Below are 288,358 nucleotides of genomic sequence, written 5' to 3'. Positions count from 1 at the left end.
TGTGAGCTCCTAAAAACCCACGCCTGTTACAGGAAGAGCTGGAGCCAACTTCCAGAGCAGCCAATGATCTCTTCATCTGTAAAGCTACACAGTGCTACTGCAGTGCCTTTACATTAAAATATACACAGAAATATCTGTTATTTCCCCAAGCATCATCCTTCATTCTGGGGACATTTTGTCTCACTTGGAGGATGGGAAATTTTGCTTTCTTTACTCTCAGTGGTCCTTACAGGATCCCATACATTTTGGGATTGTCTGAAAGCACTGGAGACTGTTGGGAGCCTTGCTGGCCTGGATGTGTGCCAGAAAATATATTGGCTGAATCCTGAAATCACAGCATCTAAGATGATTGCTGCAACCCCCTCATCCCTTTGTTTTGGCTGAAACTCTCCAGTGCCCTGGAGGTATCTGCTGTGTTTAAGTGGCTGGGAAAGTAGGAAATAATAGCAGCTCATAGATCAATTATAACATAGCATGAGAAACTCAGCCACATGTTATAAAATTAAAATAAACCAATTGGATTTGTCTGCCTGAATTCTGAACCTTCATTGTGAGTGGGGGACAGCAGCACTCAGGCAAATCTTACTTCCCAATTCAACCTGAAGGTATTAATCCTGCAACAGGCAGTTTTCTTCTGTGGAGGATTTTCACTGTTTCAGAATGGCTGTTCGCTGGAAAAATCACTTGGTACCAATTGCTTGGTAGCTCCTCTCTTTTTTTCAACAAACAGATGCCTATTTCTGTCAATTTAATGGCAAAACCTTCCTCCAAGAGCTAGCTGGCTCTTAGGGGAAGAGCTTTTCTATTTGTTTTGTGGACATGAAGTACACAAATAATCTAGGTTATTTCAGCCTCTGATACCCAATCTGACAAGAACACACTGTGCTATGATTAGTTCTGTGCTGCTCTGTTATGCATGAGATTATCTTCAGTTCATTATCTGTTGCACTGACTAATCACAATTACAACACATGGAATAATTGCAAGCACTGAAGAGTTGTGATAGTTTTCTTGGGGCTTTTTTGCATACAGAGTAAAGAACAAATAGCTTATACTCTAGAAGCAATTATTTCCTTAAACTCAGACCTTCTCTTTGTTAGAAAATGCTTAAGAACTGAGCATGCAGACCTTTATGCACTCACTGGCTGGCTGGAGTAATCATAGTGAACCTCCCAAAAGAGTGTAATGCCTCAGAAATCACAGATTTGGATGTTGCCAATCAGATACCAGTTCAAAGAGGTACCTTGGAAAGGCTGATTCAGAAATGTCTAGGTTTGCTTATTCTCCACTTTGGAGAGAAGAAAGGCATAAAGAACTCACAGCACACCTTAGATGTAAATATATCTTAAACTCATCTTAGTTTACTTCAGGAGAATTTTGTTCTCCTAAAGGAAGAAGTGAGTTAAAAGTCAGGAATTCAAATTTTCTTGTGAAATGTAAACCTTAAAAAAAATGAATTAATTAAAAACCTGTGGATGCTGCAGAGAAATGTCAAAAAAAATTTGTAAATGGCTTAGCCAATACTTTGTCCAGGGACTGGGTCATAAAAGACAGTGTAAGGAACTGGGAAGTTCAGGATCCCCCCAGTTCTGCCTCTGCCCCACTCCAGCTGATGTTTATCTTCACTGAGGGGACACAAAGTGCCCTGTGCATATACAATTCATCAAACTTTTCATGATTATTGTTGGAAAGACTTTGGGTTGCTTTTGAAGTGTATCTTGTTTGAGTATGAATTTTTGGATTAGAAGCCAAAACCAGGCATATTTGGATTATTGTATTTCTATCTCTGATTGGCAAATCTGCACATTACCTTACACAAAAGCTTCATTCTGGTTAAAAGTCTTTGAAACTTGAAACACTTGAGAATGTCATTGCATTGGCACATGTTTCTGGTCCACTGAGAACGAAGTAGCCTTGAATACATTTGCTAAGCTATGAAGCATAATGTACTTAATTAGGAAGATCAGAAGAAGTATCTAAAATATCACTTTCCTCCTTTGCTTAAGGCTGTGATTCATGGTTCTTATCACTTGTAATTATAATTATATCCTACCCTCCTCCCTGTTTGCTGGAATTTACTGTCTCATAGGAAAGGCAGCAGATTGGTAATGGCTCTTTCCTCAGTCACTGGAGTTCACATAGTGATGGACTGAGGTAAAATCAAAAGTTGATGACAATTCTGGTTGGTCCAATAATTTGCCAATTGCAGCAATTAAAAATAAAACTCATGCCCTTCTTTGTCTATCTGACTCAGGGCAAACTGTGACTCTGTCCCACAGAGCTTTTGGTAAAACTTAACTTTGGAGTAAAAAAGCCCAATATCATATTTTGAAAGAGTGAACTTTTGAACAAGGAACCACTTTAAATAATGAAAATAACATATTACACTATTTTATGTCTCATTAGCACAATGTAGGATGACATCTGCAAAAGCTGCAAGAAGCTTCTTTATGCCCTGGCAAACAATCTGTCATTAAACAGGGCTCTCACATTGTCTAAAACACACAAAATTCATCTTTCCATTTCAGTCTCAGTTGGAGCAGGAAATTGAATAACAGAATTTTACCAGACAGTTTTCATAGAGGGTTTGTCACTGTGAAAAATAAAGGAACTTTATTCTCCCACTCCTGCCTCTAAATACCAGTTCTTACTTCATAAAAAACATGAATGTGTAAAGAAATACGACCATGGAGCAATTATTTATGTCAGGAGTTCCCTACATTAGCCATTTCACATTCATTATTGTAAAGCAGATGTCAGGATAGAATTATTAATACTCTTACATTATAAAATGGGACTTGCTCCTAATCCTAAAGACAACAAAAAGCCTTTTTAAATGATCGTTTGAGAAGGGAGGCCAAAATCAAGTCCTAAAGTCTTTTAAGACAAATGTGGGTGTTCTTGGTCTCTCCCAGTGTCCCAGCACAGGAGAAAAGTGGTGAAAATAAGGAACATTTTCTGCATGGAGGCAGACCAGGACCTGCTGGAGAAAAACCATCCCCTGAGCTCTGAACCTAGACATATTGCTTGTGATTTCCTCTCTCTCTCAGGATGATTTTATGATCAACTTAACTCTGACAGATTCAGGCTGTGAAAGACAAGGTGCACTGTTACAAATGTACTACGAGTGCAGAGGCTTGAATAAATGATTTGCATCAACTGTACTGATGTTGCATCAAAAATTGTTGTAGAGATTAGGAAAATAATGTTTCTGAACCTTTCAGCCCACCATGTGTGTGGGAAAATGGAAAATGTGCAGCTTTCCCATTAGCAGCCTAATGATGTTTTTATGAAAGCAAATGAAAGAAGCAGAGTTGTGTGAAGGTAGTGGTTCCAGACTCATTATTCAGACTTTGTTCTGTAACCTTTCTGTAACCTTTCTAGATTGACTCTGACTTCCTCTTCCCTCCTTTTTTATTTCTTTTTTTTTTTTTTCCATTCCTCCCCTCCTCTTTCTTGCTTTTGAACATGAGATTCTTTTCAGATTTTTAGCGTTTGTGGATTTGTGGCTTGCTTAGCCCATCCCTCAAGTCCTCAGTAACATTTATGAGTCTCCAGAAGTTTCATGGGGAGTACAGCTGCTGTTGATTGAGATTCTTTAACAGCTTGGAAGAGAGTAATTTATGACATCAATCCAAACTGTCCAACTCTTTTTGGGCATTTTAGCAAGCAGTGATGAACCACGTCCTTTTCTGATAAGAATATTGACTATAACCCATTAAAGAGCAGGGAAATAAAGAGAAATAAATACCTCCTAGTATTTGTTGGTGTGCTGCAGCACAGAATAGGATCTCTCACAGAAAGGTAGAACCATACAAGGAGGATTATCTGGGAGTTTCTTGCCTTTGTAACTCCAGGGGTCATGTTCCAAACGTGATGCAGTAAATGAATTGTGCTGAAAGCTTTCTCAGTTTCTCAATGATAAAATTAATGGCAAGTCAGGCTCAGAGCCATGAACTACATGACAACTACACAATGTTACTGATCTGGTGAAATCAGCACAGCTCCTCTGTAACTTCAGACCAGCCAAGGCACTGAATGTGACAGATTTTGTGCATTGGCTGGGGAAACCAGCAGAACACAGGAATAAGGAGTAAACGATAACCTGGGGATGTATTTGCATCACCTCTTAAGTATTCTATTTTCTTTTTTTTTTAATCCTTTCAGTAGAGCTGACTGTCTGCTAATTTATAACTTGGTGAAAGCCTGAGTTGACAGAGCAGAAGTTATGATCTGGAACAGGGAGAACTTAGATGAGCATAGGGTTTGATTTTTCTGCCACTATTCATTGCTTTCCATCAACAGATCTCTTCACTAAAATAGAAAAGAGGTGGAACATAATTTTGATTGGTTCCTGTGTGATTCTCACAACAGGAGGACTGTGCCATATGGACTGTCTAACTACAGAGGCAGCTTCAGAGGCAAAAGGTCCACAGGGCAGACTCAGAGTGCTCCCCAGTCCTCACTCCGATGTTCCTGCTTGGATGCTCACGACAAGCAGTGTTTGCAGTTTTGCAGAAGAATGCAGGACAGAAGGAGGTGAGTGTCTTTCCCTGTCACTGCAACCTGGCCCCATGATGAGGCCATTTCATGGAGATAAATTAATCAAGATGCATTTATCAAGAGGAAATGATTAAAAGGTATTGATTTTGAACAAAACTCCCCTCTGCAGTTGTGATGGGTTAACCCTGGCCAGCAGCCAGGCACTTCCACTGATGCTTGTTCACTTCCCCTTCAGTGGGATGGGGGAGTGAACAGGAAGAAAAAAAGCAAGAAAACTCCTGTGTCACATCAGAGTTTAATAAGTGAAGGAAAGAGGCCAGAGCCAGCCAGTACTGCTTGGAATTTTCTTTTTTTCTGTTTCTTTTTATGATGTGGTGATTTTGAAACTGCAGATCTGTCCAGTTAGGGACATGCTGAACATTGCACTGTTCTGGAATGTTTTATGCAGTCTAACAAAGAGCATGGAATTGTCATTTCATCTGTGGGGACATTGATGAGAACACAGTGAGAAGTTTGGCAATCTCTATTCTACAGAAATCATGGATCAGTGAAAAAGACAGAGGAGAAAGACCAGTGCAGGGAAGAGGAACACAATTTTGTTCAGTAGCACAGAGAGTCTGGAGGATTCTGAACAAATCAGGTATGTTACAGATGCTTTATGTTAAAAAGAAATATTCACTTTCCATAAATGTTCTTTGTATTGTAGAATCCTTAATTCTTTGAACTGATTATTATCATTCCTTCCTAAATTAAGGACAGAATTTGGCCCATGAGTTGTTTGGGGTTTTTTTCCTAATTTAATTTTAAAAATAAACTTTACTGTACACAGAACTGCTACAGCCTTTCTTGTGTTGATGTAGCTCCTTCAAAAGTTGGATTATTTGGCCATAAGCCAATACATATTTTGCCTTTTTTTTTTAGGACAAGGGCTGTTCCTGTCTATCATGTTTTTCCTCATTTAGCACTGCAGCAAATTAAGCTACACATCTCATTGCAGTGCTCCAGTAAAAGTTGAAGTGTTAAGGTAAAGAAACAGGAAAAAATTTGTGGAAGAAGTATCTGGAGAGAAAAGTAAATCTGCTTTTGATGTCAGGTATGAGGAAGTTACTGTGACCCAGTAGCCAGTTTCAAATCTTGCCACTTCTAAAAAAGTCACACCAATACCTCAATTTTTTTGCTATGAAGGGAAGCACTTGGATTAGAAGTCTCCAAGATGAATTTATTGCTGTGATTATTAGAGCAGAGCTAATCAAAGAACTGTGTAGAACTTGCTCTGCGTACACATAACCAAGGAGGGCAACCACAATTGTCTCAGGTAACAGGGACTTTGTGCTGAATGTTCAACAGTCTGGCTGTATTTGTTTGTTGGTTTGTTTTCTTTAAAGCTTTAACATTTATTTGCTGGAGCTCAGAAACAAGAACTTAAACTACAACTCTCCCTTGAGATGGACAAACTTGATGCTTCAGTGTGATGCCAGTGGAGAATTCAGCAGTAGGCAACACTTCCATTTCAGCAGTGCCCCTCTGAGGGCATGGGAACCTGTATGAAGAAGCTTTTCTCCCCTCGAGAGAGCCTCAGAAAAGGATAATCTTTATCATGTAACCTGGCAGGGAATGTATCACTATTGAGGAAAACTTCAAAGGCAGACCCAAACTTCAGCAATGCAAAGCTTCAGGAAATGTTTTTCTCTGTGATTTAAACAAGTACAATAGAAACTGTTCCACTCACTGCTTGCTCTGTGTCTGAAGAATCCATCCACAGCTCTGTGCAGGCAGCTGCAAGTGGAGAATGTGGAGAGTTAGAGGGAGATTGCCTCTACATCAGTTCTCATTAAGAATAAACAGATACAAAATATTCCTCTTGTTAATGTATGCAAGCCTGAATCATCTTATTGTAACTTTGTGGCAGATGTTTAAATGACAGTATCTATGCAGAATAAATATGAATGGCTAATATAAATATTATTATAAACTATAGCAAGTTAAGAGTATACATTGAGTATTCAATAGATTACCTAATTTAGGCACAAGTTATTCCTGCACTTGGAAGTTCCATTCAAACACACAGTGATTATTTGGGGATGCACTGTAGTTGGTGAACAGAACTTCAGTGATTCATCCCAAAGAATTTTCCTACAGATGCAAGGGTAGGACTGTGGAACTTGATGCCATCAGAGTCATTTCTGTGCTGGCCATTTGCTGTCCCAGGCCCCTTCAGGTCACACCCACAGCACATCCCCTGGGCTTTGCCAGTGCTACAAATCCCACCTTTATCTCTCCATTGAAACACCAGCACCAAACAACCCAGAAACTTGGCAATAAGGATTAAATCCAACCCTGGACGTTTTTCAGTGTAAACGATTTCTTCAGAAATTATGGACTTCTTTTTGCTACAAGGATGCAAGAGTGAGCAAAGGAAAAAGAGTAACTTTTGCAAATCCTGTTCTATATTATTTAAAAAGAGAGGAAATCCCTTACTTGTGACATGACAAATTTTTTTGGGTTTACTGACCTTCATGCAGACTTTCCCCAGGGCACATAGGTTAAACAATAACCACCTGTTGTTAAATTATATTTTAGAAGAAGAACGATGGAGATCAAAAGAAAAGTGAAAAGAAATCAGCAGTAAAAAAAAATCTATATAGGGCTTAAACCAGTGGTAATAGTTTTTGTTCAAAACAAGAAAGGGAGGTCTTTGCCAAAACATATGATATATTTTATATATATGTGGATATATTTCATAAATAAATTATTACAGTTATAAAATTAAATATATCTTTCAGTTATTGCATTTGTATCAGTTTCTTACTTGCTGTGTAACTGATTTTGTACATTTATAGAAAATAGATTATTTATTGCATAAAACCACTACACATACTATTTTTCCATATTCTTTTTTAAAAGACATTGTGTAGTTTTGGGGTTTTTAAAAAAGAATCAGTCTTCATTATGAAGAGTTCTTAATGTTCCTAGTGTTCCTTTGTGACCAAAACCCTGAAATTTCTTCCCCTGCTGGATCCCTACAGCCAGGTCCCACAGCTTGCTGCCTTTAAGAGGTTGATAATACTCCTGACAGTCTGGGAATTGAGTAGGAAAACAGGAGAACAAATTCTGTGCTAGTAATTATGCATAAAAAGTCATGTTTCAATTTTGTGTCCCTTTTGCTATAAATGTAACCCTCATCTGTCCCCTAACCCTGGGAGAAACGAGGCAAAAATTACTTGTCCTGAGAGTTCTTTTAGTGGACAATGTGTGTGGAGCTCCAGTCCCAAACACATCCCAGTGCTGAACAAGCCTCCAGAGCCTCCTCAGCTCAGCTTAATGTGAGCTGCTCAGCCTGTGTTTGGAATTCTCCTGTCTTCCCCCACGTGAATTCAATTTAAATGCTGCATTTGAAGATGGATTCACACCTTCCCCAGTCCCAAATGCTTTAATTTAATTTTAAACAATGACAAAAAAACATCGATTTCTTACTGGGTTCTTTCTTTGACATAGAGGCAGATTTAGCCCTTGAGTGTTGGGCTACAGATGTTACTGTTGTTTTTTCTCCTTAGGAAAGAGAAATCCCTTTTTCTCCTATATGAATTCCACATTGAAGGGGTTTGGTTTTGGGACTCTGGTACCAATATACCAGTAAATATAAAAATCAGTCCATTGTGAATACAGCAAAACAAAGAAAATGAGAAATAATGTTGTATCAAGCTCAGAAGAGGGAAAATTTAACTGTAGATATTTCCAAATAAACCTATAAACCACAGAATTTACCTGAAAGATGTGTGTGCTGGATTCTAGCTTTGAACTATCACTGTTCCATCTGGGAACAGTTAACAACCATGAGACAGTTATTACCTAATTTCATGTTTATAGAAAATGTCACCAGTAGCATTCCTCATTGACTCACTTTAACTAATTCTTAATTTGTACTAGAAGGTGTTAAGCTAATTGGAAGTACAACTCTTTAAAAGTTATACATAGAAATAAACTCATATAAAACTAATATATGGTTTTAATCAAAAAACAACTCTTAAAATCTGATAAATCATAAAAGGATTATTTGCAAAAGTTAGAATTAAAGGCTCTTTCATCTTTCAACATGTAATGTTACCATAGTTAGGTGTCCTCAGAATCACTCTTGTTCTGGGATATTATTTTGAGGACATTTGTACTTTTACTTTTGTAACAACAAATTAGTTCCAGTTCTTACTCTACTCAATGTAAAACCATATATGTACAAATCTGCTATAATTCTGTCAGAGTTCCATAGCATTCATTCAAATTCCCAGTACTAAAAGTTCAGTTTTGTGTTGTTAATAGCAATAAAAACAATAAATGATCAAAAGCACAGAAAACAATGTAGAAAGGAGTTTTGGAAGAATTTAAGTTTTTATCCTCAAAGAGATGTGAGGGCAGCCCCCATGCAAAGGGCTGTGAGGGAGAGGAGAGCCCCATTTTGTTCCCTGTATTCCCAGGAATTACAAGGAGCTCACAACAAAGCCATTCAGGTAAACTCATCAGCAGGAGAGGGGAAGTGCCATGGAACAAGGTCTCCATCACCACCTGCACCTCCCTGCCCTGGCTGTGCCTTGTGACAGCCACAGAGAGTCTGGCAGTGACAGTGACAGTCTGAGAGGGCACCAAACTGGAAGGGGCCATGTCCTCCTCCATTGCTGGGTGACTGTTCCCATCCCCAGAGCAGAGCTCATCCCATTCCCTGTCCTTACAATAAATGGTTCCCTGTTGCTGTGCCTGATTTGGGGACACCATTCTGTTGATTTGGATTCTCCCTACGTCCAAAATCCTTGTAATACCTGGAAGCCAAGTTGATCTACAGATCCTTCTCCTTTATGTCATCCCTGCATTGATCCCCCACTGGCACCATCCAACTTCCTTCACACGTACTCAGATGCTGTTTTTAGGAGCTGGCTGTCAGAACAGCCTGGCAAAAATAACTCTGCTGTGACAGATTGCTGAGGACAGTCATGAAAATTTGAGTTAAGACAACAAAACTGTTTGTCTTAAAAGTGAAATGCAGGCTGACTTAAGACTGAGTAATGTAACTAAAAGTTATCATTAGAGAAGGAACAAATTCTATCCCTGTGAGCATTAAATCTTTCAATCCACAGCTTGAAATCTATTGGAAGAGTAATCAAGGAAAATTGCAAACAGATGACTCTAGAAACAATGTTTGTTTTCACTACTAGAGTTTTACAATGCATAATATATAACCTGATCTGGAGAACTTTATGCTACAAAGAAATGTCAGGATTGAGAGATTTAACATGCTAAGCAAGTTAAACAAAGCATATTGCACCCTCTGTTTACCTTGCAGTAGTATCTTCCAAACTTTGCTTAAAAGTACATTTTAAGGAGTAGTTTGATTTCCAAGGTTTTCAGCAGTGCTTTAGAGGACAGATGTGCCTTGATGTGCACTTCAAAGCTATCTCTGCAGAGGAGGGATCCATGCAGATCGTGGGTAGCACAACGGAGCTTCAGGAGAGGTTTGGGATGAGGTTCAAGCCTTGGCTCCTGTTTTGCCATGGGAAACATCTCTCTGAAGCCTTGGGCTCTTCCCACTAGCCTAGAGTGGCCCCAGTGCTCACATCAAACACCCCTCCCCTAATCTAAGTCTTCTGCATTAGTTCCCTCCTTTTATTTCAGTAGGATCCATTTTATAACAGACCAGGTGCTGGTCATTTCCTGAACACACCACTTTCAGAAATTAGGGAGATGTGTAGGTCTAAAAACTCCTTGTGCACCTCTGTGTTACTTTAGGGATCTAAATATCTTTACCATGTGCTATCAGTGGTCATTGGTAAGTGGATACCTTGGCTCACACTTCCTGCAGATGTCTCCAGCAACATAAATGGAACTGACTGAAGTTCGAGCTCTTTAACAATAAAGATTAGAAGTCTTTGACATTCAGACTCCATTTTTACCCTAAATATTTTTTAAAAAAATCCTATATGGACAAGATAATGTAGACACTCAAGGGCCAACACGTTAAAAAATGAAATAACCTTTGAGAAGGTGAGTTTTCCCTTTTGCATGTTACAATGGGTATTCCATTGGACTACAAGTCACATTTCTTAACTAATCATTTCTGCTGAAGCTGTTTCTCAGAGTGTGAAACAGCTCTCCCTTAGGTTACCAAGTATTTATGTGTTTTATTAATGGTACTTTTGCCACAACTTTCCACTAAATCTTTGCTCTACTGCAACAAATTATAATAACTGTAATTTTTTTTTATAGTTCTTTTTGATTTAGCTGTCTTGTTTTTACAATTAATCCTCTCAGCCCCACCACAAAGAACTGACTGAATTTGGAAATGTTTTAGTGTCTCACTGCTTCCCTTTAGTGTTCCAGGCCTGGCAGTCTGTATTGCTTTAGAGGAGAGCTGCCTTTATTTACCACTGCAGGCCCTCAGTTATGCAAATTCTTCCAACGCAGATGTGAAGAGGGTGGGAGCCTTTTGTCATTAAAAAATAAATGTGCAAACTATTGTAGCAATATAAAATATATATTGAATGGCTAGTGCACGAGGTGAGCTACAAAACCACAGAAAAGCAGATGTAAAAATCAAAGCCCAGAGGCTCCATTAGAAGATTCCTGGAACTATGCATATATTTATTCAATTCCGATATCATTAAGATGCAGTTCCCAAAGAGATGGTTTTTAAATCTGTAATTTGTTTCCCCATATCTATCACAGAAGAGGAATCTATTAATTTCACAATGAAGCCAGTTTCCAGCTCCTTCTGGTGTCAATTTGGATAGTCATGGGTCAGCTAAAGGTCACATTTTCAGTGGTTTTAAGACACTACAACTGAGAACCAGATTAAACCTAAGCATTTGAATTCTTAAATGTAAAAATTTTCTTTATACAAATCTGCTCATGAATTAATACATTCAGAACACCTGTACCAGGTCCCAAGGGTTGTCTTTGATTAACATTCTTCCTTGAAGCAAAGTTCCAAAGAGCTTGGATATTCTGTATTTGCAGAAGCACAGAAGAAAAATGAAAACTGGAGGAGAGGAAATCCTGCACCAGAGTTCAATAACCCCCAAATCATAGTTCTGATTCTGCTATCTTGCTATGGGATCTTGGGTAAATTACTCAGGCTCTTATTGCAGACACTGACACAAGGGCAAGACCAAGGCTGTGTTTGTGTTAAGATCCCTCCAGAGCCAGTCCTAAGCCATGCTTCTTTCTAAGTAACAGTTTTACTTATAAATGCTTCTGATCATCTTTGAGCACACGTGAAGGATCAATGTCTTTTGGTGGAACTGTCTCTGCCCCTCTGATTTCTTTCAAAGAATTGATCAGCTACTGCCTACCAGAAACAAAAAGTCCCTGAAATACTACCCTAAAGTACACAGAGGAGCATGCACACAGCAAGCAGAGTGTTTGGTTCTGGTGGTGACTCAGAGCAGAACCAAGGCACAGCAAAGGTCTGAGTGGTCATGGCTGCCTGTGCACTCAGGCACACATTGGCTGTCTTGAAACAACCCAGCTTGGTTCCAGCCCTCTGTGTGCTTTTAAACAGAAGGGTCAGAAGCATTTTAAAAAGAACACTGGCATGTTATTACCAATCTAAACTGAGGAACTGTGCCATGAAAGGGGCATGAAGGGGCATGAAAAACTCACTGGCAATGCACATTCCCTGCAAAAACCCCAAAAATCAAACTAATGTCCATGGTGTTCATTGTGTCCAGGTGCTCAGAAATGTCTCAGTATTGCTGCTGGGACCAGTAATACTGAAATGCCCATCCCACTTGCTTGTGTGCATTCTCTGAGGTACCCCTTGGAGAAGGATCCTGCACATCTCCTTAGGGGCAGCCCAGGAGGTGGCACCAGCCAGGCTGTTCCACCCTGTGCTTGCCAGGGAAGAGGACAGTGTATGCACCAGGCCCTATGTCAGGACATGAACTTCCAGCACTGTGCTACCCAAGCCAAGGATTCCTGTCAAGGGCGTTTTACTGCACCAGTGTTTATTTCATTGATGTGGCAAATGTGTTCTCCCAAGTATCACGGAGCAAGGGGAGTACACATGTTTTACCAGTTACATGCACTGCCTTCATAACAGCTCTCAAAGCCTTTATTTCCACAGATGCATCACTATGATTTATTTTATTTAGAAAGGCAATGTCGGTTGCCAAAGTCCTTCTACTGTGCCTGTTTCACTGTGTGAAAAAAAACAATTTCAAAACAAACACTGCTTATTGGAAGAAAATGAGCTCCAAACTCCTCTTTCCTAATTTTCAAGAAATGCTGGTAAAGAAAGAACATGGCACAGCTACAGAGTCTGAAGTGAGAAGCCTCCAGCATCTGTCACCTCTGCTGCAGCAAGAGGAGCTTCACTACAATCTTTCAACAACTCCTTTTTTTCCCCCATTTTTTGCACAACTGCCAGCATTCTTGATAAGTGTGTCTTTCCTCAGTTGGCCTGAATAAGGTATGACTTTTTTTAAGCAGCACTTTTATAACAGGGTTGTCTAACAGCCTGAACTGGAACCTCAGCCATCCAGAAGGCACCTAAGTTGTCAGCTCCTGTTTTTCAAGTGTTCCCCTGTTTGTAAACAGTAGTTTACACACCAGTGTTTGTGCTTCATCTGCTTCCCCTACTGCAGATTCCATTGTCTGCAGATCTCACTTCTGGAAAACAGTCTTAAGATGTTTATCAGCTACAATTTTCACTTAAAAGCCCCAGAAACATTTCATGTTGTACAAAACACCACAACATTGATTTCTTGAAAAACTCTAGAAATTTTTCATTTTTCTGTCAAACTCATGCGTATCAGCTAATCCCCCATGATTAGTTACCTTACCAAGGAATATGATCACTTGATATATTGCTAGCACTTGAAATGTGCTTTTAAATAATCAGCTGGTTTAGACATAGACCCATTAGAAAGACATTATTCCCATTGTTTATTCACATTTTCTGTTACCAGAATCATGAATCTAAATAAATGAATCTTTTATTCAAATAATTCAATTCTTCTATTAATTCCTCACATATTTACACAATTCTTTCCTTCCTCCCCCTTTGAAATCCTGGTTATTCAGAGGATTTTGGTAGAAACAGGGAGGCTGCCTTGAGTCATAATAAACATTGGTGGATGTGTGATTTTGGGCAAACCTGTAAAGGAACTTTCTGTTGCCTGATGATCTGCTTGCACTGAACCAGGCATTCAAGGATATCTAAGATTATTAACTCAGCCAAACATCTGTCAAAAGTGGTCATAAGCAGAAAAAGTTTGAAAAGTTCAAACACTCACAGCATTTGCCTAAAAGGCAGAAGTTTGCTTTCTACATGAAGCCAAAAATGCCTGGAATTTCAGAAATGTGCCAGACTAAAATAAAAATGTAACACGTTACTTAACTAAACAGTTTTTTATGCAGGACTTCCCTCCTAAAAATAGTAAGTACACCCCAGAAATCTAATAAAATAAATTAATTTCTGTTACAATTTCATAGAAAATGGCAGCTCAGTTGATGTAAAGGAAGAAGTTTATGGTTGAGATGCGCTGCCAAAAGTATCCAAGCTTGGGGTTTTTCCTGTAGTTCTTTTGAAGCAGCCAGAGACTTCACTCTTGTCATTCCCCATAAATACAAAATGCCTCTGTCACTGTTTGACCATCTATGTCTTGTCCTTTTCACACTCCCCCTTCCCCCAGGTAAAGCACCTACGCTCTGGAATTTTCCCTCTTGGAAGACAGGCAAGTCCCCCCCAGCCAGGGTGAAATGAAGTCCATGGGAGACTTGATTCCTCATTGACACAAAAATCCCTCTGTGATTCAGCAAAAGCAGAAATATTGCAGGGAGTCTTTGCTGCCCCAAAGTATTCTATCTGAAATAACAATTCATGTGAATAAAAGTTCATTTCTGTTCTCCTTTGTCCCTTTCCTCTGACACCACCACTGCAGGCAGGTGGCAGTCCTGGGTTTGATTATGGAGATTTATTTATCGTTCTCGTGGAGAAGTCCTCATATGGGAATGATTTGTGATTCATGAATGATCTGGACTCAACTGATTTAAAGGCTGGTCCAAGAATGTCTGCACAACTATCCAAATGCTTGTGTAAGTTACTTTCACACACTGTTACATACCACTTCACACCTTCTGCCACGGCTTTTGCATGCAAAACCTCCCCCCAAAAGCACTGAAGACGATGCAAAATCACTTAGATTAAAACTACAATACCTGACAGGCAGGTCATGGTCTGTAGCTGTCTAATAATAAAAGCTTCACAGTAATCTGAAATCTTGATTTTACATAAAAAAATTGGTACACTGAAGTTTCTGGCTGTGTTGCCTCCCACAATTGTATCTTTTTCATCCAATGACATTAATTTAAAATTTGTGAAATTTTTTTTTTATTTTTTTAAATCCAACTTTTGTAATTCTTCAAGTTTTAAGTGGAAATTTGAAAAACTGGGCAGGGATATTAAATGCCCAAATTACCCTCTTCATCCATACTTTTATTCTGTAGAACAGGACAAAAGTAATGTCTCCATTTCATTTTTCTGTTAAGGGCAATCAAGTTCAGTTACAGTTGTATGGTGTGTCCAGCCCCTGAAAGCTTCACTCAGTTGTTTGTGTAGCACACCTCACCCTCAGAATACTCAGTGCTGGTCATAACATCTACTGGAAACAATGGCACTCCTCCAGTACGTAAATACAATTTTTAGCAGACAAAGATACACAGAGGAAAGCAGAAATGGCTGTTTACTTTTGAAATGCTGCCAGGAGTGAACCTATTTAGCTCCCTTGGGAACTGCAGAGATTCTACTGCACAGCCTGGGAGGACAGGATTATCTCACTCTTAGATCCCGAGTTTCTCTCAAAGCAATGCACAGAAATCAGTGTCACCACTTCTGTCTCACCAACAACCAACAGGGGCTGTGAAATAGGCAAAACTTTCCCCAGGTTCACCAACTGGAAACCAACCCCTTTTCCCACAAAACTGTTCTATCTCTGAGGCAATTGCAGCATTCTGGGGATCAGATTTTATCGAATTTTTTGGGGGGTGTTTATTATGTAACATCTTGCAGAATTCAAGTTCAGCTTGCGATATTGTGTATGTATCCAGCCTCTCTTGAATGCAGTTAGGACAGACCCACAAATGCTGTCAAGGCATGGGAAAAACGCTGCTCTTGAGAAGTGCATGTTCAGAAGAATAAACAAGAGCCTGTCATTACTCATCTGCAGAAGCAGGGGACAGAGGGAAGTAGCTGTCCCGGGGAGCTTTGTTAGCTTCCAGAGCAGGAGCTCAGCAGGAGGAGCAAACCTGAGCAAAGCAGGAATTTATCCTGGCTCAGAGCCATCAGTAACTTCTGTTCATGTTGTTCAGGCATTTTTACCTTATTGGCGATTTCCATGAAAGAATCTTCCCCACTCCAGGAAAGAGTATCTACCATATCTACCATAAGTAGTTCCCTAAATCTTAAATAACATAATTTCTAAGGCCAGACACAGAACCTTGTAGTGTTTTCACTGAACACAGTAAGATTTAGACATCACTAATTAATTCATTTCCTGAGCAACCTCAAGTGGAAGGGAGGACCTGCGTTTATAAGCACTCTTGATAAAACAAATATATCTCTGACATTCAGTAGGAGTGAGATGACCTTTCTGGAAGAATACAACTGAAATTTAGCAGTTGAAATTGCTTGCACCCCTTACACATCTGAGTACCAAAATTTATGTTCAGGTTCAGTCCAGACTTGGGAATTACCAGGCAAAAAAGAAATGCAATTGTAATTAGGACAACAGAGAAAAATCCCCAAAACTCTGTAACCTGGCAAGGATTGCAAATTATGAATTTCTCCAAAGATGGATTACCAAAGCCCAAGCCTTCAGTTTCCTCCTCTTTTTCTACCTAGGAAGCTAATAGAATAAAAATTCAGTTTTTATGTAGTATTGTTATGTGCAAGTTTGGGGTTTTTTTAGGAATGTGAAAGGAAGCCAGCATTTCCATTCTAACTTCATGTTAAAAAAAAACCCAACCAAACAAAAAAGCGTTGGCTTAGTTACTAACATGGAAATGGGAAAGGGGAAAAGGGCACATCTCCCATTTGCAATCATGTTAAAAGAGCATCCAGGCTGTTCCCAACACACACACACACACACATATATTCTGAGAAAATCTTTGGTGTTTAGTATCCAATAAACAAGAGAGTGGAGCAGGAAAGACACACAGAGGGATGGGCCCAACCAGCGGCCCGGAGCATGAATTACCGGAAACAAAACTACTACAGCCAAAAGCAAATTCCTACTTGGATCCTGCAAATTGGTGGTGACATTCCCTCCTCCTTCAGCCACCCAACCTTCCCTGTGCCCTCTGGAAGCAGCAGAGACTTCAGCTGCTGTGTCAGTCGTGTGGGGGACAGACTGCAAGCAAAGTTTAACAGAGGAGAACACACACTCATCACACTCCGGCTTTGTCATTCCTGTTCCCACCTACTCATCCTCTTCCCGTCTGGTTTGGGGGAGGAATAAGGAATTATCTACCTTCCCCAGCACACGAATAGAAATAACCCTTTAGTTGCATTTTCCAGCCATTATTCTGCCAATTACAGAATTCCTGGCTGAATTCCTGGAAGCATCACACCTGGTAGAATTAAATCTAGGGACAGCATCGACCCCCAAAGTCACAGATCACAGCAAGTCCACAACTGTTTTGTTCTAGTGAAGCAAAGCAGCTCTTCCACTCAAAAGTGTAACACTCCCAGGCCTCACACTGCCAGTACTCTGAGGGTTTGTGTTTTTTCAAAATAGAAAAAAAACCCTCAGGAAACAGCCACTTCATCTGCTCTTCTGAGCCACTCTCTTTTTGGCCTTTCTTTAATGGTGAAGATGAGAGCGATGAGAAAAATGGGGAAAGGGAAGAAGGAAAAAAGCGCTCATCATACACTTTTAAATTACTATAAATTGCTTCAATAAAGGAAAAAGCATTTTTTAATAGTAAAGCCAGGAGAAGTCCTGCTTTCCTCCCTCAGGTGCAGCAGTGGAGCAGAGTTAGTTCAGATGCAAACATTTGTTCCTGTAGCAGACAAAATCACAGACAGACAACATCCCAGTACTGATTTGTGCTCATGGGCTTACCAGTACAGACATCTGGAACAGAAAAGTTCACAAATTACGATCTTCAGTCGCTCTGTTGGCTTTTTAGTGAGTCCTATTATTACATACAAGAAGACTCCATATGTCCTGCTTTGAACCTGAGCTTATTAAAGTCCAAGAACAACCTAAAAATTAAACATACACCCTTGATTTATTACTTAAAAAAAAAAATATTTATATTGGGAATTGCTGGCTTTTAGTATTTACAACAGTTTTTTCAGTTATTTCCTTATTTCTGCAGGATTCTCAACATGCCTCCCCATATACTTACCTACATGTGCATTCCATATGTGCTTCCTTCCCTTCTCCAATGTGATTAGTGCAGTATTTTTTCTCTGTCTGTCTTTTAAAGATAGAGCTATAGGATTACACATTGCTGGGCTTTAATTAAGATGTAAGGACTGGTATAATGGATAGAACCATGACAAGGAAACATTTACCAGAAGCCAGGATTAAGATTCTGATATTTTTTGTAGCAAAGCTGGGATGTGGAGTTTTGATGTTGATCCACCCTGGTCTTTGTACATGGCACAGGTCTATGACACGAGTCCTGACTTCCCATGCAGAGCTGCCAATCCCTGGCAGATTTAAGCAATTAGTGCTGCAGATCATGATCTTGGTCTGATCCCCTGTTCCCAGATGGTGCCCATGAGGAAAGCGACCCACACACTCTTAGTGCTGCGGTGGTGCTCTTGGCACAAAGCAAAAGTCAAGGACAAAAAGTCAAGGCCAGGAGGTGACACCACCACTTTCTATGAGTCCAGCACCCAAACCTATCCAGGAGGATTCCTTGGCTGCTGCCTACTTCTCTTTTCATCTCTCTTTTTTTTTCTTTTTCCCATGCCACTGTTACTGCCCCTACACCTGTGCTAAACAGCCATTTCTGGGACTACGTGTTGACCCAGACGGGTAAAAGGAAAAAATCTTTCTAAATATGCTCTATCATGTTAGAATTACAAAATGATGGATATTTTAGAGGAAACCTTTGAAAATCATCCAGTTCAATATCACAGCTATCTTCAAAGCTAGAGAAAATTTCAAGTTGTGATCAGGTTGCTCAGGACCTTGCCCTTTTAAATTTTGAAAATTTCCGCAGCTTCTCTCAGGCTCTAAGTGCTGTGACTGACCATCCTCATTTGGAAGAATTTTCCCTGCTGTAACCTGTCTGTCACTGGGCATTGATGGGCCCCTAAGATCCACCCCAGTCCATTGCCTGCATGGCCAGGCATGAGGCCACTGGACAGTCCCTGCAGCCTCTGCCCCAGGCTGGACAAACCCAGAGCTCTCAGGCTCTGCCTCAGGTTTTTTCAGCACCCCAGGGCTCCGAGCAGTACCTGGCACTCTGTATGAGTTCAGCAGTATCTTTCTCGAGCTTGGCTCCCTCTCAAGCCCCAAAACATGATCTCACAAGTGGATACAGGCTGCAACCACTTCCTTGGCCCCCTGGCAGCTTTCTCCAGGCAGAGGGCATTTGGCTCTATTGACAGAAAGGAAGGAGCAGCAAAATTCACAGGGGCAGGGATACCTAGAGTGTAAGTTTCCACTGAGACTTAATTCAAAGCTTAGTGAAAAATAACAGAATCTTTCCTGGCTTTATCCATCGTTCACTGAGATCCTCACTAGGGCCAAATCCTTCATGCCTGGGGCTTATCTGCATGAACACCTTTAACTCAGAACAAGGTTCATCAAAGCGAAAAAGTACTTTATAAGTGCTTTGATCAAAATGTGTCAAAATGAACCATCAGTCTTCTCTTAACCACAAATCCTACTTCCCCAAAAGGGGGTGGATTTTTCCCTAGGGATATGAAAGCCCTGTAGAAGGGATAGAAGGGATTTCTGCAGTTCTTTGCGTTGTTGCCATCTCATAAGGTGGGAAATAACTGGGCACATTGGCATAACTACAGGGCAGAGGCTGGGACAGTGCCTGGCCACAAACTGAACCTGGGACACACAACACCACACTGGCACCAGAACAGCAGCAAGAGCATTGATGGGTTTGGGGAACAGCTTTGCTTGAAAGATGTGTGAAATAATCCCTCCTCTTCTGCTGTACCCTGTCTAAAAAGAATGCTCAGCAAATAAAGAAAGAGCCCAGAAGAACAATAAAGATGGTGAAACATCATGCAAATGTGCTTGTGAGAGCAGAGTCAAAATATGAAGGTTTTCTGCCCATGGCTTTCCACATTTTCCAGTCCTTATGCAGAATTTTTTGGATTTATTGTGCAATGCTCCCATGCTAGTCTCCTCTTTCAATGAAATAAAAATTAGACTAACCTTTCATTAATTTAAATTTAATTAATACTGCTCTTTCCTCTTTGCTGTGCTTGCATGAATATGTGCACACCTGGTTTAAAAAAAGATTGTCTACACAATTATTTCAAACACTTTTGCAGGCAGAGAAAAGCTGGTTTAATGTAAAGAGCAGACAGTGGGGGAGGACACACAAGGCAACAGTTGTCAGCTCTGTTTAAAGTGCAAAAAGAAAGGCAGTAATTGTTTTCTCTCTTGGCTACTTGAATAGCCTTAAATTACAACAAATGTTACTCATGTCAAATATTGTTTCAAAGTTTTCTTCTGATGAACTTGAAGTCCATAAGAAAGTGAGCAAGGACGATGAATCTCAGGAGGATTAAGACAACAGAATCCCAATGATGCTGTGAGAAATTCTCTTTCTGGTACAGCTTCATTCTGCATTCTGCTCCTTCTGGAGCTAAAAATGTGGCCACCATATGTCAGAATGCTTCTCACACCCACGAGTTTACAAACAGCTTTTGAGTCACAGGATTTCTGACATGGATTAGGGAATCTGAAGATATCCATATTGTTGTACTACCCTCTTGCACGAAGCCTTTCCATTCATAAATGGAAAAGGAAAAAAGATTTCAGACTTTGGCTATTCACAGTAGGTTTGTTAATCATGGAGCAGCCTAAATGAGGAGCATTTACAACACCAGAACTCCAGAGACATCTCAATAGTCTTCTACAAGAAGTCAGATGGTTTAGGAACGAGCCAGTCAGTGCTAAGTCTACCTGTTGTAGAAGATTTGATGGAAAACCAAAGAACTAATTAGAGCTGCTGTGATTAAAAGGGTCTTTGTTTGCACTCCTGGCTCACATCAGCTGCAGGGTGACAGTGGGGGACAAAACACAAGTCCTGATGGGTTACCTGAAAAAATGGGGCAGTGTTTGCTGTGCATCTTAAGGATGTGTTTGCAGAACACATTTCAGAATCACTTTGTTCAAAGAAGAATCCTTTCCCTCCCTGCAACACGAAGAAGTTTCTAATTTCAACTATTTCTGTGAGCTTCATGGAAAGCTGCTGCTCTCAGCAAAACCCAGTATTGCACAGGTAAACCCCATAAACCCATTATTTCCTTGGCAAAAAATTCAAAGAGAAGATAGGGCTTATTTCTTTGTGTCAAGTCAGACTGTTTCACCTTTCATCTTGAAAAGAGATGGAAAAACTGATAAATGCAATCTGCTGAGGGAGATATTTGTGAATTTATTCCGCTCTAAAGCCACTGGGTGGTTGGCTTTAGAGGTTGGAGGTTTATTTCAGAAGCATCATCATTTAACTTTTCAGGAAAAAAGAAGATCATAAAGTGATGAGCACTCAACAGGTTCTTTAAAGCAAAACCTCTGGTTACAGTTCTGGTATTTTGTTCTTATGCCATGCAGCCTTTTTTTAAATTAGGAGGAATCATCGAATATATTAACTCACTTCATCATTCATATAAATTTTCAAAAGCATAATAAAGGACACTTAACAGCTCTGTAACCTGTCTGCTGCAAAGCAAAGAACCACTTAAAAAATAAATGCAAGCTTTTAAAAATGGGTAACAGAAGAAGCAGTTTTCATAACAAGCTTCAAAGTAAACAGAAATTATTAATGAGACTATAATTTATCGAGAGAATTTCAGAACCAATCAACCAGTCACATTGTCTCTTCATTCCTAAATATTGGAAGACATCAATTGAAAAATTGTGCCAGAGAGATAAACCTCACACAATTTCAAATAAACTAGCAATGCGGAGTATTGATTTTTTACTAGTACATTATCTCTCCCTTTTAGAATTGTTTTAAACATACAAATATATTAGCATCTTGAATAAAGAAGTACCTTCCTAATATCTCCATAAAATAAATTCAATTAGAGGGCATAGGAAGGCCTTAGAGCCACATATCTTCCCTCAGGAAGTTTCCAAGAATGATACAGGAACATGTATTGTATTTTTTGTTTCCCAAACAGGTAAAGAAAGGCTCCTAGAGGAAACAATAAAATTTGAGATATTTAAAGCATGGTGATAACAACAAAAGAGGAGTCAAGACTTTCAGTATTTCACCCCCAATCAAGAGAATTGAGGGAGTGATTTAACTTTGTTCAAAACACCTGACACAGCCCAGGACTGCAAATTTACACAGGGACAACCCTTACACCAGAAAGGTGGACATGGAGACACACCAGGCTGACGGTGCTTTTAGATATTGCTTTCTCTGAAGTGTTTAATTTTCAATAATATGCTGTTTTAAAAGCCAAGGTGTGGACTCTGATGCTGCAGGTGTTGACCTGACCTGTGGCTGACGATGGCAGTGAACAGAGGTGGAGTGCCTGAGGGCTTGGTGGGAATGAGCGGGCTGGGAATGCTGCACCAATGAAAGGGAGGGCTGGAGGCCTAAATGGGGCACCCCAAAGAAGTCCAGGAGCAGGGTCAGGAGGCAATTTGTTTAGGAATTGGCCAGTGTTTGTCAGGGGGTAGAGTGGAATCCCCACTAGTTTGGCAATTCAAAATCCCTCAAGCAGAACAACAAACATTTGGAGATGCTCTTCCAGCAGAGCCTGCCCTGCACAGCCTGTCTGTAGGGGCCATGAAAAGCAGTTTTATGGAAAATCAAATAAATAAGACTTTCCACATTTGTATTGGCATTGTATCAATTCCAAGCCATCATTCTCAGGGGAATCTCTCAATAGGAGAATCCCTTTGCTCTGGTCAGAATGTTCTTTCCAGGCCTTGCTTGCCACTGAACTCCAAAAGGTTGATGAGGTTACAAGTTACAGATGCACCTCACACCCTTATATCTAGGAGAAACAATTGTTACCATAAAATGGATTTAAATATATATAAAATGGTAAATGCAGCTGCCAACACTTAGTTAATAGTTTTAACTTTGGAAACAAACCAAAACCATCTGTGTTTTTAACAATACCTGCCCCTCCTAAAACCAGAAGACAAAGCCTAACCGAGAACTGAGAAGGGCATTCATTAAAAAAGCAATCAGCAAGAACACTTACAGAAGATTAGCTGTAATGTAGTGTAATGATGGAAAAGTTCCAATTTATATAACAACTTTGCAAGACTCTTGAAATTTTTTTTGTTATTTTTCCAATGCCTGACAAGGTCTTGCTCTTTTTCATACTTAGAGTCTGATTTCAGATTATTTTACTGAGAATCACTAACAACCACAGGCACTGGGAAAAGTGCTCATGTGTGGATGAATGCAAAATGGAATATATTTTCCAGTACTTGGTTCTGAAATATTTTGACTGGCTTTGACTAATTTTGCAGGAACAGACACTCAGAAATTTCCTCCAGAAGATCACGACCAAGCCCTCTCTGGGCAGTCTGTTCAGTGCTCAGTCACCTGCACAAGACAGAAATTCTTCATGTTCAGGTGGAACTTCCTGGGCATCACTTTCTGCCCATTGCCTCTTGTCTTATTACTTGGCACCACAGAGAACAAAATTGAGTTTACTTTGTCAGGATGTTTTTCATTAGTGCATCCCTGGAGGCACTAAATGACTAATTTGACAGACTTCATTGAGACTCCTCGAGTTATACAGTGAAAGGAAGGCTCTCAGAAATGACTCCAAGCATTTCACTCAGCCGAGTCAAAGTCCCTTCTATTTCACTGGTTTCAGATCAGAATCTGAAACTCCCAGTTCAATAACCATGTTTACTGAGTTTGCCAAGCAATCTTCGCCCAGATCCGAAAATATTTTCCTCTTGGGATATCCATCTCTATTTGCAGATCTTAGTCAATGTTTTTAATTAAATTCCAGAAATTTTCTGTATGCTTTTTCTCTTCTGTACTAAGACATCCATTTAATCCAAATGTAGCCCAAGCAAGAATCTATCCTTACAGATAGGCTGATCCATATGATGGGGCTTACAAAAGTATCTAATAAACCTTGGGAGCACACATTCCTTGTGCTGTTAAGCAGCTGGAAGCTTTGAAAAGTCCCTCCCCTGAAGCCAGTGTTCCTACAACATTAACATCATAAATAAGGCAGTGCCTGATTTCCCAGCACTGCTTCTGAAGTAGCCTTAAAAACCTGCTATGCCACAAAAGCAGCTGCAGTTAGATTTTTTTCTTCTCATGTTTACAATATCTGTTCAGTCAATAAACATAGCTTATGTCAAGAAGCGTGGACATACAACATAACTACTGCTGGTTTGAGTGCAGGATTGTCAAATGAGCATTTAAAGGCAATTTAAAATGTCATTTAGTCATAATCTTAAAAAAGCTGTAAACTGAACAACATTTTAAAAACATTGCTAAGGATTTTAGAAAGCTAAAATGTGAGCAAAATTAAAACTGTGGATTTGGGAAGAACATGCTCTTCATGCTGGAAATGCCAAACTCCTTGGCCTAATAAGAAAAAACCCCCAAAGTAAATACAACCCCTCAGAGGAAAATGTTACAGAATATCAGCAAGTGCAGCCAACAGAACCAGTGACAGCCTAAATGGACTCTACCAAGGCATGTATGTACTGAATCCAGCACCTCTGAGTCTCTGTGAGGGACAGGATGCACTGATTCAAGAACCAGACTAATCTGTTCTATAATGTCTAAATAGAATTATTTAATACCATGTCTGAGCTGTTCACTGTGTGTTATAAAAATGCTCATTCAGAACTGTAAATTAAGCCCAGTCATGTCACTAACACCAGTCCATAATGTGCAACGTGCAACTGGTTTTTGCCAAAGGAAAAAGAGCAAATGGATGAGCTGAAAATGCACAGTGGGATTAACTGAAAAATGAACAATAATGAAATGAAAGTTTCAAACTTTCTGCCACTGGCCAAAGTAGCTTCCAAATCCATAGTAGTCTTATAATAGTTTATTATTCCAATTCACAGAACAAATATCTACAAAGAATTCTCCCACACGCAGAACTTATGCCTTATGGGAAGGTTTTTTTCATGACTGGTCCAATTCAAAGCAAATGACAAAGCAGGAAATTAGGGTCAGAAAATTATAATAGAACAAGAAAAGAGAATGCTGTCCTGTAAACTCCATCTCAATTAAGTTATTTTTACAGATGGGACCTAAACAAACACTCAAGGAGTTTATCAGTGAACTTACTGGGAGAGCAAGACCAAAAAGTCCTTTTATGAGGCTGCCACATTTAAACAGAATTTCCATCCTTATGGAGATCCTGAGTCACGCTGCTCTTGGAACCCGCTCTGTGACTGCTTTCAGAATTCTAATTTTGCCAAAGGTTTGGGAGCTGCTTCTCTGAGAGACCTGCTGTTTCCACTGCTACAAGAAAATAATTTGGTTGGCTAACTGCAGAATTTTTAGTTTCTTAATCCCGATACTTTTGGCTGTGCCTGCAGCTGCCTCCTTCTCAGTGGCTACTGAAGGTAAGGTTACCCACTGCAGCTTAGCAGCAGTGCAGGGAAGGAGGCTCTGGCTGACAGCATAGTGGGGCCTTTTGTTCAGAAGTTATTTATTTTGTGGAGAAACCAGGGCTCAGTCCCATAACCTTTGCATGGTGGGATATTGTGGAGGCTTATGTTAGAGTACAGATAATCTCTTCCACTTCAGACAAACAAAAAAGAGTATGAAAACAAAAAGAAACATTAGACAGGAATATTAAAAGTTTGGAATACATGACAGTCACTTTCAAAGACTACAGACAACCTCAAGGCAAAATTTGTTACGTAATGAAATCCAGTGACTTATTTGCATTTAAACAAAATAGGTTTGGTTTATGCTGTGGGAATATTTAAGGATGATGTACTCAATGCAGGCTAACACTTGGCACGTGGATTCAAGGAGAAACAACTGGCCAGAGAAATCTGATTAAAACTGTGAAAATTCAGAATCAGTGCTGGAGAATTCAAGTAGCTTTACAATCTCTCTGAGACACCTTGGAGAGACTCCCCTCACCTTAACCAAAACCAATGTCTATACAACATTCATCAGAATTTTCTACAGCATCTGGACCGTGACCCAAAAATTGCACAATCCACAAAATTATTTTCTTTTGAGAATGTGAAATGAGTGCCTCGCCCAAAAAAATCCTTCAAAAGATTTTAGTGGTAGAGAGGAAGGGGAATGAGTTGGTATTTATTGTGTTTAGCTTCAATCAATTTTTTTTAAAAATCTGTGCTTAAACCACTTTTGAGGATAAGAATTATAAATAATTAAAAATAAAAAAGTCAGCTATCATTCCAACCAAGTCTTAACAGTTTGTTCTCCATTCTTGGATCTCATATCTGGCTTTTAAGGAAATTTTTTTTTTTTTTTTTTTTTTTTTTTTTTGTGGTGAGGCAAGTCTGGAAAAGGAATTTCTTGCAAGTTTAATATCTTTAATACAGCCTTCTTTTGGCCAAGCCTGTTAATTTTATTATATTTTCTCATCATTTCTCATGCTAATATTTCCTCACCTTTTTCTTGAAAAAGTCCTAAGAAAAATTCTAATTAAATATTCACAGTTTATTACCCTGATTTTATTTTCTTCCCCCCCCCCACCCCAATTCTGCTCAGATAATGAGATTTTTGATGTTTGAATAAAATAATTTCTTTGAAGGTAAATGCTCTAAATTATGGCAGTGCTGGGAATATTCCTGCTGTTTTACCTTTGGCAATCCATCCCTGTAAGAAATCTGCCTAGAGAGGATAGGGTTTGCAGCACACAAACAGTAGCTGGGGGCAGGGGCTTGTGCAAGTTGCCCTACAAAGCTTGTTGCTCTGGGAAATGTGTTTCCAGAGCATTCTGATATTTATTTTTAAATCCTCTTCCCTTAATTTTAATAACAAATGCTCTTGTTTGCTTTCTTCAGGCCCAAGTCTTTCCTCTAATATAATTCTTCTCACTCTCAGAGATTTCTACAGTGAATGGATGTGGCCACGTCACAAAGTCTGCATGAGCAGCCTCTGTGGCAAATAAAAGCTGCCAGTTGTGAGAGATCTCCCACCCTCCTCTTGAGCATTGTGTTGGTCTGGGCAGACACCCCATGTCTGCAACCCAGGCCAAAGGTACCACGTGTGTGCAGTGCTTTTAGCACACAGGATTCTTTATTCATTAAAGGAGTTCCCACTTTCTGAATACCTGGCTGCCAGGTGGCCAAGAAAGCAGCCAGTTGGTTTTTCCCCATGTTTTTATGATGTTACATGGAGTTTCTGCAATAAGTGTGTCCCCTCTGGGTATCCTCACTGGATGCATGCCTTCCTAATTCTGTCCTTTTGTAAAACCCAGGAATTCCCAGGCTGGGTCCTTGCTCTGGCTGATGGGTCACAACACCTCTTTGAAACATAGGCTGGGGGCCAGACCCTGTTTGCTCACTGAGTTTTGTAACTTTTGCAGTTCTTCAGAGGCAGCTCATCCCTCCAGGCGGTTCAAACATGTTAAACTCTGCCTGTCACCCAGCAATTACCTCCAGAGCCATGAAACAGCTCCAGCTGCTTCGTGGCTGTGGGAAGAACTCCGAAGAGAGTCACCAGTGTCTCCTGAAAATGACCTCCTGCTGGCCAAGAAGGTGCACTGAGGCAAAAGTCAAGTGTGATTGAAAAGAGAAATTGAATTGAGAGCTCGAATGAGAATTGGAAATATTTCAGTGGTTGATTGCTCTCCTTGTGTAAATTTGTGCTCTTGTTTCCAGCTGAAATCTCCCCAGAAGTCACTTGTACCCATGTACCCATCATCTTCTCCATATGACTCCTAGAAAAAAGGGACTCCTAGGAAAAACCTTGTTTTTAGCCACCCTTTAAATACTGGACCATGATAAGGTCTCCCATCAGCCTTTTTACAACCCCAGTTCTCTTGGCCTTTCCTCGTAGAGGTTCCCCAGCCCTTGGATCAGTTGCCACGGGATTAAAGAACTGCCCAAACTCAATTAAATCAGTGGGTGACTCTACAAGAGCTTACACCAGGACTTACTCAACTCAGCACAGCTTTTTAAAGTGTGAGTTTGAAAGTGTGAGTTTAGCTTTTACCGAGATAACTTTGCCATCAAATGTGACCTGACCTCGAACAACTTGGCAGCTCTTCAGGACCTGAGCAATCAGAACTCAAGGGGCACGTCCGCAGGCCCAGGAAAAGAAAAATGCCCCTCAGAGCAAGGTGGAAATCTGTTAGTATGGAATGGAAAAAAAAAAAAAAAATTAAAAATCTTCTTACGCGGGACACAAGGGGTTTAATCCATCCTGGGATCCCAAATCATTCCTTCGCCATTCCTGAGGGCGAAGGCGACCCCACAGCGCCACCTGGCGGTCCGGGGCAGGGCCGCCTCCTGAGGGACCCGAACCGCGGCCGGAGCCCGCGGGGACGAGCCCAGGGCCCGGGAGGGCAGAGCCCGGGAGGGGGGCGAGCCCCAGGGCCCGGGAGGGGGGCGAGCCCAGGGCCCGGGAGGGCAGAGCCCGGGACGGGGGCGAGCCCCAGGGCCCGGGAGGGGGACAGCGGCCCTTCCATGGGATGGCTGCCCTGAATGAAGGAAACCCGGCTTGCGATGCACATGCGAGCGTGCAATTCCCACACGGCCTGGAGCTGGGTGGCCGAGTCGGGGTCTGCTTCTGGGCAAAAACTCTGCTGGGGGGAAGCGGGAGATCAAAGGTTGCTCCCTTTCCACCTTGCAGCAACACGTGGAAGGGCACTTGTATGTGTTACAAAATCTCCATGAAGGAGACACAAATTCTCAGAACCAAAACGTTTGAGCTCCATTTCCTCCCCTAGAATGACTGCACAGAAACCAGATGTTATGCAGCCCAGCGAAGCCACAAAGACAGCTCGGAACGGCTCTGGTTACCAAAACTACCCTTGTACTTTCATTTTTACCAGATTTCCACTAGAACCTCTTCCATGTGCCCATTCAGTTATTTCACTCAGCCTGTTCCCACATGTGACACACTAACTTTGATTCAGTCTAAGATCCATGATGATTCTATGGCTCACTGTCAATGCCTTCAATGCAATTCATTCAGCTCTCCAGCTGTAAGACCTTAAGTGGGTTGACAAAAGTGTCTCCATCAATGTTCTGTTTTCAGTGGGCAAAATGCTACAGAGCCAACCTGCATTGGTTATAAATTTCTTACTTGGTATTCGGTTTGGTGTGCGGCAAATGACAAAAATTGGAAGACTTAAAGACAGCTTTAATTCCACAAATCAGCATTTCCACTTGGAGATCCTTAAAGAAAAGCGTTGTAATGATTAATCCCTATGTGATAAAAGTGTCAGTCTCATCTATCTGTGGAACAAACTTATCATGGGCCAGGAAGAGACACAGGTCACATCTTAAGTGTAAGGGAGTTATCTGGATGCACTTTTCCCCCTGCATTCAGCATTTTAAAATTTAAAAACTCTTTTTTTTTTTTTAAAGTTTGTTATGTTTTATTAGTATTTAGAATTTTAGAACTTTGATATGATGTGCTCGAGTGAAAAACACTCCAAATTCTCTATATCACCTGCAATAAAGTATTCTGGGCTACTGCATAGTTTAGGATCATTTAAGAATAAACTACTCCATATGCCACAGATTAATAGCACACACAATAGGCACTACTTGGTCTGCAGGACAAGAACTGACCAAACCTCTCACAATTCCTTCATAGCAAAGATTAAAAACCAAATCAAACAATAAACCCCCCAAAATTCCCGACAAAATCTCCAACACAGAACTGTCCAAACCTCACTGACCAAACCCCATGGGAGGGAAAACCACAAAAAAATCTGTTATAATATTCCTGGGGCTTTTTTGGTCCTCTAATTTAAGCTTCAATCAGAAACAAGCATTTTAGACTAGACTGTATGAACAAAGCACCGAGTAAATTGACTATACAAATAATAATTTAATTTTATGAAATTGTTTAAATGAAGCTTGGACCTTGGTCTTTGAAATATCTTGAGAAAAATACTTTGCACAATTAAGTATGAAAAGTCAGAGTTTGAAAAATGTGGAAAACATCATAACATGTTTTCTGACAAAACAAAAAAATTATGTAAAATTTGCAATAATATAGTAGGATGGGAAGAGGGCAGAGCACTTCTCGTGCCTCAGAAAATAAATTTTGTCTCCATCCTCTGTAAAATTTCATACAGAATGTGAAGAGGCAGTTCTGCAAAAAGGGAAGCCATTCTTAAAAATTCACTATTTTTTTTCTCCATGCTGATTTAATTTCTGTTGACTAAAATATTTCAGAGTTGACTTACTGCTTTTGAGTAGCAAGAGTAAAACACATTATAAATATTATATATTTCATACTTACAGAATGTAACTGTTATTCTGCTTTATTCCTAGACTTGGATATTAGCTGCCTGGTTTTCCTATCAATCTTGTATTTTTGTGTGTCTAATAACTCCATTGAACAAAGATTCTTTCAGGCTTACTGCAGATGTAACTGGGTACAATTTTAGATCCTTATCTTTTGTCCAAAAGGGCTTTATCAAACAGTGCTATCTATATTTAAAAATCTGAAATATATCAGCCACCTTCCTAACACCATATGAACACTGCTTGCCAGATTGTGTGTTGCTTTTGAGAATAGAATATAAGAACTTTTCATTTCTTCAGAACTGGCTCCAAGGCAGAAGCTAAAAAGGTTTTTATTTCTGTTCTTGAGTCTCTTGCTTCAAGGGTCACAAAACAATCAGATAGCAAAGTATAATTACCAGATGAGAAAAAATAAACAACAAATAATTTCATTATGACTGGATTCATACCATTGACTTCAGAGAGATTACTCATGAGCACAAGTAAATGTAAATAAGATTACAAAGCCAGATTGGAAACACGCAGTTTTTCTGACTGGGCTGTAATCCTGGCATAGTAAAATTCTGATACAAAATGACAAATTTACCATGCAGTCCAACACAAAACCCAAACCACTGCAGGTCAGCAGCTCTGTGCAGTGCAAGGCTGCTTGCCCTCTTCTTCCCTGAGAAGAAAACCTACTTGAAGTCCCATTTTCATTACTGCAGCTGGGGAGAATGGACAGAGCAAAGGGCAATTTCTGAGCCTCCTGAAATTAAGCTGATGTAAAATGAATGGGAAAGAGAAAATCATAAAATTGGACAAAATATAATGTATATACATTTATATTTTGGAGCTCCAGGCCCCCTTTCTGAAATCTCAGCTCTCCCTCAACCCCTAATTTTATTTCCAAACTTTGAAAAGCAGCAAAACACCTTCCTAGACAGTGAAAATGTTTCAGCTCTGTAAGTAAATTTCAGTATAAGATTTTCTTCAGATTGTAAAAAGAAGGGAGAAAAGAGCAGAGCCCCACCCTATAACAAATCACTTCCTCAGCCATTACCTTGATTACCAAGGTCTGGATTAATTTGGGAACATAGCGGAGCAAAGAAGAACTTTGAGTATTCTCAGTTAAGCCTGAGAGCAACTGAATGCCAATAACAACAGCTCATGATAGACCTTCTCTGGCTTAGTCTGGCTTTTCCTCTGTCTGTGTTACAGGCTGTAATTGCTGACTTTTTCACAGTAAGGCCACCACTGATCCTTATTTTTCGGCATTCCTGGAACTGTGTATCAACACGCTGAAGACTTCTACAAGCTGGAGTGCTACAGACAAGAATGTTTGCTAATGAATTTCCATTTGTTCACAGTTCTTAAGCCCAAAAGGTGCATCTAATCAAGCGCTTTATTGTCTGTTTTCTCCTTCTCTGAATACAACTCTCCATCCTTTGTATGGGGAGTTTAAAAATCATTCCTAGAAATATTTTTAATAAGAAACCCAATAGTCTTGCATAACTTTGAGGTTCTTCCTAATTCTTTACCATTTTACCATTGTAACATGCTGAAGTTCTGTAGAATATTTAAAAACATTTGTTTTTAAATGCCAACATAATATGTAAGATTGGCATAACTTAACCAGGTAATTTACCAAAATTAAGAAAAAAAAAATTTAAATTCTCAAGAATTCTTATGAAAGAATTTCTCGCTGGCTAAGGAATAAACAAACTCATCTCTCTCTTTGGGCAGTGAGCCCACAGTGGTCAAGTCCCCCAAGTAACTCAATGCACTCATTTCAGTTATTCACATCTTTATGGCCTCAGAATGGAAGGCTTAACACTAAAGATGACAAATATATCAAAGATCATGAGGGCTTTGAACAAATGTGTACCAGGGTGCTTAAAATCGCATGCGAGCAGCCCCTTCTCTTGCTGGCTTTGCTTTGTCCAGTTATGAAATGCATTTTGTTCCACAAAGTCTGGAATTCTCCTCACTGATGGGCTCACCCCAAGGATAAACATGTATAAAACAAATATAAATAAACTCAGTCCAAAACCAGCAAAGGATTTTTTGCTGACGACTGAACTTCTTACCAGAGAGAGAACTGCATTTTGGGAGTAAATGGAAAAATTAGAGGGGTTTTGTTTTGTAGGGGTTTGTGTTTTGTTCTTCTCCTTTTTATAAGAATAAAACACATGGACAAAGGGTTTCAACCACTTTTCAGCTCCTACAAATATTCTGCTGGCTTGTATTTAAAAATCAATATTTTTTCATGCATTTTCACAGCTCTTACAGTAAGATCCTAATTGCTTCAGAGGTATTGGTTTATGTTAATTTCTAAATAGATGAAGAGTGGATGCAATTAACACTTAGCAATTTTATCTAGTTAGCATCAACTGCATTACAATACTACTCAGGACTGTATATTTTGTAATCATTATTCTCCTGCTGGAGAACATTGGGAAGGTTATTTCACAGTTATTCCAGCCAAAATGGGAATGCTGATATGACAACATGACAAAACACTTTGAGACCTATGTAGGACACAACTTCTAATTGGTGGGTCCTTTTATTTATTAAGGATGGACTGAAGTTACATTAGCTGTACCTCAGACTGAAAAGCTATTTATCATCTAAAAGATAATTATTCTCTTGTTTCTTGTGTGTATTATTTGAAGTGATCCACTTGCTATTTCATTGTCAAATGACTTTTAAAATACTTAATGCACAGAGCCTGGACTCCATCTGTTAATAAACAGATTGGAGTTTCAGTTGTAAAAGCAAATATTAATATCCTATTAGCTTTATTTTCATGTTATTTCTGGTTCTTTAATATTCTTAATACAGCACATAAAATGAATAAAACTAAACACACTAAACCTCATGGCCTTTGCACTAAAACCCCACATCCATTAGAATCAGCCTCTTTGCCTGTGTTTGAGAAAGCCATAACTCTAAAGATGATTTTGATTAGAGAGACTTGAAAGTAAAACAACTGTCTCAATGCTTGCACATTTTCTTGGCACAGCCCATAACACCAGAGCTGAAATCCACAGGCTGGGCAGGGAAGGACGAAAGTCATTGTGCACATGACAAACTCTGGTTTTGCTGCTCCATCACGAGTGGCACCCCATACTTGATGAATATCTGGCCCCAGTTATGGGGAATATCTTTTTCCAGCAGCTGCTGACCTGCACCCCTCAACACTGATTTCACTGAGATGCAAGTGCTGAGAAGGGACTGAGAGGGAATTTCAGAACTGCAGGAGCAGCTCAAGGACAGGCTGGGCACTGTTTGGCTGAGCAGCATCTCTGCAGAGCAGTTTTGGTGCCAGTGGCATTGGGGGCACAGGGAGCCCTTGCACAGGGGCAAAGAACAACTGCACCAGGACACAGAGCAGCAGCTCCAGGGAAACCACTGCTCCCCTCTCATGGCACACTTGAGGCTCCTCTGGTTCTGCAATAGCATCTCCAGGCTTGGAACACCCATGAGGAGCCTGAGATCCTGAACCCAGCCAGGGCAGCAGAGGCCACCACAAGGGGAGGGGACTGGAGCACACCAAGGCCATGGAAGTGGCTTCAGGCAGCCTGGGACAAGGGAGGCTGAGGAATGATTGGCATCCTTCCCTGCCTGAAGTGGGATACAGAGAAGCTGGAGCTAAACTTTTTATAGGTCCGTGGGGAAAAGACAGGACAAAGGTCACAGTAAGGGTAATTTTGATTGGTTTTCTGGAAAAAAAAAGGTCCAGAAGTACAATGATTAAGCATTGAAGCAAGTTGCTCAGGAGACTGGAATCTCCATCCTCAGAGATTTTCGAATCATGACTGGACACAGTCCCGAGTAACCTGATTTAACTTACAAGAGGGCCCTGCTTTGAGCAGGAAGATCAAGGCCTGGATAACCTTCACAAATCCCTTCCAGCCTAAATGTTTTTAGGGGTCTGTGATTTCTAAAGAGAGATTAGATTTAAATTTAAAAAATATATACAAGAGATCCTTGAAATGCAATCGTAACATTGCTGCTTTTACATTTCAGACAACTAATGAGAGCCAATTAAAACACAGAGCCCTTCACTGTATGTGAACTTAGACTGACCAAGCATACTTCTTTATAGGTAAATAATCACCAAAGTTCTTTCAAAACACAGTGTATTTTAAGAATGAGAAATTACAGGTCACCTCTTAACCTTTCCTTTATATAACATACTATTTTTTCAAAGCATTGGCTTATTGTCATTTTAGGGATGGAGGATGTTCTTGCAGTTCTATGTAGAGGTGGCAGCATTGTTTCAGCACAACAGATGCTGCCAGGATGGACAAAAACTGATGTTCTTGGCACATGCAAACAGTAATCTGGGCATAGAGAGAAGAGTATATTCCATTTCTTATCACCAGGACAAGGGAGCTACTGCAAACACCAGGCATGCAGATTGTGTTGAGGATTCACTTTCCCTCTTTTATTTTGCACTAACAATGGAAAAATCAGATTGCAATTATTAGAAAACCTGCAGAGCATTTATTTTCTTTACTCTTCCACATGAGTTTTCAGGGTAAAAGGGCACAATGCATAAATAGAGAAAGCACTACATGAGAGCAGAAGGCATCAGTGTTCTAGATTTCTTCATAGTTAAAACTGACCTAAGTTCAGTCTCTGAGAGCAAATGTAGAGGATATTTTTTTATTAATGTGCTAATGTGTCACTGTTTTCCACACAAACTCTTAATTTGTCTGAAAGCCAGACTTGTTACTCCTCAGTCCATTTACAATGTTTACATTCATCAGGTCATTGACTTGCTGAGACTGAGCCACACAAAGCTCATTAGTTCAACAGGTTTATTTTCATTACACTTTGGTTCCTAAACTGAAGTGTTTTCTCTGCATGAGGTAAGTAGCTCTGGTTAGGTAATCAGAACCTAAGGGGTTATTACTGGTATGTAGCACAGGAAATCAGTGAGATTTGGATGGTTACTGTGCCAAAAAACACTGCTAAAAGCACTGCTAATACAGATGTTTCTCCATTCTGGGACACCACAGTAACATGGTAATTTAGCACATGGTGTAGGACATACATAACACTGAAAACTTTCTGTACCGTTCGTCATAACCAAAAGACTGAAACAAAACAAAAACTCCTATTAAAAAAAAATGAAAATTAGTTCAACTTCACAGATAAACTTTTCCAGATAATTGTTTTGCAGGATATATAAACATAGTTAAGTGTCCCATGCTTTGAGAGAGTCACTAAATGTTAGTGTCAGTTTATGCCTGGGACTGCTTTCTGACTGCCCAGATGGACGCAAGGGAACAGCATAGAAAAGAACACTGAGATGCACTTCACAAAGCCACTGCCACCTCTCACTTCACAAAAGCCTCCAGACAGGCTGAACGAACTGGGGAAATCCCACTGTGTGAGCAGAGAAGGGGAAAAACACTCAACAGTAGAGAACACAGCAGGGAATGCCAGAGCTAAAAGATGGAGCATTGGGAAGGAAGATAGATCATATTGTTAACTCAAAACAACCACAACACTGATAACATTCTTCATTAGAAGGAACTCATTGCCAGTCACTGTTGTAAAGTTTAAATATAAAAGAATGAAACAAACTCAAAGCTGCTTTTCAAAGTTACCCAGTTCTGCTGTCCATACACATCACAAACAACCTTTGATTTTTCTGTCCAACTTCAGCCAAATGAATAAAGTGCTAGAGAATTTTTTTTTAATATTAGTTTATAAATGTTTGCAGAACTGATCACAGGCCAGAAACTGGTGCTGTCCTGGCCTGAAGAGGAACACTTCAGTATCTGCAGCTCAGTGAGATTGAAAGCAGTGTGGAATGCAACAGAGTGGTGAGTGCCTCTTGCCCAGCTGCTGGTTTGGGAATTCGAGAGGGAGTTGTGGATAGAGGGGGGATATTTTTTGGGTAAGCAAAGAAAACAGGAGGGGTTTGGTCACTGAAGCAAAAAGCTTTTAATAATGAGAGGCCAGAGACTGGGCAATGCCAAGGGTGCAGTTATGGGAATGGAGTGAAATTCTGCCAGACACTGGGCTGCAGCAATGCTGCTGTTCTGGGGGCAATTCACTGCTCGTGTTCCCCCTCTGTGATCTGAGCTGCACCAGGGCAAGGAAAATCAGCTCTGCAGCAGGAGGTCTAATGCACAGTACTGGAGATGTGATAGAGGAATGAAGGTCGCTGATTGATAAGGCCTTCCAGATCTCAGAATGCAACTTTAGCAAAGAAATTCTGAGTTTTACAAAGCAAGTTTATTACTGTGCATAGCCCATTAAATTAAACCTTACCCTATCAAATTTAGGTAAGACATCAGTATTTTCTTGCTTTACATTTTGCAGGTTTGTAATTTGTGGGTTCTTTTTTATTCTCTGTCTTGCCTTTTTAAACAGACACTAAGGCCAGGCCTAGGCATTGACAACAGAGATCCAAACACTTCTGCATTTACCAGTAAACAAAAAAACCCAACTTATGCTGGATGGCCAATGTAGACAATGAAACACCCAGCACTGAGAAGTAAGCAGAGTAATTGAAATGCTGTCATATCATTCATCACAAGGACATTAACCTTTCAACCGTGGCTAAAGCAATTTCAACTTCCTTACTCCCTAGAGGATTCACCTTGGCAGTCCTCTGCAGCCCCTCCAGGCTTTTCTGTGTACACGTAGGGGGTATTCTTTGATCTTTTCCTCAGTTCTATAGGAATGGCAATAGCCAACCAGCATTTTATGACTGAGTCACACCATTAAACCCAAGATAATGCTAGCAACTTATTCCTCTTTGCATGATTGTTTTTAATCCTATTTCTCATCTCTACCTTCTCTGATTCACTTCTATTGTTCATCTTTGTCTCCCCAGAAGAAAGTGAATTGCATTTTACCAGTGAGGAAAATGAGGTTTTTGGGAAATACTTGCATTGATGGTAATGAGAACACTGAAATAAGATTCAACATAGATAAACTTCCTTTTTGAAGCTGGTTACTTATTACATTTCTCAGTGTATTTGGAAAACATCACCTCACAAAAGAGATGTGAGAACACAGGATATTTGCCACCGTCACTTCTTTCTAAAGACAAGAATAAAATCTCTAGCAGGCAAAGCAATATTAAGATAGAATCAAGAAGAGTTCTTTTGCCATGAGTGATAACGGCAGAAAACACAGAAACCTTTGATTTACAGGGAATGGATGAGTGGCCCCAGTCAGCCTGTGTGGTTGAAAGGTGTGTTGGGGGAAAAGACTCCAGACAATTTCAATCCACTGTGTCCAAACATGCTGCAGCTCATTTGGCACCAAGGTTGTTTAACTGCCTTCAGCAATTTGGGGTCCTAATTTGCGTTCATTATCAGATCCATCACACATCCATTTGATTTCGTTGTCTACATATTAGGAACAAGCTTTTCTAAATATTTTGTCAGCTTGTAGTGCAACTGGCATGGGGACAGTTTGGCTTTTCATTGCTCCTGACTTAGATAGTCTTAAGAGGGAGGATAGACTGAACAGGTCAGTAGATGTTTGCGTTTTTTTCCTAACAGCACTTCTGTACTGAACCATAATTAGTTTACTGTAAAATTATATTTTATCCAAAACAACTACCACAAATGAAGCTTGGACTGTGGAAAGATGCCATTGCACATAAAGCCTTAATAAATACTGAATAATACATTATTGTACAGTGTGAACCAAATAGAAAGGCAGCAACCCAGCCCCAAAAATAAGAGCTAGGGAAAACAGCCTCTAACTCAGCTGTGTGCAACAACATAAAAGAAAAGAGTTGCTCAATTTCATGATTTAAAGTTGACCCTCCTGTATTTCTGTTCTATGGGACCTGAACCCAAAAACCCTCTCTGATTGCATATTTAGATCCTGTGACTGTGCCACAAAAATCAACTAAGCCAACATTACTTACCAAGATGTCATTTTCCCAAAAAAACCATTTAGTTACATAAGTATAGGATTTATGAGAAACTGATGCAAGGCAAAGATGTTTATTTAAATATCACAGCATGAGGTCTCAGTCTGTCAGCTACACATGGAACAGGACTGATTCCATCCAAGGAACAGCTCACAGGGTTTTGTTGTCTTTCTAAAAAAGAGCAGAGCTGCAGATGATTGAGCAAATATTTTAAACAAGTCAAAAGCAGCAGCTGGAAAACAACATAATTACTAAAACAGGTAAGAGCACACACTGTTCTGGTGAAGTACCAGTAATCACAGCACAGTGCACCAGGGTATGCCATTACAAAAAGCAAGTTCCATTGGGATATATTTAGCAATAGTTTGCACTTTTCCTTACATTATTACTGAATAAACAAGAAGCACTCGAAGGCAGCAGTGGTTGTCTGGTGGCTTAAGGAAACCCCATCAACTTTAGATGCACAATTTGTAACCAGGAATGTTGAGTAAACTTGTAACTTCCATTATGAAAGAAATTTGAATCAGCAGTATCATCCCTCTCTGAGACAGAACACCCACAAACCCACATTCAAGAAAAAAATAAAACAACTGAACAAATTCAGCATGAGAAATAGTTTAAAAAAAAAAGAAATCTAAGTATTTTAAACAACTTCCTGCCCCCCCAGAATAAAAGCAGATAGAAACTGCTCTGGCTCCAAGGAACTGCACGTGCCAGTCCTAATTCTGCTGGAAAGATAAGGGCATTCCATAAAGTCCTCTTAAAGGTAGGGCAAGTGCTATCAGCAACCAACATCCCCATCCTAAAGGTGCCAGGCCAAGCAAACTTATCTGGTTTGGAATGCCTGGCAGGGCACCAGCAGGGCCTTCACTCAGGATGGGTTATTTGCTCTCTCATTTCCATTTCAGGAGTAGGATTATGGAATAGTTACACTGTTCTGGCCAAGAAGTCACAAATACTGAAAATCTACAATTTTTAGCACCCTATGAGCCAACCAGGCAGGTTTCACTAATGATCTGTCAAAGCTGGAACTGGTAAAACTTTTGCTTCACCTAGACAGAATTTTTCAAACCCCAGTCTTTGATTTAGACATTTCCAAGCTACCTACCCAGAATATCACAATCCTGCTGTATCACAAATATCTTTGCTTCCAACTCTCCCACAGAAAGGTTTCTGCAGTTTCACACCAGTTCCCACTGAGCTGGGCTCCCAGTGAGAACTCAGCTGGCCCAAAGAAGCAGCACAGATACATTCACACACTACAGATCCAAACCCAAATGTTACTTACAGGCAGGCAGGATTTTCTCCAGGTGTCACAGAACAGATGATGGCACCTCCTCACAATGGGAACAGAAACTCTGCAGAGGAATTTCCCAGGGGTCACCCTCAGCCCATTCTCTAATTTTGCCCACTTTGAGTGCTGTGCTCTGCCAGATGTTTGCTGCCTCCCTCACCTGTGAGGCTTCACTTGCATTTTAGAGACAACACCTTCCACCTGGAACAGGAAGCCTCCAAAATTCCCAGCTGCCTTACTCTCCATATTCCAGTCTGTCCTAAGGCTCTCATCTTCTAGTCTCCAAATCTAAACTCATCTCACAAGAGGAGATACCTGGCATAATATATAAATTCCTTTGCCAATTCAGAAGCAATCTTCTTTTGGTTTACCATTCTCTACCCAGCAGCCTCTTAATTTTTAGATTTTTTTTTGTTTTGAGGGTGGTTTCTTTGCTTTTATTTTCCCCATTCTCTAGCCAAATGAGTAAGACTTTATTTAAAATGTCATTCTGGAAGACTGTGCCCAATTAAAAAAAAAAATAAAATCAAGTAAGTCTTTACAGAGTACAGATCACTCCTTCATATCCAGGGGTGATGGTTGTGAAGTTCTTAAGGTAAGTTCCTGATATCCATATAAATTTGAATCTTCAGGTGCTCACATATTACTTTTGCTTGTCTCCTGAATCCAGAGTCCACAATCACCGCCCAGCATTCACATGTACTCACTGCTTACAGATAAATGTTGCCAGTGATTTTAAGATAAGACAGATTCTGACAAACCCAGAGAGGACAAAACTTGGCTTTATGATCTTTTGAGTTGAATAACTGTTCTTGGATGCTCCCTAAAAGTGAGGAATGCATGTTATAAAACCAATATTCTCACACAAGGGGTCCATCCTGCTCCTCTGTAGCTCAGTGATGCAGCTGATTTTATCACCAGCCTCTTAAAAAAGCAAGAGGAAAAGCCTCCCAAACTGAGGCTCAGGTATGTTACTCTCAGCTCATGTTTTTATCACCTTTATACAGGCTTGCTTGTCAGAGGGAGCAGTGATTAAAGCACAAGAAGCAGCATGCTGGGCACGAAGCCCTTTCTCAGCTCGTTAAGGTGCTGCTGACATTGGTCTTTTAGCCGGTTGCCTCCGGGCTCCCCCATCAGCCTCTCTCCCCCATCTCTCCCAGCATCTCCCAGCACTAACTGGTCACACCAGTAACAGCATGTTTGAACCACTCTGCTGAGGTTTAATTATTGCATTTGATGACACCTGCATGATACAACTTCACACTGTTATGAAATATTAATTACTTTCTGTACTGTAGCATGTAACATATTCAAGAATGAAAAATAATGCTGTTACTGGCTTTTTAATTTTTTTTAACCAAGAATTTTAGATTTTTCCCCATTATCACTAAATATGTCTAAAAGATTCTGTGTTTCTCCTGAAAAAAAAGCATGTTACCCCATATCCTCCTTATCTCTTTGACTAAAAGGAAGTTCCATTATTACTTGAACAATATTTCTCTTTCACTGTAACCTTCTGCCACTCAAGGCAAAAGGACAGAACTCCTACTATTGGCTCACACAGAGAAAAATAATTTTTCTGTTATATAAGCAATAATTCCTTTACCCCGGATGCTCTGTCCATTCTCTCCAGAATGATTGTTATCTTCTGTCCCTCCCCTGGAGAGCTGATAAATGAGAAATAAGAGATAGAGTTTTTGCTTTATGGAAGGGCACGTGCAATAGTTTTCATTTTGTTAAAAAAATAAAAAATAGACAAGAAAGTTTATGGTCTTAAGAGGAGACTATATCCTTCAAATGATTTCAAACAGCACCACTCCTGGCAAATTTTTTGGCAAATATTTAAATCAGTATTGCAGGAGATTTGTGGTACAAATACAACACACATTTCAAGGCTAACTTTTAAGCTCAGCTGTTTACATTTCCTAGATTACTTCAATTAAGGACAGCCAACATGTCCAGGCTCAGCTGGGCATGAGGGAACATGTCCAACAAAGAGGGAACATTGCAGGACGTGTAACATGCAGAGTGTTCCCTGAGGACACGGGGAAGCCAGGATGAACTTCAGGCAGTGGCTCCAGCAGGGCCAGGATTTCAGGGCTCTGTTTGCAGCAGCTCAGCCTTCACTTCTTTCTCATTCATCTAGAGGAGATCCAGCATCACACCAAATCATGGGAATCCTGATTGATTCTCTTCCTCTACAAACCAGAGGGAAGAAGATCCATGATGTGATGTGTGTAATGTGCCCTGTTCCCGTTTGGTGGGAGGAGTAGGAGAGCACAAACGGAGCCTCCTGGGTGAGTCTGCAGAAACCTGAACCTCAGAGATTCATGGAAATTATCTCAAAAAGTAATTAAGATCAATCAATGAAAGTTACTGTAAATAAAGACCTCTCCATCCCTACCTAAAAGTGAAGAGGGAAGATCCTTTTGAAAAGTTTAACTACTAACACTACAAAAAAGAAATATTTGTCAGTGCACTTGTACATATATACATTTAAATAAGAAGACTATACAGTAATTGCCTCAAAATGAAGCAAGTTTAATGTTCCAAGACTGAAAAGGAAAGGGCAGATTCACAGCACACATTTGGGGATGGATCATAAGCCAGTACAGATCACTGCGGTGTCACAATTCAAGAATTATTTTGATGCATTTTTTCTCCTCCAAGGCATTTAATTCTAAGATAAAGCAGATGAGCCACTGACAGGTATACCTGGGAGGAAGGAGGAAGTATCCGGAATATTTTCCTTGAGGGTTAAGATCCAATCTATATGGCTCTCATAGCCAGAAAAAAGAGGGGACAAAAAAAAAAAAAAAAGAGGTTGCACTGGAGGACACATGAAAAATGTTGTGCTTTGAGAAAAAGATGAAGTGGCTTAGAGTGGACTGGAACGAAGCAGAATAACATTGCAAGTATATAACTGGATAATAGATGAGAAAAAGGGCTGGGCAACTAAACCAAGGTTAAATAACCCACTTGGAATAATTCTTTAGTAATTCCTGTACTTTTGCTAAGTAATAGACAAAATGTTACTGACTTATCTCACTTTCCCAAGTGGGGCAAACATAATCTTACCACTAATTCCAGTACTATATTAAAAAAGTCTTGTTTCATTCAAAAATAATTAAGAACATCACCATTAATCTTGATATGGATTTTATTCTGTAGTTTTTTTCCTATAAGAGTGAAAATCAAAAATATTTTCTTTCAAGGCAGGAATTTAAATTTGGAAGGAGAGGACTCATTTTGAAACAAAAGCAGTTTAAAAGACTTAAAACCTTTGTAAAACAGATTTTCCATTCTTTTCCAAAGTGGATTAGTAATATCCTTGGAGACATGCAAGTAGTCCAGCCAGAGGCAAGCCATGTTTGGAACACAGAGAGCAGACATTAAAAAGGAATGTTGCCCTCCCACTTGAAATAGAAAGTTTTTCACAGTGAGAATTTTATTATTTTAAGAAGAACATATAGAGACAGATAAGAACTGTGAGGAACTAGACCTTACCAGCTGGGTAAGGGAAGCTCATGGAACAAGCAAGAAAATACAACTTAAAGAAAAAATAAAGAAGGAAAAATTCCACTTACATCAAATAATTCTGGACACCCAGAGAAGGAAGAATTTTAATAAACATTTCTTCTAAAAAATTCCCATCTAAGCTAAGGGTGGTAACCAAGTTCATAACCTTGACAATAGGAATTTAAAAAACAAGCTAAAATGCTGGTTTTGCTGTACAGTAAAATCAAATTAAAAAGTGATGAACAGAAGCCCTCCTCAGACAGTAATCTAAACAGTTTGTGGAGCTAAATGAAATGCCATGGTTATGTTGTCTAGACCAATAACCCCTTGCTGGCTTGTAACTCCATTATATTTGAGACATTATCAAACGTTTTCCAAATTAGTGTATTTTTTCAAACTTAGTAATTACTTCCATTGCCTATAAACAGTACAGACTGCAGGAGATTTAATTATTAGTTGCCCTCAAAAAACAAACCAATTTAGGGATAATTTCTGCTGCTGTCTCAGTCATGGCAATGAAGACTTGATAATGTCAACAGGAACAAATATAAGGCTGGATTAAATGAAAAAAACAAAATATCCCATTTTTTCCTTTTAACTTTAAGAGAAAATACCACAGTTTCTTTGGCAAAGAGACACCTTTTAACAGTAACTGGAAAAAACAGATTCTCTCTCCAAACTCTGCTTCTGCATAGGCAGGTTGATTTCTGGGCAGTCAACCTTAGTAAGCCAGAGCTTCTAAATTACAAAAAAGCACAGAGAATTTATAATAGAAAATAAAATTTCCTAAAGGAGCTGTACACATGGTAGCAGAAGGAAAAACTCTCTTTTTTTTTGGTTTTAAATATTGCCCCAGTTATTTACAAGCATATAATTATTAATTTTCATTTGGTACGAATGGAAACCAAACCCAAACAAACAAAATAAACTTCAAATGGAACAAACAACCCACAAAGACAGCAAGCATTTAGGTGCTTAATCATGCAGAGAATCAAAAGGCAAGCACAAAAACACCAACCACAATGAAGTGAAAACATATTTAAAAAATAACTATACCTCAGAATCCCTTCCAAGCTTTGTGTGGAGCTTAGCTGGGCCTCACATCAACTCCCCCTGGAGCTGGGCTGCAGGGAAATGCTCCATGGCAGGCACCAGCCAAACCTGGGGCCAGCAGAACCATCCCTGCTGCTCAGGCAGGTGCTGGTTTTGGGTTGGTCATTAAATCTTTCAGAGCTTTCTCCCAACATGTTTCCAAGCTGGCTTTGCAGGACATTTTCCTCATCTGCTCCTTCTGTGTTTTACACCAGCACCGAGTGCCAGGGCCTTGCTGGGAAGGTTGAATTGGTGGCTCCAGGTGCCACTGGAACCAAATCACTGAGCTGATCACAGGAGAAACACAGCTGGTCCCATTCACAGGGGAGCTAACAAGCACTGGCATGGATCCTCATTTAAAATCAGTGGCAAATAATCTTAACCCTGCCTTAAATTTAAGATTTCAGAACTTTTAGCATTTGGTGAAGCATTTAGATAGAACAATGGCATTCCTACTTCTATTTTCACAGGGATCACCCCAAACTCTTCACACTGTGACAATAGTTTCTAGCTTGGTGTAGAATTACTGCAGTGAGATTATGATAAAAAAACTACTTGTTCTCCCTTTCCCTGCCTCAAGAATTAGGAGCAGCCTTGCCATGGCAGGTTTAAAAAAAAAACCTCTCCCTGCCAGCTTGATTTTCTGCCCCAGGTCTGCCAGCTCCTCACCATTTACATGTGCACAATCCTCTTGCCAGGAAGGGCTCTCAGTAATGCAGCAGCATCTGCCTGAGACACCAAAACAGACCCTGGAAGGGACTGTCCCCCCTCCCCTGGACCAGATTCCTGCAGAACCTGGAGGGCAACTTTTGTCACCGAGGAAGGGCTCAAAGCCTACTGAGGGCAGTGGCAAGGAGGAAGAAAAAAGGAGAACCAACCTCTTTTTTCCCCCCAATTTCTTTCAGCACCCCAATTTACTCAAGTGGCCCCAGCAAGCTCCACCCCCCAGGTTATTAGTTGTGCTCTCAGGCTTTGGATTGAAAAATTCACTTTTGCCTGACAGGTGAAATTGTTTTCTTGCTGCTCTACTAGAATGAGCATGAACAACAAATCCCCTGTTTCTCCATGATCCTCTTGAAAAATATCAATAAATCTACTCTGTACATAGGATGTGGATGAAAAAACCGGGAGAAAAAAAGAAACTTCAGGAACTAGGTTTTCTGTGAGATCCCTGGGTAAGCTGAAAATTTACATGTCTTTAAAACCAAGCCAGGCAATCAAGGAAGATTTATGCTTGTAGAAACGCCTTAGAAGTTTCCACTGATTTCCTGTTTTGCAGCTTCTCCCTTTTACAGAAAATAACCAATTAAGATCAGTTCAGAACAGAGTTCAGGCTTTGCCACTGGGCTCCTCAGAAACACAACCTTTTTTTTCCCCTGGAAAAGGCAGGGAGAAAGTTGTGTAGACCCAGCAGGGTAAGATATGTTAGGCCAAGCAATCAGTGGTCAGGTGTAACATGAAATCTGAGCTGGCTGACAGATTTATCCTGCTGAAAACATATTTTCTTCCCTTTCTCTGTAAACAGAAAGGATTAAGATGATTAGCTAGAAACCCTGACACATTATTTCACACGGAGGAAAAGAGAACTTTTTGCTGGTGGGACTATGCAGCATTTCTGTGGTATCCAAACCATACCTGATTACTTTAGATTTTATTCTCATTCACCTATCTCCATCATGTGTACTTGGTGCAGAAGAATATTTTAATGTAGCAGCAAATTTTGAAAGTGCCAAGCATTGAACTTGTGCCCAAAAGACACATTTCCATGGAGCAGACATGAGAGTGTTCCTGTTCTTGCTAATCCCCAGACCTCAAGGCTGTAGAGCCCTGCCAGGCTCCAGGCCAGGGCCACTGAAGGGCAGTGGATTCCCCCTTGACATAAACAGAGATGACTCCTGGGATCTTTCGTTAACCTTTTGTCCAGAAATTCACCCTAATGGCAGCACCAAACCACCAAAAGCTCTCTGAGAACATGAATAAAGGCACAGAGGTTGCTGGGTGCATGTGGCTGCACCAATTCCTGCACCAGGATGTTTTGCAAGCCTGCCTGGCATTTTAGCAGTTGGAGAAATAAGCACCAAATTCTATACAAAGCCTTTAATATTCAGCTTTCATGCAGAATTTGAACCTCAAATGCTGAGGTCATGGTTTACATCTGTACTTATCTGTAAAGAGTGTCTGTGCCTGGGTTAGAATGAGCAGAATGTGTTCAGTCTACAAATATGCTTCATAAAAGGATTCTCAGATATTAAATAATGCGTTTTTTTTCTTGAATGGAGAAACTGAAGGTGCAGTTCCATGACAATGCTACATCAATTAACCCCTAGTTTCAGCCAAAAGAGCTAATCTTCACCTTCTGAAATAGAACAGAATGAGATAATAAAGTTCAGTTCACTGAATTATTGAAGAATCTGCACTCATTTGAGGACATTATGTGAGGGAAAAAATATTTTTTGAAGTGCTATTGAAGCTAGTTTTTAGAAAAATTACCTTCAGGAGTAAATTGGCACAGCAATTTATGGAAAAAAAAAAAAAAAAAGTGAGGGCCTCTAATGTAAGCAAACTGGAAACAGTTTTGATTTCTGATCTTCCCATTCCCACAGCCTTAGTTAATAAAACCCAAGCCCATAAATAAGCCAACCTACTGCGCTGTTTTGATTCCTAATCTTTGGTCAAATAATTTATATCATATGTAAAATAGGAAGTATTACACTTTCATCTGGAGATCTTACACTACTCAACAGAACTATTAAAAACATTATTTCTTCTTTATGCCCACAAAAAAGATGCAGAGGATTGGAATACACAAAGAAATTTCTGCAGGGCAAGCAAGGGGATAAGCTGAAGAGCTCCAGTTATTTCACAAGAAACAGACACATGCACATCCTCATCCTAAAGAGCTTTTATTTCAAAAGGGGATAAATTCTTGCCTTACCTCAGGAGGTGGATGGGAGGTGGATTACCTTGTCCTGGGGTAAGAAGGTCTGTTTGGCAGCCCTGCCTAGAAGATGATGCATTTCAACTTCACACAATAGTTTGAACTGTTGTGGCCTGGAATAAATAACTTGTCCAGGTGTCCCTGAGCAAAGGGAGCCATCCCAGCTCAGTGACAAAGCCAGGACAGATCTCTGCATCCACTCTGGAAAAGCTGGGGGTGCTCACCTGGAGAAGAGAAGGCTCCAGAGAGACCTCCAGGGCCTGAAGGGGCTCCAGGAGAGCTGGAGAGGGACTGGGGCCAGGGAATGCAGGGACAGGACACAGGGGATGGCTTCCCACTGCCAGAGGGCAGGCATGGATGGGATATTGGGAAGGAATTCCTCCCTCTGAGGGTGGTGAGGCCCTGGAACAGGCTGCCCAGAGAAGCAAAGTTCTGAGAACAATTTTTATTCCTTTGGGGTTCAGGTACCTCATACCTGAGAGAACAAAAGTGCAACTTGCAGCAAAGCCCTTGGTCCAGGTACTGGGAAAAGCAAACACAGCCACTGGTCATTCCTAAGTGAAAAAAAATCTCTGTCCCAAAGAGCATTTTCCCAAGTGCATTATGGAAACCATCTGTGTCAGCTCTGAAGATGAACAATTCAATACTTGCAAGGAAGGTGATGCTGTAGCAGATAGACACAGCTGGACTGATCAGCTCCCCTCAGCTGCAATGTGGAATTCCCAGCACCATTAGTGTTTGGTTAAAAATTCCACATCAAAAAGAGGAGAGGACTATCCAGTTTTAATATTTCCATCCTTTATAATATGTACAGGCAGATATCTTTCTGTAGAGGTTTTGCTTGGCCTTTTAGTTTTACTTGTTTACTTCAGGACATGTCCAAACAGTTCATGTAAAGCAAGAAGAGAGTTCTAAAATCTTAATTGCCACTTTGCTGGTAGATATTGCCTGATTGCAACAAGTAAATGAAAAAACTAGATGAAAAAACAGGGAGGAAAAAAAAAAAAGAACTCTTTTTTTAATGTACTGTAACTTTTATATCTTAACCTACCCAGAGAAGTTGCAAAAAGCACCCATTTGAAAAATCTACTTCAGTTAACATGGGTTTTCTTGGGGAAAAATAAATACAAAAAATTTAAATAAGATATCTGAGCTGAGGGAAACATTGCTGACCCATGTCTTGGGGCTTTTTTTTTTTTTTTTTGCCAGTAAAGATGCTATTTTAAGGTTATAATTAGGGCTGGTTTGAAAGAAGCAGTGAAAAGAAACGTGTTGGTAATTTGACTAAATTAACTCCAGTTCTGATGAAAGTCAGCCACTTTGAGTAACATCATCTAGAGGCATTATAAAGTCAGTGGCATTTAGTTCTTAATTTTAAATTCCTCATGTTTCTGATTGTAGTAATTCTCTTGACACAGCAGCCATTCAGTGTAACATTACACCAGGAGGCACAAAAAAGTGGTTTCTCTAACTTGTCACGCCAGTTTTGCAGTTCAAGCTCTTCTCAAATGTTGCTTTTTGGCAGCTCATATTGTGCAATGATTATGAAAGAGGCATTTTAGAGTTTCTAAAGGGTACTCCACAAAGGCAGCTGACTCCCTCATTCCTTCAGTGCCTCAGTAATTATTTCTCATCCTACAGGGCTTCCCGAATGTAACTTCACTATCAGGATTAATCAAGAAGGATTCATGCTTAGTGGAAAGCAAGGTAAGTTCAACACTACATTAGGACTGAGAAATGCAAAGTCTTACACTGAACTCACAACAGGATGAAGCTTTAACAACTGGCTCATGTAGACTGTCCTCTCTGCTGTCACTTCCAAAAATACAGCTCTGTTCCAAGAGTGACAAAATAACAAATGGTTCCACACCTGCTTCATTTCAGGGATGGTACAGAAATGGGTGCTTTGGCTCATTTCCCTAAACTGATGTAACACAAAGGGATGTGAAAAGGAAGGAAGGGAATGGAGAAACAACAACTTTTAATTTTGTTTCTGAATCCACAAAAATTCAAGGCCCAGATCATATCTCTTTTGGGACATAGGATTATTTGTACTACTCTTTCCTTATAGTGTCAGCTCTAATAAATGTAATTTAAAGTGACACTTTAGAGCAGCTCAATGCCTTTTTACTGGGCTCCTAAGGGACTGGCACCTCCTGGTGCTGAACAGGTGTAGCTGGAGATCACTCTTGCTTTGGAAGAGACCTGCAAGGAAGCATCTACATATTCATTAATTCTTTTTTTTTCTTTTTTTGTGCTAGAAGAATGTCAGAAAGATTAAAATTTTTCGGGTATCTCTGACAGATCAGAGTGCCTTGATCACACACCACCACACTGTCCCTGTGCTTCTCCTCCTCAGAAAAACAAAATCACCTTTGCAGACCATTCAACAGACCATTCTGGGAAGACTGGATTTACTTTCACCTAGACCATGAAAGTTTCCTCAGGACTGAGGACAACAGCCAGACAGCAGTTTAAAACTCCAGTGCCCTGAAGGAAAATATATAAGCATATTTTTCAAGTCCAATTAAGGCTTTGGCTCAGAGCACTTGGCAGAAGGAGAAGAATAAACATTTTGTGACATGCCTTTGCATGGATGGTGCTATGGGGAGTTCATGTATGAACTAACAAGGTCCCTCTGAGGGATTTTTGACTTTGTGAGAGGGACAGGGGGATCAGAGAGTGCAGGGAATGCAGATTGCACTCAAAGCTGTTTTATCATCACTCCTGGGGGCAGTGTGTTCAGGAGTGTGTTTTCAGAGAGAAAAAAAAAAAAAAACACTTTTGTGGTAATTGATTTTAAAACAGGAATTCAAGCAGTTTCTTTGCAGCATGCCTCCAGCTCCTCAGCTCTGCACAGACTGATGCTTATCTCTGACAGCAGAAAATGGGAACAGCTATTTCCAAGCCTTAAAACAAAATCAGGGCATATGGGATGTGAGGAGCTACTGCAGTTCCTGTAAGGACTTTTGGAGGCAATTCCTGGAAAGAGTTTAGATCCAAGATTTCCTGGAAAACCTGGGAAAATTCTTAGGAAGGGTCTAAATCTAGGATGGGAAATTCCTTAAAGAGCACAGGAACTACTTCAGGTTCTAGATTCAGGAATCCCTACGAAAAGAGAGAAAAGGCCAAGAAATGTTGTAGGTCCAGAAACTCTAAAATGAGTCTCTGTCCAGGAATTCCTGGAAAGATCACACTTGCAAAGCCCAGGAAAACTAGAAAAGATTTAGATCAGTTAATTCCCAGAAAGTGAAAGGAAATTCTTTGAAAATTTCTCAGTCCACTAAATCATAACAGAGGTCTCAGTCTAGAGATCCCTGGGAAGGATCTTGGTCCAGGATGTCCAGGAAAACTCCTGAAAAAACCCAAATATTCCTAAAAAGTTTATGGATGTCAGAATTTTTTAAAATACCATATATTGAATGTTGTTTATTCTAAGTTGCTTAAACAAATTGTTTGAGTAACTTTAACATTTCATCACTTGATTTAAAGCCAGTAACACTTTCCATATGGCCAAATCACTCTGGTGCTGGGAAGGTGAATGGAATTGGAGTCTCTCTTATGAAGTTTCTTCATTATTTGTGAAGAAGAGCTACAAGAAAAGCCTCAAACAAACCCAACAAATGTACAGGGACACCTGTGAGTTATTATTTTAGGCAGTTTGGTTCCACTGTCAGAGAAGCAACGTGGGCTTTGTCACCAAGTACTTCAAACCAATCCTGCTCATTAGGATTTCAAGTTTAAAACTGACATAAACAGATTGGCAAACTAATTTTGGGATCTGCAGCTCAAGGGAGATTTTTTCCTAGGTCTGGTCTATTTAGGATGATGGGATGAATACCATTGTTATGAGAGGGGTCTCTCACATCACCACATATTCCATTTACACAGCTGGCCCAACATTTAATCTCACCAGAATCCAGCTTATTCCCCTCCAGCTGCTCTGACTCGATAATGCTGACAGAAAAATTTCCCTGCAGTAGAACAAGTGGCTCTGCCCCTCAGCACCAATTCCTGCAGGAAGGAAGGAAACACCATTCTGTGACAATTCCTTTGCTGACCACAGCTGCACTCACCACTCACTGGAAGCAGAGCTGCAGACCTGGGGAGGAAAACTTTGGAATTCTGGGCCTCATTATCCTCTGAGAATGTGTTTTCTTCACAGGCACTGCCCAGTTTTAAGCTACAACCTTCTGGTCATAAAACAAGCTGAAAGATACCAATGATTTCAATGAGAAAAAGCACCTAGGAGCTTTAAAAGGGCAAAGTGTAAACATTAAAGGTCCAGCTGATTTCAGAAGGATGTATGAAAAGAGAAAAAAAGTCTCAAGGCACAGGTACTTCAAAAGAAAATAATGCAATTTTTTTTTTTCCTGGGGGAATATGAGAGGCCACGAGATCTAAAAAAAAATACAGTGCCAGTCAGATAATGAAACATCAAATACCTGGATCAGGAGAGACTAACAGGTTAATTCACACAGCATTTCCCTTTAAATCACCATTTCTCTATGTATTTTACATAGATACACTCCATTTATTGTTTGCTGATTTGAGAAAATTTGAGGCAGAAGTTTTTTCTAAGGATAAGCTAAAGCAGAACTAGATTCTCCCAAGGTTATCTGTGCAGCAGGCAGCAAAGCATCATCATTCAGCCTTACAGTAAAAATAGCCTGTACATTAAATACCACAGGGGACTCAGTGAAACCCAACTGAGGGACAATTACATGCTGATGAAAAAAGCCACCATGAATAATAATTGTGTAAAGCAAAATGCCAGAGGTGCTAAAGTCTTGGTTTAATAGCCTCTATTTTGTACAGAACACAATAGGACTCTTCAGAAACGTGGAAAAAAAAAAAAAAAGAAAAAAAAAGAAAAGCCTTTCCCACTGTAGCTCACCACACCCTGCTTTGGAAAAGAGACAATCCCGTAGTGCTCTCTAGTGGCTGCCAGTCAAAAAACCTCGGCAGGCTGCACTGCCAAGTTTAAAAACACACAGAATTACCAAAATATTCGGTTGCCCCTGTAGTCAGCCACGACTGCCCAGGGAGAGAGCAATCAGTGTTTGCATCAGTGCTCTGCACTGCCCGGGCTTGTGCATCTGCAGGACTCAATTCCACAACAGAACTGCAAATATTGATGTGCCTGAAGTTACACAGAACAAATTGAACACATTTGATGATGATGATGAAGTGCAAGAGGTGTCTCACAAGTTGGTATAAAATGTGGCACCTTTTGGCTCTCTCACAAACTCCAGCTGTGCCTGATTTTTTCCTGAGGCTACAAATGAGGAAGGGGAAACCATTCCCTTCTGCTTGATCTGGACTTTGCAGCTGAGACAGCCACGTTGCAAAATGGGTGCCTATTTTGGGCTGTTAAAACTCTCTCACTGTGCTTAAAACACAATTCAGAAACCAAGGCTGAGCCATCAGTCCTGTATAAAACCATCTGAGCAGAGACAATTATCCTCTGCCCACAGTTAGTGACACATTTCATAACCACTGTCAGGTTACACTGCTCTTGGAAATTGTCTTATTACTAATTAATGATACATTGATATTTATTACTTCAGATGTCTAAATAAAGCCAAGATGTCAAAATTACCCTTTCAGATAATAAATTAATTCCTAGGGTTGGCATACCAAGAATTTCCTGTCCGACAGCGTTTCCTCAGTGGATTCTCTCAGCTCCACCAGACATTTATTCAGCTAAATAAAGAACAAATTGCTGAGTGTAAAACCACTACCAAGGGTTTGCAGTATCATCCATTAGCTCCAGGGTTTCCTTGACAGCACAAAGGATTGCAGGCTGCCAATTATAATTAAATAGAGCTCTCTATGGTCTTAAGCAGAGCTCCTCATTGCCCTGGACAGGAAAATGCAGGGTAAAACACAAGAGTAACAGAAAATGGATCCAAACCTGATCCCAACAACTGCAATTTTCAGAACAGGAAATATCTCTGTAACCAGCATGGAGATGACACTTGCCCTGGGTAGAATGCACAGGCTGTGACATTCCTGTGGTGTCAGCTGAACTTCTACCCAGGAAATCCGGCCAGAGCCCATGGAATGAGAATTTCACAAGCACACACTGCACCTTCAGCTGCTCACACAGAGCACCCTGACAAATGGAGACACAGATTGCTTTTGACACCTTTAGTTTGTAGTGCATTAATAAACAGAATTTTTGCAACAGCCACGAAGCCAAGGGAGAAAGAAGCCTAAATGCTAAAATAATTCATGACTTCTGAATGACTTGGAAGAAGCAAACCTACTTGCATCTTCTTGACTGATCCAACTGGATTAATTTCCACTTTCTAGAAGACAGGAAAAACAATATCAGCAAAAATCCCTGTTTACTAGTTCATTAAGCAAGGGTATAATTACCTAATTATAAATACCACAGGTCATACAATCCTTAGCTGCATGAACCTCCATCTCCACACACAGGCTTACAAATGACAAGCTCAGCAGTCATTCATGTACACAAGGAATTGCATATTTAGCCAAAATTTATGTCCCCATCTCTGTATTTCACATCAGGTTACAATAAAACATTTTTAGGCTACATGTTAATAATAATAATTTTTTTAAAAATCTAGTTGTGCAACTGAACCTTAAAACTTGAAGGACTTGGTCTTGCAGAATTATTTGTAGGAAAGAGAGGTCTAAATTATCTATTAAATAATCTATCTATTATATTAAACTGATGTTGGGAATTCCTTTGCAAAGCATTTTTTTGTGTCTAGACCTAACAAGGATACATTTGTATAACAACAAGAGGCACATTTCAGGGACAAATGAAAACAAAGGGACTCTTTGTGGGAGCAACCTGATTTTTGACTTGACTGGAAGAATTTACCAGGCAAAGTCTGCACTTTCCTGGTTGGATAAAGATGTTAAAGGATTTATTTCCAAAACCCTTGAGATCCCAGCTGCAGGGTCTGGAGGTGTTCCTCTCATTACAGTCTCGGCTAGTTGGAAGCAAGGCTGGCAAAGAGAGATTTTTACAACAGAACAGCACAGAAAATTCCATGATTCCATTCTTCTGACCTTGCTAATGACAGCATCCATCTCCAGCCTTGAAATCATGGAATAGAAGATCCACCTAATTCTGTCCTGGGCTAACTTTGCAGGTTAAAAGTTTGCTGTTAGGGCTGATCCTAGAAAAGCAAGCACTGCATCTGCCCATGAAGGGAGCAGTGATGGAGCTGCTGAGCAGCCTGGCCTTCCCAAGCTCACAGCAAGATGGCATTAAAAGAGCACACTGAGCTGCAGCCCCGAGGGGAGGGGATGGCCCAACCTCCTGCTGCCACGGCAACGTCCGCAGCTGTCAAAACCCCATATTTAAAAAGTAAACCAAGTTAGCTGAGTTTTGCTGAGGAATGGTTTCTCAGATGACTCACTGCATCTGCAAAAGAGCAAAGCACAACCTCCCCAGCAGGGATCTTGCTGCACATCCACATTCTGCCTAAATGAGGATGCAAACTACTGCCTAAACCCTTCAGCTCTGAGGAAGCAGTAACTTCACTGGGTAGCAATGCTATGAACTCCTAGTTTTATTTAAGATTAAACTAGAAATTAAAAAAATTTATTGGTAGCTGTTCTGCTTCCCTTCCCAAGTCTTGCTTGAGTTGGTGAGCAGGAAATTGAATAGATGGAACCAGCCCAAAGATGAGTCTATCCCAGCCAGACATAAACCCAACCCACAGGAGCACTCAGAGAGGAATGAAGGTGAAGCATAAAGTCACCACAGCGTTTCTGCCTGGGAAAGCTCAAACCTTGAGCTTGAAATCAGTTCTCACACTTCAGCTCCCTGAGAGTGAGACCTGGAAGGGCTGGCTGTGACTTCTGGGCTCTCATGCAATGCACAGCTTCAGTCTCAGAACAGAAACTGCTCTGCTATCCTGGACCTTGCTCACGGAGTTCAACCAATCTGAGCTTTCATTCTCTTGCCTTCAGCTGCTGATCAGCTCTAGACTTCCTATATTTTCTTCCATGAATTGAAGCCCAGCTGAGGTTATATCTTCTGAGAGATGCTCATAAATCCTGATTATTATGGTCTTCACTGGATTTCAGGTCCCAAAGAACTGCAAACTGTGACCTACTGAAGGAAGCTCTGCCACTTGTTTCATGTCTCACTGGCCCCTCAAGTATTTCAACTCCCCAACAGCTGAATTTCTTGTGTATTGTGGTCTGAGTGTGAAATACCAGCAAAGTCCTGCGTTACACAAGAAGTGAAGTGAGAATAACAAAATGCCATTGAAGTAAATGTTGAAAGGTACCAACATTAGTGGAATCAGGATTTTGTCCTGCACTCTACATCAAAGACTCGTCAGCTCTCATCTAATTAGCACAGAGCACCACTCTTTCCTCTCCACTTCTGACAACTGAATGATCTTCACTGTTGGAATTAATTTGAAAAATGTATACGTCAAAATTATTCCAGATTTGGCAACAAGATGAGATCTGAATCAGAATGTACTGTCTGAATGCAATACATAATAAGAAGAAATGACATCTCTGATCAGGCTACAAGATATCCAAACTTATTTCTGAGGCAAAATGAGCTGCTCTCCTTCTAAAATACAAAGACTTGTAAAGCACAAGCAAATCAGAGGTTCTTCTTTTTCAGATGTATTTTGTTTCCAAATGGAATTTTAGGGCTCCAAACAGTTATTTAAAAAGTCTGGGATCTTACACTCTATTCTTTTATATTTACAACCAACACCAGTTTCTTGGAGCTATTTCTACTATCCTGAATTGTAGAACCTGCAGGACTGATGTTACAAATGTAACAAGAAACACTTCACTGGGTTTTTCTGTATCAATTCAAATGGCTTTCAGAGCCCCCACATATCTGCAGGTTTTTTGTAGTTTTGGGTATTTGAGATAGTGGAATACTTTGAGTATGGAAGTGAGAATAAGGAGCTTCCAGCCATGTGCCTGCTTAAGAACACAGTGCCTGTGAAAAACCAAAATATTCCATAGACAAGAATATTAATTCCCCAAAATGTGGGCAGGAAGGAGATTTGGAGATTTGGTCCTGCAATGGAATTCATATGTACATCCCTTCTCCCCAGACATCCTGAGGGACTAATGGGGACAAAACAGCAGAAAAGATGATGAGATTCATCCCTTCAAACAACATTTATGTGGCACATCAGCTGGAACCTCGCTGGCTTGGACAGCACCTCAGGAGCCCCCCAGAGCTCCCCACAGCCTTTTCCCTGCTCCTCCTGCACAATGACAGCTCAGTGACCACATCCTGCAGCTCTCTGCTGGCCTTGGCATGTTGCAGACACGAGTTCTCTCCCCACACATGGGGCTGTTGCTGTTATAAGCTGCATAATTTGAAATAAGAGTAGAGGTTCCCATTCCCATCATCCCAGCATAGAAGGATGTGAATAGAGCTGGGTGTCAGGGCAAAGAGTTGAGCTCAGGGTCCTCCTTTACATTTTTCCCAGCCTTTTTTTCCTGTTCCTTCACCTGTAAAATGGGAGTGAGCACTGGAGCTTGGAAGGAAAGAAACATGAAAATCAGATGGGCTATTGCCAGAACAGCTCCTGAGTACCAGAAATTCTCAATGTGCCCATGAGGCCCCCAATAAAAAGGCCCTTGATGCTTATTCATTTTTTATTTGCCTTCTGTAGTAGTGCTTTGGAGAAGACATGTTTCAAGCCTTTGTACTTACAAAGTTGTGACTGCTGGCTGATATTTTACCTCTTCTTGGTGACATGCATTTATGGTCTTGACAAACAAAGGCTCAAAATAGGCTCTGTGTCCTCTTTACAAAGAAAGCATCTGAGGGGAAAGAACCCCCAACAAAGTAAATAGGGACAAGAGCTTTTTGAGCATGGGAATGCTCACCTCTGTTATGATGAGCACGCTGAGCTCCAACAAGCTGGCATAAAAATCTTAAAAACTAGGTTAAGACTCACAAGCAGCAGAACAAATGCTTTCTGTTGCTGCATCTAAGAAAACTGCTCCTAGCAAGACTATTTGTGCCTTGGTCATCAGAACAATTTGAACATGAAATCTGATTCTGTCAATCCAAATGTACCCTGAATTCATTTTTCTAAATAACAACACAAAGCCCTCACATCAGTGGTGCTCAGAGATCACATGGAGGCTTCAGATTAAGCAAAATGAGGTTGTTTAATATTCTGCTGATTTGAGAAAAACAGCACTGACATGACTCACCTCTTTTCTTTCTCCCCAGAGAATCATTCCTTCCTAACACAAGTTTGGATTTCTCTTTATATAACCAGCTCATACAACAGGCATTCAGCTGTCAGAGAGAAAACAAACTATTCAAATCATCCATACCATTTATATAGTTGCAATAAAGAAAATATCAAGGAAAGTCATATCAAATTGACATGCATTGCTTTGGCTGTGAACTATGCATCAAAGTTAATAAATTATAAAAGATTTTATTTTCCTTTCTGTGTTTCTTCTGTGGATATTTAATTTCAAGAAGTGTTTGCCTGCAACTGAATGGATGCCAATTGCAGAGATATTTGCTACATAGCTAGACAAATTTCATCATAACTTTTCATCATAAATATAAAAGGCTAGAAATCCTCTGAGAGATAACTAAATAGATCAGATTATTGGGAAAATGCTGAAAACTTGTTTACCACAAGACTTCTATAGTGAGAAAATAAAGCAAGCAAAAGGGGAGTCATGTTTCTACTAACAGCCATTCTGATCCTGCAGACAGTTTTGTTTGTGACACCTGCAGAATCACATGAAGTAGTAAATGGAAAATTGAGGACAATTTTTCAGGTGCTTTGTACCCACAGGTAGAACCAGGTTTAGTTTCATTCCAGTTTCAGAGGGATTTACAAATCAATATACTTGGAATATATTAGTTAGTGCCTGCCTCCATCAGCTTTATTTACCTCTGTGGAAAGGCTCCATTCCTGTTTGGTGTTGGTCTTTCAACACCAAGACAAGACTTTGCCTCACATTGATTCTTCCCTCTCTAAAGCCCTGCCCCAGAAGGAATGCAGAGCCTGCTATAAGGTAAGGAGGGAGGAGTGCCATACATGCATCATCAGCACCTCTGACATTTGAAAGTAAAAGACATGCAGAGAATTCTACTTTTAACCCAAGAGACATTATTTAGCAACGTAAGTTTGAATAATTCAACAGAATTCTTTTTTTTGGTACCTCCTCTCCCAACCATGATGATGGCTCCTTTTGGAAAGAACAAGGTGCTGGGGCAGCTCCATCAGCTGGCACAAAGCACACCAGGGATTTATCCCCAGACTGAGCCTCTTGATGCTTGGTTTGTCAAGGATGAGAGAAAATGCACTTTAAGTGAAAACAACAAGGCAGATTCCAGCCCTGTTGGACTGTTTTGTACCAGGCAATATTTTAAATCCAAAGGAATCCTATAAAATGTCCTCTACAAAGGCAACCAGTATGGGAGCTGGTTAAAAATACATCCCTCTCATCCTGTGTGCTTCTACAGCTACTAAAGATGTCTTGGAGATATTTTCTTGGGTTGAAAATATTTTAATATATTCGGTCTTATACAAATGCTTAAATCTGATATGAAACTTCTCAACCCTACATTTTAAACATGAAATCAGTATCATTCTTCATCTCAGAAGGCAGCTATTGATTAGTCCAAACAGACTTTCACAGACTTCACTAGAAACCATCATCATTTTCTAGCATGACCTAAAAGCTATATAGAGAAAAACCATTTAGAACTTGCTACTTCCTCTCCTTTTAGGACTAAAAATAGATATGGCTCATTATCTCACTTGGCACCTTAATGTATTCCATGGCACAGCTTAGATTAAACCTCCACATGCTGCTTTTTCCTTAGGATCTACCTTATACACCCCCAGAAGGGGCAGTGCTCATTGAACCAGAAACATTTTGATATTTTAAACCCTTTTTGGGATCTGTTCTCAAGACAGTATTCCCTGTTGGATGCAGCAGCTCACCCCAGCCATGGGTGGATGTCACCCCAACAGCCACACTTGGGTCTCCCTCAAATGGAATCTTGGATGAATTTTCTCATCAGGCTCCACCATTAAATCCATGCCCACAGACTTTTTTCTTTCCCCCAAATATCAGTAGGATAACCGACTCTCAGGGACACACAGCCCAAAAGTGACTCCCAAATTAAATGTAGACACATTTAACTTTGAAATTCCTGCTTAAAGAAAAACTGCAAGCACATGTCTTAGTGTGATAGAGGTGATGAATTTGGGTTAAATCCCCCCCCAAACACAACAAAGACACAACCTTACGTAACTGCTTTGTTTGCCTCTGCTTTCAGAAATGGCCAAACCCCATTTTCATTATTTAAGAGTAGCAAAATGCTTTCCACATAATAATGTAAAAACAGAGCCAGGCTATTCTCAGTGGTGCCAAGTAATAGAACAAGAGGCAGCGGTGAAAAACTGATGCTTAGAAAGTTCCACCCGAACATGAGGAGGAGCTTTGCTGTGCAGGTGAGGCTGCGGAGTTTCCCTCCTCTGGAAATATTCCAGACCTGTCTGGACACAATCCTGTGCCCTCTGCTCTGGGATGACCCTGCCTGAGCAGGGAGGGGAGGCTGGACCAGGTGACCCCACAGGGGTTCCTTCCAAGCTCAACCCGTGCTTCTGTGTATGGGGATGAAAGACTGCATTGATGGGAAACTGTTTGACAAGGGCTCATCCCTAAAATTTTGCAAACTTGCACATGTCTCACAACAGGAACTTGGCTGCATGTATATCCACTGCTCTTGAGTCAGAAAGAAATCTACTCGTAGGTGGGTGTATTCCTCAGCACGGGTTCCATGCAGAGACAAAAGAAGGGTTTAAGGCAGACACGAGATGAGAACCCCCACAATCCCAGCAAGTGCTGAGCGAGCATTCCACAGGACTTTACTGGGAGAGTGATTAAAAGCATCCTTGTGTTTTACACGTCAAAACTTCAAGAACACCTGACCTGCATCACTGGCTACAGACCAGCAGCCCCTCTGCCGGCACCCTGCGCTGCACGGGAGGAGCAAAAAAAAAAAAAAAAAAAAAAAAAATCCATAAAAGAAGTTATTCCCTTTAAACAAATCCCCAAACCAAGCTGCTCAGCCGAGTTGGAGCATCCCATTTCTGCGGGGTCCCCGTGCGGCACCTTCGCCACGAGGTGCCCCCGCCCCAGCTCCGGCCGAGCTGCGCGGGGTGCCGGGGGCGCCGTGCGGTTCTCCGCTGGTCCTGCCGAGGGAACCCCCGCGGGACACCATCTCCCGAGGAACATCCTCTCCCGAGGGAAAACCTCCCCCGCGGGACACCCTCCCCCGCCGGCCCCGGGGCGAGGCGAGCGGCGGACGCCAAGCCCCGCGGCTGCCCGGTGCCGGGGGGTCGCGCCGGTTCCTCCCGCGGGGCAAAGCGCCCGGACGGACGGGACAAGCCCCGGGACGGCTCCGGGGACACGGGCGGGTCCCGCGCAGCGGGAGGGCGGAGCGGGCGGCCTCTCCCCGCGGCCCGTGACGCGCTCGGGCGGGACGGCCCCCGCGCACCTGCGGAGCCCCCGCCTTTGTGCAGTGCAGGTGCGGCGCCCACCCCACCCCCGTGACGTCAGGCGGGCGCTCGCGGGGCACCATGGGAGAATCCCAATGTTTTCCAACGGATGCGCTCAGCAGCGCGGCGGCTTGAGGCGACTCCGGCAGCGGCACTCGGGGGGGCGTCCCGGGAGGGGGCGGCGGCGGCGGGGGGCCGGGCCGGCGGCCCGCGCCCCGGCTCTTCCCCACCCCGCCAGGCGGCATGGCCCACCCCCCTGAGGCGCCCGGAGCTGCCCCCTGAGCGCCCGGAGCCGGCGGAGCGCCGCGCCGCAGCCGTGCCGACGGCGCCGGGGAAGATGCTGCCGCGGCTGGTCCTGCCCGGCTGACGCCCCGCCGCCGCCGCCGCCGCCGCCACCGCCGCACCCCCGTCCCCATTGTCCCCCGGCCGCCTCCGGCTCCATGAGCGCCTCCTCCTCCCTCTTCCTCTGAGCTTCCCGCCCTCCACCTCATGGCTGCATCGGAAGAAGGGACTGGCTGCTTTCTCCCGCGAGGCAGGTCGCAGAGTGACCCCAGCATCCTCACCGACCCCGCGGGCCCCGGGGAGCACCCAGGTAACCGCCCCGCTCTCTCCGGCGGCTCTCGAGGCGCGCCGGGAGCATCCGCCAGTTTGTAGGGAGCCCGTCCGCCACGGGCGGGCAGGAATTGGGAACACATTTCTTGCAGTAAGTGCCGAGATGGTGCAGCGGCTGGGCTGCCCACGGGATCGGAGCGAGCGCGTCCCGCCGCTCTGGCAGCGCGGCTCTGCCCGCCCGCCGAGCGAGCGCGGGGGGCGCGTCCCGGCCGCGGCTCCCGGGGCCGCCGGCTGCGCTCGACCCCCGCTCCCGCAGAGCTCATTGATGACTTTGTGGGGAGGGGGAAATGAGCGCTAATAAAGCAGGCTGTTTGCATGGGATCGCCATGGAGACAAGGGAAGCAGAGTCATAATTAAACGCTTTCTGCCCACGAGAAGGTAATTTTCACTTCATAGGGAGAAGCGTAATCTCCTTGTGAAGTGTGGGCACAGAGGGTGGTGCTGAGGGGACACAGCCCAGTCGTTAGTGTATAAATAGAACATTGTGATTAGATTTTTTTTTTTTTAACAATGGCAAATGGTGTTTTCATCTTCACTTTGAGGAGTAATTCTAAATGTCTGTTGGTGGTGACTCAGTAATTTCAGATCGTCAGAATCTAAGCAGTGTTGAGACCTTTAGAAAAAAAGAAGAAACAAATAGCTACATCACTTTGATGTGATGTGATTGCACAGAAAGGCACAACAACAAGCTGGAAGCAAAGGGTAAAAGCCAGTTTACTCTCAGTTTCCCTGAATAGATGTGGTCACACAAGAGCTGTCAGGTTTCTTTATGAGAAAAGAAGTAATCAAAACAGCGTAAAGACAATGAATGGGGTGTTGATCATCACTACCCACTGCTGATTCCTAAGCCTAGAGACGGGTTTAGGTTTTGGGTCAGGCACTATCAGCCTGCAGGAGACAGCCCCTGGATGCAATTTCAGGTTGAACTTTGCTCCCCTTTCTCAGATTACTGAGTAAATAAAATATTCCAGGCCCTATTCATACACCTGCTGTATTGCTTCCTTCCGAGCCAATGAGGATATCAATATTTGTATCTAATTTAAGTTCTTCTGTTTATTTGCCTTATCAAGCAATTGTGAGCACACTGGTCTGGAGTGAAACACAAATTAAATTAAGGCAAACAGTGGATGATTTACCCCTGATTACCAACTGTTCTGATACCCTAAGTGAAGGGAACAAAGGACTCTTCTAACATGAACTGCTCGACTCACTCCCAAAGGGGCAATCTTGGCTGAAAGAGGAATGTGTGTTTCTGCCATTTGATTTCTGCAAGCAGAAGTGACTAATGAAAGGAAGGCGTGTGCAACCTCAGTTTTAATTCCTCTAGATTGTTTTCTGCTAATTAATTCTTTTGGCCTTCATGAGATACACAACAAAGAAAGTACACAACATGTCCGACAGACAGACAGAGATATAAACATTATTGTGCTTTTTGTTAGGAGAAGGATCTGTCAATACCAAGGAGCATTTTTCCCCCTAATACAGACTCCATCAGATAAGCCTGTGTCCCATTGCATGGCAGGAGCTGTACTAAAATGCAAGAGAAGTGTCTTGTATGTATTCTGTTATTCATGCAATATGTGGAGAGAAACAAAAGGTGTTAAATACATCTGGCTTTTGTCCAGGTAGGTATGAATAGTCAGTGGTAGGATTAGCATGTTTGGTAAGAAATTTAGGTTTTAAATTTGTTCGTCAAATAGTATTGAACATCTGTATGCTTCCAGATGATAATAAAATGAACCTAAATTGTTTATTTTAGATAAAATTTTACCCTACAGTGTTGTGAGTAATCATTATGAGCAATTTCATACATGTGGCTACTTAAAAATCTGGAATGCAATTTATATTACTTTAAGAATTATGAATGCTAGATGATGTAATTGCAGTTTATATTATTTTATTGTCCTGAAAAATAATTTTATCATTATCATTATACCAACACTGTCATCTATGGACTCTAAGTCAAAAGACAGTCTTAGGAGTGGGAAATGATATGTCCAAAGTTTGTGTTTACATCCCAACCCCGCTCTCAGACAAACCATGTAGCAAAGTGTGAACATGTAAGATTCTTCCTTAATCTAAAAATTCAATTAATGTTATTATCATTTAAGTTACATGTTTAAATTACAGACAAACGGACCAAAATTATACCAAAATATGGCTATAATAGGATGTAGGATCCCTACAAAAAACATTCCTGCTTTTACCTAGCCTTTGAGTGATGCCATGTCCCATCTTGTTTTGGAGCAGTTTTTTGGCTGTATGATGTGGTCAGGGATTATTCTGCACCAACTCATTTGACTGTGCCTGCTGAGGAAACTTGCTTGGGTGAAATGTCAAAGGGAGTTTCCCCATGTGAGAGCAGAGCTAAAGTTTGTTTGTTTGTGAGGTTTTTGTTGTGTTTTGTTCATTTTTAAAGAGGACTCTGTTTTCATCCAGCCAGAGCATGGGATAACTCAGTTACTGGCTGGTTCAAGTAGCCTTAGATGCTGATTTTTGAGAAGTCCTGCACACTCATAGTCCTGACTAATGCCAGTAGAAGCTGCAATTATTCCAAGCCTTGAACAATAAAGGCTTCATGATAAAGCCTCTTATCTAGGTTGCTTTTCCTCACAAAGCATTCACTGTAGAAATGAAAAGCTATTTTATAACCTTGATTTAGAAGAGCTGTAATCTTTACAGACTACAGTGAATTTTATCACATGTAGAAAACTTAGAAAATTACCACATGCCACTACAATCTTACAAATATTCCTATAATAAGTCAGATAAACAAGATGTTCAGTCAGCTAAACTAGGGACAGCTAATAGCTATTTATTCCAAAACAGAGGTACAAATGCACTGATTTAGATCCTTCATGTGCAACTTTAATTAAAACAGCAGCTCCTCACAGTGATCAGTAAAGATGTCACAGACATGGTCTAAGAAGAAAAGATGGACTTTAGTTCAGACTCTGCTGACAAAAAGATGATTTTCTTCAGCATTTAAATAGTGCATAGAGGTCCTATTAGTAGTGCAGAGAATACTGGAAATATTTCTGTTTCTTTGCTTTAATTGGATCAGTTACTTATTTTCTCCTTTAAGATACAATAATGCATTTCAGCCTATATTTAAGTGATCTATTTTATGGCCACTGAGCAGTATTTTATGAGAATTACTGAAGTACAACAAATGCTGGGTTTCATGTTTGAGTCTGTTTAAATTCCCTGTCACACTGAGTGAGCAAGCCTTGCAATAGGAGGATGTCCTTAGTTTGGGAAGCAGACATCAAATACTCATGTCTTGCTTAACTGTGGGCTGTCTCTAGGCCAGGCTGTTGTTAAGAAAGTGGATTTCATCTCATTCATAGGATCCTAGAATGATTTGGGTTGGAAGGGCCCTTCCAGATGATCAGGTTCCAGCTCCCTGCCACAGGCATGGCACTTTCCTAACCAGATTAGATCAGGTTGCTCCAAGCCCCATCCAACCTGGCCTTGAACACTTCCAGGGATGTCAGGAATCTCCTTATTTTACATGTCTTTCCCCTCCTCCACCTTTCCAGATAAGGATCAAGAAAGAAAGGAGAGTCTAAAGAGAACAGATTTCAGTATCACCATCTAATTGAGAGACAGTTGCAGGAAGCCAAAATATTGCTCTCATTATATCCTTCCAGCAGTCACAGGGCAGAGGGAAGATTGACAATCTCATTTGATTTGTATCAAAAAAGGGAGGGGTGCACAGACTGGAGAAGAACACACCATGTCAAAACTCTGTATTACTTGAGGAGATAGAGACAACCATGACAATGTGTGAAAATGTCACCCCCCTCCCCCCCTTAATTTTGGGATGATCCATTTGAATTTGTATAAGTGCACATCGATGCCATCACGTTTTGCTCTCTGGGCTGCTGCCTTTCCTTTCTGGCACCACACAATTGAAGATCTTCAGGATGGGCATTGCTGAGCTCTCCAGCAGACCTTGCCAGTGGTCCACCATGTGTTCCTTGTCCTCCAGTGAAGGATCTGTGTTGAGGCAGGGAGCTGTTGTGCTGCAGGCAGTGGTGTTAGATGTTGTTAACAGCTCTGTCATCATAATTTCTTACTGCCTGGTGAAGGGGGGCTCCTCAGCCTCTCCTCTGGTGTGGTGTGCTTCAAGACCTGACAGTTAAAGCTACTGCAGAGTAGCTGTCCCAGAGATACATGATTTTGTCTTCACCAGACACTAATTCCCTTTTAATTTCTATTGATACCATGTGTCATCAGCAGCACTGTGCTCTGAATTACCTCTAGGGGAGAACAACTGCATAAGACTCAAAAGGTCCTCCATCACTGTTTCTAGTTTCCATAATTCAAAAGTTCTGTAGCAGGCAGCATTCTTGTTAGTATTCTTCTAGGATGCTAAGAAGAGATGCTGAGATGAGAATTGAACTGTTATGTTCCTTTTACATCATCTTTCTTTGGGCTGGAGGCTGAGCTGAAACCCAGCAGGTTTCCCAGTCAGTGTGAGGAAGGACATCAGCCAGGGAAAGTTGTGATGCAATAAACAGCAGGTGTAGGAATACTCTCTAATATGGCTTCTTCTTTCTTGCCTTCTGCTTTGAAGCTGTGGCCTCCCCTGGATGGACTGTGCCACTCCATATCTGTCATTGTCTTCTCTTAACATTTTTTGCTTGATTTAGCTTCTAAAGGTTTTATTTGACTCCTGTTTCTGCCGTAGTTGTTCCTTGGACAAGTTTGCTCAGTCTGGGTCTCGAGCAGTGCTAGGGAGCCTGTGAGCCACTGGAAAGCTGTGCTGCCCCCTTAACCAGGACACTGGTCACCTCAGAGATGTTGGAAGCGACTGGCAGGGGATGTTTGGAAACTCAAAAGCAGATGGAAAGTAAAGTGGGGTAGGTTTGGGCTGCAGGTGCTGGCATGGAGCAAAGGGAAGGCAAAGACAACCAGGAATTCAGCTGGAGTGCTCACAGATTGGTGCCAGCTCTCTGAATCTGCTTGATCTATTCATGAAATAATAATTCAGAAAACCTTCTCAGTGTGTGCTTAACTTCTACCATGTAAAATTGATGGCAGAGGGAGGACAGAGAGATGCTGTGGGTGCCCTGCCTGTCAGCTGGGCTGCTGCTCCATCCTCTGCAGTCGTTTACATCAGCACAATTAATCAGGGACTTAAAGGCTTATCTATGATGTCTTTAGTTGTTGCATGAATGTTCAAATTTGATCCTAATGCTTGAGCCAGGACACCATCAAAAAGTTGTTTGGGTTTCGTTTTGTTATGTTTTTTCACCAGAAAGATTTTGGTTTCCATTTCATCTTTCTCTATCAACAAGTCTGTTCTGTTAACAGTTTATTTTGCCTACATTATATTTCTTCTGAAATAGAATTTTACAAGGCCTCCTATATCCTTTCCTTTATTAATTTATGGACAAAATTATCTAATCAGTGCTTTTGCTCCAGTTTATAACTGAACCCTATGTTTTATTTATATGAAACTTAGTGATATTCTCTCACTGAGAAGTTCCTGTTCCTAACCAAAGGGCTCCTTGCAGAAAGTTACTATTCCACACCTAATGGGGGCTGTACACAGGAATACTCAGTACTGACTAGAAACATGCAGGCTATTAGTTAATATCCCATTTTCCTTTCCATTGAAATCCAAATTGAATCCTGTAAAGCTTCCCAGAACATTTGCTATTTGTGTGAATGTAGAGTTAGAGTTTTTTCTGACAGAGCACCTGAAAAATCATCACCATATTACCAAGTACTACAATTGGACCTTTATTTTAAGAAATGTTCCACTGTGCTTTTGAGAAGGCCTTTTTATTTCTCATCAAATTCCCAGTCCCTTCTTGGTAGGATCTAACTGGACCCCAAGTCCCTGTGATGCAGAGAAACTCCACTGGAAGCACAGATCTCCCTTTTTTCTGTGTCCTGCAGCAGAGAATCTCCTCTTTGCCCAGCAGCCCTTGCCCTGGCACCTGACTCGTCTCCCCCATGGCAGCTCTGCTCCAGCACTTTGCAGCAGGGGAGAAGGATCTCTCCATCTCTGGAGAGGAGGATGGGCACAGTGTGCTGGGGAAGCTGCAGAGGTGGCACTTCCTGGGCGTGGATTCTCTTGCTCCAAATGCATAATTTTGGTCCTGCACATATAATTTGTGTCTGTTCTGGGGTATCATTACATTGCTCAACATGGTGCACACTTAACACAGACTGCTTTTTGCTGTTGCCTGAGTTTTTTATTTACTGATACTCAGTTTATTTTGGGAACAAGAGCTTGGTAAAGTTATGTTTTAATGCTACTTTTGCAGGAATTAAATGAGGTCAGTTAATAAGTATGCTATTCATGCCGAGGGTAGGATTTAGGCTTTTCCAGGGTTTGAGTGTTCCCAGTGTTTGGAGATTTGTATTTAGCCAAACTTTAGAGTTCTGTAAAGGAAATACAGAGCTTTAATGGGGAAAAAGTGTTTTAAAGTTGTCTTTTGTTCTAAATCCCAAGTTGGCAGGTAGTCTGAATGTTGCTGAAAAGACACTTAAACCATTAAAACCTCTTTATCCAAGAAGTGGAAATACTGATTATACACCATCAAAACCTAGACTGGATTTATGAGAATGAGGTCATCATATTGGAAATACCTGGTGGTTTTTTATGTTTATCTTTGTCTCTTTAATTCAGGCCTTCTTTTTTATGTTTACCTTTGTCTCTTTAATTCAGGTTTTCTTTTAAAATAAAAGTAAACCCCAGATTTGATTGCATACCTTAAATAAAAGAACTCAGACCCTATACACACCTAATAACTTGTGCACACAAGTAGATGCTTCTCTGTGCAAATAAGAGAAACTCCTGTCTGTTAAATAATAAAAGATCTTCTTCACACTCTAGCTGTGAATGAAGGTGGTTTAAGATTATTCATTCAGTTAATGTTTGCACCACACTTTGAGAATGGAATGAGTTACATAATGCTGGGAGTCATGTTTATCTGGAAATGTAACTATGTTTGAGTGAGTAGTTCAGTAACAGTGTTAATTTTCCCCAAAAACTTTAATTTGGGAATTCTCTTTCAAGACTGCCCAAGTCGTGCTGTAATGAATGGGCGACACAATTTATTTATTTATAAAATGGGGTTTTTAAACCAAATTTATGGCTTTGTATTTTTAAAATTTAATATGTAGAATTAATTGCCCTTGCTTCTCTAAGCAGGTCAAATCTATAAATACCAAGAGTAAGTAAAACTAAATATGGTACCTTGATTTTACTTCAAAATGAAGCCAGTTTGGATGCTAATACAATGGTTTCTTTGTGCCCATTAAATCCCATGCTTTTGTTTGAAATTCAAGTTGATTTATGGCCTAACATACACACAATTTATACATGCCCCAGAGAGAGCCCCATACAGTGACTTGAGGCAGGTCAATAGCTCCGTGCTCGAGCCTGCATAAATATTTCAGTGAGATGATCTGAATCAAAGGGGTTTTCTCTTGCTTTCTGTAGTACACTGATATTCTGGGTCAGGAATGTGGACCTGTGGTTTCAGCTGAAGGAAGGCTTGTCCTTGTGCACAAAGCACTTCAGAATTGTTCTTATAATGAAGAGGCAGTTTGTGTGTGAATTTCCTTAATCTAATTTTTAACATCCTCGAACTGTTCAGCTGCTGCATAACCAGCAAGTGGACATAGATCACTGCATTACATCAAACCAGTGAAGCCTTCACTGTTTTCTGAGGGCTGCTCCATCCCTCAGGCCACACAGCTTTCCCTGTGCCTTGTCCATATTGATTTGCTGGGAATGGCTGTCACTTCTCATTCAGTTGCTCTCAGAACTCTGCATCTCATCTCTCAAACAGCCTGCACCAAGACTTGGGCTTTTATCCTTAAAACAACATAAGAAATTCTGCCCTGGCTCAGGACTGAGGTATGTCCAGCCTAGGACAGTGTTCTTGATGAGGGCTGGAAGCTCAGGACAGGCTGGGAGCAAAGGAAAGGGTGGCTGGAGGAACACATAAATTCCACATGAAGTCCTCAGGGTCAGTCTCCTGTGCTGCCTTCAAATAGCAGCCACAGGGGTTGATGCTTTGGGCAGCTTTGCTCAGCATCTCGAATCAGCCCTGCTGTCTTGGGGAGCTCAGACAGAACCTCAGTGGAAATCAGCCTCCAAGAGAGTTTCTTGGCTCCTGCAAGTTCATTTGTAGCTGTTCCATCATGAATGAGATGGATCTGTGTGGAATATTTAACTAGAGCAAACGTGATCGTGTATGCAACACTGGCTTAATTGGGTTTCTCTGAAGTTTATGCTTTGCAGATGGGACTTCTGTAATTTTGTAAGTTCTGCATTTAGGACAGAAGAAAAAAATTGTAATTTCTTTTTTTTTTTAAATTATAACAGCTCTGTAGACTGCGTAGCACATTTCTGGGATTGCAGAGGTTTCAAGGAGAAAAAAACATCCTATTTTCAGATACAGCACTTCAACTTAACTTCAGCTTAAATGTTTCCTTCCATGACAGTTGCTCATTTGACTTTGCTCAATGTTACAGTGACTAGGAGGAGAGAATATGTACTCACATTAGACTACCAACTATACAGAGAAAGCTCTAGAAGAAAGAAAATGGAGTCTTGGACTCATACAAATTCTCCACTTGTCCAACAGAAGTTTTAAATGCCTTGTTTCTTGTTTAACTCAGGACAGTTAATGGAAAAATCAGAACTGAGGTAAACTGTGAGTATCACTAGAGATTTCACAGGAGATACTTAACTGCAGAGAACTTAATAACACATCTTCCTGCAAGTGAGGAACCAGTGAGCTCCTGCCACCTGGGAATGCCCTGCATTTAGGAACAAAACAGAGGTTCCTGAGAATGTGCTATTTTACTGTAAACTGCTGATGCCAGTTCAGGATGGAATGGCGTGACACAAAAACTGTGTATCCTCACTAAACCCTTGATTCTGTTTGATTTCTAGTGGGAGCAAATATCAGCCACTGCCCCAGGCTGGTGCCTTGAACCCTTGCAGCAGTGGTGAACTTACCAGATGACATGATCAGATGTGGATTTTCTTAAGGCAAACATAGGGAATGTGAACTACAGCTGTCAGGCTGGATAGCAGAGAGACTTCTTAGTGTTACAGTGTACATTTGCTGCTGCAATTCAACCAGAAGAATAAACTGAAAGGAAGCCAACTAAAAGATAATTTTAGCATGTAGAAGTACAAAGGAGTGTCCTTCAAAAATCCAGAATATTGTGCATGAATGAAAATGTTTTAAGAAGGAACCCTAAGTAATAGAAATTTATCCTGTATCTCTCTTTTTAGTCCAAGGAGGTATCACTGAAGGCAGCCCAGGCTGGTCTGGAAGGATGGCATTCCTTCTGTCTCACTGGGTTGGGGCTTCCTCCCATTCTCTTGTTCTCATGTGACAGGGTAGAGCTTGTTGCAGCTCTTTTTACTTCTCAGTCTGTTTTCTCTACAGTTTTTTACCTTTCTGCCATCCAGTCTGAGTTCATTCTAGTAGCTAGCACTCCTGCCTTAGCAAATTCAGCAGCTCCTGTTCCAGAGGCCTTTCTCCCAAGTGGAGAAATAGAATGGGAGTTACTGCTGTACCAGCAGAGAAGCCAGCCAAGCCTGCCTCCCTCCAGATCCAGTATTTTCAGCCCTCAGTGTGACCTTAAACTGCTAAAAATCCCATTTATGACTGAGGTCTTCAGTTTGGCTCCTCTGTTGTCTAATGAAGAGTCAGCCTGGGCGAGCCCTCTTCCCTTAAGGGCCTCCCAGCATCACCTCTCCTGTGGGTGCTTTGGTGTGGAACCAAGCCTGACCTCACACCCAGGCTCTGCCTACAGGCAGCACTTTCCAGGGTCACTGGTGTCATTTCTCATCAACTCCATCCTTGGTTGAAAGTTGCCAGTGAGCTCCAAAGTCATTGTGGGTGGCAGGAGATGAAGGGGTTAAACAATTCTTGTGAAAGAAGACCCCAGGAGCAAAAAAGCAGGAGAAGCTGTTTTCAATAACTTGTTCCATTTATATTTTTCTCACTCTTGCTCTCACAACACAACTTCCAGGCTTTATTCCAACACGTCAGGGGTCTCTAGTTCTACCAACCTTTTCTAAAAAAGCTGCACTATGACCTGGGGCATTACTCATCTCTCTTATCTGGGAGATGATATTTTATATAATCATCTATTTGTGTCCTGCACCTGCAGAAAATCTATTCTGCTTTGCGTCCTGGAATTTAATTTTTGTTGATATTTCTATTTTTTTAGGATTTTAGACATATTTTGCAATAACTTTTAAAAAAACCCAACAGTAAAAAAACCCCAACCTCTCCAACTCAAACACTTGGCACTGCCATGAGTTTATGAATTTTCAGATCATGATTTGCTTGGCTGCTCTAATGAAATAATTATAAAAGAGTTAAATTACTGAATATACTTTTAGTGGCTTAGACATCATAAGATAGCAGCAGAGAAATAAACCCAAACTTTCTGAATAGAAAGGATGGGATGATGTTTTCCCTCTATCCAAAAGGACAGATCTCTCAGAAGGAGGATACACTTCATATATATTTTAAAATTTATTTTCTCATTCTATTAAAAGAAATGGAAAGCTAATTCAGGTGGGTTTATTTAATTAGTTTTTAATTCTAATTCCCCTACTTCTCTCAAGAAATTCCCCTGCAATTTGCCAGCAGAACATTGCAGAAATCTTTTTTAGATCTTGGTAGCTGCTGTGAAGTTGTCTGGGAACAAAATCTACTTTTCAACAGATTAATCTAAATGTACATATCCAAGTAGGGAAAAAGTGGCAGTAGCTTGAAAGCTAACTTTCATTTTAAGTAGTTTTTTCAAGAAAGAGGAGAACTTTGGGTATTACATCATGGTTTTTCAGAAATACTAACTTTTTAAACACAAGGAAACTTCTTTTTCCTGCTTTACAATAATAATCTGATTTTTAACCAGATACTGCCTGTTAAAATGAAATCACAGAGACTTAGAAATATCTTTTCTGGCAGAAGGGGACAAGACTAAGCATATCAGAGCCGACAGGAATCGAGCAGTTTAGAGATTTTGTTGTTATAGATCATAATATTCTCATAATACAAGAGAGATTACAGAAATATGGCATAGTCTTATTTTGTCTGACATTGTAAAGAAAGAAAGACTTAAAGGATTAGTCTTGGTAACTTAGCTGTTCCTTTGCAATGCTTTGTGATATAATAGGAAATAATGCAGTGCAGATCCTGAACATGAAATAAAGCCTCTGGTCAGAATCTCGTTAATGCCAGAAATGATTTAAAGCCAGCCAACAGCCCCAGTTTTCTGTCCCAGAAATGACAACACAAGATGTGACGCCTCTTACTCTAATGCTGCATAAGAGCACATCATGCATGTGATTAAGATATGATTGAACACGACTAATTCCTCCAGATTCACTTCTCTCCATTGTTAGAAACCCAAGGAGAGCACAAGAGAGCTGGCTTAGATTTTAGGTGGAAGCTGCTACTTTGACAAGGAGTCAAACTACTTCCTTCTCCAGTGTCTGTCAGAGAGACGGGCCAGGGAAGCAAAGTTAAACGTTTTTCACTCCAGTGAGCTGAGCACCTAATTTACACATTCATGGGACACAAAGCGTCACTCACTGTGCTAACAAATCACCGTAATGAGGCATTTGCACACCCACACACATTGATACTCATGCTGTTGCTCAGCTTGCACCTGCAGTGGTGGTGAATAGAAGTGTAATTGCATCTGGAGCTGTTGAAAGCAGGGCTGCAGGCAAGGTCTGTATAGCTGGAGTAAGTGGCTGCCTTTTCCCTTCACTTTGCTGTGGTCGGCAGCTTTAGGGAAGCTGTTTTACCACATCAATCCTGCTTTTCTGACATAACAGCTCTGAAAAGCTTTTCCAAGGAGCCCTACAGGTGTTGGCTTTGAGTCATGAACGTGTTGGGTGACTGCTCCAAGGGCTCATGTCTCCTGCAGCATCAGAGCACTGGGAGTCCCTCAGCTGATAACACTGGCACACTCTGATAAGCTCAGAGCAAGGGCAAGGGCGAGAGAGCCAAAGCTCAGGTGTGCTCAGGTCTTGCAGGTAAAGGAATTTGTGAAGAAGTGGTCAAAAAACTGATGCTGCAAGATTATCCTGAGAATAACAGCTGTTACATACTGAAACCTGCAAAATTTGTCATGGCAGTGCTGATTTCCTGCCTTACAGCTCAAGTCAGATCTTAAAGTCCCTCAGCACCAGAAATCAGCAATCCCCTCTTCAGGGGACCACTGAGATCCTTCCACTTCATTAAACATCCAAGACATGTTCCAAACTTTAGATTCATGACTATTGCTGTGAAATTTTTAATTATACCTTCTAAGGCCCAGATTTTTGTTCCCTGATTTCCCTTGGAACACCCACCTGTGCACAAACCCATTGCTAGCTCTGATGTTTTGTAACCTCCAGAAAAAGCAGAGATTCCATTGCAGGCATTTCACCATTGCCTGACTGACCCGGTGCTCCTGCACTCATCTTGTCATTTGGGTGGCTTTCAGAAGCTATGACTTCAAAGTAAAAACAGTGTGTCTGGAGTGGTTTAAAAAAACTGTTTTATTTCATTCATTTTCTGCCCAAAATGCACTCTGCCTTCTGAGAAGGCTTTATCTATTCCACTGCCATCTAAGTCTGCTTGAGGTGAGAGCCTGGTTATTGAGCATGTTTTTTGTGATAGATGAGTTATTTACAGCAATTGAATCCCAAAGATGTAGAAAATATAATTTTCATAAATTGTCAGCAGCTTTGGGATCCCAAGTATCACATCCAAATCAGCAAATTCCAAGTGGCTCAGGAATCAGATTCCAATAACACTGATTTCTGAATAGCAATTGTATATATTTTTAGGGTCTTATCTAAAATTTGACAGTTTTAATGGATTTTTGCTGGCCATTTCACATCTGTGTTTGCTACCACTGACCATCAGTTTGTTGGACTGAGGATAATGGGAGCTCACAGTTGCACATCTAAACCAGTGCATCACTGTAAAACTATTTGCACAATTTAAATGCCTGGACACTAAACTGTGATTCCCTTTCAGGTCCTGTGCTATCACATAATCCATATCCATTGAAAATTGATTTGACATGCACAATCACTGTTTAATTGTCATATCTCCTAAGGAGGCTGTTTTATAGAAGTGAAAATAATAGCCTAGGACAAGTATATGGTTTTCTCTAATAAGCAAGTTATTCTGATTACCCTGCCCTAATAGCATAATTGCATTCTGGATGTTCTCTCCTCAGCAATAACTCTGGTAATTACAGTCTGTGTGTGGTCCAGGTCCTGGCAGGGGGCAAGGGGGTGGGATTTGGGGATTTGCTGTTGTTGATGTTGTTGTTCAAATCTGAATTTTAAAAATATGTGCCCAGATTTGTCTGCACTTCAGCTATGGTCAGGCTCTAGAATAATCTCCAGGCTGAGAGAGAGTAGCTATCAGGTTCTAATTTTTCATTTTTCACCATTGTTGCTGAAAAAACAAATAAAAAAATTGCAGCTTTCATTGGTGGAGGCAATTGAGAAAAGGAGAGGTAAGGAGGGGATGGCAGCTATCACCTGTTTGAACTGTATTTTGTGTGTTTTCCTGTCAAGATACTGTGTGGAAAGCACAACCCAAGGGTATCTGGATTTCTGACATTTCCTTTCTCCATGGCTCGTGCCACTACAAATCCATCAGGCCTGCAGTCACATCTCACAGTGGCCTGGAGAGAGCTTACTAGGGGCCAACCTCGAGCACCAATTCTGCCCCTGATATCCATATAGATGAGGTTGCTCAAACTTCAGCTATATTTAGAACTGAATTTCAGCTGATGCAATACCACTATAAGAGTTCTTTTTCCCAGAAAATGTAGAGCCAAATATTAAGGCATTTAGTCATGAAAAGAGATGAGAACAAAGCTTTTAGATCCAAGAGGATTTAAGTGTGGAACAGTCCTGTAGGAGTGCTTGGACAAATCTACCCTGGTAGTCCTTAAGAAGTGCTACAGAACCATCCTCATTTTCCAAAAATGAATTTCCAAAATTACATTTACAGCTGTAATATTCCTGTCCTCCTCTCCTTGGAAAAGACTCCAGAAAACCCAACCCCACCCAAAGTTTGGTCACCTCAAAAAGAGAGAAGCCAGGCAATCATGTACATTTGTAACCAAGTTATTGCTAATGGGTTTATGCAGAAAGTGTTCAAATACTCAAATTAGAGCATTAAAAAAAGTGTTGAACAGCCCGAGCAGAACAGGCAAGGTTTGACAGGGCCCTAATAACCCATCCTGATGGTGTGGCTGAGTCCTGATGGGAAGAACAATTTCACTGCTGTTGCATGGGGAATTCTTGTTCCGTAAACAACAACCTCAGTTCTCCTGGGAATGCTGCAGTCACTTCAGAAAATAATACAGCTTGCAATTTGTTACTTTGTGATATGCACTTTGTTTACTACACAAGAATAAAATTAGTGAAATGGCTTGGGGTTTGAAACAGGATTTTTCAGCTATTCATAATTTTGAAGCTGATTTAACCATTCACCTGGAATTGTGATGCAGAGCAAGTAATTGCACAAGTTAATGGCAATTACAATAACTAACAGGCATAATGAAGTGTTTTGCATATGCACTCATGGGATTTTTGTGCATGCAAATCATTTGTAGATTTTGTACAAAGTTTCTTCATTGTATGTAAAAGAACTCTTTTATATGTTGTAGCCATGCCTATTTTATTTACAGGATATTAAACTAAACATTCAAAGAATTCAAGCACACAGCTACCACTGATATGTGTTATAATTGAGTGACTGCTTAACCAGGTTGCATGAATAATGCTTATTTTTTAATCAAAGGTTGAGTCATATGTGTGTGCTTGGTTCTCTGGTAGATCAAGGGCTGTATTTTTTACTAGAAATACAAAAATTTTAACTGAATCTTGAGACAATCCCTTTGGAGATTATCTTAAGAATCTACCAGTGGAAGAACTTTACGAGAGTTGATAGCATAGAGGCCAGAATCTCCAGACTGCTCTTCTTCCTTTGGTTTTGTTTTATTACTTCAATGTTTCTTTTTTATTTTTTTTTGAAACTGAAAAAGTCATGCTACTACAAATCATTAAGGTTATTCACTTTTACTTGCTCCTGGTTTCTCCTCACCCTGTTCCTTTCCAGGTAACCCAAGCAGAGCCCTCCAAGAGCCCAGGCTCTTTGCTTGGTAGAATAAGGGTTTTTCCTTGTACATCTTTGCTGTTGGAAAATTCTGATGAGATTAGCCTTGAGCTCTCTGCATAACCAATTTCATCATGAACTGGAAAAAAAAGAAATGGGAAAGAATCCCTAAACTCAGGGAACCAGCTTGCACAGGAGGACAATCCAGAAGGCTGTAGCTCTATCAGTGGAATGGTTTGGCAGTTCTGTAATGCAGCCCAGACTTCTTCCAGGGAGCAGAATGACTCAGTGCAGAGGAGACAGAGCTAATGATGGCTGAAGAGTCCTAATGATGTGTGTTGTGTACAAACAAAGTACAAATCCATTATATTCTGCCTGCATTTTATTAATTGGTCATTCATTACCCAATGCCCTGTCAATTAAGTGGCTCTAAAGAAATTCATGGTATCCTCCTGTTCCTTTTATTCATAATAAATATGTCAGTCTCTGATTAAATGCCTGAGTGGTTAGAACATGTTTAGAGGATATGACATTGTCTACCCCTTCACAGTATGACCCAAGGCTCTGATGACACAATTAAGGCCTGCTCCAGCAGACAGAGCAGCTCCCCACAGTGAGCTTCCTCAGTGGGCTCGTCCAAAGTCATAAGGGTTATGATTCAACCTAAAATCAATCCCCAGGAGTGTCTCAATGTACACCCTGCAGGAGAGTCTCAGTGTGCTTATGGCTTAGAACTCACAGAGTCTCAGCCTGTTCTCTAAGTGAAACCCAGGAACAGCCACCCATGCTTAATAAAATCACCAATTCTTATTTCAGAGCATTTGAAAACAGATAATGTTTAAATTCTGACAAGCAAGGTGCTGAATAGTCATGTTAGTCTGGGAACACAGTCAAATGGTTCAATCTATTCTAATTTGGCTAATTTCTCCTAAAAATTATAGTGGTCTCTCCCATTTAACAAAATTAGGCAGCATCTGTGCAAAGCAAGGTTTGAATAGCCAAGCATATGTTTTGCACACATGCTAATAAACTTAATTAAGAGTTGCACTCAGTCACAGAGTGAACTGACATAAGGTATTGGACTAGGACTGAGCAGTGCCACTTGTGTTTGGCTGCTGAGTGCAGACAATACACATTTCAAACACTGCAGAAATAATCAAGCACGTACAGGCTGGGGATGGTGACAGGAAAACTGTGACACAATCAAGGGAATATGCAGATAGAAAGTATGGAGGTGCAAATACATTACTCATCAGGAACTATTTGCTCAGCTATAATGGATGTCATTGCATCTGACTAAATCAGTAAGGGCTGTGAAGGCAAATTTGGGTCATGCTACCACCTTAATTAGTAACTACCAATCTTACTAAGTTATTGCCTTTTCAACCAGTCAAAAACCCCCAGACTTCTCCCTCCAGTTCCCCAGATGATCTGCAATAACTTTCAGATTGCATTTTATTTAACTGATTCTGACCTGAAACATGAACAGGTTTTGTCCTTCTCAGAAAACAGAGAAGTAGCTAAAAATGTGAATTGGAGAGAAAGTCCTTGCTTCTTTTTATAGTCACACATTGAATTTCATGCATGGCAGTAGCTCTAAGGCACTGAAGCTATTAGATCATTTTTAGTTCTAGCTATTATATGAGCTGTTTTAGAAGAGAGGAAAACCTACTCAAATATATTTAAAGATAAAAGCAAAACATGAAATGCAGCATTTTGAACGCATGCGGGCGTCTGCATCAATGGCATTCACGAGGCAAGTGCATTCTGCAACAATCACACAGAGCCTGGATTCACAGCCCAAACCATTACATAAACACTGCCAGCTTTAGTGGATGTGGCTGTTTCATCTCCAGTGTAGCACTGGGAGGTGGCAGTGACACGTCCTGGCCGCTTCCTTTGTCACTGATTCACACCAGTCCCAACAATCAGTGCCAAGAGTGGCTTTACACCCAAACTGGGGGACAGACCCTCAGTCCCTGCACTGGGGCTGGTACCAAACATAACCCCTGAGATCTCTGGATTTCCATCTGGTGGAAGATGATTCTCCAGTGGGATTGGGAGAGTTAATTCAAGCTGAGGAACTGGAGTGTTCTCTCTCCTTCTCTTTCACTTTCTCCCACATACACCCCCATTATCTTTAAAATGTTTTAACTGCTTCTACTGGGCAGAGGAGGAGAAGAGAGGCAGGGTAGGTTTTTGTTAGAGTAATTACCCTGTTCTCTCCATTTTAGTCAGGAGGGTAGGCTTGTGTATCCTCACCTTTGGGAAAGCAATCTTGAGTGCTGTTGGAGAACCAGCCTGGAAAAGTCATCTAGATGTGTATAATGAAACATAAACTAAATGGGGTGCATAAAAATCTCTGGGGTATTTCCTTAGCACTGGGCCATTCATTCTTAGAACACAGTCATGAGTATTGGATCCTGAGCTTGCAAGCACTGCCATGTGCTGCCCTTTCTGTGCAGCTCTGGGGGAGCTGGACATCCTCCTGCAAATAATGCTTGTTAGAACAAGCTCCTGGGCAGTGGGAAACACCCATGAAAGAGTTGTGTAGCTGTTTTTCCACATACTAGAGGTGAAAGGTTTACCTAATGAAGAGATACAGAGACTACCTGGGATTTTGTCTGTATTGTGCACCTTTTTCTATTCTATTTGTGCTTCCTTTTCTTTCAAAGGGATTTGGGGGTGCTTGGTCCTTTGCAGTGCTTTGAACACAGCGAGTAAGGGGAGGGTGGAATTCAGACTTTGGGAGGACCTGTGAAAGTCAACAGGAGATGGGTTTAGAAATAAACCCTGAGTGTTAACATTCTACTACAAGGACTGCTTGTAATCCAGTATGGAATTCAATTTCTTCTTATGCTTTCATAACCAGGGGTTTATGGGTTGTACATATTTTACAACCCATAAAATACTGACAAGTATTTTTAGCCAAAGGTATTTTTGATTCCAGACGCTCCCAGAGGATTGGAATTGGCCTTTTCCACTGGTCTGGTTCAACCTCTGGGCTGACTCAACACAGTAATGATGTGTTCCTGAGATACATCCTTTACCTTAGTGGCACATTTGTGAGACAAGAAAGGGAAATGTACAGGGACTCTAGTGAAGATCAAAAGAATCCATATCTTAAATTTCATCTTTCATTACTACTATGCGAGAATAAAAATATACTCTTTCCCCGTCCTCTGCATGACATGATTTTTTAGACACAAAGCCCTTTATTCTGTAGTAGAAAGATGCTAAAGCAGGTTTCTTGTTAAAAACTACTGTTCACTCTGCTTTTCTAATCCAAGAACATGAGTGTTTTCCTGAGCAGAACTTACGTGGTGCTGAAGTAATAACTGAAAAGATCTTTCTGTTTCATTGAAGGAAACAGTTGAACTTCCATCTACATCAAAGGATCTCTTTCTGTACTCCTGGCCATTTTAATGGTTTTCTCTAGTAAATCTGAAGGCTGGAAGAGCTGTTGTCATGGGAACTGGCAACAGATGACTCAAGAAAACAAAATTAAATGTTGGCTTGATGTCAACAGCTAATCTAGTGCCCTGCCAACTGCAATCACAGCTAACATGAGCCTTGCCCAGCAAGCTGTGATTTGAAAGGAGTTGCAGCCAAAGATAGAGTTTCTCACCCCATGAACAGGAGAACATTTTAAAAACTTAAACTAATGAGGGGACCCAAGAACTTTGGAAACAGTGAAACTTAGAAAACATGGTTTTTAATTGCTGAGTTAGAGCCTTTACAGTCATAAATCAGTTTCTTCTTTGACATCAAAATTGTGATGTCAAATTAATTACCATTTCAAGATCTGTCTTAGCATTTTCAGAATCCATATGATTGATTTATGCTGGGATAGAGTCCAAAAATTGTTTCAAATTGTGGTTTTAGTGCATCTGTTATCTAGAAAATCCGATTCCTATTCTATAATCTATTTTGCAAAGGAACATCTTTAAGTATATAATTTTTAGACATGGAATTTAAAGACTTTTTTCTAAGAAATCATATCTAGCTTCTTTGTTTGTCATCAGTAGATTTTAAGGCCTAAAGGGCTGCATTGAGGACTGTAATTCAGAGAATATATAAAAAATTGTCTTTTATATCCAGTGATGGAAAATACAGTCTTGGTTAAGAACAATCTGCTAATACTTGGCTCCTCCTAGTGACTGTTAATTTAGCCCATATGGAACGTAACAGAAAATAGAACAGTCTTGAAATAAAATAAGAGCGTGTTTAGAGCTTGTTTACATAAACACAGCCTATGAAAATCCATGCAGGTTCACTCATGAAAGTACAGTGGATTAATTAACTATTAAAATCTGTGTGGACACTCATGTTGAGAATTAAAGTGAGCTCAATTTAATTTAGCTTTATTCTGTTCCAAAGTAAATGAACCTAAATTGAATTAAGATTACTTTAATTCTAGGAGAGAGTATTCATGCAAATATACTGTGGTTTAATTAAGCTACTTCCAAGCACGCGCACTTAGGTAAATTGGATTAGATTTTGTAAGCATTGCCATGTAAAAAAGCCTGTAGGATTCATGGAAAGGACAATTTTTGGGCTGAAATGTCTTTGTGTGCAGTGATGTATCAGTCTGGCCACTTAAGTAAACATGCAGTGATTGATTTTTCTCTTTGTTCTGGGATCTCCCATGTGCATTTTTGCCATGTTCTCTCTAGTCTGTACACATTCCAGGTAACTTAATCAGGAAGATTTGCTAAACTTACTGCAGTTGGGGCTTTATGAAGTATATACAAAATTGTCTATACTTGGAAGTTGTGGAAATTTTAGACTCCCAGGCCATCTTTGTTGTCAGTAGTAAATTGTCAAAGAAATTGTTCAGAACCTATGACAACCTCTTCTCTAAATAGTAAAGCTCTCATTAGCTTGATACATAATTAATCCAGTAGGACCTCATTTGCCTTTTAACATGTCTAAAATACATTAAGATGCCTTCTGAATGAGCATCTCACACACATCTAGATCAGTTTAAGTCAGGAATAGATTAATCTCAATCTACCCAATGCAACTCCAGATTTTTCATACTTGGAGGGAATGAAAATCAGCTAAACCTACATAGAACCAATCTCTAGAGCCATCCATCCACTGAAAGGTCTGAAATTGTGTGTCTGTCTCAGTCTGCATGCATGGGGTGCACATTTTGGGGGATGTAGCTGAGGAGCAGACAAGATGTGGAGGGAGCAGTGAGTTTTTCAGGGGCCAGTGCCCTGCCCTGGGGAGTGAGCCTGTCCAGGACATTGCTCACATGCTGTTGAATACTCCCAAAACCCCTCATTTGTGGCTGGCCTAGAGGGAGTTGTGCTACAATGTTATGTCTTTGGAGATTGTTCAATTTATGATCTTTGTTCAAGCTTGTGCCTAAAGGCACGATGGAGCCCATATATTGCACATAAAGGGTTCAAAGAAAAGTACATGCAAGTGCAAGTGCTCAGTTCATCAGGCTTTTCTTCCACTGCAGCTGCATTGTGCACTGCTGAAAGTAAATAGTGCTACAAATAGTGATAACAATGTTTTATCTCACATCTATTTGCATTATATTCCTCCTTGAGTGGCCTATAAAGAATGCAGAATGAATAAAATCAGAGAATGCAGTTAATGAATAAAATATAAGGTCTAGATTAAAAAAAAATCTTCTCTATTTCTGTTCAACAAGTGTTGAGATTTCTGTGATTTTTGATGGGGGTTTTGACTTTTTTGTGCATCAAGGTCCTTTTCTATTGGCTGTGCATAGTCGTGAGCTGACCTTGGTGCTGAACACTGGTGTGGCCCTCCCTGGTCCACATTCCAGCATCCCTGGATCTCCCAGGGTGAGGGATAGCTGTGAGTTTATAGAAATAACATGTTGGGATAGCCTACTCTTATTAACTGATTAATGTAGAGCCAGTCTCAAATTCTTACAGCAATTTTGGAGGGAGGCTGATGAAGAGAGGCCCAAAACCAACACTCCATGAAAGCATTACCAGACAGGAAAATCAACAATTCCTGACATCCTGATTTGGATCTGTGGATATGGATAAAAACTTTATCCAGTTTTAATCCTCCAAGGAATGGAAATGTGGTTCTAAGGCCTGTGCCACCTACACTGTCCTCATGTTCAGTTGTTTCATGATTTATCCCACCTAGGAAGGACAGTGTTTTCAGAACTGACTAGAAACAAGCTATGTACTTTTATGCAGTGCAGAAATTGCCTTCTCACTGATTATTCTCTGGAAAGACCATCACAACTTCAAGTGAAAAGGCAGGAGAGATTGTGAGGAATGCTCATAGAATGTGGGAAGTGATAAGAGAAAATCCTACAGGGATTACAGTTGAGTGCTACTGCTTTTTCACATCACTCTTTTCACTTTATTTTATGTTGGCTGGTGAAAAAGTGGTCATCCCTGTTTCAAATTACATGCTTTGTGTGACAAATGTTAGAAATTACAAAAATTGTATTTTAACAAGTGAGAAGAGAAATACATGTTGTGTGTGATGTTAGGTAATGTCTGTAAAGCCTCCCTTAAATATTTATTTCGTGCTCACACTAGGAATTTCAATTGCAAATAGAGAAATTCATCCCAAGGAGTGGTGCTGGTTATCAACAACTGCTTCACTTTTGTGGTTTTTGTACAAAATGAGCCTGATTTACTGTTTCTTGCTTTACCAAAGTTACTCTTGCACTCTAGAAGATTGGATAATTTACAGGCTTCTAAGCTTTTCCAGCTTTGGCCAAGTGGAATTTTCTACTGTCTTCAGTGTTTCTGCCTGAAGGTCAAAAACATATATTTGGGGCATCTGTAGAAATATTGGTGAATAATTGATGGATGTGGACGTGTATTTTATTTGTGGGGGTTACATAAGCAGATCACAGGATCACAGAGTGATTCAGGCTGGCAGGGATCACAGAAGATCATCCAGTCCAATACAAAGGTTCTTTGCAAGGAAGAGTTTCTAGTTTCTAGAGGATGCTGTGGTTGGGAAACAAACTGAATGGTGAAGTTCTATCTTGTTACTGCAGAAACAAGGGTACAGCATGATGATATTTCTTTGTTGGGTCATATACCTTAAGAAGAGCTTTTATTCCCGTAGAAATCAGTGTTGGTGAAATAAAAGCCCCAGTGCTGGGTCTTTCACTGCTTTTGGAGTAGTACTTAGGTGTGATCAGTTCAGGGTCCCATTGTCCATCCCTCAGTCACAGGGCAGTGCTTTGCTCGGTGGCTAATCACACAATGGTCAACAGCAATAGAACTGATGGAGTGACCTGAGGAATCCTGGCAGGATCTGTAATTTGCACTAATTACACCCTGATCCTCACTCTGGAAATAGCTGTACCTGCTGTCTCAGGGGCTCAGAAACTGCCTGGGTGCCATCTTCACCAGCTGATAATATTTCCCATCCGCTGTATTCATTTACAGGAGTACAAACATGTATGGATAGAAAGCCCTCAAGTCCTGACCCTGGTGCATTTGGAATGATGCATTTAATCATTCATCACCTGCACTGATAAATCCAGCCTTAATGATTTTAATCATAGCTCAGCATTGCACTGAGTGGCTTCTGTTTGGAAAGCTCTGTGTTGGAACCATCACCTGAGAGCTCTGCAAAGCAGATATGGCACTACTGACTCCCCTTGGCTACGTATGGCTCCAGACTCTTGCCTGGGCAGCAGCTTTTTACCTCTGACATCCCAACATTAGGTAATCTCTTCCCTCTTGCCCTCACAGGAGCTCTACAAACCCACTGACAAAAGGCAGAAATTCCAACAGAAAACATATTTAAATGCTCAGCCCTTCACCATTTCAGTGTTTCCCCCTTACAGTAATTTCTGGGCTTGGACAGGGTTTTATACAACTCAGTTGCATAACAACCTTTCAGTGAACCATTAAATTGCTTACACATACAACAAATTTCTGTGACAGATGATGAAAATAAAAATTGAAAAAAGGCCTTCTTGAGAAAACGAAAGGAACTTATTGCCACATTTAAAACCCCCAAATATCCCAGTTAAGATGGAGTAAGACACACAGTGATATTAGTATGTGAATTTTCTAGCTTTTAAGTATAATTGTTAGGACATTATAAAGATACTTCCAGGAATATATTGGAATCTCTGGTCTCTCTTTTTCTACTAAATGTAACATTAATTTCAAATCAGCAAAGGTTGCAAATGTTAATTACTGCATGAGTAACAAAGTACTCCAAACATGTAAAGTGTATTCAAGTGAAAAAGACTTTAAAATAAGAGAGATTTCTTTGGGTTCATGACAAGAGAACAAATGCCTCATTCTATAGTATTTCTAAATCTAATCTTAAAGTTTTTGCTTTAAAGAGTAGCTGTTTCAAATTTTTATGAGTGTGCCTCTTCTATAGGTATTCATTAAGTCTAATAGAAAAAAGTCTCAAAACTGTATTCAAACAAAATTTATTAGTATTTAAGAAATACTGAATGTTGTAGGCTAATTTCACCTAATTTAAAACCTGTTAAGAAGGATTCCTCAAATGCCAATTTTTCTTCCTTGTGAGTGTCTCAGAGAGTCTTCTGATTCTATTTGAAGAGTTCTAAAATTAGCACTCAGCATTCTGATACACAGACAGATTTTTCTCATTATCATTTTTTAAATTGGAAAACAGGAATCAAAAGAAATAGAAAATCCACCTTGGATTTTCAAGAGGTGACCTACCCCATTTGCACCCAGTGACCCCTTCCTTCCTCAGTGAGGAAACAAGATTTTCAATAGCCACAAATGCTCTGTGTGCCAGGTTTGTGCTCTGTCAACCACCCAAGCCATTACCTGGTAACTTTGACAATTTAATCTCTTTTTACTGGAAGACTTTTAAAGAAGTTGCACAGTAAGGCGTTGGAAGATGGAATATTGGCCAGCTCCAGTGAAAGGAGTCACAATTTATTACCAGCAAAGAATGTCTTATATTTTAGCTATAATCCAAAGATCTATGAATCTCATAAATAAATGAATGTCTTCTAACACAGAAATACGTTGGCAGCAGAAATGTAAACTATTATCCAAAGCTGTTGCCACATTCACAGAATTTTACATGAGACATTTGGGATGCTTTATGAAATTCCTATGTTTAAAGCATGTTTGCTAAGAAAATCTTGACTAAAACTTAGTTCCCCCAAAGAAATGGAGAATTCTGTTCCATGGAGAATACACAGAGGATGAATGAAGCTGAGATTCTAAAAGAGATACTTTAGAAGGGCCTGAATTCACTGTAGAGATGATTTACTCCTGCAGTGGAAGTACCCAGAGGTGCTTCATATCTGGAAGTGTAAAAATGAGAGTTCTGAGTGCAAAAAGACAAGATTAAGTCTGAGTCCTGTTAAGGAGGCAGAATTTTATTTATGGCATTGAAAAATCTGAAGTTAAGCCATTCTAGGCATTTGGGGAATTTTGCCCATCAGCAAGAGTACAAAGCATCAGCTTCCTCAAGATGTTTATTCATTTGTTTTCCTGTATCCAGAGTTTCCTCTTGCCTTGGCTGCTGCTGTGCTGTGACACAGCTCCTGCATTGGGTACCTTCTCTAGGCCTGATGATTCATAGCAACTTCTGTACCAGGATAGATTTGTTTATTTTTCACTTGCATTTAAGGAGCTTTTCCCAGATTTTCAAACTTGTGTGCCTAAATTTCAAGTATTTAGAAGCTTAGTAAACATGGGTTTAAAACTCAAAGAAGCCTGTTTGGCAAAAGGCATCTCCATGACAAATGAATCCTATTAACCTTGTAAAGACTAAGATTTTGAATTTAACACGTTTGGGGACTTTGCTTTAAGAGTCTTTAATTTTTAATAGAGAATTTGCCTAATATTTTTATTTACAAGTTTGTCATAGCTTTTTCCATAACTTCAGTAAGCAGAAGGGAATGATTTTGTGCACAGAATGGTGAGAGATGGACATTGTATTTTTTTAAAATTAACTGCCACTGAAGTTAATTAAAAGACTCCCAATGATAATAAATTGTTGAAACAGGACTTCATTAAACTTATTCCCTAAAGTATCCCTTAGGGAATAAACAATGGGCTGTCCACTGAAGTCCTATTTATGACTGAAAACTCTATTTTACATATGTTCATTGAATTAAACCAAATCAATTTTATATTATCCACATGATTAGTGTACTTTTTTTCAGAAGAAGCAATTTACCTGAGCTGCAGTGGATCCTTTAGTCACTGCCTAAACTATTCTGGAAAATAAACGTGGGTGGTTGTAGATGATGCATAAGAAGACTCAATAAGAGAAAAAACTGTTAATATCTATTTCCTGGGAAAAAAAAAAAAAAAAAAGACTGTGATTTACTTTAAATTTATGAGATTTCATTGAAAATGTGTTTAGATTTTCTCCCTGGGTTTTGGAAGTTCTCTAGTCTATGATCAGGGCTCCAAAGTGGAATTGTTTGCCAGACTCTTTCAGGAATTGCATGATTTAATATCTACAGAAACAGACAGAGCTCAGTTTACTTGAAAAATATTTTCTTTAAGAAAAGAAAAAAATTGACTTTGGAACATGGGTTTAATTTCCAGCATTTCAATGTACTACAGATGTAATAAAATAGTGCCCATTAGTAAAAACAAGGTATTACTGAGCAGTCAGTGAAATTTCAACAAAGACCTGTGAATATTGCTTAAAGTGTACAAGAATTCCTGTACCAGTGGTTTTTGGCCAGTCCTGTACAGACACCTTGCAAGCAAAGACCTTCTAAACCACTTTGTTTTCCACTTGGATCTCATTTTCTGCATCATTGACACAGACTACTTGCACAGAACAGTCATTGTGGTTTTAAGTCTGCTGTTGCCTTCGTGCAGGAAAGCCAGTATTTTTAAATATAGATGGTAATAATATGTTCCCACTGACAAAATAATGTAGAAAACCATTCTGAAATATGGCTCTCTGGAAGCTGAGAGCAATGCAGCTGTTCACTGAGTCCTCTCCTGTTTCTTTTACATCCAGAGCATCTGCCTTCCCAAACACTTCAGCATTAAGTCTCCCTAATGAAGGCATTTAGGATTGCAGGAAGGAAGGACTGTTTTCCTGCATTCTGGGAACCATCACTAAGACTGGGTGGGGAATAATATGAAATGTAAATATTCTAGAAAAAAATAGTAAGGGAAGAGGCCAGAACAGGCTTTCACAACTGTAATTTGGGCTGGAGTCTTTTCAAGCAGTGCTGGAGCAGTTTGCTGACAGTGCTACAAGACAAAATTGTCTTGGGGGAAAGGAATCACAGGTTTGATGTGGTAGCTGACCGAAAGTTACACTGGGGTTGGAGGCATTTTAATGGCCAGAACATCCCCAGTGTGTTTGTTTCTGGTGTTACACCAAGTCTAGAGCTCTGCTCCAGCATTTCCAGTGAAATGTACTGGTTAAACAGAGATTTTCTGCTGCGGGAGAGAAAAAGAGAAACTTTTGCAGCAAAGAGAAGTTGATTTGCAGATTTTCCTCTGGTTCTGCATTTAGAGAGCCGAGCCCAGTTGTGAGCATTCCGTGGGCTTGCACTGTTGCACAGTCACCATTAATGATCCCGGTGCCTGTCAGTGCAGACATGCTTTTTGTGGTTAAAGCAGGAAATGCATTCATCTGTTTTACATAATATACACAGACCTGGAGAGAGCCCAAAGGGTCCATCCTCGTGTTTCTGTGCAACTTGAAAGAGAAAGTGAAGGAGTTTCAAGGGAGAGCAGGAACAGAGGGTGGAAGGAAATAACCTTTTTCTTCCTCGGATTGAGCTGCTGCCTTCTGTGTGCTCCGAGCAACAGCAGCTCTTGGAGGTGAGTAGCAAGGGATAAAAGAAATGAATACAAAGATGGATAAATATTTCCTTCCTGCTATAGATGCCTTATTTTCCTTAACTGATCTGTTTGCTGGGAGTTTTAGCTGAGGTGAGTGGGCATTGAAGCTTCGGATGTTTTAAATGTATTTCTGGGGTTCTGTATTCAGGGAATGCTGTGGGCTTTTAAGATGAAGGAATTAGGATTTCTTGGATCTTTTGCTTGTGATAAAATATGCAAGAATGTGTTATTTCTGTGATCATTAGGAATAGAGGAAAAAATTCAATTGGCTCTCTTTTACCTAAGCAAGCAGGATTATTCTTTCATGCTTTGGGTTCTGAAAATCCTCTGTTCCATACCCAGGAATGTTTTCCTTCCAAACTGGGAGCTGGGGATGGTGATGGCAGATCAATTGCATAACTGTTACACGTGCTGATTTCAGGATCAATAGATACACTTTTCCAATAGGGAGAGGGATTTATGTCTGCAGTTATGTTGCAGAGAAGCTGGAGGGAATGGGGGCAGGAAACAAGGAATTTTTCTCACTGCAGGTGCCACAGTACTTTTGAGTTTAGGATGTGTTGGATAGCTTGTTTCTTTCTTCTCGGCACTGATGAGAAAAAGAGTTTTGCTAAAAAAATCCATCAGTGCAAGAAAATTTCTGTCTGTGAAACCTCTAAATCTGGTCAGGTAATCTAAGAGTTGTCCAGCAAGCCTCTGATGGCATTTTGCTGTAGTTTGAAGATGCAGAATGTTTTTTATGTTGCCTGGTACTTTAGATATTGATGTATATTAATTTTCAAACAACAGTTGAAAAAATCAGGAAAGAAATGCATTCTTTTCTAGAACATGAACTTTTTCAGTCTTGTAAATAAGCCAACATATAGGAGCGTTCAGGAGATTTTAATTTTTTTCACCTGTAAATTTGGATCTGCATTATGATTAAAGTGCCTGGTGAAATTAAATTCACATACTTGAAAAGAAGTCATCAATTCCCTTCCTCTCTCACTCTTCCTACACATTATTCATCTGGTATGTGAAAAGCTGTTCTTAAAAGCAAAGGGAAAAGAAAGCCAGGGATGATTTTGTTAAATAACGATTATTTTCGGGATCCTTCTAAAGCACAAAACAAAATGTTCTCCAGATACTGTGAAAATATAAATGTAGTTTCAGATAATCACATGTTGTGTACCAGAAAGCTGCTATGTTAAAAGCACATGATGAAGATTTTAAAAGCAGACACTAAAAACTTAGGAAGTGCCAGAATTAGGGTTGCCTCTACAATCTTCACTTGGTTTCTTGTGCATATGCATTGTGATGCAGCCTTAAAGTGCACATCACAAACATTTTCCCCCAGTAATCTGTGAGGGCAGAAGTTATTAATATATTCAGAAGCTTTTATGTAGTGCCTGCCACTACAGTACCTGCAGCACGAGAGCTCTGAGCAGTGGGGGGCTGGAGTGTCCACCTCACAGATGTGAGGGGTGTGCAGAGCAGCAGAGAGAGAGATTTGAAGATGCTGATTTTGACTGCCTCACTTGAGACATGTACCTATGATTTTCCAGACCCATTAGATAAGGCTGCTCTTTGCATGCTTAGAGAATAATGTCCTACTAAATTCTATTGTGGATTCTCAACAACCTGAAGATTTACATGTCAGCTGTGCTGTGAAGATGAGCACCTTGTTTGAATGATTTACTCCTTCCCCCCTGGCAGTCTGGCAGGAGAAAGAACCCAGCTCTCCAGGGCCTTCTCCATGTTCCTTTTTCCACAGTTCCCTGACCCATCCACAACTTCTGCAGCCAAGTCATCCTACAATTTCTCAGGGAATAACTGTAGAAAATTGCATAAGACTATGTAGCTAACAGCAGGCCTGTGAGAGCTCTAGTAAAGATTTCAGAATATCAATTTAAACAGCCCCAGACCTTCTGCCACAGCATTCAGCACCAGGGTTTTGTCAGCAGAGCTGCTGCAGGGAGTTACAGGTGACAAACTGACCCAAAGGTGGAACCTTCACCAGCACCCATCAGGTATTTCCCAAGAGAGAAAGTGTCTGAAATCTTGGATTCCATTTGAGCCTCTGGAGGACAGTGAGCTGTGAATTCAACTTGTTTCATTCCCTTCAGATCTCTCCAGCTGAATTTTGTTTCTCTTGAAATTTTCTTCCACTCTTTTGTATTTCTAATCCTACACTTTACCATTCCAAGGCATGATTTTTCTTCTCTTAATTCTAAGTCTGGGACAGAGTTTTAGGACACGCTTTGAAGGCCAAGCCAATCAAGAAGTTGCTCTGCCTTAAGCTTTGTTTCCCTTCCCACTTGTAGTCCATCATCCTGCACTGAGCTCCTTGTCCTCAGTTTTGCCTACTCGGTGGTTTCTGAGGTAATGCTGTGAAATGTAGCATTGAAATAACCCAGGTTACTTCTTTAAAAAAGAAGTTAAATAATGCACATTAAAGGGTTAAGGAGATTTTCAGTGTTTCATTTTAAGATGAGCCTAGAAAGAATATTTTCATCTCCATTGAAATGAACAGTATGGGTTTTCTTGCCATTGGATTTTCAGTATTAGTCAATAGATGGAATCTGTAATGTGTAATTTCTAGCAGTGGTAGCCTTCATAGCATAATAATCTATAATGGCTATGCTGGAAGCATTAAATGTTGGACATAAGAGCATGCTATGAGTGCTGTATGATTATTGATATTATGAGTGGCTAAATTATACTTGATTAATTTATGGAGCTCAAATCTTGTCCACCATCAAGCCCTTGTTTCTGCTGGAAATCTGGCACTATTTTGCAATTATAAAGCAGCCCTGAGCTAACAGAATGTGATTTATGCAGTTTTTAATGGGTTGAAAAGGAGCTGATTTACAGTAGACCTCATGGGGTAGCATTATGGTATTTATTTCAGGATGGTCTTAGTAAAAAGTGTCCAGTACAACTTCAGACTTGTGAGACTGGAGCACTTTCCTCACTCTCCTGGTGGTGTTTGAGGTGAACAGACCTCAAATGAGATCAAGTAAAGGATTTCCAGTTCTGCATTAGTGTTTTCCTGCTCTGTGGTTTTGACCTGAACACTCAACAGACTCGTGTGGTAAAGAGAGAGTGGAGCACAAAGCTGTTGGGAGGAAGAAATCTGCTTACCTGGGGAAATGGGAATGTTTCCTTAATGAATGGCTGTCAAATGAAATCTGATTAAGCACAGGAGTTATGAAAATCCCAAAGGCCTGTGTGGTGAACAGAATTAGATCCCTGTTTGATTTGTAGCAGACACTTTACCTTTGCATTGCAGTTTGATTTTTCTGTTTCTAATCTCAGAAAGGGATGTCTAGGAGAGGTAACTTTGCATGGTAGGATATTTTCCATCCTTTTTGGCACTTTACAATAAAGGCTCTCACTAAAGCAGCTGTAGGGAACCTTAGTGAATAGTGAAACTTCCTAAAATAAATTAGATGAATGACTGATCTGATTTACACATTTCCCACTGTGACCAGAGAACTTTCTCATTGTTTCCAAGCATCGGAAAAAAAATTCTATTTAAACATAACTTTTTAAAAAAGTTATGGATTTTTTCATGGCCCAAGATATTTTGTTAATATTTCTAGTGCTTATGAAAGCACTTTGTTTTGATTTATACTGTTTAACTTATTTTTTACTGGAGAGTCCTGTGGCAGATCCTCAGTTGATATAACCAGCAATAGATCAACTGATTTCATAAGAGCTGGAAGGATTTATAGCACTGATAGTGGATCTGCCCTTGAAAAATTATATTCCAAAGTGCTTAGTTGTCTGTGGTAGGAAAAGATTTTGTGGTTAGAAAACTGGATTAAGGAGAGGATCTGTTCTTTATTCAGTTCTTCAAAACTTTGGAGAATTCATTAAAATCTGTGCCATGCTCTGTCTTATAAATCTGGGCTAACCTCCTTTAGAATATTTAAATTGCAATCTCTTCAAAAATACATTCTTGTTTATCAATTATTTTCTTGGTTGTTTTTCCATCTTAGTTTTGGAATTGTTATATGGCTCCAGAAATACTCTAAACCTGCCCTGCAGCTTTTACAGCAACAGTTTTTGGATTCTAAGTTGCAAAAAATCTTGAAAAATTCTTCTTTGGCAGGACTGTAGAGCCCATCTCTGTGGGTGAGCCTGAGCCATTTACAAACAGGGGCTGGTTTGCTGTGAGCAGTGATCACACAATAATCATGTTATGACAGAGATCTAAAACAAGAATGAAGATGTCAGAGCTACCTAGCAGCAAATGTAAATTTAATCTTAAGATAAAAGGATATCAAATATACCCAAGTGGCTTTTTGCCAGAGATGCTAATTAGAAAAAGCTGGATTATGCAAAGCCATTTGTTCCAAATGGCTCTTCAGGGATCAGGTTAAGGAGGAGTTTTCCCTGTGTGGTTTGGTCTTGTTTACAGAGGTTGTTAATATTTGCAAAACCATCTCAGTGAAAAAAAAAAAAAAAGTCAAGTGAATAAAAGAGACTTAAATGGAACTTTGGAATTTTCAATTTTCAGGGAAAAAAAAGATTATAAGGAAAAGCTGTAATTGCAGATAGGGGAGAAGGTTCCCCTCTGACAGCCTCGATCTTTTTCTCTCCAAGACAAGAGGGATGAATAATTTTGGACACAGTAAACAACTGCTCTACCCAACAGCAGTTTTAGGACCTAAAGGAATGAATTCTGAATTTCATCTTGAGTGGTGCTCAGGGCTCAGTTCAAAAGGGTTGAAGGAGTAAGAGCCAAATTTGGGGGGATAAGAGGCCCAGTGCATCCAGGTGCTTAATTTCTAGGAAAGGGCCCATGTAAAAATGGGGTGATCAGGAAAAAAAGAAAATACTAAAATAAACAGTCCAGAAAGCAAGATGCCTACAAGATGACTGTAAGTTGACAAAAACATACTGTGTTTGAAACCAGGTGAAAACTATGCCCATAACTCAAGATAAAACTGTCATAAAACACAATAAATAGCAGTAGAAAATTAAGGAGATGCTGCAGGGAGAAGGTTGGTCTTCAAAAATTAAAGTTTGCCAGGATGGATGGAGCAGGATCACCTCAGAAACTCTGGGCATAATTCTCCTTCCCCCCCGAGCACTGAAATGGTGCTCCTGTCACAGGGAAGGATCCTCCTGCCAAAGCCACTGCCAGGAATGTCCTCTCTATTAAACACACATCCATCCATTATCCCAAGACTCCAGAGGACATTGCAAGTGGTAATCATACCTTTCAAAGTAAATTAAATTCCTTGTATCCCTTTTACTCAAAGAGGATAAATGAAACCCAGAGGGAAGGGAAAGGTTGCTCAAGGCCACCAGGCAAGTCAGTGGTAGGGCTGTACAAAGAAAAAAAAATCAACAGATCTTCCAGGTTTGGGGTATCCTGACTCATGCACAAGACATTCTTTATGAAAAGTGACACAAGAAATGTAAATATTGTCAGATTTATCAATATCTGCCTGAAAAATACCACACTGAAGCACAAATACCATAAAACTTGGGGTTGAATCCTGAGCTGACAACAGTGGCTGCACGAGAAACTCTCTAAAATAATATCTAATTAATCATGAATTTGCTATTGTGCAGCCAGTGGAAATGTATCAGTTTATAAATAGTGTACATAGATCTCCCTGGCTGGATGACAGGATTACTGCTGTGAAATTTTTGCAAATCTTTGAAATCCTGCAAAAGGAGGCATCATCAGGCAGCAGAGAAAGGGATGACAAAGAGAGGAGGAGCCTGGGGAGAGGCAGGAATACAAGACAGGCAGAAAGCCTGAATTTTAACCTGCAAATACAGGTTTAAAAACTGCAAATGTGATACTCCATTATTTAAATATGTGGTAGCACAATCCCTTCTCTGACTGTGCTACCTTCAAAGATGTTTCAGTTCTAATAGATTATGTGACATTTAAAAATCCAAGTGTGGACAGAGTTGCTAATATATTTAGACTGGGGAGCTTCATTTTGGTCATCTCTGCCTCCAGCTTCCTCTTAAAACATTTAATGGACCTTCATTCCTCTTGGCTTCTCTGAAGTGGGGACTTTAATTTATTCATGCTGATGAGGAACTTTTCAATATCCTGTTCCCCTCCTGTCATTACACAGAAGAGAGCAACCATTTTTAAAGGAAACTGTTTTTTATCTAGAACATGCAAAATTAAAAAGATACTGGAAAATGCAGCATAATTCAGGCTCACAGCACTCTCAAGACCTAGTTAAAGAATACCTGTTAATAGATTAATTTTTCATGCTCCACATATGCACAGAAATATATTTCAGGGAATATATAGCCTAAAATATAAAATCAATTTAAGAAGTAATGTGATGAAATGGTAGAAGCTGATGAAAGCACTGATTTATTTGAATATCCCATGATTTGTTAATTGTTCAGCAAATTCCTGACCCTTGTGCAGTGGTTGAAGAGGAGAATGCCACCCGTGACTGATCTGACTTTCACTGGAATATTTATTTCAGCCAGCCCTCTCTCAACCTTCTGCTTCTGGTTAATCTATTTTATATATTGTGGCTACCAAGTATTCCTTTAAAACTAGAGCAAAGTCAGGATTATTACACATGAAGGATGGGTCTCTCCAATCTGTCTTCCATTGAGGCTGCTTGTGCTAACTTTGTGCACCAAATTCCTTCAGATGTATTCCCTGGTCTTTCCTTGTTCTTTAATTCTTTCTATAAAAAGTTCATCTCCCTCCCCCAAAAATCTCAAGATTTTCTTAGAAGTCATGTAACTTAAATTAAACCATGGGCTATTGAGCCCTTATGACTCACTTGACCAAGCTCTGCTGACTAACCATGTGAGCCAGAAAATTTAATTTATTTCTATTGTCTATCTGCAAAATCTATTAATGCTTTTCAAGAAGAAATAAGCTCTGTCACTCACAGAAAACTGAGCTATCAGACCCTAATGTTATTTTTGCAGAATTATATTTTTTGCCAAAATTAGATCTCAGTCTCTTGCGAGATTATCCAGACGTGATCACCAGGCACCACTTCCTCAGCAGCACTTGGGAAGATGCACAAACACATCCAAGTATCAAAATTTCAGAATGTAAATTTCTGATTTTTGCTTTTGGGGAATAAGCCTTGAAAATTTGATCCACATGCACTCTGCTGGTTCAAAAACCAGATGGCCAAGGGGATCCATCCCTTTCTCTTGCCCCCATCCCACTGTTAAAATAAAAAAAAGGGAGGGGGATATATGCAATTTTAAAAGGGAGGTACTTCACACCCCTGGCAATGGTAATAAAGCCAAAGGACTGTTTCTCTCCCTGTGTCTTCAAGTCAAAAATCTTCCCCCTTGTTTTCAGTGCCAGACACATAAAACTGGCCCTATTTTATGGCACAAGCACAGTGCCCTATGGAGGCTTTCCCTGGAGTGTTCCACCTGCACTGCTGCTGGAAGTCAGCTAAAAACACTGCCCAAATTAGAAAAGCAGCAGGATCTTCTCACCTCTCCCCTTATTCCAGATAATGAGAACTTTTCCCAGTTTTTCTTGGTTTTTTTTCCTTATCTGGAAGATGAAAGATAGGTCATAATTCCTTTTCAATATAGGATTTAACAATCATCTGAAAGGTGATAAATGCAATAATCCAGAGAAATTAGCACAGTGAAACCCAACTAAAATGGGAGAGAACTGTGGTGATCTGCAAATCCAGAGGAGGCAATTTATGCCAAATGACACATCAGATTATTTTCTTCTGAGCATAAAATTGCACAGCAGCGTCCCAAATGCCATTATCAATGCCAGTTACTGTTATTTGCAGGTTTATCAAGACACAACTATATCTTCATTCCAAAACTGCTGAAACACTGTCTGATTCTTATCCTACTGGGCTCCTTTCTTTGTGAGAAGTTAATGATTCCTTATTGAGAATTCATAATAGAAAGACCAACCCCCCTGAAAGACTTTTAGATTTTTTTGGACCATCTAAAGATAGAGGGCTACTACACAAAATTGCCCACAGTTCATCTGTATCCTGGTCTACAGAGTTCTCCCTTCTCTCTCAGGTGGGAATGGAGCTGGATTCATAAGCAAACCATGAAACAGCTCTTCCCCCACTCTGAAAGCCAGAGCCCAGTTTGAGAGGGGGGGAAAATCCCAGGAAATTTGCATTAAACATTGCTGAAGATTCAAAATAGCATTTCAAAGATGCTTGTGAAATCCTTGGAATGAAATATTGAACAGGGGTTTAAAAATACTGAACTCTGGTTGTTCAAAGTAAGCAGCATAGAAAGAATAATTGGTGTTGTAAGAAGAGAAAAGAACCATTTAGTTTTCATATTTCTACTCATTAAAAATGTGATTAAACTGATAAGGAGAGATAAGGAGACCAGGTGTCATGCATCTCACGGAAGAAAGCCAATCAGCATCAGATTTGACTTCAAACTCAATTCCCCTGTAGCTGTGATCCTGGTAGAGCTTGGTTTTATTAAATGTCCTGCTAGAAATGGTTACTTTGCTGTGTTTGTAAGAAGTAACTGCTGGTGCCATCCCATCTTTGCCTCAACCCTCATTAGCCCCTGCCCTCATTTTCTACAAAGAGTAATCTAGTTTGGGAAGAATCATGGCAAGAGTTCTGCTGGTGCAGCGAGGTCTGGAGGTTGTGAGCCCTGTGAAGTTCCTCTGTTTGCACAGAATGCCAGGGCACAGTGTCCAGGAGGGGATGATGAACTGAGCCTGCAGGAAGGTGTGGACTGGCAATCCCTGCCTCTGCTTGTGCAGCTGAGTGAATCCACATCAGAACAGCCCCAACCCACAGCCATTATGTGATTCATACCTCCAGCTGTGGCAGCTACATCTCAATTCAGGTCTAAATATGCACATCCTTCGTGTACAGCTGCACGCTGCAATCATTGAAAATATTTTTCTGTGGCAGTCAGTGCAGTCATTCTGCACAGCACTCAGGTTTGGTAAAAAAACAAAACAGTTACATTATTCATTTGTGCACCCTCAGACCTCACAAACTTTGACTGTTCAGAGCAACATAAGGTATCATATCACAGGACAGCTCTGGGGAGCTTCCCCAGTCTGTGACCATTCAGAAATTGCTGGGCTCTAGGATTTAGCTCAAGAAGCTAACAGGCAGAGTTCTGGAGCAACATTCAGAGATGAAGTTTCTCTTTCCAGCACTGGATCAACCTGACTCAGGTCCCACTACACATTTTAGCTTTCTTCCTCTGTAAAGCACTTGGGGATATAATTACAAAACAGGATTATGTAAGACTCAGCTGTTAAGTTGAAGTAACAACTGGAAAACATGACACTAATACATGATACTAAGCTACTTCATGTGGGCTTTTTATTCTTAATGACTGTAGAGTGCCCAGGTTAATTTGTAGAACAAGATGTCAAGGACCACTTTAATTTAAAATTTGTGTCTTCAAGCCTCAAGTGACTTTGCAGTTGCCATGATAAAATTTATTTACTGAGTGCCAAAGAGCATCATGGAAAAAGAGAGTTGTTTTCCTTCTTAAATGGTCAAAACATAAGTTAAACCTGCCTTTAGGCTAGCTCAGCATAGCCTGAAGCCACCCTGGAATGCTTTCAACAAATAAGAAAAGTTGGCAATTTGGAACACGAACGTTTGGGTTTTTTCAGCTGGCTTTGCCAGTTTTGGCTTGGCAGATGTCAAAGCCTTTCACTTTTAATGTTGCCTAAATACAAAGTAGCACTGCCCTTCTCCCCTTGCCCTTCTGCCAGCTCTGGGGGCCAGGGGTGGGGAAACAGAGGAAAAAAAGGAGGAAACAAGAGAATCAGAGGAATGAAAAGCCAGGAGGGCTGAGGAGACCCGAAGAACCCTTTATGGAGCTGCAGTTAACTCTTGTTTACAGCCCTTTCACTGTGCATTTAGGCACTGGAGCATTATAAATATGAACGTGTAAGACAGCTCTGTAATAGATGCCAAAATCTAACTTCTAACTCGTGCCTTATCTTGTTTTATTTGAAAGTCATCATACATGCTACTCAGATGAATGAGATGCATTATTGAGGAGGGGTTAGGAGCAGCCTGGCTGAGCGAGGCAGGCTGAGCACTGGGGAGCTGGGTTGGGTTTACAGGATCTCTGGTGCTGACTGTGCCACTCTAAAATCAAGCTCCCAAACCCTCTCTCACTCTGACCTCCACGAGAAGCAGCTATTTTGTAATCAAGTCCATATTATCAGCAGACTCCTTGATGGCTTTTTTTAGATTTTCAACATGTAGTTACATAACATAACGTGTAATGCTGCATGCATACCCATATACAGTATAGATATATTATATATACATATTATTATATATATAGATACAGACTAGAGAATAGCTGCTGAACTGGTGGTGCATAAGCCAAGAAGAGCAAACATGAGGGAAGGGCATCTGTTCTGCTCTGGAAACAGAGATGTTCTGCATCCCCCTTGCTGGCTGCAGCTGCACAGCACAGGCTCATGCCCTGTGAAAATCCTCTCCTCGCTGCTCTTGTGGCAGAAGCTGCTGCTGAGAGTTGAGGTCACTGAGCACAGTGAAATGCACAGGGGCTGGAGCCACCATGGGGTGTCTCGTTTTTGCCACCCCAAGCTCAGGGCTGGGGCACAAGCAGAGATGCTCCCTGAGTTTCCCATCACCTTCTGGCACAGCCAGGCTCTGCAATCCTACGAGAGGCTGATGGTGACACCAGGTCTGTGCATGAGGGCTTTCAGCAGCAGGACAGGTTTCCTGCAGAGCAGGCATGGGCAAATGACCATATTTCTGTCAAATCAGCCAGAGCTGGGTTACACTTTATGCCAGCTCTGTGCTTCATGCCAGACTGATGCCAACTGGGGGATGACAGACAATTCTTGATACGGCACAAAGTGCAAGTGGTGCAGAGAAATGATGCCTGATCCAGCAAAAAGCCTGCAGGAACACTGTGGACTAATCAATGTATTTTAAACAATCTGAGAGGGCAGAATGAATTTCTATTGGATCTGCACTTTATACCATTGGAATTGTGGTCATTTTGATCTGTTACTGAATGCCCTAAAACTCAGTTTATTGGATACTATCCCAAGAGTCTGTAAACCAAGACCTGCTTGACAGGTCTGTATCTTCTAAGGAAAGAAGATACATATTCTTGTGGAAGAAGAGTTGTGTTAGGGGGTCTAAGCTACTGTATCTAATCCCATGCCATGCATACATCATGGAAATACAAAATTCCTCCCATCCAGCAGCCTGCAAATGGGGAATGCTGCTTAGCTCTCCATTTTAGATGCTGCAGAGATAGAACTGGGTTTGGGTTACTCAGAGATCTCTAGCACAGTGTTCACTTTACAAATCCTTTGCCTCCATTTCCTTGCTAAAGCAAGAACAACATCCAGAGAAGTATTTGATTTTCAGCTTGAAGCCTTCTATTTGTGTTTCACTGTGTTTATTGTGAATCACATGTTTTGGGCAACACACCCCTGTGTTTTTGTGAATGTGATCTCTGCATGATCCCACCAGGAATGCACAAGACACGTAACTCATAACTCTGGAGTGAATCCCTAGAATGGCACCTGGGTGCAGAGTCAGCATGTGAAGAAAATTACCAAGTCCTAGCACATGTCAAGGAAGTAAAGCCTAATGGATCAGGTGCCTGGAAGCAGGATATGAGCTATTGAGTATAAAATATCCCTTTAAACTCCTGGGGAGGTGTTCTGTTTGCTGATTTATTGTGACAGGGCTTCTCATCCTTTGCCCACATGAAATGTCATCCCAGCTCTGGTATCAATTTCATCCCTCTGCAGGGAGATCATGGGGACAGAGCAACACCTGCTCTGCTCATCTTGGGGCATCTGGGTTAGGCTCAGGCTTGGCTGAGCGGCTCCTGGGGAGGTTCTGCTGCTGCATTAGCTCTGCCTGGTTTTGGGCAGGAAGGAAAATCCGTGGTTTTCAGGGCTGTCAGTCTGGGATCCCCCAGTTTGCTCCCCCCAGCACTGAGGGACAAGATGGGTGGGATTCTAGCAGGGGTGTAGTAGCCATGGGATGCAAATGACGCCTTGTCTATCATCCTGCCTTCTTTCCAAATGAATGTGTGCATTCTGAAACCACTATCTGAACTCATCATCCAAAGGCTATACTGATAGCCAGATGGCAGAATCATAATTTTTTGTTCTTTCAAGCTTTTCCCCAGTAGCTTTAAATAGAATAAATTTTCCACCGAGAAAAAATCATCTATTAATAGCATTAGATCATTTCAGCACTTGAAAGGAAGAAATTAGTTGAGGGTTTTTATAAGGTTTTTTTAATACTTTCTAAAATATAAGTTCTTTTATTGTGCAGGCAAGGGTGTCCGCCTTCAGAGTTTTAATTACTAGGGAAAAAAAAAATTCTTCTTCTCCGAGTTCAAAAAACAAATATAGTGAATAAGATTATGTGAAATGACTTAAAATAAACATCTTCAAACAATCTGGCCCTATGTGTCAGTTCTCTGTCATGCTTTGATAATCTCATTCTGTTGTTGAAATAGATTTACACAGATTGCAGAGGAGGCTGGGAGCTGATTGAAAAGATTTCTGCTTATCCAGTGCACTGAATTGCCAATCAGAGGTGATGTTCTGGGGGGCAGACTCAATAAATTCCTCACTGTATTTTCTCATAACTGAGAAAATTCAGCCAGTTCCACTGCTGTGATCACACATTCTAAGTTCTCTCCTCATTCATTAAAGAAAATGAGAGGAAAACAAGCTGCAGGCTTTGCTGCCTTTTCCAAATAAGCTTTGTTATCCTCTTATGTAAAACACAGGGATATTCCAAGTGGCAAAGAGCTTTGTACACAGCTTCACTTAAAAGCAAAACCATAAAACATGTTTTGTTCTGCAGTCACTGAAATTCCAGCCATTTCTAGCAATGAATGGGCAATGTCAAAGGAACATGTGGTATTTTTAGCTCTGCTTCATTACCCAAGGTTGTAAACGAACTCTGAATACTTGTAATGTCTAAAAGCTTTCTCAGAGAAGAAAGGCTGTTCCTGCATAGTCTTGATTAAAGTCAGGCTGTTCCTGAGCAGAGGCTCAGCAAATTGCACTGAGCAGGGAGGGAAGGCTGCAGGATGAGCAGTCAGAGCTGTGCAGAGGTGAAATATCAGCAGAACCAGGCTGTGAAAGCAGAACGACTGTAGAGAAGGGGAAGGGTAGCCCAGTGAGAAAGGGAAGAGTCTCTGGTAGGGAGATGTGAGTTCAGTGTGACCAACTCCTTGTCTGACCTCCTGGGCAGGAATTTAGGACTGAATCTCTGTGCTCCCGCCGACAGGACTGAGCCAGGGCACGCTAAGGCACAATCACACAGGCCTGTAAATGCTGGACAGCTGATGGGCACATTTGATACCAAGAGCCTCTGTTCATGTTTCACAACATCTTTTTACTCTTGTGTGTTTGCTCTTTGAATCCTTTTGACCCCCCAGTGAATTTGGTTTATGATTAAGTTGACCTTTTTTTCTTTTTCCTCTCACTGCACAAGATCCTTGACCTGGTTTGCTGTGCCCTGCTCAGTCCAGACATGAACCAGAGGAAGAGGGGTCTGGCTTCTTCTCAATTAATTTTGGCATTTGAGAATGAAGGATGGTTTTCCCCATTGTTCCGAAATATTTCTTAGGCAGCTTCAAACAGATTTAGTTTGGATGTAACTTACACTGTACAGGAAGGGACATTGGATGAACTTATTATCTTGGAATGGTGTGGAGCAGTGTGGCAAGCACTGAACACCCTCCCAGTTCTTATAAAAGCCTGTGGATTCCAGAGTTTCTTGGAACATCACAGGATCAAATCCAAATTATGCCTAGACCAGTGAAATTCAATATTGTCATTACACAAAACAATCCACAAAGTCAACAGCAGTCTGAAATCTGCAAATGCTGGAGAACAATTACATGAATTTCAAGAGAGTTGTATGGAAATCCTCAGGTATCTTTGTTATTATTACACTCATAAATAATCTCTTTTTGCAGCTAAGATATTGTCACTTCCTTTATTGGTTCCCATGGAGGTTTCTGGTACAAGGAAGCTTTCAGGAGATTTTTGTGGCTTTTTAGTGGTATCCCCAAAAACACAAAGAGGCTCCTCCTGAGGAAGCAGTTATTACAATATTGTGGGGGGGTCTTGTTTCCAGCTCTCCATGACTCATGCAGGCAGCTGAGAACACAGTTAAAATGTGAGTGCTGAAAAGAACCTGAGAAAAGGGAGTAGTTATTCCACTTCTCTTTCTCTTGGAAGAACTAAACCATACATAAATTTAGGTCAGACAGGGTAAAAATATTCCATGCTGGTTTTCCTTCCAAGCTGTTTGGGCTTAGTGAGGCATAAAAACAGGCCCAGGATATGGTTGAAATGAACAAGACTATTATTTACTTGTTTAATAAGAACCTCTTGCACTGAGACAGAAATTCAGTTCATATTCTGTGGTGGTTATAAAATGATAGTTTTGTCGCAGAGCTGGTTATTCCTTTTGTGTAAAAAATAATAAATTAAGAACTAAAAAAATAGGAGAAGAAAGTAAGAAAAGAAAGTCAAATATTCCTGCTGATGAAAGGCAAATGTTAGAAAAACACTCATTAGAGGTTTCTGTCTTGAAAACATGTCCCGAACGAAAATCAAGAGCTGGAGACCAAGGAGCTGTCTGGGATTGTTGGTTTAAAAAAATTTGAATTTAAAACTTGTGGCCAGTAAAATGAACAAAATTTGCCTCTACAAACAGAGAGCCTCTTGTCATGCTTTGGTTTAGGAAATGGTTGTTGTTACATTTTGTACTTTTGCATGAGCCCTGACCAGAAGAACAGAAGTGGAATCATGTGAACACTTCTCAAAATTGTAGATTCTCCACATTTTCTTTTTTTTTTTTTTTTACACCACTGTATTATAAATTAAGTCTCTAAACAAAGAACTGGAGTAATCTTACCTGTTCAGACAAAGTGTGTGTCGTGGTTTGAGCCACGGTAGGACTTTGCAAATTCAAATTCAAATTTAAATTTACCAAAACATATTGTGATTCACAATAAACAAACAGCAGTGTCTGTTTGTGGGACATGGTGCAGAGAGGGTTTGGAATCTCAGGGCACACTGAGGTGCTCCACCTCCACCCTGCTGGCCCCAGCCCCTGAGGTTCCTTGACAGAGCCATTGGAAGATGTTGAGTAGGAAAATCTTGAGCAGCTCAGGAGCTGCTGCATCCTCTCCTGTTTGACCACAGGCTGGTCCAGGAGGAGCAGGACAACACCTGACACATCAACCACAGGTGACACCCAGCACTGCCAGCACTTAAGGGCACCTGTGGAGAACTTTTACCAATAGACTTCTAAAATATATCCATAAAAAAGCCATTTCTCAGCAGTTACCATGTACATTTTATTTTAGCTCCTGGCATTCTTTGTCCCTGCTTTGAATGTTTCTTCCTCTGTTTGTTTCCATTTGAGGTGTAACCACTGCAGTCATTAACATCCTACTTGTCCAGACTACTGCCTAATATTCCTGGAGATTTTACTCAGCTGCAGACATATTGCTGAGGTTTATTCTGTGGCTGTTGCAGTTGTTGGAAGCAGTACAACCTCACCAACCCACAAGTCTTCTCATTGAAAACAACTTGAGTTTAGAATGACCTTTACAAGATATCTCTCCTGTTCTTTCAAATCTAACCCTTTCAATAAATGGGGATAATGTCTTTTCTAAACTGTTTTTAGCAGCAATTCTCTAGATTGCATGGAAAGAATGTTTTATAAACTAAGAAATGAATACAAAGCCTAGTTGTTGCACTGAGCTGCAAGAAGACTGACTCCAGTTAATAAAACCAGTACCACTCTTGTTAAATGCAGGGTCCTTTCTCCACTAAATTCAGTGCCCTGTGAACATTAGAAGAAAAGCTGAAAGAAACTCATCCATCTGTGCATTACATTTGCTTTTTCTGTCATGACCTCAGCATCATTCTAGGAATTTTGAACTTGCCATTGTTAATTTATGCATAGCAATTTCATGAATGCTAAAATGTGTTGCTGGAAGGCCCTGGGAAGGTACCTGCCACTCTGGACACAGGTATTTATAATGGAAAAATGCAATATGAGGACATTTCAGATAAGCTCTAATATGAGGAAAAATGCAACACAAGGGAACTTCTACTTTACCAAAAATTTGGGAGTCAATGTCTTGATGAAAGTTGGTGAATATTGATACCAACAAGTCTTATGAATTTGCATGTGTGATTAAGGGCTTTTGAATATTTCAATTTAGTAAGACAAATGATGATCTTCATCCATCCTCTGGGAAGAAAGCACAGGCACTCAGTTTATTTTTGGAAGGCTGCTTGTTTAGTTTGGCTGGTATTTTTATTATCAAGAAGAATCTTGTTTCCTTTGCACTTTGTGAGGAAAGAGCTCGTTCACTGTCGAGTTGGAGTCACAAGATCACACCACTGCTGCTTAACAAATGCAGCCAGGAGGTGTTGAGTCCTCAGCACCAGCTGCTCACAGCCCCACTTCTAGCACTGCATTTCTTGCTAATGCAGACACAGCCAATAAATCACAGTAGCAAGAGGAATTGCTGTTACTTCCATAGTTCTCCCTGCTTGGCTGCTCGGTGACACAGAGAGTTAATGGACAGACATTGCTGTTCTCCTGCCAAAATTCTCATTTTGTTATGGCCATGTGGGACATTGTTTCTCTGTTTTGCTGCTTCTTACATGGGCCAAGGATTACAACTCAGTAGCTTGTTTTTCTTAGTTCCTCTAATAGAAGAAGGAAACAACCTGGAATGGAGTAATTCCAACAGCTGCAGAGGAGACAGCTTCATATGTTTAGAGTAATTTCCATGTTTATTCTTGCTCTGAAGATCCTGCCATTTCCATTAGGACTAGATTGTGGTCTTGGTTCAGGCAAACACTGATAATCACTACAGTAAATTTGATAAGCAATTATTTCTCTTGGCCCTTGACCAGAGAAGAATTGAATTTTAGAAGGCATGCTGCAGTTTGGTTAGACCAGTGCTTTAAAACCCTTACATAAGCTTTGAGAAAGTTCCATGCTAAGGATGATGTTTAATGTAGGATTTAACAGGTGACAAGTGCCATCCCCCTTGGGGACTTGGTAGCATCTGACTCTGCTGTGTTTAAACACAGATGTGACTTTTCAAAGGTGCTGGGGGTTTGTGGTACCTTGCTTTGGAGAACTGCTGAGTATTTGGTATAACTGCCTTGGTGAGAGACACCTGTAGACAGTGGAATAAATTATTCCTTAAAAACAATGTTCTCCTTTAAGTGTTTCCTACGTGTGCCTCATGTTTACAAATGTTCCATCCAGCAGAGCAAACCATCCCTAGAAGGTGTTTAACATCCATTCAGGTGAAATGACCTCCCAAGAAGGGTTTCATTACAATTTCCATACCAACCAGGTGTAGAAATCACTGGTAGCTTTAGAACAGTTTTACAAGGACCCACATTGGATGCACAGCCTTAGACAAAAGTTGAATTTGGTCACTGTGCCTGTTGTCTATCTGCCTTTCCCTGCAGCTGCTCTGGTTTATGTCAGAGTTTTGTTGTCCAAGTATTCTTTCTCCCAAATCTCTGTCCTGTTCTCTAGAGCAGGCCTGGAGTGAGCAGCAGACTGGTGACTGAGGTGTGTTTGTTGCCAGTGCGTGTGAGGAAAGCAAGAGTGTGAAGCAGCAGAAGTGATAAAGGAGAAAACAAAACAAAAGGAGATGCTCCTGCATTTCACAGAGCACAAAGAGTGTTTTCCATCTGCAGCAGTGGCACTGAACAGTGACAGCACCAACTGAGAGCTGTGATGTGTTCATGCAAAGAGGGAAATTATGCATGGAATTAGAAAGGCCTGAAAGTGCCTGGGACATGAGGATTTGATTAATTCTTGAATAGACAAGCTTGGGATAGATGTAAAGTGAGAGCTGACTGTGTGTCTGACAGACACAGGCTCCCATAAACTGGAGAAACTCTAAACAGATCAGTCCTGGGCCATGAATCCCAGAAAAAGCAGTGGGAGAATCCCAGAAATGAATCCAGACTCCCAGAAAAGCAGTCCCTGCTGGCAAACACGTGCCTTTACACCGATGGCTTCCCTGGGTGTTCATGTCCCTCCAAAGGCAGCTGCTGTCAGGGATAGCTGCAGTGGAAGGGATTTGAAGGTGCCTCTTGGAGACTGCCCAGGGTGTGTTTCAGTCTGCAGACTCCCTGAGGATGCTATAAAAAACATCCTTTCAACAGGTTTGCAGCAAGGCTACAGCTAATTAAACAACTGCTGGTGATGAAAGGCTGGTCCTGCAGTGCAGACAGCAGCTTTACTGCTCTGAGGGCATTGTCCAAAACATCCCTGTGCTCCCTGTGTCCTGCAGCACAGCATCCCTCCGGGAGCCTGGGGAAACTGCCCAGCCCTGGGGATTTGTTAGGTGTGTGGCACAAACCCCTGCAGCTGCAGAGGGACAGACTTGGCAAAGGCCCCTGGCCCTCTGCAGAGGCAGTGCCCATTTGAAAGGATTTTTATTTCATTTGAATGGATTTTTTGTGGGGAGATGCTGCTCTGCTGCCTGAGCCAGCTCTCGCTGGGGGAGAGGCTTTGCCCTCTCCAAAGACATTGTACAGGCTCAGGTAACTGAATTAACAGTGATTACACAGCAATCCCTCATCGGGCTCGTTTTCTTATTGTTACTGAGCTCTTTCTTACCCAGGTAAGGCTGTTGTGGGTTCCTTTATGCAAACACTGACAAACCTATTTTGCTAATGAACTGCTAATGTCACACCGTGCATTGTAAATCACAGCAAGTGGTGTTGGAGCTTGACACAATGATCCAAAAGCATGAAAAGATCCTGATTAATTTCTTTGCACCTCGGCTCACTTGGTGGTAATGCTGGTAGGTGATATGTCAACTTTCCAAAGGAATGTTTTCTGGAAGAAATCACATATCTCAAGCATACAAAGTATATTTTTATCTAAGAGATTTAGCTGGAGTTGCCACTTCCCTGCTCTCTTTCCTTTGATAAGCATAATCTGTTTCCCCATTCATGTCAGGGTAACCTGGTTTTAAAATCCAAATACTTTGAAGGAGCCTCAGCATGACAAAATGGAAATAAACTTCCCTGGCAAACACAGCCCCCTCCTACCATCCACAAGTTATGCTTTGGGGTTTTTATTTTATTTCCTTCCATTAGAGAAAAATGATAAATCATAATTTAACATACTAAAGAGCAGTGGAAATTGTAGAAGAAGGACAAATGGCAAACCTTTTGAGTCTGAAGTAAAAATGGAAGTTCAGACTTTGAAGACCACATAGTAAACTTGCATTTTCATGCAGGGAAGAATAAAAACTTAATCAGGATTTATATCACTCAGCAAAAGGAGAAGTGATTCCCCTATACGGAGGGGAAGCTGAACCCAGAGCTGTCTCTGTATTTCCCTGCTGTTTATCTTTTATTTCCACCCTGCTTTCATGGATCTCTGTGAGTCTGCAGCGTGCACACATTTCCTGTGCCAGATTTCCCCCCCAAGGTAACTCAGGGATGATGTGGATGCCATGTGGGTAAACCTGGCCCACTCTCCATCTGCTCCCTGGGAGGTTCAGCTCTCGGAGAGATGAAATCCACGGCGGGAAATCAGGAACATAAAGGGTTGCAATAAGAGAAGAATTCCAAGCCATTTTTTTCCTTACACCACTGACCAGACAAAACCTAAAAATTTGGATAGGTAAATGGCTGAATTGGCACCTCAAACCTGTAGTTTTCCCTACTTTATTTCAATGGCTTTTTGGTCTAATGAATATGATGTGTCACAGCAGCAATCTATAAGTAGCTGTGCACCCAAAATCAGCTCATGATTACACTCAATAATTTCTACAGGTACCTTGCCTTTCTAAACATCTGTCAAGAACTAGGTTTTCTCTTTTACAAAGGATTCTGTGTAAGTTTTTTACCAAACTAGTCCCAAACAATACTGCAACATTCACAGCTTCAAATACAAAGTCCTTCAAAAATTAAATAAATTTCAGGTTCATCAAAAACTTCTTTTCTCTTTAATAATTTTCAGTTCTAGTTTCTAACAGTCATTCAAAACTGCAAAAATAAAAATACTCTATGTTCAAAAAACTGAAATGGAAACTTCAAACTGGAACATTCTGCTGTAATTCTCTTTCAAAGAGAGTCAAGAGAGCATGTCTGCAGAAATGCAGGTGACAGAAAACATTTTTAGAACAAGGAAGAGCTCCATCACAGGAAATATCTAACTAGTGCAATAAAAAAACTCTTCAGTTTGAATTCTGCTTCTCTGGAACATATGACAGAAGCATTCAAAGGTTTCCAGACATGAGCAGCTTACCCCTATCCTGCATGTTCAGTCACTGTGGACAGTTCTCTATTTTTCAGGGTGCTAAACTAAGGAAAAGGGATTGTTCCTGCTGCTAATTCTCTTTCACAATGCTCAGGATAATCTTTACTCTCAAACCAGCACCACCTTTCTGCCTTCCCTGCCCTGCAGGCTCTTCTCACTGACTAGGACCCCCTTGAGGGAAGTGCTGGCTCGGTTTGGGAGTGACCAGGGGGACACAGGAACCCTTTAAAAGCTCAGCTCCCCCTGTGTCATCCTCCTCACCTCCTTTCTAGAGGAACTCATGAATTCCAGGCAGCACTGAAAGTTACTGGTGGAAAAGGCACCTCTATCCCAAAAGCCAGAAAGGTCATTTTGGTTCCACTCACTGTCTCTGCCCTCTGCAGTGGACCAAAGGGAACCTTTATTTCCTTTTTTAGCTCAATACAGGAGTTGCAGAGAGAGATGCAATGACAGTAAAGGGGAAAACATGCAGAGCTGCATCACAAACCAATTCATCAGCAAACAGAGCACGCCTGCCTTACAAATTTGCCTGCAGCTCTTGTCTGCTGTGTTATTTTTAAACTGCCTGCAGGTTGCAGATTTTTCAGTGGTCCTTCTCCTACTAATGTACACACAGGATGTAGCAAGGCACAACTTTCATTACTGTGAATTTAAGTTACCAGAATTCCCAGCACATTAAAATTCAGCATCCTTCATCTTCCCACAAACTTCTTGCTGCATTCACAGGAGGACATCCCGTGTCCCCTGCAGCCTGCCTGCATGGCAAGGTCAGTGTGACTCAGCCCTGCATCCCTGATGTTCCCAGCTGCCCTTCCTCAGCCTGTGGAATGCATCCTGCAGTTGCTGTAATCAGCAGGCATCCAGCTCCACACTCTGCAAAAACCTGTGAAGATAAACCCAACTCACTGAGCCCAGTGCTCAGTTTAACAGTGCTCTTTTCACCCAGACATGATCACCCCAGCACCAGCCCCAGCTGCTGCAGCAGTGAGGGCTGTGGCAGCTCAGGGCACTCTCCCATCACACAATTCACAAATCTCCCAGCAAACCTGCCCCATTTCTGTGGGAGGCTGGCTGGGATGGAGGCAGGGTCTGACATGTGCAAATGGGAGAGTTTCCATGAGCAGAAAACCTTCACAATGATTGCACAATTCCCACAGAGAGGGGAATCGCAGGAAGAGTGCTCTATTTATGGCACCACAATGTTTTAAGGAAGAAAGCAAGGGGGTGTTTTTCACCACAACTGCTGCTGATGTAAACAGAAGCTGCAGATGCTCAGACTTTCTGAGGGGTCAGACCCTGGAGCCAAATGTAATGAATATTATCGTTTGTTTGCTTCTTCTTTGTTGCCTGCTTGATTCTGCAGCCCAGAGCTGCACTGCAGAGCAGTGCCTGTCACTTTGGAACCTCTCTCCTCCTCTGACTGGGGATGTCTCAGACATTAACCCACTCACACTGCACCACTGCTAGGAGCTCTGGAACTTACCCCAGCTAGCACTGTAAGAACTTGCCCACATCATTAGTAGGGGCACAGCCACATTGCTTTCCACCCCTTTGGCACACGAGGAGCAGGTGAGGAGTTTGTGATATGGGAGGGGTTTGTTCTGGGGCTGAACCTCCAGCACAGGAGTCTTTGCCCTCCAATGTACAGCAAGGAATTGAAAGTGATTTTGGCATAAACAGCCACTAAGCTTCAGCCAGGGCAAAATCCTGTGGCCCCACAGGGTGGAGGATTGTCTGCTTGTGGGGCAGTGAGGGCCAACAGGCTGGCCTGGCTCTGCTGGGCTTAAACTGGTGCTCTCTGGACCCTGATAGTGACTTCCCTCATCCTTCCACATTACACAGAGAGTTAAGCTGCTGCTTGCTTCCCCCTGCTGATTTGGAGAGTCACGGTTTGGCTCTTGGCTGTTTGTATTTTGCAGACATCCCCTGTGTAATTGCATGGCCTGGCCCCAGGCTGTCAGGCTCTGGGAGAAATAACCACATTATTCCACAGAACAGTTAGCATAATTAAAATATTGACTGCAGATTAAAAAATGTGCTGAATGTTTCACAGAGTGGTTGGAGGGTTGGCAAGCCTTGGCAGCATGTTGGCTGCAGGAGCTGGCTGATATTTAGGAGTGCCTTCTCTTCCAGCAGTCACTGCTGTACGTGGGAACTGCTTTTTGTGCTGTCAACTTCTGATCTCCCAAGCAGCCAACCCACAACCAGGAGAAAATGAACTGACTGGAAATGAGGTGCTCCAAGGGCTCTCTGGTGATTCTCATTGCCAGTGAGACCACTTCCTTGTTATTCAGGACTTCAGGACATCTCTCTTGCTGTGTCTCTATCTATTTTTGTGTCCATCTCTCCCAATGCACAGTATAGAAACTGCATATGGTGAGAAGGACTGCTTGTACCATATGAAAAACATTAATAAAGTTTAAAAGCCCCCAAAAATCTCCACTAGAACATATGTTTTAGCTGCTATTGCTTCTTTGACTTTGGATTTGTACCTGTGTTTCATCTGCAATCAAAGTCTAAGGCACAAAGTCCTTGCATTTCCACAACCAAGAGGGCAAGAAAGGGAGGGAAGAAATGCAGTTGGCAGGGCCGGTGTAAACCACAGAAGTACTCAGGGAAACCTCAGTGTCCTTGTGATGTCTCCCTATTCCCCTTCTTAGGGGAATATCTGGGACCATGAGCATTGCTGGAGACCCAGAGGTTCGTGTTCAAATGATTTCCTGGTTCTTTGTTTATCCCCTACTTGGCAAAAACGGCCTCATGCTACCAGTATTAAACAAAACATGTGGGGGATGTCTGACCCACTTTGCAGGCACCTCCATCCCAAAGGAAACACAGCAGAGCCAGTAAATCAGCTTCTTGTTCAATCCTCACTTCCATGCTTGAGAAACTCCTGGCCTGGGAGGAGCAGCAGTGCAGGGTGACAAGGAGCAGGGACAGCTGAGCTGAGCTTGTCCCTCTCCACTGCAGCTCCCAGGGACAGGGCTCTGATTCACAGCCTCATCTGCAGCTCTTTGGAGATGAGCTAATTTCATGAACATTTCTATTTCCACTCAAGAGGTGTCACAAGAAATGACCAAATGCTATTTCCTGAGGCTTCTATTACAGCTCTAAAGTGATCATAATAGCAAGTTAATAGGAGATCTACTCTGCCATTTTCCATTCTCATTGCTATTGCTATAATCAAGTGCAGCTCTAATTCTTCAAAGCTTATTTCTGTGGTACTTCTCATTTTTGAATACACTGCTAGGAAAGGAGCAGAATATCTTGGCACTCCAGCTGTGGTCTGTAGGCTACTGCTTTCCTTCTGTGAATTACTATTTTCTGCTCTCAACTTAATATTGACCTCCAAATTGTAAATTATAAATATCACCTTGGGTAGGCACTATGCGCTCAAAGGAAAAAAAAAATTACTTTAAATCTCTTGTAAATTAAACCCCCAGATAAACTCAGTGGAATGAGAAAAAAGGTGCTCTGATTTCAATACAAAGAGAGAATTTCACTGGGCATGCATGATGGGTGTGGGGAATTGTCACAGCTTTTCTCTGCTCTAATAGTTCCCATAGCCAAGTTTCTAGTTTGTCTCCACTGAGTGATTCATCTCTATTACCAGTATTTTCAAAATTAAATGGAAGAGGAGGAATGTGTTGATTCCCCTGCTGTGTTTAATAATCTTCCAAAAAATTGTTTCCTGTTTACTTGGAAATCCCCACCTCCATGCTGTGATTTAGGCATTTTCACCCTGTTAACTTAAAAACAAAGCCTAGAAGATGCTGGATATGTATGATCTTGCAATCATAAAGCAATTTATGATAAATGTTGCTGTTCCAGAAAAAAATTACTTGGAAATGTACATATGTTCATAGCTTCACATTCCCAATTTAAATCTTAACTAGTTGTTGGGAAAAAAAATACAAATTGCTGCTCAGTTTTTATTTCTGTAGCAGGTCTGATGGCAGCTTCTCTTTCAACAATTACTGCACTGGTGCTGTAATACAGATCTCAGTAAAGACATCAATAACCCCATTTAGGGGACTGTCCCCTGTCCTCCATGGCACTGGCTGGCACACAGCTGTGAATACTCAGTGGGTATTGTTTCTTGCAACACTTGTCTGTAAGCAAAACTTGTGGTGCATATTCAAGGAAAATTATTAAAAATACCTAAATTGATTTTCCAGCTGAAGCATTATCTTTGAATTCCTGTGGCTTGGCTGGACAAAAGGGAAAGAATTTTCCCCTTAGCTTTCTCAGGGAATAAAATTTCACAGGAGTTCTGAGATTTTACTTACACAGCACATATCAAACAAACTCTTCTTTTATATAAGATTTGCATTAGCTCACAAAAGTCAGCATGTTCTGTGTTAGCTCACGTGAAGAGTTCATTTAAAAGGCAGCAACATCCTGTGACCCAGGAACAGAACTGGAATCTGGGGATTCCAAAGGGATCTGAGCTCTCTCACGCTTTCTCTCAGCTTTTCGTAAAGGTCTGCATTTTTGAAATGAGCATTATATTTATGTGATTAACTGGAGGCCACGTGAGCCTGATTTACAGATGTGTTAAACTTCCACTGCTCCTGTTAAAGCCATGGGGAGCTCTCAGCTCTGCAGTTTCAGGAGGCTGTGGCAGCTCCCTGCAGCTTTTGGGGGGACAGTGACCCCACTGCCTTGGTGAGCACCTCTGCTGCCCTTTGCAAGTCACTGTGGGTTTTGTCTAACAGGTTTTTCCCCTCTTCCCCTCTCAGATGAGATGGAGCAGTCCCCTGCAGTGCGTTCTGACTACTTGGTCTCAGGGATTCGAACTCCACCAGTGAGGAGGAACAGCAAACTGGCGACACTGGGCAGGATCTTCAAACCGTGGAAGTGGCGGAAAAAGAAAAATGAGAAGCTAAAGCAGACATCTGCAGGTAGGCTGAGAGCAGGAGAGGGATGCTGCACAGCAGAGCTCTCATGGACATGTTAGAGGTGACCAGAGTCAAACCAATCCAGAGGTTCCAGCATTCAACAGATTAATAATGTTTAAGGCTCAGAGGGGCCCATATAGGCTGACTTCCTGGATAACACAATTTAGTACATTTAGAAGGAAAGGTCAAAATACAAGAGTGAAGCACAAGCCTTGCTCCCAGACTGCTTTCCATGGGCTGTCCCTTCTCCACACAGGCTACATTTATGGCCCCAAGTATTGTCACCCCTTTTATTTGGGGTGAAGTTTATATAGGTCACAGTAACATGATGAGAAGTGACAGGAGGGAGCTGCAGCATGTGAAATGCCTTCCCTCAAGCAGCTGTCTGTGAGGGGAAGGAGCCCAGCTTCCTCTCACTGGTCTCCAGGCACGTCCCAGGAGATCAGTATGGAGAGAATCTTACTTGCATTTTCATAAGATGGGACAGTGCAGTTCCCTCCACTTGCTGCTGTATCCTGTGGAAGTGTCCCAGTGGAGGACACTGTCCAAGGCAGCTCCAAGGTGCCACAGTAAACAGCAGGGAGCTCTGAAATCCCTGTGACTCTGCACTCAGAGTGAGCTGACAGCATCTCACACCACAAACCTCAGCTTTACATGGGGTGATTTTTACAAAGAAAGAGGCAAAACCAGCTCATCAATCCATGCTCCCCAAAACAAAATCCTTGCAGTCTTTTCCAGGCACACAGGAGTTGAGGCTAGAGGGAATTTCCATGTTGCCTCTCTCTCACCCCATGACATGACTGCCCTGTTGGTAACTGGTGCTGTGTTGTGCCACTGTTTTGTACAGTGCTGGAGAAGAAGATGACAGCACGGCAAGGGAGGGATGAACTCATTAAGAAAGGCCTTCTGGAGATGATTGAACAAGGTAAGTAAAAATTCTTCATAATTTTTCTTGTCAGAGGCTCTTTCAGGACAGTAGGAAACATGGATTTTCAAAAGCAGAATAAACAAGCAAATGAATAAAACCCTTCAGACAGGAAGACTCAGTGTCTGAATTTAAGGCTTGTCATCCTTCAAGCTCCTCCCTGCTGCAATCAATCCATGCAGTTTAGTGTTTGATGCTCTCCCATGTTGAGTGCAGCTCTGTGTTCCCTTGGTTTACACGTGGTGCAGCCTGAGCTGCTACGTATGTTTTATGTAATTGCTCTAAACCCAGCTAAATCCTTCTGCCAAGAAATCCAGCTCAAGCTGGATAAATACAAACTTCAACATACAGATGCAGTCAGCTAACATGAACAACCTATGGATCCAGAGCCCATCAAATGATCCCAATCTGATGTTTTCAGCTGTTTTTCCAGTACACCAAGTTTGTGATGTAGCGTGTTACCACTCTGCCTGCTTTTCATTCCCACGGAAAAGAGAAGCATTTAGTGGAGTAATTTTAAAGCTTTCCTAAGTACAAACCAGAAGTCATGGAAGGAAAGAAATAAAGTGTCAGAAACACTCACAAAGGACATGGTTCTTGTGCTCCAAAGTCCTGACAGATGCTCAAGGGAGACACAGATCTGGGTGACTGTTCTGTGAGATTAACTGAGCTCCCAGTGTTATGGACAACATCCTAATTGCCATTTCCACCTCAACAGAGATAAACCCCACAAATCCATCTTTACTTTGAAAACATCATAGCAGAAAGTACTGTCATGAAAGAGGGCTGGCCTTTTGAGTTTGATTAATCTCACAGATAGAAGTTCTGTTCTTGGAAAGTAGTAATTGAGTTTCTTTTGTATAAAACAAATGCCATGCCTATAAATAACCCCTGGGACAATACTCAGTGATGCCAAGTTGGAGTGAAACTGAGCAACTGAAGAGTCAGAAAAAGAGCATTTTAAATAGGATTTCTTTTTCCATGGAAGTAAAGCAATTTTAATATTATTCTGTTGGATATACTTTAAATTTTATATAAAATAATCTATCAAACCATTCATTTATTCTAAAATGGAAGTTCTTAGAAAGTTCATTTTTAATTCCTGTCCATTGAAGTCTTTGTGTCTCATAATTCTAGATAATTAGTTGCCCTATTAGCATATTAGCATTACTGTATATACACGATCTCCACTAGGAGCAGGAAAGTTCCCTATAATCCATGAATTTGAAGTCATTCTCTACAAAAAAACCAGTAAAATAGAACTTCTGTAGAGCACATTAAGAGGCAGTAATGAGGAATCAATAAACCTCTTGCATGCATAAAGAACGGTTGGGAGGAAAAGATGATGCCAAGCAGCAAGATAATTTTAATAAAATTGAAATAGTTCAAATAAATGTAGTCCAGTGAGGTGTGAGGACAAGCTGTGCTTTTAACTAGACAGCTGCAAACAGACTGCTTACCTGTCTGCAGGAAAGTTGCCTGGAGCTCCTATAAACATCACACAAATTTCCAGTGCCTCCCTGTGCCCAGAAAGGGAAGAGTGGATCACAGTCAGCTGAAGGACATTGCAGCTGCCTGCAAGTTATTTGTCTTTACAGAGTGTTGTGAATCTCCAGGGTTATTTTATTATATTAGCAGAAGCAGCTTATTAACTGGAATAAAAACTGACCCAAATAATTCTCAGTAAATGATTAGTGCCCTACTTGGACTGAGCTGAAGTGGCAGCAGTTTCAAGGCTAAGTCCTCGTTTATGAAGTTGCAATTGTCAAAGCAGCAATACTGTGCAAAAAGACTACAGTAAATCCTCAAATCCCTCTATTCCATCAGGCTCTACTCCACTTCCAGGGAGCTGATTCCTGCTCACTTTCATAAACAACCCAGCTGGGAGGATGCTTCAGTCTGAGAAGCCTCATGTGCTAGCAGTAGGTGCCACTCAGACCCATAGCACAAGGCCTGGCAGTGGTGTCTGGCAGGGGCCCTGGCAGTGGCCCTGGCAGTGGCCCTGGCAGTGGCCCGTGTGGCTCTGAGCTCTGCACAGGGCTGGTGCAGGATCTGCAGTGCCCTGGGAGCAGCCCAGGGTGAGCAGCCCACACTGTCCCTGTGTGGGTGGACGGTCACCCTGGCAGGTTGTGTCATCCTTTCTCTCACACAGCCCCAGTCCTGGCTGGCCATTCACTGCGTGGCCTGGGCCACCTCTGTCCCCTGCTCCTCTGGGGCTCTGCTCACACAGGGCAGATGCCCTGGAAAACTCCTGAAATTCAGCTTCACCCTGGGGAACCAGCTTAACTCCCTGAGAGAGGACATGGGTCTGGGACACAGAGGGGTCAATTCCCAGCAAAGTCCCAGCCCTGCCCCTGGTTACCTTGCAGTGCTGAGGGCTGGGGTTCTCCTTCCCCCTGGCTCTGAGGTCTGCGCTTTGTCCTGTCCCCAGACCATCTCTAAAATATGGTGTTGGGACCCACTGGCACCCAAAGCAGCACATCCACTTTGATGTAAGCACCAGCTGATCCTTCCTGCCCAAGAACATCGCTCTTGTGAGTCTCAGAAATGCTCCAAGAGGAACATCTTCTGTTTGCCACCCCTTCATTAGCCCCTGCCCTCCCAGGGGCTGGGACCCGATTCCCAGGAGTCGCTGGTGCAGATCCATTGGGGCACAGCTGCCTTTCCTGAGGCTGTGAGGAATGTGCAGAGCAGAGTTACCTTGAGCACGTTTAGGGAGCTCCCCCCTCAATGTTTGTCCCCTTGGTGAGCACAAAGCTGGTCAGGTTTATCTGTGCTTACAGCTCCGGGCAGGGGCTGCCTGGCAAACCACACGGGCAGTGGTTCACACACCCATGATTATCTACAGGCTGCCTTCACAAGGAGCTGAAATGTAGGCAATGAACTTTTTCCCCCCTCCCCTTCCCTGTATCATAGCAACTGTGCTACTGCAAGGGCTATTTTAAGAACAGTAACTTTTCACCAAACGTGATTATGAGGCAGACTGAGTGAGCTCAGTGTGCAAAAATACTGCATCCCTTCTGCAGCATCTCTGGGCCAAAATCTGATACCCTCACCCAAAAGCACTAGAAATGACCCTGCAGATTGTCCAAATAGCATCAAAAAGAGGTAACTGTGAATGTTGCTGCTTTAAATCAATGTTCAAGGAACTTGTAATGATAGTATTGCAAGAAAACACAGCCCTGGCAGGAGCTTCCAGAAAGGAGTGTCCAGAGATGAGAAATACAAGCTGGGAGGTGAAGGGTGGACAGCAGGAGCATTCATCAGCATGGAGAGCTGCCCAGAGAGGGAAGTGATAGCTTTCTGTGGTTTGCAACAGTGATGTAGATTTTGTAAATTCTGAGGGAGTAAAAGAGTAGTTTGTATTCTGAAGACTCTTGCCTGAATAAGAGAATACTAGAAAAGCTTCAGTCATCAAGATGCGTACAGCTGCAGGGATCACTGGCACAAAAATCTTTCAGAGTAAGCAAAGGGAGCAGTTTCTAGGTCTGCATGAGGAGGGATTTGAATTTCTGATCAGCTCAATCACACAGGATACACTTTTCAAAGCTGAGTAACTAAAACTGTGCTAAAAACCTGCAGTTTGGTAGGAATATGAGCAGCCTTTCCTTCCTCCAGCATTGCTGGATGGCAGCGAGTGGTTCACAGAGCCTGGCACAGCCCAGACATGTCAGACCCACCTGGGAATGTGCTGCACTGCGGGCTCTGCTCATGCAAGGAAGGAATTGCCTTCTCCCAGAGACCTCTGCCCATTGCTCATCTCCCACACGGCAGCTACTTCCAGGGCACAGTGGCCACTTGCTGAGAAAGAGGTGTCTCCTTGAGAAACCTGAGTGGGTTTTTGTGCCAGGTGGGCTGGTGCCCACAGGATTTGCATCACAGGTGGTTAACACAGAGATCAGGTGCTGCTCTAGGAGAAGCCTCAGTTCCCTGTGCATGAGCAGCTTTAAGAGTCCCTCTTCTCAAGAGGATAGCGGGGGGGCTCAGCTTTCACTGCCCATGGTTTAGCTAAGATTAAATGATGTGTTGTTTTAGATACTGAAGGCAAAGCCTGCACTGGTGACGATGGCACGAGGGTGACACAGAGCGAGGCTCCAGCAGCTGTGTGCCAGGCACTCACCTCAGAGGAGGAGCAGCAGGACACCACAACAGCAGCCACAACGAATGTGACCTCCTTTGGTGAGGAGCTGCACTTGGATGAGCTGAAAGATGATGCAGGTATTGCACATAAAACTTTTCCAAAAAACTATGAAGTGTTATAAAAATATTTCTGCTGAGGGATTGAATATGTCAGTGCATTAAAGGGTCAAAGCACCTTGTTCAGCTGAGCCCCACACTAGGTTAGCAATTGGTGCTTAATAGCAGTGATTTTTGAGACTTCTACCAAGCTGAGGAACTACACAAAGCTTGGCATGATGGGATTAGTTGAATTATGAGATGATCCAGTCTTGGCATGGTGCCTCTTTGGTAGCAGCAGCGGCTGTGTGAAGATGAAATAAGCTTCTCTTAAAAAGATTTCTTAAACTTCGGTGCCAAGCCTGAATTTATTAGTCCTGGCTCAGGAGAGCTATGCCAATACACAGCCCACACTGTCCATGTTACCACTCTGTCCCCAGCATGCTGCAAACAGCAGTGAATTTTGATTCCACCAGCAGAGATCAGCTAAGCCAGGCTCCTTTGGTGCAGCTGTGCTCAGCTCATGCATGGCAGCCCTGCCTAGGGACTGGAGCAGCCAGGCACAGCCCAGCAGCTGGAGGGCTCCATTCACCTCCTGACAACCAAGAAATGCAAAGCTGCAGAGATAATGCTTTATCCTGGTTTGTGAGGACTGTCATGTGGTGATTTTGGATTTTCCTGCCCTCTGGGCAATCTTTACACCTTCTCCATCTGCCCTGGCTGCCTTTTGTTCTCTGTCCCACTCCTTCAGGCCCTGCTTTCTTGGGGGTCTCAGCCTTGGCTGCTTCCACCCTCAGAATGGAAATCATTCTCTCATCAGCTGAGGCCAAACCCACTCATCTCCCTGTTCTTACAGCAACCAGACTGAATCTTGACCAGATTACAGGTTTCTTTTCCTCTTTCTCTATTCTAGAGCATTTAATTCTGTGTCACTAATGAAATTTCTTTCTGAAATTGTAATTCTTACCATTGGGACGTACTGTCATGGAAAGATAGCACTAATAAGATGTCATGTATTTAACCTTATGGCTCTGCATAAACTCATAGTGTGATTTAAAATTTACCTTACAGTGTGTTCAAAATTGTGTATTGAAGCTTTCAAAATCATCCCAATCTCTTAGGTCTCTTTCCCTAACCCTACTTCCTTTTATTGTCTCCTTGAAACAATCTTTCCTGTCTTCTGTATTTCTTTTCCTCCATTTTTGAGGTGTCATTTTCCCAGGTTCCACAAAAAATAACAGTGGGATTACATTCTCCTGTCTCTTTAGTCTGAGAGACTCCAATCTGTAGGAAGTATTTCTGCCTCTCCTATTGGTGGCCTCTGGCTTTCAAAATAATTATTGCTGATCTTGTCTTTATGTGCTTATTTCTCCCTGTCTGTACATCCTAGCATTCCTGTCTCTAGTTAAGTGCACCTGAAGGAATTAATTGGGTGGGAAAGCTCTTCAAAATTGTCAGTGTGCTGCTAAATTTATTCTAATGTTGAGTTTTTTATAACATTTGCCCTTGGGCTTAATTTAGGCCTAATGCAGTGGGTGACTTTTCAGAGATTCACATGAGTAAGTGACCAGCTAGAAACAAAATGAATGAATTTGCTTTATACCCAATGTGTTCTGTGTCATCCTGAGGATGTGGGATAAAGGCCAAGGAGGGGAAGAGGAGAAAACACAATTTTCAGACTTCATGTTAATACACAGAAAAAGAACAGCCAGGGCACAAAGAGGGCAGTTTTCCTCACCAACCTCACCAGTGGGCTTGGGGACAGTCCCAGGGGGAGGATTTCTACCTGGTAATCAGATGGCATTTTGACAAGTGGCACTCCATGAATAATTCTAGTGCTGAGCACTTGGAATACTTTCAGCAGGATAATCAATCTGCAGCATGAAATCTGTTAATGGATTTGTGAGCTCAGGACTCAGGTCTGCCTCCCAGAACAGGGTGAAGCTCAGGACCCAAAAAGTCTGGCTGGGGCCGAGAGCCTTTGGGATCCACCTGCTGTGTAGCAGAGGTCGCACTGTGGCTGTGCCAGGCAGCCCCTCCTGTCCCAGGGACAGCCACAGGGGAACACTGCCAGGGAAAGCATTGCTCCTCTCAGGGGAATGCACTCAAATCTGACTCATTTTCCTCTCCAGCTCCTAACATCTACTGGGGCTCTTGATCTTTCACTAATGTAACCCATTAGTGACTCTGTTTTTCCCTTCCTCTATTACACATTTTGTCTCCTGTGCAATAGGCACAAACACCCAGGTGATGTCACCCTGAACAAGGCATTTCCCTAGAAGTACATTTTAAAAAAATTATTTCCTTCTGTAATTCACATAACTATCCCATACGGCAGCTTTCCTGTCATAACAAATTTCACAAGAACTCCTGGTAATGATGCATATTTATTCTTTCCTGTCTCTTTTGAATGATAAATACTCATTCCTCCCCTTCTAGGCACACTCATTAATCTGTTTGTCAACAAATTAAATGCCATTATCTTGCCAATGCTATTGTTTCCAACTGCCTGAGTGCCTTGGTGCCTCCCCATGCAATCTGAGCAAGAGGCTGCTGAATGTTCATTAATACAGAGAGTTTGAATTCCCAACAAGACACAGAACTGAGCCAAGAAAGGATTTGTGATGCGGCAGCTGTGGGTGCCACTGCAGTGAGATTTTAGGAGATGGCCTAGAATGGTTTGGAGGGAAAGGGGCTCTGGTTAGACAATCCAGAGTGCCCAAAGGAGTGGGATTTGCCCAGGAGTTTGGACCTCTCTCATGTTCTGCATGACCCCAGCTCTGGATCCTCAGCACGGGAAGACATGGAGCTGTTGGAGGTCCAGAGGGCCACCAAAAGGATCAGAGGGATGGAATGCCTCTCCTGAGAGGGCAGCCTGAGAGAGTTGGGGTCAGCCAGCCTGGAGAAAAGAAGGCTCCAGGGAGATCTTGTTGCAGCCTTTCAGTACTTGAAAGGAGCTTATAAAAAAGATGGAGAGAAAGTTTTTGATAGGACCTGTTGTGGTAGAACATGGGGCAATGTTTTTAAAATGAAAGAAGGAAGATTCAGGCTAAATACAAGGAAGAATTTTTTTATGATGAGGGTGGTAAAACACTGGAACATACTGCCCAGAGAGGTGGTAGATGCTTCATCCCTGGAAATGTTCTGTGTCTGGTTGGATGGGACTCTGAGCAATTTGATCTCGTTGAAGATGTCCCTGCTCATTTCAGGGGATTGGACTAAATACCTTTAAAGGTCCCTTCCAACACAACTATCCTATGATTCTGTGCTTAGGAGAGATTCAAACACCGATCTCCCCGTTTGGTTGAGTGCTTTCCCCCTCTGGGGTAGGAAAAATAACCCTGATGGCTACTGGTGTGCCCAGAGTGGCTGGAAATGCACTTTGGAGGGAGCCTGGCCATGGCTGGATCAGAGTCAGCCTGCAGGCTCCCTGTGGGTCCTTGCCTGCTCAGGCAGGGATCAGGACATGTGACAGTGAAAGCCCAGCAGTGAGACTCTGTGTGAGTCTGGGCACTGCCAGGGCAGCTGTATCTGAGCAGAATTCAAGGATGCTAATTTTGGACTTCATCACTGAATTTCCACCTGTGTCCTGCTTCAGCTTCATGCCTTTCTGGATCTATTCCCCTGTGCCCTCATCACAGCCTGGTCAATTTGATGAACTGCTCAGTGATTCAGCCTGCACTAACTTTCACAGCTAAGTGCTTTTGCCATCCTTGCAGAGACAATCCTGAAATGAGCAGTGCTTCACCATCTCAAACCAGAGCTTTGGAGACTGATTTCTTTTTTTAAGTACTTCACCAATTCCTTCTTCCACTCTAACTGCTCAGATCCAGCTGCAAATCTTTTTTGTGGCAGGGTCTTTTTGGTTATGAACTTTAACCTCAGGAAATACTCAACATTTCCTGCAGTAAGATGCAGTAAAAGAAGACTCAGGAAGCAAGTTGAAATAATGTATTAAATAAGATAAAAATCATATTGGGAGAATAAACACACATCAACTATTGGAAGGTCAGTTTTTAGGTGATATTCTGGGTTTGATACTCCTTGCCCTTTGGCTGTGTGCTCCTAGACAGAGGAGTACTCACCCAGGAACTGTATCACCACAGCTGTGTGCTCTAAGAAAATGCATTGCAGTTCTCAAAAGTTGCTTTGCCTTGCTATCCTCATTATTTAAAAAAAGGAGAAAAAGGCTTTAGGAAAGTAAAGGAAGCTCAGCAGTTTTCTCAGGAACATCAAAACTAACATTTCCTCAGTATTCTTGTACGTTTTATTCTTCACCTGCCCTGGCTGGTTGGCTGTTTCACACAGTTGCTTTCACAGTGGAAAAGAAGTGTTTCTAGCTGTGTGCCATGTGTTCAGTTTTTCTGAATGTTCCTGGCATTGTCCCCTGGCCTATCACTATTAACTTCATGTTCCATTAATCTTACTCATCTTCCCACTAGCCAAGAAACCTTCAGCACCCACGGAAGAACTGGAAGATGCCAGCCTGCCAGCATCTGAAGACAGTCCACAAGCCTTACTTGTACCTGAATCCACAGATTCCCCCCAGAAGCAGACAGAAAGAAACCCAGCACAGCTTCCCAGCCCTCCATTGCTCCCAGCTCCACCACCTAAGGCAATCTCCAAAATCACCAAGAACATAACAGGTCAGTCATCACTGCTCAGTAAAGATTTCCCCATCCTTGATGTGTTGTTCACCTCCACAGCACTGTCAAATCCTTTTCTCATGCCTGTTTTGAAGCCCCAAACTGCTGAGAATCTCTCAGTTATACTGAGGGAGCAGTGACCATGTCTGGCTGCCTGATAACGATGCACTGATCTTTGTACTTCACATATTTATCTGAAGTTCTCAGGGGATTATTTGTTGTGAGTCTACAGCACTAAACACACATAAAACAAATCAAACCAACTGCAAACATCTGCTGAATCTCATGTTCATATTGATATGCCATAAAACACAAGGAAGATTTAAATGTTTTCATTACTTGGGCTCCCACTGGAGAGCAGGACAGCAGCCAAAATCTAGTTCAAGTCAAAGGCTCTGCAGAGGTTTCTGTCTGAAGGCTTTGCTCTCTAGGGCAGGTCTAAACTGGAGCTATGAAATCTGCTCTGAAGAGTGATACACCTGGCAATCCTCTGTGCCAGACTTTACTGAACGTTTCCAAAAGCAATTCCCCTGGGCCTGATTTTCTAATGTATTGCCAATGTTGTTACATTTCTCAGCATTCTGGCGCTGCAGAAAGGGTGCTAAAATGAGAATGATTTTAGTTGGTTCCAATTTCAGGGCCCCTACATATGGTAAAAGCAGCTAAAAGGGCCTTATTGCAAATTAAAATCAAGTCCTGACATCTAAATGTCAGACCTGTTGGATATTTAGGCTTTTAAATGACAGCCATTATGTGAGCCCTGATTTGCATCCACACTCATCATCTGGCATAATGAGCAGGGTTTTCAAAGTCACCAGGACACAAAACATCAGAGGGGTTCTGTGACCTGACCAATGGGGCTTAGAGAAAACATTGATGTTTTCAGTCTCTTTAAAGAAAATTACAAGTATTTGTTTCCCATGGAAACAATTCATACATTGTCTGTGCTTAAAAGCTGTAATAACTCAAGTGGGACCTGGATTCACAATGGTATTTTAGTGCTCAGGAGCTGCTGTTCAGGTTATTTCACTGTCCTGTTGGTGAGGCTTGAGCCTCCCCTTCCCCCCTGCAAGAGGAACAGGCCCCCTCTGCCTTTGCTCAGCTGAGGAGAAGGCCATGCTTGGCATCAGATGTATTTGGAAACCTGACCCACGCAGGGTATAGAGATTACACCTCCACCAAGCACTTTAGAGCATTTGGAGTTCAGATATTTTGCTGCTTAACCCAAGTATTTCCTGTAGCATCTGAGATATTTTGAGTTTTGGTATTTAATTCTCATTTACATCTTCCACAAAGAACAACTTTTAATTTTCTCAATGACTCCAGTAACTCTAGACCCTTTTCCAGCAGTGATTATACATGTTTATTTTTGTGGGGATGTGGGGGCAGTGCTAAGTTAAAATTAAACAAATACCGTCAGTGAGTGAGAGGAAATACAAAAGTGTGGGGAGAGAGAAAGGGCAATTATGAAAGAAAAGGAAGATGAAGAGGTTGAAAAGCTCTTTTGTGTTTAGTTTTTCCCCTCCCTTAACAATGCTAGGGATGCTGTCAGCAGAGGAGTGAGGAGTAAGTCAAGCACCAATTAATCAGAGAGAGGAGGAACAGGGCAAGGTGCCAAGACATCACTTTGCAAGATTATTCACTGAACATCTGCCATTAGGACAAATAAGGTGTGATCTCAGGAAATTCTCAATATTGTCCAAAGCTGCAATGAGGATGAAATTGGCCCTTGACCTGTTCCAGGAACAAGCTGGTGTGAAGACAAAACAAAGTCTTCTCTTTCTTTCCCTGCTTTGGGGTTGAGCTGAGCCCTGGCTCTTGCTCTGAGGAAACACAGACACCCTCTCTGTGTGCAGAGGATAAAGTGGCTCAGGAGGTGGTTTTGTCCATCCCCTCAGGCCATGATTCAGTGGGCAGCAATTGATCAGAAATCAATTTATGATTTATGATCTCCACAGCAGCACAGAATCAAAGCCCCCTTGAGTACCAAACCCGGCTTTGCTCAGCAGAGCTGGGCTGTCTGCTGGCTGGAGCAGCACCTGATCAGTGCAGGAGGAGCTCTGGCCTGGGAAGGTGGCTCACACATTGCACATCAGGCACTGGCCCTTGGAGCAATGCCCCCGAGCCTCCAGACTTCCCAGATTTTAAACTGGGTAAGTTCTGGGCTAGTTTGAATAGAAATGAACAAAGGCATTGCTAAGGGTCCTGGGCTGGAGGGACCCAAATGTGCACAAACACCTCCAGAGATGAAAAAAGTCATGTTAGACCTTCCTTAGAAGGGAGATTTTGTTGTGAATGCAGCTCTCCTCACTGAAGGATGCTCTCCTCCTCACCCCACAAACCCAAAAAGAAACCAGGCTTAGTGTTGCCACGCTCAGATTTTCAGTGTTTGACTTTGGTAATGATTTCAGGAGCTCTTAAGCAAACTTAAGAAAATGCATGGTTTTGATAACCCTTATGCAGATGCTGGTTCTGAGAGGAGATATTTCATAACTGAAGTTAGTATTTTTTGCCCTCCCTGGTTTTCTAGCAAGTTACCCTGCTAACTGGAACCAAGTCCTGGTTACAGGACTACTTCAGGATAACCCTGGCCTGAGCAGAAGTATTTCTCTGCTATGAATTGAAGGATTTATCTCCAAAGGAAGAATAAAAAAGAAAAGGAAAAATTACCTGTGAAAGCACGTTTGTACCAAAGCTGAGCAAGCTGTGCCAGTTTAAATTCCTGTGTGAAGCACTAGGTGGCAACAAGGGACAAGAAATACTCTGGGATGAGGCGCTCAAATTGCCTTTATTCACCCACATGGTGTAAATATCTGCATGTGCCAGAGGCGTGGGACACAGATAAAGGGGAAGGGGAAAGGGGAAGAGGCCTGCAGAACAGGAAAACTAATCAGCATCTTTTTCAGGGCAGATGTTCAGTTATCCTAAGGGATGTTGTGTGAAGCCACCAAATTTACAACCAGGGAAATGTCCACTGTGCTTCAGACTCAAATGCTAGGAAATGTATAAATCAGTTTAAATGTGTAACTGTAATTTCAGACAAAAGGTTTACATTGCATAGAAAACAGCTGAATCTGGCACTAAAGAGAGATTATATTGCCCCACCCTTCTTTTTTCTTGTTAGCGCTCAGTACCCCATCTTTCATTTGGATGTCATCTGGCAAGTTTTGTTATGCAAACATTATTCCCATATTATAATGATTTTGGCCTTTTCTCCACGGGCATATGAAAGACAGAGGTCTGGGCTGTGCAGCAATCACAGAGGAGCAGCTAATAGACACTGGTACATTTTGTCCAGACTCAGAACCACGGGGCATAAATTTTAATACAGTCTGCCAGAGTCCAGCAGAGAAAATGCTAGATTGGAAAGCCACCACAGCCCAAGCCTTTGGTGGTTAGGAGCAACAGTGTGGGCAAGCAAAAATGCAGTGGTGGGCTGGGAAAAAGGAGAATCTGATCCTGTGAGAAAGAGGGGAAGTGAAGGGGCATCTGTTTTGCTAGATTAAGGATATGGAGTTGTGCAGCAAGAGCCTTTTGAACTCAGTTACTCAGCCAGTTACCTCACAGCAAGAGCAAAACATCACCATTTATCCTCTGTTCAATACTACAAATTAAGTTCAGTGCAGACTCTGTGCAAAAAGAAGAAAACAGAAAAAGCATTGCACAACCTTTTCCCCTCTTGTGTTTTGCCAGCAGGAAGCGAAACGGACGATCCAGCCATGAAATCTCCTCCTTCCACCATCCTGAAGAACTATGTCATTGTGGGTTCCTCCCAAATCTCAGGACAAGCTGCCCTCTTCCACCCCTCTGGCCAGAAAAGCTGCGAGCCCCATGGCAGAGGCCAGGTAACAACGCCCACCGGTTCCCCTCACCTGGCTGCCGTTCATCTGCCTTTACCTCCCAGCAGAGTCATTGAAGAACTCCACAGGGCTCTGGCCACCAAACACCGGCAGGACAGGTACCTACAGCCTGCAGGCACAGGGCTGCATGAGGACACTCATCCCACCACTTCATTTTTCTTGGAAAATGTTCCTATCCTGTTGTTAGTGTTTTAATTGCTGCTACAGCTTGGGTTTGCCTTCCTTGTGGTGTCACTGCTTGGAAAAAACATCCCTGGTTAAAGTGCTTCATTTGGCAGCTATTTCATTGTATGTTCTTCCTTTCTAAGGAGGCTGCTGTGGTGCAGGAGTGGGTTTTCAAACAGAATCAGGTGATAGTCCTTGATCTACTGCAAAAGAAAATCTTTCCCACAAGATACCAAGTTAGAGTAACAAAGACACATCCTGCTCCAAGTACTCTACACATGAGAAATGCTGCAATTTCTGTGTCTTTTGGCTGACACAGGAGCACATACAAGATCCATTTTTAATACAAATGTTTTTGTGGGAGTACACTGGATGCTGTATCTGGGTTTCATTATAAGCCCTCCTGTGTATCAGAGGACAGAGATAACTCTGCCATCACAGAGCTTTGGAGAGAAGTTGGTAGCATTTCTCAGTTCCCTAACAACTACTGCCCCAGGGAACAGATTCACATGATGTCATTTCCAGGCCCTGTTAAACCTTTCTCATGATCATACAATATCATATGAATGGTCATATTTCATGCCATGCATGTTTTTCATTAGAAGGACGTGTTGTTGTGGGGGTTTTAATCACTACAGTGTATCTTGTGACCATATAGAAAAGAAAAACATTATTCACCACCCCTCCATGTCTTATTTTAATGGCAGAGACAGGAAAGTAGATCCACATTAGCCATTCTCAACTTGAAATTGCCATCCTATGTTGGTCCATGCTGAACTCCCTGCCCTGCCCTTTAGGAGCTATGGGATGTTTTTATCATTCTCATGTAAATTTCTACTGCAGCAATAAAACAATCTTTGTAAAATCTGGGCTGTGCATCTTCCACCCATAGCTTCCACGGAAGAGAAAGCAAAGGCTCTCCAAAAAAAAGGGTGGATGTTCGTCCCTCGAGAACGTCGAGTATGGAGCGCAACAAAGAGAAGGAGAACTCGCTGAGTTATGGCAGTGACTCAGAAAACAAGAGGAACTCGGTTAAAGAGTCAGATGAGAACAAAGAAAACATGATCATGAACTCAGAGCTCAAGGAAGAGTCTGTTTTTTATCAGGACGAGGAAGTTCTGAACGACTCTGTTATTTCTGGTAAGCAAAATCACTGCAGTACAAAGATACACTCCCACAACCAAGGGAATGCTCTAAAGGCAGCAGAAAATGTTGGGAAGGGCAAATTCCTCTACTGTCACATCAGCTTTTGAATGAATTCTGGTGAAAAGATGAAGTTAAATTGGAGTCACAGTGATTGTGATTGTCCTCCAGGTGTTGCACACTGTGCTTTACCCTCTCAGTTACTGGTGCACCCTCGGGCTGCTCTGTATGAACAGCAGCACTCCCAGACATCCCCCTGGGAGCAGCCAGAACTTTCTGTACATCCAGAGCCAATGCTGCCGTGTTCTGGAATTTCAGAACTATTTTTCCATGCAGTGACGGTACATGGAAAAGTGATAGAGACCAATCGATCCAGGAAGGACAAACACGTAGAGAAAATATCTTAAAGAATAAAGTTTCTCTCCATCTGGTCTGTTTTACCCCTTCTTGAGACATATGGGGAATGCATTTTATAATCCTTATTTTTTATTATTTAAGGGAGCTTTGGCAAAATAATCAGCTCTCATTAGAAAATTTGTCATTCAAGGTTTTTAATGTTTTCCATGTTAGCACGACAGATTCAATCTGAAATGAATCCTTCCCTCTCTTCATGAATGCATTAAAAGAAGTCAGGCAGAGAACAATTTATCAAAAAAAAATTGTTATAGCAGATGAAAGATGAATTTTAAAAGGTGTCTTTGAAAGCATGAGCCAGCAGACAGGACACGAGTTCTGCTGCTGTGTCTTAAGACACCGAGTAACAAAACAGACTCCTGAGGTAAGGCAAAAGAAAAGAGTCCTTTGCCTAATTGCTGTGCATTTAAGGATAGCGTAAAACACAACAAACACCTTTTAAGTTCTGCTTTTTTTTCTGGCTATGTGTGTAAAAGTGGCCTCTTTTAATAAAAATTCTAAGAGCTAGAGGCAGCCAGGCAAAAAAAATACATTATCCCAAACAAGCAAGTCCAAATCTGAATATTTAACTGTTGAAGGTGAATCTCTCTATATTTAACAAATAATTATTCATTATTATGATGATAGGAGGGCACTGGTTATTGTACAAGTTTCAGTGATATCTAGAAGCAGCTCTGGGCTTTCCACAATAAGTGCTTGAGTTTTGGGGAAATTCCTGCAGTTGAAGGACAGTGCTGGTGTACTGGGGATGGCTGAGGCCACCTGAGAAAATAGGTGCTTCAAAGATATTTGGGCATTATTGTGGCTGCAACAACACTGCTGCTTGGCACAGAGCATGCTGAGCCCTGACTGATGTCCCTGAGCAAGCTGGGACATTCTCAGGACGTTTCTGGTGTGGAGGCACTGCTGGTGCCAGCATTCCCAGGGACAGCATCAGAACAATTCTCTAAATATCTCCAGATTCCTTCTGGTTTGAAGAGATCTGGGCTGGTTTCCAAGTCAGGGAGTAAAACTATCCATTAATGCTGAGCTGCTTTACAATCCCTGTCCTGCCTTAGCACTGTCACCTGCTCTGCCACTGCCACCACCACAGGGCACAGTGCCACAGCCCTGGGGTTACAGGGAGGTACAGACAAGTCACATAACTCTGGAAAAAGTGAGGAATTATGCCTTGTTTTCTATTCCTACTCAATAAATCATTATTTGAAACCTCTGAAAACACAAGGCAAGACGAGCTTAAAAAACAACATTACCAGAACATAGCCCACAACTGAGACCTGGTGCAATCAAGGTCTGTCCAACATCAGGCAGTGTTAGGATTTGCTTTTTAATTTACAGAACAGTGAATATGATAAAAAGAACAGTAAACACACAGGAAATTAAATTTAATGATTTGAATGAATTGAAACAGGGAATTTTTACAGAAACCTGCAGCCTGAATATGAAAAGGGTGTGAATTTCTCAGGCATTTCTTGTTGACCTAGCTGAGGTGTGATAAATCACAAAACAATCCAGCCTGAGATAGATGGTCAGGGGGCAGACTGGCTCTGAATGTGCCTGACTGACAAAGAAAAATAACCCTTAGAAAAAGAATACTTAAATAAGGGTGTTTGCAGGTTCAGTTTCTACTGAGGTAGTGATCAGGAAGGAATTTGCCTCAGGATGCTGAAAATGGATGTGGAGAAGAACAGCTTGGGGCTTTATTTTCTCTTTGTTCTCTAATTTTGTTCTATTCATGTGCACTTATTTTCTCTTAATACATAGATTTTGCAGTTATACTTGTATTTTAACCTGTTCTGGTAAATGATGCTTCATTAAGAACAGTCCACCTTTGATTGACAGAGGGAGCTGTCGCTGTTAATTAGGATTTTGACCCCACTTCCTTTAAAGTCAACGACAAAAATCCTACTGATTATGTCACTTTCCATGCCCCCAAGGTGCCCTGCCCTGGACACTCTGCATGGCCAGTGCTGCAGCTCCTGTGGACACACAGAGCTCCATGTCACAGAAACCTCCTGACATGCCCAACTCCTCTTGTAACCTCTTTAAAACACTCAGGTGAAACTGGGAATGTGTGCAGGGATTCCCAGGAGTTTTCTAGCCCCGAATGTCCTCCAGGTTATTTCCAGCAGGAATTCTGTTGGTTCCTCTGCACCCACACCCAGCGTGGTGAGAAACCCTGTCAGAGTCCCAAATCTGTGGCTTTGTGAGCCAAATGCTCCTGATGGAGTCAGATATTCAGTTAGCAGAAGGCTCTGTGTGGCAGCAGCCAAATCATTTCACTTCCCTACCCATCTGTTAAATGTATATCTGCTATTTCAGACAGGGCTGTGTGGTTTAATTTAATTAATGCTTGCAACAGACTGTGAGAGCATTTCAAGGAAGGTGCTAAATAAGGGCACAGCTTTTTAGGCTCCAGAAAAGGGGTTTTGAGCTGATTATGGTTTCTGAAAAGTTTAACTTTAGATCAATGCAACTACCAAAAAGAGAAAGAGATTTTTCACTGCTCACAAAGAGAGAAAATTACTCTGCTCCACTCTTTCCAACAGGTAAATGTGGGAAGGAGGCTGTGCAGACTCCTCCCTCTGCATAAAGAAATTTGAGATCAGTAGTGATAATAAAAAAGGAGGTTCACAGATCCCTAGCAAATAAAACCCCAGTATTTGGGAATGAGAACCTATTTAGGATTTTGAATCTTGCCAACCTCCAGAGCATCCTTTAAAAAATAGACTTTAATCCTATCTCAAATGCCAAACAAAAATACCAATTAAATGTCACTTTCTTTAAAGATGAGGTGACCTTCTCTAGAAAAGGTGAAGCATTATATTTAAAAAATAATGAAATGCTTTAAAGCAAAAAGGAACCAAAACAAATTAACCTTCTATTACACACCATGCTCCCAAGATGAAACAAAGATTTAACTGCAGTTCCTGCATGCCCTGAGGAATATTTTCCCTCTGCATTTGCAGTGGCTTTGTGTCTGAGCCCTGCTCAGCTGCAGTGTTGCGTTCTGACATTAATGTGTACAAATGCTCCTTGCACAGTAGCACACTGTGACAGATCACTGTCACTCTGTGCCATTCCTGCTCCCCAGAAGTTCCTGTTCCATCCCCAGGAGCTGCCTTTCTAATAACTTTCCTTTCAATGCATGTCCCAGGTACTTTGCCAAGAAAATGCAAGAAAGAACTGCTGGCAGTAAAGCTACGGAACAGACCAAGTAAGCAGGAGCTGGAAGACAGGAATATTTTCCCAAGGAGAACAGATGAGGAAAGACAGGAAATCCGGCAGCAAATTGAAATGAAACTCTCAAAGTAAGTGTTGTGAATGAGAACAGGGAGGAGCCTCCCTTTACAATGGAGCATCCTCTGAGCCCTGTCAGAGGCACTGCCACCCACCCCCATGTCCATTGCCTGCAGGGAACCATCCACAAACCAATGCAGCACATTTTCAGCTGTCTATCAGCCACTGGAGAAAAGAAATCTTAACTCTCTCTTCAGTCAGGATTGCCTTGATTTCAAGGAAACACAAGACAGAAGTCAATTTGAAAGAAAAAATCCTGCCAAATCTACCTGCAGCTCTGCTGCTGCAATCAAGATTTGGAGGTCCTCCAGAAAACCCAGTGCTTTAACAAAAATAGTAGTATAATTATTTATCAACCAGATTTGGCTTTGTCAGCTCGAGCTGAATATGAGCATAAAGGCAATTGTTAGAGCTGAACATTTACTTGCCCAAGGGAAAGCTGCTGCAGTGGTGGCTGCATTGGTGCCTTAAGGCAGAAGCAGCATTGCCCTCACCTGGGGAAGGTGCCTGTGTGAGTCCAGCTGCAGGCACAGCAGGGATGATCTGGTTTGATCAGTAACCAGGGCAACAGGGGAGAGCTGTGAGAGAAACAGCATCACTGTGGTGTGCAGCCTAAAGCAAAGACTGAAGGTAACTGGGAGGCTCAGACTGCACCATTTGGGTTTTGTGTGTGTGCTTTTTTAAGGGCTGTATTTGGATATCTGCAAACATGAATATTTTAGAGAAGACAAAGTGGATTGTTGAATAATCTGTGCTGTGCTGCCCACACAGGGACAGCGAGCACTGCTCACCACCAAAATGCTTGGAAACAAATTGGGAAACATGAACAGAAATTCATTTTCAAGGCTTATTAAATATTAAATATCTCAAGCCTCTCCTGAAAGAAACATTTATTGATATTTAGACTAACTCATTCATGTGCATGCTTTTGATTAAACTTTACCTCCGGGGACAGGGAATGAGAACAAATGTGTGGATCAGAGCACAAGTCCTAATGGACCAGAGTTTATGGAGGAGAACATCTCTGCCTTCACCACTCCTGCCCTCAGCTAAGGAACAAGCTGCTGAGGGAACACAGAGGAGGTTTTGGGTGCCCTTCTTGGTGCCTCTGCAACAGCAGAGATGGAGTTATGGTCCCTCCAGTCTCAGTGACTGCACAGCAGCACTTTGCACCCAAAGAGGAGCAGTGCTTTGTGCCAGGCCTGCACAACTCAGTGCAGGTGGCAGACCCTGCCACAGAAAACATGTACATCCAGACAAGCAGAAAAGATCCCCCTACAATGTACATGGAGTTCCAAGAGTTACAGGCAGAGCAGATCAGAGGTGTGTCCCATTAATACCCATCACTTCAGGAAGCAAAGATGGGCCTTGATCACCCTGACCTTGCAAGCTTTGTCCATGCACTTCAGGGAAATACTTCACATTGCACCCAAATATCATTAATTCAATTATTTTGGCCATTTGATAACTCATGAGATCTCTTCATATATCAGGAGCCTAATCTGATTGCTTTAAAAGACACAAAAAATGGTTTCCACTCTACTGCATGCCTAAAACCAATTCAACCATCACAAACTATTCACTGAATGAGAAGATTGTCATACCCAGCCCCATCTCCTATTGCTGAAATGCTTACAAGGTCACATCTCTTTTCAGCCCTGCCTGACTTCTCTTAGTCTGAAAGGTCTGATGGAATTGCAGCTTCAGGTGCTGTACTACAGCCTTTATCCCTTTATTTTCATCCACCTTTTGTCTTGCTTAATAATGAGCCCAAAGAAATGCTGTGAGGGATGCATCCCTAGAGTCAAATGTCAGTACAAGGACTTGCAGAGGACACTGCTGGACAGGTGACAGGGGCTGGCTACCACCAGGAGGCAGGAAATGTGCTGTGTGTAGGTGAATGCAGCTAAGGGAGCCTCCCCTGTCTGCTGTGATCTCATGCAGCAATCTGGGGTGCAGCCCATTAGTGTCACCGGTGATGTCTAGAGGATGGCTAAAAGCCATCTTTGTTCCAAGTGTTGGAAGTCAGGCCTTAATTTGGTTCCTTCTTCCTGGAACGTGGAGGATTGAGCGCATTTCGGGGAACAGACGGCACGGAGATTGCTGGAATAGCCAGGAAAAAAGGCAAAACAGATTGGGAGCAGTCTCCCACACAACTTCCAGCACATATGTGCTGGCAGAGCTCAGCTCAGCTCCTAACTCATCTACCAGAATAGAACATGACCGTGCAAACAAGCTCAGGTGGTGGATGAATGCAGGAAAATATTTACAACACCAGGAAAAGCAAGTGGGTGTCCAAAAAACCCAACAGCCAACCAACAAAGTAAAAGTGAATTCTGGCAAAGGCCAAAGAGCCAAAGCCCTAGAGAAATCCCTTTGGAGTTTCTGACTAGGACTCACCTCACAAAACCCAGGCCACCCCAGAGCCCACACTCAGAGCAGAGCCTGGCTGTGGTGTGGAAATGAAATCAAACTGGGAAGAGTGAAATTCTTGGATGAGCTTTTGAGGTGTTTGCACTCATTCATTTCACTGGTACTTGTGCAGCACGGGCTCTGTGTGACAACTTGGAGGTTTACAGCTGAGGAATGTAGTGCTGGGTTGAGAAGTGCTGCCTGGGAGATGGGATCCAGTAGAAATGTCTGCTCTCTCCAAGGCTTTGCCACTGCCTGTGCAGAAAAGAGCAGCACTGCTGCTGCAAGAGCAACACTTAGATAACAGCAAATCCACACGTACCATCAGGCTATAGATCTGTGTTTAGCACAAAGAATTATCTGTGGGCAGATCAGCAAGTGGTTACTCAATGGCTGACTGCATAAGAATGGCACATAACCAGGCAGTTGTTAACAGGGTCGATATTTTTCAACACAGTTGCAGGGGTTTGATGGTCTCTATCTCTCTAGCAAATTGCCTCAGCCCCACAGCTAACACAGCCTCACTCTGTACTCTGGAGGGAAAGATGTACTGACATAGATAATGTGCAAAATACACCAAATAACGGTGTTTATGTAGCTTTAAAAATGGGGAGACAAAAGAAGAGCATCCTCTCAAAACCGCTGTATTATTTAAGTGGTTCTGGTTGTAATACATTTCAACAGCAGCTGGGAACCTGCTGAGAAAAGCTACTCTGCTATCACTCTGATGGGTGTTTATGAAGTCAAAGCTAAAACCCCTATTTTCCTTCACCCTCCCACTCATTCCATCTCAAAAAAGAGATTGGGAAATGCTGTATTTTGAGACAAATTCTACTTTTACAGCAGTGCAAATCTACCGACTTCAGATTTATTATTGACTGACAGTGGCGTGAGGAGAGATTCCAGGATTCATTTATGTGCATCGCTGCTTTTGAAAAGTGTATTTCCTGTATTTCGTGCTCCCAGCCAATTTAATCTACCACTTGTTGCTGTGGAAACATGAACTTTTCTCTCCTCCTCCCTCCAAAATGGCAGTATTCCAGTTTTCCCTGTGCTGTAGTGCTTCTCTTACTAATCCATGCATCCCCAGTGCCCCAGAGCATGGTGAACTCTTGGAATACTCTACTGTGCATTAGGCAAGAAGGCTCCCAACAGGTCTTGGTTCCATTATTGTGTGTTCAGAGCACAGATAATAAGCCCTCAATGGAATTCAGTGAATTGAGAGCTCTTTGTGTCACGAGGCAGAAAAGACATTTGCAAGTAGGATTGTTTGCAATATCTGCTTCCCGTCTCACAGACACACTTTGTTCTAGAAGGGGGGTTCAGCTGAAATCTGGGGGAGTGAAACACTTGCTAGACTGAAGGGTGACTCAGGAAAAGGTTGTTTGATTAAATTTGATATCTGGCTGTTTAGAAAGTTGATGTTTGAAGTGCCTGTGTGGCTCGTGCTTCTTGAGAACGTAACCATAGTTAAAGACACTCCAGTATAACTTCATGTCTCAATGAAAATCCAAATTCCTTGAAAAGATTGTACTTGTAATATTCACTTCATGTACTGCTTCACCTGTTCTGGTATTTGTACAAGTACACATGATGCGTGAAGTGGCACTTAGGAGATGATGGGGACAGGAATTAAATACAGAAACGTGGGCAGAGGAGTCAGACAGGAAGAACAAAGGGTTTTTGTACACAGAGAGGAACCAAAAACTGAGAACCTAAAGCTGATCTTGACCACATTGAAAACATTGGCTTGGGGAAGTGGATGATGCTGGACCAAGGTTTCCTGGCAACAAGAAGGGAAGAGGAGGCATCTTCATTCAGTTGTTACCACATCTGGAATCTGTAGGTGTGCTGCTGCCCTGAGGTTCCTGGAGAAGCATTTTTGAGTTGACTCACCCAAGAACTGTAGATGTAGCCAAAAGCATACCCAGATGAGACCAAAGTAACAGAGTGTGAAGTTCACAGTGCTGCTGGAGACAGGACAATACCGAGCAAAAAGCACTTCAGACTGGCAGCCTAAAAGCAAAACAGCTCCATGGCTCAGCACAGAGCACTCACAAAGACAGTTTCACCTACTGACAGCACAAAAGCTGTGCCATGTTTCCCAAGGACAGCACATTCAGTGCCACTTCTCCACAGAAATGTCTCAGGGCAGCTTTGCTCACTGAAAAGGCATCAGCCCTTCAGACTGAGACACTCAGCAGGGAACTGGGCTGAATGCTGAACTTTGGGGAACATTTTGTTTAGATTGACCAAAAAAAGTGGTAAGTGGGTACATGCAGAGACTACTGGTAGTCCAAATGCAGAAGTTTAAGAGATGCCAAGCCTAAGCTCACCTGGGGATTAGCAAGGTTTTTCTGATGAATTTCTAGCTGTGCTCCAACTCCCGGTCACTGGACTAAAAAACCAGGGAACTGCCCTAATTTCAGAAGGCTGGGAAGACTTGACACAGATTCATTCCAGAGACAGCAAGGCAGGGGGGGCAGGTACAAAGAACAGATCAGCTGTCAGCACTAATTAGCTGTGTACAATTTAATGCATTTCATTACTGGGCAAGAACCATCCAGGTAAGCATCTCGCTGATGCTAAAAATAACCCCAGCAGGCTCAGCGTGGGTGTGTGTGCAAGGCTCAGCTCCTCACACCAGACAGGAGCTAAATATAGAGCCACAACTGAATTCTGTGGGCGTGGGGAGCCAAGAGAGTCTCCCATCTCCTCACTCTGCTCCAGCAAGATGGGATGCAGCTGGGGGCTGCTGTCAGACCTGCTCATGGCTGCAGGATTTTATGCGGAGCATGCACAGCATGTGTGAGGATTTGGGGTTTTTTTAGTGGTTTGCCCCTTCTTGGTTATGGCCTCTGCTTTTCAGGCTATGGAAAAGAAAGATGTTGTGAGGGATGGAGGGGGGAGCAGTAGGAAGAATGGAGGAGGTGTAAGTGAAGCTGAGATTTTTTTTTTTTTTGGTGCTGCCTCCAGGATTAAGAAGTCCAGTTCCAAGGCCTGAATATTCCCTATGCTCTTCCTTGGTGTCAGGCAGTGGCACACATCTGGAAACCCTGCTGTGAACACAGTGACAGGCAGCACTGGTCAAGGGGCTGGGGGTTAGTGCCTGCTGCTGAGCTCCTGAGACAGCCTTCAAAGGTAAAAATCAGGAGGAGAGGAAGAAGACTCAAGTGTCATTAAGGTCTCCAAGCAATGAGTGAGTTCAGCCTCCTGTTTATATGGCTTTTCAAGTCCAGGGGAGATGTAGTGCAGTTTCAATAAAGCATTAGAGAGGGTTCAAGTGCATCTGTACATGCTGTACCTTGACAACGCTGTCCTCTTGTCTGAAGGGCTGAGAAAGGTTTGTTCCCTTTCAGGTATTTAACTCCAAGAATAGAACCAAACTCACTAACACCAATCCCTTGGTCAGGTTTACTTGCCAAACTCCCTGAGTGTGTGATCATACCAGGCCCTCTGGACAGTAGCTCTTGAACCAGAGGTGCTTCCTTGCTTCAGCAGCACTTGTACAATTAATTATGGAGCACTCAGCTCTGGGCAAGAGTCCTGATCTGCAGCTGAACCAGAATGAGCAATTTGCTGTCTCAGACCAGCCCACAGCTCATCTGGCAAGAATTTTTGAACACACTAATTCACTTATAAAGGGTTGAAGCACGGTTGCCTTTGTCCTGGGTTATTTCCTGGTTTGAGCACAGGCACATGACCCAGAGGTGCTCCCAGTGCAGGCCTGTATTGCTGAGGATTCAGCATTCACCTCCTGGAAATGGGCAGTATTTGTGCAAACATGAGGCAATGTCACTGCAGAGGCAGTAAATTCTGCCAGGCAACAACATGAAGTTCCAAATTCCCAGGGCACAGCTGATTAAAGATAGTGTCTTCTCAGAAGACAATCTCCTTCCACTGCTCTGTTCTACTTCCCTGGCTCCGGTGCTGGGAATTCCTAATCAAACCTGTCTTCCACAGCACAGTGAAGGCAAGGGCAGCAGGTCAGAGCACAGCAAGCGAGAGAAGAGCAGAGCAGCAGGTGGAAACACAGACAGGAATATACAGGGCCTTTTCTGGGACACAGAGCCAATTCCTCGAATAGATCTGACATAAGTGGCACAAGTGAAACTAGAAATAAAAAAATCAGAGCACAGAAAGCTGTAAGTATCACAGGGGAGCATAATCATATAAATAAACTTGCAGAAAAACTGCTTAAGCAAGTGTCATTGAATAAGGAAAAGCCTTTTTGGGAAGAAAACAGTGCACTTGTTTTGCCCTGCCAACCCAGCCACTACCAGCAGCTCATGCTCAGCTGAGATCCCTTCCCAGAAATTGGGCACCTCCCCACGCCTGAAGATCTGGGCTCAACCCCTGTGGTGAGACAAGCAGTCATAAAGCAGAGAGGAAATGCATAAAATGCCAGTAATGCTCTGTAATGCTTCACCTTACACTGGATTATGATTCAGGTCCTTGAGCTTGTGTGGGTCTGCAGTAAAAGTAATTACAGAAAGAAATTACTTTAATTTAATTTGCAGAGCTTAATCGATGGAGACCAAAGTAAGCTGCTCTGGTTGTCACAGTGATTTGTGCTCTTGTGGGATGAAAAGCGGACCAGAACAAGGTGCTGTAACACTTGTGAGCTCCTGCTAACCCAAGGGTTGGGCAGGGAGGGATTCAGGCATTCACAGTGCCAGCCCTCACTTTGCATAGGCATGGTCACTGTGTCACTGAGAGGATTTAGGATTACGGTTTTTTGGGTTGGATCTATTCATGAAATTCAGGAAAAATGTTTTCTGCACTTAAAGCCAAGCACTTACTTCACTTAGTTGGAACAGAAGCCAGATGGGATGGACAGTGTGTATCTGAAAGGCTGTGAACTGTATAAGCACAGTCTCAGCCAGAAAGGGGTTTGGCTGCTTTTTTTTTTAACACATCCATTTCAGATGTGCCACTTCAAAGCATTTGAGAACAAAAGAGAGGGGTAAAGTTTGGATGTTGTGTTGGTTCTCCTCCCACTTGCCTTTTAAACCTAACCAAATTTATAGGCAGACTGGATATCAATGAGTGTCACCATGATTGTTGCAGTGGATTGCCTGCAGAATACCTAAATGCTCAGTTTTCCCACAAAATCTGAAATGTGGCTTGGTTTGGAGAAGAAAAAGCTCTTTAATGTGCAGAGCCACAGCTGCACACACTGTCCCTGGGGCACAGCACTGAGCTATCCCTGCTTTAGGGGAGGGTTCTCAGATGAATCACCTGTGCTTTCCCATGAAGAACTTGATGATATTTTTGGGCTCTCTTCCAAGAAAACTGTGTCTCAGCACATGTGATCCAAGGAAAGTGTAATTCATACCCTGCAGTTTCTGGTTCACCAGATTCTGTGAGTTACTACAGTTCCCTCCTCCTGCTGCTCTGAGCACAACTTCTGTAGCTGCTTCATTCAGGATCTCAATTCCTCCAGGAATCACAGGCTTGGGCTTGCTGCTTTCATATGGAAAACTGGGTCAGTCTAGCACAGTTCCTGTGTTTTTGAAATAACTTCAGAGAAGGTGAGGGTTGGGGGGGAGAAAAATGAAAGAAATAAATATTTAGAAAACAGGAAGTGGGAGAAGGAGAGAAAACAGGTCAGAACAGAAGGTCACTGATTTTCCTCAATAGATGATGTGCAATTGTATCAATTATTAAAACGTGGCTCTAGCTAAGTCTGACTCCATTGCCTGTGCCCAGCTGGAAAGCTGCAGCTGTATAACCAGGTCTTGGGAGCTTCTTGAGTCAACCAGAGTACTGCAAGCTTCCTTCAGAATCTGTTTTTCAGGATAATTAACTCATCCAAGTAGGCAGCACACTTCCTTGACCTCCCCAGACTCTGGAGAGTGGTTTTTTTTTCTGGAAAACACTCTTGTTTTCTGTCTTTTTCTTTAGCTCTCACGTACAACACACCAGAAAACAAACAAACAAAACCAAGCACTCCCAGGTTTATCAATCCATGCTCATGGTTTTATCCAGTGAAATTAAGAAGAAATGGAGGTTGAGGACCTCCTCCTGTTGAAAGTCCATTTATGCAGAGGACATCAAGGCAACTGGGAAATAAGAACCAGCAAGCTGGCAAAATCTGAGTCTTAAATCACATGAGAAACATATACTGCAGTCTAGTTAGTCCATTGTTCTGCAAAGATGTGTCAGTCACTTGGCTTTCATAAAGCTATACAGAATACAGGCAAGAAACAAAGAGCAGAATAAAACCTGAGTGCCTCTCTGCAGGAAAAAAACCTCTCAAAACCAAGACTACATGGCTCACAGACGAACCACCAGTGTCATTTGCTTGAGATGATCATATTCATTAAACAAATTAAATTCTAAATGAATTAATACTTCATTAGTTTCTCAGAAATTATGTTAAAAAATTAAAGCCAGGCCCTCTCAGCAGTCTCTGCAGAAAGCAGCTGGCCTGTTGCACAGAGATCAGCCTAATTTGAGGGTGTCTGTAAAAGCCATATTCTGGCCAGGCTACACTGCAGCCTTGTTAAAATCATCACTGGGAGTGGCTGCAGCACTTCCAAATACCACCCAGCTGGGGAAAAGTCCTCCTTCTCAAGAGAAGGTTAAACAAACCAGGACTGATGTGGTAAGGGAAGTTTTATTTAGAGGCGTTGTGCAGTTAAGCTTACAGAAATCCCTTTGTCAGCCTGTTTACACCATGAAGGAAAAGGTAAAAGGGAATGAAGGATGTGTGTGGAAATGCCAGGCTCAGGTCCAGGGGTGATTGGAGCAGGAGGCTCAGGGTCAGCAGGGAGCTTTGGGGGGAGAGGCCCAGCACTGCAACGCTGGGACGTGCTGTGCACCAGCTGCAGGGACAGGAGCAGCTGCAAAAGGCAGGAAAATGGCTCTGAGGGAGGTGTGTGCACAGAGCCAGGACCTGTCTGAGCTCTGGGAGCCACTGCCAGCTCCCACAGCTCTGCCTGCCCTTCCCCACCTGCAGTCCCTCCTCAGGCAGGGAACAATTCTGAGGACAATCACGGAGGTGGCACCAGGGGACCCTTTCCTGAGAACTCCCAAAGGCTTTGTGTGGCAGCCTTGAGCGTTGGCAGTGACAGTTCGTGTTGTACCACAACAAATCACGGCTGTAACTTCCAAACATGATGTTACATAATTGAATTCTTACATTTTATTCAGTTTTCAGAAGATCAGAATATTCTGTTCTATGTGAAATTTGCCAGCAAATTCTATTTGGATTTTCGTGACCATAGCTAAACACAGTATCCTAAACACAGTTAAGGAGGATCCCAGAAGGCTCTGGGGAAGAGCAGGCAGAATATGAGGATGACATTTTAAAACTCAAATCCTGCCTGTATTTTCCTGTAAGTTAGCCTGTCTGCAGTGCTCAGTGTCACAGTGGCATCAAGTGACAAGTCATACTCCTCACTCTGTCCAATTTGAAAAACAAAGGAAAACAGAATTACTGAAATACCACTTGCACAGGGAAGTGAATAAATTCCCAGAGGGGCTGCAAATCTGGTTTTTCAGACAGGACAGTTTGCCACATTGTCCTAATCTGTACAACAGATATAACCACATAGACCAGCTTTGCAGAGCACTGTGAGAGCTGCTGGTGAAAGAATACAAAATTGATGATTATTGAGACCTGGGGACTCACACTCCTACAGACTTTTTGGGCCACATCTTTGAGCTGTCAATGGAATTTCTCATTTCACTCTGCACTGAGAGCAGGAACACTCTTTGTCTTGAAAAACCAACAGATAACCTCAAGAGAAAATGTGAAAGAAGCCAAATTATTAAAAGCAAATAAGAGTGCAATAAAGAGCAGGATTCAGAGCCTGCTGTGGGCAAAGGCTGGTGTGGCTCTGGCCACAGTGACAGTGTGAGGCCAAGCTGTTGGTCTGACTGTCCTGGAAAATGCTGGGCCAGCAATAGTGTGCACGAGAGGAACAGAAACTAGTAGAGCAGATGGTGAAATGCTGTCTGCAGGCAGGGATACCCCATCCTTGGAGAGGCTGTGTGGGTGAGTGACAGGCGAGAACTGGAAGGTGCTGCCTTGCCAGAGGAGCGTTCCCAGCGAGGTTCCTGCAGCCTGGGAGCAGCTGTGCAGCCACACTCAGCTCCCAGCAGGGCCTGGCTGTCCCAGCAGCAGCTGCAGCTCCTCAAATTGCTGTCATTTTCCTTCAGGGATTACACAAAGTACTCAGAGAGTGCTGCATTTGCCTTGATTTACTTCAGTAATTCAGAAAGCTGCTCCTTGGCATCAAGCCTGACACTGCAAAGGGTTTGCAAAAAGTGCCACAGCATGTCCCCTCCTGCCTGGAGTTGCTGGGTTAGGAGTTCCACAGCTCCATACCCCCAGCTCTGGGGTAAATCTTCACTGCAAAGCCACCTTGCAGAGGTTTATTTGTCACCTCCCAGACTTTGCAGATTGCCAAAGGGTCCTTGGTATGCACCTCCAGGTAGCAGGGAAGGATGTTCTCCAGACCTCACCTCATGGGGAAATTCCCAGCAGCTCACACCCATGGCAGGAAGGGCCACTCTCAAATCCTTCTGCATCCAGTGGGGGGGGGGAGGAGGAGAGTTGACACACAGCTGCCAGCCCACACACACCAATACTTTGTCTGCTCTCTGCAAATCCAGCTGTGGTTTCTTCCAGTGACCCAAATCCCACAGCTGCACATTGCAATGGCATCTGTTGTGGGGGCAACTGTTTATGGATTAAGTGCACAGTACTGCAGGATCCCAGCCCTGAGCCTCCCAGCTGAGGCCAGGACACACTGGGACACTCCATCCACGGACAATATCTCTGTTTGGTGCCCTGTGAAACAGAGCTGGAACTACAGACAGAACTGATATGTCTCCCTGTCATCCTGTCCTTGCTGACTGCCATGGCTGGAATTGCACTCCTGGCTTCCCAGGAAGTTGAGTCACGAGCCTACAGACATTTCATTTTGTACAGGGCACAAAGGTGGCTGACAAGCCAGCCCCAGCCTCCCTGGAGGAGAACAGGCACAAACATTGTATCAGGGATTGTTCAGACAGTGAAGTCAAAACCTAGCTTTTTTCTTTTCTTACCTTTCCCCCCACTTTTCTTATTTTTTTATCATAACCCAGTAAGCACCCAGGAGTAGGCAACTGTCACTAGATCAGGAAAGTCTCAGGTCAGTGGCAGTCCCCTCCACTGGGCTGAGATTTGCCTCTGTCTGCTGCTTATTTCAGACTCCCTCCTGCTGCTCATGCAGTTGCTATCAGAGTATATTTTAGTATCATTCCAGCAGCAGATATGTAGCATTGCTTTTTTGTTTCATGGGAACACAGAGCTCCATTCCTGTTTCAAGAGAGAAAAGAAAAGAACAAAAAAAAAAAAAAAAAAAAAAAAGAAAGAAAATCTCCTGCTTTACAATGAAATGTTATTAACCATTTTTAGTGACCTGCACAATGTGACCAGGTCATACTCAGCCCTTGGTTTCTCCTGGAAGACCCTCCAGTACCCATTTTATACCCAGGCTGAAGCCTTCAGCCGAGGAGGGGCACTGGGAGCTGCACCACTCACTCTGTTATTTGAAGAGTGTGTTCTTTCAGCACTTTGCCTTGCTGAGCTATTTTTAGCTTGAAAGTATTCCCCAAACCAGCTCTTTGCCCAGCTGCAAGGCAGAGCAGAAGTGAGAACAAGCTGCTGTTGATGAGAACAGTGCTGCTCACACCGACATTGCTGCTGAACAAAGACACTCATCAAACTACAGACAGGGAACATGTCTTTGGCTGAACAACCCACTGCACTTTTGTCACCCAAATAACTAAATATTGTAATTCTGTCACAAACAGGACAGATCCACTATCCAGCAGCTCTGTTAAACCACAGAGTGGGAAAGCAGGTGGAAGGGAGATGAGGAAGCTGCTGCTCTGAAATAAGCAGTTATTACATTTAAACCCCATGCCAGCATGCTAGCTCTTGCAGATTAACTAATAACTCAGATGAAATTTAAAGCTGGTATTTTATGTTGGTCCCACAACGCGCAACAGCATCCTCCAAGAGTCCTTATCTGAGTGTGGAGAGAAGTATGAAAGCAAAAGCCTGCTGAAGGTGGAGGAAGGATGCTCAGCAGCTGCACTGAGCTTTGGAGCAGGGCTTTGAACTGGGCCCTGATCTGCTCCCAGCTGTGCCTGGCCCTTCTTCCTCACACCTTGGAAAATTAGACACCCAAAGGTCAAATGCAGCAGGGCTTTCACAGGTGGTGAGAACAGTGATTACCCTCAAGCCTTCTCCAGCTGAATCCTCTGACACAGTTAGATCCTGGCTGTGTTGTTGTTTCAGCCCACACAGTGCTCACAGCCCTGTGCAATAACAAACCTGTCACAGGGCAGGCCCTCCAAGGACAGTGGGTTGTGATACAAGGGTCATGCTGGGCAAGTGTGTGGTTTCTATTTCAGCTGAAATCTGAACCCTTTGCAGGGCTCCTATCACAGAAATGATAATGATGGACAACTGTAATTGCCTGGTAGATGAGTGAGAACATAATTAACTGAACTCGTGCTGATTTGCAGCTTTGAAAATCCAGACAGAACTAAGGGCCAAACAAATAAATAACACATGTAATTAAGGCAACATTTATAGCCTCTGTGTTTATCTGCAGTTTTCTTATTTGGATGCAAAAAATAGTACATGATGGCTCAGAGACACAAATGTCAGGGAACTTTAAAGAATGCAACTCTCGACATTTACCAGACCAGCTCACCCTTTTCACACTGCTCTGAGTTCCCTACTGCCAGAGAAGCTCAGCAACTGCTCTTAGGATGATACTCCAGGGGCTGGAGACCCTCTGCTTTGGGGTTGTTCAGCCTAGGGACAAGAAGCTTCTAAGGAGACAATGCTGGGGCCTTCCAGGAATTAAAGGGGGTTATATAAAAAGAGGGAGAGCAACCTTTTACATGGGCAGATAGTGATAGGTCAGGGGGAATGGTTTTAAACTGAAGAAAGGTTGGGTTGGGCTAGATTAGATAGGAGAAACAATCTTTTTACAGTGAAGGTGGTAAAACACTAGAAGAGGTTACTCAGAGAGGTGGTGGATGTCCCATTCCTGGAAGCATTCCGTGTCAGGCTGAATGAGGCTCTGAACAACCTGATCTACTTGAAGATGTCCCTGTTCATCACAGGGGCGTTGGACAAGAGGCCTTTAAAGGTTCTTTCCACCTCAAACTATCCTGATTCTATGATTTTCCTGTTATGGGAAATGCTGGCACATCAATTCCCACTTTTTACACGATCCAGAATTACCTTGGGGTAAAAACAAGTTTGTGTCTCGGTGTCTGCCTTCTAATTTTGTATAGACAGTAACAGAGAAGTCCCTCCCACCACAGATTTACTACTACCCATAATTGTACATTGCAAGCAGGCACAGAGCAGTGCGTGGGTGACTCAAAGCCCTGGCACACATCCTCTTCACAGCTACTTATAGGAAGGATGAAAATAAACTTCTTGTTGAATTGAACATGATGTTCTGGCAACAGAGCTGCCTATTTAAGAGGCAGAGCCTCTGCCTCCTGATGGGCAGCAGACACAAGCAGCTTTATGAGAAGCAAAACCAGGGCACTCCCATTTCTCCTCCCTTTGCCTGGGCTGTGAGAGGGATCCTTCCCACCACCTCCCTTCCCAATTCATCTGCAAAACCACCTGACATGAGAAACAATCAATGCAGTTGCTGCTGGCTACAGCTCATTTACTGATGGCTGGATTGATTGCTCCCTTGTCAGTGCAGGGTCCACAGGCACATGCACGTGTCCAAGTCTACCCAGTTCACTCCTCCCTTTGGAGAGGATCATCAGAATCACATGGATCTTACTAACACCAGCAACAGGATTCCAAAGTGGAACTTTTGGCTTCAGCTACAAATCTGAAAGAAATTCAGTTTTGTGGCAACCATACACACAGATACTGTGCAACAGATTCTATGAAAAAAAATATATTTGGGAAACAGGAACACATTTTGGGAACAGATAAGAAACCACAGAAACCTGAGCTGTTTTTCACTGGATTCTGCTTGAATGCCTGCTTGAGTCTGCCAGGGAAGTGAGATACAGACTAATAAGAGGAGAGGACTAGAAAGGAAGGAGTGTCTGAGGTGTGGAAAGTCAGCACAGCCCCATATGTACATAGAGGGCTGTACCTGTCCCAAATTTGCCTCTCATCAGCCATCCTGTGCCCACACCTGCAAGCCCTCAGCCTGCTGTGGCTTTGCTGGGATGCAGCTCCCAGAGGGACAAAGCAGACCCTGCTGAGGGTAACTGTGAGGGCAGAGGATGTGGCAGCAGCTCCTGCTCCCAGGAGACGTTGATGCACTGTCCATCTGACAGCAGCCCTGGGTGCTGGTGACACGCAGATCCTCAGCTTGCTGAGCACTCTGTCACCTGTAAGTGTCCAATATGATCAGTCCTTGTGTAACAGTGCTCCCAAGACATTCATTCCCTTCAATGAGGAGGAGACAATCTGGCAGTGTGAAGTAAATATTGATCTCTGATCAGCAGTAAGAGGCACACGTGCGAGTGGCTGCGCTCACAAACGTGACCTTGCTCCAGAGGGGACGAGCCATTTGTGGCTTTCCCCACACTCCAAATCCACATCTACACTTGTGCTCGTGTCCAGCAGGATCCTGGCAGGACTCTGATGGCAGAGGGAAGCCTGTTTTGCTGCAATTATACACCACACATGTCCACCAAAGGAACAAGCCAGGCACCACAGCTCCCCTGTCCCTCTGAGAGCAGAGGGAGCTCATGGATGTCACAGGATTCCCATGTGCACCTTGCACTGGGAAAACAAACACCTCGAGGCCATGTGCAAACTGAGCACCTGAGGTGCCTTGAGACCCAGCTGGCTGTACCTGCAGGGTGTTCTGGGGAGAGCCACAGGTGACTGAGCTAACTTGCAATGACCTGCTCCTCTCACCCACAGGAGGAACCCTGGGAGAACATGGGAGCAAGCAGAGTCTTTGGCTTTTTAGAGATTATAATAAATACACGTTATCATCTCTCCGAGCTGAAAGTACTGGAGAAAACATTCTAAAGGTAGCCTGAAAATACACCCAGAACACTCCCCAGGCTTCAAACCACTGAAGAATCCCCGCTGCTTGAAGGTTTATGTTTACTTTGCACAGAACAACAGTAATACAAAATCTTTGCAATTTTTCTGAACATGAGAAAGAGCTGCACATAAAATACTATGTGTCCATTCTCTTTTACCCCCACACGCTTAGGGTGATTAGTATTATGAGGAAATGTTGGTGTCTGTCAAAACTGGGAGCATTTCTGACACAAGCACAGCAATCTCTGAACTGAACCCAGACACCACTTGCAGCAAAGTGACTCTGGTGCCTCCAGCTGTGCTCCGTTTCCCAGAGGCAGCTGCAGTCACCTCTGAGTGCTGCCAGTCCAGCTCCACTCACTGCTGCTCTTGGCATCCCTTGGTTTAAACTAACAGGGAAACAAAATCCTGGACTGAGCACTCTTCATACGAGTCCATGGTAATTCCAGTGACACTGGGGGAAGCTGGACAGAGGTCGGAGCAGCCTGCCAGTAACTCAAGCATTTTCAAGAAAGGCTCAAGATCTTCCCCAAAGGACCTGGCCCCACCGGTGCTCAGAGGGAGCACTCCTGCCTCACCAGGCAGCACAGAAATACACAAACCTAGGTTTTCATAACACCCAAGAACAGAAGAGCATTAATTGGCTGTTTTTCCAAGAAGCAAGAAATAGATATCCAAATCAGCTGAAAGGAAATCATTAGGGTCACACAACAGAAGTGGTGGACTATGTGAGTGCTCCCCATGGAGCTCACAGTCACCTTGCTGAGGTGAGTCCACGTGGGGCTGTGAGTCCCTGAGTGAAAAAAGAACAGAAATGAAAAGCACAAGACTCACCCAGCCACGACCATGCTGTGTTGCAGCAGTGCTGGAGCCTCCTGTCCACCTCAGGCCTTCAGATGGCACCTCCAGCCATGGCTGCTGGGCAGCACCGGAGCCAGGCTGGCCCTGGGTGAGCCCTCCTCAGCCAGGGGCAGGGACTTCACTGGAGCCACAGGAAATGAGGCAGGACTCTGATTCAAAATCACCTGCCTTATACAAAATCCTCTCTCTGCAAAGCCCGTGGGGACCATCCATAATTACTGAGGGCTCAGCCTTCACAAGGGCTCCTTCATGGCAGGTGTGTGTTTCATCCTCCAAGCATCACACTGGACTGATTCTCCCCTGCTCTGCAGTCTGCTGGTAATTGTTATTCAGCTGGAGTTTGTTTCCTTTAAATATGAGATTTGAGCATGCTGTCTGGCTCCTCAGTCTCTCCATGCCCTGTTGTGGCTGTGCTCCCCGTGGTGTGAGGGGAGCCGGGGCCATGGTGTCCCCAGGCCTGTGTCCCCGAGGTGTGGCAGCATTCCCGAGGCCTGGCTCGGAATGCTGGCCCCCCAGGGATGGACAGTCTCTTCTGAGGAAACTCACTGAGCTCTGCACACAGGGGGTGTTTCTGCTTCTGCCAGAGACAGGATTTCACAGCTATCAGCTTCAGGGAGAACGAAATAAATATCCAGAACAGAGCACCTGTTGCTCGGAGGTGCAGCACGCACAGGCCAGCTCACCTGAGCAGAGACACAAACTCACCCAAAATGGTTTCTTACATTAAAGCTCCTTCAGGAGGGGTGTGGATTTTGACAGGGATGACCTGTGCTCTGCTGAGCCCCTGCCCTGCCAGGAGTTCTCAGAAGATCTGTCCTTGTCTCGCTCTGGCTGCGGCAAGCGGGCCCTGAAGGTGTTCCTGGGGCTGCCAGACCCCCCTGGGGGTGAGGGGCCCCCACAGGGCAGCTCGGGCAGGGTGGGCTCTGCCCTGCAGCAGCCACAGGGGTCTCACTCTGAGGGGTGACCAGACAAGGCAGTGGAGTCACTTCATGAGTGGTGAAGTGTCACAGTCGAGATGGCCACGACAGCCAGAGTATCCCCAGAAAATTTCAGAAGGCCTCAATCCGTAGGGAACAACACCACACCACATGAGAAGGCTGCAAGTATCTGCCCTTCTTATCCTTTAGCCCAGCCTTTTATACCCCTCATGTTAATGCATTGCACCTGGGTGCCCTCTGTTCCCTTTGTGGTTGGTCAGTGCCCCTGGGCACTCCATGGCTCGTTGCTCTCAATGCTGCTCACCTGTTTTTCACACCTGTGCCCACTGGGGATGGGGCTCTGCCACAGCCCCATCCCAATGCCCACAAACTGTGTGCCACACACAGCCCCATCCCAATGCCCACAAACTGTGTGCCTGCAGTAAAGTCCTGCAGAAAGGGGGTCTGGAGCCCCGAGTCACCCAGGGCCAGCTCAGCAGAGCCATGTGGCCCTAGGCTGTGCTCCAGCCCCATCGCTGTCAGGGCACCTGGAGCCCTTCACCTTCAGCAGCTCCCCAGGCCCAGCCACCCCACAGCAGCTCAGGAAGGAAGTGAAAGTTGTTTTTGGGCACAGAGAGGCTTCTCTTGAACAGCAGAAATAACAAATAGACCTGAAATGTCCCCAGACCTTGAAAACAACATTATCAGAGGTTTCTGCCACTTCTCCTTTGATTGTGACTCTCCCTGTACTTGGTGTTTTCACTCTATCCCCACCTTCCTGAAACCCTGTTAGAAATTTATTTTTAACTGAAGTCCATGTCTAGTCTTGTGACTGTGACGCAACGTTTGGAAGTGTGGTCTGTATCTCTGAAAAGCCCAGGATAAATCCCTGCAATGCTCTCATGTGTACATAGTCCTGTGTCTGTCTGCACCTTTTCCTTCTGCTGGGGGTAAAGCTGAGGGTGTGCACAGAAAAATGAGCACTTACATGTATTTATGAAAGCCAAAAGTGAAATAAGGTTTAAATAATCAACCATCATACATATTATATATAAATACAAAGCACTCACACAGAATCACAGAATATTAATATACATTTTCATTCTCATTCTGCTCTAATTATTCTGTTAGGCTTTAAATCTCCCAGTTTAAAAGGGGCCTCTGAAATCTAATGTAAAGATTTGGGAGAATCTCTCAATCTCACATGGCAGGGCTGTAATTAAGAATGGCTAAGAGAAGCATATGAGCAGCAGGTGGGGTGGACCTTTCCCTTGCAGAGGATCTCTCCAAGTAAGGCATTCTTCCCTGATTTATATTACAAAATGCCCTTTATCTGTTTTAAGCAAAACCTAGCCAGACTTGTGTAATTTCTGAGACATGCAAGGAGGAGTCCAAGGGTAGCAGGAATTAAAAATACATGTTTAAAACCTTCAGTTTCAGCATCATTCCTGTTTCAGTTGGGATTATGGCAACCTCTGCTGCTGGAGTATCTGACCCAGAGGTCAGGAGAAAAGCCTTAGGTGATAAAAAGCATTAGGGAGAATGAGAGGCTGTAGGTGTTTCTGCACAAGAGCTCATCTATCTAAGTTTTCTGTCGGTGTGAATTTGGTGCAGTAGTTGTGGTGCTTTCCTGTTGCCAAAGATGAGAGTTTTTCCAGAGACTTTAATTAAAAAAGGGTGAGGAGTTGTTGGTCTGATAACGTATGACCACAGAGCTGATTTGGAAGGTATACTGGGTGGGGCTTACAAAGCAAGGAAAAACTAGAATTAGGTGATTTTACTGGGTGGTTTTTTTGCAGTGTGTTAATAATTACTTCATTTTTCCATATTTGATAAAATGTAGATCCTGCTACGGCATGGCTTTATAATTTTTCATTTATATACCCAGCAGAGGAACAACTGCAGCAGTTTGCAGTGTGGTCCCTGCTCTGAGTGTTTCTTTGTGTCTGTAACTTCATCTCTGGCTTGGCAACATCTGCTGGGAGCAGGCGATGAGAATCCTCAGCGCTGCCAGAACGCCGGCCAGGAAGCATCGGGAGCTCTTTCCGATCTGCTGGCTGCATTCTGACATGAAAGCCAGCAAATGCAGCGTGTCTGTGTCTGTGTCCGTGTGTGTGTGTGTGTGTGCCTGCCTAGGGGAGGGCTCCAATTACCTGAGATCCTCTGCAGATATCCCAGTGCCTCGTGGGGGAGTCTCATTTAGTATGCGCAATAAAATCGCTGTGGCACCGATCATATGATTGGAAGAGTCAATCCTGAGGCAGCACTACTGAAAAGGGGAGGTGGAACCAAGACACTCCGTGCAGACAGCCAGGCTGTGAGCAGCACACGAATTGCACTCAGCAGGCAGGAGCAGAGCTGGGGCATCGGGCTGCTGGATGAAAATCACAGGAAAGCTTTATTTCTGCCCAGTCTGCCCCTTGTCAGGACGCTGGTGCGAGTAGAGAGAAGGAAAATGCGCTGCTGCGTGTGATTAAAAGGTGAAGGCAGTGATAGAGGCAGAAGATCTCCCTGAAACTCCTTTGATAACCACCTTGAGAGTGAATTTTACCTCTGGAGAGTGCTGGTTCCTGCTGACTGTCTGGAAAGTGTGATGAAAAAGATGCAGGTTTCGAGGAAGCGTTTCACTGACAGCAGAGAAAACTAGGGGAGAACTTTTACCTGCATTCCTGGCATTTGGGAAAAATAATATAAGAAAGAATTCTCTGCCAGGATTCTTTTGTTTTTCCTTCTTTACAAGTCCTGGAGAGAGATTTTGTAGTCTCCTCCTGAGGAAAACACCAACCAGAAGTCAGAATTCTACAGACTTTCCAAAGAACAGGCATGGTACAAAATGTGATTTTGGTGTTTTTCCGCAGGCGACTCAGCCAAAGACCCGCTGTTGAGGAGCTAGAAAGAAGGAATATACTGAAACGTGAGTACTTTTTTTCCTAAAGTATTTTACAGATGTCTGTTGAAATTAGTGATTGCATTTCCAGAATATATTATTTTGAAATAGATAAATTGTTTCACTGGGATAAATTTCTGTACCTAAAAGTTTTGATTTTTCACAAAGACTTGCAGTTGGAGAACAAAAAGAACCATTCAGGTTCAGGTTTTCATATAATTTTCATTCTGATTCCACTGTTACTGGTGTTCAAGAGGGGAATACAATCTGAGTGTCACAGTGCCATGAGGACTGGAGTGACATTTTTCAAGACATGGATTTTCAGGGCAAGCACTGAATAGCGCTGTCAGTAGAGTGGCAGGAGGAAGCATCCTTGCAGAGATGTGATTCTTCCCAGGTCTGTTTGTTCATTTTACTGGAAATCTTCCAAAGCCATGTCAAAGATCAGCCTGAGATACCAGAATTAATAGAGGGACAGTCCCAGACCTGGGACAGGTGCTGCCACAGGGGAGTGTTCTCAGCATCTCTCAAATTCAGGCAAAACTTGAAACTCTTTTCCTGAATGTTTCCAAGGGATCAAACAAGTCATGAACATAATCCCTTCCCTTAAAACTGCTGAATTAGGGAAAGGTGAGAGACAGCTCTGAAATTGTCTCCACTATGGATCTCAAAAAGGGAAATCCATCTGCTATTTAGTCTCTGTAATGCTGAGAGACAAAACCCAGAGTGATGTGAACTATAGGTTCTCATTAAACAAGCATAAAACATAAAGCCACAGAAATCTGTCACACAAGCAGTGCTGCCCACACTGTTATATTTGTATTTAATCATGAGATTGTAATTCACTAGGAAAAAGCCATCAGCATCACATTACCTAAAATTTTGTGTCTCAAAACTTTGTTAGTGATTTCTAGGGAAAAACCTTACACTCTTGCCATTGAAGTTATTTGGGATTTCATTTCACACAAAGGGGTTCCACAGGCAGCCTGTATTTAGCAGTGTTTTCTGTACAGTTCCAATGCACAGATCACCCACAGTAAAACATGAGCTCTATTTTGCATGTGCACAGCTTGAGGAGGAAAGGAAACCCTCTTTGCAACATGGGTGGGTGAACTTGGCCAACTTCACCTGTCATCTACCAGAGAGGCAGAAAAATGCAGTAACCCAAGATTCTGAACTATGTGGAGACAGATTTTCAAGAGTCAGTAACCAAAATCTCTGCAAATCTGTTTCTTTGGGTTTTTTTCCTGGCTAAGGGAAAGCTGATAGCTGAAAAAATCTGTTCCTTTATGTTTACTTTTTTGAAGTGTGCTGGTTACATCCTTAATCTGGGTTAAACTGACCAGTTTTAATAATAAAAAAGTTTGAATACATTCATATAATGAGCTTAGAGAGAGATGAAGCAGAAAGAAGATAAAGCAGAATTAAAGATACTTCCTGAATACCAGCTAAACATACTGGTCTAGATTTGTATCTCATTTAAAGAGCTCCCAGCATGGAGCAAATTTATTGACTTGAGTTGCTCAGGCTTTATATAGGTTCAGCTGGGATCAGAACCACTTCCATTTTATTCACCTCTGCCATTATAATAAAAGCTGAGTATCCTGTATAGCTGTAGCAGTATAAAAGCCCTTCAGTGAAATCCCCACAACCTCCTCCAGGTGTAATAAGGGTTTGTGCAATTTTAAGTTGTGCATTTCCCACCATCTTTGATGTTCATAATTAGTACAGACAGAAGTTCTTTTATGGACTCAGAATTCACATTTGTACAACTTTGGTAAAAAAAGGTGAAGCATGTTGCAATGTACAACTACTGTCACTTTAAAGCAAATCTCAGCAAGATTTCAAAAAGCAATTTCGTATCTCCTTCAGGGAGTTGTTTCTAAGATAAAAGTAATCCTTAAAAAGCGAACTTAAAGCCAGCACTTCCTTACAATTTTGTTGATTTTCCAAGTCCTTTAACCATAGAAACTCTGCTGGCTTCCCACCAAGCATGAAAAGCAAATGAACTAAAATCAGAGCCCAGGTGTCAGATGTGTCCTTGCTCAAGAGAGAGCTGAACTCAGAGCCAAGAAGGCATCACTTGAACCCCCCTGTGCAGTCCCTGCTTCACTGTGAACCCATGGAGCTCAGAATGACTTCCAGCTCTGCACAGGCCCCCTCAGCACTGGGAGCTTCTCTGCTGAGATTTCCAAAGCCAGCCCTCAGCAATGAATGGAGCTGTGTGGGCAGAAGGATGGTGATGGGAAAAGCCTCTCTGGGCTGGCTGAGTAATAATGCCTGAGTTCTAGAATCCCTTTGCCAGCATTTCATATCAAATCTCAGGCTTTTTTTTTTTTTTTTTTTTTTTTTTTTTTTTTTTTTTTGGTAAAAGAACTATTTCTTTTATTTCTTGAAGCTGGAAATAAGCACTGAATCCAAGTGAATAGAAAGAAGTTACTACACATTTATATTTGGAAAAGTATTTTTTTGATCAGAAAGGTGTATTTTTGGCTTTTCTTTGGGAATTAGAATTGTAGAATCACAGAAGGGTTTGGGTTGGAAGGGACCTTAAAAATCATCTTGTTCCAGCCTCTGCCATGGGCAGGGATCCTTTCCACTGGACCAGTCTGCCTTGAAGGCTTCCAGGGATGGAGCAGCCACAGCTTCTCTGGGCAGTTCTTTCACTGCAGATCACATCATATCTTATCATATCATATCAAAAGGCACTACACCACAGAAAATTATCAATTTTTAATTAAAAAAAAATACAAAATAGGAATATCTACTTTAAAATGGGTAAATTTAAGCTGAATGAATAGCTTCTTGCAGGTGTCTCTATATCTAAGAATACCCTCTACTTTTGAAAGCCTGTTCTGCTTTTACACATTGCAGACTGAAATAGCTGCTCATCCCTGACACAGCACTAATTTTAGCTGACCTGTTCTCTTTACATTTTGTGCCTTGCCACTGAACTATAATGCAGCACATTACAGCATTTTAAATTCATTTGATTCACATTTCTAGCTTAGCCAGGTGGAGCTGTGCACTTCTATGTTATTTTAAATAGATTTGATTGCATCTCAGTGTCATCTAATGAGTGCAAAAATCAGGGAGAAAAATGCTCCATTGTTAAAAATATCTTGGAAATCCATCTGCAGTGCTAGTGGGTTTTGGAGACATAGTAGAAATCACGTGTGTGCTTTAACACTGGAAATATCTAATGCAAGAGGTATAATAAACCTCAGAGTAGTACCCAGAGAATCCCTGAATGGTTAAACCTTTTTCTCTGGCTGTGCAGCTTTGTTCAGGTCACGGGCTCACGCCTTAATTTAGTAACAGCTAGTACTGGGAATAGAAACGCCATTAACTGCTTTCCTAAGGCAGGGGATCTATTTCTCAGTGTTACAGCACTCCAGGCTATTTTTAGAGCCAGTGTGTAGGAGTTCTCACGGCTGGAATGTTAATAGGCACAACACACAAAGACAGGGGCTGAGCTCAGAGCTCTGCACAGGAGCCCTGGCAGGAGGAAGGGGTCTCATGTCAGGGAAAGCCAAGGTGCCAGCCAGTGCCAGGAGTGATGCAGCCTGAGGGAGCAGGGCTGAGGACAGAACGGGCTCTCCCTGGAGCTGCTGCAATGACTCCTGAGCATCTGACAGCATGAATAGCTCCAGCAATATGGAGAGTAAAAAAGGATGATTGATCAGCTATGGAGTGTGCTGATTTTCCTTCTGAAGTTTACCAGAGTGGAGCGTTGGTGTGGCTGTTTCATTAAATCCCCGTGGAGTTCAGAGCTGACACTGGCCCCAGCACGGTGTCCTCACAGAGGGGTGACTCCGTGCTCCAGCTCACACCAGAGATGCACTGAATTACCAAAACACACAACTACCAGCTGCTCATTGGGCTGTGCTCATTATTGCCTGGAACCTGAGAAAACACCAAACTTCCTCATGAGGAAAGTCATCTTTTTTTTTATATTCTCTGCAGAACGAAATGATCAAACGGAACAGGAGGAGAGGAGGGAAATCAAGCAGAGACTGACAAGAAAGGTAAAATCTTGCAATACCTGCTATTAACTTTTAGAAATTTAGCAAAATTACTATAATATCACCCAGCCATAGAGGTTGTTATTACACAGAACCTCCCTTAATATGCATCCTCCTCAGCAGTGTCTGGTAGCAGTGTCTGGTAATATCAATTATAGACATACCTACCTTATCTCAGCTAGATGAGATTTAGTAGAATATTTACATATAAATTTACTCAGAAAATGGGTATTATGGCAAATTTGTCAGCTCCATTGATGGTAAAGGACTTTTTCACTCTTTGTAGCAGAGCTGACTCCCTGATGAACACCAGGTCTGCTCCCACAGCACATTTCTTTTTGCATTTAAAATATTCTCAGAATAAGAACGAGATCCTGTTGTTCTGTTCTTAGAAATCCCTAATGGAATTACAGACCAAATATGCTTTTAACTTGTTCAGGCTAGACTGACATTCTTACAGTGGGTCTGGTACTGAGCATCTCACACAGACAATCTGCCTCTGCCTGTAGTAGAACATCCTCCAGCATCCCGAATTATCCAGAGATCATTAAAAATTCATCATGATTCCTTTACATTTTGAAAATATATTTATCAATATCTGGGTTAAAATATTTTCTTCTTTTGTCCATGAAAAAGGCACTGTGCTGTAGCTCCATTTAAACCATTCTTACTCTCCAGCAGTTCTCCAAATGGTGAAATATTTCCCTATAGTATCCAGGCTTGGGTGGTTTTCCACATTGAGCCAAGATGAAAAGAAGCAAATATTGCATTTTTTACTGATTCATTTGTTAATAACCCTGGGTTTATTTCACAAAACTTCTGAATACAGCTTAACCAGAGACCTACAGTTGATGAACTGAGAGACAGAAAGATCCTGATTCGATTCAGTGATTATGTGGAAGTGGCAAAAGCACAGGACTACGACAGGAGAGCAGATAAACCATGGACACGACTGTCAGCAGCAGACAAGGTACTGACAAACCACAGAGTTCTGCTTTCTCCTTGCTTTGTAATGATACATCACATTCTTAACAGACTAGTACCTCTGCAACATTTCAGCTCTGTAAACTTTACCATGATTTTTTATGTTGAAATCATACTAATGTCATAAAAAAGCCTATTCAGTACTTGAAAGGCTTCTACCCACCCACCCAGAAAGGTGGATACAATATTTGGGCTCCAAACCATTTCCAGCCAATAGAGTATTAACCTTTATTCTCAGACTGGAACTTTTGTCCCACACATGCAAAAATTTCCTCTCCTGTTTCCTGTGAATGCTCAAGGAGGCACTGGACCCACATTCTCCCATGCATGAACTCTCATTTTGCCCCATCACATACCTGCCACGTAGCTGATTCACAGCCCAATTTAAGTGTCACATTTAGAGGCTTGAGTAGTAAGAATAGTTCACCCTGATTCCAGCCAGAACATTGGGGAGTTTCAGGGCTGCAGGGAGCAGGAGGAGCAGGATGCTGAGACAATTACTGGAAAATGGCAAACAGGACTGTTAACATGGCTTTGTGCTGAGACACCAAACACTTCGGTTTCCATCCCAGTATCTCCCCAGTAATCTCCAAATGGGATTAGAGGACTCATAGAAAAGGAACAGAGCACTTCTACTCCTGTAGCTGCTCTCCCAAGCTCTCTAAAATGGTGAATAAGCTATTCCATAGTAATCAACAGAAGAAGGGTTTTATATTTTCCTTTCTATATGTACTTTTTTCCTTTCTATATGCACCTTTACTACAGACTTTTTCTGGTTTTACTGTGTCAATGTTCATGTTTCAATTAACGAGGCAGTTCTGCTCATACTGGTGGCACACATCAGGAAGTCAGGGTCAGAGCTGCACCTCTGCATTTGTGACTGAAAAATGGATCAATTTCTTGGCAGCTTCTCCTAATCTTTAATAAATTTTAACTGGAATCTTATTAAATGTGAGACAACCAGCTCTGAGGTGTTATTCTGTCAGAATTGCTTCTAGACAGCAGTGACCCTGTCAGCAATCAATAACAAATGAGAAGTATTGTGTCACCAATCCATACAACCCAAATATTCAGCATTTCTGCCAGCACAGAGTGCACTGCTATACCCAATGCTTGGTTTTTCTACCCCAGAAAACTGTTCTGCTCTGCAGGTCTTGGATTTTGCTCACAAACACAAAATTATTTGTTCATGTTTTTCTCTTTTCAATTCCTAGGCAGCAATTCGGAAGGAGCTGAATGAATACAAAAGTAATGAAATGGAGGTTCATGCATCGAGCAAACATTTGACAAGGTCAGTTTTCCAGCTGTTTATTTCTGCTGCCTGCTAAAAACTCTGACTCCTTGACTCCTGAACCTGTGGATTGCATTCTTAGATGCTGGATGCGGGAGAATATGCAAAGGGAGGTTAATATTAAAAGAAAATTGGAGTGTTTCTCTTTCTGATGAGAACCCAATTTTCTGATTTTTTGGGGGTCTTTTATTAGCACATACCAAGAAACCTGCAGACATTCTCCAGAGCGTGCCTCAGCTGGCATTCCTTGCACCAAAGATTCAAAGATAGGACAAAAAAATTAAAGTATATAACACAGAAAACAATATGATTTTTTAAAGTCGAGCAACATAATACACTGATTAAAGATCTCTGAATTAAACGTACTTGAGTCTGCAGCCTTATCAGAAACACTGAAAATTCCCTGCTCAGAAATACAGAACTGCACTGACCATAACAGGCCAGTGCCCAGGGGTAATGCCTTTGTTCTAATTGGATTTGTTCTAAAGGATTCAGCCTGGGGATTTCTGTATTCCCTGTCAGAGCAGTTGCTATTGGAAGGAGCCCCAGGTAACTTAATGACATTTAACTCCCTGTCAGGAGGAGGTCAGGAAAGGGAGCAGGGCTGGGTTGTTGTCACTCTCCACGTGATTGGAGATTCCACTGGGAACATGGTCAGGGCAGTGCCTGCTCCATGTGCCAGCACTGGTGACAGGGACTGTGTTTAAACACAGATCAAAACATTCATTTCCCTTCTTCAAGAGGAGGAACAATATGAGAAGCTGATTCCACAGGCACTGGTATTTGCAAAAAGGCATCATTAAGGGCAAAGCAGCTTCACTGCATTAAGGGAATGAAGGTGGGAAGGGAAAGGGATGGCTGCAGTTTCAGTCTGGCACTGAGCTATACATTTCCTAATTGGAGCTGCCTGGGGAGTTTGAGTAGATGATAATAAGAGATTTTCAAATTTGTTCAGGATATTAGGAGTAAACAGGCTTCCAATTTACAATTAGTGCTAGGGCATTACATATGATTGGGGCTTTAATTATGGATCTCAGCCAAAAGAACAAGCCTACAGAGCAAGAAGAATCTAAGACTCAAACATTTCACCAATAGTATCTCTTCATACTTTATGAAGCATTTCAACATTGCTTAACTCTTAAAAAAGAACAAGATCATTGCACAGTGAAGAATATTGCTACCAATGACAAACTATGGCTTCATTTACTAAAAGAAAAACCCCATATCAACTACATACATGGATTTACAATTGCATTCCCAAAGAAATGTAAAGGTACACTGGCCCTGAGACTGTACCTGCACTGCAGTCATGGCACAGGGCTGGGAATGTGCTAGGGAAAATTAAGAGTTGCTAATATTCTTCAGCACTGTCACTGTACCTTTAAACAGAATGAATCCTTCTGTGGACTTTTAAAAATGTTGTTAATCTAACATAAAACAATTGAATAAAAAATAATTGAATTCTATTGCAAAGTGGTTTGAAAAATGTCTCTCATTTCTCCTAGATTTCACAGGCCATAGAAATTTTCTTCTGAGAAGAATCTGTCTTTACTTTTTGATATTGCTGCTGAACACACATCAGGGAACACTGAAGCCTTTCCCTGAGGTTCAGTGCAGGCTCCCTGGACGTTGATGTGACAGAAGGACTCTGCAGTGAAGCCTCTGCAGCACTTGGGGACAGGATGCCAGCCCCGAGCTCTGGAGGCAGAAGAGTCTGGCCTGTGGAGTGGGAAAAGCTGCTGAAAAAGACTGAAGTGAAGCTACTTGGAAGAGCCTCCTCCTCTCCTTTCCCACCTGAGTGGAACTGGTTTGCAGGCTGCCTTGGAAAAGGAGATGTTGTGCATGTACAGGCTTTACCATTCCAAGGCCTCTGACATAAATGGACATGACACTCTGTCATCCAGTATTACGTTGACAAGACATTTTGAACTTACCACAATTAGTTTGTAAAACACCTAAGTTCATGTTCTAAAAACTAATTTAATGTATTATAATTTCATTCTTTTTTATATACTGTCTAACAGAATCACAGCTGCAAGCATTTTTGATTCCTGTTACTTTTGTTCTTTAATTAAATGACTACTTATTGCAGGAAATGAACATGTTTCCTAAAGCTCTTTTTTCCCCAGGGATAATTGGGAACAGATTATAATTATTATGCACCAAACCATTTGAATTCTTCATCAATACAGGGTCTGCAAGAGGATGATCTCAACTAAGGTTTTCCATCTGGTGGAAAGTATAAGCTGGTTGTTACTCTGCACCAGTTGAGGCTCTGACCCTCTAAAAATGATAATTTGGTTCACTGTTATTCCAAATTACTAAACTGGACAACCAGAGGCAGAAATGCAACAATGTACTTTGATGTTTAGCAAACAAATGGTTTTAATGCTTTCTTGACAGTAAGAAGAAAAAAGTTACTAAATGCTAATAACAAAGCAAATAGAACTGGTTGAGAAAAATGTAAAGCCAGACATTTTAATAATGCCTGACATGGAGAAGCACCTGAGGATTTGCTCAATGCTACTAAAAAATAATTGTGAGAAAAATAACACATTGATAGCTGGGAATCACATGTGATGAGAAAGAAGAAAATGGTGAATCCACTCACAAGATCAACATTTCTCTGCAAGACTCTGAGGTGCTGCCATTCCAGGGAGTCATGCAATGTTAAAAGCTTGAAAAAGGCATTCTTGGTCCTGTAGCTTCATTGAGATGATCTCCATGAAGTGTGAAAATAATAAAATTCAAAGTCTGTCAAAGTGCTTGTATAGACTGCTACTGAATTGCTGTGAGGTGGGGAACAGCCCCCACACAGTGACAGTTCTGTCCCAGGTAGGGATGGAATCACAGGAACTGGAGCTGCTCCTGGAGAAACTGCCAGGCAGGAATGGAAGGTAAGGACACACAGAGCACCACAAAGTCTGTGTCAGTGCAATGGGAGAAGGAACTAAGGACTCCTGGGAGAGGTGGTGTCAGCATTTTAATGTTTGTCTTACTTGGCTATCAGCTGAAGGCTTGAATGACCCCATCACTTGATCCAAAGATGTGTTTTTCCCTCTTTATTGTAATTTTTTAACTTGCTGACTTTGCACAGAAATATGTAACATCATAACTAGCCTTTTAACATACATCTATCTATAATTTTATTATTAATAATATAGGAGTAATTAACAACAATACAGTGATAGTCCAGGTGCAATATACAAAAAGGCTAAAGAGAAAGGAGAGCAAAGTTTCTTCAGCAGAAGAAGCATTTTCAGTTTGAGATGAGCCACTGTTAACTACAAACTAAACCTGCTAATAACCCATGTACGGTATGTCCTGTTTGGCAGGGATGCACACTTCCACTGACAATAAATATGATATAAAACACATTAAAATTCTGTTGAAAAACAATAAAATTATAGTAAGGCTAAGTTAGAGCAGCTTTTAAATGCCAAACACTGCCCCTGAGCTGTGTCACTGCTGCACCTGAAGCCTGGGGTAGCTCTGAGTGGCTCCATCCTCTCCGTGCTCTGATCCTTCCTCAGCCAGCCTGCCCTCTGCTCTGCTCCTGGGGAGGCACAAGCTGTGACAATGCCAGAGCACTGAGCCCTGGCACTCAGCACTGCCTGCCTGCTCTGGGGGGCTCTGGAGGTGTCTGGACACTCCCTGGGCCATGGATTCCTGCTGGAATTTGGGATCCCACATCAGAGGGCACAACTGGCTCAGGGAGGCTGTTCTTCCTCCCTGTGGGAAAGGGAAACAGGCCTGCAGTGCACAGTTCCTGTCCATAACTAAAAACAAGGCAGGAGTATTATTTTTCCCACGTGGCCTCATTTAAAGAAAGAATTTGGGTCTTGCAGTGCACTTTTAAACCTTGTACAGTTTAGAGAAAAGTCCTGTTTCATTCAGATGAAATTCAATCACAGCAGTGGAAAGAAAAGTTTAACATCTCAAGGAGTCCATCTAGTGGAGATCACAGTGAGCACAGGCTCAAAAAAAAAAACCCCAAACCACACAAAAACCAGAAACTCAGAAAACATTTGTACATTGACGTAAATGGGATGAGTGGACCAAATCACTTACTGGAAATTTCACTGTAATTATTTCCAGAGAGACAACACAGCCTTGTGGCTTTAAAATTCTAACCCAAAATATTTGCACAGCAGCTTTATCTGACTTCTTACTGATTTAAAGCAAAATAACAATGACATTGAGTAAAAAACCCAACAGACAGCATCTGTTTGTCTTGACTTGTTTAATAGAATTATTTGCAACACAGTTCCAACACAAGTGTTAAGAGTGTTCTCTCAGAAAGTCCTACTGAAGTCTAACACCACAGACAAACAGGACTGAGATCAAACCAGGTGGTTTGGTCCCTAAATAATTCCTGGCTTGTATTCTGGATCAGACCCAAAACATTGATTCAAAGTGAAACTCAAAGTGATTCTCTGAAAGTCAGTTAAGTAACCTATAAAGATTGTTAAAGAATTATTTAGAAGTAGCATGTGCTAAAGATAAAATGGCATATTACATTTTAGCAGACCCAGTAAAATAATTCCAAATCTCACAGGTGAGTGGGTAAGTCTTATCCACACAGATTTTAATATTATTAAGGAAAATATGCTTTCATTACAGTAGTATCTTTGAGCGAGGAAAAAAAAAAAGAAAAAGTTACCATATTTTCCATTACAAAAATGTTTATATTCACCTTGAATTTAAGGAAGGAATCTGAAGAATCACTTCAGAATTCTGCCTTTGATTGAAACAAGGTCTGCAATCCCCTGCGAACGTTACACAGCTCCTCTTCTTGCTGTACAAAAAAAAATTTACATTTATCACTTGCATCATATGCTTTTGAAAAAAAGGCAGATTTTATTTAATGTATTGCAATCCTAGTGCACTGTACATGCTGCTTAGTCTAACAAAGGTGAGAGTTTTCATCATTAAGACAAAACTAAATAAGACCAATCACAACTCCCTGTGGCTCCCATCCCTCAGGTAAGGTTTTAAATTTGGTAAAGTCAGTGACATTTGCATTCTGACTTATTATTTTTGGTAGGGGACTAGAAATCAAAATTTTAGTAATTTAGTGTTCAAACTGCAGAAAATAAATAAAAATGAGGACAAGATAAATTTACCATTTCTTTTAGAAATTTCTCCTGGAGTCCTTTTATGTCTTCTTTCAACAGATGCATCTACAAAAAGACACTGAATGCATCTCCTCTGCTCACAACTGCCAGCACATTTTCAAACAAACACTGATATCCTAAATCTGTCATAACCAAGAGATGCACATGCAGCCACCTGCCTATGGAAAAGGATGTTTAAATTTTTTCTTTCTTGGATGAGTAACACCAGTAAACAAAGTCACAGAATCCAGAATAAGTCCTGAGAACTGCACACCCCTTGCAATGGGTGAAATCGAGGCATAAACACTGGACATTGTGAAATTAAGGGAAATTTTATGGCAAAACCTAAAAAAATTATTATGTATCATTAATATAATGCTGAGGATAAAATCTTCAGGAAAAAAGTCAATACTGGTATCTGTGGCTACAACGGAGGAATTATTACAATGAGCAAAGCAAACGTTCACCATACCTCGGAAGTAAAAACATTTTCTTCACAGCCAACAGAATGGTAGATATTCTTTTCAAATGAAGTTTTAAGAATCTGAATTCTAAAGAAATAAAGGCAGTTTAAACAGCTTTGCTACATAAGAACTTGCTACAAAGAGCACAAATACATCCCATTGTTGGGAGTCTATCTGCATTTAAAGCATGGATAAATATTCCTATCATTGTTACTGCTGGAACAGTCCCTCAGCTATGTGGAGAAGTTTAATTGGAGAATAATTACATGAACATTTTAATCTCATTTTTTCATCAACCATCTCTCTTTTATGAAGAAGTTGCAGAGAGAAGAGAAGTTGTGCTGATCTCCCTCAAGTGAACAGAACACAAATCTCATCCCAGGATAAGTGAACCCTACTGACCTCTGCTGCTCATTTTTCATGTACGTACTAAAAGTGTGGGAATGCTTTTTCCAAAAGGTCTGGAAAGAAAAATATTAAGAGATATTAATCAATGGAAACTGATATTCCAAACTAAAAATCATTAATTTCTAATGTGAACAAAATGACAACCACAGACTGAACACAGAAGGGGCAGGAGTTACACAGCCCCCACAGGAGCTGGAAAAACCCAGCCCATTAAAGCACTTGTAGGAGGGAAAACATACAGGAGTTCATACAGTGGACACATGTAGGAAAATACAGAGAGACCTTGGGATTCTAAGAGCATCCTGACACCCCAAATGCATTATTTGAAATTTGACCCAACTAGAAGCAAAAAGGTAAGGGCTTGGAAAATCAACATTAATGATATTAAGTTTGAGATTATGTGAATGATCTACAGATGCCAAAGAATTTCCTTTTACCCCTGATCAAACAGCTGAAATACAAACCGAGAATTCTTTTTCCATGATTTTCAGGGACTGAGAGTCCTTTTCAAATTTCTCAAGTTCCTCAGTGAGAGTAAAATGAAATTTGTCCAGCTGCCTGATCCTACCAAAACAAACCAGGTTACTTGCAGAAGGTATTCACTGCATTTTAAGGATGTTGTAACAGAAATCTGCCATTACTGACCTGCACTCCTGGAGTTGGTAACTCATTGTGGCCAAATGCTGATGGGCAGCTCTCAGTGTTTGCTTATTAAAACTGTCCATTTTCCTGGAGCGGTTCTAAGAGGGTGTTTTAACATGAAATTCAGATTATTTGCACTTTAGGAAAAAAAACCAAACCCTGTAATAGTCAGTACTGTAACTGTTTAATATCACAACAAACCCCCTTTAAAAAATGTAATGGTGTGGTGCAAGCCAAGCTGTCACCCATGTGCTCATGTACTCCCCCAAGAGATGCACATGAAGGGTCTTGCCTCAATTTTCTTGGTAAATTCTTTCTGGAGCTGCTGACAAATGCTGATGGTTGAGCAATCAGGCTTCCAGAATTCTGCATCCAAACCAGACAGGTCATTTACAGATTGAGTGGAGACACTTTCAGACACTGAAGAGAACAAAAAAATGTCAAATTCAGTATTATAAAGCCCCAGTCTGAAGTTAGCACAGGGCCTAGGATAGATTTTGTTCTACATAAATTAATGTCACCAATTAGATTAGAATCTGTTTCTATTTGCATATCAATTTTCTGACTTTTCATATGGATCCAGTCTCTAAATATTTAGCATTTTTTATTCTTTGCTTTAACATGTAAAATGCCTTTTTATAGATATTCTATTTCCTTGTTAAACCTTGAATGTGTCACATTATTTAAAAACTTTGCACTGTCAGTCCATGACCAACCTCTGCAAGTAGCAGCATCATCAGTTTTAAATAATTTTTTGGGCTGTAAACTTATTCTTCTCCTTCCTTTCTTTTCCTCCTCTTTGCTTGTTTCTGCCTCATCAGAGCTGCCTCCTGTGGCACTGTGGTAAGTTCTTTTGAGGAATGTTGGTACACTTGGTCCTTCAACAAACAGGGGAACAATGCTGAATTTTAGCATTATTTAAAACAATTAGGTGGGAGGATAAACAAGATTTTATTGACAAATTGAATGCAAACTCTAGGAGGATGTATCTTGGCTTTAAAACATGAGAATTATGTAGAAATTAACCATCACTTTTATAGAGGGCATGTTCAACTGAACTCTGACTGATGGGCAAGTCTGGGATTTTTTCTGATAAAATCATTATCCACATTTTTTTTCCCAGTATCAGTAGGAGAGTCTCTAACTTTTTATCTAGAGCACAACTAACTCTTTACTAAAGCTGCATTTTGGAGCCTGATTTTCAGGTTATTTTGGGATAATTAAAACAGCAGAGAAAATGAGAAAAGAAGTAAAAAATTGAATAATACTGAAAATATATAAAATATAAGAAGATTTAAAAACTTTGGCCATATTATTATGCCAAGTAACACATTTTTCTTAACCCCTAGGGAGACACATAGGAAGACTTTTGCTTTAAATTAAATATCTGTACCTGACTCATTCATGGGGCAATAAGGTTCTCTAATCCAAGACTGTACTCTACTCCTGCTGGAAGCAGACAATGGGGATGGTGCTACACAATCCTAAAAGAAAAGTCACTGATTTATTCATTAGCTTTAAAATTAAATTGCTTTTAGAATTGTCCAGCAGAGACTCACATTTATGATGTGAAAAGCAGTTTATTTTTTATTGGAAGTCACTAAGGAAATACTGGCTCCCTGTTTTTTTTTTAAATATGAATTGTAACTGATCCTGATGGGATATAATTCTTTCACTGTATCCAGATGAGAAACAATTATCTAATTAATCTCCAATATTTAAAAATTAACTATTAGCAGGTCAAAAAATCTGTGTTAAATACTGAGATGCATTTCCCTTAAACCTCAGCACCTGGAGAGGAGATAACAGAGATGCCAAGGTGCAGTTCTCTTCTGGAGAGCAAGGAATGCACTAACTCACCTCTTTACTTCTAGTGAGAGGTTTGGTGGGATCTTGGAGTTTGCCTTTAGCACAGATGTCTGAAAAGCAAGACTGGGGACTTGAATCCTCATTGTTATTCCCTGTTTCCAGCACAGCTCCCTTAGCACGTTTTCCACTGTCAGCTTTATAGACTGTTAAACTGAGCTACATATTGAGGGAAAAAAAATCATTATTGACAGGAGATGTCCCTTAAACATCATCACTTGTAAGCTGATAAAGCAAAAAGCTGCAGGTCTCTTCTGAAGAGCAAAGAATTCAGGAACATACCTCTTCCTTATTCTTGGGGATAGGTTTAGTGATATCCTGAAGCTTTCCTTTAACAGAAAATGTGTCTGAAATGCAACACTGGAAACTTGAATCTTCATTATTATCACAGATTTCTGCCACAGCTCCTTTGGCATTTTTGACATTGACAGTTTTATGTGTGGTTAAGCTGAGCTGCACATGAACAAAAAACCCCAAGCATTATTGAGAGGAGAGCAAGAAACAGTTGGCAGCCAAATGGAACAATTTCAGTTAAAACAACTCTGGAGAAAGGTTCATGCTCTTACCAATGATGCTTCAGTTAAAACTGGTGAGAAGCTTTTCCTTCCAAATGTCAACCTTGTAACTGCTGTCTCAGGGGATTCAATTACACCCAGACTTTGCATACTCTGGTTTTGCAGACAGAAATTACTGGGGGAGGTTCCTTTCTCAGAGTTAAGCATTTCCCTGTCTTCTGGGGATGACTCCTGCAGACCAAGTGACCTCTCTCTGGAGCTGGGCTCTGGACTGGCATCTCCTGACACCCTCTCAGCACCTGGGGAACAATTCCTGCATTGGCAGCCCCAGCAGTGGGAGATACACAGGGGCAGCCAAAGCCCCACACTGCTCCCTGCTCCAGCCCTGGCAATTTCCAAGTCTCAGATGTGTGGAATTTGGCACAGGCCTTGCCACCCTTCCCCTTTCTCCCTCTACCAATTTCAGCAGTACCAGATTTTTTTCTAACACTGACATAATGTGTTTCTGTATTACCCTGATGTCAAATAACTGCACCAACCTACAGCAGTGTTTGTGACATACTAATACAACTCCTTAAATTATGCGGAACAACTGGAATTACTGGATATCTCAGTTTAAAAGCATGAAATAAATGTTAAATTGTACTGCTGTGATAACCCTCAATTAACCCCCATCTCCTGTTTCAGTACTGCTAGAAATTAAAAGTGAAAACACCTCTTATTGTCTCAAGGGAGGCAGGGCTCTCAGCTGAAGGCGTTTCCAGTTCCTTCTGCTCTGCAGAATTCCTGGATTCAGCCAGTGCTTTCTGCACATAGCTATCCACTCTCTTTGGCTCCACAGGTACAGTCTGCAGTACCTTTGGCTGCTTGTAATCCTTGTTTGGCCCATTCATCTGTTTCTATTAAAATACAAAAGCTATATAAACATCTTTGTAACCGCAGTGTCCATGAAAGCTGACAAGGAGAGACAGAGATTTATTATCTATATACCATTGATCAAGCACAAGGACAACCAACAAAAGTACTTAAATCCATAAGCAGATCAGGCTTTCCAGCATTAATAAACACTGAACTTCTTTAAGTCAACAAAAATTTCTGTTCTTATTAACTACTTAACTACTGGAGGCAATCACTGATGTTTCAGGATTTAATGACTAAGTTTATAAACCTTTCCATATATATTGACATGTTATGCTAAAACAATGAAAATGTTTTAGCAACCAAGATCCATTTGGATATTCAGCAAATGTATTGACACAGCATTACCAGCACCACATCAATTCAACAAGATTTGGCTCACTAAACCCTCCCAATTTAAGGACATTTTCAAAATATTGTCACATTTTCAAAGTACAGCACACAGCAGTTCTTTGCAGCAGAACAAATCTCATAAATAGAAACCAAAATCTATTATGACTAAGAAGATTATTCAGGACTGATTTTCTTAGCAGTTCAATACTCATCATTAAAAAAGAGGCAATATTAAAAGAAAATTAAATTAACTTCAATTGGCTTATGTTGGGCACTTAAAATTCAGGAGTACCAAGTACAAAGCAGAACAGAGTTTACTTTGAAAAACATGGCAGGAATGGATTTTTAATAATCAAGTGCAACTGCACACCTGTATTTTGGATTTCTCCTCCTTGGAGGTGCATGTTGGAATCCTTTCTTCACTCTCAGACTCAGAACTGGAAGGCTCTTTGTAATTTTTTGTTGCTGCTGCTCTTCGAGGGAGTTTTTCTCTGGTGGATTTTACCATCATTTCATCCATTTTTGAATTCTGGGGTTTACATTTGTTTGTCTTTGGAAGAATAAAATAATCTTCAGTTAACAAGAATGATTAATTCATACATAAGATAAAATGGCAGATAACTTGGTTTAATTACTTGAAACTAAAAGGGTTTAAAAAGCTTTTTACCAAAGCTCAGAGAATCCAACCATCAGTCCACTAAAAACAGCACCCAATGTACAAAACCATTCTAACTCACTCCTGACTGAAAAACCAGCTAAATATTATATGAAAATAATGCAGTACTTGAAAGGAATAAACTAATTTAAAAGGAATAAACTGTATTTAACAAATTATTTGGGAGAAATGCCACATATTTATGAAAAATTATTTTAAAACAGTTTCTGGGGGGAACAAAGAGATTCTTAATCCATATTAAAATTCTAGTTACAAATTTACATTTACCTTTTTCTTACATGTATTTTTGCCTTTAGCTTTTTCCATGTGGCAAGCAGGTTCCAAGGATTTTTTTGCTGCTACAATACAAGAATGTTGGAAATCCAGGAAAATACTCAAATGTTTGACATTAATTTCAGCTGTAAAATAACAGAATCACTTTCATGCCCACAAATTGACTGATTCAGTAACTGCCTTCAGCCCAATATTTTGAAAAAGACATTTTTTTAATTGACAATAAATTGTACCTGTCTCATCCTTCCACAGTTTTCCACATTAAAGTACAGAATTTATGTAAATTGATCTTTATAAGTTATTAGAACTAACTTGAAAATTCTTTATGCTTGAAAACAAGACAACAAAAATATATGACATTTGCAACACAGCACATGCCATGCTGTGCACTTCATATCTATGGACAAATTACTGCAGCATTCTTCAGAAATATGAAAAAAAATTCTTACTTTTGTCTGTGATCATTGGTTTCCCTGATTTTTTACTTCTACTGTAATCAGTTATCTGGGCTTTAGGTTTCCTCTTGGATTCCTGCAGCCAACTAATCTCTGTCTTGCTGTCATCCCCTCTGTTTTCTGTGTCTGAGTCACTAAAGAGATGCTTCTTGTGTCGATTGTTTCCCGTCTACAAAACCCAAAAAAGTTCCTAAGTTATTAATTTTTATACACAGCCCGCTTACATAACTGGAATTTAAAGGCAGGAGGACAAGCTGTGCTGATCCATAAAAATCTAAGCCTTACCTTTTTTCCTCCCTTCCCTTCTGTGCTGGATTTATTGATGGTTGTGCTCCTTAATCAGAGAAATAAAACCCATCTTTAAACAATACACTTTAAAATAGTTGTTCTAAAGCTTTTTACTATTCCCATGATATCTGGCTGAAGGATTCAAACAAAGGTACCTACTTTTGCTTCCACATTATTTTGGGATTACCTGTTCACCTTAAATCCTAAAGGTTGTGTTTGTTTCCCAATTATCAGTAGGAGTACACAGCAACAACAAAGCTCTTTCCAGGAGGATCATTAACCAGAAACCATCCCCCTCTATTCAGCACTTTCTCTCCCTGTAGTATTCCATGAGAACTATTTCCTTCATGGAACACGTTCTTTCCTTTTTATCACCTTCCCAAAGGACCATCAAGGAACTGCCTAGGAGAACACAGCAATGTTTATTGCTTAAAAAACAACACAGCCAAGATATTCTTGTCATGCAGCACTCCCTGGAATATTGTGACTGCCTGCTGGAGAGTGCAGGCTGTACCAGGATAATCAGCAACCATAACAGAACATCCTACCCTTTTTTCTTTGGCTCTGTATGAACACTCAGTTCAGCCACACGCAATTCTTGGATCTAAAAACGCAAATAGAGAAGAAACAAAGGAAGATTTTCAAAGGTTATAGAATCTGTACAAAATTAAACAGGCCAGCAGCCAGTAACTGCTAAGGAGGTTTTTTTCCTTAGTTATTACACTCAGCAATTAAGGGTCATTAATTTCTAGCTTAGAATTTATTTAAGAGAGCTGACAGTTAAAACCAACAGCAACTGACTGAAGCTTTCAGGATCTCAGAGCAATACAAGAGTCCCCATCCACCTGCTTCACAACTTTCCCCAATTCACTCCTGAGCCACAAGAAGCAAAACTATCTTTTATCATCATTAGATTTCCTTTTTGCTCAAACCTCTACACAAAGATGTCTTTAAAATGGGGATTAGAAAGATGCTAATTATTTTTAGGATAATTTAAAATAATGATACTCCTAACACACTGTTTAATTTTTAATTCAGAAAAAACACCATCTCAGCCAGAAGTGGCCAGCATCTTAAGACAGAGTATATTGTTCAAGATTTGAGAATGTTGGAGGTATTTACAAGGCAAACTTTCTCCCCCACTTAGTTTACTGATATAATTTGAATTTTCAGATCTTAATTATATTTTTAGTACATTTGACTGATTTCCTTTCTATTCTATTCATATTATATAAATTTCAGTAATTTCTTACTCCAAGCTTGATTGTAGGCTCCTCAAACCCGCGGATGCTGAAGTTGTAGACATCATCCCTGCCAAACAGACAGAGATCAATTTTGTGACTGAATTAATGAAAATTTCCCAGAGTCAGGTGTGGGTAATCAAAAAATGTGTTTGAAAATGTTGTAACTACTTACAGAACATGACCAGCAGTTATATTAAGAAAAGAAGCAGTTTTTAGGGTCTTGTCCTGAACTTCTTCCTATCCATAAATGAAAAGTTAGCTCCTCTGTCAAATTTGGACCGTTCATTCATAGACACTGTCATCTCAAAAAGCAACTTCTTCATCATGAAGATAATCAGGTTGATTACCAACAGTTCAATATGGCAAAACATATCTGCAGTCAATGCAAAATTAATATCTACAGATACTTAATATTCAATGGTATTTATGAACTTTCCCTTTACACCTATTGACTTCCACCATGGATGTACATGTTAAAAACAATTCCAACAAAAGCACTAATGTGTTACCTTGGAGATCCAGGATTTATTTAAATGTGTCCTAAAAATAAAGATACATTTTTTAAAATGCTAATTAGAATAGATGCATTAGAATACAGCCTATATAAAAAAAAACTCATCAAACCCAGTAAATTTATTCATGCATTTAAATGCAACATCAATTAAAAGATTGTTTAAAAGAGCCCAGCCCCTTTCATTTATTAGTATTCATGGGTACATCACAGAGACAGCCAAAGGCACATAAAAACTCAGTACCAAAGGTTCACATTGTACCTGTTAAAGCCCAGGGAATCTCTTGCTTTGCTCTTCTCATCACTCTTGTCTCTGTATCTGTCACTGATTTTACTGATCAGTGATTTGGCTGCATCTGACATTTCTTTAGACTTTGGTTTCTATAAAAACAGTTTAACACTCAACACTCAACAGAAGAACAAAGCTGCAAACAGAACTTTAGGTTCCCAAGAAACTCCTAAACTTCATTAAACGTCTTCTAATGGATTAAATTACATTCACTTGAAAACCATTTTCCCTTGCATGACAGTAAACCCACCAGTTTTGAAACACTGAAAATTGGACAATTCTCTTAAATGCTAGTGGAAGAAACAAAGGTATTGAATTCTCACTGTCTTTGACTGTTTTGGATTAGCAGTCTCTTTTCTGAGGAGAACATCAAGGTCCTCTTGTGCAAGGTCAGAATGCAGAGATGTGTCAGACACTCTGGCTGAAAGAAACGTTTTAAACCATGGTTAAGTAGTAGTTTCAGTATTTTTCCCTTCTGTATTTAAGTTTCTCTTCCAAAGTTCAACACTCTGACTCCTCCACTGGGGATGGCATCAATTTAATTTTCTTGCTACTATTTTTTTCATTTGTTTATCTAGAGAGGTACTTCAAAAGTTGAATAAATGCTTTTTATTTCACAGCTCTTTCACTACCATAGTAATAAAGGGAAAAACAATCATCATTGCAAGTTAATTTCTCTGAATCTATTTTTGAGAGTAACAGTTGATCAAGTGTGATCATCACCTGCATGGGCTGCATGTGCCAGTGATAGATTTGCCTTTTGCTTGTCCCCAGTTGTTATACTCTTCTCCAGGGAAGGGAATGTTCTTTTTTTCCATGTTTCAGTTTTATCAAGAGAAGTCTCGAAAAGACCAGGCAGCCTAACAAAGACAACACCATCCTACTGTCAGAACTTGAGTCTTAATTATAATAAAAGTGTATCATAAAACAGGAAAATGATTATATCTTAGAGATATCAAAGTATTTTACATTGCAACAAAATATCAATTCTGGTGATGCTTGAAAATTCCCCCTTCAAAGTGAGAGACAACAATGACTTGGAATTCTTTTCCAGTACTTACAAAGCTTTGTTGCTTCTCCCAGCTGGCTGAGAATCATGAACAATATCTAACACTTCATCTAAATGAGACATTAATTTGGTGTCAATTATTAGGGCAAAAGAAAAATGAAAATAATTTTAAAAGAACTGCCAATGCTTGTAAAATTACTTGCCTAAAGTTTGCTTTTCTGTGGCCTCTTGTACCATTTTTATGACTTCTTCAGAACGCACTTGCTACAGTGGAATGACACCCAAAAGGAAATATTAGTGCAGGACCATAAGCAGTACAACCTCATAAACTTGTGCTTTCTGAAATAAAACATGACTTTCTTGTTCTCATTTCATGGAAAGGCTGTTCCAGTACCTTCCCAGGTATTTTTGCCTCATTCCTGGTATCTGACTTCCTGATCTGGTCTGTTTCACAGAATTCACTGTGTACTGTGCATCTCTGCCCACTCTAAAAAGCACAGTAAGTAACACTGCCACTTACAGCCCATAAAAGCCAAAGAAATGCTCTAAACAAAACATTCTGTTCATGACAGCCCTTTCCAAAGCATGGCTGTATCAAAAAATGCTTCAGAGTCCCATAGTCTGGGGCTTGACCTGAATCTGAGCAAGGCAGACATTTACAACATTTATGTATTTTTGCTTTATAGAGTGAATGCCTGATCAAAAATGCACTAAAAAAACCAATGCTTTAAATGGTGCAAGCTGAAGACATGAACATTTCACAAGCACAGTGTATTCTGTGTTTTATGACTATTTCACTACTGCACAGCGAATTAGAAGTTATTATAGTTTCTCCTATTATACACAAAGGAAGAACTGAGGTTCCAGAAATATGAAGTTAATTCTGGGGTCAAGACTGATGAGTGAATGCAAATTGGGCCTAATTTAGTTAGAGCTCAGTCTGACTTTAAACATGTTAAACCTGAATTTCAGAGGGCAAGAAAATATAATGCAATAAAGTAAAACATACTATTTTCTAAAAGTGACTTGCTTCCAGTAAAACTGTAGCTCTTTAAAATATGAATTAGGAACAAATTAGAATAGAAATGAATGTTATTCTAAGAAAAAGACTTAGCTACAGAGGACATGCATACTCCAGGAGGTTCCTGACAGAAATTCTTTGTTCTGCTCTCGTTTATTTTATCATTGTCAGACCTCTTAGAGCTGGTCATTTCCAAAGGCAATTTACATCTCCCTTTAAAAGGGGTGGCTGAAACAAAACAGAGATGTGTTAGAATTCCATCAGCTCTCCCATTACAACAGGAAGAGTTTTGCCCACTATCTCAGCTATTCCACAAACTCCAACAAAAGCTGGTCAGTTTTGATACCAGCCCCTTCTGGACCTTTAAAAATTTCATTTATTTCAACTCTGTTATGTGGAGATTAAGAGCTCACTGATTATGGACGTCTGGAGGCAGAAGCAAAGCTTGTTACAGGCTGGCTCTGGTAGAAAATAGTTGGTTTCTATTTAAAGACTTCAGTGTAATATATTTTTACTGAGTTCTCAGCAGGCTCCAGCACCAGCAGCTGCCTGAGAGCTGCAGGAGAAGTGCCAGGTGACCCTGGGCTGTTGGGAAGGCAGTGCAGCCGCTGTCCCACACCCTGTCTACAGACCAGGAGCAACTGCCCCTTAAAGATTTCAAGTTTTAAGCATCTGCTCAGGAGATTTTATCTTTCTCCCTTTCATTTCCAGCTGTGCCAAGGATCACAGCTCATGCCTGAGTTTCAAAGACCATTCACAGTGTATTTTTACCCTGAAAGAACTTGCAGACTTACGTGTGCTGACAAAAAACAGTGAACTCCTTGTGGACATACTTGTAGTTCCAGGAACAAGCAAAGATGCTTCAGACACTTTCCTTTTACGGGATGGAGTTGTCTTGAGGAACAGAAAGAACTTGACCATAATACACTGATTTAAGGATGACAGCACAAGAATTCAGAAAATTTATTGCCAAGAGTCTCTTGTCCATTAGTGGAGTGTCAATTGCTGCTGCTGCACACATCAAGGTAACGTGATTTTTATGCAGTTATATTTCAACAAAGTATTTTTAGACAGAGACTCATGGTTTTTTGAAGTATGGAAAAATCCTCTCCCTTGTTCACCAAGGGATTCCCTGGAGATCTGCAAAGCTACAAACTAAGCAGAAACTGGTTTCTGAACACCCACTACTGCACCAGGAAGACACAGTAACTGTTTCAGTTTGTAGCCCCTTTCCAGCAGTCCCTGAGGCCATGCTTGACTTTTCCATACTGGGACATCTGAGCACAGCCTCAAAAACTTCTCTTTAAAGAGAATTCTCAGAGCATCGTGGTCTAAAGATCATTAACAATTCCTTTTTATTTCTGTCATGTTACTGTAGTTTCAAAATATTAACAAATTTTTTAGCAAAAGGATTTTTCTAGCTTAGTGTCAAGTCATAAGAAAAACAATCAAACTCTTATTACAGTATTAACTATATTCCAACTGTCAAATAAGAAGTGGTTTAGACTATTAAATACTACAAATATTTAAACTGACATGCATTTTCTCCCTACTCCTCTTTTATTTACAATCCTGCTTACCTTGGAGGAATCACCTTTGAGTTTTTCTTGACAGTTACTTTTACTCTGAGTCCTCAAACTTCCAGGAGATTGCTGAGCTTTGTATTTACTGAGTTTCTCCTTCTCCTCTCCAGATTTTTCTTTGAATCTTGGTGACAACTGACTTTCTGGTACCAGAACCTATGGAATATTTTAATTTCTTTTAATTTGTATACAATATTTGGATTTGATAATGTTTTATTTTTATACAAACACACAGAGCAACTTCTTTACCCCAAGTAACACATCCCCCACTGGAGAGGCTGATAAACTTCAGAGGTTACAGAACTTTTAGATTGAAAAACTTCAACCTTAATTACTATTTTTGTCACAAGGATGGGTTTTCAAGTAACAATGCACATAAAAGAACTTGCCCTGTGCATATTGGTCTGTTTTATTCTATGATTTGGATATTACTATCTCCCCAAAAAACCAATACATACATACTAGACATCACTTGCCTAGCTTTAGACTTCTCTATACTCATTCATATTTTAAAGTCCTTGTTTTTATTGTTTATAAATTATGAATAATCAGACTAATTAAACAAACCCAAGAAACCATCTCAGCAGAATACCTGTGATCCACTTTCATCAAAGACAATGTGGACAGCTGTTTTGACTACTGATGTAGACTGCTTCTTGCTGAAATCCTGCAAAGGGATATGTCAAAATAGAAACTTTGCTCTTCTTTTAAACAAGAAACAAAATATTTAAGTGAGAGATCATAAGTGTCCAAAATCAGATTACAGAGGAAAACAGACTGTACAAATTCACAGCAGCTTCATCCCTCATGAGTTCCTCAGTCAGACTTCAGGACAAAGCAGTTTGTTAGAAGCAGAAAGGAGTAAGATGTGGCTTGCTAGAAATGTTTTACTAAATGAGTAAACTCATGAGTGTTAATTGCACTGCAAAACAAGACAGCTCGTGAATCCTTTCTGGAAGTATTAGTGAACAGCCAGGCTGTGTCTCTGGAAAATTAAATATGCACAATTTGACATTAAGGTAGGGTGTTCTCTTTCCAGCCTGGAAATTTTTGTTGCAATTCATTTTCAATCTTGGAATGAAAGAACCATTTCAGGTGATTGAGTCCAGCACTAACCCATGTCCCCAGGTGCCACATCCTTGTGTGTCATAAATAACCCAGTGACGGGGACTCCACCACTGCTCTGGCAGCTTGTTCCAGGGCTTGGTAACCCTTCCAGTGGAAGAATTTTCCTAAAATCCAACCAAAGCCTCCCTTGGGGCAACTTGAGGCCATTTCCTCTTGTCCTTATAAAGCATCTTTCCCAAAGCTTAGCATTTGATGAGTTCTGTAGCAGTGATGGAAATGAGGAACTCTTGTATGAGAGATTCCAATAATCACAGCTGGAACATTTAAATGGCATTGAGACATCGAGTTTGAATCAATTTAAAACTATTCAAAAAGGTGTTTAAATCTTACCTTATATTTATGAAATCCATAAATCTTTATGACCACATCTTTGATTTCCAAGATGGAATCAAAATATAAAAGAAATTTCTCTCCTTCAAGAGTGCCCACACTCATTGGGCTTTTTAGATCTATTGTTAATAATTTCTTTGAATCTTTTTCTGGACAAAAACAAAATTTGAAAAGCAGCTTCGTTTCAGTTAAACAGCATCTCATATAATCTTTGTCAACACATGACACATTCTTCAGTTCAGGTACTAAGATTAATATTTTATTTAATTCCCTCTAATCTGTAATAATTTTTTTAGTAAAACAATTCAAATTTTCATACTTTAGAAATACTTATTCTGTATATTATTCCACAGAATTTTCTTTGAAGGTTACTTACTATAGGTGCAGACTAATTACAGATGTTTACTGTTCTAACAAGTTCAAAAGGAATATTGTTACCTGTTATTGTTTTATGCCTCATTTTGTATTGAAATAACTCTAAGACATGATTATTAAATTATTTTCCTAAAATCACACCAGCATGCCCAAAGTGCAGATGTGACTGCAATGCAACTTTGTCCTTGCTAAAAAGAGTTCCTACAATATTTTAAGTGAGAATTCTGCTTTGATAGAATTAGGTCGGTACTTTAAGATTAATCAAATTGAAATTAGATTGAAAATAAGTTAGAATACAATGAAAGGTCCCATTTTTGAGTTCAAATACCTTCCAGGCTGTACATGTTGACATCATCTTCTTGTATAATGACTGTTTCCCACTGCTGATCCATATATGAAAAAGACATTTTGAAAGATAGAAAAGTATTATATTATAATTAAGAGAAATCCAGTGATCAAAGTCATTCAGTGACAAATTTCCAACTTTTTAAACCTCTGTTACAGGGTGACAGGAACTTGTGCTTCACTATTGCTCACTAAGCACGTGCTTAACTATTCCCAAACAGCACTAGGAAGTCATTACTGTGAAATTATTTTAACTAAATATCAACAATTCTGGCTATTTTTTAGCCCCATCAACACTGGAATGCACATGTAAGTTCAACATGTTGAACATGGGGAAATAAAATCTGACACACTCCAAGGAATGTGGATTTGCTGCCTCAGGAGAACCCAGTGGGAGACAAAACTCAGCTTACTGCATCCTCTGCTGCCACATAGAAGGAAATACTTCTGCTGCCAATGTTGAAATCAATCCAAAACTCTTCCAGGTTTTCATCCAATGGTATCTGGAGCTAAAACAATAAGAATAAGATAAAACAGTAAGAGCAGAGAGCACTGATTACTACCAGCTAAGAAGCCTCATGTTGGTCTGAACCCCTGACAAACTTTCAGTCCATGCCTATTTTACACTTCTGAAAAAAGGTAATTTTCTTATTTTTATCTCTATTTTTTCTTAAGTAGAAGGCAGAAAACCTTACCTCACACTCATCAAGAGCTGCTGATAAACAGGGGAATGTAAAAACCCTGTAAGAAAAGGATATTTTTTTCAAGTATTCTATAAGGCTGTAAATAAATCTTGCAGATCTGAACATAGCAAATGGATTCTGTTTTCACAAAGTTTAGAGACTGAGAGATCCCAGCAAAGTGATTTTTACCCCAAGGAGGTAACATGAAATTTAATCATAACATAAAATCATAAAAAAACCTATATATTAGCTTAAAAAAACCCAGTTTTACCTTCTTTTGTCTCCAAGAATGCCATTCACCTGGTTGAGAAATTTTCTGCAATCCTATTAAAACACAGAAATTTCTTAAAAATTTGTAAAATGGAAGTTTCCCTCCCTGGAAATATTCCTCATGTGACTTACTGTCTCAAACTCTGAATCTTTAATTCCTTTAAATGCAGTGGACACAAACTCCATGGGAAACCACTGGGAGGCCAGAACTCTCCTTTGCTTCTCTGACACCATTCTGCACAGAGCTTCTGTGATGGCCACTTGTGTGTCATAGTCTGCAGCACAACATAATTCACAGCAGGGGCAGATTGAAATAACTACTGAGGTGGAAAATGTTATCAGGAAACTGGGGTAAGCAGTGCTGAACATCATCTAGATCCCACTGGATCCAAATATGTAACCCACAAAGGATCATTAGAAAAAGAAGTATGGGAATAACTAAAGAAGTTATTTTTCAAAATGAAACCAACCAAACTTCCCAGGACTGTCAGAGCCACACCAGGTGTTTAAACAAGAGATAGAAGTTTTCAACTTTCATCTCTCTGAGCTGGGAAACTGCTGGATACAAAGTGATCCCTGAAGGAAGTTACAGTACTACTACCCATGGCCACAGCTCCCAGCCTCAAAGATTGACTGGTTTTTAATTTTTCCTATTTAAAACTTTTATTCTAGAAAACCAAAAAATTCAGGGAGTTTTCCATACACTGAACAGACAGAAACATTCCAAGTTGCAGACTGTTTTCATGCAGTATTTATATTTTTCAGATAACCCTAACCATAACATTCTGCAGCGTCCAAACTCCTTCTCTGGTTCCTTAATGGGTCTGCAGCTAATTTTTAAGAAGCTCAATACTAAATTAAGTCCCATGCTCACCTCCAGCATCCAAAATTGTCTTCCCCATTTCACTCCTGCCAAACAAAGGAACATTTCATCAAAATATGACAGCAATGCAAGGCCCAGAGGAAAGGTTTGTTATAAACTTTCAATGGATGAGACAAACCCCTGATTCCATGGAACTGTTAAGACTTCCAAGGGGTAAATACCTCTGGGAGCACTGCTTGGGGACCTGAATCACCTGTCAGATACAATTTTGACTCTATTTGCTTTTCTGAAGTGCTGTGAAAATTTCTAGTGCAAACAGCACAACCTTCCAGTGACTGATTCACTGTGCTTTAAGCACATCCTTACAAACAGGAGTTTAATTATTGCATGACAACTGGGATGGGGAGAAGCCTGATTCAGATTGGGAAAGAGGAAAATTCAGGCTTCTAATGGAGAACAAGCCATGAGAATACCTGTCCACAGCCACTGCCACTGAGAATTCACAGCAAGTGCAGAAGTTGAGTTAAACAGGGAGCAATCTGCACAACAGCTTAGTAAAAACCACCTCCCAACTCTGCAAATGATGGGATGATATAAAAATTATACTGAAGATCATTTACATGACAAGTAACATCTCCTTTGAAGAAAGTATCTTTTTCCTGGAATCTCGAGGGATCTTGTCAAGCAATACATTCAGTTTTTTTATTACCTAAGAAGAGTGGAAAAAAGGGAATATAACCTAAGTTTATTAAAGTTTAAGTTATTCTTATTTTGAGCCCTTGTAATGTATTTCATACCACTGAAGAAAGCAATAGGCTTAAGTAACTGCAGAACAAGAAAAGACAACAAGTTCTACATGACTTTAAATGGTTTTTATCTTACTAAACCCACCTCAATTTCAATAAATTACATGAGTTTCAATGGGAACACTAGTTGTTCAACAGTTGTTTCTTATTTGCAGGTTTAAATACAGAAAATCTTCCAAAGCCAGAATTCTGTCTGCAGTTGAGTGCTGAGCTAAAGTGTACCTTGAATTAGCATAAAAAGCCTTTCCTTTCGGGATGTTGCCTTAACAAAAGACTTTTTTGTAGCTTTCCCTTTCTTTAGAGGGAAAATCCCCTGACAACATGAGGTTACTAAAACAAACAGGAGAAATTTGAAGTGTACTGGAAGGAATGCAAATTTCCTGCAAGTGACTAAAGAATTTACAACCAACAACCTTAATCCTATTTCTAGCACTTGCAGAGCTCAGTTTTTCCTATGCTTATATACAGCTTCCTCACCAGAACTTTAATATCACTGTTTTGGAATTTACTCTTTAAAAAACCCCAACAAACCAACAAAAAGCCCCACAACCACAGGTCAGTAATCTGAAACACCCCAACATATAAACAACAAACATTCCCAGAGAAACATTATACAATCCTTCTGATCCTAGAGCACTACAATATTCTCTTTTTTGTAGCATCTGCACAGTTAAACTCTCTCCACAAAGTCTAACACACTAACCAGGAAACTGCTGCTTAGAAAGAAGGATGTTTACCTCCTGCTGAACATAAATATTAATTCTTGCATCAGTAATGAGGGAACATGTTCTCAGAACAAAGTTTTCTAGTATTTGCATTTTACCTAACAAACAGGAAAGAAAGAAATCAAAGAGTTGTCAAGAGTCTGTTAGGGTATCTCTCATAAACATTTGGGAAAGGATTCATTTTCCTTTAGAAATTAAATACAGTGGGTCTGTCTTTTTATAAAGGATTAGTGATATGTAAAACAGAATAGTTACTTCAATTTATAGTAACCATGTTTCTATTCCTGTGCATCACTGTGTAATTCCCCGGGGTAGATTATTCATTTTTTAGAAGTAATTGGTCAATTCTGTGACTCAGCTCTCTGAGACACAACTCAGGTGCTGGAATTTATCTTCCCAGGGCCAAGGAAATGGATCTTTCACTTTGATCATGACACCAAACAGTCTGTAGGGACTTCCCCCCAGTGCCACACTGAAAGGTAATGGCATGGTGACATTCACAAAGACAAGCTCAATAAGGAAGGATCACTGGGCTGTGCTCAGCTGTGACAGGACATTAGAAGCAACTTTTTTTAGGAATTACTCAGCTCATCTGCCATCTCTGAGACTTACTGTGCTTTTTTATTACTGACAACAGAACGTTACAAGGAAATCTGTCCATAGAGAAACCCCAAACTAAAGGTGATGCCACAGGAATGAGAAAAGTGGTCCTTTGTGTGTCCTGAAAGAGACATTTTAAACTCTCACTTCTGCTTTTTAAGCTCACCTTCAGGACTGCTATCACACACAACCTGCAATAAAAAAACAACAAAACAAATCATTGTGATAAGGAAAATATTACAGCATTAAAAAAAATAAAATAAGGCAACATCTACCCAAAGGAAGTAATCAAAAAGTATTTAAGATTTTGAAATAATTTTGTCCTTAACAAAGAATCTAATAGATTATCCCTACTAACAAGTGTGTTTTCCCAAAATTATATTTCAGTTAAATTTACTGAAATTATTTCCCCAATGACAACGATTTTTATGAAGAGAAGAAAACTCACAGATCTTATAAACTGGATTAGCATCCCAGTACTGGGTGTAATCAAAATTTGATCAAGATGAAATGCTTTTTTGTTCATTCAGCATTTACTGTTACTGGTTTTTTAATCTTTATTTCATGATGCCAGCCATGAACAGAAATTAGTATGACTACAGCAAAGTGTTCAACCAAAATGATTTATAATCTATTTCAGAAGTCATTGTAATGTTAACTTGAAGAAGATATTAAATAGAAACATATTTAAGGTCCTTTTCTTGCTAAACTAGTAACAATTACTTTGACAAATTTTATTATCAATGTATTTTTACCATCAACATAATGAAGAAATCCTCAGCCAGACTTGTAATCATTTCATTCTTTTCATTTCCTCTGAGGACTAACATTCCTTTTAACTTTTCAAACCAATTGACCATGTAAAGGGAAAACAAAGGTAAATCTATTTTAATAGCCTGGAACAGGACAATGCTTTGCATTATAATTCAATAAAAACCATACAAATTCTACAATGATTAAAACAACAACAGCAGCCCCACTCTGCTGAGCAGATGTTAGCCCCAGACTGAAATTCTTCCCTCAGGCCAAACAAAAATAGGTGATTTAAGGACTTTTTAACAAAAAAACTGGAGATCTACTTTGACACCTGCTGCGACAGACAAAGCAGCTGAAAAGTGATAATGGCTGAATGGAAGTGTGTTCTTTGATGAATGTAGTTTGGTGAATACAAGCAAAAAGTTATCACCCTGTTTTTTTATTATTAAATTTTGGTTTTGATTTTGGGCCCTTGTAATGTATTTCGTATCACTGAAAGCAACAGGCTTCAGTAACTGCACAAGAAAAGACAACGAGTTCTACAAGACTTTAAATGGTATTTATGTTACTAAAACAACCTCAATTTCAATACATTACGTGAGTTTCAATGGGAACAGTAGTTGTTCAACAGCTGTCTCTTATTTGCAGGTTTATTATTATTATTATATTGTTTATTATTAAAGCAGTTGAGGGGGCAATTGAATAGCTCTCATCTAATATTGCCAATTATTTTATAAAGTGACATCTCTGGGGAAAGCAGAAAAGAAGTGGTACCTGTTGTTCAGTATTTGCTGAGTTACAAATGAATAATGCATCTAACATGCAGGTTAAAATAACACCAAAAAGTCAGAATAGCACTAAAATCTGTTGAAAGAGCAGGTACAAAATTACTGCTGTGGGAATTAACCAAAAAAAAAAAAATTTAAATGGCACCAGGAAATTCTAATTCCTGAGTCAAAAGCAATATAACAAAGCACATGAAACTACAAAATCTTGTTTCAGTTGCTGTAAGCATATCTAAGTTAATTTTATACTGCATGATTTGCAAAACCCTCACTGGGACAGAGCAGCATCCCTTTATAAGGGGTCACATGACCAAAAGCATTTAAATATGAACAATCTTTGTTGCAAAGTTATGGGAATCTCTCAGTTCTGACTCAATCAAGGACCAAATCAAACACTGAGCTCTCAGCACTGAAGCACTGCTTATACACTTTATTCATGTGTATATATTGATTGAGGAGTTCACAGATGCTTTATGGTTTTACTTATCCTTCCAACAAGGCCGTGTTTTAGCATTGCTGTGAGCCCATCTTCTCCTGCTATGCTCATTTTCCTCCCACATTTCTGAACAGCATTTAGTAAAGTAGAAATGCTTTTGACTTCTTGTTTGTCAAGTGCCTGAAATTGAAATTACAACATAAGCTTTACTGTGAAGTCCCCCAAGAACCTTTATTTAATTAAACAGGTGCCTTTTTTGTACTCAAAAGCCACCTTAACTGCAGCTTGAAGGAGAGATTTCATTCACAAAATTTATTTTGGGTTCTTAAATCAACTGCTGGTATCAATCAAACCAAATGAAAAAAATCTTTTTCACCCTCTTCCAAAGATGGTGTAGATGATTTTGATGCAATGATTACATTACCCAACACAGAAGCTTATCCAATTTGTTGACAAACTGTTTGCTGCATTTGTGAGAGACATTTTCACATTCTTCTGTGGCCAGAAATTGTTCTAAGGATTGGAAATTCTTTTTTCCTGCAGCTTCATCAATTAACTTTTCAAGCTGAAAGCAATATACCAAAGCAACTCTGTTACTGTATGCTTAACACTGATAGAACACACCTAATTAACACAGATTTGGTGCAAGTTTTACACAATCACCTGCTGCATTTGAAGCAAATATCCTGAATCACAAAATAATTAAGCATAAAACTTTAAGTACAGAGCACCCTATCTAATACATTAATTTGCAAATACTTATGCACCAAGATTTTAATTATTTGCTTTAACTGGTTTTAGTTTCCTCATATTACAACTAAATTCCTACAGAAGTGTTTGTTGTATCAACGCCCCTTTACTTGGAATAGTCAGTATTTTACACTTCTGAGTTAATTTTATCCCTTTATTCTTTCTGAATTTCTTTCAATTACAACTGGATTTCAACATTGTCATCTTAAGTATCACCTCAGTTGATTAACCTCTGCCAAATGCATATGATTTATTTTCATCAGTAGCAATTTCCAGTTCCTCTTGCCCAGCTGCTTTGCACTAAGCCATGTCAGAAAATTTCTTCCTAGCACACTGCACTGCCACACTAAAGACTTTCCTTACAATTAAATGCTAGTAATTAAAATAATCAATACTCATATCCTGCTCCATCAGCACATACCTGCATCTCACTCCTGGCTGGCATTTTTTCAATTCACCAACTCAGCTGCATAAAAGGGAAAAATCATCACACTTTAAAGAGGTTTTGCAAACACATTGGGAATCAGTCAAAATACATTACAAACTCCAAAGCTTTTCAGTGTATAAGTGCTATATAAATGTTGCTTAAAGAGCTGGGGATATCAGGAAACTTTATTGCATGGATAAACACTTGCTGAAAGCAAAGGAGAGGGAGGAATGATCAGTTTCATGGCTGGAGGCACAGAGGGGCCTGAGAGGACCCTCAGGATTTCCCAGCAAGGAGAGAGCACAGACGGTCAATGCCAGGTTACTCAGGACAGGTGAGTCAACAGCAAAACTGCATAAAGCCCTCGCCATAAAATGGTAAATTACATCATTTATCACAAATATGATAAATGACACAAAAAGACTTCTTGATTATACATAGAGTGATGGGCTCCAAAGTGATTGTCACCAGCTAAAAGCAAGATCTGGGTAACAGAAGTTTCTGGAAATAGTGTATTAATCTCAAGGGCAGAAAAAAATATTTGTTTTGTGGAACATTTAAGAAAAGCAACCAATCTGTTCATGCTTTGTAGGAATTTCTTCACACAAAACCGGTGTCAACATGTGCAGTCAAAAAAGTGCAGTTTTGGTCTCCTCATCCCACACATTATACGGACAAAACAAATAATGATTAAAGACAGGGAATTTCTTCTGTAGAACATCAACTGGGAACACAGCCTAGCTATTCCTGCACTAAATGACACAGAAATAACAAATACAGGGTGATTGTTAATTACTTTTTCCAACACAAGGACACAGCGGGGCTCCTCTGAGGCCCGTGCTGGCAGCTCACAGCTCTGCTGTCTCCAGCCCGCTCAGGCAGCCCTGAGGAGGAATCGCAATTCCCTTCTCCACACCGGAGACCCGCAGGCCGCGCTGCCCCGGCCGGATCCAGGGCCCGGCGCGGCCTCACCGGCCGCCCTCAGCCGCGCGCCCTCAGCGCGGGCCGCGCCCCGCGGGCTCCACCAGCCAATCAGCGCTCGGCAGCGCGGGCGCGGGCCAATGGCGAGCGGCGGGGGGCGGGCCCTGCGGGCCCTCAGCGCGGCCGGCGGGAGCGCCCTCAGCGCGGCGGGCGCTGCTGGGGCACCGCGGGCTGCATTTGTCTACCGCCGCTGTTTAGGGCTGATTTCCGCGCACACACAGAAATTACTGGGCATGACTAGCTAAATCCATTCCTGTGCCCAATTTAGAAGGGCTTTCACTGCCCGAGTAGGTGCAAAGACACGCTCGGTTGCAGACCTGCTGTGGGCAAAGAGCTTCCACTGACGTCTGTGGTGTTTATTATGCAGAGGGAACTGGATAATGTGCTTAAGTGGAAGCCAGCAGTGCACTGGATAATGTGCTTAAATGGCATCCAGCAGTACTGGATAATGTGTTTAAATGGAATCCGACAGTGCCAAAGGGGGGCTTTACCTGTACTGGTGTGGTACTGGTGTATCTATTGCCATACCACAAATACAGATGATAAAATTTATCATGAAGCTCACCTACTCCAGAAGAGTATCGAGAAGTGTCTCCATTCACATCTAGAATAAGCAGCAACAGTGGAGCATCTAGGAGAGAAGGGACCTCTCACAGCAGGTAAACCTGCAGCAATTGTAAATAAAATAGTACTGCTGATTCCCTGAAATGAGAAAGACAGATAAATACTCAGTACTATAAAAGGGGAAAAAAACCCAAAACCCTGCACAGAAAGTATTTCAGATACCACGAGATGTCACTGTAATGCAAGAAAATGACAAGTGGTGTGACAAGTGGAGTATCTGCACTGAGGAGCTGGGAGTGAGCAGTGCTTAAGCAGATCTGTAAAACAGCTTTACTGAGAAACCTCCTAAGGACAAAACTTTGCCTGAGGAACTTGGAGCATCAGAAGTTTTCTATGAAAACTGAATCCTGAATTGTGCTTTCACCATATGAAGCAGAAATAATCAAAGCCTGTTTTAAGTCAAAGTTTCCCTTACCATGAGCAAACACAGAGCCTGAGCCTGTCCAGCCTTACTCATTCTATAGCAAAAGAGAAGGGACTCAGTCCAGAAGTGGATCACACACTTTCCTTCCTGCAATCCACACTGAGATTACTTCAGCTCATTTCTCATTCAGTAACATGAGTCTGTTTTGTTTGGTTTAGCAGAAGGGAAGTCAGAAGTTTCACTGAGTTATGCATTAAACAGACCAGAACCAACAGTGAAATTACTTGGCCACAGTCATTTCAGACACATGTGAAAACACCAGAGAAAATGGAAAAACTCTTTAGGGTAGGGTAGCACTATTTACAGGGACTCACTACAGTAGCAGAAATATTTATCCTTTTTACAGTTAAAGGAAGGCATTGTGCTGGCCAAGGTATTTTCAATCTTTGGCACAGATGCTGTTGTGTGTGAAGGGTCAGAAGTGTTGATACCAACAGTTTGAATATCAAGTGTCAAATGAAATACCTGCAGATCTGAGACCACAGGGAGAGAGAAGCTGGGAAAGAAGGCATTACTAATGTTACACTCCAGTTGCCAAATGAATAATCATTCAGTGCAGTTCTAAGTCTTTACCAGCTGTAAAGTACAATTGAGCACTGATGATACACCACATTAAGTGCTGTAGTTACTCACTATACATGCATATTACAGTGATTACAAATTGCAATTTAATTTACAAATAAACTATGATTTTGAAATTAAATGTAAAAATATCACCTATATTAAAATAGCACCAGCAACCTATGAGACAAATTTGATAGTTGGATGTTTGCAGAAGAAATCGATCATTTTCTTAAATAATCTTAATTTTTTAACAACTCAATACAGACATGCCCATCTATTTAAACTGATTTGCAGTAATTAGCACTGATTAAAAAGTAACTGGTAATGTATATTTTTATTAATTATGTCTGCTAGTTAAATGTAATCATTTTGCCTTAGGAGAAACCTGGCAACAGGTAATTCTAAACCTCAGCTCTGTCAAGACTGACCCCAATGGAGCTGCATTTCACATGGAGGATAAACCAGGCACTGCATAGGGACACTCTTAACATGGCACAGGGAGATTTTCATGAAACCTGTCAGGGGAAAGAACCTGGTTTGGGAGGAAAGGCTGCAGCAGGAACTGAAAGAAAAGAAATAGAACAAATAATAACACAATTGTGAGGCCCAGAAATGAATGTGTTAAGTCTAGCACAGATTTGGAAAGTGCAATCTGAGGAAAAACCCCTTCTTCTCTTCTCTTCCATGAAGCTGTATTAGAATCAAGTCTTTTTCCAAAATTAGATCTCAATCCTGCAGGTCCTGCAGGCTGAGAATTCTGAGGTGAAAGGACAACAGGTTCCATCAGGAAGTGGCAGCCCAGTCATCTCTGAGATACATACAATGATCACTGCATCTTTATCAGGTGCTGTTCATTGTTTAGCAACTCAAACCCACCTTACTTTCCAGAGTATGTTACTCTTTCAAGTGGCAACTCAAAATTAAGTTTCTTCATGAGCTTTCTTGACAGAAACAACAGAAAATTGTGAAAAGCTTTTATTTCAATCTTCTGTATTACAAGAGGCATAGTTTTATTATTGCTTTTTAAAATTAATGATGCACTTTGCAATTTTACAACTGGTGGACCTTCTGTCCAACATATGTGCTTCAATGATATACTGTGTGACGCCTTTTTATTTACATGGATTTCATGTTTCTTTAAAAAACATGCTTGGAAAAACCTTGAAACTGTGACATTCATTTACTGTATGACAATAATAAATACATGTTTTTAAAAGTGCATTTTATGGTGATAATCCTTGTAAAGAATTCACTTTTACAAAATCCTCATTATAAGGGAAGTGCTCAATTTGAACTCAGTGCAAAGAGTCAGGTTGTCCTGAGAAGATAAAAATGTGCTGTAAGTTTACCTTCACAACAGGTGCATATTAGCACTAAATGGCTTAATCCCATTTTTGACAATCAGAAGCCATTTGATGTTCATTACTGAGTGTGGCAATAAAACCTAAGTGCAAATATCATCTCTGCTGTGACAGGTGTCAGTACTGGTGTGAAGCTTTAGCAGCTTAACCCGGAGATGGCTCTCAGCTCCACTGCTCCACTGAGCCAGCAGTGCCAGAACTGCACTGTCAGCCCTTCTCCAGCAGTTCAGACCAGCACAGAGCAAAAGGAAACCTGGAATAATGCTTCAGTACTTAGTATTCAAGACCTTGCACATGCCAAAACCCTGAGAGGCTGTGGAAGGAAGACAATAGAAGCCCAACTGAGACTGCTGAGACATTCATTTCTCCACCCCTCTCACACTGTGCTACATCTGGCATGAACCTTTCTCGTGACAGCCTCAGCTTTACAAAATCTGACCTGGCCAAGGGAACACTCAGCTCTGACATTTGCTAGAACATGTCAGTCTGTCCCAGAAGACAGCAACATCCTTCTGGCACGAAAGCAAGTATTGGCACATTTTCATGTATGTTTTGCTCATAGTAGCATTGAATTTCCAACTCAGATATTAATGGAAATATTTAACATGACTACAGCCTTAATAACATAGGTATATAAATACAAGTACTCCCTACAGTGTCTGTCATCCAAATTATGCATAAATGGAATAGTGCCCTGCCTTGGTGAAGTAATATAAACAAAATTAGAAACAAAACCAGTTAAGCCACACCATCCACTCAGAAAAGAAACAGTAGAAAATGGTAAGAGAAATCAGTTAGAAACATTCTATGCAACCAAGAGTATCATTAGCAACAAGAAATGTGTTGTTTTGTTCTCTGGTAGCCTCACAGCATTCCTGGGAACCATTCTGCAATGACTCATGCACCCAAAAAACCCACATGGCTCTTCATGATGGTATCTCACTACAGATTCTGGCCCTTTTAACTTTCCCAGAGGTTTAGGGCAGTTTGTACAGGCCACTGGTTGCCTCCCAGCCCTGGGACACTTGGCCAGGTTTGGCAGGTTTCAAAAAGAAGGCTGTTGCCATAGGAGCAGAGCGCCGTGCCAAGGGACAGTGCCACCAGGCCACTGACACGCTGCTCGGCACCGCTCCCTCTGCTCAGATGAAGTGGATCCAGCTCTCCTCACACTCCCTCGGCAGCTTCAGGGGGTGAGTCCGGCACCTGAGGGTGTAGTTCTTGCCTCTGTTGTTATCCCAGTACTCCTGGCCGTTGACTTGGTACCTTGCTGCAAACTGGACGAGAGTGCTCAGCTGAAGGAGGAATGGAGGCACAGGAAGAAAGAAAGTGAACACATCGACCTGATCCTGCCCGTTTTTCTCTGGGATGCTGCAGTTCCAACGAGCACACACCTCATGGATGCTTTCCCACTGGTTGAAGGTGTAGCGCACGGACACCTGCTTCTCAAAAGCAACATTCCGAACCTGGATGGTGCCACTGAGCCCCAGATCTGAGCTGCTCACCCGTTCCAGACACACCTGCTGCTCCTGGAGTCGGGATGAGAAATCCAGACAGTCTGCAGGCTGCTGGAAGTCAGGGACCAAGCACTGCATAGTAAATTCCAAGTTCAAGCTGCTGTACCAGAGGTCTGAGTTTATGGAGAGCCTGGAAAGGACGTGCAAAGGGATGGATGGATCCTCCCCAGTCTGGAAGACTTTCACTTCAGTGAGCTCCAAGCCTAAAGCATCAGCAAACCTGACCCTGTTCATGCGGCAGCCGGGCTCCTGACACTGCACTGCTGCTCTCTTCCTCCTCTCGGGTGATGTCGGCAGGGACCTCGCTCGGCGACGCATGATGGGCCGCAGGGCTGGGTCACAGCTGGAGGAGGTGCTGCTCGCATGATTTTTTGGCTGGGGGCTCTCCCTGGCTGGGGCACTGCTCTGAAAAGTCTTGCTGCTACTTGTATGGACTGCTGGGGGCTGCTGCTGCCTTCGTGCCACGGCTCCTTCAGCCCTTAACATGTTCTCATAGAGATCTGAGAGGTAGCTGGGATTCCTCTGAGGACCACGCACTTCCATTCTTAACTGGTGGCAAAAAATCAGCGTTAACACTGCAGGCAATAATGAGCACTACCCCTCTGAAGAACTTAATTTGGGAATGGCAGCCAAAGTAAGGTCTGAGGTTATTGCACTGGATACAGCAAAGATCACCTGGAACAATGTCTCCTTCGAACGAAGGGCAGAAGTGTGGCAGGTCTCAGGGCAGCTGGCAGAGAGCCAGCAGTAAGGCGTTGTGCGGGAAGCTGAAGACAGACTCACTGGCCGATGAACTCGAGATCGCTGTGCTGGCTGGTGGCCCCCAGGCTCAGGCTGGAAAGGGATTCAAGGCTATCACCGCTGATACTTGAGGAGCTCACACCCAGGCTGGAGAGCGACTGGAGGCTGTCGTGCTGGATGAAGGACTCCAGGCTGTCGGAGAGGTCGCTGGAGTTGCGGTGCGCGCCGAAGCACCGTGTGCCGGAGCAGCGGGCGAGAGGGGCCTGCAGGCTGTCCTCGCTGGCTGCGGCCGAGCCCGCGCTCCGGCGGCAGCAGCAGCACGAGCAGGGCGGACACTCCAGGCTGTCACACTGGATGCTGGGCGAATCGAGGCCGGGAAAGGCTTGGAGGCTGTCGGGCAGGAGGGAGCCGGGGCTGCTGCAGAGGCTGGAAGGCGGGCGAGAATTGTCGGGCGCGGCCGCGGCGCCGGGCTCGGTGTCGTGGCTGGCGGGGGACGGATCCGCGTTCGGGGCCGCCACAGCGCCCATGGGCGGCGCGGCCCCCGCTGCAGCCCGACCGCGGGAGCAGCCCCGGGGCCCCGCCGGACACCGCGGCCGCTCGGCTCCGCAGCCGCAGCGCAGGCGCCCGGCCGCTTCCCCCGCCCGGCCCCGCCCGGCCCGGCCCGGCCCGGCCCCCGCGCTCTGCGCTCGGGCGGCGCCGCCGCTGGCGAGGGACACGCAGTAAGGGCAGGTACCGGGCCGGGGTGAGGGTCGCCGGGGAATGCGGGGCGGCCCCTGAGTGAAGGAGCGGCCCTTGCGGAGCGCGGTGATAGCGGCGGCGGGAGGGAGCGGAGCGGGCCCGGCTCGGCGGGCGCTGCGGGCACAGCTGCCATCGCTGCGGGCACAGCCTGCGCCTGCTGGCACTGCTGCCATCCACCGGGGGCACCGCCTGCCATAGCCGAGGAACGGGCGCTGCCACCATCCCGGGCACTGCCCGGCCGGCGCTGGCCTCTCGCGGCCGCTGCTCTGCCCTGTCCGGTGCGGGAGTGCGGCGCTCCGGGGCTCGGCTCCGCTGAGCGCGGCCGGGACAGGATGCGGGGAGGCGTTTGAGGGATAGGACGGGATCAAGTGTCAATAGATACGGACATTAATATGACTGTAAATACATAAGCAGCACTGCAGTAGGAGTAAAGGTGCGTCAGGAGAGCTGTTTGTCACCTGTCACATTTGCAGACCATTGTGAACCCCTGGAACCGTGCAGTTCCCTGGTGCGGGAATGCAGTTCCTCTGAAGTAAAAGAAAACAGTGGATCCTGCTCTGAGTATTTTTAGTAGGAGCTGATGAGACATTTATTTTGGAAAAAGAAAAAGATGAAGTATTGGATACAAGATTTGCATATGTGCATATTGGAAGAGCGCGTTTTGTGACACAAAAAGGACGCTGAGCTCGCCCGGCAGCACGGGGTTGCTCTCTGCTCTCCATACCCCGGAGCAGCAGCTCCCACCCCCAGCGCTGTGACGCCCGGCTCAGGCAGCGCCGGGAGCTGCGCAGGCTGAGCAGGGATGGGGATGAGCACATGACACTGCACGGCAGCCCTGGGAGCACGGCAGTACCCGCAGGTATTCCTTATATTGGGAATAGTAAACTGAACGATGCTGCTTCCCACTAAGCGAGTGCTGGGGGAGGGCACTGTTTTCCTGTACAGTTTGGTAGCTGATTATGTTTATCTTCCTGCTTTAAAAATAGAATCACATCGGGAGGATTTTGTTTGTCGCCAGCATCTCCGGGACGTGGGGATGTCTGCATTGGTTATGCTGTGTCTTGCAAAGCCAAAAGACTGGAGCCGTTTGAAGATTATGTAACAGTAAAGGTGCAGATTCCCTTTGGAAAGAGGAATAATGGGACCAGGCATTCAGGAATATCCCTTATTACTGCACAGAGAGACACAGCAGAAGGAAAGCCACAGCCACACCAATGAAAACCACAAAGGAATGGTAAAGTAAGGAAATTAATTTCGCTTTTTATAGTTACTGGAATGTCAATATACTGGGCTTAGTTAATAAGTGCCTGCTTGTTCCCACTGCCTTCCTCTCCCCTGGTCCCAGTGACAGAAATGATTGTGCAGGATGATCGTGCAGGTCACAAGGTCACAGAGGTGACTGCAGCAATGCTGGAGGCACAGGATTTAGTTTCATTCTTTTATAAGCTTTTGAACTTGTGAAATCATGTGTTTTTAAAAACAAAATCTGACTATACTGACATAAAAACTGAGAACAAGATGTACAGCCTGGCAAATTAACTGAACTGCAGTAATGCTAGATTAGATAGAAGGGCACAGTTTGATTATTCCTGTTCTGAAATAATTTCCAGATGGAAATTAGTAATGCTTCTTGTTTTTAGAGCAAACACTGTTCTTACTCGTACAGAATATGCTGGTTTATTTATTCTGGGTGCTTACTCAGAAATGTATCTGGTTTAATTAAGGAAGCATGTTTTAGTTCTAAGCTGCCCAGATCAGTAATGCCATTCCTTTTGCTTTCATATGAGCTTTTTCTCTTAATAATATTTTCACAACCCTATTATAATATAAAATAAGGAATTTTCTTATGCCTTCATTGTGAAATAGTTTGTATTAATACCAGGAGAGACCTTATGCTCCCTGTTCACTCCTTATCTTCAAAGGAATAATCCTTTAAATTTTGATGAGAATATGCAAATGGGAAAGACAAGCAAGATTTGGCTTCATATGTGACCTTCATATTGTACTTTATAATTAATTTTGGTAAATTGCAATTGGAGCACCTACCAGGTACTATAAAAATGAGTAGTTAAATATCTGTAATATTTATTACGTCCAAAGAAGCTTTGGGATGCTCTGACAGAGGATTCTGTATAAGGGCTACATTCTATTATTATATAATCTGATAGAATTATTCACTTTTGCATTAATAATATTAAAAATACAGCAGTGCAGTTGTAGTGTAAAAAGTGGCCATAGTGGCATAGTCCTGATGAACTTTAACTGCAACCAGCTCTTCTTTGAACTCAGCTGTACTCTCAAGTTTTTGTTGTACTTCTGTTCTGACCCTCATATCTGCTGCTGTTTATATCTGATATTCTGTTTAATCCTTTGTGGTTACAGTAATGGAAAAAGCCATCCAAGCACCAAAGGACTAAATAAACCAATTTCTTATGTGAAATCTCCTCCTGGAAGATTAGGCAAAAATGTATCAAGTGCCATTGAAAAGGTAAATAATCCCCTTTCCTAACATAAAAATGGTACCTACTCTAAGTCACCTTCTTAATAACATCACAAACTTTTGTATCCCTTCAGATTTCCCATGACACTCAAGATGGTCACCAACCAAATGTTTATAAGAAGGGAAGAAACCAGCTGGATGGCAATAATCAGTCAAAAAGGTAAATTTTATGTTAAGATTATGTGTTTAATTTGTAGTCATTTCAAACTGGTTGACAAAATGCCTGTGATGAAACTGGAGCTGCATTTGACTTCACTGGCTCAGAGAAAAAGAGATTTATCAAAATGGAAGCTTGCTATCCTGCTTTAGTGAGTTCTCAGGCAAAACCATAAAAAAGCCCAACAACAAATCAGTAGTAGGCAGTGTTATCTCTACCAGCAATTATTGATTTTGCCTCATTACCAAGTTTCTGTGCCAGTTTTAGCTTCAGTTGTGGAGATCCCCATCCTTGAAGGGGTGGCAAGACCTTTGTAAGCTGCTGTTCAAAGGCACTGACCATTCTAACAGGACATGAACTTCCTTTTCCTTTAGGATCCCAAGTGTTTGCAGCTCACTGCACAGTGCACAAGGACCAAAGAGGAGTCCCCCAGAAAGAAGGCAAAACGAATCCTTCCTGCACAGGAGTCCCCCAGAAAGAATGAAAAATGAATCTTTCCTGCACAGGAGTCCCCCAGAAAGAATGAAAAATGAATCTTTCCTGCACAGGAGTCCCCCAGAAAGAATGAAAAATGAATCTTTCCTGCACAGGAGTCCCCCAGAAAGAAGGCAAAACGAATCCTTCCTGCACAGGATCCCTCCTGGCACAAAGGGCAGCACACAAGAAAACTTCTGTAGGGCTAAGGATGTCCCAGTGCAGTATTTTTATTGCAGTGCAAAAGAACAGTTGGGGAAGAATCACGCAGAATACATTGCTGAAGCCAGCCCAGGCTCTTCGAAATGGCAAGCATCTGTAGGTGAAATGTTTCTTGATTTTGAATCGGTGCAAATTATTAAAGAAGATGCTGAAGATGATAGTGCCAGTGACCTCTCTGACTCAGAAAGGATTCCCATTCCCCCCTCTCCCTGCACACCACCAGAACTCATCCTCAGAGCTGAAGAAATCGACCCAGTTTGTTTGGAACACATCCCTGAAATGGGATTTAAAGAATCCGAATATTACTACCCCGACTTCCTGCCACCCCCTTTCAACTCGTGGGACCTGAAGCAGCTGGCCACCTTTGCCCACGTGGAGGGGAAAGCCGAATTCCGGCCCAAGCCCACGGGGTCCCTGGAGAAGTACCTGGAGCGCCTGCTGCAGCTGGAGTGGCTGCAGATGCAGACGGTGCAGAGTGAGAAGGGCAGGGCCACCAAAGCCCGGCCCCAGACTGCCCCCGGCCCCAGCCGTGCCCTGAAGAGCCCCGGGAAAGGCAAAGCCCTGCTCAGCCCTGTGCCCCCCAGGCAGGCAGTGCCCCAGGAAGGTGTTGCCAGGCTGCCCAGGAGCTCTTTGGGTCACAGGGCAGAGCCCCGCTCTGAGGAGTCTCGCCAGGCACGTTCCCATCCTGGGCACCTGAAGGTTCCTGAGAGAATGGGGTGTGCAGCCCCTCCTCAGAGGCAAAGTGGGGATGGCAGGAGTGAACTGAGAAAGAAACCAGCTGCAAAGCAGCAGCTTCTCAGTCTGCAGCCCCCCGAGAGCAGCCCTAAAATCCAAAGTGTCGGGAACATCAGACCCCCGAAGCAAACCCCAGCATTCCACGGTGCAGCTGCTCCCATCAAAGGCTTAAAAACATACATGTGTACAAATCCAAAGAAAAATGGCAACGCCAGCAATTATGTTCCTCCTAAAAAAACAACAGTGGACAGGAAAACAAAAACAAATGGCACAAAGCAAGCACCACGCAAATTTCAGTGAGGGAAAATTAGTGAATGTTGATGCTTCCTGACTGCTAGAAAGCATCTGGCCAGTGCAGAAGAATCTGTTTTTCCTTCATAGGAAGATCCTGAGAAAAATGTTCCTGGCACGTGGTTCTGAGTCAGCACTGTTCATTTCTATAGATCTGATCTTAAGCCAGCAGGAAATGTTTTCTCTGAAGGCAAATGTCTTCCATTGGTCTTTTCCTCAAAAATATTTATAATTGCTCAATGAGGATAACAATAGCACAGTGTGAAGTTTAGAGAAGTGTAGAACATCTTGTCTGCACCAGCTGAGTGTTCTTGTATTTACCCTGCTGGGTGTGAGGGAATAGGGTCCATGCTCTTTTCTCCTTGCCCAGATGTGCTTTTTGTAAGACAGGTTTGATTTTGGTGTTTTTATAAAATATTGGAGCCTGTTATCTATGCAAAGTCAACTCTAATTCTTCACAGAAGATGATGAATTGGATTTTTTGGATGAAATAGGTATTATTTTTTTGAGAAGAAGAAGGGAGATAATGTTTTGAAATATTTTAATGCAGAGAGAATTCTTTTTAAGACAAAGTACTAGGGACCTGACAGCTTCAATAATGACAGATTAAGAAAATGGAATGTGTATTTTTATACCCTGGAATCTTCACTGTGTTTACAGACAGCTTTCCTGGAAGTTCATTTTGTAGGCTTTGATGCTTTTTGTCATTTAGGGGAAATGCCCAGATTTCAAATTGCACATGGATATATTTGAGTCATGCAAACTAAGGCTTTTAGCAGAGACTGGATGGCCTAGTTTTCAGAACTGGGGGCCCCTCAAAACATAAGAAACAGACTCTTAAGGGAAGAATTTAAAAGGTGGTGTAAGTTCAAGTAAAGATATATTTTGATACAGAAGAAACCCATTTTTAGTCATCTGAGATGACTCTTATTTATCCTGTGGTCCAGTCTAGCTTGGCTTCTTAAAGTTGAGGGAGCTGAAGTGGGGAAATGCCCTGCAGTAGAAAATTGTACAATCAGGACTGGGTCCTGTGCTTGGGTCCTCTGTCTTCTCTTATGTCTGTGAGATACAGGAGAATACAAAGGACTCTTCTGAGAAGATTCAAGTGTCACTTGATCTATTACAATTTCAAATCAATCACAGCAGCTGGGGACAGGATCTTGTTAAGATGAAATTCTAAAAAATTCTAATTTTTTACTTTCACTTTAAAATCCTGGTCAGCGTATTTTCCTCCTCAGCCACCAGTCCCAATCTTCATGAGAAGTGAGCTGAGGTCTGATGGACCAGATTGTGCAAGAGGATCCTTCACATTGTGATAGAAAATGAAAAAGTAGCAAATACTAAAGAGTACATTATGTATATAGCTAAATTGCACTTCTCTTGGTGAGCTCATCTTGGTTTTAAGATGCTTAGCTGTTTCTATCTTTCATTGTGCCTACCAGATCTTCAGCTTTGTAAACTTTCAAAGCATGAATTTATATGTAGTTTGAAAAGTGAGAATATTAAGAAATGTAGTAATAAAGTAGAGTATTTTACAATACATAAAAACATTGCTCAGGAATTGTCTAAGGAATATTTTTAGTGGTTTTTTGCCTAGTCTACTGGAGACCAAATGTGAAATTTTGAATTGGTAAAGGAAATGAATGTAATAGGCACTATGACATGTCCAGAATCAGTATTTGTAAAGTTACACTTACTATGAATTGTAGTTGCATGTACATTCAGCTCTATGCAATTCAAGTGAGACTGAATCTGAGATGCTCAAAGACAGAGGAGGTGGCTGTGTCAGAGGTGTGGTGGCACTCAGGATGAGACTGAACACCAGCAGCTGCAGAGGACCAGCACATCCCAGTGTTGCTGTTTCACCCTTCTGTTTTGGTCCAGCCTCATGTATTTCAGCCTTTTTAGATGAAAGGTTCCTGCACCCAGGGCTAGTATTTCAAGCTCTGGCCAAATTCTTCAAGCCTGCCTTAGCCAAGTGTTCCTGATTCCCATGAGCAGTATTTAAAAATAGGAGAGCTGCTTTGCCAATAATCAGGATTTTAATGCACTGTTCTAGTTCACTGTTACAAGCTCCAAACCTGAGGTGAGCAGGATCCAGGCAATAATTAGAATAACAGTTTTTTTAAAAAAAAATCTGTTAGATGCAGTAAGTAATTTAGCATGTTCTCATAGCATTGAGTATTGCTGGATGCTAAAATTTCTAAACTGAAGCTTTCCTGGGTTGTAAGGAGGGCATGTAGATACTGGCACATTTTGCATGATCCCTTCTCTAAGAATAAACACATTTCAACCAGCTGTGACCAGAGCAAAGGTGATTGGCACTGGGGAAAGTCTTTTGTCACAGAGGTAGGAGAGTTTGAATGCAGTGTTTGTCATCCTATGGACACCAGTCTGTCGCTGGAGACTAAAAAGGGAAGCAGGTGGAGGTGGTGATGGCACTTCAAAGTCTGAAAACTTGTTCATCACTGGGCTCCACCTGGGATCTGGCCAAGTAGGTTTGTCTCCTAATAATCACATCAGTCTAATTGCTGTCATTGATTTGATTCTTCTGACATGCTTGTCTTTGTTCATACACAGACACAGAAATTCTGTGTTTGCCTCAACAGCTCTTGGCTGAGAGACCTCCAAGGGCTGGGTTTTATCCTGTTTCTATTTTAACCTCACTGTCTTCTGGGCCTACAGATGGAAAGAGCTCCTTTTATGAAGAGGACTGTGGTTTCTATTTCTTTCATTTTGTATTGCTGGATATTCTTAGAAACACTTCTGAACAGAGCAGAAAAATTTATTCCATCAAACAGATTCAGTTTAAAATTAATTACTTAAGATACTTCCCCAGCACCATGTTTGTGTGGCTGTTAGCCTTTTTTACAAGGTTTAGCAATATGATCATGTGGATCTAAGCCTAGCACTGGTGATGCTTCTGGAAGAACAGATTACTGTGATGTGAGAGATTTAAACAGAGTGATTTATTTTTTTTATTGAGAATGTAAAGGTTTAGTGTTCTGCAGTATTACCTACAGAATAAATATGCTCAGGTTGTATTTCAAATAAACAGCCAGACTCTGCTTCAGGTTGCATGAGTATAAACTTTGAACAACTCAGTTATTTCCAGTGAAATGACCCTGCTAGAAGATGTGAAGAAACAGAATTTCACTCTAATATGAATAAACTGTTTTCCTTTAAAATTTAAATATTTAATATTTAAAGCAATATTGTTTGTCTCTTGCCATGTTCCTTTTTTCTCCATTGCTTGCATCTCATGCTGAGGGCAGTAATTTTCCCACCTCGTTTTCAGTTGGATGCAGCAGGATAATGCTGCAGGGAGGGATGTACTGATTCCACTGGGCTGAGCTGTCCTGTTTGACTCCAGACTCTGAGATCTGCCCTCATCCTGTCACTGTTCCTGTCCCTTCTGTGTTTCATTCATTGTTTCAGGGAACTTTGACCTTGTATTTGCTATTTAAAGGATCTTGTTGGAATTCTGAGAGAATTTTGACAGTTTTTTCAGCCAGTATGTGCTTTTTTGGAGCTGATACATTAAATTTCTATAGTATGAAATTGCCTAGAATGCACTATGTTTTGCCTTATTTTAAAGGTATTGAGCCTTTGTTGCTCCCATTGCATTAGTGGGTTTTCATCTGAAAAATAAAGAGATCATGCTGGAAGGACTGAACTTGATTTACTGACGATTTGCAGACCAGCTTTTGGTGTTGGTATTCATGTATTCTTATTTATTTGAACTTTTTGTGGATATTTTTGCTAGTAATTCCTTGGGAAAGTGATCTTGTCATTCAAAGGTCCCGTATATTTGCTACAATAAAAGTGAGATACTGCCCTGTTTGTTGCTGAGTTGTACTTTTTTCTCAAGATGGCACCACTGAATTTCCTTGGAGAGAATTCCAGTATTGTGCTGTCAGGTGGAGGGGGTGGCTCAGCACATCCCGGATCCTGCTGGCCAAGGGAAGCCAGAAAATCCGGAATTTTCCTTCAGCTTTGGGCAATTCCATCCGGGATCCAGGGTGCGGGAAAACCCGGACCGGATTCCGGCCGGAGTCCGGAATGGACTCGGCAAAAGCAAAAACCCGGACTGGATTCCGGCCGGAGTCCGGAATGGACTCGGCAAAAGCAAAAACCCGGACTGGATTCCGGTCGGAGTCCGGAATGGACTCGGCAAAAGCAAAAACCCGGACTGGATTCCGGTCGGAGTCCGGAATGGACTCGGCAAAAGCAAAAACCCGGACTGGATTCCGGCCGGAGTCCGGAATGAACTCGGCCAACTGGTCTGGATTCTGTGAGAATCAGCATCAGTTGAGTTGGGTGAGCTCGACTCACTTGTGTTCCAGGTAACAGGCCTGACTGCTAAAACAAAGGTCATAACTGCCAATTAACTGCTAACAAATCTGCTAATTAAACTGCTTCTGTCTGGAGTTTTCAGCCAAAGGGCAGTAGGAGCTTTTGTGTGGACTTTCATTGTTTCTTCCCTTCTTTAGAAAGTGTGTTACCAAAGCACCCTGGAAGATTAAGGGGACACCTGTGAACCTTGCAGATACACTGAGGAAGGAGAGTTAGAGCCCAGAAACTCCCCCTGCCCCATCTCCATTGGCAGTGAGGCCCAATGATTTTTTGTACACTGGGCCCAATGTTTTCTGCTCTGGAAGACGTCTGTCAGAAGTGATCTCCATCACTCAGTTAATGTCAGAAGGCTGTGACTTTGGTGCTGCAAAGGCTTTTGGCAGGAGCAGTGACAATTGCAGAAAAAAGAACCATCTGTCCTTGAAGGGATTGCAGTGTTTGCAGCAGGAGCACCTGGCCTTTCACTCTTCCTGCCTGCACTGTTTCATGTGGGCAGCCAAAAACCTGGCATTTCTCAAGGTTTCACTGTGCAGAGGTGATGGGGGGATTTTGACACTGACACAAATAGAAGATCTGATCTTAAGGATCCTCAATTCAGTATGCAAAGGGAAAAAACCTAGATCAGCTAGCCCTGAAATTCCAGGCAGAGTTTTGAAGAGCAAATGCAGTTATCTGCTAGACCAGTGTATAGTCCTTTCTCCAGTAAGTGGCCTCTTTAAATCCAAGATTAAGTTTAGTACAGTGCCACATTTTATATCTGTTATATATGTCAATGAAGCATTGAAGAGAAAGTTCACTTCTCCTCTGGGTTTACACACTTGGGACAGCTCTGCACTGTTACAATCTCCTATGGAACAGCTGGCTTTCACTATTATAAATTTGCTTTTGCAAATGATTATAACTGTAAAAAAAAAAGTAACTGCTTTTGTAGATACAGTGCCAATTGTAACTGCTTTTGTGAACTGTTAACTAAAACTGTGCATGAAGCAAGGCTATCACAGGATGTGAGGGGGCTTGCAAAAGATGGATCACAAGACATGACTGCTCTTGCAAAATGTACTAATGCCTCAGGTTTTAACTTTTATATTTTTCAGATTCTGTGCTGCTTAACTCCAAAACAGCCCAGGCAGAGAACAAAATGCCATAAAAGCAGAAAACCAAGTCTGAAGTGGCATCAGAAGAGCACCCTGGACTGCCTGAGGCTGTGGCTGTGGACTTGGGCAATGCTGTGGCAGCTGGAGGCAGAGCTGTGGTAAACAGGCTCAGAAAAAGTGCAGTCATTTGGGGAAGTAATGCAATTCAACAGCATCAAGGACTGCTTGCTAAAGAAATGGGGGTGCTCAGGCTGCTGCACCCAGAACTGTTACATTACTGTTTGCATTATTGATCTGTTCCTTATTTAACTCCTAAAATTTTGAGGACTGGGCTTTGTTTCTCACATGTACCATCCCTCCTTTAGCATGAAAGAGGCACTTTTGGTGCTCGTGTGTGTGCTGGCATCTGCTGGCTGCTGGTATCATGGCACTGCTGTAAATAATACCCTAAATGCTAAGGAATTGTTGTCAGACAAGGTTATTCCTTTCAATGAAAGAACTTCCTGCTCTAAATTAGCCACAAGTGCCTCTGAGGGGGAAACTCGTGGGTTTCCTCAAGCCCTGCTGATAAAACAGATGAAATGATAAAAAAGGGATGGTATCAAATTTCCCTATCAGGAAACCACAGATGTGTTACTTTTAAATTTTGAGGTTTGGACAAGTCTGACTGTGTGTGATTGACCTCTGCTCACAAAGGCTGCTGGTCTTACAATTCAGAAATGAGGGAAGAAGAGCTCAGGAGATTGTGTTCTGCCATTAGGTAAATTACACATGCAGGAAGTGTTGGAATTAGTTACAAATCTTACTCCTGTTCCATTTCAATTTTGTGCTGAAAGAAAAACGGTTTGCCTAAGGCAAGCACAAAGTCCGGGAGCTAAGACACTGTTTTTATGTTTCAAAGTTTACTCAAACAATAAACTATGCTTTTGCTCGGATATTATTACCTAATAATTCAAGGCTGGGAACTTCAGTCAAGTGTGATAAAAGAATTTGGCTGAGTGGCAGGCAGCCACGTTCTCCTAAATGCCAGCAGCAAGATCTGTTTACACAATAAATCACTCCTGTGATAAACTGTCCTTAACTTACAACTCCAGATGGAAGACTTCAAGTCAGGCCAGTGATTTAGCAGTGCTGCTAATACCTGAGGTGACATTTTTATTGCAGATGATAATAACCATATTGGTAAGATTAGAGTTATGCTGTGCTTTGCTGCTTCTTCTGAAAGTTAGGCAGGGCTGAAAATAATCATGGAAGTGTTCTGTGTGTTCATTGCTTGTGTAAACTCCTGTTGGGTTTGGAGCACACTGTGCTTGCAGTCACCCAAACCTGAGGTGTGATCAGATCCGTGGTTGCTAATGTTGGTAAAGTTCTCTCTGCATGGGACAAAAAACTGTTTTAATGAAACCCTATTTCTTGGGAAATGAGAATGTTCCCTGGAGGTTCTCAGAATTGCACAGCCTGTGCCCACACAGGTGGTAACATCCAGTCTTTCAGCTTCTTCAGGGATTTGAAGAGTTGCACACACTAAGCTGACACAGCTTCCCAGCACCATCGAGAGGTAAAGATGCAATGTTTACACTTTAAAGAGCAGAAATTTAGGCTGAAGGAGCTGCTCAGTTGAGCACAGTCACAGAGAGAGCTGTGGCAAACTAAGGAGTGCCACTTATCAATGGTGCTGCACGAGTATCTTGCCTTTCACCAACAATGCTGACCTTTGCAGCAGCTTTTAGCCCATTCCTTTTGGGCAGACCCGAGGGAAATGTGCTCTGCTGTGGTCACATCAAACCAGAACAAAATCTCTGGGAACAAACAGATGGAAGCAGCAAATAATGAAAACCTTCATTTTACAGATAAGGGAACGAGGCACAGCAATTCTAAGTCAGCTCCTGTAATTAAAAAAAGACCTGTAGAATGGATCTAGATGTTCAAAATCCCCTTTTGTCACTGTAATAACTGAAGTATCATTATATTCATAATTCCCACCAACTACCTAGCCAAAAATATTCCTCTTTTTTCTCCCTCAGCATTTGCAGTCAGTAATTTGGTGACGTGACACTTGAACTCCTGTTAATGATCACTGACTACTTTTATGTAGGAATGACAAAACATGGTGCAAACACCCAAATAACCACTCAAACTGCTGAAAGCTGTTATGGATCCTGCTGCCAACACAGGGACAGGAAATCTGTCATTCATCAGCTGGGGGGATCTGGAGCACAGCAAAACTCCAGCACTGAGTCTGTGTGGCAGCTCCATGTGACAATTACTTCTTTCTCCATCTGTGCATTAGGTTGGAGTTGACATTTTTCCTCAAAGGGGAGTGAAGGAAACCTAAATTAGATTAATAATCTCCCATGGTTTTAAAAACTAGAAACTTCAGCTAGGGACACCAGTAGGATTTTAGAGGAGTTTGGCAGAAGGGAGGCCTAGGCTGATGAGGAACAGCTTCACTAGCAAACTACTACAATCAAAAAGTTTTATTTAGAGGCTTTCATGAGGAGCAATGATTACTAAGAAGTGAAAATGAGGCATAAACCAGCACTTTTCTCCCCTACATCACACATTTGCAGCAATCACACTTTGAAGGCACTATTGCAGGCAGCTGCTCAGTGAGTGGCTCTCAACCATGGGAGGCAATCCAGGAGCCAAAGAGGGAAGAGTTGGAGGCAGCAGGTTCACCTGTGCCACACCTCACAGTGAATATTGCCATGCCACCCCGAGCTGCCCTGTCTCTATGGCAGAGGGAGAACCATCAGTGTCCCATCTCTGAGGGAACTTTCAGAGGTTCTCCTGGAGGATGCTCTGTCCCTGCTGGACCCACACCATCCCTGCAGTGCCCCAGAGCAAACCTGCGTTGTGGATTTCACCTTTAGCACAGGCAGATGCCACGTTTCTTCCCAAGGTCCCTCTGCTGGTGCTTTCTATCCCCAAGCCAGGCAGAGAACCCGAGCACAGGAGGAGCCAGGAACAGCCCCGAGTGCTCTCTGTGTGTTACCCATGGCCCCAGCCCAGGTTTGGCTCATTCCCACTGGCACAGGGAGTGTGTGAAGCCTCTGGCTCGTTCAGGGTCTGCTTTAAACTGAGTACCTCCATGGCTTGCTGTTTTCCCACTGCTGTAGTGTTTCAATTACCTGTTCACAGTGAGAGGTCTAATCAGGGCTCCTGTGAACCCCCATTACTTCTGGCCCCTGCTGTGCCCAAGCCAGTGGGGGTCCCAGCAGCACAAATGTTTATCTCTGCACAATCTTCATCTCTGTCTTTGTTTTGCCTCGTTTATAAAGATCTTACTTAAAAGCAAATGACGCACAATCGGTAAAGGGGAAATTAATCAGGCTGGAACCAAAGTTCTGACGCTGAGTTTTAAAGGAAACAAGAGACACTGATCACAGTCTGGTCCTACAGAAAGGGGATGTCAGCCTGTCAGTGATAAAGTCTTTTTGTCTCAGGCAGAAAACTCTTCCCTGTCTGCTGTTTCCTCCACTCTGCTGAGCAAGGGGATCCCCTGGGATCTTTGGGCTGCCACAGAAGGACTATGAGTTTTAATCAAACCTTCCTGTGCCAGTTTGGGGTCATTTTCTTCCCTCTGAAAGATCCATTTGTCCTGATTAAGGTTTTACAAGAAGTCACTTAAAGGACAGATAAATGACAAGAGATTTTATAAGCGAAGGGGGAACCACATGCTGAGAGGATTATAATTAATTCCTTCTATTAATGCCTTAGGTGTTGTTGTATTTCACAATCCTAATAATTAAACACTTAGTAGCAGAGTGTTGGATTAGTGATTAAAAAACCCCACAGACCAAGGTGGAGGCTTCTCTCAAGGTTTTCTGAGAGTGAGCAGGGAACAGACCTTGTAGCACATGTGGCAGTGGCAAAGTTTCCCAGCTGAGTCCAAAGGCCATGATCACCTTCAAAGAAACTGGAAACAGGCTTTTCCTTTTTTAACATGAGCTGGTGCTGGCAGCTGAGAACAATGAGAGAATGATGCCATTGCAATGGCTTTCCTTTTCAGCCTGTAATAGCACTTGGACAGAAAACTGGTGCTGGGGGAAAACTGAGGGAAGGCACATGCAAAGCTCAGTCGAGCAGGTGCTGAACGTCCCTTCCTTGTGCTGCTTGTGCTCTTTGCACTCCCATTATTCCATACTTTTCAAAAGTGGTGAGAAGCCTTCACAATGGAAACATCTGCTCCTGTTAGAGAAACGTGGCCTGCTGACCTGGGCCTGCCCAGGACCCCTCCTTGGTGCCTGGAATAAGAGAGCTCTCAATGCCTGCTGTAATTATTAAATTCTATCCTGAATGCACAATTCTTAGGGACTGGACATTTCTCAAAAATCAGAAGGCACTGAAAAAATGTGAATATTTGGTATTTCAGATGCCCACTTTGTTTTCCCTAACACTTGTAGAAATAATCTATTCCCAGTTACTCTGTGAGGTGTGAACTGAACTCAAATTCACAAAGTGTTTTTTACTCTGGAGGACAAACCCCACCAGTTCCTCTGCTCTGCCTGTGCCACCTCTCCCACTGAGGAGGCTGCAGGCAAACCCAGTTTGCAAGAAAACCATTCTGCTCTATGGAAAATGAAGGAAAAGGAGGTGCCAGAAGACAGTGAAGGCCCTTCAGCCTTTGCCCAGTCCCCTGGACAGGTGCAATTACCCAGTGTGAGACTTGGCAGGAGTGATGGAATGAATGAATAGAGCAGCAAAGCTAAAATTTCCAGAAGCTCATACAACATCATCTCCTCTTTGCAGGTTTTTCTGCTGCTTGCATCAGAAATGGAGAGTCCCACAGCACAGTTATGTCCAGTAAAATATTTTGTGACATAGTTAACATCTGTTCCTTCTTTCTGATCATACCCAAAAGACTGAACCCCAGTCTTTTGAGCAAATGGATCTCCTATTAGCAAAATATCAGTACAAAAAAATTACTTTTTTTATAAAACAGACCTTCACTAAATATATCAGTATTGTGGGGACTGCAGTTACAAAGATCTTTTTGGTACAAATTACTGATTATTTATAACAGTTGAACATGATATGTTATTAATAATCCTGTAGTTTTTGAATTTTTCTAAATTCTATAAAATAAGAAAAAAATTGCTTCAGGGATTCAATTAGCAAATTATTTCAAGGCACTGATAATTACTAATGCTGCTCAATGGAGGCCTTGCCTGTGCAGAGACAGTTCTGTAATTACCCAGGAGATGGCATAAGCAGGCCAGTTATCGACCTCTCAGTACCAAGCAGTTACACCAAGGAAGGATTATTAATCCCCTACTTGAAAACAAATCTGCTTGCAAAATGGATATTTTGATATGGTCAGAGGAGGTTTTTTTCTCAAGAAAAAGCTCTTTCCTCATCAGCACCACACAAGGAAAAGGTCACTTAATGCCTACACAGCAGCACTGAGGAAAAGGGATGTGAGGAGTCCAATATGAAAATCTTAAGCAGATATTCTGATTTTTTCCCTTAAGCTATGTCCTCTATATAGAAAACTTTCTATTTTCCCACTGTTTTTTATGAAGAAGATAAAGCATCAATGACTGATAAGAAATGTATCTGCATTGTCCTCTGTCTACCTCATTCCCATTCCATCCTGGCTGCTTTTCCAAAGAGTTTTATCCAAAGAATTTCTGAAAGTATAGATGACATGGCAGAACCCATTTAAACAAACAAATGAACACTTTCAAGCACAGAGAAGAAATTAATGTTTGCATCTGGCCTTCAATATGTAACTTGCTCTATGAGCATTTTACATATTCTGATAAATATTTTCACTATTCAAACCCATCAATCCCATAAAGAGAATGGATGTTCTGCACACTGTGGTCATGGATACTTCAAAAAGGAAACAAAAATCTGAGATCAGTTTCCCTCTCTCCATTCAGTGCTTCAAAATGCCTAATTTGTGGCTCAGGGAGAAAAACTGCAGCTCCTGATGATACAAAAGTACTTGGGTTAGTGTGAAATTTCCTAACTTGAAATCTGCTGCCTGTCACACTGAGGTTTTTGTCCAGAAGTGAAACCACAGAGAAATGCAATTAAACAAGAACCCCTTCCTTGGACCTGGGGTCAAACCCTGAATATGCAGATGCTGAAAGTGATCTCCATACACTCTGCATTCACTTTTTCTGCTCCCTAGGCGCCCCAGAATGTCACAGTTGAAACCTCCCCTGGTGAAAGGGCAAGAGCTGAGTTAGAGGAGTTATTGCAAATCAGCTCAGTGATGCAGCAGCTCAGCCATGCAGGGGGATTTGTAAACAGCTGGCAAGGCAAGCACCACAGTTCCAAATTCTGACTTAATTACAAGGAAGTGATAAAGGTACCATGTCTAGGATTAGGGGGATGAGCATATTAATATAAAAGAGAAGAGAAAATACTAAAATTGCCTATTTCTTTCAGAACTGTAGATCACCAGTTCATCATCCTTCCTGATCTCCATCAAACATCAGTGAATCTTATCCATGGATTGTGTGGGCAGGTGGCATCTTTTAGTCCTTGACAGAGCCCAAAAAAAGAGATTTTAGTCCTTAATTAGGGCTTCAAGATGCTTCTGCAAGAAAAGCAGTAACAGACAGAACTACTGTTTGTGCTTCTGAATTTTTTTGGACATATTTTGCAGGATATCTGTGAAAGGGTGGTTTGGTTTTTTTATCCTGTAATATTTGCTTCTTGCCCAGAATAGCTTCTACATAGCCAGAGATAGCAATCTCATGTTTAAAAGCATCCATGTTTTTGTTTTCAGACATTTTGTTTAAAAACCATCAGCTGTAGCCAGGACTATCATAAACCCAAAAAATCTCAGTCCAGTACAGCTTGTCACCTTGCCAAGAATGCTGCTTAGATTAATACAAACACCACCAAACTACTTAATGGAATTGCATTTGGGAGAGATAAGGAAAAGAATACAAGGTGATTGTGGAAGCTGCACCAACAAATCTTGTAAAGAACATGGTACAGAATTTTATATGGAAAAATAATAGCAAACATATTACAAGGCTCTGGCACTCACAGTTGGTCCTAGCAGAAAGGCAACATAAAGAAATGGCTTTTAGTGTAGAAACTGGAGTGTATCCTGGATCCTGCAAAGCTGCTGACACAGGCTGTAACTGAGGGAAAACCAACAGAACCTGTCATCCCCATGTTTCAGTACTGACAGTGTAAAAGGCTTTTTTTCATTTCAAAATTCATTTGAAAGCAGTAGTGACAAGTGAAGTCCTATTTCCATCTACAGTGGAAAGAATTTCCCACTCCAATGGCTGATTCTCCTTTTTGTTATTTTAGGGAAAAACAGGGATGATTCTGGCAAAGCCAGAGTGATGGAATAAAGCAAAGGGACAGGATGGGGTCCCACACATGTCTTGGTCAGAGCATCCCTGACTGTGACCAGGACATTCCATCACTGATGCCAGCAGGACACAGCAGGAATCACATCTTGTTGAAGAGAAGATGTTTTGAGACGTTTGTATTCAGAAGGAGACCCATGGAATTGGTGGAATTGGGAAAAAACAAACTTAACTTTCCCAATTGTTTTGGAGGATGAGAAAGTCTGGACTGTAGAATCTGGGCAACTCCTTACTCAGAGATGCTCAGTAATCACAGTAGAAAGGAGAATCTCTTCAAATCCAAACTGGCATAAAGAAGGTCAAAGAGCTGGGGAGTGACTCAAGACCCAAAAAGAGCTGGGGAGTGACTCAAGACCAAAGCTGAAGAGGTTTGATATTAACTGTTAGCAGAACCCTGTCATGGGCAGGGTGTAACTGCAAACACAGACATCACTGCCTGGTGCAGGGAAGAGTAAAACTGCAAATCCCTCTCCAGACACAGCACTGGCTCCTCCCAGGAAAATCAGGATCTCAGCTGCAGGAGGCAGTTTGTGTTTGCATCTCTTTCCAAGAGAACAGGAAAAGGTAACTGGAGCCTGCATCCATCACAGGAGCTGGGAAGCACTGCCAAGGCCAGTAATTAAGGCATGATTTCAGTTTTCTTGCTTGAAGATCCAGGTGGCTCCAAAGCAGAGAGAGAGAGAGCAAATACCAGTGTGGTATGATGGATAATGGGGAAGGTTTGGCTCAGACTGAACTGAAAACCAAAGCTAATGCTGCTGTATACACCTGGTCATGGTATTTAGAATAAAGTGCCCTCAGCATGAGGGGAAAATCAGGAAGGTTTGTGTTCCAGCAGGTTCACTGCTGATCCACAGCTCTGAAAATCACACTTGGTGAGACTCCTCTGTGACCCTGGGCAAGTGACACGCAGCCAGATTTTAATAAACTATTCAGCATCTACCTGCACTGGAATTAGTGGAAATTAAATGTCATAAATCTGTCTGTTACATCTCTCCAGCTGTGAAATGGGAACTGTCCTTCCTGTCTCAAAGAAATACTTCCAGAGATTCTGAAGTGTTTTGACAGGGAAGTAATAGGAAGTGTGCCTTTATCCTAAATAGAAATATGAAGTTTCCTCAGCTGATGCTGAGCTGATGTGCTGAATAAATATTGTCTTTAGTTTTTTCGCAATATTCAGGTTTATGAGCCAAATGAAAGCCAGGCATGGATGGTATTTTTAATGTGCTGAATAAATATTCATCAGGATATTCATCAGGATATGCATTTTTTAAGCTAAAGAGCCAATATTATTTATAGTCTGTGCTTTCATGTAGAGAAGCCAGTTATATGAGAAATGAGGAGGAAAAGTGACACCCTGCTATGAGGTTGCTGGATATTTGCTAACAAGACCATGATGAGAGTGAAACAATCCTGTGCTTGACTTGAATGGGGAGTGTGAGATGAAAAATTGAGGTTTATTTCAGCATCTTGTTAGACTTGGATGGTAACTTTAGGCATTCAAATAGTTGGTGCAGGATACTTGGCAAACATCAGAGTGAGACATTCACAGAAACAGGTGAAAAACCCAAACACATCTACTGATTCAGAGTCCCAAGATCTTTCACTGTAGGTGGTTTTAACATGGCACAGGAACGTCTTTATTGGGATTTTTTTTAATGCACAAGAAAAGCTTTTGCAAAACTAGTAGAAACAGTGTCTCTCCTTCCCCCAGGACAACTCAGGGACTGTTTTCAGTTTGTGCTACTGTATACATTCCATCATTATTTGCCTCTAAAAATGAAAAACAGGTCAAGAAATGGCAAGGTGAAGGAGTTAATGCATAAAGCATGATCATATTCAAGGGCCATACAACTGCATACCTTCCATTTAATGAGGAGGCAGCAGAGTCAGGCAGTGTGGTGACATTAATCATTACAATCCTGAAATTTTGTTACCATGGTGTGTCTTTTAAGAGGAAACTATTTTAAGATGTAAATTAACTTTGCCTTAGAATTTCCCTCCTCACAGCCTCAGACAAGCAGTTCTCACTGTTTGTGGGCATTGTGTTGCAAGAGCAGCTCAGAGATGTTATTAAATGCTCTCATCAGAGCTACAACCATCCTTGTTTTGGCCCCTTGCAAAGCCTTCCCATTTCCCTGCTGTCTCTTTGCACTTTATAGCAGATATTTTAGCAGTCAGGGGATGTTATGCAGTGACAGCTATGAACTTTAATATCCTTTATCTAACATGAAGCATCATAAACAAGGCATTATTTCCCTCCCCATGGCCAGCCCAGCTCTGAGGGCAGCAGGATGTCTCTCAGCCCTGTCTGCTCTCCAGACAAGTGAGCTCCCTTGCAAAGGGACAAAGCTTTTTGTGCACATGCTGATATTTACTAGAATTTATTCCTGCAACATCTGCCTTTAAAGCCCACAAATGAAACTGACTCTTCACTCAGCCCTGCAGATCCATCCACATCACACCAACTCTTGGGTTTATGGCCTAAGGTGCAATTTAGGCTCTCCCAGCTGGACAGCAGCACTGAGATGATGGACTGGGGTGATTTCTGGAACCAAACCAACTCCTGGGGAGAGAGAGCTGGCAATAAAGCCTTGGATCAGGCCCAGGTCAGAGATGCTGAGGAAGCATTTCTGGCCTGGGCTGAAGGTCTTCTGAAGAGATGTGGTCAGGGAGCAGAAAAGAGTGAAAAGGTTTTGGGTGTGAGGAGCTGGAGGAGGTGATATTATCTTTTAGGAAGAAACTTCTGATTGTAAATCTGTTTTAAAGTCATCATTCCCATACCCACAGAGCTGAATTTTCCATTGAGACACATTTTGTCATCCTGATGGTGACCACTAGCCAGTCCCTGGAAGTCAGACTAGATTATTGTTATGGCTATGAAGCAAATATTCTGTTACTGTAAAGGGCAACCATTTTGTGCTTCCTGAGCTGAAAAACTATTGTCAATAAGTTACAAATTCAGACCAGAGCCTGAGGGAGTCAGACACTCAAATGCCATTGAACTTCATAAACAGCTGAGTGCTTACATCCTTTAGGCTCCTAAATCCTTCCCTTAAATGACAAATCTGGTCTATAAACACAAAAATCTAATAGTTTGAAAGAAAGGTTTGCAATAAAGTATAGATCCAGCCTAAATCCTTTGTTCATGAGATGCTGATCAATATACATAACTCCAGTGTCAGCTCATCACTTGCAAAATCTTTTGACCTTGAACTGTTTTTACTTAATTTCTCTTTCTTAATTTTTTGTTGCCAACTATCTGAATTGGAGCTCTCTGAAGCAAGGAAAGTCACGTTATTAATTCTATGTCCACTGGCTCTAAGCAAGTTGGTCAAATCTGTATCTTTTTGCTTACAGGCAAATCCCTCTTGCAGAACAGTTGCAAAGTTTTCTGTGCAGTCATTTGAAGCACATTTTCAGCCTCTCATCTCCTGCTGCAGTGAAATTCAAAGCACAACGGACTGAGTGGGATTCCTTTCTTGGATTTGTTTTGCTTTTAGTGGAACTTCAGCATTTCTGCCTTTTGACTGGAATCCCTTTGTCCTGTCCCACCCATGGGAGAGGTCATGCCTGGCTCCTTTTGGCACAGAGATGCCATTTTGCTGGGAAAAAAGGAGCTGCAGGCAGCACACTGTGCATTTGCATAACCTCTTTGGTAGCAGTTTGTCAAGAATCCCTCTCACTGTTATTTCTGTATTGTTCTCTGTCTCGCTGAGAGATCAGTGCAGTTTCTAAGGATGCAAAATGATAGCTCTGTCTGGTGTATGATAGAATATTAAATACATTTTTAAATCCAGCTACTTCTGACAGTCTTCTTCCAGTATTTGTCACTTAAGGGCTTGTTGATCCCCCACAAAGCACATTTTCAGAGAAATGAGCCCAAGTTTCTCTTGGTAAGAAAATTTTGAGGTGCCTTTTTTTCTTGCTTTGCTTAACTGAGATGATTATCAGACATGTAAACAGGTTTTATTTTACTAAATATCAACACATTCAACTGCTTCACTACTTTTAGCTTCTGATCTTAATCAAGATTTGACCAGAACATACCTCTGGAACATTTAGCAAAATACCAAGTGCCTTTTAGATTCCCTGAACCTCTATTTATTAAAGCACTTGCACGACCATGCAGGACAGCTGAAAGAATAACCACAACTTATCCAAACATCCCTATGCTTCCACTGAGATTTCAGTCTGTTTTCTGGGTCTATTTTCTACCTGTTCTGAGAGGTGTTCTGTGTATTTTAGGTCAGAACTGAGACTCTCTGCAGTTGTGTTTGTTGAGGTGCATCCACGTTAAGGTTGGGATTCTGGCAGCTCCTGGGCTGTGGGTGCTCAGCAGGTGGCACTCGGGGTCTGGAGCAGGCAGACAGGCAGACAGACAGACAGACAGACTGATGGTGTCTCTCTAAGCAGGAACAGAAGGCAGCCAGTCTCCCCACGTGCAGAATTCCCCACTCAGGGCTGTGATCACCGACTGCAGAGCAGTTTAATCACTGTCCTGTCAGCGTGTGCAGCCCCCTTGGATCTCTATCCCTGCACACATCTCCATGTGTCTGTCCCAAACTGGGAGTTAAAAAAGACCAGTCAGAGGCTGTGAGAGGAGCCCTGGCTGTGCTGGGAGCAGGGCTCACCAAGGCTGTGAAACCCACCAAACACAGGTGTCATCCACCTGTCACTGCCCCAACTCTTCTCTGTTATTTCCCCCCCTCAGAGATACTTGCAATAAATTTAGACAACACCAGAAGATAAAAGGATAAAAGCCCTTTGTTCCACTAAAGTGGGTGCTGATAAACAATCACCATTAACACCATGCTGCTGGAAACCTGCTGTACAGACAACATTCAGCAGTGTGGAAAACACTTCCCACTTTCTACCACTTCAGATTTAAGACACAAATGCCCTGTATCTTAGCAGTCATTGCCTGACAACTCCTAGATTGTTGGGAAAACATATCAGAGTCCAGCAACAAACTCCAGTGGCTCTCACTTAGCTTGACTTTCCAGGAACTTAATGGAAAAAATAAATTGTATTTTGTTTGATAGATTAGCTGATAAGTCTGGTGTGAAAGGGGTTGCATGCAGTTGTTTTGTTCAAAGGCATGAGAGAAACTGATTTTAGAAATGTTACATACATAGGTAGATTAAATACAAGGTTACATTCAAGGTTAGATTAAAAAAATAAAAGAAAATAGAGAAGAAAATAAAGATTAAATCACTGGGCATAGTTTGATTTAAGAGCAATGCACATGAAGATACTGTGATTTTTTTTGTAAAACTGTATTAAAGAATGTCTTAATGAAAATGTGGATTTCAAAAGGATTCAATTACTCCATGTATTGAAATTAGTAGGAGCTGAGTTTCCCAAGCTGTGTTTCAGAATTCTACCAGAGCAGCTGGACCTGCAGCATCCTTGTCTTGTCAGTGATGAGAATGTTTGTCCTGCACTGGAAATACCAAACCCAATAACAGGCCAACAAACATCCTTTAAAATCCACACTAAACTGGGGGAAAACTACTTGCAGTATAATTTGGCCACAGGAATTATTTTAACTTCTGTTTTGTACTGAGAAGTAAAAAAGTGGCACAAAGGAGTTCTCAGGGAACTCTGCAGCAATTTGCCCACGGGCCTGTGAGGAAGTCCTTGTGCTCCTGGCTACTCACCAGCCTGAGACAGCTGGGGAGGGACATGGGCTGCTGGAGCTGCCTCCTCTCCCTACTCCTCTGCTTATTTACCACGTGGATTTGGAAACTGAAAGGTGGCCCAAGGGTACAGGATGGAGAAGGGGATGAGATGAAGGAGCTGCAGCCTGGCCGTGTCACAGCACTTGTGTTGCCCACAGAACAACATTCTCTGACATAAAAACAAACCACAAAAAAGCCCCAAACCAAAACAGCTGCACTGGTAGATGGGGAAACAAATCCCATTTGGAAAATATACAAGTTCTGATGTTTTATACAAACCTGATTATACTGGCTGACATTATTGATGCTGACAGCAGTTGTAAAGTGAATTTGGAGAGATTAAATATATAGGGGCATTGTCTGTAATTTTTAATAATCCTCTTCTCTTAGATCCTGAAGAAAAGGAACATTATTGTTGTGGATGTATTAATGGAATCTGCCTGTCAAAATAATGAAATTGAAAAAGCTTTTATTGGGTATGTATATCACAGAAATGTTAAGTTAGCATTATATATGTCCCTTGTGCCAAGTGTATTACCACAGCAATAAGTGGAGAAGCATCAACAGGAATACAGTATATAATGATGCTTAAAAATCCCTCACATATTGACATTGCCATAAATCTAGCCAGGTCTAGGAGCCACATTTCCCCAGATAATTTGCAACACATTCTATTAGCATTTAACATTTATGGTTTCCTTCATTTTGAGTATTATTCTAATAGGAAACTACTAAGAGGTCTGGAATGCAAATCCAAAGCCATTCATGTCAGGTGCAGCATTACAGAACCCATTTCCTCTCCTTAGCAAACCCAATCATGTGAAATGTTATAGATCCTACCCCTTTCCATCATGAGGCTGAGGTTTTCCATGAATGATTGGCCAACCAGATACAAGACAAATTCAAGATGAAATCCAATGGAATAATTGCTAAATACTGTAGTCAGAAAAGTATGTAACATGCATCACCCTGCAGAAGTTTTGTGGGAGCTGTGGGATTCTCTCTGTGTACTGACCATAAACTCTGTGGCAGTCAATAAGGCCGTGTTATTGCAGAAAAAAATGAAAAATAAATGCAGTCTTGGTAAAATCCAGACAGTAATTATTTGTTTGCTTCAGCAAAAGTAAATTATGTCTGGATGTGAAATTCATGTTTTGGGAAAGTTGTTGAAAAAAATTAAGTCAGAGAAGAGGGACTAAAATGGCAGATGTGAACCAAAGACCTGGACTGCTTTGCTGAAGCAAAGACAACACTGAGGGTAAATGAGGGCTACAAGATACTTCAAATATGTCACCATCAAATTGCTCTCCCTGGGTATAGAGACCATGAGAAGAAATGTAGCATTTCACCTTTATGAAGGGAAAATGCAGAGTCAGTTTTCTAATGTTGGTAAGGGATCAGATTGCCTATGGATACGGTGGAATCATCACAGAATAATTTAAAACACGTGGTAAGAATGGTAAAAATATCCCTAATAATCAAGAGGAGAATGGAATAGATAAAGGTACCCACACTGCCACCCACCTGTGATCTGCAAGGCCACTGCAAGGAGCTTAAAGGAAATGTGGAATCCCAGAGTGAAGGGGACTTTTTGATCTCCTTTAATGCTAAGATTTTTTTTTCATGGGTAGTAGACTTCAAACTGGTATAATATACATATATATACATGTATATACAACTTTATATATCAGAACACAGCTTCACATATACATGTAAAACACTGTACTTTAACACAGGTTTAAATGAATATTAGGAATCAGAAGTGTTTGTTAGGACAGGAAACTGGCAGTGGGGATTAAGTTTTTTAACTTTTGGAATGGATTTTTGAAGCAATGACTCAACTATTTTGTGTGGTTTTAGTAAGCACACACATAAACTGCATCATATATCTGCAGGAAATTTGCATTCCTGAAGATGAAGGATTTTGTGCCAGTGCTAAACAGCGTGTGATGTACAACACCACCACCCCATCTCCAGAATTTATGTTCTAGTTAGGGAGTCTGTGATCAGGAAATTCTAAACAATGCAGGAAGAAATGAATGTGTCAGCCCTTAATATCAGGTTAGAGAGTCAAAGTCAGTCTTGGTAAGTTAGGAGACACTTTTTTCTCATCCAACACTTCTGAGAAAATGAAACCTAAAGTTGGTGCTGCAGCTGCAAATTGACAAGTTAAAACTGCTGTGGAGCTGCAGCAGCAGCAGGAACAGGGAGGGAAATCTCCTTTGTGGCAGAGACTGCTGGAAGGAGAACCTGTGTGAGGCACTTGGCAGTGTCTGCAGGTGGGGTTCTGCAGAGACACTCCTGTTTTCCCTCCCTTCCAAGAATGATAAATTCCTGCCTAAATTCCTGCCTCTCAAACACAGCCCAGCTGTTTCCCCTGTTTTGCAATGACTCCATGGCAGGGCTGGGGCTCTGCAGACTCCGAGGGCTGGGCTGGCAGTGCCAGCTCCTCCCGGTCCATGCTGCTGGTCCTGAGGAGCTGGGAAGGGCTGGGCTGACTCTGCTTTCCAGGTGGGAGAGGATGCACAGGGGAGAGCCAAAGCCTTCCATCCAATTAGTGAACATCCCTGCCTCTAGCAGCAGGGATGAGCTACAGCTGCTACCAAAGGGGGACACTCAGATGTCGCTTTGCCGCCCGTGCTCACGTGCAGTGATTTGTTCTTGTACATGTGAATATTTCAGAAATGCCTGAAACACTTGAAAGAGCCACTCTGCCCCAGCCTCACTCCAGCTGCTGGCAAGCATTAGGCTGCTTGTCTCCTCTTTGTTGAACTGGCATTGCTGGGAGCAACACCCCTGGCACGGCAGTGACTGACAGGAGATGCTGAGGGAGAGGCTCTAATTGGGGGAAGCAGAGCAGCAGCCCAGGGCAGCTCAGGGAGGGAAGGCACTTGGAAAGTGACCTGGACTGCTGCTGGTGGGGAAAGGGCAAGGCAGGAGGGCTGAACAAGAGAGAAAGGACAAGCCTCTGTGTGTGTGACCCTGAGCAGCAGCACAAGGTCGTGTTGTCAAGTCAGCTTTTTGCCATGGAAGGAAATGATGTAACAATTCTTTTTGGATTAAAAAATGAGAATTACTGTGGTGCCTACAAGCATGAGAAACTTATATGCATGCCCTGCCATCTGGAACATTACCTCCCTTTCCATCCTGGGTGCTGTCACATTTTTCATACCATGGCTCAGTTCTTGCCAGAAAACCTTCTGATGGACCACTTCTTTCTTTCTTTATCCCATCATGGACTACATTGTGCCTTCCTCGTGGGAAGACATTTTCCAGATCTCTCTGGCAATTACAGCAGCTGCTAAAAGGCAGCCCAGAAGGTCCCTCTTCTAATCCAGTTGTGTCAGTTAAGAAAATGGACTCTTCATTGCCATGACAAATACAAGAGCACAGAAACAAATAAAAGAATGCCATCACCAAGAACAAGGCTTTAAGAACCTCTATAAGAACTCATTGCAAACACAAACCTCAATGCTGGGCATTGAACCCCTGATCTTCTCTCTGAGTTCATTATGGAATTGTGGGCAGGAAGGTTGCCCTTGCTGTGGGGAGAGAGATGCACAGGAGAAACACTGGCACTCTCCTGATTTTCCTTCCATGTGGACAAACCTCTTCCACAATATCACCATCATTTCTTTATTCACTTCAGATGCTAAATGTTTCTCAGCAGATATTGCATCTTTGTATTTGCTAACAAGGTAGCAGGACAGATGGCACACCTAAAGTGTACCATGAGACATGTTTTTGTGTGAGTACTTGAGGGTTTGCAGCATGCAGGAATGTGTATTTATTTTTGTCAGTAGAACCTATATATCTGTATTGGTCAGCTGATGATCTGGCATGGCATTCATATCAGTTCATGAGACAAAATTTCTAAATTCCAAACATCTACCTGATTTTTAAAGGCCTAAATTAAATTAACTCTGCTACTCTGCTACAGGAGGTTGATGTGGTGTTTGAGATTTTGTCTCAAAACTCAGAGCCACATGATATGACTTGAAGAATGGAAGATTCCTTTAAATAATTGGTCTATAGACAAGAGTGTGAGATATTTAGCCTTGCCAGTCAGGTTTCAAATACCTCATGGCAGCTGAAAAACATGCAGGGCAGAAATTCTGTAAAATGCATTTGTGGCTGTGGAATGGATTGCAAGAGAAAGGGGAAAAAAAAAATAAAATGCAAAACAAACCCACAACATGCTTTTGGTTGGGGAAAAGATCAAAGGTATGGCAGTGCAATTGCTTTTGGAAATCTCTCCAGGAGCAGGATTTCATGCAGACACCAGCTGGTGCCTTCTGCTGCTCCCTGTGCTTGTGTGGCCTGTGCCAAGGAGACTTTTGGGGAGCATCTGCAAGAATGTGCAAGTTGCTGATGGATCATTGCAGAAAGTGGTAAATTTTGTTATTTAATTTACACCAACCCTTTTTTTTGTGTGGATCACGTTTCCCTGAGTACTCACAGCACATGGGAGGCTGAGCACTGGCAGAGCCTTGGAGTTCTGCAGGACAAGGAAGGACTGGCTATAAGAGCTTCTTCACACTGGTTAGAACTGAACCAATGCCTTTCACAATGGCCTCAATGATCTCTCAGCTCTAGGCTGGAATCACTGCATTTCTCAAAACATGAATCTGGGCTGGTTTTAGGTACCTGTCTTCCAAGCAGAAAACAGAAGCATCTGTGAGAAATTTTACTTCCTTCTGACATCATGTGAAATATTTCACCTAGAGGACTTGCAGTAAAAGTGGCAAAATGAATTTGTCTTCTATTCTCCATGTGCTTGGTTTATCCTACTACTGAAATAATTTTAAACTACAAATGGTCAATATGAAATAGATTTTTAATTATTCTTCATCAGTGTCCTGGTTGTGATTATTACACAGTATTTTAAAGAAAATGTGGGATCTGGGAACTATAAATTTTTCCAGCTTCTGGATGAAATAGGGACACTCTGAAACAGGGATACTATGCATGAATACAAAAACTCTTTTAAATTATAAAACAAAAGCTGGCCACACAGCCAAGTCTCCTTTTCATCTTCTTGTCAGTCCAGCTCAAGATGCAAATACCCTGAGTGAGTAATATATCCTCAGAGTGACAGCACTGGGCCATCACTCACTTGGAAAAGCCACAGCAGCTGCAGCTCTGACAGAGGAGATGGAAGCTCTGCAGTTCTGCTGAAGGCAAAGGAGTGAAAAGTCATCTGAAGTGCAGAGGGATGGATGTTCTAAGCAGTGTGAGGGGATTCAAGTCTTCATGTAAAGTGCTGGGAGAAGGTTTGGGAGATGTCCAAGTCCCCCAAAAGGACACCAGGAGCTCATGGTCTCTTTGGCCTAAGCACAGGAGGACTCTGCTACTCAAGGGTAGCACAAAGGAGAAAAAGGAACTTAATTCAATGAGTGATCCCTAGTGCAATGTATCAGGGTTCAGTAGGAGATACAAAATTGTACTTTTAAAAATACTATTTACTATACAAACACACTGGAGACCTAATGCACCTATCCATAGCCATGGGCTGCCACTAGGACCTGTCTGATCACAGAACATAACACTGAGCACTCAGTCTGGTGCTCAAGGAACCTCTTGCAGGAGGGATGGAGGATTTTTCCAGCTGCTCTTTGTTAGAAAGTTGTGACACAGCATCTCCCTGTGACAGAAATGTCAGTTTTTGCCATGTGGTTTATGCCAGGCCTTTTGAAACATCCAGGGAGATTCATTCTTTGGTGACTGACACTCACAAAAGTTGTCAGGGCCTAAAGGAACCCTTCCAAACAGAAAAGAGTGGGATTGTTCAGCAGGATCAGGCTCTGCTAGCCCCAAAGCCATTGGCCCCTAACACCTGATGCAGATATCATCAAAAGTTTGAAAGGCATTTGCAGCCACACAGATTTCTTGTACACAACTTTGGCATCTCAGATATTTTGCTGTTTTTTCTCTCTGAAAAGAGTGTTATAGCTCTTCCAGCAATTTTAGAAAAATTATCTAAACAGCCACCTACAAACTGTGATAACTCCCATTCCTTTTACACAGGGCCAGCACAGCTCCTCTGTCTCTCACACTTTGGGGGTTTATAACCCTTCTTTCTGCCTCTGTGCCCCTTTGTCAGCCTCATGCTCCCATTTGTCTTGCCCATCCTGAGCTCCTCACCAGAGCAGGCTGAGCAGAGCAGCTGCCTCTCCACAAGTCAGATTGATGCACATGATTACATGGACTGTTAACTTGGCTTTAAAAAAATTATTTACCTGCCAGCACTCACAGACACCTTCACAAACCACTTGCTGATGACACTGGTGCTCACCTTGGGAAGGACATGGAGTGAAGAGCAGGGGGTGACATCCTTAATGGATTGCCTGGAATTGGCTGCAGTGTCTGACTCATGTCATGTCAGAATTACAACTCCTCCAAGAGCCCCAAAGATTTACTGAGGAAGTAATGTCTGCGTGCCTGTGTTATTGAAGACATTACGTATCTCAATTTTATAGTGCTTCTCTCAGCTCCATGTTCAAAATACATTTTAAAAAGGTAGCAAAATATCTACTCTGGAGTAAAAACCACTTATGGCTCTGTTTTTCCATGCTTTGTGGGCTTATTGAAAAAGGAAAATGTTGGCAATGATGGGAAACTCTATGTTATTGTTTTATTCTGATCTGTCTGTGCACACTTGCATAAGTGGAAAAGAACTCAGAAAACTCAGCAAAGAGCAGAGCTGAACACAGGAATCTTCCATTTTCACCAGAGAAAGTTCTCAGAAGTCTCCAAAATGGTTGAATTTTTCTCAACCAAGACAGAATCCACACACCTGGCATTGGTGGTGTTCCCTGACTGGGACCAGTTATTGGATTCCCTCCCTCCTGCTAGTTCTTAGGGGATTTCTGTGGACTTCATGACTATTGTTTATCCCAAATATTCCATCAGGAAGTAAAAATGAGCTTTAAATTATGAACTTCAGCTTCTCCTTTTTTTGACCATATGGACCAGATTCTGAAACTGTGAAGGCCTGAATTTTTCTGGTGAAAATTGATGAATTCCTGTTCACTTGACTCATATTAATTTGATTTACTTGACACTATAAAAACCCACAGAAACAAAATGATGAGTCTCAGTCTTTGAGAGAGTTGGTAGCCCTGGCTCTTCTTTTGAAGTGGAAGTGTAATTACTCACATGGCACTCACTTTGCATAATAAATAAATAAAGGCATGTAAATTAATAGATGCTCTGTAAGACAATGGAGAGAAGTGCAGCAGTGACCACCTCACAAACTTTGTTCTAATAAGTAACTTAACAGAAGCTCAAAGAAATCACACCCTAAAATGGGAGCTTCTGTAGAGAACAGTTTCTACAAAGCTGGAGTCTAACATTCTGAAAAGGTGGATTTGATGCTTTTCAAATGCACTCCATTTTTATCACTATTTTATTTTGATCTCTTAAGGTACAGCTCTATTTATGGAAACTTACTGATATTCTAAAAATGGGATGTGTTCCTGTGCTATCTCAGATAAAATGTGCCATGTTGGAAGATGAATGTCTAGGATCTCTCTAAGAGAAAACAAACAAACAATTGTTTTGCCTTTTGAGAACAACATTTCTTTGTCACAAAGAGATTGAACTCTGTGGATCTTTTTAATCCCCATGAAGAATTTTGTGAATATTTGCAAGATGTCAAAAATAATTAGACAAAACCAGTTTCCCCATCCTTGGTATAAATAGTACATACATTGTAGAGATCAAAGGCATTCAGTTTCTCTCTTGTAAATATAAAAATGAAGGTTTCTTTGAAGAAAAAATAGGAAACAATGGTAAAGAAAAAAAAGAATGCATCACATTCTTCTTTTATAGTAACTGCTGCTATTAAAACTGTGTCAGAAAAAGGTCTGGATTAAAGGCAGCTGATCTCCAACAGAATGAAGAGCTGAGCTCCTGCAGTGCTACTGTGTGCATGCAGAGTTGCTGATTCTTAGCAAATATTTAGAATCACTCAAGATTTGTCCACTGATTCATTTGTTCAGGTTTAATGTCACACAATATTTATTGCAATTATGCTTGCCAATATGAAGTATTTCAAAAGAAACAGAAATTATTAAAATTGCAGTTATAAAAAAATTATATGGTAACAAAGAGTATCTACCCTAAATGAAATAGAAAAAGGGGAAACTCTGCTTGTCCTGGCCTGTCTCCTGTTGGTGTGTCCTGCCACATCCCCTCTGCTGACACAGGCACAGCAGCACAGACACATCCTCACTTCACACCAACAGCATCACATCCCCCAGGGTCGTTCAGGTCAAAACACAATGAAAATCCAAGGGCAGGTAAAGGATCTGAAATCCTTTTTACACTCTCACTTTTTCTGCTTTCTCTCCTTATTTCTTCCCTGGTCTATCAGTTTGCACTCATATTTGCCAGTTCAATTTACCAAAATGTTGTTTCTCCTCACCAGGGCATGGCTGCTGCAAAACCTGACAGAACACTTGGAGTCCTGTTCTCACAGATCAAGACACTGAGTGAGAGCACATGAAGAAATGATTAAGAAATGCACATTTTGGAAAGAAAAAGCCCTAACCAAAGAAACCCAAACAGTAACAACAGAGCATACCAAAGAAAATCAAGATGAGGTGAAAAATTATTAACAGACTCTGTTAGGGCTAGTTGCATGTGTCACATTTGTTGCATGTGGCACATACAAAGGGAAATGAAAACCCACATTTATTTTTGCCTCTGATCCATGTTCATATCTGTGGGAATCAAGGGGAAGTAGTCCTCTGCTTAAAGCTAAGCCAGGTACAAACCTAAATGTTTGCAGGAACAAGTCCTTGGACTTCACAGAATAAGCAGCTCTTCCTCCAGTTCATTCAAGTTCTCAGCCAGGCCACTCTTAGGTAACAATTTTCATTATCAAAAATATCTTCTGATAAAATATGGAACTGCAGTGTCTTTCTGGCAACTCTGCCACGGCCACTTCCATGCTCCTGGTCACATTGGGCATTTTCTCTGTCTCTCACGTAAAGAAAACCTATCCCTGCTTCTAATGGAACATAATCTCTCATGTTCTGAGTACTTTGATGATGTAAAGTGCAATTTAATTGCTAAGTATTGCTGCAAAATATAGAAGCTTCCAGTGCCTAGAGCAGAAAATGCTAATTCAGACTCCACCCCCTTAATCACCACCCAATGTTAATCATACACACATCTCTCAACTCATCTTCAGTACATGGGTGGAGACATGTCAAATCTGTCAAGGCAGTAACTTATTACTACATCTGCTCTACTTGTTTGGTATTAACTCACCCATCACAGCCACCTTATCAAGACAGAACAGAATCAAAATATCCACTGCTTCCCTTTTTATTACCAATAGCAAGTGAAGGACCCTTCACAAGTTGTGGATGTTTGAGTAGAACAGGTCTAATGTTTCTGGTCTAAAATACAACAAAAGACAAGAGGAGTGAGGGGCAGAAGAGCAACACCAAATAAAAATTGCACAGATCTCTAAAGCCTTAATAAGAGAGCTCCATTTTACAGGAGAGGTGATGGAGGCACAAGATGGTCTGGTGGTGGAGCCACCTGGCAAACCACCAGGACCTCAAGGCTCTAACTCATTCACTCTCAAATGTTCACTTCCCCAAAACCTTCAAATCCACTATATTTGATCATTATTCTTCCCTGCACAGCTGAGATAGGAAGCTGCATTTTAACTCTAGATAGAAAATACCCAATTCACAAGGAAGAGTATTATCATTATATTCTACCAAAAAGTCAAAGAAATTTAATGACATAACAATATCTTTAGAACACAACAGGATTGAGCAAAAGGGCCACAATTGGAAACTACACACAACAGCTTAGCAACATTTACAAACAGTTATGGAAAATGCTCACCAGGTGCACGTGTGCTCCTTTCCAGTCTATTTATCCACACCAGGTTATGGCTCCTGCTGCTCTACTGAGTGTGGGTTTGGCTCAGGCATGCCTGAGGAGGAGGACAATGACAGCAATTATCAGGACACACTACTGCCTGTAGCTCTGGCATCTCAATTTACCTCTACCTGGTGACTTTTTAAATAGTTGTGTGCACACAGATTCCCTGTCCTGGCACAATATTAAAGCTGTAATAGTTGGTGTTGCCTAACCTCCATTTTCCTCTTGTTTTTACCTCCTTCTCCACCATTTCCTACTTCCATTCCAGTGAAATGCCCTTTCCATTTATGAATGACATTTAAATTTGGATTGAGGATGTGACCCTGCCCCCAGGAAGGCTTTGCTGACTCCTGCAGCATAAATACAAACAAGGCTGAAGTGCAGGTCAGCAAGTAGATGGTTCTGCCCAGGAGAAAAGGAGAATGCATTAAATGATTGTCTCATAATTTGTTCCACTTTTATTTCTCCTGGGGAAAAAGTAAACTCTTATTTCTTCAGCAAGAAGAGGCTGCCAGGGTGTTCTACCCTTTAGCTGTAAAGCAGCATCAGAGAAGTTTATTTTAGAGGCAGTCTGGCACTAATGCTGAGAAAAACTTCTGGAATATCTTTCCTCTCTAATTCTCTTTTGTACAGTCATGATTTTGTTTCATTTGAAACTTTACGTTATTTTTACAGATGATGTGAAAATGGTTGATTCCATTTGTTGATTCTCTTGCTGATTTATGCATTTTCACAGTGGGAAGTAGGCAAACATGGGAAGTCATTGGGGGCTTTCCTAGGCTTTAGTTTGCTAATTTCAACATCTGACAAAAAATGTTTCTGCAGTATATGTTTTTGTTAGGAGCAATGTTTTTTCCCCTGAAATAAATGGACCAACTCTAATTATACATTTTCTATTAATGAGACACTTTTCTAGGTGTTCATCCTGCTGGCACTGTTTTGCATATCAGGCAGAGACAGCCCTGCACTTGTCTCACAGAAGAACATCAAGATCCATTTTTCTTTTTGCTTTCCCACAGTACCCCAGGTCTGTAATGATGAATCCATTAATAAAAGAATCCAGCTGAAAACTCTGAACATTTGCCTGTTACAGTTTCTGTGCAATTGGGCATCACTGTACAGCAACATCTGGCAGGACACTTGTCATGGTTTAACCTACAGCTGAACAGCACACAGCTCCCTCCCTGCCTCATGGGATGGGAGAGAATTAGGGAAAAAAAGGAAAAGTCATGGGTTGAGATAGAGACAGTTTGGATGGAAAAGAAAGGGATAATAATAACAACAACTACTACTACTACTCAGCCATCAGGGTGTTATCAACACTGTTCTTACCCCAAATCCAAATCACAGTTCCTGAGAGGAAAAGTGGCTCCATCCCAGCTGAAACCAGGACAACGTTTTGGCAAAGTAAGTTCCTATTTTAAATTATAGCAGTAATTTATTTTTTAGTGAAAATCATTAGGAACTGAGTTGATGAGCAGGTGCTTTATTAAGCACTTACCAACCACCTGTAGCATGGACAGGTATCAAAAAAATCACTAGAGACTTAGCAACTGCTTTTTGAAGTCACTTTAAATTAATAACAGCTTGATTTTTTTTTTTTTCCTTTTCCTTTGCTTCACTGATTTTAATCACTTGTCACCAAGTTGTATATGTGTCACTGTTTTTTCTGAACAGCTGAACTCCCCATTCCAAGCAAACTGTTTGCAGGTACTTGTTGGAGAATTTGGGGCAGCAGCTTAACCTGATCTGCTCTGAGTGCTGGTGATGCTCAGTTTCATGCCCCAGGAGCACACGAGATAAGGAGCAACAACAGCTTGGAAGAGATGCAGCTGCACCACCAGGAAAATTGCTTGTTATTCATAAGGATCAGTCTCAAGTGACTTCCCTGTCTGAATGAGTTTGCTGCTGCTGAGTTTTTTTTTCCAGGAGCTCTGGAGTTTGTTGGCAGTGCTGAGTGAAATGAACTGATACCAGCTCCAGCTCCAGGTTTGGTTCCCAGCTAACCTGAGCCTGAGTGCCTGGGACTCTCACTGATTGACCCAAGGTGGGTTTATGAACCAGAGCCTCATTAAACAAAACTTCCCAGCCTCTCACACCAGCACAGAGCAGAGCACAGCTGGCCTGGCTCATTCCAGGGCCAGCCTTCCCAGGACCTTGCACTCAGCCAGAAGCAGAAGGAACAGCCCCACCTGTCCTAACACACATGAACTGAAATAGAATCTCCAAGCTTTATACTCCAGGTCACATAATGTTTTATCATACATTACACAGAGGGCACTGTTTTATAAACTCAAAGGTAATACTTTGAAAAAGTGGCTACAAAATTCTTGTCTTTTTCCATAGCAACACAAAACAGTGAGGGGGTTTATTTTTAGTAATTAAAAATACATAGTCCAGAAAGTGCTTTTCAAGAGCTACACCAACTTTCCAAGCAGAGTCTTTCTTGAGAAGGATGACATGATAAATAACATGATAAATAGCATTACTAGAACAAACATGGGGCAACACAAACATGCTTTGGAAGTGGATATTGGATTCTTGGCCCCTGCAGTAAGAAAATGATACCTATGGAGCGAGGGGCATAAATCTTTCAGGTAGCAACTGCCAGAGGCTCTCTGTCCTCTGTGCTGACCATCTGCCTGAGGGAGTGCAATCCCCTTTCTCAGTATAAGTTTTCAGGATATTTTTCCTGCACCATCCATTAACTTGTAATTTTTTTCTCTTTTGCCTTTTGAACTGGTTGTTTTGTATCAACTTCCACCCCCTACCATTAGTAACTCACTTTAAAAAAAATATTATCATTATTACTTTAAACAATCTGATAATTCAGCTAGAAACAACATTCTTTAGTACTCTTTTTCACTGATGTCCTGTTTGGAGCTTGTCCTGCTCTGTAAGGTTAGGACAGTCCTGAATCCTGTATTTTCACTGACACTAAAAGGGATTTCCAGCCAAGACTTGTAAATCCTGACTGTGTGAGGGAAGATGGAGCTTTGTTAAAGCAGCAGTTTCCAAAACATGTTTCCATAGTGACATTATTGGTGTTCTCTATTAAACCTTTTAAAGGTGTCCTTTGGCTACTTGGGTAAGCAAAGAGAGAACTGGAAGTGTGTCATGGTCACAATCTGTTCAGACTGGGGACATCCAGCTCAGCTGAATACATCAGTGATATAATTGGAGAGCTTTAATCAGAACTCCTAAAGAGGTGCCTATGTAAATGTTATGCAACGTCAAACTAATCACAGAGTCAGATATGAACTCACACCAGGGTGTCTGATCCTCCAGGGCACACTGCCCTTCCAGTGTGATTTCATCTCCTAGAAAGGAGCTCTGGTGTGAAAACAAGCTCCCTGGATCCCTTCCAGTCCTCCCCTGCGTGTCACACTTGCTGTAGAACAACTGTAATTTAGCCAAGTCTTTATAGACTTCAAATGTCTTCAGAAACCATCTTGATTTTTGGCAATGAAGGGAAAACCCTGAAATTATTTAACCATCTATTGATTGCAGCCTTTGGAGTTGGCTTTAGTTCTCGTTATTCAGTTGATATCTTAGCTGAGGCAAACACAAAATCCAGTTGTCTGTGCTTTGTTGGAATTGGCAGCACAGGATTTGTCTTGTGCAGGGGTCTCTGGCAGTGTGTGATTAACTGGGAGCAGCTCCTGAGTTAACCTGTCACCCTGGCACCTTTAAACTGCACCTCAGGGCAAAGTGGGAGGCTACAGAACTCATCAGCATCAGAGCAGGATGGAAGAAAGTTTGTACTGTAATTAATAGAGATTGTGTCATTGTTAGGGCTTATCACTAAAATTTCTAAAGGTAGGGACACTCATGGCACAAATAATTAAACTGTGCTATCTGCAATATCTTCTACCAGCAAGTATCACTTACTGTAGAATTAATTATTTAAATAAACCTCACAAGAACCTCAGTGAAAGCAGGGAAATGTGTTCAAGATCTGCAACTCTTCAGGGAAGCAGAGCTTTTTGTCCATTTCCATCACAGAGCATGGGGAAATATTCTAAATAAGCAAGTTCATTCACAGGCATAATCAAATTCCTGCCACGGTTTTATATAAGCAATGTCCTCTGAATACTTCTAATGTTAGCTGAACTCTTGCTGTTAGTAACACATTTAAAGTTACTATTAAAAAAAAAATAGCCAGCTTCCTAATTTGACCATTTTAGAGTAACATTTAGTGATATCTCTATTTGCTGTCCTCCCATGAATAGTTACCATATGTTGGAGTTAATAGAAACATTGCATCATCTTTTATGAGTGCATCAACTCATCTGCAATTAAGTTTAGATTGTCTAATAAAGTCCTGTGACATTTTAGCCTACATTTTATCTCCCAGTGAAAGACTCCTCTGAATGTTATTGCCATAAGAATCCTGGTAATGAGGAAAGATAAACCATTTCATCTGAGGCTGGCCAGATGAGCATGTCAGCAGAAAACACAGCAGGTGATGGATGAATGTACAGTGAGTGAGGCAGCTGAGGTGAGGAACTCTGAATGAGGTGCAGCCCAAACTGCACCATCCAAGCTCCAGAACTGTTTACCAACAAAGGAGAGGATTCCACGGGGTTGGCACCCTCAGCTCTGTGCTGCTCCTGCTCTCTGCAGAAGAGCTTACACAGATGAGAGGGAAAGACAACGAAGGACAAAAAATTTGCTGAAGAAAGATCCAAATGCTCCTGGCAATTTAGTAACTGTTCTTTCCACACCTTTATTTGCAGGAAATGGCTGACTAAGGCATTGAGCTTGAGCTGAATTCCCACAAACTTGGAAGTTTGTTATTGCCCAATATCTCATTTCTTGGGAAGTCCCACCACAAACTTCCAGGTCCAACCCACCCTGAACTGAAGGCCCACTGCAGACTGTAATTTTTTTTGGGTTCCTGTCCAGCTCAGTAAAAAGTGTGTATATTGTGTTTTCTTTCCCCAAACAGAGCACTTCATGGGAAGGGATAAATTCAGTGTTCCAGTCAATCCTTGGCCTTGTTGAAAGTATTACCAAAGTTGCTAATTAATGCTTGTACAAACAGAATTGTATTTCTGGATATGGATATCTAACATGGCAAGGCTCCAAATTTCCCTGAGGATATTTAGACTGAAAGCACAGAGTGCTCTAACAGACCATTCCTCAGCACTCTTCACTTTCCAATTAAAAAATTCTCCCTCTTTGCTGTAAAATTTACATTACTCTACCTTTTCCTGAATGTCATGCATTATTTATTTAATTTTAAACCCTTGTCTTCCAAAAGAAAAGGATAAGAGATGAGGCAACTGGAGTTCTGGAAAGGTTGATAGACAAGGATGGATTGCAGCCAAAACCTAATTGAAGAAAAAGTGTCAATTCTCCATTTAAAATTGAAAGCAACTTTCCAGCTGAGGATTCATCTTCAAACACAAGCCCGGTTCTTTAATGAAAGAGAGAGCAAAACACACTTTAAAGAACTGTCCTGAGAGACTCTCAAACACTTTGAATTTGTCACACCAGCCTAGGTTAACAAATGTTATGGATGAACCTTTTGTTATAAGACAGAATACGTGCAAAATCCTCCATGATTTGGGGTTTTTGAAGATCTCTGAGACTGTTTATGAAGCAATTTCAAATATATAAGATCTTCCTGGCCCTCACCCTGTGGCATTTATATTTTTACCCTAGATACCAATGTCTAGCTTGGAGGAAAGAAAAAAAGGACAATTTATTGCAAACACTGTAGGATCAGTTTTACTGCAGCACATTCATTTAGATCTCAATTAAAGTGAAAATAAATCATGTTGAAATTCTGCATTAAAAAAAAAAAAAGAAAGGAAAAAGCAGATAAGTCACCTTTCTTTTCCAAATACATAAAGACACTACTCCATGGAGAAGAGTTAAGACAACTCAAAATTATCAGAATAAGAGTAGGCAGAGGAAACAAAACAACAGCACAAAGAATTTGATCCTTAGTGTTTTGTGAGAAAGTTTTTCTACCACATAATTTCTGATCATTTTGTGACTCCTCTCAAGACACTTTTACACTTGACTTAAACTTCAAAAAGATGGGAAAAAAGTTGCTGTAATTAAACTTCCCCAATCCTCTCCCTCTGCTTTTCCATAATATGGCAGAAGAAAAACTTCCCTGGACACTGCTCATGGATGCCTTTGTGTGCCTTCAAAAATGAAATCACACCTAAAAATTTGGAGGAAAGTCACATTTCCAAGTAGTCTTTAAATAGGAACAGAATGTAATTTTTAAAATATCCATTACTTGACTGAAATGATGTGTTATTATGTACTCTAATAGGTAATTTAGTGTATTTACTTTAATAAAGCATAATAGGTGCTTGAATCAGATAAGCAATTTAATAATATTTGTTTACAAAAATGTTTACAAGGTGTAGCCATTTAGAGGGAAGATATATTAGCCCTAAAATTAAGACTGTCCTCTTTGCTTTATTCAATACAAGAGGACAAAGAGAATCTTCCTTTGGTTCTTAATCTGAAATACTCTGTTATTCAGCTTGGAATAATGTATCCAAATGATTTTTACACAACAAAGAGCTGCATAAGCCCAGCACTAATATTTAAAAGTGATGGATATAAACAACCTGTCCATATTTCATCCTCCTGCAATATTTATTCAGCAGAAAAGAGATGTGGGGTGGGAAATGAACTTCACAAAGTAATTACTTTGGATCTTGACAAAATCTATCCACAGGCCTTCAGGTAAACATCAGCTTGATGGGTGCACTGTGGTTTGCCACAGTCATGTTTCCTGCTCAGTGGAAATGGGATGAAACTTAAACCCAACAGCTGGTCCAGGGAGGAACAGAAAATATTTAGGAAAAATGTAAATAATAAGAGATAAGAAATGCAGGAATTAAAAAGACAACTGATGGTTGGATTGGATTCCACACCACAGCAGCTACCACAGCCAACATACACCTGAATTCAGCCCCATTTTTTCAAAAGACTCTTTATAGGCTTGTATATGACAAATATTTTGAAAGGCAGCTGGGAGAAATCCTCTAGAATTATAATATTTTTATAAACAATAAGGAGACAATATCACTATCATTGTCTCCCAAGCCCCTTCACAAAACAAACATAAAAATCTTGCAGTTGATATTCAGAGTACGATCAGGTCTCTTCTTTTCTTGGGGGTGACTTTGGGAGTTCAGACCTTGCTGTGAAGTCCCAACCTCAGTGCCATCACCACTAAAGATTCTTTATCAAGATTTGTTATATTTGTCATTTGTTTGAATGCCTCTGTTAGAAAAAGCATTCTCCTGGAGATGATGAGGCACCAAATCCACCCCCAAAGCTCCCAGGACACAGCACTGGGCCCTCACTTTCCATTTGAAGCCACAGGTGTGACTCTGCTGGATGCTACCAGAGTCCCAAAGCCATGGGAAGTGGCTGCATTCTGCATTTCTTGGCATTAAAGTCTGGAAAGCACATTTGGATCACCCAGAATGAAAGTAATTCTGTACATGTGATTATAAATGGATGCTGCTGAATTTGAATAGAATTTACAGTGAGCAACAACAGACTTTACATCTCTTTCACACATGCAAAGAAAACTGAGCATAATGGAACATTCTAAGGGGAATAATCAGTGTCAAACAGCACCATAAGAAACTGAAAGCTCCATATTACAGTAAGCAACTCTGGAGAGGATGGCAGGAAATGTTTTATATTGATGTTTTCCTTATTATACTTTAAGCACACAAAAAAAGTAAATTTTTTTACAACAGTACACTTAGTATGGAAGTTGTTTAACTACTCCACTGATTTTATCTTCTCACTTCTTCACAGATAAGCAGCAATAAAGAAAAAATGGTCAATAAAACATCACTTTTTAATTTTTTGCATATTGCTTCTACTCTAGGTTTCGTTCTCAGTGTTCCTAAATAAAAATCTTATTTAATGATCTCTGTTACTGGTTGTTATGTGAGGAAACGGAGCTGAGAATTTGAGAATGAAGAGTGTTCCAGATGGAGCTTACACATTAACATTTAATATTTATGACATGGAAAGGCCACCATGCAAAACTTTATACCAGATGAACGAAAAGTAAATTTAGAAATTAGGACTGCCTGATGCTCAGTTCCTGCTGTGGATGTTACAGCCTGGGAAGTGAGGAGGAAAATCTTGGTTTCAAGGAAACAAAAAGAGAATTTTTGGTGAAAATACCATTTAACAAATCTATTTCCCACAGTGAGAGCCCCCAGGATGTGCAGTGCAGAAAGGTGGGAGAGGCAATGCCACAGCACAGAAAGAGCCTGGTGGTGCTGCTGAAAAAGTAACAGCAGCATTCTGGCTCCTGAGGGGCTGTTAGCTCTGTGGCAGGGTGCAGAAAATGGATGTGTGTGATCAGGGGCAGAGAACGCCCAGAAAACAGCACAAACCTGTGAGTGGAACCATCCAGGCACCCAGGGGTGTGCCCAGAGAGGTTTGGGAGCAGGAGTGGGGATCCTCTCTGCAGGTGCCTGAAGTTCTCAGGACTGTAAGAGTCAGCAGTGGGAGGGAAGGAGGGGGACAGGGAGGCAGGCAGGAAGTTCTGTACTGAAAAATCCCATAATAGGCTTGATGTTAATTTATAACTCCCTAACCATGCAAATATTATCAGGTAAACACTGCAAGGCAGTGGGCAGCAAGTCACTCTCAAGTGTCAGGTTTATGATCAAACCAGGCCAGCTTGAGAATCTGCCTTCCTCTGTTTGCTGGCTCAGAAATGTGCATTTTTCCACCTAATGTTCTCTCAAACCTGTGTTAAAAAGGAAGAGCAGAGATGTTTTGCCTTTCAGCTAGTTTTAGAACTCCTCAAACAAGAAGGTAGAGTTTTCCCTACAGAGTCACTTTTTCAGAAGATCAAGACTTCGAAGGATAAAGAGGTTTTCTCTCTGCTGGGAACAGAAGAGCCTTGCAGGTAGGAGCTGCCACGTGTCTCTGATCAATCAGAGCCCCAAACCAGTGTCACTTTGACTTCCCTCTGGTCACCTCTGTGTCTCTGCTTTGTTCCAGTACCATCAAAATGAGAATATGGCCATGAGGACCTGCAATCCTCTCACAGAGGTGATGATGGTCATTACCATTTTCACAATCTACACCAAAGGCCATGAATTTCTGATCACCTGGTCAAAAGAAACTGTCTGGGAGCAAATTTTACATCATGAAGCTGCCCTAGTAAATGGAGATATCCTGTTAATGCCATCATTTCTGCTATTTAGACACCCCTAGAAAACAGCTTGTCATTGTAATGGGCTACCTTGGTGCTCAGTAAAGCAATTTCCAGAAATCAATCACATCTAGACCTGTTTGATACTCCTGTCATAGTTTGTACCTGAAATAATGAACTGAGCAAATCTATTCAGAATTGGCTTCAAAATTATACAGCAAATTCATCAATAACTTGATTGCAGTCCTCTCTTCCACAGCAATGTTGCATTGACATTTTCAGGTTATAGTAAGTGCCTATAGCTCTGAGTACACAAAACCCATCACTTTTGGCAATGACAATACTTTGTGGTTGGAGTGTTAGAGCCAGGGATCAGCTCAGGTCCTGGATCAATACAGCAGCAAGCATTAGTCAGTTAATATTGAGAGCAAACTGCTACAGCATCCAAACATGAATTACCTTCTTTTGAATGAAACTCCTGCTATTCAAAATATAAAAACAATAGCAAAGTACAGAAGATTATAGTGAAATATTAAGTTGCTCCTCAGTGCAGCTCAGTCTAAGCCTGTCTGTAGGCTCCCAGGTCACCTGCTCCCATTTTCCTGCCTACACTCACATTTCTCATCATTCTAGAATCCTCTTGACACAGCTCTTATCCCCTTCTTGTCCACTTTTCAGTGTCCTGCCCCATGCTCAGCTCTGGAGGCAGAGGAGAGATTAAAGCACTGAAAATCTGGACCCAAGTAGTCTTGAACAAACATTCATGAATGGAAATAAAACTTCTTTTTTTTTTTCAGTATTCCATGTGAACAAAAAAAAAAGTTTTATTTAGGCTCAATTCAAGCAGAATTTATTTTCCCCTCAGTTTGGCAGCTGAACCAAAAAAAAAAAAAAAAATCAATTATTCAGAGAGCCCTAAGAGCCTCACTGAAGCCACCAGGGACCAGTGCTCCACTAAGGATTTTTTGGCAGTTATTTTGGTTTAACAGTAAAAAGGCTGTGTCTGAGTTGAGCCAAGAGCCTTTTGTAATGTTTGTGTGTCAGCATTACACGGCCTTTATTTTCTCTTCTCTAAAGTCAGATTGTTTGAAGCCTAATACTGTGATCATTTATTTACACACAGCCCAGGAGGAAGCAGTTGGGCTTGGTTAATATTCAGCACAGATTTCTGCAGTGATTGTCCCTGGCTTGCAGCTTCCACATCAGACACATGCTCTAAGCTTGTTGTGCACAAAAGGGTGTCCTTTCCACCAGGACATTGTAACTTTGTAATGGACTCATTTTCATTTTAATCTACTCATGGATGGTCTGTTGGTGGGGAATACAACTGTCAGGTCCTTCTGGGCTCCTCCAGAGCTAGCACAAGAGCACTCTACAAGTACCAGACCACTGTTTTCATCAACAGCAGAATGAATATTGGAGGGGGAATAATGCACATGTACCTTCCAATGGGGAAAAAAAAGGGCTTTCTAAGAAACAGAATCATTTGTAGATAAGAAGATGTAATGAAACACATAAAAGATAAATGACCAATATTTTTTCCAGTACATGCTAAAACCTATGTAAGGTTAACAAAAAAAATTTTTGTCTCTTCAAACACAACGTCAGCAGGTTCTCTTATAAAACCTTGCCTTTTGATTTTCCCCCTCCATGAGTGGAAAGGCATGTTTGGAAAGGCCAGTGTGTTTTGAGAGAGATCCCAGTAAGAAATTACAGAACTTCCTTTGCAGCAGAGACCCTATGAAAGCAGCTGTGGTAATTAAATTTATTAAGATTGTAAAGTAAATTTAAACCATGCACTGATCTTTTTCTTTACATTGTATATGTAAACCCCAGAAAACAAGGATTTGACCAGAAAGTTAAGCATCTGTACCTGATAAAATGGTTTAACTGCTTGTGCTGTGGGTCAGGGCCTCAATGCAGGTTTTATTGCAGTGCCATTGGTAAGAGGTGCTACCTTAGTTTGGATCTTTTATCCAGTGTGCTGGTGGCATTTCCAAACACAAAACCTGTGTAGCTGATGCTTGCTAAATGCAAATTCCAGGCAAGATGTTAGAAGAGAGCCTTGAGGCACGTGTCAGGGTGCTGAGGGCTGTGCATGTTCTGTTTGTTTGAAAGGAGGGAGCAATTATGTAAGGGAATTATTCAATTTAGATACTACAGCTAATACAGCATTAACTGATCTTTTATCAGCTATTCCAAGAGTGCACCTCACTGGTGGAAACAATGCAAATTTTAATCCCAAATCTGGAGTAAATCCTCTGAAGAAGATTGTAAACTCCTTTTTCTCTTGGTGCAGCTCAGCAGCTTCCTGCAAACCAGGACTCAGAGAATTTGTCTGAATAACCTCCTACCATTGAGATCATAAAAGGAATAGACTATTTTACATTAAAAAAAAAAAACAAAACCCACTTTGTTGTCTGCAGGAAGAAAGTGGAATTAGTTAACCCTTACAGTGAAACAGAACTCTGCAGTTTTTTGTTACTTTCATCTTGTGTCTATAAGCACACTGGTCATGGCATGGCCCATAGAAGCTGCATATTAAAAATTAATAATAATTAATTAAAATTATTTAAAATTACATAATTAAGTTACTTTTTGGGAAATTATAACCTTCAGAAACCATGAGATGTATGGTTTGACTCAGGGATGAGTCAGCTCCTTGCTAGACATTACCAAATAATGTGTTTTCTAGAACAGCAATTCTGGATAAATCCAATACACACAGTGTTACTGTGGAGGACTGAGATCACAAACCAGAAACATTGGGACCTATCTTAAAATCTGTGAGGACTTTTGTAAAATGCAGGGGTTCTGAGGTGGAGATTTAGGTTGTATGGATGGCCCTCTCTTGAGTAATCTTTTGCTGGTTCTGCTGCAAACTCATTACTCAGTTTGTTTAACCTTTTAAATTCCATTTTAACTTTGATAAAAAAGCTGTTTTCCCCACTTTTATGGCCAAGCCACGTCACCCTTCTCTCTCTCTTCTGCTCATCCCAAACTATTATTTTGACATATATCTGCTGAGGATCTGGTTCATTATCTCCTGAAGAACATATTTTTCTCAAATGTCAAAACAAAAGTATGCTCAGCTGTTCTGCAGAAATTTGCAAACTAATGGACCTTTCACTCTAGAAATAAAGGACTTTAATTGAGTATTTTAATGTGTTTGGGAGGATGTGGAAGATGGATGAATGAAAGTGATACGTCTTTTAGCAACAAAGACTAATGTTGCAAGAATGTAGGGGGAAGTGCATAATTAATTTCCATTTTCATCAGAGCAGACACTCAGCTTCCAGAAGGTCTGAACTGAAACAATTTGGATATGTAACCTTTTCAAAAGAAGTTTTTAATGCTCATCTACTGCAAGGATATAGTGAAAGTTGGTTCCCACAACTGATAATAAAAGTACAACAAGTTGGATGCTTTTTGCAAAACTTTTATCTAAAGTATTTCTCTTTTCTTCTAAAGGTAAATTATTTTGAATTATATTTAAGTGCATTCTTATGCTAATGGCTTTCAGGAACAGCATCTCTCTAATTTCCTGCTCTGATAAGTCTTTGCCATGGGATCTCCTGCCCATGAAATGAATCCTGTTGCTACCAGAGAGTTTGATGTATCATAGCAACAACCACTAATGTGGAAAATTCAAACAGAAGAAAGACACTTGACAAGCACTCAAGTGATATGCTAGAAGACCTTGCAGGAAGTTCCTCAACTGCTTAGGTTTTTTAAAAAAATTAAATTTCAAAAACCAATTTCTGCTCCTAGTTTCATAGAAATCTTACAGCTAAACTCTAAGGCAAACATCACTCTCTCAGTAGACCAAAATTTGATCATCAGGGATTTCACCTCAGTGCAGAATAGGGGTGTGGGAAAAGAGTTTTCCCATTGTTGGACTGCAGGCAGCATGTGGGATCCCATACAACAAATATCAAATAATCAATTTAATTTGGGGGAAAGGAGAGCAGATCACTCATTAAATTTTCCTCAGTCCTTTTCACTGTTCTAAAAACAATGCCTGAACCCCATGGAATTGAAGGAGTTCCTGAGTGTTAAAACCTTAATCTGTGCTTTTTCCTTATTTTTGCCTATCTTTATACTTCATTCTGAGATGAATTTGAGCACAGGTGTGCTGACGTGCAGCCAAGAAAAGGATTTTTAATGTTACTCCTCATCTAAGAGTCTAGAAGTATTTTCTTTAAAATTGAAATGTGATTTCTGCTATACATTTCTTAAAAAAAAAAATCCAAACCAAATTATCTGAACACACCAGCCCTCCAGTGACTTATCTTAACTAGTGGTAAGAAACTGAAAGAGGCAGGAATGAGAAAATTGTCTCCTGTAGTGAAAAATTCTAACCATGAAACCCTATGCCAAGACATTTGGTTTTAAAATTTATTTTATAGGCTTTATATTCCAGACAATTCTGCAGCAAATCTGAATCCATCCAGCCATGGGATGGGAGAAAAGAAGGGGATTTGTGACTGATGCAGTCCAGTAAGACAGCAAACAGAGAGAAGCTCAGGCTTTTCCCCAAAATCTTGCAGCCATGCCCCATGCCATGAATGCCCCTGTGAGTGACTCTCAGCAGTGCAGCAATAACCAGGCAGGCCATACCCAGTGCTGCAAAATCCAGAGAAATGTAACAAGAGACCCTTCTCACCAGTGCACCATCTGTTCTTTCCCTGCAAGGATACCAAATTGTTTTGTTATTTACATTAAAAAAAATAAATTAGCTAAGATCCAAATTGTGGTGATTTGAGTTTATTAAGGGCTGATGTATCACCAGGGGGATTTTGAACACAGCTACAGTGCAGATGCTCCAAATGTACTTTAGAAAAAGACAGCCCTATATGGGTCAGGGCTGCTCTGCATGGAGTGGAAGGAGTCATTAATAGATCTGGCTGGTTTTTCACTGCAGTGTGCTGCTTAAATAAACCTGTTCATGCTTCATTCCCTTTTGGTTTAGCAGGATTTCTTTCCCAATCATAGAAATGCTTTCAGCTGATCTACCACAGGTCTATCTGGTCAAGTACAACATGGGCATACTGGGACTCCTGTATACTTGGACTGTTTTATCTAATTTTTACTGCCTGTAAGAGCCTAAGTCCTGGAAATGCCCTGAATACTAATGGGAGAGCTACAGCTCTATCCCTTGGTTTAGGAATACTGCATTTCTCCCTCATCCCATAGCAAAGTTTAATTTCTCAAGTTACTGTCATTTTGATAAAGTAAAATTTTGGTGTTTAAATCACATCTCAGGAAATTGGTGGCAAATTGAAAGTGAATACAATTTGTTTGTTAACACCTCATGTTTCAGAATAATTTATCATACAAACATTTCCTGGAAAACAAAAGCCACTTATGTGCAGGCAACTTATAAAATGTTACTTGTTTATCTAATAAACTACCCTGGGGCCAACAACTACATTAGCATTGCACAAACTTTCTAACTTATTCATCATCACTATTTATTATTAAAACTTTATCTGTTTCAAGTTAGTGAATAGCTGCCTTGGGATACACTGCTCAGAGCAGAGGCAACTGAATAAAGTTTACACAATTTGCATAATATTGTACAGCAGATATTAGCTTAGAACAATATGAATCCCCTGGATCATTTGCACAGCCCCTTTGGTGTTTAATGTTGGTAAATATTTAAATAACAGCAAGCCTATATAATTATGAAGATTCCTCTTCCTAATCCGCACAGATTGTGTAAAATGTTGTAAATCATGTCTGCTACACAGCCATAGCCAGACTGAGAATAAAGAGATGATTTGGAGATGCTCAATGCCTTTTCTGGGAATTCTGTGGCTCATGATTCAGCACCAGTTGGCTGCCAGGCAGGAGGAACATGGATATCAGCTTAGAACAATACAGAACAGTGTGAGCACTGCCCAGCGTGGGCACTGGCTGTGACCAAGGCTGGGTGCTTTGAAAGCTGACAGAGATTTCATTGCTCTGCTGTGGTTTTGTTTTTACTACAAATCAGCTCTAGATCAGGTGCCTGAGAGGTTTACACTCTGTGTTATTTTTTGCTGAGGTACAAAGTGCTGGATAAAACAGAGTAGGATGAGTTTTTTTCCACAGGACTGGCAACACTCCTGAAGGAGATGTCACCTCACAGTGCAGATTAAATTGTTTCATGCTGGTAAAATATTCCCAGTTTGTGAATGCACATTTATGGACCTGATTCCCCAAACTGCAGAACACCTTGGCATTTCTGATGTACTTTGCAAAAGCAGAATTCCTTAAGATCTTGAGATCTTTCCTGAGAGTCTGATTATGAAACTCATGGCCTTCATAAATCACTTCTTTGCACATTCAATTTTTTAAAAATTTTTTAAACATTTTTTCTCTGTTTTTTTTCAATTAAAGATTAGTTCCAACCACTACTGAGCAAAGGCAACTTCTACTAATGTCAAAGCTGAAACATGTATTTCACATATTAACATTATATAAAATTCCTAATATCTGCAAGGATCAAGTTCACTTTTAAGGTCTAAAAGTGTACCCTGGTGGGTGATGTCCTGGATGAAGATACATGAGACCTGAGATCTATTTCTGACTCTGACACCAATACACACCCATCAATCAAATGTTCTTTACATTCCCTCTCTGTAGAATGACATTTAAAATGATCATTTAAACTCTTCAGTGCAGTAAGGTCAGGGATCTTTTTGAGTCTACAGACAGTTAAATACCCCCCCTCTTATTCTAAAAAACAAAATTACAATCAAGCCAAGATAAAACCAAATCAATTGTAAATTTATCAGTGCTCCTAAATTTATCTAGACCAACTAATAGCTAATTTCTAACCCATCTCAGAAAGTAGCCCAATACCTCCCTTACATTTTCATGACTGGTATAAGGTACAGAGAACTATTTTTAAAACACAGCTCCTCTTTTCTGTGTCACTCAGTGGCCCATCCCAGGCTTTTAGCAGTTTAGTAGAGAAGCAGAGTTAATCCACTCTTTCCATCGTGGTGTTCAGAAAACTGAAAATTAAATAAAGGGACCAAGAGATATTTTGATGACTCTAACATATTTTTTGCACCTTTTCCCCTTAGGACACACATTGGGATTTAAATAGATATGATTTTTGATGTTTTTTAAAGAGACTGAAATGGATATCTGTGGAGTTAATAAAATATCTCATCCCTGAAGAGTGATTACATTTCTTTCACTCATGAGAAAGTCCTTCATAATTCATTTATACCTGAGGGTCTTTTGAGTTATGGGTCCTTCACACTTTTGAAAGACATGTAATACCCTTCATGGGTGACGTCTCTTCTGTGTATTGAAATTGTAAAATTAAAGTGTAGAGGTTTTCAAGGCATATTCTACATGTAAAATATAAATGCAAGTACAGAATGTTTCCCTCTCTGTTTTGAAAGGGCCTGCAAGACCTTAGAAGAACTTGACAACATGAAATATTATAGTGGAATCCAATGTAGGATGTGCTGCATGCAAGACAGGGAGTAAGAAATTGAGTTTTGCATTCATCTATGTCAGCAGAATGTGCTGGTATAGCTTTATTTGCAATGCTTTAGATGTATTGCTTTTATACTTTCAAATTACTAACAGAATATGAGTATTTCACCTGAAAGTATCAGCATTATGTCAGCAGAACATCCTGATATCAAAGAAATATTTTATACACTAAAAACCCATAAATTCCTGTGTAGAAGAGACTGAGTGGACACAGCAGGGTGATAAGCACTACATAGATTTGCAAATATAATACTGTAAATATCACACAGGTGCCACAAAGAGATTGCAACACAGTTCACCAAGTTTCCTCTGTGTTCTACTTAACATTTATAGCTAATTTTTAATTAACTGTCCCATGACACTATTTAGGTGCTTAAATTGGTACACTGTCCTTCAAACCAATACCTGGAAGCCCTGGAGAAGAGGCAGATAATGAAAATACAGATTTTAAAAGGCTCATCCCACAGAAGCTGTACAAATATGTCACAGTAACTGACTGCCTTTCCTGAGGTTCAAGATGAGGTGGATGACCAAAGTACTTAAAAAATCATTGTGCATTTCTCCAGTCATTGCAACAGTGCCAGAAAGGACCTGCACCATCCTGTGCCCCAATTCCTTGTAAAACCTGGGTCCCCAGGGAAGGCAGGGAGCTCATTCTGCTGGGGTGTCACAGAGTCCACGAGGGCACAGCTGGAGCTCAGTGGGGCTCCAGGTGTGCGCAGAGTCCCACCTGAACCCCTCAGCACAGGACCCCTCATTTCATCAGCTCCCCACTGCAGTCCCAGCTCCACCACCCTGAGCAGCTCCTCCAGTGCCAGCTGACAGCAGAAATAGAATTCTCAAGGCAATTAGGCACAAATATATTTGAAGAGCTGTCCAAACAGCATTTTGCCATCAATGACATGGACAAATGTTTCCTGCAGGTACAACTTGACTGCTCCTGCCTCTGCATGCCTCACTAATCATTGTGATGCATATGAAAACATGGCACGTAAGCAACTGACAAATGAGCACTTGGTTTGGAGTAAAAGATGAAGGAAAAAACGGGGACAGATGTTGTGCAGAAACATTTTAAATAAATGGACAGAGTGTCACAGTAGAAGCAGAACTGTCAGCTTGGGAGGATTTGAGATTACAGACAGAGATCAACCACGAGGCTGCCAGAGACCCACATCGGTCAGCACGGGGCTGTAAGCAAAGTCATGGCAGAGTGGTGAAGTCTGGAAAGAACTCCAGCTCAGAAATAAAACAATTAGAAGAACAATTAACTCATCCATTTTGTGGACATGTCTTGTCAGCACATAGCCTGAGTTACAGTAAAATGGTGGTTAGAGTGATTCTAATACATGAATGCAGCTTAGAATACTTTTGTTTTATTGGGCTCATTATGGCACGTCTGTATTCCCAACAAGTTAATCTGTTACTGGCAGAGGATATTGATGTAATCCTCAGGCAGAGGAAATCAGCTTGGTCCTTTTCTAATGCCTGAACTCCTTCAAGCTCTCCATATCCACAATAAACTCCTGGACCTGTGTCAAGGTCTGGCTGAAGGCACAAGGCCAGAATTTCTGGGTAGCTCAGCTTTGTCACACAGAGCTGTAGTGGTGAGTCACCATACCAGAAACCAGAACTCCCTACAACAAAATAATACTGAATTATCCTTCCCTACCTCCTTAAGATTAGGCAGAGGATCCAAGATTAAAGACTGCACTTTTCCTGCCTTTTCTTTCATTCATGGTGGTTTTAAACAAGAGATGAGTTAATAAGGGGCTTCAGCTCTCTGATCCAACAACCTGGCACTGGTAGTGACCAGGAACAAAATGTATTCCCTTTGGGTTGTATGGGGAAAAAAATAAAGGAAAAAAAGATAAGAGAAGGGAGTGTGACCCCAAGGCTCAACATGAAAGCGTAAATGAAGATTCAAGTAGTCTTTGCCTCAACTGATGGCAGAAAACAAAAAACCTTTTCACTGAAGAGAATTTTGATAAAAGGAGGGAGGAGAAATAGAAATTTCTGGAGATAAAAAAATATGCTGTAATTTTTTAAAGGAAAAGGACAGGAAAAATTTAGGTGTAGCATAAACAGTTCGTTCTCCTCTTATTTCCAAGGAAAGCCTGTAAGAATATTCTGTAGTCTTTGTTTAACTGGGGAATGATTCTGATGGACTGCTGAGCTGAAATGACTTAAGATCTTTTCTTTTTAAAAACAGAAAGTGTTTAAAATAAAGACAGATACACTATGGTAGTATTTGCTTTCAAATATGAAGGCTTTTGGCCCTCAAATTTTCCAAGCATTATATAACAAACTTATTCAATTAATAAAAAATTTACTTCTCAAACATATTAACAGAATTTTCTGTATAGAGCAGAGGCAGCAAATGTTGCTTTGGCATGATTTGAAAGGAAAATGGGAGTGATCCAGAAGCACATTTTATATATGTTAAAACTACAGAAGATGTCTCATACAACATTTACAGTTCATTGTTTCTTAAGACATTCTGCAGCTTAAAAGAAGCTTTGAAATAGTTCTTTGGCCTCGCTCTTTGATTCTCCTTCCATTGCCTCTCTCTACACCCTCTCTGTGGGGTCTCTGAGACAACACTGCTTTCATTAATCTTTCTCTCATGACCTTTATGGAAATAAAAACAACAAGATGAGGCACAGTAAGGAATACATATTGTTTTGGGTGTGGATAAGGGGAGGGAATGAAAGAGGAATTCCAGGATTTCATTGGGCACACTGTCTGCAAAGCTGCAAGGACCAACTTCTTCAGCCACAGAATCGAGGAAGAAATGATCTTCCTCAAAGGAATTCCCTCAAAGTTTGGTTCTTCCCCAAAGCACTAAATGAGAGGTTATCTGGATCACCATCTATCTGCTCTGTAGATTTCCTAGGGACAAATTCTCTTTTTTGTATGCATTTGCATTTTCAAGCAAATGAACCTTTTGAATTGAGCAGTGCCTAGAGCAGAAATCCACACCATTCCTAAATAAAGAATTTATCATGGCATTTTGAGAGTATTCTTGAAGATATACACAGATAATTAATGTCAAAACCTCCCCAAAACTGTGCCAGAAGTCCTGAAATATAAGGCACACCACAGAAAACTCAAAATTCAAACCTAACCAAGTTAGTGCAGGTATTTCCATTCACTGAATTATTGTAAATTTTACTTTCTTTAAAATGTTTTGTTTCATATATCAAGTGCAAGATAATATTTACATTCATGCATTTAATAAAAATTATCTTCACATAACTCTGAATTTTGTTTTCTTAAAAAAAACTTAAATAAAATTTTACCAATAGTAAGTAAAATCAAAAATACACTAGAAGAAAATGAACTCAAAATATTCTAGCAGAACTGATCAAATACTTTGGTGTTGTAATGCAAATATTTTGCTTTTCTAATTGAACAAAGAAAATGATGGTGTGGAAAAACTAATGAAACCAAGTCTGGGATGGGAAAGATGTACAGTCACGTCAGTCCAACAATATTTGTGGTGGTTTAGAATTATTTGAATGTGAAAAATAAGCCTGGGCTTTCATCTCACTGCCACCCATGGCTGCACCCTGACACATCACAAGGATTTGCTCTGAAAGCTGCAGCTCTGTTCCTCCTGACTGAAACATCCAGGGATGCAAAGGGCTCACCCAGAGGGCTTTGGGAAGGGCAGATCAGCTTTGGTGAGCCTTGAGCACTCTGATCAGAGTTCAGAACCCCCAATGAGCCTTTTTGTGTGCAGTCCTCTCAGTTTTCTGTAACACCCAAGGGTGGATCCCACCCAGCCCCATCACCTGTTCCTGGACAGATCCCACAAGGAGGGGGAGTGACTCTGTCCTAGAGATGGCACTGTTGCATTTCTGTCGTTGCTGGGGGATTGGCAGTGGAAAGCTCCTAACTGGGGAAAAAGGAAATCAATCTATGCATCAGCTGTCATCTTACAGCATTTTTAATGTTAACTTGCTCCCAAAGATCAAAATCCTCTCACCTTTTTTCCTGTCGAACCCAGATAACTCTGTTGGTCTACCTAAACCAAGATAAAAGCAGAAGATTCTATTTGTCTGTATAACAAACTATGGCACTTTGCTCTTTGAAAGCCAAATTTTTTCAAATAACTATCTTAATTTTTATATGGAAGAAAAACTTAGAAAGATGAATTTAAATACCAAGACTCCAGTTACGTTTGTTCTACTGCTTTAGACATTCCATTTTATTTTTGTGCATGTGTGGGAGTGGACATGTAAGTGTTACATTCTGGGAGCAACACCAACTGAGCACACCAAGGATGAGACACCCAGGAGCACCAGGAGCTGAAGCTTCCCACCTTGGTAGTGTCATTTAGTGCCTGACAGAAGAAGATGGAAAGCAATGCAGAAATAAAACTCAGAACTTCGGCTCTTTAAACCCCTAAATCCCAAACTCAACAGAGTGGGTTCTTGTTCTGAGAGCTGCCCCAAAGTGGGAAACTCTCCTTTGGGAACGAGGCATCTCCTCAGGTGGTTACAGAGCAAATTTCTTGCTCTGAGGGAGGTGGGACCAAGGCATTCCCAGGCAGTGCCCTGCTCATTCCCAGATCTCCGTCACAGGCTCTTTGCTGACTAAGGCAAGGGAAGGTGCCAGAGCTGGATAATAAAATGGTGGAGAAAGTCCCCAAACCCAAACTGCTTCCTTAGAAAGAGGAAGGCTCAAACCCAGCCCTGTGCCTCGTGGCTTGCAGGAATAAAAGTGCCACAGCAAACAAACAGAGCAGATCTGGGAAATCCTGCCTTTGTCTGCTAGTTCAGAAGGCAACACTGACCTTGTCCCTTGTCTGGAAGTTACCTTGATAAAGCTGAGTCTGTTTGCCAAGAAGAAAAGATGAATTGTGGGCATGAATTGATCAGCACAACTGCCTCGCCTCAGCCAAGTGCCTGAACAGGTACAGCTATTGCAACACCTTTAAATAAAGGTACCATTGGAGGCCTATATTTAAAGTGGAATTCAGTGATGAGGTGACCTTGTACAGCCAAGTCAAGCACATAAATTTGTTAGAGTATTGAAATCCTTGGAGGACACACTTGTTCCTTCTCATATATTCTTACTTTTTTCCTAAATGTGATTTAATGGGGCATTTACAGACTGAGAGCAGCTCTTTGTTACAACTCAGTGTACAAAAATTAAATACCTGATTAAATGCTCTGCAGGACCAGGTCCTCATTTCATACTATTTTAAAGAAGTAGCTCCCATGGAGTAAAAAGATTAATTCAAAGTTTTATAAAATTAAAGTTATTAAAAATTTGTCTATAAAATTTCTAATGCTAGAATTATACATTATTGTTTTGGATAATTTTAACATATACCTAGGACATTAAATAGAGTGTTGTAAAAGTGATGGATTTGCCAATTAACAATGGTTTTTTAAGAACTTAGAAGAATAAGTGTATAAAAAAAGTAATTTTTTATTTGAGAGCGAGCTTCTGTCATTAAAGCTGAAATGCATCACAAACTGGGCAGATGTGGGAAAGCAATCTGTGCTCTCTGGCAGACAGAAGTAACAGGTGATCCTTCTATGCCCTTTATGCTGCATTTGGTATCAGATGAGCACCCCTGAAACATCATTGAGCCTTAAAGCAGAACTCTAGCATGTTTTTGCATGTGTTGTAAGTGCCATTACAACAAAATTTGGAATATTGTGTTCACAAGATCTGCCTGAGCAGTGTGTCCTGTCATGAGTGCATGGAAGAACACACCTGCAGGAGCAGCAATTCCATGTGCCAGGAAATTCAGAGCCTTCCCTCTCTCCTCGAGGGTGGAGCAGGGACCACAGCAATAACATCTCTATTAGAAAGGTTTGTGTTTTTCCCTTCATACCTGCAGATCAATGGGTGCAATGTTCTCATTTTAGCAGAGCTTACAGCCAAGGTTTCATAATGAATTGTGCAAGACACTGCAGCTGCAGACATTCTCTTCAAAGGCAAGGGAGGGGAATGGCTTCAAGGCATTCTGCCCCTCTGACCCTTGTGCCCCTGCTCCCCTCACTGCTGAAGGCTGTTTTGGCCATAACAAATAAACACAAGTCACTTGTTAGTCCCAGGAAGGGAGCACAATTCAATATTGCACCTGTAAACAGTTACACATTTCTATAGCAACTAAAGTTTGCCAGTGTGGCCAAAGAATTCCCTTTATCATAAAAACCCAAGGAGAACAGTAGGGGGAAAATCCATTACTGAAGAAATACCCAGTTCCAGGCAGAAAGGTCAGAATTGCTCCTGGGTTCTCAGCATTGGATGCACATACCTCTGGGCACTTCAGCAATTCACTCAAGTGCTCAAACTGAATTTTTTTTATACCACCCACATGCTGCTGCTTGAAGAACAAAAATTTTAACAGTCTTAAAAAGAATGAAGTTGGAGTGAAATCCAATGGACTGTAGTGACCATGTAATTTTTTTCTCTCCTCTCAATTTTGAAGAGATTCTTGAAAGTGGTAAAACTAGAGCTGTCCCAGGGTAGCCTGGGATGTAAAATTTTGAAAAATTTTAGAACCTCTGAGGTAAATCCCTGAGTGCCTACTTCAGACACAGGATAAACTATTCTAGTTTGGTAGCACAAGTAATTAATCGTTAGCCCCAGGACTTCAGGTGTTATCCATATGGTTTCCATGGAGTTCACCACTGTCCATATCAAGTCCACAGAGGATACCAGGGTTATTTTGATTAGGAGTAGTGCAAACCCAAAAAATAACAGGGGATGTTTTCAAGCTGGGTTCAGAAGTGGTGCAAATCCAGAAATGATGCTATAATAGGAGACCCAGTGTCTCCTTGCCTCATCTGCATCCAGGAAAAAAATTTAATTTGTATAAAAAACAATGCAAAGGTCCTGCCAGTTCATGTTAATGATCTGTATTGGCACTCCTTGTAGGGCAGGAAACAGCAATTCTATTATAATATGCCTTATCTATTTCCCACTCCTCTTTTACTTAAAAATAGTTTTAACTAGTCTGGTTTCCTTGCTCCATACCTGTTAGTAAAATTGCTGGGCAGAGTTAAAATCACATTACAAGTGTCTGTCTAGGGACTATTATTTAGAGGGTATTGCATGTTATGGAGGTGAAACATTTTCAGCACTTTTTGTGTTCAGGACTCAGGTTAAAATGGTTTTTGTTAGGGGAAAAATAAAAAGGACAAAAGTGTCTGCATTGTCATAACCAGGCAAAGAAGCATCGATAAATTGGCTGGGCAGCACTTGTCAGGACTGAGTGACCCCTGGAGATCTGGGCACTGCTTGTGCCACTCAGTGCCAGCAGCCTGGAGTGGGAGCAGAGGTCAGGACAGGTGCTGGGTGTTTGAGCTGAAATAGATTCATTGCTGAGCTAATGAAGGCTTGTTATAACATGCTTTGTGCTGGCAAAACCACCATCTTGTGCAGATCCCACGAAGCCTCACCTGATTTTATTAGGATTGAGAACAAACCTCCGCCCTGCAGAATATTATGGTGTAGCTACAAAAGTAGTGCAGTTCAGCCAGATGGTGTCAGGAGCAGGATAATTTGTCTTATCAAAGCCTCCATCAAGTACCAGGCTCCTGGTGCTTGAGTTAATTTGGAGAACTGTGAGACAGAAAGGCTTTGCACAGTATTGACAAATCCTTCACTCCACAGTTCCCATTCTGGAGTGAGGAATCCAGGGGACACAAGTGACATGAATTTGTTCAGTAATCTCAACAGCGTGCAGACAAATATTCCAGAGACACAATGGCCCTGCAGCCATGCCCAGCTCTCAGGGAATGTTCAGTGCACACTGGGAAAGGCAAAGCCTGGAATTTCTGGAATTGAGGGTTTACCTCTGGAATTCAGGTAAAAAAACTGTAGAATGGGAATAAAAATCCAATCTACTTCTTGTCCTCCAATATCTTCTTGTCTGAAAAGTGGTGATAAAGATAAATTTTTCCATGTGGACAAAGTATAAAGTATTCTCAAATAACTAAGGTGAAGGATGCAATGCTGGATGTTGCAGTGGAAATAGATGGGCTTTTTCCAATGCAGTCTGCAAGTGCTTCAGTGGGAAATACTTTGCCCCAGATTTTCAGTGGTGCACATCACTTTAAAACTCCAGTGCAAAGTATGCTTTGCTGAAAATTGAAATTTTTATCAGTCTAAGCACATGAAATCTCTGGTAATGAATTTTGTTTGAAATCTAGATATAAGTCCAATCTAATGGGAAACAAGTTCAGGATTCCCTAACTTTATGATGAGAAAACAAAACACAAACAGACAAATAGAAAACCCCCAAATCCTCCAGTGAAAAAACATAAAAGTTGTGCTCTTAAGAGGTGTTGCCATGAGGAACTGCTTTGTCCCTCATGCTGTGCAAATCCCCAGCAGCTGGATCCATAGAAATGGCCGTGGAGATTCATCATCCTCCCCTGCAAGGTCCCTGTAAGGAACTGCAGTTGTACGAGGTGTCTGCCCTGAGATAGTGCCACGAATAAATCTGACAAGCAAACAGCTCCAGCCAAATGGATTGCAGCTGATGGAGTGTCAGCTGGCTCAGTGAGCTGGGCTCTTTTATGGCTGCAAGGAATGAAAGACCAATTTTTGTGGAAAATTCGGGCAGCTGATGGAGTCAGTGCTTGGGCAGAGCTGTTTCAGAACACCCCCAAGAATTGAGAATATTCCCAGCTGCCTGGTCACACAGGGTGATCAGAGAATCCCAATAACACTGAGGTGTGAGAGCAAACCTGACAATTCCAGGTCTAAGTGTGTGTATCTTGGACACAGTTTTGGAGATGCAACTTCCCACTTCATTGTGCAAAGGTGATTTTTGGTGTTTTATTTGTAATTATTTCCCAGGACTGGAAATTTAAAAATATAAGTGCGAAATGATCTCTGATCCCTGGATAGTCTCTCTTTCGGAAAGATTAACCACTGTCATATGAATAGTTAATTGTATGTGTACAATTGTCTTTTCTCCCTTTTCTCCCCCTTTCCCTGAAGAAAACCTAAATATTTACTGTAATAAGTGAATTTAAATGATTTGGATTGGACTCATTCTCATATCAGATATGCAAATTAGTAATTTTTAAAGTTATTTTATGCTTTAAGAAAACCAGTGCATATTAAAGTTTCTTAAAATATATGAAAAAAAATGTTACAAATGGTCATTTCTATGAAGGAAATATGATTCCAATAATAAGAGGATGAAATAGGCTACTAGACTATATTGGATGTTTATACAACAATTCTTACATCATGACTGTGCATTTGTTCCTTTGGTTACTGCAAATTATTTAAATATTTAAATACTGATCTAACATAAATATATGTTAGATCAATACAAAATGTTTGAAGAAAGATCAAGAAAATTAAAAAATCAGAACCATTCTTAAAAAAGCCTGGAAATATATGTATCCTCACAGAAGATTAAGCATTTAAAAATACAGTCTACAAACCCGAGAAAAATTCATAGCACAAGATTAAAAACTTCCAGTATATGTAATTCTAACTAGATCATACACTAAATATTTCCTCATTGTGTTCTAGCAGCCAGGTATTAATTCAGTGTATGCACATCTGCAAGATTATTTAATAAGAGGAGGCAGAAAAATAATTCAAATGACAGACAGTGTGTTTTCCTGGCTATTTGTGTGTATAGTGTAACTGCAGGAAATGAACAACTATTTCTGCTTTTTTGGGAAAATACAGGTCCCAATTTCCAGCCCCTGAAATTAATTCTACACACAATAATCTGGTCTTTTTTTGCTTTGCTTCACTAACAGAAGTCTCTTGCACACAGTGCACTTTAAAGGCAAAATGTACTGTTCTCAAGTGTTAGAAAATAACATTATTTCAGGGGCAGAACATCACTCACAAATATTGGCTATTTAACAAGGAGTCTTAAACATAAACCTGCTGAGCTACTGTGTGCCATTTTTCCAGAGAAAATGCACACTTGCCAGTAAACTGCATAAATCAGATTAAAGGAAATGTAGGAAGAAAAAAAAAATACAGTTCAATTTTATACCATTACATAGCTTTTTATATGACAACATATATGTCAGAAGGCACTGCAGAGAGGAACATTTGCATCTCAGCTGTAAAGGAGAAAACTCCCCTGCCTCCCTTTTGCTGCCCTGGAATCTGAGGGATCCCCTGAGCTTTTAGAGGGGTGACATTTTTTCAGCTGCAAGACTCTGCAGACCAGGCTGCTTATCCAAATTTCCTGCAGCAATTCCTCATCCCCTCCCCTCTACCACCACTAAAGGTTATTTGCTTCCAAGGGTCTGAGCAATAAAAAAGTGCTTGCAAAAGGAAATGATCAGCAGAATGAAGGCAGCAGTGTCTAGGTTGATTTGTTGAAATTTTATGTAATTTGGGGCTTTCCTTGGACTGGATTAAACTGGATTTAGGATCCTGCCCACCACACACGGACAAAGCTGCCTAAAGGAGCAGGTGCTGGTTTAGACTCACTGCTGGGTGGCCTGAGGACACTTCAGGGGTGGAGATTCTGGTTGATTTTTCTCAGGAGAGAATCTGCTCTGAACTTAGCAGAACCCCTCTTCAACTGAACCAACATGTGGTAAGTGGGGACAACAGAATTCATTTATGAACTGCAGCTCTGAACAGATTTGTGGCTGTGGCACATTAGTGTGAAACACACCAGATTTTGGAGGCTGGGAAAATTCCAAACCTATCTCAAATTCCATGTGATAGTGTCAGCAGCAGGCAGTTCAATGAAGCAACTTCCATGGTGCAAGGACTTAAACCACTGGGGTAATTCCAGTCTGGGGAAGTGACAACAAAGAAGATGCAAGCTGAAAGCAAAGCCCTCATGTGGAAAGGCTCATTCCTCATTCCTCCTCCAAGTATCTCCTCTAAGTATCTCCTGTTTCTGGCAGGAAATAGGAGATACTTGGTGATTGAACAGTGAGACAAACATTGGGAAGCAGGTGAGGGAGAAGGCTTTAAAATAGAATAAAAACCAGCTGGGAAAGCATTTCTGAGAGATGTTACATATAAATACTATAGTAGTATACTGATGTGAAGCACTCCCCCTTTTTTATGCAATAAATTGGTGAATTTTTTTTATTCATTCCTGTTTTTTATTCATTCCTGGATTCTACATGCATACCACACATCCACCAGTATTAACATTGTCTTTGTTTTTTTGGTGCTGATGCAACAGGTTTTCCATTTCCAAGGTAAATTTCTCCCTGTACAGTGGAGCAGGAATATAAAAGTCTCAGAAATGTTAAAACTGCACTGAACTATGACAGCTGTTCTTGCTAACTTTGCTGCTTACCAGTGCTGAGGCTTCTAGTGAGCAGAGAATTAACATCTGCTGTCACAAGCTGATTCCAGAAGTGACAGTAACTTGCAAACTGAAAAACGTTGGCACAATTTCTCTATATCCCTTACACTGAAATCAACTTATGGAATTCACTGACTATGTGCAAGGGAGGCAGTGTGCAGTAATTAATGGCATATTTAAAATCTGTGACACATCTGCATTTGTCTCTAGACAAAGAGGAAGATGACAGCATCTAGGTAAATACTCAGCAGAATTTCACACTCAGGATTCTTCTGTCTCAGTAATCTGTAAGCTTGCTGTAACCAGTTAAAGATTACATTTACCCCACTGGGAAAAAATTCTTATTAGTTTTCTAACTGTGCAATCTCTTTTTTCTCTCTCTCCTCCTCCCACCCCTTTAAACGAATCAATTTTAAATTCAGGGAAGAATCTAAAAGAAGATTGGAACAAGAATCTAAAAGAATAACAAGAATCTAAAAGCAGATTGGAAGATCAGCTTCCAGGGGATGGCATGAGGGAGAGAACAGCTGGTTCATCTCTGTCACTTCTTGTTTTGAAATCAGCTGGTGGTGAGCGAGCGCTCCCATCCCCCTGTGAGCCTGTCAAGTTTGCAGTGGGCAGTAAAGCCCTCGTGTCCTTCCAGGTGAAAAACTGAGAATGAGAAGTGGCTCAAATGATCAATGCCCAGTTTGAAGATTGGCATGTTTGTCTTGCTGAGTCTGGTGCCATGTTTGGGATCTGAGCTGACATTAATGACGGAGAGCATGGAGCCATCTGCTCAGCTGTCTGTCCGAAGGGACTCAGTAGAGAATCCCAGCTCCAATGGCTCAAAACACCTACAGAAAGCTTCTAGGAAGGAAAATGAGGCAGTTGTAACCACAAAAGGCTTCCTGGCTGCCAGGAATCCACAGGTACCTCACACCACTCTGATGACTTGGACATGCTGCAACAACACCAGAGAAAAACCCAACTAAGACTAAACCCCGTCTCCTCTGCCAGGGTGGCTTTTCTCTTTGCTGCAGCTGTTTTAAAAAAAGATATGGAGAACCATCCCAGTCACTCTCTTGGAAAGAAGAGGGAAGTTCATCTGTTTGCTCTCAGGAGACATGGCGAAGCTGTCAGTGCAAATCATATTTGAAATAAGTGTGTGGGAGTACGTGTGAGACGGAGGGAAGATGAGAGAGTTACACTTAGATAAGACAAAGACAAGCTCTTCATACACAAAAGCTATTCTTTTGTTGCTCCTACCAGTCCCACTTCCTCCTCCCTGAAGTTTCCACTTCCTTTCACTGGATAACATTTCTTAGAGCCTCAGGTAAGGTACTCTGGCAAAATGCTGTGCTAACTGAGATCTAACTTTTAAAACACACAGAACACATTGGTAATTTCATAAAGGAAAAACATCTTCAGCAGGCAGCCTTCAACAATAAGGAGCATGAAGTAACAGCTTTTGAAACATTCCTGGTAGAATAAAAAACTCCCTGACTGACAATTCATTCCTCATAATATGGTAAGATTGATTGCCTTGGAAAGCCTATGAAATCACATTCCCAGTGATGTTATTTGAAGGCTGTGTATAATTCATCGACCACTCTGTCATGCATTGTGCATGTGATGTTATATTTTGGACACACTGGGAAGTATTAGATATAAAATTACTTTGTATGATGCAGCCCAGACGTAAAAAAGTGCATTGCTTGGGACTACATGATTCACTGAGAAAATATAAATGGGAAATTACTGGAGCTGAAATTTTATTGCAAAGTTATTTATCTTTGTTATTACTTTCTGGGTCCTTTTGTGCTTATGGGTTGCTACAACAGATAGAAAAACTCTTATTTACACTTTACACTGAGGATTATGAAGGTGGAAATAGTCACTGCATACAAGGAAAAAAATAGATTAATGTGTGGTCTAATTTTGTGTTTATTCTCCTAATGTCTAAAACTGAATTTCATGTTTATTGATATGTTTATACATACACAGACACACACATTCAGTCTGAACAAACAGTTCTAGAATTAATATGAACATGAATAGTGATGTATTATTTCAACAGAGAAAGATGTGAAAATGATTTTAAAGAAAAGGGGAGGCTCTTTCCACGGTGAGAAGAAGAAATATACATATATAAAAATGCCTTGGCTGCATATAGATTTCACAGGTAGAAAAACAAGTGTTTCCAAGGAAAACACATCTATTCATAAAGGTGATTATTTCAATCTACAGCTTCTAATTCTGTAAAGCAGAGAATGCTTCCAGTTCCCATCCCTGCAGGGGCAGCCTGGCTCAGGACTTCAGTCCAGGTGCATTTAGTTTGTCAAACTAATTTCCTGTTCTTGTACCCTGTTCTTAAAGCACTGCTGTTCCAAGAATGGGCCTTCACTGGCACTCAGGCTGCAGCCACTGATGGCTGTGACTGGGCAAATCAGTCATGTCCTGCACTGCAGCACCAAGTGTGCACTGGCTGAGGGAGGATTTAACTCTGGCCTCTGCCAGCTTCAGTTTCTGAGCATTTAAACTTCTGAGCTTTCCTTTCAGAAGACTGACAGATGACACACAAAGAGCTGGACAAGAACAACTTCTGAGAGAAACTCACAGTTTGCAGATGACTGCATTATGCTACCAAACCCCATCACTAATTCCTTCCTTACTTCTCTTTTATAGAGATTCCCACCCTGTGATCCATCCCTCTGGAAGAAGATGGAAAGGAAAAGGACTGCATTCCAATATCACTGGATCTCTGTGCTGCTAAGAGCAAAGGGAATTAGGGATTTCCAGAGGAGGCTTCAGCCCCACAGACATCTCCAAAGCTGTGCCCTTTGCTCCAGCTCCTTCCCCTGTGGAAGCTGAGCAGGCTGGAACTCCTCCTGCTTTAAAAGCATCTTCAACAAATATAAGAAAATGAATCAAAATCAGGAGACTGAGAATCCCAGATGATGCAGCCAGCTGAGCTCTTTGCATCATTTCTTATTCTCTGTCGCCTGAAAGGATTACAATAATGCTAATTTTTGTAAATTCCACTTGCTCATCGTGGCAAGTTGAGGGGGAAGCACATCCTGCATTGGTTTGTGAGGCCATAATAGAACTTTCTGTAACTCATAAAAAGAATTGAAAGATTCCATGACCTGCACAACTGTTCACATAATATCAGCAAAAATCCTAAAATACACAAAGAACCAGATTTACCAGGAAGTGGTAAGTATTCTGGTCAAGATAGGATCTGATAAACACGTGAAATAGAAATACAGTTAAACAGGAACTCTTATGTTTTAGCAAGACATTTGCAGAGCTGCTCATGCTCATAATCTCATGGATTGGAAACTTCCAGATGAAAATGTTGTGTATTGAAATCTTTGCTCTTAATTGTGGCTATATGATAATAATGTTAATTGAATTATCTTGTAATTATCTCATATAGGTATCTCTAAGTATCTACATATTACCATGAAAGTGCAATTATATTCCTGATAGCGATGTCTTGGAAATAAATCTAAAATTAGAATAAATCCTTACAGAGGCATCTCATAGCTTCAAGAGAAAAAATTTGAGATGTTCAGAAACTTTTTTATTTTTTCCTAGTGGAGAGGTCCAACATGCTGATTCAGAGTAGTTAATGAACAACTAAACTGATTCTGCTTGTAATTAGGAAACACATGCTTGGTGTGAGGGTATTTTGAAGGTAAAGAGCAGAGGAAGAGATAATTTTTCATTTGAAGAAAGTAGTACCATTTAGTGATAAGTAGCAAAAAAAAAAAAAAAATTCTAGCTTTTCCCTTGCCTGTCACTTTCTTGTGCATGTCAGGTTGTGTGCAAGCAACCATAAATCAGCTATAATAAAATCCAACTCACAGAAATGATATCAGGTTATTTAAGCATGCCCAGAAAGAAGACATGGGAATGACAAATAATAGTTTTACAAGGTAACAACTTCACATTGACAATTAATGGGTGCCTTTAATTTGTGTTTTAATTTAAAAGGCAGATCCATAGTGCATTTTCATTGTCCCCAAATCAAGGGATATATAAAAAGAGAGAAATGCCTATGTTTGGTTAAGGCATATAATTTGCTCAGCTCCTTAATCAAGTACTAAAGTGTTATTTCTTACAATTCAGTGCATATTAATTCTTGCTCAAAAACTCATCTGCTAAGTTTTAGTCCTGCATACATCTGCTGCAAAAATGCATTAGCACACTGCTTAATAAAAGGGAAATATTTTACCCTTTTGTAAATCTAAATGCATTTTCCAAAGGTTAATATTGAACATGGAATGAGCACTGAGCAGAGATTTTACCCCAGGCGCCGTTAGCCAAGTGTTTAAAAATCACCTTTTCTGCATGAAAGGGTGATTCCAAGGGACTAAACCCCAGACACTCAGCTGGTTAAGTAAATTCTTTCATCTATCTTTGCTGAGCAAAGACTGAAACCTGCTGACCCAAAGCCCTGCAGGCTGCTCACAGGGCTGGGCTGCTGAACTGGGGCTTTTCCACTCATCCCAAACTGCCCCTTCAAGCTCTCACTGATACCATTTTTATTGGAGCTGAAAGGAAACACCTTTCCAGAACAACTTAACTGTTTATTTTGTTACAGCAAACTATGCTCCAGTCTCCACAGGAAACCAAAGCTGGGCCCTGCACGGAATTCCCAATACTGTAAATATTCATTGCCAGGTAAGATTAATTTCTTGCTCTGCACACAGAGCCCTTCAAAGCACATTCAAGCACCATGCAGCTAAAAAAATTAATTTCTCTTTATTCTTCCCCTTTTGCCTTGGATTTATATTTTTCCCCCTCTTCACTAAATATAAGACAATTTTTAATTGAACTGTCTCAGCATGGTGGGTTTTTTCTGTATCACTGCAGCCCTGCAAGTGGTTGCCTTGTGAAAAATTGTCCTCCACTGATCTAACCTGAGTTTGCACTGCCTCCCTCTGTATCACGAGCCAGACTGGCACTGTAACCTGAAGAGACATGTCCTCTAAATGTGCTCTGGCTGTGGATTTTTTAAGATTTTGTCCTGTACAGAGAGCTGGGTAACATGTCCTCAAATCCCACCTAGCTCGGGCAGACAGACTCACAAACGTTGACAGTTTTAGGAAAGAGCCCCAACTTTTCATTGCCTATCCACGTCTCCATTAAAAGCAAACTCCTCAGCTATTTATTTATAAATGTTTTTGCATTCATAGCATCTTGTATCAGTATTATGAAGTAAAAAGCATTTGGAAAATGCAACTTTTGAGTTTTAAAAAATGCTCTTTTGCAGCATTATAAAATTTCTTAATTTTGTGTTGCCTGGTACTGAAGGGCCAGGAAATTGGCCTGTAGGCTGAATTCCTTGAGTTCACAGCCTTGTTTGTGCCTCTGTCCTGATGCAGCAGCTGACCAGGAAAAACAATTTCCTCTGCCCCCAACTCTCTTTTCCCAATTCTGAAACCCTGAGCCAGCAAAAAGCTTTAATTGAAGCTTCAGGAAAAGTACCAGTAACCACAGGCCAACCTACCTGCACATCTCCCACTACAGACAGCCTGTGACTCACAGTCGAGACATCATGATTTTATGCATGAAAAGCAATAGTTGCTCTAATTATCCTCTAATTAGTTCTCTATTGACTGCAAAGGAAAATGCACGTGCTCCTCTGACAGGTGTGTGAAACACAAAAGAGAAGAGGAAAAGTACAATACTGTCAGATGTTCCCAGACATGCTAACCAATGTATCATTCCAGTAAATTTCAGTTTTGAGATGAATATAAAAGCTGAACACATTCTATAGAATAGCTCTAGACAAACTGCCAGGAAGAAGAAGATCTTGAATTCACAGTGTTTAATATATGATCACATCTCCAAGTGCAGTAACTCAGAAGTGGGAGGGTACTGAGGGAATGTTAAATGTAGGGCATTATATATTAATATAATTTCTTTCTTTCTCCAAGATAAAGAATATTTTTGCTCACACAGCCTTATTTTGGATGGCCTGTCAAGTCCTCCTTTCTGCAGGGTCATGATGAAAGACACTGATGTGGGCCAGCAGAGGCAGTGCTGGAGCTTTTCAACAATTACTGTAGAAATGCTAATGAATCTCCTCCAGCCAGCATCCTCAGCTAGACCCTCCATCACAGCACCCAGAAATTACCCAGCTGCTTGCTTGTGCTGAATCTCAGAACACTTTGGGATCTGCTGAAATCAGCCCAAGGTCTCACAGTGATTTCAGAGGGTGCTGTAGCAGTCCTTAACACCTGGACCATCCTGCTGTGAGTCCATGCTCGTGTCTGGTCCTGAAGTTAAGGCTCACGGGCTCTACAGCAGCTCAGGGCTTGTGCAGAGCCTGAGCAATGTCAGAGGATCTGTCATTGTGAAATGGAGATGGGAATTCAGCTTGGACTGTGCACACCCAGCCTAACACAGCTGCAGGGCCATCCCCAGCCTTAGGGCAAGACCTGGATGTTGGGAGGCAGCAAAATCCCTGGGATGCTGCTGCCTTTTTCACCTGTTAGAGCCCCACAAAGCCAGGCAATCCCAAATGGATTTGGGCATAGTCCATATGGACTGTGGGGCAACCACCTGTACTGGGAACCAGTTCACCAGAAATCTTTCCATTTCCATACAAGCAAACAAAGCAGCTTCCCGTGGGGCTCCCCTCTCCCTGTCAGTCCTGTCCCATGTTCTATTCTCCCATGGGACACTCATACTGGGGCCCTGGCTCCTCTGGGAACTCATAATCCAATTTTGCCTACAGTGTTGACAAAACCTGAGCCTGTGCAGGCACACTGAAAATTCTGCCTTCATCTTCACTTGTCATTACACAACTGTATTATCAGAGCATGCTACAGACAAAACTTTATTTTTCAGGGCAGGCACATCTTGCTGTTTTTCCTGTCAAATTACAGGAGACATTTGCTGGTCTGACCATCCTCATTAAGCAGCTCCTTTATAGCCATGTATAGCCACGGTACAAAGCAGTTTTAAGCTCTTATAAATAAAACAGTTTATCATAATTAACTGCACGATGGGATAGAGCTCCCTAAAGACAACTATAAATATTGCTTCCATGCTCCTGACAGCCTGGCAATGAGGATTTGCCACGAGGTGAAAGAAGCATCTATATTTTACTACCTCAAGTAGCAGAGTGGGCTAACCAGAGCAGTAATTGCAATGATCAGAGTCTTTACCTCTCCTGACTGTGCAGAGAAATATGCAGTGACATCACTGGAGAGTGGTGTTTGCTGAGCAGGATCAGTGGGGATGCAGCCAGCACTGGAATGTAAATGACTTGCACTAAAGTCAGCCGATTTACCTTCTCATCCATCACCATGCCCACAGACAGCAGAAATGCACTGAAAGGATGTCCATTGAAAGAGTGGCTTTAATTAACACAGCACAGAAGAGCAGGGCCTGATTCAGGCTGCTCTAACCCTGCTTTGCTACACATGCAGGGTGCTTTGATGGAGCAACATCTTGCAGGTGGCTCCTGCAGACCAGCATTTCCCAGCTGGGACAGCCACACGAAGGAATCAAAAGGGTCAGGAAGCTTTGAAATATTCACTGTAATCTAAATCAAAGTGAACCATGTTCATCCACTCCCTTTACATGCTCCTATCTCAAGGTCAAGTATTTTCTGTAAACTTTCCCAGGTGCATGCAGAGAAAAGGACGCCAGCTCAGCCTTGCCACAGAGGCACTCGAGCCCTGCCAGGGGGAACAGAGAGAGTGCAGTGAAAAATGCAAGGAGAGAAATGGACAGTCAGTGGGGCCTGGGCTGCTCAATCAATATGTAGCACAAGAACAATTTTCAGTGTGGAAAAACTTAAACTAGATATCCCTGGCTGTCAGCACCTTCCTTTGCAAAAGAAGCTCTGATGCCTCGCTCCTCCAGGATGTGGAAAATGTCATCCAGTGTGCTCAGGCTGAGAAACAGCTCAGAATGGTAGCTTTGAAAGAGTAAGAAATCTCAACATGCAGAATAGTGAACTCAGCCCCAGACAACCGGGGAAATGGACTGACAGACAGCAAAAGGCTCAGCAGGCTAAGCCTGGCCACAAACCACAGTTGTGTTGTGCCTCCAAGACACAGAGTACTAAAAACCAAATAAAATCTTAAGAACAGAAAGTCATCGGCTCAAGATACAACACGTGTTCACTGATTCAGATCCTTTCCTTATTTTTATGCCACAACCCTTAATCCCTGGTGTCAAGAATCTCATCTAATTCTTTCAACTTCTTGACTATATTCTCTCACATTGTTACGCAGGGGTGCAGGCTCATTACTTGCTACATGAAGCAGCTCTGCAGAGTTTGTATTTGACTCCTGATTTTCTAAGCCTTCAGATTAAGTCCTCTTATTGTTAGGCTCTTTTGGATCAACTTTATCAAAATTTTTATTTCTTCCTTGACTTATTACTTTATTAAATTTAAATCTTTAATAAAGTCTCCTTTCCCCCATGACAATAAACTTAGCATGAATAAACTTTTCTCACAACTTTTGCAATTTCCCAAGCCTTTATTTTCTTACTCAAATCTGAAAGACTTCTACATAAGGTGTGTTATTTCTCTAGTGTTCAAGAGAAATAATAATTTTTCAAAAGCCACTAAAATATGAGTTGAGGGTGAAACTTCTACCTGCAGCTAACCATGGATTCTAGGATTTACACCTGATATCTGGTCCTTCACTGGAATGCCTGTGCTAGGTTAGAGGTAACTGCATCTGTGGCAATGCCATTCCAATTCCTATTGATTATGTACACTGCTATAAGCTACACCCAGCTCCTCAGTTATGTTTTACCTGTGTGTGCTCATTGCAGAATTCTGTCACCCATTCCAAGTTTGTGCTAACTGATGATGGCTTGGCTTTGATTGTGAGAGAACACAGCCAAATAACACATCTGCCTTTCCTACTAGATCATGAACCAGGGCTTTGTTTTGTCTTATTCCTCTTCAACAGCATCTACTTGCACACTGTCCCTGCTCAGCCACTGTGTCTGGAGCAGATCGATCCAGGGGAGAGGCAGAGGCATCCTTCTTTAACTGGCAGGCTGCACTTCTTCAGGAGCATAAAATCCATGTAGGGTCAGAAAAGCAACACTTGCGGTGCTGCAGACTCCATTATTCTGCAAGTCAACCTCTCAGGGATGTGCTAATTAGAAAATGGCCCATGAAATTATTGAGACTCCCACCTCACAGCTCTGCATTGCTCCTCCAAGCTCTCTCCAGAGGGTGTTGTCTGGATCTAGTGCTTTCTCACTTGGAGCTCAGGGCTCAGTGCCTTTAATTAGGGATGTGCCAAAGCTCCTGGGTGTAGTGGAGAAGTTGGGGACAGCTCTCCCCATCCCACTCCTGGGCTGTGATGTCGTTGCAGGGGGAGGCTGTGCACACCCTCTGGAGCAGCTGATCCCCTGGAGTGCTGGGGGTTGATCTCTGTCCCTGTTGTGCTGCCCCACGTTGCTACACTTCAAACTCCCCATTTAGCTGGGCCACACAGAGAGCTGCCTGAGAGAATGTGGCATGACACTGAATAATCACATTAATAACCTAATAACGTGACACCTGGTGCCCACAATTACAGTGGCCACTGCTCAGGAGTGTGGCTCCTGGAAAAGGGAGGGATAATGAATTATTCATCAGTTGCTCTGATCATCAGAAAATTCACAACTCCTCTGTCTTCAATAAACCTTCTCACTCTTATTTATAATCAGCCTTTTACTTTGCAATGATAGATGCTAAGTACCTGTTAAATATCTCTGCCACTTTCTGAATAAATGATAGGGGCTGAAAAATACTCACTAATAGATTTGCATTATAGTAATTTTTTAATGTTAGATTTAAACTACAAAAAAAAAAAAAAAAGGAGAGGATATAATCAAGGTCAACCAAGAGGTCTGATCAGTATAAAATGAATGCCTTGATAAACAAGAATAATGATTTCTTGACATCAATATTTTTTACAAGTCAGTAATGGTATTATTTCATTCTAAATAAGAATGAAAAATGCAGTGGCTCATAGCCACAGATTAGATGAAATGTTGGTGCCATCTGCTTTAAACTTCTGAAAGTATTATTTGGTTATTTAAACTAATACATCAGACTGAGATAAAATCAGTAACTGTTGCAGATACAGCTCTCACAGTGAATTTTCAGGAACAGTTTTGCTCTGTGTGTTAACGCAAAATATACTAATAAAAAGTCTGAGTAATGGAATATTGTGTGGAGAGTCTCATAAAAGTTGGAGAAAATTTTATTCCAGCTCAGAGTAGCTGTTTCTATGCTAATCTTTGATGCTATTGTGCTTCTTCCTGTATACTGTAAGCACATATACACTGCAGTGGAGGCCTTGGGTAACAAGAGGGATTGAACCATTCCCTGCTGGGCTGAAAACCTGTTTTGGCCTTTTGTAAATCATATTCCTGCTGCCCTCGGTCTGCAGAGATCACAGACAAGCCAGTTACAATGCAATAGAAAATGCACTTTTTCTGCTTGTTTCTGGCTTCTTTAAATTCCACATTTAAGCAGCTACTTAAGCCTCACTGTTTTCAAAGTCACTGCCTGGCTAGAGCCTCCTCTATCTTGCTGTGAATATTTCATTCTTTGATACTGTGTTTGACTCAATACTCTGACTTCTAGCACCAAGTTTCTAAATATTTTTCCAATTGTACTGGTCATGACCTTTCAGTGTCCAACCTGCTAAAATAAACCTTCAGTCCAAGTTACAGAAGTCTGAGATAATATTTTGATTGAGTTCACTGAGCTTTGGATTAGGGTTATGTGTAAAATAATTTAAGGTTAAAATAATTTAGGTAACTTAACAAGTCATAACTTTCAACCCATGTGAACTTTGATCAATTCAGCCCTGACTGTAAGAAGTTCTGAGCAATTCTTGCTTACTTCAAAATCAATAAGTGGCACAGCAGCTCTCAATCTCTCTTTATTTGATCCACAAGTAAGAGCTTAAGAATTTGACCCCATAAGGCAAAATGTTTCTACCTAATCAATATGTGAGACCACAGCCATATCCAAGGCAGCTCTGCTGCCCTAAACCCTGCTTAAAAATTGTATCAGTGTCTGTGTTGTAGATAACCTGGGGCTCTGTGGAATTTCAGGAAAACAGCTGGGATTATCAACTCTATAGAAATGGTTTGCAGAAATGATACAATGGAGTCTTTAATAAATAGAAACTTTCTGCAGTACCAAGCTATAAATTACTGTATGATAACATCTTCCCAAAGACAAAACCTCTCAGCACTGTGTGTTTGGGGCTGCTTTATTCTGGTACCAGAATCAATAATGTCCTATCAAGCCTAGCAGAGAATGAAGGGAATTTCCAGGACCCACAGCTGAACTTTTTTCAGGATGACTTAGACTTCCATACACAAAGTAAGAAGGTTCTCTACATTGATGCAAATGCATTCCTAAAGGTCACCTTAAGTTTAAAGAAAGTGAGGAAAATCTGATTTCTCAGTGCTGATTCAATAGCACAATGTGTTAGCACTTTCACAATGTGCTAGCACTTTTCAGGAGACTTTGCCACTGGCACTTGCTATTTTTATCTACCCACCAGGCAGCTCAGCAAAACCCAAGAAACAATTTAACTTTGTTCATTCTTCCCCCTTGTGTATATAATAATACAGGAAGAAGAAACAAGGTGAAAACATAAAATGATCATTAAAAATGAATGAGAAGAGTGTGAATAGAAGACTTTTGGGCAAATGGACTGTATCCTCATTGGCATGTGGATTTTTTTTTTTTAACTTTGCTGTAGGTTAAACAGAATATTAACTATTTGCTCTGATTGAAGTGCATCGTGTTGTTGCACTGGAGAAACAACAGGGGAATAAATTCTGAACAGGAGATCAATACTGTCACTGCTGCTTCTCCCTTGCTCCAGGAGAAGGGAATTTTGTATCTTTTGGTCTGCAAGCCAGTTCCACTCTGTGCTCAGTTGTTATCTGGCGCTTTAGCTGGAGCTGCAACTCTGTCTTCCTTCACTGCCTGCTCACTCCTCTCCCTCCATGGAAACTGGACATGAGAACAGCGTGGGGCTGGCAATATTTTCACACATATGTAAGTGTTTAATAATTTATCAATCTGATCTGAAATCAGTGCAAGGAAAGATCCCTGTTTTGCCACTGAGTTTCACATTACATGTTCCAGTGGTAATTTTGGTAGTATTGGAATGGTAATCCTCTATGAGGTAACTTTACCTGCAGAGTACTTCTGCTGCCATCTTTGGGAGTCTTTTCAATGGTTTGTTGAACTGCACACTAAGGTTATAAAAACTAATCTAAAAAGGAGCAGAGAGCTGGGATAGCCATCCTCCACTACATAATTAACAGCCTAAAGGCTCTCCTCCTTGAAGGAGGAATAAGGACATCCACAACAAGGCTTAGTGTGCAATATTTTGTTCAAGTTCACACCCAAGCTAATTTCACAACTTTCTCCCACAGGTGAGCAGAATTCATCTTGATTAATGTAACTAAACAGCCTTTCCATAGTTTTGTCATAAAGGGGAACTAAGGAAGCTTGTGTCTGCTGAAAATTCAAGTAGGTTACACTTAAAGTAGGAGAGTCTTGGTGAGGTGTTAGATCAGTTTGCACCCCAAGCACTCTGAAAGAGACAGTCCCCAAACAGGGGCTGGTTGAATTTCTTGTTTGCTGTGAGACCCTTGACTACAACTGCTACAGCTTTCCTAAGCTGATGTACACAGGAGTCCAGGCACAAACTGCAAGCAAGGGAGCATTTCTGGTTCAATCTGTTCTACAACTGCATGACCATATTTAACACTTAGCCAGCACTTAGTTCTACAAAGTGACCTTGCTGCAGCAGTTTCTGTGGTGTTCACACAACACTGATATTACAAAATAAAATTATAATTCATGGGATACACTGGTAGCTCTCGAAGGCACTCACAAGAGCACTGAGACAACACAGCAGCACAGAAAACAAACAAAACCCCCACATTTAAGACTGTTGAACTTTGGGGTTTTAAAATTGCTTTAAGTCCAGGATGATTCTGAAAGAGCAGATGGTTTGACAACCATTTTCCAGAAGTGCAGTTAGCTGACAGAGCACAATTCTCCCCCCTCCACAAAGTTACTGTCTTCTGATCAACATGAAAACAACAGAGCTTGCAGTGACACTCCCCAAGGAGACCCTAAGCAATACAAAGCATTTTAACAGCCCACTAAAAAGCCTTCCTTCTGCCCCTGCAGTGGGGTCCACTGCCTGTCCACTGTGCCACTGTCATCTCAGATCATCCCAATCTGCTCATGGCTAACAGCACAGAAGCTCCCAAAAAGTTCTCTGTGGCAGAATTTCTGCCAAGCAGGGATCCCAGCAGGAATTTTCAGGAGTACAGCAGCAGGATGCAGACCATTACTGCTTTAGTCAGTAAGCAGATGGCAGCAGTAGTTTGTCTCAGAAATAAGTGACCAGAGCTGCTCAGTGCTGAGCCTCTCGCTGCATTATTCCACAGGGAGGAAAGCACCCTGCTTTTACACATTTGTTATCCTTATTTTCCACAGAACAGCAAGAAGGTACGTGGGAGGGAAGAATACATTGTTGCTTAGCAATGAGATGCTCATAGCACGGTTTGTTTTTTTAAAGCTTTTGCTAAACATACACATACAAAACTAAGATAAAACCACCCTGGGTACAATGGAGAAGTAAAATTGCATTCCTAAGAATGGAATTACTTACTGAAGCCAAAGATTCCATTTCTCTCTGTTTTAGGTGCCCAACCAAATGAATATTCTGGAAAAGATAGTAAGAAATGTGGCAAGGATGAAAAGTGGTAATTTCCCTGGTATTCTCTCAATTGTGTCAGCAAGCTCAGAACTTGCTGAGCCCCACAGTACCTCCATGTAATTTCTGTATCCTCATGGAAGTATCCTACACTAATTCACAGTGTAATTATGGAATGTGTTAGAAATACTGCCGCAGTTTCTGTTGAAGCTGCATCCTGGTGATCTCACTGTCCCTGTCCCTTTCATTGTTCCTTATTCCCCCTCTCCTAACTGGTGTTTCAGGCATTGTGCTCTGACAAAAGATCTCCTCTGAACCCCTCTGTGGACAAGGTTTTGGCATTAACCCCTGGCAGGGTGTGGGGAGGAAAAGGAAGCACAGGATCATCTCTGCACATCACAGAATCATAAAGGTTGGAAAAGACCTCCAAGATCACCAAGCCCAACCTTGGACTGAGGACAACCATGACCACCAAACCAGATTATGGAATACTGCATCTCTGCATCTACTGATTTTCTGAACACTTCCAGGGATGGTGATTCCACCTCTTCCCTACAGAGAGGGGGGATCCTTGCCTGGGGCCTCCAGCACCACTGGGAAATGGGAACTCCAAAACTCCCCCAGACTCCCCCCAAAAAGGAAGGTGCAAAGTTCTTTCCCAACCAGCTCTTGAAAGCGTATTCAAATACTTAGGAAATACAGAGCTGTAACACCTATAAGCTGCTAAAAGACCAAAAGATCCCAAAAAAGATCCTGTCTGCTGCAATGTATGGAATGTCAGGTTTGGCAAAGGAATAGGAAAGGCATCTGAATGCAGATACACTTAAATGTACAATCTACTCCCCAGAAATTTATACTGAAGCACCAATGAAGTTCTGGTTCCAGTTTGTACTTTTTGCAAAATCTTTTTAAACCTAGAAGTCCACAGAACTAAAAAACCTCTAAGTTTATGACTTGTAATATGTTTCATAAGTTTCTTTTCTGCTATGATTCACTAATATTCATGCTGATGAAAGAAAATCTTATCTACTTTTTCTGCCTAATTAAAATGTGAAGAATGCACAAAAATGTGAAGAAATAATCAAGCATATTTTTCTAATTCTTTTTTGCTGGAATAACATTTTGAGAAGAGGTCCTTCTTGTTTTTAAGCTATTAATAATCCTCCATTTGCAAAATCATCAATGTCTGCACAATTATAAAACTGTAATTTCAATTACTGGAGTATGAACAAGTGGGATGAAAGCATGAGTTATGAGGGAGAAACACTGCTTTTTCTTCAAGATCTCACTATTAAATCAGGAAACTAACAATCTGTGAGTGGTAAATGGACTTATTTCTAAACAGAACATTGGGTAAAATTAGATTACACAGGCAAGTAATTTCTGAAGCTAAGCAGATTTGAAGTGCTATCAGCTGGGTGGACAAGTTGCACAGCTGGTGTTCTTGTGGGAGACTCTAAGCCCTGGCAAAGAAGAGATACTCAAGTGAATACACAGCAGTCCAAGTATTTTGGCTGCTCCTGTGCTGTGATTTTCTCCATCATCTTCTGGCCTCTCTGATGGGAAGATGGGATGAACTTTCTCACTCAGGTTAGCAAAAGGCTTTGGTACAAGAGCTTTCCCTTGGACACTTCAATATCCCTTCTGCAAACAGCAATTGTACACAAGTTTCACCTGAAACCATCTAAAACACAATGGCACACCAGCCTTTGGAGCTGGCTTACCGTGAAATTTGAGGGTTTTCTAAAAAAATGACAGAAATCTGTCTTTTGGGAGAAATAGGAGAAAATCTCCAGAAACAGCTAAAACCAAACACACTGCCCAGATCCCCCTTGTTTTCTTCAGAGCTGTCTATGGACTGGAACAAGCAGAACTATGAGAAACTGCACTTAAATAATACTGAAATGTTAAGGGAAACATGGATCTAATCACATTTGGAAAGCACAAACCATGGCATCTGTGAGACCTCTGTTCCACCTCTGCCAACAGAAAAAGTTTTGTCTGTGGTCTGTAAAGGAAGGGAATTACAAATCTCCAGAATTGCAGAAGCTCAGGATAAAATAAGAAGTGATAAAATTTCAATTGTCTTATGGAACTCAATTTTATTTTGTAAATATATCAAATACAGTCAAGCTCCAGCACATGGTTTGTTGCTACTGCTTTTCTTGCATTTGTTGCAGCAACTTCTGAAAGAGAGGACAAATTTTACTTTGGGGTGTGATGAGCTATATACTCTTATAGTCAACCTCTCTTCAAGTCAAACCTTGGTTTGAAGGTATGTATTATCATTTATTCCTGGTGTGGTTCAAAGCATACAGTTCTAAATAGGGTGAGTGATTTTTGTACAAGCTTCTATTTCCAAAATATCAAGAACTTGATAAAGTTATGAGAGGGAAACTACTGTAAATTTGTTTTAAAAAGAAACATCACTATTTTTAATCCTTCATCTTAACCTCAAAAGTTTGCATTTTGAAAATGAAAACTGCAGCTTTGCAAAACTGAGCTCAAAACCTCCAGCCTTCTAAATTCTGCTGCTTCTCCTTGCAGCATTAATAACCAGAGAGAAGACAGATAATTAAACCATAGAAATCACTGCATTTCTACCTCCCATCCCTCCTTGGTTAAAAATGTAAGAAAAACATAGCAAATGAGATTTTGTCTCAAGTGTTTTTCCCCTGCTATTAAAGATGCTTCTCTGAAAGGAGCACTTGCTGTTTTTCTGCTATTAATAATCCTCAATTTGTGACATCAGCCCATCCCCACAGCAACACGCTGTGCTCAGCTACTGCCTCAGATCCTCTGGCTGCTTCCAACCAGAAGATGGACTAAAACCAGGGAAAGCTGGATGGCTTCTCTATGTAAGGTTGGAAATTTGGCTCTTGGTTGTTTTTCCTCAGTAGGACACTTTTTCATTAACAAGAGCAATGTTCACCTATTTAATGCAGCAGATCTGCATCAAAGCTTGGTAATTTGGGCCCATTGGCCCTCAGATAAGTAGAGGTGAGTTGGACCATCCCTGTAATTAATTAGGAAATGCTCTAAACAATCTGGTAATAGCAATGGAGGAGATTGATGCACCTGAGTGGAAATTTGGAGAGCTTCTCACTGCAAACCTACCGTGTTCTGCACAAAACAAAAAAGAAAGGAAGAATGAAAACCAACAACCCCCTATGTGATATTTAAGACTATTTCAGTTCTGCCACTGTTTAAATCTCTGAAATACTGTGTTCAGGAGTTCTCATTAACATGGATTTTAATGGGAGATATTTGTCTGAGCAGCTAAGTCATTTATGCTTACATAAGGCTGCCATTTACAACAAGAAGTATAATAGCATCTTTGAGCTTTTTAATTAAAAATTAATTAGGAGATTTAAGAACAAAATCATTGGGGGTTACTGTACAATAACATGTTTACAAAATTAGGTCTGGGCTTTTTGTTTTTGGTAAGTGTTTCAATCAATTCTGTGTCTATTAAATATAATTACGTATGATGCTTCCTCAAAATTATAATGTAGCATTTAAAGAGCAGCTGGGAAAAGTCTGTAATTTTAACTTCAGAACTAGGGTAACCATTAAAATGCAAATAGGTGCAAACAGCAGTTTGTTGATGAAGAGACCCCTCAGCATAAACATTTTATCCATTAATCTTGAGATTACAAAGATTCCTTCTGTTTTATTACTACTTATTCCTTTTGCCAGTCAGGTTTCCTAGAAGATGTCGGGTTCCTTCGAGAATAATTCACTGTTAGGAATAAAAGAATCCAGCTCATTCTTACTGAGCAGGGTTACACAGATACAAACATGCACTTCTGTGCATATACCTGTGCTAAAAATATATTATGTAGAAATGTCTACAGTGAATTAAGAAGGAAAAAGAAGGGAGAAAAAGCTTTTGTTCCTTTTTCTAATAGAGTTATCAGTTTGAAAAGGAAGCTGTGTTCCACTTCTACCCCAGCTTAAGGAAGTAGCTTAAATGGATCAGACTTCAATCTTCTCCCCTGATTTAGAAAGGCATTCAACCATTTGCTTAATTTTACTTTGAACAAGGGAAAGAAAGAATGAGCTCAGGTTTCACAGATGTATTTCTGGCCTAGGGATTTATTTATGCTAAATTTATTTATTCCTAAGCTTTAAATAGAGTTATTCTTATTTGCTACTGCTTCCCTAAGAAGATAATTTGATCCACTATTCTTCAATGAAACTATATGGATGAGTAACTAAGTAATGTATATCTGGTTGAAATACCCTATTTTTCAAATTTAAATAAATTCAGTTTAACAGCAGTTTATCCTCCAGAACTTCATCAATGCAGCATTCTGAGTAAGACTGCAGTTATGGCTGTCACACTGTGGTGGGAGAGAGGGGTTTCCTAAAAGGTGAAGTGCACACAGGTAAACACCAAACCTGGCCATGCAGACTCTTTATTCATGGCTCAGCTGAATGTAGAGGCAGAAAGTGCCACCTAAATCAAACGTGCCACTTGTGAGAAGGACAGCAGCACGAGCAGCAGTGGCTGTGACAGCAGCGTGGGCGAGCAGAGTCTCACCCAGTGCAGCTCTACAGCTTTCCCTCCCAACAGGATCAGGGAACCTGTCATCTTGTGGTTCCAATCATCACTATTCCTGTGCCAGAAAGCTTCCCTGCCATTCACACAGCCCTTGCCACGCAGAGAGGATCCCACAGGTGGGGTTTGATTGTTTTCCAAGCACACTCTTGGTTTGTTCTCATTGCATCATGGTCTCCTGCCCCCCTACACCCATTTCTGACTATTCTGTTGAAACCCCAACAAAGGATTCTACCCTGCTGCTACCAAAACCTCCAAACCTCTGCTCTTACAGGGGATTGAAAAAAGAGTCCTAAAAACTGTCTATAAAGAGATCATGGCATTACTTTGTATTGCTGCAATCCATATCACACAGTGGCTTCCACCATGGAAAGGAACAGGTCACTCACTTCATCCTCACTGCCCCAAGCACGTACCAATCAATCAACTCCTCTAATTGTGTCCTTTCCCACTTTTATTTTATGGAAATGTTTTCTCTAATTATTTAGTTTCTCTTTCTGTGACTATTATGTAGGGTTCAACAAATCCTGCCCACTGCCATATTGTACCAGGCTACTCATTCCCTGAGAGGTCATTTCTTTGCAGGAATTTCTTAGACTTGGGATGTGAAAAACCAAAGTGAGGAACGGGCAGTGAACAAAGGAGTTAATTACTCAGCTAACCACAAAAGGCTCTGCATCATTGTGGCTCAGCCAAAGAATTCATTAACAGACATATGTTTGTATTAGAGGTTTCTGAGGAATGATGAGCCATTATTGCACTTGCAATCACAATGGTTGGCTGAATGCAGCCAGCCTTAACATTTCTCCAGTTCTGGATTCAGAACAATGTTCCCCAAAAAGGATGAGGAAAGAAGAGAGATTCTGATGTCAAAATCCAAATTTAGACTAATACGAGACAAACTTGTTCAGGGAGAGAATGAATTTTCCTGAAATTCAAAATTATGATTTCAAAGTGAAGATCAAGAGGCTGCCTGATTACACATGATGAGTACCCAGAGTGCCAGAGGGCTTTAATCAATCAGGAAAAATTATCTCAACCTGAAGCTGGCTGCTGATACAAAGGAGAGAAGACACAGAACTCTGGAGATCAGGGGAGAAAGCAAGAAATACAAGGAGAAGGATCAGAGGGACTACTGGCCAGTCACCCTCACCTCCCCAAGGACAAGAGCACAACTGAAATGCAGGGAATTTCATTTAAACATAGGAAACCCCTTTTTTTCCTAGAGAGGTTGTGGAGTGTCCATCCTGGATATTGAATCTCTGGTTCTGAGTGACCTTAATTGACCCTGCTTGGAGCAGGATGGTTGCATGAGCTGCTTTCTCGAAAGAAATCAGATTTGTGACATGAATTGTAGCTATCTGTTAGACTTCTTTATTTATGAGCTCTTCACATACTTATGAAGAGATTGCTTTTCCCTCTGACTTTAGTATATTGGGTAGTTCCATATAATCAGCATTTTCACTAAAGTAACAATTAGTGAATGATATATTGTTGTCCAAGTACGAGCCTTCTGTCTGTCTCAACAGCTTTATTGAACTTTAAATGAGGCAGAAATTAAAGGACTATTAAATAAAACTAATTAGAAGAATATGAAGATAAATCTAACTTTTTAAAGTTTCTTTGAAAATATTACATTTTGCCATTTTTACCAATTTTGCTCTCCACACAGAAGAGACCTGTCAACATTGTCAGAATGTCTGTAAAGAAAACAGATGAAAGCCTGGTGTTGTCCCCATATGGAAATTATATTTTTTGTCCTAATTAACAGTAATTTTCATGTGGCTGTCGCTTTCTCAGTACACTAAACCTTTGAGATTAGAACTCATGGTTGTGCCTTAAAGAGCTGCAAGACATTAGTGTGAAAGGTTTACAAAACCTTCATCAAGATGCAGAACAGGGAAGGTGAGAAGAGCAGAGAAGTGGCAGAGGTGATGTGCAGGCCCTGTGCTGTGTGAAGCACTGATTTTGTTATTCACAGTTTAAGCAGGGGATGGAGCTTGTTGTTAAACATTCACTTTTCAGAGCATATCTTGAAATCAGGACTGGGCTTCTCAAGGACACTGAGTCAATTTGCCACAGAATCAACTTAATTTGTCACGTTTAAATAGCTACCATAATTAATAGTTTAACTGGAATTTGTTTGACCACAGAACAGCAAGGAAAAAAGCAAAGTTTAATAGTTTTGCTACCAAAAGTTACTGAGCCAGACAACCTGTCATGGGAACGTGGCCTTCTAGAACAAAAACTCAGTGCTGAACTATCAATACTTCATCCCCTTTGCTCACACATTTAACCACCAAACCAAAACTTCTGTGAGTACCATCATTAAAAATTTTAACAAGTTTACAGATGTGCAAGTACCAAAAATGCATTTTACTTGAGCAATATTTGATTTACATTTCTGTTCATACAGTTCTGCTATGCATAAAACTGTTGTGAGGCTGGAAAGGATAAAAGATTGCACTTTTCCATGAGACCATCAGAAAATGTCCAACCAAGTTTTAAAACCTTAATAAGCAGCAAGATCTCAGCCTATTTTGCAGCCATTACAGCAGTGCAGTTACCAAGTATTCCACTCAAAAGTGCTGCCCAGTTCTTTCATCTGCCACTTTGACACTCATCTCCTGCTTCTCACCCCGTCACTGCACTTGAGACACAAGATGAAATATCTCAGGATGTTGTGTGACCCTCTGCCTTCTGATACTGTGAAGAGCCTGAATTAAAGGAAGCCCCTTCACACACCTCCCTCCAGGCAGTGAGTTGGGAACAGGCAGTTCCAGACAGACCTACCTGGAGCTAGATGTTCCTGCATTGCAGCAAACCCACGAAGGACAAAGTTGGTCACCCAAAGTTCAGAGCTCCTGCTAGCTGAGCTGGGAGGATGATTCATATTCATCTGTATTCAATTTCACAGCTCCTGCAGACAAAACTAGTAAGGTTGAAATCCAGTTATAAAAATATGAGTAATATAAAACCAGCTAATTACCTGATTTTGACCCATTGAGACTGTTACGAGTAAGTTCAAGGGACTGGAATGTCTTGTAATAATGGTTTTTTGTGGTATGAAACTTGCAACTAAAGACTATGACACAGTCATATTGAAAACCAGTAGAGTATTCAAAATTATAGCAAGTAACTATGCAAAGAACCACACAAGGCAGAGATGATCACTTGTCTTTTAATACTTTGCTGCTGCAAGAAACAAATGTTATGATATATCAGTGTTTTGTCAATACTCTTAATGTGTGCTCACACCCACTGTAAAGGAACAATTTGGACAAGATTTAACCTATGAATTCACAGTAAGATTCCACTTTCACACCTGATGCAGACTTAGTGTCTGGAAGACTTAGCTTTTAGGAGCAGTCTGACTACTGATTTTTTTTTTTTTTCCTGGCTTACCCTATAATAAAAAAAATATACATGCAGCATTGAAATGCATAATTTATGGGAGTACGTAAAAAACCACATTTTCCTAGCAATTCACTGAAATTTAATTTAGAGATGGAGGACTAAGTCAAGGAATATTTTTAAAGCCATATTTCACCTTTTTAGGATATATACATCCATTGCTTTCTGGAAGAAACAGTGCAAAGTTGTTCTTGCATATCCTATATAGGGCTGGAGAGAATTCACACAACTGCTTACGTTGTGACTGGATAACTTTAGGTGCTGAACTTCTGTTATGGATGCAAAGTTTCCATGGTGTTCAGTGAGGAGTAGTTGTGAGGTAAGATATTTTCAGGCAGAAGAATTAGATTGTATTATTTACCCGAACTTACAGATAACCTTAAGAGTCTGGCTGCACCTCCTTCTACCCTCCCCACCAAGCAGCTGTAGGCAACAATAACATTTCATTCTTCTTACTTTTCCATCTATTTTTGTTTAGATTCATATGTGTGAGATAAAAACATGTGTAGTATGTAATAATTTATGAGTATCATCAGGGAATCTTGGAATGAAGTCCTACAGAGAGCTGAAAATGGAAGCTCAGTCAAACTCAGCCCTTGATTCTCTGTAGAAACACTTCTGAAAACCAAAAGCACTGAAGACAAAAATAGGAGCTTCACTGAAGAGCAGTAAACACAGACAAAAGCTTTCAATGACTATTCAGAGATTCAGTCCACAGTCAGTGCTCTGTGTGTGCAGAGCATTTACTCCAGAAATGACTGTAAGAGTGCCAGGAGATGGGAGTATTCAGGAAAATGTGCCTCTACTTGGAAGATTTTGATGTTTTCTTCCCAAAAGTATCATGTGAGGTGTGGTGGTTTCCAAGTTCACCTGTTACAGTCTCTAAGACTTCACTATTTGATCCACTGCCTTCTCATTGCAGAGAAATAATGTTAACAGGCAAATAATTATATTTTCAGCATGCCAAAAGTGATGTGCTCTGCTGTCTGCTTTAGCAAGGTCAGATATTAAATCAACAGAATCAAATTAAGATGTGATTTTTGAGTGGCTTAGACACCAAATCAAATTCGCTTAGATGAGTCTTGGATTTTTTAATAAACCTATCAAAAAAGTTGAGGAATTAATAGAAAGAAATAATTCAGATGATGAACAGATCTCATACTAATGAAGTTTGTAAGGGTTTTTAAAATTCCTTTTGCCATTTGAGCCCCACATGTGGCTCAGGCTGAAGAAGATAATTGTCAGACTTCCTACAAACAATGCTCATGCCTTCAGAGAAGTCATCAAGAATTCAAATTTGCAACAACATTTTTGGCAGGTGTTAATATTAATGTTTTTCTGGGCTGAAGAACTATGAAAACAGGGAACAGTTTTATGATTTCCTGGTGCCTGATGCTCCACCCAAGGGGTTCTTCCAGCAGATCTCCACCTGAGCTGTCCTTGCTCAGGGGACCAAGAAAGGAACACCAGAGAATTCAGAGGAGCACCTGCTGGTTTCTCTCTCATAATTACTGCCCAGCTAAGACCAGTGAAGAACACAGGAGTTCCTCTTGGCACCTTTGCCCTCCCATTCCACTTCTGCTGATGGCCAGGACACTGGAATTTCCAAAGAAATTCTTTGCTATCCCAAAGGCCATCCTGCTCAGCCAGTGTTGAAATGCCACTGCCCAGATCCTTGGCACAGCAGGTTTTATGAAGGGTTCACAGCATAAATATGCCACGAAATGGTTCAGCCCCAGTACAGCCTCTAGAACTTTCCAAGCAGCCATCAGGACATTTCGTGCCAATCTGCCCTGTGGAGATGTTTACAAAGGGCTCTTTTGCAGAGAACAATATAATGGCTCCTTCAGGGAGCCAAAAATGAATAAGATTGGTCACAGTGTGGAGCCTTAAGAGTATAAAAGCTGATATATATTGATACATTATGATGAATTACCATGGAGGAAAAGCAGATACTAACTAAACATGTTTCTGTTTATGTTAGATTTTGGTAAAATAATTCTGGAAACATTAATAAAATCTCCTATATGTTCACAGTGGACTACATTCTGGGGTTTGAGGGTCATACTTTTAGTTTGTTTTCTTTGCTTTTTCTTTTAATAAATTTCTAGAATGCTATGATTTTACTCATTTTTTACAATGGATATCATCAATCAGAATAACTAAGAAACCTGAGGGAAAAAATATCATGTCAACCACTATTAGGCTGCTTTACTGAAAGTAATTACAATGAAAGTAAACAAAGAAAATAATAATTTGCTTGCCAAAACAGCTTCTGGCAGTGGCCTACTTAAGAATTAAGAGATTAACTGTGAGTAAAAATAATAAAAAAAAAGCTCTGTATATTGATTTAGTAATTTTGAATTAGGGTTTTTATATGACATTTGCAGAGGAAAAATGTTTGCTTTAGCTTAAAACTCACTGTCACTGGGATGGAGCTTTTTCTCAAGGAGATTTATGCATGAAATTCAAACATAGTTAAAATTTTGCTTTTATGGTTTATGTAAGCCATGTGCACCATGAAACCTACATTTTCAGGTGTTAACTTATTCATAGGTATTTTTAGCTTTTCATTGGATGTAAGGGAACATTTTCAGAGCTACAAGTGAGGTTTGTTTTAAAATCCACCCAAGAAGTATCAGTATGTACTTTTTCGGGGCTGGTGAAAAAGAGACATGCCAGTATCTTTGTGTAAAAGCATTTTAGTTTGAAATATTGCAGAGAATTTCCAAAAGACAGGAAGATTTTACCTTTTTTTTTTTGTGACAGAGAATCTACCCTTGAAGATGCAATAAGAAGAGAAAGGAAAAGCAACTTCTTACACAGGAAATGAGATTAAAACCTTGCAAGATCCTACCCAAAAAATGCCACAGACATAAGGCAGATGGCAAAGGTGAGGCACCTTCTCTTTCCTCTGCAGAACCCTCCTGAAACAGTGGAATTCACATTTTTGACACTGATAGATCCTGCACACATTGCTAAATCTCTAAAGGAAGAAATGGAGAATCTCATCAGGCAGCAGGGTTTTCTTTTGGGGTCTTCCTTTCCCAAGCCCAAGTGTGGAGAGCACCTCTGTTCACAAGAGGTCAGACCAGGAGGTTTCTCAAGGGGGGAGCCCAGCCTGCCAGTCAGGGAGCAAACTTCTCTGTGCCTGCTTCCCCCTTTATCAGAGTGGAGAAAAATGACAAGAAAATGGGATGTGAAGTGACTGCAAAACATGAACAGACATTGTCCTTCCTCACAGACGAGGGGAGGCACACACAGCATTTCCAAGAGACACTTGTACAGTGTATTTTTGAAAAATAGCAGCCAGAGACAGAGAATTTGTAACCTCTCTACTGAGGCCACTGCTTATCTGTTCTTACCACTGAAAAAGTTTTTCCTAATGTCTGTTCTGTGCTACAATTTAAACCCATTATTTCTTGCCATTTCCAACATGCCTTCGGAAAACAATTTACTTATCTCCTGTTTGCATCATGTTAAGGTTAAAACTTCACTTTTTAGACTAAACCTTTCAGTTTTTCCTGTACACTTCTGGTTTTTCTTGCTCCTCTCTGGCCTGTCTACGTTTTGAAGTGATGTGGCCAAGTGAAACACATTGCCCCAGGTGAGGCTTTGTTAAAGTAAAAGCTGCTGCACCAATGTATGAAATCAGCTGGGCTTTCCATCAAAACACATATGGACTATACAAACAATTTTCATCCACTCTCTAAGCAAAGGCTTGAGGATGCAGCAGACAAGGGCAAAACCTGCATTTCCCCACAGCAGAACAGGGTGTCTCTGCATCAGAAGCACAGAGTGGGCTGGAACACCTTCTGTCCCTATAATTTTAGTTAAAAAAGCAGCAAACCAGCAACATGCAGCTCCATAGCCACAAAGATCCTTCATTCACCTCCTGCTCAAGGTTTACCTGCAGCAACTTAGCAATTAGGAACAAGGACTAGAGAAGACTCAGTCTTCATCTAGACAAAAATCAATTTATACTAAAATGAAGCATTTATTTAGGACAAAACTACATGAATTTAGGTATGAGTTTAGCTACTGTGCTTTACAGAAACAGAAAAGCAAACAATGCCCCATTATTTTACTTTCAGTAATAAAAAGTCAGCTAGCCTTTACTTTTCCTATAGCTACAATTAAGTTGATAACAGTCAGGGTGAAAGATATCTATCCCTCTATTGCTACAAATTAAACAAAAATCACTTATAGAAAATTGTGAATAGAGCCCTGGAGAGCCAAAGAGCAGCTTAGCACATTTCAGAAAGTAATTTTCTGCAAGAATATTGCATGGGATAATAAAACTGCAGATAAGAACCTCATTTTAGTGCATATCTTTTGCCTCTGCCGTGTTGTTACCTCAGGATTATGGTAGTGTTTTGGGAAGATAGGAGACAAAAAAGAAACCCCAAAGAAGATATGTGTCCTCATTACTCAGCCATTGTGATGAGAGGTGACATAAAAATGCCTCTCCACCATGAATGAGATACCCAGTGGAACCCTTGTGCCAGGTGTTGTCAGGTTCACTTACCCACAGGCTCCAGCTGGGAAAATTAAACAATTTTGGCATAACCCCCACCCAGTGAACCTGAGAAAACGAAATTACCTCCCCCAGGTACCCTTGACAAGGAATAGTTCTGAAAGCTCTGGCTTTACAGATTTAAAACAAATCATGCTGGATTGAGAACAAATGAAATTTCATATAAACTACAGATAAAAATTAGCAATTTCCTCTAGGGAAGGCCAGCATTCCTTTGAGGATCCTGCCTGCAGTTTTAGCCCCCACCCTTCTCACACACTGGAGTGGACAATGAAGTGATATTTATCATGTTTGTCCTGCAGAGCTGTGGGTTACCTGCACTGCTGGAAGTCTGTGGGGCTGGAGTGTGACCTGCAGAGAATCCACAAGGTCCCTGTGAGGAGCAGCTTTAACCAATCCTGCCCCAGCAGGAGAGGGCTGGGCTTGCTTCACTCCTTTTGAGGCTCCAGGAAAAGCTGCAGCTGTGCCAGGTGTTGGACATTACTCATGATCTGCCCACTCCAGAGACTCCAAGGGCAGGGACACACATGAGGACACAGAGCAGGAGTGGGAGAGAAGGTACCACCTGTATCAAAACCACAGCACAGGAAAGGGGGGAGGAAGAACAGCTTCCCTTCTTCTTCCTCCACCTGCCCTCTGGATTTTGCTGCAGCTGCTGGACCATGCACAGCATGGGGGGTGCAGAACCACCCTGAGCTGGGCTGGAACTCTCCTTGCTCTACCTCTTCCTTCCAACTTCCCTTTCCATCTCAATGAATCAATGCAGCATATTCCCAGGACAGGACTGGCAAATAAATCCTTTGAGCACAGAGATTGCTGGCAGAGCCAGGCCAATATTATTTTAACCTCTTTACTGTGCATTTCCATAATAGCACTGGGCAAATTGGCAGCAGCAAAGCAGCAGAACACTTCTCTGAAAAGCTGACAGGAATTTATCTCACAAAACCCACCACCTTTCTTCCTGGTGACTTGAGCCTTGCTTCAGTTGTTACAGTGAGTGAACAATTTAGGCTGTATGTGTCCAAAATGATACAGAGAAAAGGAAATGTTTGCTTTCAGCTCTTGCCCAGAGTGCCCCAGCAGTAAGAAGTTTTCTTATTTTCTTCCTTTTTGGCTCTCTCACTGGTGTGTGTAAAGTTCCTACACAGAGGGGCAGGAGAGTCGTGCTGTGCCAAATCATGCACAATATTTAGGAGGTGAAGAGTAAGAAAACTTGTCCTGGACAAGAATTCAGGATTTCATTTTTAGGCAATGAGAAGAATTCACATTCACTGAGCAGCAAGATTAGGCAATGAACAAAGGGTTATATTACAGATATAAGAATACTTTTTAGAAAGAGCCTGAAAATAATATCCCATATATTAATAGACATCTGGTATAATTTCTGTTAAATTAAACACATGCTGAATTTAACTGACTTGATCTCCTGTTTGCTTTGAGAGCTGCTCCACTGATAAGAAAAACAGTCGCTTTTTGCATGTCTTCTGTCTTTTATCATGGGAGTAACTTATTATGTCAGGTTACATTCTAACACATCTATTGTGTGATTCTGTACAACAGATTGCAGCTTAATAAGCTAAGTCAGGAAATTCAAGATATACGTGAGGTCTTTTGTGATTTGGCAATGTCTTATCTGTCAAGCTGCTGGATATCTGAGCTGAAATAGAAATGACATGGCAAAGAGGAGGATAGGACAAAGATATGGGTTCCATAATGCTGGTTTAGTAAATACCAACCTGCAGATTGCTCAGGCAAAGGCAGTGGGAGTGCAGGTTAAGTCTGCCAAAGCACAGAAGAAAACCTGTGCTGCTCCTGTTGCTGTCAGGAGCTGACAGACAGCATCGGGGCTGTGTCTGGAGTCAAGGAACAGACACACAGAGAGCAGAAAGGAAAAGGAAAAGGAAAAGGAAAAGGAAAAGGAAAAGGAAAAGGAAAAGGAAAAGGAAAAGGAAAAGGAAAAGCCCTGACCTGCTGTTTGCTCCCCTTTTCTCCCCCCCAGGGATGTATCCCATTCCCTCACACACAGTGCATGCTGTTCCTTGCAGAACAGGAGTATTAGGGGTGGGATGTGTTAAAAATAGGTTAGAAACTGTTGTAAAATAGTTGATAGATCGTTAAGCATGTACTGTTAGTTTGGTTATTATATTGTAGAAGGGGTTAAAAGGGTAGTTACAAGAAATACGGTACTCAATGTACCATAATACACCTAAGTAAAGTGCAGCACCCCTCAAGTCAAACGAGCCGGCCTGGACAGAACTGTAATGGGCCAATCAAGCGCCTTAACCTTCATGCAAATGAAGGATCCAAAAAGAAACCAATCCAAAGGGACAAAAACAGGATAAAAAGGGGCTCCTGACCCAGTGAACGTGTCCAGCTCCATCTGGGATGTCAGGGCCATCGCTGCTGAGCAGCCCCAGCGCCGGCGCTGCAGCAGCCTCGGGGGAACGCTCCTGCTCGGCCGCGGGCCCTTGCTTCAGGCCTTTCTTTTTATTGTAATAAATGCTGAAATCACTTCGGTCCGGGAGCTTGCTCTCGTTTTTATGAGGATGTCCCCGTGTGCCCATGCAGCAGGAGGCTCACAGCCTGCCCAGGCAGAGCAGAAAACTCCCCAGAATGGGTTTTCTGTTGTGTGACAGAGATGGAGCTTCTGAAGAAACGAAACCCCTGCGGTGTCTCGCTGCCTGAGCCACGGTGAGCTATTCGAACCACCCCACATGGGCAGATCCCTCCTCCCAGCCATTTAACATCATTTACAGCTCCGAAGGAGAACGGTAATAGAGTGTGCCAGCCTTAGCAGGAGAAATGGCTGAGAAATTCCCTGTCTCCTGCCTCATCTGCAGGCGCTGTCCCTGCTGCCTGTGGGGAGAGGGGCTGGCAGTGGTACCTGAGGGTCCCTTTGGGTCAGCATCCTCCTAAAGTACAGCCTCAGTTTTATCCCCTGGCTCAGGACAGAAGAAAGCAAGGAAGGAATGTGGTCAATTAACTCACGGATGCATCAGGAGGACTACAAAAAAAAAAACCCTTAAACTGTGCTATAAGCTTCTGAGAAGGAAAATATTGTTTATTTATTGGAAGGTTATCAGTGGCTTGTGGCTGGGTGTGTGCTGCTTGTTGATGCAGCAGATTTCTGCAGTCAAAGCTGTGAATGACGAGTCTGCTTTTCCAGCACTGTCCTGGAAACTGGGAGTAAAAGGCTTAATGTAAATGAGACTTGGATGATCATGTTCCTGCAGGAATCTATTATGGGAGGACAGATTGCTGAAGAAGTGTTTTATAACTGATCCAATGAGGACCTATAGAATGCCTATTTAAAGAAGGTTGCACCATTAGCAGAGAGAAATCTTACATGAAAAATGTGTTTGCAGTTACTAAACAAACTTTAAAAATTAGTTATTAACAAAAGGGTGTCAAGAAACCAACAGTACAAGACTTAAGAAGAGCAAACTTTGTATTTTGTTCTTTGATGGGCTTTTAAAACACAGACCTGAGAGCTACTGATTAACTGAATTAATAGTACATACCTACTCTACCTGTTAAGTCTTTATCATTGTGTGTCGATTGCTAGATATCAAAAGCAGGATATATACACTGAACATCTTTCTGATACTCTGTAAGCTTGAGTCCATAGGTTTCCTAAAAATTCCTTATCTATATTTGTCTCACACAATTTAAAAAGATAACATGATGTCTCTGTTTCTTACAGTTGAGGAATCTTTTCCCTAACAGGGACTAATTCTTTGTTTATATTTATAAAAAGAATGCATCCTTCATGTGACGCATCCTCATAATGAAATAAAGAAGACAGCTCCAGCACATATAACTGTCCTAATAGAATTGTTTATTACACATGAGAAAACACTTCCAGAATATGTTCTAATGATACCCTAAATAGCATTTTACTTTCAATCTGAGAAACACAGTTGTTCCCGGTATAAATTCAAATCAAGATTAGTGACCAGAATTGCCAATAAAATAAATGAATAGTTGGGGAATATGTAGGTCTATCAGTGGAGTGTCTGCTGCACTGAAACAGCATTATGTCCTTGCAGGTAGAGAATTTTAAATCAAAGTAACATTATTATCAGTGTCTGCCTTCATGCACTTTGCTTCACAGACACTATTCTGCATTGAGCAGCAATTAGTGAGTCACCAGGGATACTTTCCCAGACTCTTCAGGTCAGAAAAGCTAATTAACCTTCCTCCTGTATTCTGAACAGACTTACAATTATCAGTGCCAAATCTTATCCTTCTTTTTTCTTTTTTTTTAACAACTTTTAAAATATTGGTAGCAAATTAGGAAAAATGTAAAGAAGCTCTCCAGATAAAACCAGAAAATCCACTGAAGAGGTCAAAGAGCTGAAGCTGTGACCCAGGTTTGTTTGTTTATAGCAGCAATTCTTTGTTTAATAGATTTCTTACAAAGCTCTGGGAGGGTGATTTAATTAACTGCCCATTTACACCCCAGGTGACTGCAGACACTTGGTGCTGAGTGAAAACAGCTGTGTTTGCTCTGGCCTGGACTGCAAATGAGTGACATTTGCCATTGCTGGCTTTGGGCAGGGGTGAGCAGTGACCAGCAGGGCCAAAGGCACTGCAGGATGTCACTGAGCAGGATGCCATGGCAGGGCAGTGGGGTGACAGGTCTGGAGGGGATCTGAGCCCAGGATCATGGATCTGAGCCCAGGGTCAGGAATCTGAGCCCAGGGTCAGGGATCTGAGCCCAGGATCATGGATCTGAGCCCAGGATCAGGGATCTGAGCCCAGGATCAGGGATCTGAGCCCAGGGTCACGGATCTGAGCCCAGGGTCAGGGATCTGAGCCCAGGGTCAGGGGTCTGAGCCCAGGATCATGGATCTGAGCCCAGGGTCAGGGATCTGAGCCCAGGGTCAGGGGTCTGAGCCCAGGGTCACGGATCAGAGCCCAGGGTCAGGGATCTGAGCCCAGGGTCATGGATCAGAGCCCAGGGTCATGGATCAGAGCCCAGGGTCATGGATCTGAGCCCAGGGTCATGGATCTGAGCCCAGGATCATGGATCTGAGCCCAGGGTCAGGGATCTGAGCCCAGGGTCAGGGATCTGAGCCCAGGGTCACGGATCAGAGCCCAGGGTCAGGGGTCTGAGCCCAGGGTCAGGGATCTGAGCCCAGGGTCACGGATCAGAGCCCAGGGTCAGGGGTCTGAGCCCAGGGTCACGGATCTGAGCCCAGGATCACGGATCAGAGCCCAGGATCATGGATCTGAGCCCAGGGTCAGGGGTCTGAGCCCAGGGTCACGGATCAGAGCCCAGGATCATGGATCTGAGCCCAGGATCATGGATCTGAGCCCAGGGTCAGGGATCTGAGCCCAGGATCATGGATCTGAGCCCAGGGTCAGGAATCTGAGCCCAGGGTCACGGATCTGAGCCCAGGGTCACGGATCTGAGCCCAGGGTCACGGATCTGAGCCCAGGGTCAGGAATCTGAGCCCAGGGTCAGGAATCTGAGCCCAGGATCATGGATCTGAGCCCAGGGTCAAGGATCTGAGCCCAGGGTCAGGGATCTGAGCCCAGGGTCACGGATCTGAGCTGATCTCTCTGGCTGGACCTGCTGCTTTACAGGAGACTTTGGGGAGGGATTTATTAGCAGCTCCACTGTAGTGCCAGTGCCACCAAAAGGTGGCCAGAAGGTCACTTTAAAGCCATGGAAGTCCTGGTTATCTGTGTTGGAGTTGAGTGGGATATATATAATTTTAATGAGTTTGGTTCTAGGTTTGGTACCTTGTGAGAGGACAGAAGGTTCTCGCTCAGAAACAAACTCCAGAGAAGCAAGCTGACAGCCTAAGCCTTCCCAGTAATTCCTGTCTCATTCCTCGTGCAGTTTGTTCTGAAAATAATGATACATTCATTTCTTCTACAGCTGCTGTTCTGGCCTCCCTGCAGCTCATTCAGTTAACCCACAACCATGACACAATGATTTTCCTGGTGCAAGAAAGGGAAAACTTCCAGTGTTTCAACAGCGTTGCTATGGCCCCCTAAAAACAGATTAGCAAAAGGATCTCATTCTGAGAGAATTCCAGCACCTTTTGCACAAACTGCTCTTTGCATTTTATTTTTCTTTAAAAAAAGCAGAGGAAAGGTTAAAGCCAATCTGGGAACATTTATCTTGGCAAGGCACTTTGTGACAATGGCCTGCATGCAGCTGAGCCCATGAATGAGGGAAGGAGCTGCAGGATCCTGCTGCATTCACTGCAGTCACAGAAATCAAACAGCCTCAGGGGTGTTTAGAAGGATGAACCCCCTCATACCTTGGGCAGGTCAGAGGCTGTTGTCAAGAATTCAACAGAAAACAGGAAGGAAGAAGTAATGTCCATAAGGGGAGAAGGTTAGAACAGTTTTTCTGCAGCATTTAAATATAGGAAAAGATCTTCAGATCCTTGTGTCAGGTGTACTTAGGGAAAAAATTCAATTTAATGTTTCCAGTGTTTTGCCACGCATTGAGTAGTGTGAGTCTCAGGATTTGAACTGTACAAGAGCAGCCTGGCATATCTGTAAAACTAATGTTTCAAACTGCTGTGTGATAAATTAAAATAATTCCACTCGTCATACTGCAAAAAACTGGCTGCTCAGAAGCCTTTGAAAAAGTACTTTCAAGATAAAATATGTGCTTGTTGTTTCTGTGTCTTTTTAAAAAGATGTTTGTATCTTCTTCACAGCTTCAGTGGTAAAAAAAAAATTAAAAAATCATGTAAGATGTGTTTTCTCTGACATTTAGATGTCTCGCAAAGTGGTTTATTATAGATCTTCTGGACGTTTGGATATTTAATTAAATGTCAGAAACATATTCTCTGTCCTCATGTGAATGAATATCAAGAGTTTATTTATTCATAGTCTATTTGTTATTCTTTTTCAGTTTCTCACACAAAATTATCAGTTGGAAAGTCAGTCATCAGAGACACTTAAAATTTTTAGGGGTCATAAATCTAATTAACCTCAGCAACTGTGCTTCAAGTGGTGAATAATCTTAGACAAGTTCTTACAGAAATCTACAGAACCACTCGGACTTGGAGATAGGTTTGCACCTGGTTTTTCAAGTGACCTTTAATGTAATTCTCAAAACATGCATGGAAGGCATGATGGGAGAGGCTGGGAACACAGAAACCAGGCTTGTATGAATTTCAGAGCTCAGCAAACCCATCCAGGAGCCCCCACTGCAGGGCCTGGACTGACCTGGCTTCATTCCAGGAACAATCCTGGGGAAGGTGAGGATCAACATTGTGAGCCCTGCTGAGGAGTGTGACACACCTGAGAGCTGCCAGGGACCTGTAGTCAGATCTTTGGGTTTGGTATTTTTTTTTTAATATGTTTGATTTAATAAATGAATGGAGCAGAAGCAATAAGATATAGAAGATTGGAAGTTAACAATCTGGAAAGAATTAATTTTTATTTAGGTTAGGTAGATATGAAGCAAATTTTCTGACTGTCTTTTACTTGGATAAATCCTAAATTTTCCTGCATTGCAGGATGTAGAGTGGGAATGCATTCCTTTTATTTTTTGTTTTCATCACAATTGATCACTCTATAAGGATGACAAGGGAGAATATCTATATTTTTTTGCCTATCAGCATCAAGAGTGGTCTCTGGTTAGTGCTGCCTGGTACCACACTGTGGGGAAGAACCTCAGACCTGAGAAGCTGCAAAACATGAAATATTGAACAAAGTGAACTGTAAGAGACTGTGTGATTGTAAATTTCCAAGTAGAACAGGGAAAGTGTGTTTCTTACTGTTTAAGGGGAAAGTGTGCCGGTGGAAAATTGAGCAAAGCAGATAAATGGTTTTGATTCAGGAGAAATGGGTAAAGCTATGGACAAGTGCTTGCTTTGTTTCTAAATATCTGACATTTGATTGAGGAATCACATTCTCATGAAAATTAATAAAAATTAATAATGCTGCATGGGAGAGTTCCTGCAGAGAGGGGTGTTTATTCCCTGTTCCCTCAGGGGAAATGCTCTGGTCCTGCAGGAATGAGTCCCCTCAGACACAACCTGGACTTCAGAGCCATCACTTCTGAATCTTACCTAAGGGAGCTCTGCTGCTTACAGAGCTCCTGCCTCACCAGAAGCTGGGAAATGGGATTAATCCTAAGGAGGGAAACACATCAATTTCAGGCCTGAAAAGCCATTCTGATGAAACATTCCATGAGCAGAGATTTACACAATTTACATCAAAAAAGATAAAAAAATATCAGCTGGTATCTCTGCATTGATTGCTCTGGATAAAGTAGGAGGATGGTTGAAAAATAGTATCAATAATACAAAACTTCTGTCTGAGGTCCTGAAAAGAAAACCCAGAGTGTTTCCAAAACTGTCAAAACCCAAGAGGTTCTTTGGATTATGTGCTCAACATTGAACTGTGTTTGCCATATTCCTGATAGAAATTTTCACCAAAATATTTCCACATTAATCCTCCTATTTAGTGCCTCTAATGAAAAAAACAAATTCTAATTTATGCAGCTACACACACAAAAAGCATCCAAAATCTGCCTGGAATAGTTGACTAACTTTTGCATTATTTTGCCACAGCATATTCAGTGAGCACAGCAGAATGCTTGATTGTATTGAACATTAAAATCTTGTCTTTGTTATGCTATAATCTGCATTGTATTTTTAGTGAAGATAATCCTTCGCTATTTGTTTTTGTGTGAGGGTTTTTTTTTGCTCTCTGCAGTGCAGCAATTGTTTAAGACAATTTTTAGTAGTTATTATTGTTATTGCAAAAGTACTGAACAAAACCCAACAGAGCTAGATATTGCTGGGTATAATTTTATTAATTTTTTTTTTCCACAGCAGTAGAAGAAACTATGAAAAGGAAAATTCAAGCATCTCCTTGAGGTACCTGAAGTGTGTATTTGTGAGGAGACAGAAATGTAGTGCCTGAATTCTCTTCAGATGGGAATGATCTATTTTGTGTGCCTTGAGTTCCTTTATCTTTCCAGGAGTAGTTAAACCTAGGAAGTTTCAGGCATGTAGGACCTGTGATCTGAGTAGAGCTGAGGATCAAAGGCTGAATCAAAAAAGCTTCCTGCAAATTTTCCTTCAAGTCTTCTTGAAGCTGGATCTGTTACACTTTTGCATGTGGGAATCAGATTGATGGCACTGCATTGCCTTTCACTGCATATTTCAGATAAAAATGTTCATTATTAAACAATTAGCAAAAGCTGTAATATTGGATGTCACTGAGAAATTCTGTTCACTTCTCCCAACTAATTTCTGATGTGGGGAGAACAAAAAATCCCCATTTTTAAGAATTTAGGGAAATAGAATTAGATAATATTGGTCTGAGTGTTCAAAAATCAGAAGTGATGCCCACATTTCTGTCATTGTGTCTCTTCTGAAAGCAGCAGCTGATCT

General features: G+C 41.4%; 5 protein-coding genes across 10 annotated transcripts in view; 3 read left to right on the top strand and 2 right to left on the bottom strand.

Moving 5' to 3' along the window:
* Nucleotides 1–8,274, top strand: part of EDN3 (endothelin 3) — a 15,935-nt gene extending 7,661 nt beyond the window's left edge. Inside the window, exons 3-5 of one of the 2 annotated variants that reach the window (XM_059862497.1) lie at nucleotides 4,375–4,539; nucleotides 5,038–5,143; nucleotides 5,889–8,274. In XM_059862497.1, coding sequence (XP_059718480.1) covers nucleotides 4,375–4,539; nucleotides 5,038–5,110 — 238 coding nt within the window. In that variant the 3' untranslated portion in view covers nucleotides 5,111–5,143; nucleotides 5,889–8,274. Of the gene's footprint in view, nucleotides 1–4,374; nucleotides 4,540–4,951; nucleotides 5,144–5,888 lie in introns of those variants that run through there. The other variant, XM_059862498.1, reaches the window with a different exon arrangement.
* A 52,561-nt stretch (nucleotides 8,275–60,835) lies between these two features.
* PHACTR3 (phosphatase and actin regulator 3) lies at nucleotides 60,836–160,311 on the top strand. The gene is made up of 13 exons (XM_059862774.1): nucleotides 60,836–60,980; nucleotides 112,987–113,148; nucleotides 113,993–114,070; nucleotides 118,106–118,288; nucleotides 122,689–122,892; nucleotides 126,589–126,850; nucleotides 127,810–128,057; nucleotides 131,632–131,785; nucleotides 151,883–151,938; nucleotides 155,878–155,939; nucleotides 156,766–156,906; nucleotides 158,135–158,211; nucleotides 159,717–160,311. Exons 1-13 carry the CDS (start codon nucleotides 60,878–60,880, stop codon nucleotides 159,730–159,732), a joined length of 1,746 nt encoding a protein of 581 aa, XP_059718757.1. The 5' UTR covers nucleotides 60,836–60,877; the 3' UTR covers nucleotides 159,733–160,311.
* A 2,128-nt stretch (nucleotides 160,312–162,439) lies between these two features.
* SYCP2 (synaptonemal complex protein 2) lies at nucleotides 162,440–185,080 on the bottom strand. Its single transcript, XM_059862895.1, has 44 exons — nucleotides 185,057–185,080; nucleotides 184,310–184,450; nucleotides 183,937–184,065; nucleotides 182,664–182,768; nucleotides 182,075–182,099; nucleotides 181,321–181,406; nucleotides 180,398–180,486; nucleotides 179,829–179,863; nucleotides 179,087–179,229; nucleotides 178,956–179,008; nucleotides 178,697–178,742; nucleotides 178,415–178,510; nucleotides 177,985–178,039; nucleotides 177,282–177,430; nucleotides 176,416–176,490; nucleotides 175,821–175,979; nucleotides 175,035–175,134; nucleotides 174,353–174,468; nucleotides 173,423–173,483; nucleotides 173,272–173,329; nucleotides 172,934–173,070; nucleotides 172,534–172,631; nucleotides 172,184–172,302; nucleotides 171,920–171,950; nucleotides 171,583–171,647; nucleotides 171,420–171,477; nucleotides 170,715–170,770; nucleotides 170,164–170,212; nucleotides 169,873–170,047; nucleotides 169,418–169,485; nucleotides 168,845–169,024; nucleotides 167,939–168,122; nucleotides 167,275–167,522; nucleotides 166,991–167,161; nucleotides 166,703–166,867; nucleotides 166,236–166,326; nucleotides 165,559–165,720; nucleotides 165,135–165,262; nucleotides 164,846–164,940; nucleotides 164,665–164,764; nucleotides 164,195–164,253; nucleotides 163,801–163,879; nucleotides 163,338–163,394; nucleotides 162,440–163,009 (listed from the first exon to the last, which is right to left on the bottom strand). Exons 1-44 carry the CDS (start codon nucleotides 185,078–185,080, stop codon nucleotides 162,941–162,943), a joined length of 4,389 nt encoding a protein of 1,462 aa, XP_059718878.1. The 3' UTR covers nucleotides 162,440–162,940.
* A 3,513-nt stretch (nucleotides 185,081–188,593) lies between these two features.
* On the bottom strand, nucleotides 188,594–191,074 carry PPP1R3D (protein phosphatase 1 regulatory subunit 3D). The gene has a single exon (XM_059862537.1). It carries the CDS (start codon nucleotides 191,071–191,073, stop codon nucleotides 190,156–190,158), a length of 918 nt encoding a protein of 305 aa, XP_059718520.1. The 5' UTR covers nucleotide 191,074; the 3' UTR covers nucleotides 188,594–190,155.
* An 852-nt stretch (nucleotides 191,075–191,926) lies between these two features.
* FAM217B (family with sequence similarity 217 member B) lies at nucleotides 191,927–200,231 on the top strand. Of its 5 annotated transcripts, none has more exons than XM_059862484.1 (5): nucleotides 191,927–192,000; nucleotides 192,996–193,248; nucleotides 194,392–194,497; nucleotides 194,584–194,669; nucleotides 195,041–200,231. In XM_059862484.1, the coding sequence occupies exons 2-5, from the start codon at nucleotides 193,148–193,150 to the stop codon at nucleotides 196,395–196,397; spliced, it is 1,650 nt and encodes a 549-aa protein (XP_059718467.1). In that variant the 5' UTR covers nucleotides 191,927–192,000; nucleotides 192,996–193,147; the 3' UTR covers nucleotides 196,398–200,231. The 5 variants fall into 5 exon arrangements, with proteins under 5 accessions (XP_059718467.1, XP_059718468.1, XP_059718469.1 ...); XM_059862485.1 differs by having other exon boundaries at nucleotides 191,943–191,990; XM_059862486.1 differs by having other exon boundaries at nucleotides 191,992–192,013.
* The last annotated feature ends 88,127 nt before the right edge of the window (nucleotides 200,232–288,358 follow it).

Source organism: Haemorhous mexicanus, chromosome 18 (assembly GCF_027477595.1).
Source record: "Haemorhous mexicanus isolate bHaeMex1 chromosome 18, bHaeMex1.pri, whole genome shotgun sequence".
Lineage (NCBI taxonomy): Eukaryota > Metazoa > Chordata > Aves > Passeriformes > Fringillidae > Haemorhous > Haemorhous mexicanus.
The sequence above is the reverse complement of the archived record's forward strand: the minus strand, read 5'-3'. Positions and strand labels throughout refer to the sequence as shown.

What these genes read in the sequence shown, in the direction of transcription:
- SYCP2 (XM_059862895.1), bottom strand. Translation starts at nt 185,080, where the DNA reads ATGCCAGCCAGGAGTGAGATGCAG. An exon ending in CAACATGTACAGCCTGGAAG is followed by an intron (nt 177,431 to 177,984) that starts GTATTTGAACTC and finishes GTTTTTGTCCAG; the next exon opens with AAAAAGATTCAAAGAAATTA. An exon ending in AGAAATTTCTAAAAGAAATG is followed by an intron (nt 163,010 to 163,337) that starts GTAAATTTATCT and finishes TTTTTTGTACAG; the next exon opens with CAAGAAGAGGAGCTGTGTAA.
- PHACTR3 (XM_059862774.1), top strand. Translation starts at nt 60,878, where the DNA reads ATGGCTGCATCGGAAGAAGGGACTGGCTGCTTTCTCCCGCGAGGCAGG. An exon ending in GGGCCCCGGGGAGCACCCAG is followed by an intron (nt 60,981 to 112,986) that starts GTAACCGCCCCG and finishes TTCCCCTCTCAG; the next exon opens with ATGAGATGGAGCAGTCCCCT. An exon ending in GAACGACTCTGTTATTTCTG is followed by an intron (nt 128,058 to 131,631) that starts GTAAGCAAAATC and finishes TGCATGTCCCAG; the next exon opens with GTACTTTGCCAAGAAAATGC.
- FAM217B (XM_059862484.1), top strand. Translation starts at nt 193,148, where the DNA reads ATGGGACCAGGCATTCAGGAATATCCCTTATTACTGCACAGAGAGACA. An exon ending in TATCAAGTGCCATTGAAAAG is followed by an intron (nt 194,498 to 194,583) that starts GTAAATAATCCC and finishes GTATCCCTTCAG; the next exon opens with ATTTCCCATGACACTCAAGA. An exon ending in GGCAATAATCAGTCAAAAAG is followed by an intron (nt 194,670 to 195,040) that starts GTAAATTTTATG and finishes CTTTTCCTTTAG; the next exon opens with GATCCCAAGTGTTTGCAGCT.
- PPP1R3D (XM_059862537.1), bottom strand. Translation starts at nt 191,073, where the DNA reads ATGGAAGTGCGTGGTCCTCAGAGGAATCCCAGCTACCTCTCAGATCTC.